Source organism: Pristis pectinata, chromosome 4, assembly GCF_009764475.1.
Source record: "Pristis pectinata isolate sPriPec2 chromosome 4, sPriPec2.1.pri, whole genome shotgun sequence".
NCBI classification, from domain to species: domain Eukaryota; kingdom Metazoa; phylum Chordata; class Chondrichthyes; order Rhinopristiformes; family Pristidae; genus Pristis; species Pristis pectinata.
Window position 1 is genome coordinate 70,881,976 of NC_067408.1, and position 273,582 is coordinate 71,155,557.

Below are 273,582 nucleotides of genomic sequence, written 5' to 3' on the forward strand. Positions count from 1 at the left end.
TTCCTGTTCTTTATCAATTTCTTGGCCCTCTTTTGCCAAGTTCATAAAATGCTTCCAATTCTTAGCCCTGCTGTTTTTTGTCAAATTTATAAGCCTTTTCCTTTGACATATTATTTTTTAACTTTTCCTGTCAGCCGTGAATAGGCCATTTTTCCTTCTGTGTTTTTTGTGTCTTCGAGGAATTTTTTTCTGCAAAACATGCAGTATTTCTTTAAATGATAGCCATTGACTGTTCACCATCATACTTTTTAATGTATTTTCCCAATTGACCACAGCCAACTCATCCCTCATACCTTCATTTGATTCAATTTAAGAGCATAGTTTTGGATTGAACTCCATCGTTGTCAACACAATATAGAATTCTGTCATGTTATATTTACTCTTTTCCAAAGGTCCCTTCATAACAATTAATCCTTTCTCATTGTATAATAGAAGGCCTAAAATAGAATTCTGTTCAGTTGGTTCTTTAACATAAATGATCTGGAAAACCATTTCAAATATGGTCCATGAATTTTGTCTTTCAGCTTATTACTGCTAACTGGACTTGTCCAGTCTACATGTAGATTAAAGCCCTCCATGATTACTGTATTGTCCCATAACATACAGTTCTAATTTATTGATTTATGCCACGTCCAATGTTACAACTTCTCATTGGTGGCTTGTAAATAATTCTCGCCAATGTTTTTAGTCTATTTTTCTGTCTCATAGAGCCACCTAAATTAATTTGAATTTTACATTATGATCTGTCAAGCCAAGATGACTTCTCACTACTGTCCTGGCCTCATCCTTTATTAATGGTGTAACCCCATCTACTTTTCCTTATTGCTACCCTTGCTAAATGTCCAACACGCTATAACATTCAGCTCCCAGCATTGGTCACTCTCCAGCCATGTATCCATAATAGGAATGAGATCATATTCATTTACTTCTATTTGTGCCTCTGATTCATTTGCCTTGCTTTGAATGGTGCATGCATTTGGATGTAGTACCTTTAATATTGCTCTTCTGACAGTCTTCAGTACATTCAGCCCCTTTGCTGCTTGCCTTTGTTTCTGCTGCCTATTAATTTCACTTTTTACCTTTCTCACTTCCACTTCCTGATTTGTCTCCCTCCTTCCTGAATTCTCTCTAAGGTTCCCATCCCTTGCCAAGTTAGTTTCTTCTTTTATTTCTTCTCAGGCATTCTGTGGTGACTGATGCGACCAATGTGGGACCTGCGGACTCTTCCTCAGTTGAGGCAGCGGATGGCTGATGGGGCAGATGGACTGTCTGTGAGGGTGGTGCACTCCCTCCATTGCTTTGGAGCTCCTGTTTGTTCCTGAAGCATGATCTAGAATTTCTCAATCCCATGTCCAATCCTCCTCCTTTAATTTGGGTGATCACAGGTCAGAATTTCTCAGGAGTCAGTGGGGATTTAGCACTTCAAGGAAGCTTTGAGCACATCCTTGAATCTTTTTTCTCTGTCTGGCAGTCTCCTGCCATGCAATGTCTGGTGTTGGGCATGTAAACAACATAACCAGACCAATTTAGCTGACTGAGACTAATTAGGGCCTCAGTGCTGGGGATGTTGACTAGGGAAAGGACACCGATATTGGTTTGCTTATCCTTAATCCTGGAAAACAAGCAAGCTTAAACCCTCCCCAATTGCCCAAGGAACACCTCTCCACTTCCCACCTTCCTCCCTTAGGGCATTTGTCTGTATCTTGCTGAGATATAACCCTTCCTATTTGTACAGGTACCATCTTCCACAGAAATGGTCCCAATCCCTTGGAAGGAATAAAGCCCTCATCTGCTCTATTATCGATCACCTGGTATCTCAGGTGGACAGGCTGGTGAAGAAGGCTTATGGCATGCTGGCCTTAATCAGTCAGGGCATTGAGTATAGAAGTTGGGATGTTATGTTGTAGTTGTACAAACATTGGTGAGGCTGCATTTGGAATATTGTGTTCAGTTTTGGTCACCCTGCTATAGTAAAGATGCCATTAAGCTGAAAAGAATGCAGAGGAGATTTACAAGGATGTTGCCAGAACTGCAGAGACTGAGTTATAGAGAGAGGTTAAGCAGGTTGGGACTTTTTCACTAGATCATTAGAGAATGTGGGGTGATCTTATAGAAGTATATAAAATTATGAGGGACAGAGTTCGGGTGAATGCACACAGTTTTTCCCCAGGGTGGAGAATCAAAAACCAGAGGGCATAGGTTTAAGGTGAGAGGGGAGAGATTTATAGGAACCTGAGTGGCAACTTTTTCACCCAGAGGGTGGTCAGTACATGGAATGAGCTGCCAGGGGAAGTGGTTGGGGCAGGTACATTAACACATTTAAAAGATATTTGGACAGATACATGGATAGGAAAGCTTTAGCCGGATATGGGCCAAATACAGGCAAATGGGACTAGCTTAGATGGGAATCTTGATTGGCATGGATCAGTTGGGCCGAAGGCCTGTTTCCGTGCTGTATGACTCTATGACTTATTCCTGTGCTTGTTAGCACATGGAACTAGGAGTGATCCTGAGATTATGAGCTTTGTGGTCCTTTCCCAGCTCTTGAAAATCTGCTCAAAAACAGGACTTCATTGGAATTTGTTTTGGAAATCTAGAATAAAATATCATTGGTGTGAAGCTTCTTTGTGCCTTCAGTTACTTTAATACTTGACAATTCCTAAGTGAAACATCATCAAAGCACCTAGTCTGTCAAGTTCCCACAAAACTTATAAGTTTCAATAAAATCATCACCCTTCTTTTGGATCTGAAGATGATACAATCCCATTTTGCTCAATTTTTCTCCTTAGACTACCTCACTTCTGGTGAATTTTCCCAGCACCACCTGTCGGGGAATTACATCCCTCTTCAAATAAAACCAAGCTACCTGCAGTACTCCAGCTGTGGCTTTATGAATGTCCTGTGTACCTTATACATTCAAGTAATATGCTGATTTATTATTTTTCCTGCTGAAGTGAGTAACTTCACGTCTCCCCTCATTATGCTCACCTGCCATTTTTTCAACAACTCACTTAACCAACCTACATCCCTATATCTCCTCACAACTTACTTTTATTCCACAATTTACATTTGTACTATCTGAAAAGCTTACCATCTGCAATCATCTCTTGTACTCTTATGAACAGTGGACTTTCCTTTCTCAAATCCACTGATGTTGACCAGCTGGTTAATGCATTCCCAATCCAAAATGCCCAGTGGCAGGGCCACACGTGACAGAGTCCCATCACCAGCAGAAGGCCAGAACAACCCCACCAACAGATGGCAAAGCCACAATTCCAGCTTTGCCTGGTGTCAAAGTTCTGAAGGACTACAAATGTTTCATCATGTCTCTTACATTCAGAAATTGCAAAAACTAATTAATCAATTAAGGAATTTTACCATATTTCAAAAAGTAAAAAGGAATGAAATCACTTAAAACCACTAAATAACACTTCTAAGCAAAGAAAAATTAAAGCATGCTCAATATTGTTTTTATGTGTACTACCTCAATGCACTCTGTACTAACTCAATGTAACTGCACTGTGTAATGAATTGACCTGTACGATTGGTATGCAAGACAAGTTTTTCACTGTACCTCGGTACAAGTGACAATAATAAACCAATACCAATACCAATTCAACAAAATTAATTATTTTGCTCCCTCAATCACTCCTCGCTATTCAAATGAAGGGGCTTGTTAACCTGCAGCAGATTCACCAGGTAGATTCTCCATTGTTACTGCTGAAGAATTATAATGTTTGTGCTGGGCTATTGGATTCCATGTGGAGTTTAACATTGGACTGCAGCCTGGAAGTTGCTGGAGAAATTCAGCTGGCGGAATTGGGACTTGTTTGCTTGCACATGTTGTAATAAGCTTTACCTCATGGTTTATCCTTTTTCTGCATCATCACAAATTTTATTCCCTAGCTATTGACTCCATCTTTCTCTCTGGCAGCTCTATGAAGCTGAACCAGACTCTATGCAACATTGATGTGATATTTGACATTGATTTTAACTTTGAACCATGTAGTAGCTCTATTGCAATAACTGTTTCTTTCTACTTCCCTTACCTTGCCCCATGGCCCCTCTGCATGAGGTTATCTGTTGTTGAAACCCTTTTCCATGCCTTTGTTACCTCAAGTTTTCATGATTCCAGTGCTTGCCAGACTCCCACCTTTAGCCTTTAGTAACCACATGTCCAAACATTTAATTGCATTGGGTTGACCTGCGGTGAACCCCATTCACCTATCAAGATTGTGCTTGTTGACCTACATTGACTTCTGCTTCAGCAACACCTCAGTTTTAAGATTCTCATCGTTTTCAATTCCACCATGCGTTTCCTGTCTCTGTAGCTTCCTCTTGTTGAACATCCAAGGGATCTGCATTCCTCTGATTTTTGCCTCTTGATCATCCGCAGAGCTGTGTCTTCTGCTGCCAAAGTCCTAGATTCACTGTGTGACTATCTGCGTCTCTCTGCTTCTCTTTTTTCAAGGTGCTCCTTACAAATCCACATTTTTGACCAAACTTTTATTTCCTTCTGTGGCTTGGTGTCAGAGTTTGTTTGATGATGATTCTGTGAAATGCCATTGAACATTAATGCATTATATAATTACATGATAAGACAATTAGAAATAGAAGCTTGAGTTGTTTGTACCCGCTCTCCTATCATGACTGACCCTTTACCTCATTGACTTTTCTGCCTGATCCCCATTTCCCTCAATTCCTAAAATCTCACCTCAGTCTTGAGTATATTTGTTGATTGAGTATCTACCAGCATCTCCTCTGTGGACTCTGTCTGCACTTCTCGCTGCCTTGGTAAAGCAGCCAATGTAGTCAAAGACCCCACCCACCCCAGACATTCTCTATTCTCGCCCCTCCCATTGGGCAGAAGATACAAAAGCCTGAAAGCATGCACCACCAGACTCAAGGACAGCTTCTATCCTACTGTTGTAAGACTATTGAACTGTCTCCTTGTACGATCAGATGGACTCTTGACCTCACACTCTACCCTGTCCTGTCCTTGCACCTTATTGTCTGCCTGCACTGCACTTTCTCTGTAACTGTACACTTTATTCTGCATTCTGTTATTGCCTTTCCCTTGAACTACCTCAAGGTACTGATGTGATGGAGTGATTTATATGGATGGCCTGCAAAAAACTTTTCACTGTACCTTGATACATGTGACAATAATAAACCAATTTACCAATTTACTGCCCTCTGGGGTAATTAATTCCAAATAGTCACAACCTTCTGAGTTAAAGGATGTCACCTCTTTCAATCCTGATTCCTTCTTCTTGGACTGTTACTAACCACCTGTTGTTTCTCCAGTCAGACGAAACAGCCTCTCAGAATTTAGCTTGAAAATCCCTCTCAGGCTTCGGTAAGATCACTTCATGTTCTTTGAAATTTCAGTCAGCACAGGCCATTCTTGTTTCTCTCGTCACAGGACCAACCCCTCATCCCAGCCTTGTGAGTTTCTGGTGCACAGCCTTCAAAGCAGCTGCATCCTTCCTTAGGCACAGAGACCAAAACTGCACTTGTTATTCCAGGTGAGGTCTCACCATGCCCTTCACAGACACAGTAAGTCTGCCTTACTCATTTATTCCAACTCCCTTGCAATAATGACCAACATGACAATTGCCAACCTTATTGTGAAACATTTCTGTTTGTGTCATTATAAATTCAAATTCTACTAGACATCAACATTTACTAGCATCTCACAAGTTAAAACAAAATCAATTTTATACCCTTCCAACCAAAGTGACTAACTTCCCACATTATATCCCATCTTCCATTTCCTCACCCGAACATTTTGTAGCCCTTGTGTGTCCTCCTCACTGCTTACCTTCCCACTCAACTTTACGTCATCAGCAAAGTTAAATATATTGCACTTTGTACTTCCATCTAACTCACAAATATGGACTGTAAAAACCTGACAGCCCATTGTCAATACTTGTGTGAGTCCAGCAATTTAACCCTTCTGGTTTTGTTGATGTCAGAAATGTTAATTCTTGTAAATATATTCAACAAATAAAACCTGAAATTAATAGTGGAATGGTTTCTACTCTTCAAACTGTGTCTTTTGATAAGATTACTCGGCTCAGTATTCAATGTAAAATCTTTTTAAAAATCTTTCTAATATTTGTAAAATCTCCATTGGATTGTTAACAAATTTTTAAAGATGACAAATAGTATTTAGAAGTCTTTAGAGTTTTTTCAACATTTTTGTTAGAATCTTTTACTTAACTTCAGAATTAATGTTTTCAAATTTTGAAGATTTCATTAACATTCAGAAAAGTTCAGTATTTTAAATACTTGACAGCTTTGATTGCTGTGTCGGGGGGGCTGTGACTGTCAAAGTTTCTTTTTCGCATTTTGCAGGCAGGGCATGCTTTGGTCTCTCCATGTGAATCCATTACAACCCGCAAGTCACTTTTAGCATGCAAAGGTTCACCACAAGGAATTTGGTTCCCAGAAATTCCAACTGAGATGATAGCCCAAGTACGTCTGAATTTATTTTGAAGATAAGCAGCTCATTGTTGGCTGCAAATTCTCCCTGTTAATTATTTTTCACGTTTACATAGTTTATCTCTTCCCCATTGCATTCAGTTGCTATTGTGTGAGTATACTGGGGAAATAAGTAAGACTTGCAAAAGCTGTGGAGTATCTCATCTCGATCAGGTATTATATATTAAAACCAAAGTGGTTAATTAAAATCAAAGCTAGGCTGAAATAAACATACATTAAATAGTACATTAACTACATTCCTTTATGTTATGAAGATCATAAATAGCACAGCACAGATGGCACCATGCCTTTTGTACAAGAACTACATTTTAATGAGCACATTAAATGTACAAGTCTATTCACTTTGCATGGTTCAAACTCCACAGACTGACACGAGAAACAGACTTAATTCTACTTGTTCAGCTGGTTTGGATGGCACCCAGATAACTGATTTTGTAAATGATAACTATTAAGCATAAATGTTTTACCCTGATTTTAATTGCATATTTCTAATAGTTAATGTGTGGTCCTGCAATTTGAGCCCTTTATTACAAATAATTTTGTCAGTTCCATTCATAAACCTGCAACTTCATTTAAGCTACTTCAATATTATCTCTTATCCAAAGAGAATAATCCTAACTTCTTTCAGTTTTCCTAAAATGGAAGATCACTTCGTCATTTGGCTCTTTCAGGAGTCATTGAATACTTCCAGTGATTAGGTCACCACATCTGCAGGCAATACCTGGGATCACGTCTGTGCCTGCTCCATTTATGGCCTGCTTCTTGGTTTAGTTCCTCGTTTCCATACTAATTACTGTACAGCTAAAAGCATAGGTTTACATTTTCCATTTGTTGACTGCAATTGAATTTAATTTGTTCCTTTTTGAAGTTGAATAATCTGTAGTTGAGATTTTCTGTCTGATAAACTCATCCAACTCATTAATCTTTATTCATAATGAAGCATCCTAGGACTGACTCATGGAACTTAAAAAATATGTAAACTGTTTTACACAGCCACAAAGTTCAATTTATTTTTGCTCTCTGTTTGTCAGTCACATTGCCATCCAGTGCAATACTTTACACCCTATATGTCCTGTTTAGAAAAAGCAGGACAAATTCAATCTGGCTAATTACCTCCCAATCAGTATACTCCCAATCATTAGCAAAGTGATGGAAACTATCATCAACCATGCTATCAAGTGGCATCTTGCTCTCTGATGTCCAGTTTGTGTTTTGCCAGGATCTCTTGGCTCTGAAGCTCATCATAGTTTTGGTCCAAATTTCAGAAGTGAGGTAAGAGTGCCCTTGACTTCAAGGTAGCATTTGAGTGAGTCAATGAGCCTTATTAAATCTCAAGTCAATGGGCATCAAGGGAAAATAATATTCCAATGGTTGGCTAATACCTCACACAAATGAAGGCATTTGTGATTATCAGAGTCAATCATCCCAGCCTTAGCTTATTACTGCAGGAGATCCCCAGGGTAGTGTCCTAGGTCTAACCATCTTCTACTGCTTCATCTGTGACCTTTCTCCCATCATAAGGTCAGAAGTGGAGATGTTCACTTATGATTACAGAAATGAAGCAGTCATGCCCACGTAGACTTCGACAACATTCACGCATGGGCTGACAAGTGGCAAATAACATTCATTCCACAGAAGAACCAGACAATGACTTCCCTAACAAGAGAGAACCCAACAACGTATTCTGACATCCAAAGGCATTATCATTGCTGAGACCCCACCAAAACAAGAGCAGGTCAATGACTGGGTATCCTGTGGTTAGCGACCCACTCAAATTTTCATTCACTCCACATTAGACCATAGCTGCTGCAGTGTGTACCATTAAAAAAATGCATTATATTTACTGGCCTTGGCTACTTTGACAACACCTCCTAAACCTGCAAACACTGCCAACGAGGACAAGGGCATCAGGTGAATAGGCACACCACCATCTACGGCAGTGGTTTTCCACCTTCTTCATGCTGCGGCCCCCCAGAACATGTCCTTGTTAGATGGTGGACCTCCAAAGCCCACAAAATCAAACAATCGATAATTCATGCATACAACACTTAAATTATTGCACATAGACCCTATTGAAATAGTGACTATTTCAATCACCGATAATTACCAGTGGTGTCTTTCAGTGTTCTGCTCAATGTGAAGGTTGTGCCTGTTTTGCACTGCAGAGTTTGTCCAAATGTAGTGGTATGTGCGACAAACATACGCGTATGTCATCCTCAATATTCAGTCTTGATCTGTATTTGGTTTTCATGGCAGTGACTGCAGAAAATGCTATTTCGCACAAGTAAGTGGTTGCAAATGGTAACAGAACATTGATGGCTTTGCCGGAGAGCAATGGATACTCCTGGGAACATGCTATCTAGAATGACAACAGTGACATATGGTTGAACTGCAAGCGCAAAGTCCTGTCAGATGACAGTTCAGCCAATTCTTCTTGTTCACGTCCAGTTAAATCAGTAAGCATGCATTCAAACGGATTTCGAATCCAATCAAACATGCTCGTGTCATCGTCGCCGAAGTACTCATGGAAATAATGTGACAGCTGTTGAATATGCTTCAAAACGGTGCTCGCAATGGCCTCTGTCTTAGTCTCGTTCACTGTCAGAAAGTCAGCCAGCAATGGAAATATATCATAGACAGTCTTGCTCGCATCTTCCCTTCCAGATACGGAGTTTTTTCTTGAAGACATATGATTTTGTTTTCAGAACATTTGAGCCAGGTCCTTGCAATGATAGATTTAAGCTGTTCAAAATGTTGAAAATATCTGCAAGATAAGCTAATCTGGCAACCCACATCTCATCTGTCAAGAACTGTGCCAATGATCCGTTATGCTCATTTTGAAAAATGAGCAGTTTATCTAGTAATTCATATACACGCTGCACAACTCGGCCTCGTGACAGCCATCTGACTTCTGTATGTAGCAACAAATACTTATGCTTGGCTTCCATTTCATGGCATATGTTTTCAAACAAACGATGATTGAGCTTTGATAAAGTTAACGATTTTAATGCACGTGGAAAACACATTCACAAGATTTTCATCCATATCCTTTGCAGCCAAAGCCAAACGGTGAATCATGCAGTGGGTTGCTGCTAGATGTGGAGCTACTTCTTTCACTCGTGCGACTAGACCCGACTTCCTTCTCGTCATTGCGGCAGCACCATCTGTGCATACTCCAATACACTGTGTCCACGCCAATGCTGATTGTACAAAAAAAGTGTCAAGCACATGGAAAAGTTCTTCACTGGTTGTATGCCCTGGGAGCGCCTTGCAAAACAAAAAGTCTTCCAAAGCCTTTCCTTCCCAGCAATATCGAACATAAACCAACAACTGCGCAGCACTGGCAACATCAGTACTTTCATCGAGCTGAATGGCAAATCTGACTTACTGAAGACGTGCTATCAGCTGGCTCTGTATATCTTCCGCCATATCACCAATTCTTCTGCTTACTGTGTTATCAGACAGTGGAATGGCTTTCAGTTTTTGACAGGATTCTTTTCCCAGTACAACTTTGCACATATCTACTGCTGCAGGCAGTATAAGCTCTTCTCCAATTGTGTGAGGCTTTCTGGAATGTGCTATTCGTAATACTACCAAATATGATGCACGAAGAGCCTTCTCATTTACAGTGGCGTAGGCTGTCATTTTGCCTTTCTGCTTGAGGTACAGCTCCTTTTGCCACTCAAAATATTCCTTTGGCTTACTGACAATATCTGGATGCTCTGTTGTTAAATGGCGCTTCAATTTCGCTGGTTTCATTGCATCATTGGACAGTGCTTGCAAACACACAATGCAGAGAGGTTGGTCCGCATTTGTCCCCACTGCGATGAAGCCATATGAAATGTATTCTGGATCGTACTTGCGTTGTTTTCTCTTTTGGTCACCCTTATCCCCTTCGTCATCAGAATCTTCCGGTTTCTGGTCAGCTTTTCTCTTCAGAAATTTCTCCATACTCAGCAATACACGCTGGACAGTTTAATTACTATTACTGATAAATAAAATTATCAAAACTAATCTAAAATTTACACGCTTGCGCACTTTTCCTTTAACAGTGACGTCACTGTGGCGTAAATGCATGATAAGTAAGAAATATTATTAAGGCATACCAACAACGTCACTCAGTCTCGCTAACACTACAGTGCACAACAGAATAGTAGTGAGTAGTGAACACTACTGACTACTCTGACTACACAAATCGAATATTAAGCGGCAGCTTACCAGAAGGGAACACCGTCTAAGTCTCTAAGATTGTCGCCTATAGAAGATAGAATAGACATGGCCGATTTTCTGAATAGTGGAAAACTGGAGTAAGCAAGTAAGCTACGTCTTTGTAACAGGTTGCTTTTCCATTTTTTTCTTGGCTTGCTCACGGACCCCCTGACAACTCGCCGCGGACCCCAAGGAGTCCGCGGACCACAGGTTGAAAACCTCTGATCTATGGGATCCCATCCAAGCCACATACCATTCATATATCGTGGGTGCTTCATCAACATTGGGTCTAAATCTTGGAACTCGCTCTACAACAGCACTGTGGGAATACCTTAACCAGAAGGACTGCAGTGGTTCAAGAAAGCAACTCATTACCACCTTCTTAAGGGTGATTAAGAATTGGCAATAATGCCGGTCTTGCCAATGGTGCCCAGATACTGAAAAATGAATGAGAAAATAACATTTTACAAAACCTTTTACACCAGATATTCTCCCTGGGTTTAGGTGATTTGGCTACATCAGTAAATCAACCTCATATTCTCTATCAGAATCATCCTGACTAGCCCCATATCCAGATAAACACAATAGGACGTATGTAACCCTTCCTCTGTACATAATTATGAGAGGTGATGTGATGTCCTTTATTTGAAAAGGATAATTATATAATGGGTCCCATTGCAACTCAGGCTAGTAAAAGAACATAAAAACTCACTGGGCGTTAAAATATGAATATGTCAAGATGTATAAAATATTTAAAGTAACTAGAGATTTTACTATTGTTAGTAAATATAACAGCAGTTATTTGCACTATCCACCCACCCAACCTGGAATTTATCCTTGATTTATGCCCACTGCAGTGAATTGATGACAATGAATATTTGATGGTCCTGTATCAGTGACGGCATTACATTCATCGCTTCTGCACATCACTGAAAATTTCATTTGTATGGAAAATCATGTCCATTGATAAACACTCTCAAATATTTTGGAAGTACAGATTGTTAATGGAATGTAGTGTTTAAATTTAATACTGTGGCTTGATTCATTGATATATGATGATATATTTATGATATATATATTCATTAATGAATGTGTGGCTGAGAAAGTGGTGCAGGGGGCAGGGGTTCAGATTTGTGGATCATTGGGATCTGTTCTGGAGAAGATATGACCTGTACAAAAGGGATGGGTTACACCTGAACTGGAGGGGGACCAATATCCTTGCGGGCAGGTTTGCTGGAGCTGTCGTGGAGGGTTTAAACTAGTTTGGCAGGGGGATGGGAACCTGAGTGATAGTTTAGAGGATGGGGCAGTTGGTGTCCAGGTTGATGCAGAGACTGTGAGGAAGATAGGCAGTTGATAGGGCAAAATTGCAGTCAGCTGGATGGGTTGAAGTGTGTCCATTTTAATGCAAGAAGTATCAGGAACAAGGGTGATGAACTTAGAGCATGGGTCAGTACATGGAACTACAATATTGTGACTATTAGAGAGATGTGGCTGTCACAATGGCAGGAACAGCTGCTGGAGGTTCTGGGGTTTAGATGTTTCAAAAGGGACAGGGAGGGAGGTAAAAGAGGTGGGGGATACTATCATAACTGCAGAAAGGGAAGACATCCTGGAGGGTCCGTCTACTGACGGTCAGTGTGGATGGAGGTCAGAAGCAGGAAGGGACCAACCACTCTATTGGAGGAACAGATCGGGAGGCAGATTTTGGAAAAATGCAAAAATAACAGAGTTGTTGTCATGGGTGATTTCAACTTCCCTAATATTGATTGACACATCCTTAGTGTAAAAGGTTTGTACGGGGTGGAATTTGTTAGGTGTGTCCAGGAAGGATTCCTGACACAATATGTAGATGGGCTGACTAGAGGAGAGGCTATTCTGGATCTGGTACTAGGCAATGAACCTGGTCAGGTGTCAGATCTCTCGGTGGGTGAACATTTCGGAGACAGTGACCACAACTCCCTGACCTTTACCCTTGTCTTGGAGAGGGATAGGAGCAGACGGTATGGGGAAGTATTTAATTGGGGGAGGGGGAATTATGATGCTATCAGGCAGGAACTTGGGAGTGTAAATTGGGAGCTGATATAGACAGGGAAGTGCACAATGGAATTGTGGATGTTGTTTAGATATCACTTGCATGGGGTTCTGGATATGTTTGTCCCATTGAGGCAGGAAAAGGATGGTAGGGTTGACAAGTGATGTGGAATATCTTGTGAAGAGGAAGAAAGAAGCTTACTTAAGGTTTAGGAAGCAAGGATCAGACAGGGCTCTCGAGAGTTACAAGGTAGCCAGGAAGAAGATTAAGAATGGACTTAGGAAAGCTAGAAGGGGGCATGAGAAGGCCTTGGCGAGTAGGATTAAGGAAACCTTCAAGGCATTCTACTCGTATGTGAAGAACAGGAGGATGACTAGAGTGAAGGTAGGACCAATTAGGGATAGAGGAGGAAACATGTGCCTGGAGTCGGAGGAGGTAGGGGAGGTCCTTAATGAATATTTTGCTTCAGTATTCACCTGTGAGAGAGACCTTGACGTTTGTGAGGACAGCGTAAAACAGGCTGATAAGCTAGAACATGTTGATGTTAAGAAGGAGGATGTACTGGAACTTTTGAAAAACATTAGGATAGATAAGTGCCCGGGGCTGGACGGGATATATCCCAGGGTACTAAGGGAAGTGACGGAAGAGATTTCTGAACCCTTGGCAATGATCTTTGTGTCCTCACTGGCCACAGTAGTACCAGATGATTGGATGGTGGCAAATGTTATTCCTTTGTTCAAGAAAGGAAGTAGGGATAACCCTGGGAATTATAGACCAGTGAGTTTTACTTCAGTGGTGGGCAAATTACTGGAAAAGATTCTTAGGGACAGGATTTATGAGCATTTGGAGAAGCACAGTCTGATTGGGAACAGTCAGCATAGCTTTTGAGGGGCAGGTCATGCCTCACGAGCCGAATTGAATTCATTGATGATGTGACAAAGCACATTGATGAGGATAGATAAGTGGTGTATATGGACTTTAGTAAGGCATTTGATAAGGTTTCCCATGATAGGCTCATTTAGAAGGTTGGGAGGCACAGGATCCGGGGAAACTTGGCTAAGTGGATTTGGAATTGGCTTGCCCATAGAAGGCAGAGTGTGGTTGTAGATGGAGCATATTCTGCCTGGAGACCGGTGACCAGTGGTGTTCCGCAGGGATCTGTCTGGGACCCCTGCTCTTTGTGATTTTTAAATATGACTTGGATGAGGATGTGGAAGGGTGGGTTAGTAAGTTTGCAGATGACACAAAGGTTGGTGGTGTTGTGGATAGTGTAGAAGGTTGTTGAGGGTTACAACAGAACATTGATAGGATGCAAAGCTGGGCTGATATGTGGCAGATGGAGTTCAACCAGGAAAAGTGTGAAGTGATTCACTTTGGAAGGTTGATTTTGAAGGCAGAATACAGGGTTAATGGCAGGGTTCTTAGCAGTGTGGAGGAACAGAGGGACCTTGGGGTACAAGTCCATAGATCCTTCAAAGTTGCTGTGCAAGTTGATAGGGTTGTTAAGAAGGCATATGGCATGTTGGCCTTCATTAGTCAGGGGACTGAGTTCAAGAGCTACAAGGTGATGTTGCAGGTCTATAAAACCCTGGTTAAACCACACTTAGAATATTGTGTTCAGTTCTGGTCGCCTCACTATAGGAAGGATGTGGAAGCTTTAGAAAGAGTGCAGAGGAGATTTACCAGTATGCTACCTATATTGGAAAGCATGTCTTATGAAGATAGGTTGAGTGAGCTAGGGCTTTTCTCTTTGGAGCAAAGGAGGATGAGAGGTGACCTGATAGAGGTGTACAAGATGATAAAAGGCATGGATCGAGTGGACAGCCAGGGACTTTTTTCCAGGGTGAAAATGGTTAACACAAGGGGGCATAACTTTAAGGTGATTGGAGGAAAGTATAGGGAGAATATCAGAGGTAAACCTTTTACGCAGAGAGTGGCAGGTGCGTGGAATGCACTGTCAGGGGTGCTGGTAGAGGCAGATACGTTAGGGATATTTAAGAGACTCTTTGATAGGCACACGGATGATAGAAAAATGGAGGGGTATGGGGGGAGGGAATGTTTAGATTGACCTTAGAGTAGGTTAAAAGGTCAGCATGACATCGTGGGCCGTAGGGTCTGTACTGTGCTGTAATGTCCTATATTCTATGATATATGACTGACACATTGAATGGATGCCTGTTCAAAACATTGGCAGTCACACCTTGATGAAATGTGCATGTCACAGTTTTGTTCTACATGTGAAAACAACCTGAGCCTTAACCCATAAACTGTGCCACTTCTGGAAGCTTATGGCAATAATTTATCACAATCAATGATGTCCAAGCAAGCAGGAAAGAATCTGTCTACATTTATATTAATCAATGTTCACTGATCACGGTCAAATGTTCTTTTTAATATGTAAGTATATTATGTCAGCATAATTTCAATTTCTTGTTAAAGACTTCCAATCTCCTTGTTAGTTTCTCCTTGTTTTATCCTGTCAAGAATGCAAATTGTATCCAACACTTTCCTGGACACCTGTTATGCAACATTCCCTACTCTATCTAGAAAGTCTTTAATAACAGTAGCAAATATTCGGAATACTCAACAGGCTAGACAACACCTTTGGAGAGAGAAACAGAGTTAATGTTTTCGGTCAACAGCCCTTATTAACCTGAATCGTTAACCCTGTTTCTCTCTCCACAGATGCTGCCTGACTTAGAGTCATAGAGTTATACAAACATGAAAATAGTCCCTTCAGTCCAGCTCGTCTATGCCAACCAAGTTGCTTAACTGAGCTAGTCCTATTTGCCTGCATTAGGCCCCTATCCCTCTAATCCTTTCCTGTCCAAGTAACTGTCCAAATGCCTTTTAAATGCCATAATTGTATTCGCCTCTACCACTTCCTCTGGCAGTTCGTTCCATATATGCACCAACCTCCATGTGAAAAAGTTGTCCCTCAGGTCCCTTTTAAATCTTTCTCCTCTCACCTTAAACCTATGCCCTCCAGTTTTGGACTCCCCTACCCTGGGGGAAAAGACTTTGGTTTTTCACCTTATCTATGTCCTTCATGATTTCATAAACCTCTATATTGCTGTACATTTCGAGCAGTTTCTGTTTTTATTTCAGATTTCCAGCATCTGCAGTTTTCTGCTTTACAATAACCATCTAACAACATTGTTGGTTCAGTTCCTCGCTTTTAGGCTCACACTATGTTTTTTTTGAAATGCCTCGGTATATAATTCCACCTTTTTCTTACTGGTCCACCTTATTGCAGCTTGAGATTTATCCAGTTATCTTATCAGACCACCATTCCTGATTATCTCCCATTTTTCCATGCCTTATATCCTCAGAATTGTTACATGCCAATTAATCTTTTATAAGATTGGTGGCATGCTTTCTGACAGCCTGTGTTTAAAAGTCTAATACAACTGTGCAATTATTTTTCCATTTAAATGTAAGCAATTTATTATCTCCCAAACTTATGCATGGGAACACCATCACCTCCGTGTTCCCCATTAGGTTGCACACCATCTTGCCTTGGAATATATCTCTGGTCCTTCATCATCACTTGGTCTAAGTCCTGGAACTGCCTACACAACAGCACTGTGGGGAGCACCTTCCACCAAAAGGGCTGCAGTAGTTCAAGGAAGTGGCTCATCACCAACTTCACAAGGGCAAATAGAGACAGGCAATAGATGTTGGCCTTGTCAGAGATACCCAGATCCTGAAAATGAATTAAAAAGAAATAATAATGATATTGCAATCTTTGGCTCCCAAGATGCTTGACATTCCTGCTATAAACTGGCATTTATTTGAATATTAGAAGTGGACATATCTCTGAGTATCTTGGTGATTTGAGAAATTATCAGGAACAAATCATAGATTTTTTTTTCTACTTCTTATTCTCCTTAGGCAATCTCCCACAGCAAACTAGAACACAAAGGTCTCTCCTGCTCAGGACACCATGAACTTTGTGGTGGGTTTGAGGTCTTGATCTTCAAACACTTTTTTTCTTCAGATTACCAGAGTTTGTGCTGATGCATTGAAAGCAGTGGTGAACTCCATCATCAATATCTGCCTTTGCTGAGAAGTGGCTCCCAAGAAACAGGAAGTTGTCTACATGTTTCCAGGGTTTTGTTGTGGACCTTTATTGTCAGGGGTAGTGTTGTACAGCAGAGGCAGGATAGCAGAGGAGCTTTGATATGATTAGGACACATTCTCTTGCATGTTTGAGTGAACAAGTTGGCGATGACTTGGAGCTGGGCTTCAAGACTTGTACATAAGCAGGCATCATAGTGGAGGACGTAAGATCGGTCTTCCAGAGAGTAAACACAAGGAAAGCACCTGGCCCAGATGGTGTCCTAGGCCGCGTGCTCAGATCTCGTGCTGATCAGCTTGCAGAAGTATTTGCGGACATATTCAACCTCTCCCTGCTTCAATCTCAGGTTCCCTCCTGTTTTAAGAAGACCACTATCATCCCGGTACCAAAGAAAAGCAAGGTAACATGCCTCAATGACTACCGATCAGTGGCTCTGACGTCCACCATCATGAAGTGCTTTGAGAGGTTGGTCATGGCACGCATCAACTCCAGCCTACCAGACAACCTGGACCCATTGCAATTCACCTATTGGCGAAACAGGTCTACAGCGGATGCCATCTCCCTGGCCCTACACTCAGCTCTGGAGTATCTGGACAGTAAAGACACATACGTTAGACAATTGTTTATTGACTACAGTTTCGCCTTCAATACAATAATTCCAAGCAAGCTTGTCACCAAACTCCGAGACCTAGGACTCAACACCTCCCTCTGTAACTGGATCCTTGACTTACTAACAAACAGACCGCAATCAGTGAGGATAGGCAGCAATATCTCCGGCACGTTTATTCTCAACACTGGTGCTCCACAAGGCTGCGTCCTCAGCCCTCTACTCTACTCCCTATACACTCATAACTGTGTGGCCAGATTCCGCTCTAACTCCATCTACAAGTTTGCAGATGATACCACCGTTGTAGACCGTATCTCAAATAGTGATGAGTCGGAGTACAGGAAGGAGATAGAGAGCTTAGTGGAATGGTGTCATGACAACAACCTTTCCCTCAATGTCAACAAAAGAGCTGGTCATTGACTTCAGGAAAGGGGGCATTGAACATGCACCTGTCTACATCAATGGTGCTGAGGTCGAGAGGGTTGAGAGCTTCAAGTTCCTGAGAGTGAACATCACCAACAGCCTGTCCTGGTCAATTCACGTAGATGCCACTGCCAAGAAAGCTCACCAGCACCTCTACTTCCTCAGGAGGCTAAAGAAATTTGGCTTGTCCCCTTTGACTCTCACCAACTTTTACTGATGCACCATAGAAAGCATCCTATCTGGATGTATCACGGCTTGGTATGGCAACTGCTCTGTCCAGGACCGCAAGAAGCTGCAGAGAGTTGTGGATACAGCCCAGCACGTCACGGACACCAGCATCCCCTCCTTGGACTCTGTCTTTACCTCTCGTTGTCTTGGTGTAGCAGCCAGCATAATCAAAGACCCCACCCACCTGGGATGTTCTCTCTTTTCTCCTCTTCCATTGGGTAGAAGATACAGGAGCCTGAGGGCACGTACCACCAGACTTAAGGACAGCTTCTATCCCACTGTGATAAGACTATTGAATGGTTCCCTTATACAATGAGATGGACTATGACCTATGACCTCATGACCTCACGATCTACCTTGTTGTGACCTTGCACCTTATTACACTGCACTTTCTCTGTAGCTGTGACACTTTACTCTGTACTGTTATTGTTTTTACCTGTACTACATCAATGCACTTTGTACTAACTCAATGTAACTGCGCTGTGTAATGAATTGACCTGTACGATCGGTTTGTAAGACAAGCTTTTCTCTGTACCTCGGTACAAGTGACAATAATAAACCAATAAACCAATCATGTGCAGACTGATGACCAAAGCTGGGTGATCATTGTTGAACATTGCTACTCTTCGTCCTGTAAAGTAGCACCACTTCAGCTGGAAGCTTGTTGGAGGTGAGGTGCATTAATGCTGCAAGAATTATTAAGAAAAATGTTGGATGATGATGCAGGTGTGCTTGATATCATTCTGCACTGAGATTGGGGTGGTTGTGGACTATTGCTTTAGGCTGTACTTGGCAATTGATTTATTGTCACATGTATCAAGATACAGTGAAAAACTTTGTTTGTGTGCCATCCAGACAGATCACTCCAAACATAAATACACCGAGGTAGTACAAAAAGGAAAAACAATAACAGAATGCAGAATATGGTGTTGCAGTTACAGAGAAAGTGCAGTGCAGGCAGACAAATAAGGTGTAAGGGCCATGACGAGGTAGATCGAGAGATCAAGTATTCATCTTTATTGTACAAGAAGTCCACTCAGGAGTCTTATAAAAATGGGATAGAAACTGTTCTTGACCCTGGTGGTATGTGCTTTCAAGTTTTTGTACCTTCTGGCTGATGGATGGAGGGAGAAAAGAGAACGACCGGAGTGGGAGGGATCTTTGATTATGTTGGCTGCCTTCCCAAGACAGCAGGAGGTGTAGAAAGAACCAATGGAGGAGAGGCTGGTTACTGTGATAGACTGGGCTGTGTCCACAACTCTCTACAATTTCTTGCAATCTTGGGCAGAGCAGTTGTGATGTATCCAAACAGGATGCTATCGTGCTTGCATGCTGTCATGAAACACACATAACATGGAGGCAAATTTCTGAGGCAGCCAAATTTTAAAGGGTTGCTCCTCTGAGCAGCCTTCAATTGACAGAGTCAAAGATTTTTGTGAGGTCAAAGAAGGTCATATATCATGGTTGGTGCTCATCCATGCATTTCCTTGAGTCTGAAGTATAGCTAAGATCACGTCCACTCTCTTGAGGATGAAATCCATACTATGACTTGGGGATAGGGAGGAGATGGTTGAGGAAGACCCTGGCAATGATCTTTCCTCTGGCAGACAGCATAAAGACCTCTCTATACTTACAATAATTGAGTTTGTCTTCTTTCTACACTACAACAGCAACCACACTTCAGAAATACTACAAACCACTGTCAGACATCCTGATGTGGTAAAAGGCAACTCTTTCTTTTTCTTCCTTTTATTGCCTTCTCAGTCACTTGGGTGGGGAGGACCAGCTTGTTCGACCCTCCGTATCCGGGAAAGGTAAAGGGGATGAGTCCAATAGACTGATAAATGCAGTAATACCCTACTTGAGTTATCAGCAGAGGAGAGATAATGGAGAAAGGCTGAAAAGAAGTTGACAGTGGGGTGAATGTGCCAGAAGATTATGTTAAAACACAAGTATCAGCACAACTCATTCCATTATTTCCTGGAGCTTAAATTCATTAACAACGGCGCACACCATAAATAATCACAATTCTTGCACAAGTTTAGAGTGATTTCATGCTTTTTATCCCATTCACCAGCATTAACTAACAAAAAGGATTTCTTGTCAGTCCACAGATGACCTTCTGTTCTGCTTGCAATTTTGCAAAAGTAGAGCAAATTGGGAAATCCTCATTTGGCTTTTTAATAATCAGCTATCCATCATTGCTTTGACATTCTGAAAATTGAAACAGGCAAAGTAGATTTGAATTTACTTTCATTGAAAAGTGGTCAGGATGAGTTGCTGCTTTGCTTTCAACCTCTGGAGCAGCCAACAGTAGCCTGGCCCTAAAATAACCCTGCAGATTAATCATAATGAACCTCTTTAAGAATTGGCACATACATTGCTTTCATTTTCTGATCATGGATGTAGCAGCAGAAGGCAGAGGTGTTCAAATAGCTCTACCAGAAGGCTTTCCACCCAGGGAACCTGGAATCAGATTCCACACTCACTTAAAGAGTCATCTTCTCTAAGTCTGATTATACCGCAGTAACTGAATCAATGAAATTGTTGTTGTGGATAGAAACCTGAGGGCAATCCATACCAACTTGCCTGCCTCTTGCACTGCGCTCTGGTTGAGAATAGCTGTAACTGACATCTTGCAAAATGGTTACTCATTTTCCCTCACAACCACAATGCATACAGGATACTGGCCATGGTTAACTAGGACACAGAACATAAAGGCAGGGAGGTCATGATCATAAACCATTGGTTAGCCCACAGCTGGAGCCCTGTGTACAGTTCTGGTCGCCACACTATAGGAGGCAAGTAATTGCACTGGAGAGGGTGAAGAGGAGAAGCGACTGCTGTGAGGATGCCTGTGTAAGATGCCCACATGGACCTCTCTTTAACCATTGTGAAGCTTTAAGAATCTGTTGTGAAAGTGTTGCTTTAAATTGGTGAAGAATGAATTGGTATCCAGAATGGCAAGTAAGAAATAGTGAGAGAGAGTGATAAGCCCAAGAGTTTTCACACAGATTTCAGCCCATCAGTGTCCCGTGACAAGAGGGTCCTAAGCTGCAGCTTTCATCCAAAGAACCTTTGTAGCAGATGCACCAAGCACCAATGCATCTCTCAGCACACGGTTTTGCCCTTTGGAATGTGTCAGTTAGCATCTTTCAGTCACAGGTAGCTCATTACACAGGAAAACCAGAAAGTTTCAGGCAGACCAATGTGCATCTTCTACCAAGCTGATTATCTACCAGCAGCAGTTGACGTACGTCTCAGTACGTTTGTGGTCTGAAGCTCTTTTTGGGCTGGAAAATAATTCCAAAACTATGACCAGTCTGATTATGTTTCAGAGTGTTGCCAGGGAAAGAGAAGGTGTCAGTGACTTTAGAATGGAGTTCAACAGCTACTTCTATTTATCACAGATTCAAATGGGGAATGTTTCTGCTCAGCCAGCATGCCTGCTGACAATATAAAGATAAGATATCTTTATCAGTCACATGTACATCGAAACACACAGTGAAATGCGTCTTTATTGCGTGGAATATTCTGGGGCAGCCCGCAAGTGTCGCCACGCTTCCGGCACCAACATAGCATACCCACAACTTCCTAACCCGTACGTCTTTGGAATGTGGGAGGAAACCAGAGCACCCGGAGGAAACCCACGCAGACGCGGGGAGAACGTACAAACTCCTTACAGACAGTGGCTGGACCGTCTTTAAAGCCCCAGTAACCTCAAAACCTTATTTCAATTGCACTGGAATTAATTCAGTTTCTTCTTTTCTTCTTTTTCACATAGGGTCACAGAATTGTACAGCACTGAAACAGGCTTCTCAGCTCACCACATACATGCTGAACTTTCACCCCATCTACACTAATCCAATTTGCCTGCATTAGGTCCATGTCCTATGCCTTGTCTTTTCAAGTGCCTGTCTAAATGGCTCTTAACTGTAGTGATTGTATCTGATTTCATCAACTCCTCTGGCAGTGCATTTCAGTTATCAACTACTCTCTGTGTAAGCACTTTCTTTCAAATTCCCTTTAAAATTCCTTCCCCTCTTTCAATTTAGAGGAACGGAGTTGACGACATAATATTGCTCTGTTTCTATTGAGAAATTTTAGTTCAGTTTTTTTTTCTGTTTTGTTTTGGATGTTTTTTTCTTTCGCTTAGTTTGGTTTGATATATTGTTTATAATTTTTCTTATTGTTTTGGTTTTTTTTTCTTTCTTTTATATTTTATAATATATCTTTTCCTTTTATATTATATTCATTCACTAACAGATCATTGGATCTACAGATTTTTTTTATACTTTATTGTTCTTTATGATTATCCATGCCATGATTGTTCTCCTGATCTCTTTGTATTACATGTATAAACATTGATATATTAATCTGTATTAATTTGAAAACTAATAAAAAGATTGAAAAAGAAAGAAAATCCTTCCCCTCATCCTTTTGTTTTTGATACCCCTACCATGGGAAAAAGATTCTGACTATTTAAGCTTTCTATGCCTCTTATATACCTCTATCAGGTTATTCCTTCAGCCTCCTTCACTCCAGGGAAAATAAGCCCAGCCAATTGAAACCTCTCCCCATAACTAAAGTTCTCCAATCCAGGCAACGTTCTGGTGAATCTCCTCTGCACTCTCTTCAGTGCAATCACATCATTCCTAGAGTGTGGCAAACAGAACTGCACACAATCTTCTAAATGCAATCTAACTAGTGTTTTGTAAAGTTGCAACATATCGTCCCAACTTTTATATTTTATGCCCCCTGCCTATGAAGCCAACTATGTCATATATCCTCTTCTTGTGTTGCCACTTTCAAGGAACTATGGACTTGAACCCCAAAATCCCTCTGTTCATCGACATTCCTTAGTGCCCTGCCGTTTACTATATATATCCTAACCCTGTTTGACTTCCCAAAGTGCATCACCTCGTACTTGTTGGGATTAAATTCCACCTGCCTATGCCCCGCCCAACTTTCCACCTGATCTATGTCCTGCTGTAGCCTCAGACAACCCACCTCACCAACTACCTCACCATGTCATCCGCAAACTTACTAATCATAACTCCTACATTCACATCCATGTTGTTAATATATATCACAAACACAAGGGTCCCAGTGCCAATCCCTGCAGTGTGCCGCTGATCACACACTTCGAATCAGATGAGCATCCCTCCATCACTACCCTCTACCTCCTATCACCAAGCCAACTTTGGATCCAATTAGCCGTCTTGTCATGGATCCCATGTGCCTTAACCTACTGAACCAGCTTACCATGTAGGACCTAGTCAGATGCCCTTACTAAGGTCCATATAGATAACGTCTACTGCCCTATCTTCATCAGTCTTTTTAGTTAATCCTCAAAAAACTCAAACAAATTAATGAGGCAGAATTTCCCCCACATAAAGCCACACTGACTATCCCAGATCAGCCCCTACTTTCCAAATGTACGTAAATCCTATCCCTTAGAATTTTCTCCAATAATTTCCCTACCTCTGATGTAAGAACCACCAACCAATATCTTCTAATATCTAAAACAATGATAAAAATTGTGCTCATGTTCTCACCAACTACAAAATTAAAATTAAAAATAAATTCCCTTGACCAATAAGCTTTGCATCTCAACTGCTTGTTTCCCAAGATATACTTGCAGTGCAGCACTTTAAAATGCTCATCCTTGTCTTCTGAGCTCTGGCTTCTTGCTTGTTCTCTAATTCTGTTGCTCCATCATTGCCTTCAGTTGCTGAAGTTGTTGTAAGTTGTTGTTGTCTGAGGCCGCAGCAGCTGTTATGAGGTAAATATGACAAATGGCAGCATAAATACTGAAAGTCCTGGCATAAATCAAATTAATGGATAGCTATTTAGTTGTGCTATTTGAACCTGCTTTTACTGATGTCAATACATTAGCCCAAATATCATAAACCCTTCTCTATCCATTCACAATGAGCTGTAATTACAAGCTACAGTTGCTGATATGCTGACTTTAGCTGTTTATTGTTCCTGTTATTTCTTTATCTCTCAATGCACTTTAACAGTTTATTTAACAGATATGCACTATACAATGCATTAACTCAATTTCCCTACCATGACCTAATCCTGGAGAGTAAGAACTTTGCACTAATCTACTTTCTGTCTTGCTCCAATTATTGTTCCTATCATCTCTATAAAAATGAATCTTTCCTCATTCTTTCTTGGTAATTCTCAAAAACTTTCAGGGTTATAGTTTATTTGTGGATCTGGGCCTCCATTCTACAGACATATGTTCCTGGTGGGAGTGCTCTAACACATGTAATCTTCAGAAGATGAGAGTCCCAGTGACGCTCCCTTTGCTCTTTCAAGTGAATTAATAGGGATGAGGTTGAATCCTCTTTCACCCTTTGAGAATTAAACAGATGCTCCTTGCTGTTCCGCACTCCTTAGGGCAGTTGATGACCAGTGATCATCTCCCTCCCATCCTCTTCAGCATCACCAGCTCCTACTCTGTATGTGCCTGAGGGCTGGTGATCATTTGTACCACTCAAAGTGGGCAAGATGTCTTTAGAGATTTGAAAGGCACTGCCAGTTTCTCTCAGTCATTCAAATGAAGCTCAGTTTCAATTAGTCCTTGGACCCAAGGCTCCACCCTGTTCTTGCTGGGTTGGTGGCAGAAGCTATCATCTATCATAGAATGCTTACAGTACAGAAGGAAGCCATTTGGCCATTGTTCCCATGCCAGCTCTCTACCAGTACAAATATCTACTTCCATCCCTCAGCATTTTCTCCATATCCTTGAAATTATTTTTACCAAATACTACTTTCTATTACTTGAGTCTGGAGACAACTGGGAAACATATTAATTCAAAAAGGACTTATGCTTCCAATGCAAGTTTTATTTGGTTAGTACACACACAAGAATAATTTAAGTTGTCAATATTCATAACTAATTTTGCTATTTTGCAGAAAACAATGTGTGTTTTGATCTTGTGCCATTGCACATCACAATGAGAACCAAATATAATTCCTTCTCAAGGTAATTGTAACTCTAGTCCAGAAATGATTGATTTTTTTTCTAAAGAGATGTCCTGTTAGACAGATTTTGCAGTAGTTGTTTTACAGTCTGGACAGTAACACTGGTGTGTTGGGACAAACTGAAAAATATTAATATAAATTATATTGTGTTCACACTACAAGGTATGGTTCAATGATGGTCCCCTTAGGATAGAAAAAAATGCTCATGGCACTTCACAGAGTCTCAATTAGTTGAAAGCAAACATCAAGACAATGGCAGAGCTATTAAGAAATTGAGCAAAACTTGATCAAAGATTAGGTTTTAAGTGGCATCTCAAAGGAGAGTTATCAATATGGAACAGTTTTGTGAGTGAATTCTAGCCCATTGAACATAGCCATCTGCAGACACAAAGAATAACTCATAAGAATCCAGAAGTTTCACAATTTATGCAATAAACAAGGTCATAATAACTTTAAAAGATAATTCTAAATCTACTTCTGCAGGAACTTTAATCTAGCATTGACCTTCCATCATTGTAAGAACAAACTGTTTCTTGCAGTAGATTTCAATGAGATAATCCACTAATATAGGCAAAGACTTTCTCACAAGTTTTTCACAGGAAAAGAACATTTTAGCTGCCAAATTGTCATGTCCGTTGATTGGGTACGAGGACTGCTGATTGGCTGAAATTGTTATACACAATGCATGCATGCTTATTTTTAACATGACTTGCATTGTACACCAATTTGCACTGCATGTCTGCATTAGGAGATCTTGGAGGTTCTGTACTCCAAGAGAAATGATTTTATATTGCACGTCTTTGCAACAGGCAATCAAAGTACATGGATTCAGGAAAATTAAAGATGTTCCCATAATGGACGAAGCCCTGGCATTGTCAGTCGCTAAGCAATTGTCCCTGTATTGTTTTAGGGTTTCACAGAAGAATCCTAAAATGTCAGGGACTCTAAGGGATTTTACTTAATGTCCAGCTGATATGTGACCACACGCAGAAGATCATGATGGTCAATGAGTGATACCTATGGAGCAGTTACAGTATATGAACATACTAACACATGAACATATGAATTACAAGCAGGAGGACACTCCTCAGTCTCTCAACCTTACTGCATCATTCAATAACATCATGGCTGATCTGATTACAACCTCAGCCCGGCACAGTTCCCAGAGCTGCTGCTTCACAGCTCCAGTTATCCAGGTTCAATCCTGACCTCGGGTGCTGTGTGTGTGGAGCTTGCATGGTCTCTCTGCGACTGTATGTGTTTCCTCCAGTTGCTTCGGTTTCCTCCCACATCCCAAAGATCTGTTGGTTGGTAGTCTAATTGACCATTGTAAATTGCCCTGACTGTGTAATGGAGTGGTGGAATCTGGCAGGGAGTTGATGGGAATGTGGGGAGAATAAAATTGGATCGGTGCAGGATAAATGTAAATGGGTGCTTGATGATCAGTGGGGTCTTGCTCACAAGCTATATGACCCCATGATTCTTTCACCCTGTTGCTTATCCAAGAATCCATTGATCTCTGCCTTAAAAATATTCAAAGACTCTACTTCTATTGTCCCTTAAAGAGCAGAGTTGCAACGGCTCATGACCCTCTGAGAGAAAAGAAAAATCCTTCATCACTGTCTTAAATGCATGACCCCTTGTTTTTAAACAGTGACTCCTAGTTCGAAAAGCAGGAAGTGTTGGAAATATCCAGCAAATCAGGCAGTCTCTGCGGAGAGAGAAAAACAGAGTTAACTATTCAGATTGATGATATTTCATCAGTTCTGATGCTGCTGCCCTGCTCAGTACCTCCATCATTTTCTGGTTTTCTTTCAGATTTAAACATCTGAAATCTTTGCGTTTCATCCCCTGCTTGTAGATTCTCCCACATTCTCTCCACATCTCCCCCATCAAGACAATTCAATATCTCAAATGTTTTAATCAAGTCGCATTTCACTCTTCCAAACTCCAGCTGATACAAATCTAATCTGTCCAAGACTTTGGGTATAAGACAACCTGCCAGATATTAGCCCAGTAAACCTTCTCTGAACTGTTTCCAATGCATTTACATCCATCCTTAAACAAGGAGAACAATACTGGACATGATACTTCAGCTATAGACCCACCAATCCCCCATATAACTGAAGCTTCACTCATGGCTCTCTCTTGCAACCATCTGCTGTGGTTTCAGTACATGAGCCACCACACTGGATTAAAGGGTGGCTACATAGGGACAAGTCTGTGACCACCTGGCTCCTGATTTCACTCCAAAGATCTGGGACAATGCTCATACCATGAGAGCTGTCCTGCCTCACACAACCTGATCGAAGAGCCCACTGGTATTCCAGAAAAGCACTCCCACAGTTGGGAAAGACAGAAAGTGCTGAAAATACTCAGCAGATCAGGCAGGATCTGTGGAGAGGAAACAGAATAAACATTTCAGTTCAGTGACTTTTCAGTAAAACTTGAATCATTAACTTTGCCTTTCTAGGTTTTTATTTCAGGTTCCAAGGATCTTCAGGATTTTGTTGTTCAATTCTTGTTCTGGAAGTGCCTGGCAGTACATTGTAAAGCATGCCTTTGAGTTCATAGTCACCCCTTGCATCTTCTCCATCCTGCCAATAATCAGGTGAGGGTGACAATGCATTAACAGCTCAGTAATGCTGGCTTTTAAAAAAGAAGGTAGCCAATCGATGATTCATCCTGAAGTTAGACAATCTTGGAACATTTGCTTCTTCAAAGTTTTACTTAACACATACTTAACGAGGAGACGTCAACAGATGCTTCTTGCTCTAATTTTGCATAAAACTCTCAAACGAATGCCAGATGTACTGCAGTTTATTGTCAGGTGCTCATTCTGCTGGTTTCCCATATGCAACAAAAATCCATCTCAACTCTCCACTGGTAATGTACAAGTACCTACATATCTGACTACAATCCATCTTGAGGGTTCATCAATGAACACAAAGGAATGGTCGCTTGTCTTTAGACAAAATCAACATAAACTTTCTAGAAAGGTCACATCAACCATTTCAATCTCAATAGTATCTTAGAGTCACAAGAGGCTGCAGAGACTGGAATCTGGAGCAACAAACAAAATGCTGGAGGAACTCGGTGGGTCAGGCAGCATTCAATTCTCCAATTTCAGGTAACCTGCTTCCCCCCTGTCCCTTTTCTTTCTCCTCCTGATCTACCCAGTTCCTCCTACACTCATCCCATCCCCCATCACCCTGCTTTTTTACCCTCCTCTCACCCACTCCATCTACCCATCGCCCACACACTCCTCCCACTTGTTCCCCTACCCCCTCTGTTCCCATCTGCCCTCCCACCTCCCTCACTTGATTCCGTGCTCCATCTTCCTTTCCTATCAGATTCCATCATCTTCAGCCCTTTGTCGCCTCCAACGATCACCTCCCAGCCTCAGTCACTATTTCCACTCTCTCCTCCTCCATGTGCCTATCACCTTCCTCTCACCTGGATCCACCTATTGCCTGCCAGCTCTTGCTCCACCCCTTCTCGACACCTTTTTATACTGGCTACCTTCCCTCTATCTTTCAGTTCAGGTGAAGGGTCTCGACCTGAAATGGCGACTGTCTATTTCCCTCTGTTGATGCTGCCTGACTCGCTGAGTTCCTCCAGCATCTTGTTTGTTGCCCAGTCGTATCATAGGCAGTATTGCTCTGCATTGCTGCCACATGGACATTACTACTTTCACATCAATGTTCAGCCATGCACATTTCTTCTGGCAATGGCCTTCAGTTTGACAATTCCCATGTGTTCAGTATGGTCATTGTGGCTAAAATTTTATTTCTGAAAAGATGAGAAATGAATTTCGGTGGTCCCAATTTCGGAGATCCCTGGTTACTTGACAATTCATAGCTGCAATTATAGAATGACGATAAAGCTTCATTGGTTTACTTGACCAGGCTAGCCCATCTTCTCGAGGTAAAGATCAAAGATCTGCTTCAGTACTGCCCCTTGCTGAGTCACCAGTGCAGCATCGGTGGGAAATCCTGGTATCTCTGGGAAATCCTGGTCTCTAAGTGAAAATTGAACTTTCACTCCCAACAATAACCTGGACAGAACATTACCTTGAGAAGTAAACACTTCAGCCCAGTCACTTTTTGGTTTTATTAGTCAATCTTTTCCCATTATCACTTGTCATCTTGTGCAGTCCATAAGAGCTGTGGTAACTCAAGACACTGGCCATTGTAGGATACCTTGCACTGTATTCAAAACATGTTCTGAATAAGTCTTAAGACTGACCTTGCTCCTTACTAAGGGAAAAGACTGCCACCATGTTAGTCTTCATGCCCATTGCCTTCTATCAATCAGTATGGTGACCATGTAGCCCTATTGTCTCACACTACAGTTTCTCATGGTGTAGTTTACAAAGTAAATTCTGCGTCATCTGCAGTGTGGTAATATCTTGCTGTGACTTCTTAAGAGATACTCATTCTCTCTAAGTATATTGATGTTGTATTTCAGATTACACTACTGCCTTTTGTCTTGCATTTCACTTTAAAAGCCACTGCTACATATTCTTTCGTCTGACATGACAGTTTATATTATATATCATTACAACATAAAAGAAAGCCATCCAACACTTTGGCTCTATGACAGCTCTCCCATCAGTCTGATTCGCCCACTTATTTTCCTGTACCCCATTCTCTCTCACATGCCCATCAACTACACCTTGATTATACCCCAGGGTGCCTACAATACTTACTTGTTCTTGACCTGCCATTTTTTTTGTCTTCCTGTCAAGACAGTGTCACATTACTGAAGCCTCCTGGTGTTTGTACCTTTAGTCCCAAACTGTTCTACTAATTGCACACTTACGCCACCCTTCCTTATTTTAAGGTTACTTTAAGTATCAGTCACTACAGTTTGAAGAACAAATGTTATTCTCTCTCCTCCATTTTCCATGATGGTTTGCCAGGATCCAGAATAATAAATCTACAGACCCAGTGTTGGGAAGATGCAACCTCCAAGGACATTTTCTTGCCTTATGCTGTCATTTTCATGGAGGTTTGGAAGGTCTCACAATACCTTGAACATAGAAGACTGTTTAAAAGGTAAGAGTAAGAGTCCTTTCTCATCCAACTTTTCCTGTACTCATGTTGATGCATTGGTAAGGAATAGCAGCTTTATTGTCCTTTGTGCTCCATTCTAAGCTGGACTCAGCCTCTGCTGGAGTGTGGGTAAGTTCTATTTACAGTAGCTGCTACAGCAGTGTGAACAAAGGATTTTATTCTATTTCCAAGAGCAAGGAACTCCCTACACATGCTGATAGCATCAAATCCATAGAATGATATCACTCTGTCTTCTGACCACGATTTATTTACATACTATGTATAAATGCATTGCAATCCGTATCCAATTGACCACAACTGAAGAGTACAAGACTATGCCAAATCAAGATTCTGAATAATATATACAGCCATGGCAACCGCTGCCAAGTATCAATTAATTTCCCTCTGGATTTCCTTAGTGCTTACTTCTGCATGCCCAGGTCAGGCTGCAGCTACTGAGGGAGAACTCACTGGCTGCATTGTGGCTTGTGGAAGGCTGATTCCAAGCAGAGAATGAGAGTGCAGAAGGATGACGTCGAGCAGCTTAGAAGTTCTGAGGAAGGGCCGCAGATTCGAAATGTTGACTGCTTCTCTTTCCACAAGTGCTGCCTGACTTGTTCTGTGTTACCAGCATTTCCTGATTTTGTTTCTGACTTGGAAGGTCCAGCTGCACACTACAATATCCCAATGTGGGCATATTTACATCATCTACAGAACTGACGGTGGGACAAGGGGGAAATGTGATGTGAGACAGAGGATACAGTCCCATTCAATGATCTCTGCATTGCCACTGGTCATGGGCTCTGTGAAAGCCACTTCAGCAATGGCTGGCTCTCTCTCCTCCAGAGGCAGGAGTGGTTTCTCCGCCTTCTCCACCACCATTCTATAGGCTTCTCTTCAGAAGAATTTAATTCGTGCAATTGGAGAACATCTGTAAATTCCTTCTTTAAATCTTACATCTGATCCGTGAAGCAGCCTCACTGGGTAACTCCCACTCTTGGGTCAGTCTCTAGTTTCCAAGACAAGTTTTCTTTATTGTTGCATTCCCTGGGTCTTCCATCAATATTACTTATGTCCTCATCTTGATCTCAGATTTTCATTTTAAGTAGATTTACATCCCATCCCATTTCAGGACAATTTTATTTTCATTACTCCCAAATCCTTTCTTATTTACAGTATTGCCAATCCTTAAGCTCTGTTAAACAATTCAGACCAACAATTTAAACCTCTTGTCTATCCTTGCCTTTTGTCAAACTTTAACCAAAGAACTAATCCTCCAGCTTTAATTTTATCTTGATAAGAATGCCCAACTTCATCAATATCAGAACAATCACCACTTTTAACTTCTTTACTAAAGTTATGCACGAATTTGATTGAGTTTTTTGAAGAGGTAACCAAAAGGATTGATGAGGGCAGTGCAGTAGACATCAAACGTGGGCTTTGGCCGGGCCTTTAACGTTGTCCTGCACGGTAGGCTGGTCCAGAAGGGTAGATCTCATGGGATCCAGGGTGAGCTAACTAACTGGATAAAAAATAGGCTTGGTGCATGGAGGAAGAGGGCGGTAGTGGAGGTTTGTTTTTCAGATTGAAGGCATGTGATCAGTGGTGACCAGTGGTGTGCCGCAAGGATCTCCAGTTATTTGTCATATATATTAACAATTTGGATGACAATGCAGGTGACATGATTTGTAAGTTTGAGGATGACACCAAAATTAGTGGTGTATTGGACAAAGAAGGCTGTCTAAGGTTCCAACAAGAGCTAGACCAAGTGGGAAAGTGGGCAAAGGAATGGCTGATGGAATTTAACTCAGGCATGTGTGAAGTGATGCATTTTGGGAAGTTAAACCAGGACAGGACATACACAATGAATGGCAGGGCCCTGGGGAGTGTTGTAGAACAGAAAGACCTACAAGTGCATGGTTCCCTGAAAGTGGCCACACATGTAGTTAGGGTGGTGAAGAATGCATAAGGCACATTTACCTTCATGCGTCAGGGCATTGAATACCAGAGTTGACAGCTGTACAAGATGTTGGTGAGTCCACACCAGGAGTATTGTATGTAGTTCAGGTTGCCATACTAATGGAAGGTTGTGTTTAAGTTAGAGAGGGTGCAGAAAAGATCCACCAGGATGTTGCCTGGGACTGGTGGGCTTGAGTTGAGGAGAGCCTGGATAGGCTGGGACTTTTCTTCCTGGAGTGAAAGAGGCTGAGGGCTGACATGATGATAAATCATGAGGGGATGGTCGCTGTCTTTTTCCCAGGGAAGGGGAGTTAAAACTAGAAGGCCTGAGCAAGGAACCTTAGGGGCAAGTTTTCACACAGATGGTGGTGGGTATATGGAATGAGCTGCCAGAGGAAGCTGTAGAGGCAGGTAAAATTACAACACTTAAAAGACATTTGGACAGGCTAGAAAAGGTTTAGAGGAATATGGGCCAAATGCAGGCAAGTGGGACTGGTTCAAGTAGGCATTTTGATCAGCGTGGATGAGTTGGGCCGACGGGCCTGGCTCTGTGACTCTATGTTACTCAGTCTGTTGATGCTGCTTCTTTTTCAGACTCTATTATTTTATATATTCATGCTCTTTCTTTTCTAGTTCTTAGTTTAAATATTTTTCAGTTAAAATGGCTTGGATGTTCTTCCCTTAGCTATAAAGTCATTTCTTATCTCCTCCTCTAAATAGAAGATTGCCCCTTGTATGTTTAAGGTGTGTGAAGTATAATATCGGCATATGACAGAGCGCTTTCAGTTACATCACTTTTCCAGTCTCCTTAGCTCCTTTGATGTGCCGTGTGCTTACCATTGGCTCCTACATGCTAGCTCTGTGCACCGGTATAGGGAAAGAACCACATAGGGATGACTGAGGGATGATGGATTTGAACTTACATATCTCAGTTGTAAATGGCTGTACAGTGTCTTGACCATAGAAGTTTAATCCAGTCCCACTGGGGTTATGTAAACTTAGTATTGTATTTTTATTATTTTTCTGCAGCTGGTACATGTTGTTAAAGATGGTGACCAGGGCCAAAGCAACAAATAATGGAAGCCCAGAATTGATGATTTTGGACTTAACTCTTGATTGTTCAGTGCAAATTGATAAAGAAGCATAAACTCACTGGACTTTTGTGCAGAGGGATAGGTTGTGGTGTGGTGTTGTGCTGTCTAACTGGCATATATGGGCAGCATTTATGTTTACTCATTTGGGCGCTGTCCTGGCAGAATGTCTGATTAAAGTTAATAGGTCCTAGATGGTACCCCTTTGCTTTGGAGAGGAGTCTGTCAGGGAGGTCCCATGTACAGCCAATAATATGCCATCTGTGTCCTTTGGAGGGGGGTTGATGGCTTTGGCTTTGAGTGCGCTAGGTACGGAAGTCATCCTCTCAACATACCTGATGTTGCACTCCACATGGTCACCAGTCCTGCTGACTAGCAGAGGAAGTGTAAGTGCCAGCAGATCTCTTTTCACTGCATCATCCACAAGAATAAGTTGGATGATATGTTCTGGGCTCCCTGAACACATGTGGTGGTTGGAGGTCCTGTCAGAGGAGGTGAGGCCTACTGCATGGAGCACCACATACCTCCTTTATCTGGGGATCTACCTCTTGATGAAACCTGACCCAGCAAATTGGCAAGAGTTGGAGACCAAAGTCACTATTTGCTAGGATGCGGGACTGCCCAGATTGCTTTTCTACTTGTTTTTGTTGTCCGATCGTAGCTATAATAAAGTACAAACAAAAGAAACCCTTTCCGAAGCAAAAAGGTCACACATTGGTGTCTTCCAACAGATCAGTCCATCCAGGCCAGCAGGTGTCCCAGAGAAGAAAGTCAGGAAGAGCAGCATTATGAGTTGTGAAAGTTTATTAGGAGCAGAGATGGGAAAGGAGAAAAGCTGGAGCACAGGTCTTAATGACTCGACTCCTGCAAGCTCAGAGCCTCTTTAAATGCAGCTTCAGTCAATTTGCAAAGCCATTTTCCTTCGTTTTTATTTATTACTGAGCACTGACCAGCCCAGTGAAAATGTCTCAGGATCCAAATGAACAAATGGATGCTTGTCTGAATTTGTTCATGAGATACCACCTTGTTTCCAGCTGATGCATTAAGAGTTAATGCAATATCCGTTGTGGTGTCTGAGTCATTCCCACCAAGTACGTTTACCTAAAATCGGGGTTACAGAGGAGAGGATTCTTAGGAAACGTGGAAACGTATTAAGCACAGCACAGAACTGTAAGTTCCCTGACAACATGGCTGGAAGTCATTTGCACTTGCTGTCAGTAATACATTCTGTCTTGTAACAAATTAAAACTGGATAGAAATCAGGTGGGATTTTTATTCAAATTTTAATTAGAGCCATCTCAAACACAAATAATCTGCAAAATACATTGAATTAAATTCTACTCATTAGTTTTCTTCCCCCATCATCCTGCTTTTATTTCCTCATTGACATTATTAAGTAATTGTAGAAGAAGAGTCAAACAGATTATGGGGCCAATGTAGTCTTCAATCCAATTAAGAGCAGAGATATAAGGTTGAAAGTCTAATCTTTTATAGGTCAGAGATTTAGACAGAGGCTTGCGAAGCTTATTTTCTTTATGTTAATTCACTCTCTTGATGTAGGTGTTGTTAAGAAGGCCAGTGTTTATTGTCCATCCCTATTACCCTTGAGAAGGAAGTGATGAACTGCCTTCTTGAAAGCTGCAGTCCTCTTGATGAAGGTAATCACACTGGAGGTTAGGATGTGCAGCTCCAAGATTTAGACCCAGTAACAATTCGATATGGTTTGTGACTTGAAGGGAACTTGTAGGTGGTGTTCTGAAATCTCATGTTGACTTTTTTCCTTATTGATGGTGGAGATTCCAGATTTGAGGAGTGCTGTTGAAGAAGCTCTAGTAAGCTAATGATTACAGCACAGAAAGCAGCCATTCAGTCAATTGGTATCCGTGCTAGCTCTCTATCAGTGCAACTCACTAGATCCACTCCCCTGGTCCTGCTCTGTAGCCTTCCTCACCATCTATTTATCCACTAACCTCATGAAGGCTACCGTGGAAACTATGTTGGACATCTGTAGCCCCTCATCTCAGAAACCATTTTCATAAATCTCCTCTGGATCCTCTATAATGCCTCCACATCTTTCCAATAATAAGGGGGCCAGAATTGAACACAATATTCCAGTTGTGGCCAGACCAGTGTTGTATGAAGGTTCAGCATATACTCTATGCCTCTATTGATAAAGCCTAGAATAGTGTCTGCTTTATTAGCCACTTTCTCAACTTGCCCTGCCAATTTCAATGGCCTGTGCACCAATATCCCCCAGTACTTCTGCTCCTGCACCTTTTTCAGAACAGTCTCATTTATTCTACACGTCTCTCCTCCTTCTTCCTACCAAGTTGAATCATCTCATACTTCTCCTTATTAAACTTCACCTGTCATGCATCTGCCCTTCCACCAGCCTGTTTATAACCTACTGCAACCTACCACTATTCTCTTTGCAGTTCATAATATTCCCAAGCTTACTTTGCAAATTTAGAAATTGTGGCTTACACCCCCAAGCCTAGGTCATTAACATAGATCAAAAAAATCAATGGCTCTATCACTGATCCCTGGGGAATGCCACTATTTATCTTCCTCTGGTCAAATAAGCAACTGTGCACTACAACCCTTTGTTGGCTGCTACTTAGTCAACGTCATATCCATGCTATCAGTGCCCCTTTCATGCCAATGCTTCAAGTTTGCTGATTAGTTTTGTGGAAAACCTCCTGGAAGTCCTTGTACTACATTACACTCATCAACTCTATCCATTAGCTCATTGAAACATTCTATCAAGTTGGTTAAATGTGATTTGCCCTCAACACATTCATGCTGGCTTGCATTAATTAATCCATTTTCACTAGGTCACTGTTACTCCTATCCAACATCAATGTTTCTTAAAACTCCCACCCCAGAGATTAAACTGACTGGCCTGTAGTTATTGGGCTGACCCTTACTCCTTGCTTTGAACAACAGGATAACATTGTCTGCTCTCCAGTTGTCTGGCACCAAACTCCATCGAACATAGAATATAGAACATAGAATACTACAGCACAGTACAGGCCCTTTGGTCAATGATGTTGTGCCGACATTTTACCCTGCTTGAAGATCTATCTAACCCTTCCCTCCCACATAGCCCTCCATTTTTCTATTATTCATGTGTCTGTCTAAGAGTATCTTAAATGTCCCTAATGTATCTGCCCCCACAACATCTGCTGGCAGTGCGTTCCATGCACCCACCACTTTCTGTGTAAAAAACTTGCCTCTGAAATCCCCCCATACCTTCCTCTGATCACCTTAAAATTATGCCCCCTCGTTTGAGCCATTTTCGCCCTGGGAAAAAAACTTCTGACTGTCCACACGATCTGCGCCTTTTATCATGTTGTACACGTCCATCAAGTCACCTCTCATCTTCCTTTGCTCAAAGAGAAAAGACCTAGCTCACTCAACCTATCCTCATAAGACATGCTCTTCAATCCAGGCAGCATCCTGCTAAATCTATATATAGAGATTAAAAGATTATGGCCAGTGCCCCTGTGATTTCCTCCTTACTTCCCTTAAAATCCTAGGATGCAAGATATCTGGTTCTGATGACATACCTGCTTTAACTTTTCTAATACCCCCATGTTTAGTGTCTCAACTATCTTTTCCTTCCCAATTACTTTAGAAGCACTCTCTTCCTTGGTGAAGTCAATTGCAAACTATTCATTTAGTACTTAACACTGTCCTCAACGTCCATGTGAAAATTTCTGTTTTTGTCTGTAAAAACTCCAATCCTCCACTACTTTTTTACTATACACATGACTTCTGGATTCCCATTTATGTTGGCAGCTAATCTTTTCTCATACAATCTCTTGGCCTCTCTTATTTTAGTTTTCATTTCCCCTCTGATTCTTTTTGTTGTCAGCCTGGTTCTCACTGATATTTACAGTTTGACCCTGGCCTTTTTTTCTTTTTATCTTCCATCATCCACAGAGCTGCGGATTTGTTTGTTCTTCCTTTGTTCTGCAGGGGAATGTGCATCAATTGTTCCTGAATGATCTCCTTAAAGGCAGCCCATTGCTCTGCTACAGTTTTGCCTGTCAACTTCTGATTCCACTTCTTTCTCTGGAAACAAATCTGCCTCCTTCCTTGTTGGAGGAAGCTCTAGAATGAGACAACTGAAGTCCCTCATACTTTTTGCACTTCTCTGTAATCTCTCTACACATTTGTTCCTCTTTAACTTTTAAGAAAGAGTTTCTGCAGCCTGTCTTGTACAACCTGCAGCAAGAGTGCACTGTTGGTGGAGGGAATCAGTATTTGGGTGATGGATGGGGATGAAGCTGTGGAGTGCTCCACTAGAATTGTACCATAATTTCTATGTCACACCACAAGGTCACAATATTTACAGACCTTTAATTTGCACAGATTGAAGTTGAAGCAATGCAAAATGAAGGAAATAGGAGAAAGGAGCTTTGAGAATAAGGCAGGAATATCAATCGGGCTTACTATGCACTTGTATAATGACTAATATAGTCGAGAACAATTTGTACCATAATTTCTAAGTCACACCACAAGGTCACAATACTTACAGACCTTTAATTTGCACAGTGTCTATGGTCTTGTAAAGCTGCACATATTCTCATAATGTTCAGTCCCATTCCTCAACAGATAATCATCAAACTCTTTCTCCAAAGTTATGCCTTTAGTTGAAGTTTCTTCCACATTTTGGTAATCTGTGGGAAGAAATAACCGATCAAAAGAAGGCAGCGAGGTGATACATGTTTTCTACAAACACTACTGACAACCACAAATGATACACCTATACATGAGACATGATTGTGATCAACAGTAAAACAACAAATTTGTAGATTTAGTCTTGAAATTATCCCACTATTCCATAGGATTTTGGAGTGGAGTGTTCCAGATTTCCATTCCCCTTTAACTGAGAAAGTGTCAGCTTATTCAGCTTCTAATTAATTTCTCCACAAGAATCTGCCCCTCTCTCTGCTCACGCCTGGCGTTTTGTACATCGTATGTGAGGAGCAGCTCAAAATGATGCCAATAAACAGGACTTATGCTTGTGAATGGCAATGCAGGTAACACCACTCTGGGCCTAAATTATGGCACCCAGGGATTCAGGGAGCCAAAGGGAAATGGACATAGCAAGAACCAAGTGTTAGGAAAATAGTGAAATTGCAACAGCAAGTTGTTACTGGGAAAATGACAGAAGAGCTGTATAGCAACACCGCACATCAGAGAATAAATCAAAAGAGATGTTAGGGCAGTGAGAGCAGAACAAAGTCAAGGGCATAAGATAATCAATATCAATAAATGTCCAGACTGATTAAAAACGTACATTAGTCCCTTCTGAATTTTAACAGCTACCTTTGTATTAGCATTGAGAAGATACTAACTCCTAATAAATTTCTGGTTGCGAAAGGGTTACTTACATTCTTTCAGTTTAAGAGTGTTTCCTTACTCATATTGTTTTAGCAAAAGCAATTCCAGGGTTGTGTTGGCAGGTGAAAGTTAAACTGAAAGGCTGCGAGAAAACAGTTAGGAGGCTGAATGTGAGCTTGTTTCTTCCTATTCACTAAATGTGAACTTTGGAAGACAGCAGGCCTGTTCTCGATCAACCATCCCTCTCTGTTGGAGGTGTTGCCCTTTGGAGGAGACATTAAACAGTTCTCTCCAGTGGCTGGCCAATATTTATCCCACAACCAACATTACCAAAACAAATGATCTGAACATTATCTCTCAGTGCTTGTGAACTAATTAGCTAACGTATCTACAACAGTAGGGAAACTTTAAAAAGGGGAATAAGGATAAAGCAGCATCCACAAGTCAGATAGTTTAAGCTTGTGGGTGAGGAACCTTTTGGAAAGATTAATCCAGGAGCAAAGTCATGGCCACTTGGATGAGGATGGATTAAGTAATAGAAGCTGGGATGAATCTATGGAAAGGAAATCATGCTTAGATAATCTGATGTGAGTTTCCTTTGATGAGGTAACAGAGGGTTGATGGGGGTGGTGTGATTGACGTAGTATATATGGAAAAGGTGATGGATAAAATGCTTCATAATAAGCAGGCAGTGGCAGCATGGGTAGGAAATGGCTTTATGACACAAAGTACAGCATTATGGTAAAGAGTTTCAAACCAGAGGAAGATGCATAGCAGTGTTCCCAGGAGTCAGTGGTAGGACAATTCCTTTCCTGAATTTTTGTGCACAAGTGGCTATTTCAAGAAGTCCAAGTGCCAAAAATCTTTGAAGACTAGTGAACTGTGAGGAGGATAGTGATAGACTTCATGAGCAGTTTGGTACAACAGGCAAACACTGGGCAAATGAAATGTAAGGTTGAAAGTTACACTGTGAAAAAGTTTGGTGGGAAGCACAAAGAAGCCACATAATAAAAAAAGAACAGTTCTGAAGAGGGTGCAGAGCCAGATCTTTGAATGTGGCTGGAGATATATATCAGAAACCGGGCTTAAATAATTAGATGCTGTGTAAATTGTGATGAAATGTTATAAAACAGAGGTTCAGTCACACCTCTGGAATCACTTCTGATTCAGGTCCCTGCACTTGAGAGAGGATGTGAAAACGTTGGACTGGACAACGAAAAGATTTATTGAAAAGGTTTCAGGGATGAGGGACTTCCACAGGGAAGGACTCGGGAAGCTGTGATTGTTCTCATTAAGGCAGAGAAAATTGAGAGAAGATGTCATGGAGGTGTTGAGACAGAAGAGGTAGAGAGAAACTGCCCCCATTGTTGGAAGGCTCAAGAACCAGATGATTTGAGATGATCAGCAAAAGACCCAACATGAAGAAAAATGCTTTTAAGGCAGTGAGCGGGAATGATCTGAGATACATAGGTAGAGTAGCGGTTAGCGTAACGCTTTACAGCGCCAACGACTCGGGTTCAAATCTGGCCACTGTCTGTAAGGAGTTTGCGTGTTCTCCCTGTGTCTGCGTGTGTTTCCTCCGGGTGCTCCGGTTTCCTCCCACATTCCAAAGACGCAGGGGTTAGGAAGTTGTGGGCACACTACGTTGGTGCTGGAAGTGTGGCGACACTTGCGGGCTGCCCCCAGAACACTTTACACAAAAAGATACATTTCACTTTGTGTTTCGATGTACATGTGACTAATAAAGATATCTTACATTTCCAGGTGAAATGGTGAAGGCGTCATTCATTATGTGAAAAAGAAGTGCTGTGCTCCATGGAAAGGATGGGGACTGTAGGAGCTTCATTGCTCCTACAGAAGGCAACCATGGACTTTAAGGGTCTAATGACCTTCTTCTGTGCAGCTACCATTCTATGATTCATCATTTGTTAAGTATTTTGGCATGTTTTGAGCTTATGAAATGCAGTGTATGAAAGCAACCTCTCATTGTTTTCTTTCTCTATTCTCACAAAATCTTTCCATCTCTCCCTAATTCCCATTCTCATTGGTCTATCTCCATCAATGATTAACCCCAAATGGAGCTCAGGGTGTGAATCTGGAAGGCAGGAGATGAGAGGAGCTTTAAGCCCTCAGAGTTGGAAGATGAATTTTAGCTTTCATTTTCACCTGATTGACAGGGTTCTTGCTTCTTGGCACAGTTGGTGGAGATCTACTTAAAGGAAGCTTTCTATGTGAACAAGTGACCTTTCATGTTGTCTCTGGACAGAATTCTACAGGCAGTAGTGAGTTGGAACACTATCGCCAAGTTTTCCAATGTGTCTCTGGAGTTCCTGTTTAGAGCAAGGATCACTATAGAACTCCAGCAACCACAGGTGCACATCCAGGCAGGAATGGGTAGAAGGGGCTGAAAGAGCATTTGTGGCATCATAGCTGTTGTAAGAGGTTTAGTGATTTGACAGCTATGAATACAGCTGCCAACTGTGTCAAAGTCACCTCCCAGGACTCCTTTCATTCCCTCCCCCAGCACTCTGAACAATTCCTTCTCCTCCATCATATCCTTTGCTTTACAATCACATGGCCACACTGCAGCACCATTTTACAGTACCTCAAGCCCAAACACCCACCTCTTCCTTTTCTTCTATCACATGCTAACAACATTCACTTATCACAGCATTACCCACCTTCTCAGTCACCAGCTCCCCCCACCCGACCTTCCTCCCTTCACTTTTCATCTCTTCCCTCTTGATCATTTGTTGCAGTTTCTGAGAAGTTTCCCACTCCTCAGGCTATCAATTTTTCTTGGCAACATCACACGCTTCTGCTTTTAATCTAACACTACTTTTACCTAACTGTAGCCGCAGATGGATCAATTTTCTCATGCAGTATTTATTTCTCAGTGGAAGGTACATTTATTTGGAATTTTGAAATCTCTCTTTAAGTGCTTGCCATTACTTATCTGCTGATAAACCTTTCAATATAATTTTCCAATCTTCCCTCGTCAAAGAACCTCTCATATTTACAAAACTAATTTTATCTAAGTTTTAGACTTCAATTTTTGAGTGATGTAAAATGTTCTCATATTGTGATGGTGCTCATCTCACGATAAGATTATTAATGAGTACCCTAGTTCCATTTCTTATTGTTCCAAAAAACTGTACTGAATGCATTCTATGAACTTATCCAACAGACCACTTTTGACAAATTGATTTGTCCAGTTAATGGCTCCTTTAAAGTCCCCTGTGATTATTGTGTCACCTTTAGCACAAACTTTTATTATTTCTTGATTAATTCTCTCTCCAATTGTGTTGCTGTTGTCAGGTGCCAGCTGAAGCTTTGGTCCCTTTTCATCTGTTATCTCTATCTGTACTGATTCTACATCCTATATTTCTGAGCCAAGATCATTCTACTCTATTATCTTTGTGTTGTCCTTTATTATCAGGGCTAAACCACCACCTTTTTCCATTCTGCCTGTCCATTCTAAGTATCCTAGAATATTTAATTCCCAAACATGGTCACGACGCATTTAAGTGTTGGTAACAACTAATTGGTCAAACTCATGTCTTTCTGTTTGTTCCACAAGTTCATCTGTTTTGTTTTGAGTTATTCCGCATTCAGATACAACGCCTTAAAAAAGCTAGCATGTAGCTACAGTAAAGCTAATGGAATGCTGGTCTTTATTGTAAAGAGTTTGGAGGGTATAAGTAGGGAAACTTTTAGGCAACTTTACAGAGCTCTGATGAAACCACACATAGATACTGCATGCAACTTTGGTCTCCATATTTAATAAAGGATATATTTGCAACAGAGAAGAATTTTATTAGGTTGAGATGAAGCAGTTGATGTATGAAGAAAGACTGAGCAGGTTGGGACTATTTTTATTGGAGTTTAGAAGAATGAGAAGTGATCATATTGAAACATGTAAGGCTCTGAGGGGATCGACAGGGTGGATTCTGAGAGGGTGTTTCTCTGGTGGCATTATCTGGCACCAGGTAGCAGAGTTTCAGAATTAAGGGGTTGCCCATTTAAGGTGGTGATAGGGAGAAATTTCCTTTCTCAGGGGTTTGTTACTTGTTGAAGTTCTCAACATCTGAGGTGGAGATCGATGAACTTTTGAAGGGAGTTAAAGGGTAGAGGGAGCTGATGGGAAAGTAGTGTTAACACCAAGATTGGATCAGCCATGGTATTATTACATAGCAGAGCAGGTTCAGCAGGTCAGTTGGCCTCATCCTGCTCTGATTTTTTATATCCCTTTCTGCTTACCCTTACCCAAATTTCCACTTTGTTCAATGGCTTTAACATTCCCACACCCGAAGCCTGCCTCTCTGTTATTTTAAAGCCCCTTCTACAGTTCTAGTGACCTGATTCACCAGGAGACTGAACCTGTTTAAGAGGAAACATGGAGAAATAGATCTCTTGTTCCCCTTATACTGGTGTCAGTATCCCATAAACGGAAACCTATTCCTTCCACAATCCATGCTTCAGATCTCTGATCTGTTTTGATCCTTTGCCAATTAACAATCCACAGATTATTGCCCTTGAGGATCTGTTTTGGTCCCTGGTTCTTTGAAGCTTTCCCACAGAACCTGATTTCTAGTTTGATCTATGTCATTGGCTTCTACAAGTGGATCCTCTATTTCCCATTCCAGCTTTAAGGAGGATGTCCTTAACCCTGGCACTGGGCAGGCAACGTAGCCTTTGGGACTCTCAGTCTCAGATGAAGAAAATGGCATCTGTCTCCCTGACTGTACTGTTCTCTACCATTAACACATTCCTTTTCATATGCTAACTTCCTCCAGTCCATTTGGATGGTCTCCTGTACCAAGGTGGTATGGTGACTCAGTATCTCTTGGAATTTCTGGGAATCTTTGGGAAAAGAATGCAGAGTGCTGCTCCAATTGAATCAAGATGATGTGAGGCAGACTGGATCTAGTCTGGCAGTGACTGGTATTGGCAGAGGAAGGGATCAGCTGCTCAGATTCCACATGGGTGTAGCCCGCCCCTTGATGGAAACATTGTACATCCATCTGTCTCGGCAACCATTGACAAACTCAATGTGGAATTGACATGCTATCAAATAGGTATACCAACTATTACATACCAGTACTAGTATGAATGTAACTAGTGCATGAATGGCAATGACTCTTCAGTTTAATCACCCTGTTGCATTCGAAGCTCCTTGTGAGATAATAACTGAACATATATCACACTGTTAGAACCCGTGCTGACTAGCATTGCATGTTAAATGTTCAGAGGACTTTAAAGAGATGAGTAGTGCAAGATTAAAGTGTTCCAAAGATATATTCTGTGTGCCTGGTGCAGAAAATTGCTACAAGACTCTCCTGGCCAACAGTAGCTTGGCAATTTCTGAACTATCTTGGCGTTTAATTGTTCCCCATTTGAAGCCAGATGTTTTGCGTATAGGAGTGGGTGTGGGGTGAAGCACTAGTTTTCCTATCCACTCCAGACAGCCTTGGTGAGCAAACACTGCTGCACTGGTATCCAATGGGAATGGTTGCATTTGATGGAGTGAGCAGCCTTCTTGGTTCCTGCCCGATTCCCAAAAGGAACATAAGGCCTTTGGCTTTGGTGGTAGGCCACCTACAAGCAGATACTTCAAAGATGAAACACCAGGAGGAGCTCAATGGAAAATATCCCACCTCATAAGTGGTAGAACTGGAGTTTGGACCTGCTGTGGGGACCAAGCACAATAGATGGATGTTCAGGAGAACCAGCAATATCTGCCAGTCATTGTAGATTTCAGGGGAAGAAGGCCTTTGAGTTCAGACTTGGAAAATATATTCCTACATCATTTCTGGCACCAGTATCCCAAGGCAGCATTTGGAAATATGCCTTTGTACTTTCAGGAATGCATTAAAGCTGAGAAATGGAGTTAATCTCTAAACCCTTTCCTTTGTGTAAATGCAGTGGGACATTAATTCAATGGATTTATGGACTTGAATTTAAAATTATTTTCCTATTTCTTAAATCTCTGAAATTTATTTTCGGGTCATTTGGAGAAACATTCAAAGACTTCAGGTGGAGTTTTCTCATAGTATATGCAAGATTGATTTTGAATGGAATACTGGTGACTTTTAATATTTTACTTTCCTTCTCAGTGAAAATGCAAATGTCATTTGCAGTCACTAAGGGAGGTATTAATTCAATGGATTCAAAATCATAACGATGCCAATGGAAAAGAATGAGACATCTTGGGTAATGTATAGAAAGAAAGACAAATATTACCATTAAACTAAATGAAGTTCTTAATTGCTTAAAGTCACCAGTCATTGGGAGGTCATGGAGTCATAGAAAGATACAACACAGAAGCAGACCCTTTGGCCCTTCAAGTCCACACTGAACATCAATTACCTATTTTGGACTAATTGTTTGTTAATCCTATTTTATATTGTCCCAGCATTCTCTTCAATGCCCCCCAGATTCTACCATTCACCGACACACTGGGGGCAATTTACAGTGGTCTATTAACCTACCAATCCACATGTCTTTGTGATGTGGGAGGAAATCAGAGCACCCTGAGGAAACCCACACAGTAACAGGGAGAATGCACAAACTCCACACAGACAGCACTGGTGGTCAGGATTGAACCTGGGTCTCTGTCACTGCGAGGAAGTGGCTCTACTAGCTGCACCACTTTGCTGCCCAATTTAAAGTTCAGCTGGGATGTCCAAACCATCAGAACAATTAAAAAAATAATTTGGCACCATGCACATTATTGCTGCTGCAACCATTTACATTCACTTGAATGCAGCAAGGCATATTGCCATGTTAGATTGGTAGACATTGTGCCTAATGAAACAATGACAATCAGTTTCACTGACTCTTGGGCCTGAGGCAAGCTTTTAAACAGAAGGCTGCAGAGGCAAGAGGATAACATGAGTGTTTTTGGTGGGGCAGAGGATTACTCACATAAGTCTAGGGTTTAATTTTCATTCTTTCATAGGGTGTGGGAACCACTGGCAAGGTAATTGCCCTGGTGAGCTAGATGGTGCTGATGAGCCAACCTCCTGCATCATTGGTATCTGTGTGGTAAAGGCATCCCTACTGTGGAGGTTGGTAAAGAGTTCCATGTTGTTGATCGAGTAAGAATAAAGAAAAGTTAATATATTTTTTAAAGCCAGGCTCATGTGTGAATTGGAGAGGAATCTGGAAATGGTGCTGTTCCCAGCGCATGGTGCACATGCCCTTGTAGCCAGCAGAGGTTCTGGATTTGAGATGTGCTAACAAAGAAACCTTGGATTCTCCATGGCCCAGACACGGCGGAGGAATGAATGTTTAATGTTGTGGCTGGGGTAACAGTCAGGCAGCTTTGTCCCTGATGACGTTGAGCTTTGTTGGTGCTACACTCATCCAGGCATGTGGAGAGCATGAAGAGTCTGGAGGTTGGCCAAGGAGAAGTGCTGGGACACTCTCCTGTTAAAGGTGGCAGTTTCCAGGGATTTGCACAGTACAGATTGAATTGGTGGTTATTAATACTGTTGTCCAGGTCTCGCTGCCTGAGCTTGTGAACTCTTCCACTTGGCTGGATCACACCAGGTCCAGTCTGCCTCTCAAACTGGTTGCCTGCTGATCCCACCTGCCCACACTAACCTGATCCAGTACCGAGGGCCGACCAAGCTGACCCTCCACGCCTGAGAGATGTCCCGCAAAGTGGAGTAGGCTGCGAGTGGTGACAAGGATCCCGAGACCCCGGCCCTGGGTCTACCTTGACGGTCTTTTGACAGCTTGATGCAGACACCTAAAAATGGTTTAAACTGTGCAAGCTAATTTAAAAGAACCAGTAAAATGCCTCTCAAATGTCGAAAGTGACATTTTCATGGCACTGAGACAGACACATGAACAGGCAGGGAATAGAGAGACATGGACCATATGCAGGCAGATGGGATTAGTTAGACTGGCATCATGGTCAGCACAGACATGGTGGGCCGAAGGGCTGTTCCTGTAATGTACTGTTCTATGTTCTTTAAAACAGTAAATTTAATCAAAACCACCTTAAAGGACTACAGGTGTATTAAAAATGTTATTTGAATTTAGCAGTGGAGCACTTAGTGTTGAACTGAGGGGTCGAGTGCAAATTGCATTCAGCCCCTCAACTTTATGAAGAAGAATAAAACAATAAATTAATCTTCGCTGACATAAAGTTGAGGAGCTTTGTGCAAAGTTCACCATGCCCCTTGGTTCAGCAGTAGGGACTCGGTGGTTTCAATACATGGAAGCAAAGGTGTAACAAGGTTCTTTCCTGCATTGCTGGGCAGAAGTGGGCATGGCCATTGTCAGAGGAGTTGCCAATGGAACTGAACATTGTGCAAGCAACAGTTAATAGGTCCACTCATGACCTTAGGATGCAGGGAAGGTCATTGATCAGGTACCCCAAGATGGTTGGGTCAAAGATTGTAGCCAGTGGAACTCCTGCGATGAAACCCTGATTCAGGATTGACAACCAATGACCTCAACTTCATTTTGTATAAGAAATGACCCCAACCAGTAGAGAACAGAAAAACATAAGAACATAAGATATAATAGCAGGGGTAGACCATTTAACCCTCATGCTTGCTGTGCTATTCAATGAGATTATGACCAATGCTTTACCTCAATCCACTTTCCTATACCAACCCCATAATCCCTTGATTCTATTAATATCAACAATCTATTTTTCTCCATCCTGAACATGATCAGCGTGAGCTCCGATGTTAGAGAATTCCAAAGACTTGTCACCTTCTGGGGTTCAACTCTGGAATTCAGCTCCTTGTCCATGATTGGCTGGAGCTTTTCTTTTCCTGTCTCAACTGAATGGCCAACCACTTATTCTGAGACGGTGAACTCAGCCAAAGAAAGCATCATCCCTGCACCTACTCTGTCAAGTCTTGTAAGAATTTTATACACTTCAATGAGATCACCACTCATTCTTCTAAACAGTACAGATTATAGGCCCAATCTGCTTAATTTGTCCTCATTGGACTATCGTCTCCAATGTAAGAATCAACCTGATTCACTCCCTCTATCGCAAGTATATCCCACCACAGGGAGGAAGACCAGACCAGTACCCAGCATTCCAGATGCAGTCTCACCAAGGCTCTATGTATTTTCAGTAAAACATTTTTACTTTCCTCTTGTGATAATGACCAATATCCATTTGCCTCTTCAATTCTTGCTGCTTCTGTGTGTGAACTTTTGGTGATTTATGTACATGGACACCCAGGTCCCCTGAATACCATGCTCTCTCCATTCAGCCTCCCTCCATTTAAGAAATATTCTGCTATTCTATTTTTTCAACCAATGTGGATGACTCCACATTTTTCCACATAATATTCCATCCTTGCTCATTCATCTCACCTACCTGTATCCACTTGAAGCCTCTCCGCAGTCTACTTATAGCTTTGTGTATCAACCAACTTCAATTATCTGCATGTGGTCCTGCTATCAAATCACTGCTATAGACTGTGAACGGGTAGGTCCTCATGACTTACAGCTTTCCGACCTAAAGATATCTGTTTATTGCTATTTGTCTATTAACCAATCCTCAATCTACACCTGAATATCACTCCTGATTTTGTCTAATAATTTCCTTACTGAAAACCTTCAAGAGTGCAAATACTTCATAAATATTGTTTTCCCCTTGTTCATTCTACTAGTTACAACAAAAAATTACAATAGATTTGTCAAACATAATTTCCTTTGTAAGAGTTTTCCTCTTAATTCTCACTGACTTCTGGTTACCTGGTGCCTTGCTCTTTAAAGTGCTGTCTTGACGTGAGGGTCAGCCACTCTGAGTTCACCTCTGGAATTCACCTCCTTTGGCCATGATTAGCTGGAACCGTGTGCTCCGAGTGGAACCCAAACTGAGCGTCAGCGAGCAGGTTATTGCTCGGTCAGTGATGAGGGGGCCAACACTTTGCATCACTCTCATGACAAGTGGGGCAACAGGGCAGTGATTGGCTGAATTAGATCTGTCCTGCCTTTCGTGGACAGGGCATACCTCGGCAATGCCCCAGTCTGTCAGGTGGACCTGAGCATTATGATTGCACAGGAGCAGTTTGGGCAAAAGTTCAGCTGGGTCTTGAGAACAGCCAGGATAATATCACCAAGGCCATTGCCAGTGGAGAAAGTGGAGAAGAGGTTGGGAGCTAATTGGGCAGTTGCCCAGATCACAAAGTTTGGTTGGGTTGGGGATGGTGGGAGGTGGTTGCAGAAAAAAATTAGGAAAAATCAATAGGTGCACTATCAAGCCAAAAGAGATGGATTGCAATGAGTGCCAACCTTACCATCCATGAGGAGGGAGTAACCAGCCCAGATACAAGGATGACTCAGCTGGCATTTAGCTATCTCAGTAACAGGGTTCTATGCCACAACTAGTATCAAAAAGCAGCAGAGACTGGGACCTGTCAAGGTCCATTTCAGAAAGTGCTGAAGAAGCCCTATTCACTGTGCACAGCAGTGAAGGGGATTACAACATCCATTTCTCCATTGGTCAATGGGTTAAGTTTCATTTTACTGTCAACTCTGTCCTGAGGCCCTGTTGACCAATGAGGCACCTTTCATGTGGGTCCTCCATTCTCTCTGCTCTTGTGCCATCCTTGTACAGCCAATAGGTTTTCTGCTTCCAGCTAAAAGCAGGAAACGCTGGAAGTTCTCAGCAAAACAGCATCTGTGGTGAGAAACAAAGCTGATAGTTCAGTTCAACCATCTTCCATTGGAGTTGCAAATAGGTTAGAAATAAAGGAGGTGTTGACACGCAAAGGGAGGGGGAGGGAAGGGGAGAACGGGAGAGAAGGTGTGAGATAGAGCGGATGGCAGGAGGAATTAAATGTCAAAAGGGATAATGGAGCCAGGAGACAGAGAGACGTAAGGGCGTTTCAGAGGAATAAGAAAAGAGGTAGGTTAAATATGAATCTGATGTGAAATTACCAGCAGAAAACAGGAGGAGAAAAGAAGTCAATGCTGGAAATATGAGACACAAAGGGTATAACTGCTGATATTTTGAAATTGCTGAATTAAATGTTTAGTCCAGAAGGTTGAAATGTCCTTAATCAAAAGATGAGGTATTTTTCTTTGAGCTTCATGTTGGTAGCTGAAGACAGGGAGGTCAGAGTGGGAGAGGCTTGGAGAATTAAAATGACAGGCAACTGTGTTAATCTTATCGCCTCTTTGACATTGATGGTTCAGCTCCCTCTTGTTCTTTGTACATACAAAATACTCCACAGTATGGTGCTGGTAAAGGTGCCAGGGTTCTTGTCACATGACTAAACAGAGCGGCTGTCTCTTTACATCTTCAAGTGAGCGTTGCCAACTTCTAGTCTGATTTAATCTTTCACAGATTCATTTGTTCTGTGTCACTGTAGAGAGAATGTCTTTTGGAGCACTGTAACTCAGCTCAGCTTTCCATACCTTAGTAAGGGTTCTGGTCTCAATTATAGAGAGGTGTTGAAATGACAACGACATTAATACATTGAGGTATATTCCCCTGCGAAATTGCTGTTCACTCAAAACTACTTCAGCTTTTCCACTTGTCCATTGACAAGGGCTATTCTTACTTTCCAAATCAAAAATACTGCCCATGCCAGAAATATAAAATAAAAACAGAAAATGCTCGTAATACTCAGCAGGTCAGGCTACCTCTGTGGGAAGAGAAACAAAGCTAACATTTGACGACGAGTCTTCAACCTGAAATGTTAACTATGTTTCTCTTTGTACAGATACTGCATGACCTGCTGAGTATTTCTAACATTTTCTGCTTTTACTAGTACTTTCACTTTTTTATGTAGTATCTTTAGTGTTGACTGTTCTAAGCCATTTGAAGTGACCTTGTTCTGGCATCTCCTAGCCAATTTTGCTGGATTTATCATTGCTCTTGGCTGACCTCATCATTAGTTCTTCTCAATGATAGTTCCCATTCTATACTTATGCAGCCTTTAGCTCCTCTGCTCCTTCCCCATCTCCTTCTGCCTGTCCCTCTCCTCACCCATCTCCCCCTCCCTCTCTGTTTCCATCTCCCCATCCCACACTCTCTCCCTGTCTCCCTCACCTCTCTGAAATATAATGACTTAGGGACTGGAACTGCCAATATTTCTCCATATGTGTCACCAAATGCTACCAAGTTTAGAATTTCAGGGTACAGTCGTGCAGATCTGCAAGCAACAAACTTTCCAACATCAGTTTGTTGGCATTTTCCTGAATGCACTCTGATATTAGACTCTCTTGAGTTATCTGCCCATAAAATCACCAGGTCAGATCTGGCGCAGGAACATATTTCCATTCATTTGAGTAGAGAGGAATGGTTGTGGAAGCAAGTTATAATTAATTTACAAAGTTTGGAGTTTAATGAAAGGTTTAACTGATGTTTGGTTTTTATGTGTGATATTTTAGTATTTCATTTTTAATCATTTTAATTTTTTTAAATGGATTAATTTTTAATGGTTTTTGATAGTTTTTGAATGTCTTTGATATTTGCCAACATTCAGTTTTGACAGGTTTCCCTGGGTCATCTGGTCGTCAGTGTTTTCTTCCAGTTTTTCTTAGTTATTTTGGGGTGATAGTTTCTAGCCCCATGCCCACTGCTTCTCCCCACCCATCCACCTCTGCTCTATCGTCACCAAATCACCATTACATAGTGGCATAACACTTTACAAGGTCCTGCCTCCACTCAGGTCTTGCCACTGTGGATTAGACTTGTACTTAGAGGCAACTTGGCACTTCAGATTCTGGCAAAGGCAAATTCATATTTACAACATTATGGCTAACCTGGGCAATTCAACACTGACAGGAAACTCTGGGCCAATATTTTGGTGATCTATTTATTAATTCTACCTAAAGAGGTAACATAACATAGATCTTAGACAATCTAAATATGTGTTTGTATTCTTCCTCCTAGGCAGTCCCTTGGGGTGGAAGGTGACTTGCATTCACCTGCATTCTGTTCATTCTGACGTGCCTGATGGGACCCACAGATTCTACCACAGGTGGGGCAGGTTGTTAGTTAGTTTGGGCTGCTGTGAATGCTCTTGCCAGCGAGAATCAAAGTGTTCTCTGTTCCTTCCTGGATATGTCCCTGCCAGTTTGAAGAACATTGGGCAGGCATCCTCATGAGCCAGTGAGTGTATGACGTTTCTTTGTGAAGGCTTTGAGGATGTCCTTGAAAAGTTTTCTCTGTCCTTCTGAGAATTGCTTGTGGATTTTCACGCTGGGCATGCAGAGTATATGACCTGACATTGGCTTCTATGGGAACACTTATCCTGCCAATGGATTTGGAAGATCTTGGTGATACTTCTCTTGCACTTTGAGGCATGTCCTTTAGGTAATCCATGTCTCTGACATATACAGGAGGGCAGGGAACACTGCTGCTCAGAAGCTTGGTGTTGGGTTTGAGGTCCTGATCTTCAAACACTCACTTCCTCAAATGGATGAAGGCAGTGCTGACATACTGGAGCTGGTAATGGACCTTGTAGTCAGTGTCTTCCCCCGATGGGAGGTAGCTCCCGAGATATGGGGAGAGATCCTCTGTGACCAACTGTCATGGATCTACATCGTTGGGTGGTTGTGTGATGTGATGGGGCAAGTTAGCAGAGAAATGTTGTCACCTACATGTTTAGTGTGAGGCCCATCCTCTTGTACACCTTAGGGAAAGAAAAGCAAGGTTTGGAGATTGGTCTCCAAGTGTGCACATACATAGCTATGGCCTGCCCTCTGTGACTGGATGGCCAAGGCAGGAGGGCTCCAGAGAGAAGGGGAGGAGGGTGGAACCGTTTCCCACATGTCCTATCGATTAGCTCCACTCCTTCAAGGACTTCATGGACATGAGGTGAAGTATTGCAGTGAGGGAGATTGAGAAGATGGTTGGTGCAAGTATACAGCCTTCCTTGACCCTATTCCATTCGGGGTCTGGTTCTGTGACAGATCAGTTGGTAAGGGTCATAGCTTGCGTGGCACCACAGATCACCATAGAGGATGGTAATGGATTGCTGAAGACAAACAAACTTGAGAAGGATTCTCCATAATCCCTCTCAGTTGATAGAGTCAAAAGCTTTTATGAAGTCACAGAAGGCTACATAGAGCAGCTGATGCTGAACTAATTAACTATAGACTTCATATAGTGGCTCTGTGCAAAGTTTTGCATGCTTTGGTACTGTGTTTGGATTGCTGCATATCTTCTGGAATTGTGTAAACTAAACAAGCGAGTCCCAGCGCATGTGCTCTTCTGGGAATGTGCATAAATTACTGTGACATCACCACATTGGGTTATTTATGGCCATCTCTTCTTAACAGGCACGCACATAAAAAAACTCTCCTTCTTTCCATTTCTTTCACTCCATAATAGGTTTGGCTGTCTGAATGAAACACATACAGTTTTTAAGTATATATTTTAAAACAAACAAAATTAAATCTTGTATCCTTTCTGTCTTTTTAAAATCTTGGAATGTGTCTCTTCTTTATATGAGCAGCTTCAAGTTCCTGGTTGTCAAGATCTCACAGGATCTATCCTGGGCTCAACGCATTAATGCAATCATGAAGAAGGCATGCCAGCAGCTCTACTTCATTAGGAGTTTGAGGACATTTGGTACATCACCAAAGACTCTTGCAAATTTCTATAGATGTATGGTGGAGAGCATTCCGACTGGTTGCACACAGCCTGGTATAGAGGCTCCAATGCACAGGATCGCAAGAGGCTGCAGAGGATTGTAGGGTCAGCCAGCTCCATCACGGGCACAATCCTCCTCACCATTGAGGACATCTTCAAGAGGCGGTGCCTCAAGAAGAAGGCATCCATCACTAAGTACCCTCACCACCCAGGACATGCCCTCCCCTCGTTACTACCATCAGGGAGGAGGTACAGAAGCCTGAAGACCCAGACTCAATTATTCAGAAACAGCTTCTTCCCCTCTGACATCAGATTGCTGAACAATCCATGAACCCATGAATACTGCTTTGTTATTCCCTTTTTTGCACACTTTATTTATTTTGTAATTTATAGTAATTTTATGTCTTTGCACTGTACTGCTGCCACAAAACAACAAATTTCACAACAAAAAATTAGTGATAATAAACCTGATTCTAATTCTGATATCTTAAGAAGTAATGGCACGCAACTTAATTTTCAGGATCCCGTATAAAAACAGAAAGTGCTAAAGATACTCAGCGACTCAGGCCGCATCTGTGGAGGGAGAGGCAGAGTTAATGTTTCAGTCTAATGAGCTTTTTATCAGAACTGGAAAGGAGAGAAAAAAAATGTAGTTTAAATTGGAATTAGGGGGGAGAGGTGGAACAGAACAGAGGGATCGTCTGTGATAGGACGCAAGGTTGTCCAGGCAATAGAAGTACTGTCGGTGCTGTCTAAGAGAGGGAGATGAATGCTTGCTAATTACAGCCGAACTGTCTGGGAGAGATAACTAAGGAGAGATGAATGAGAGCAGTAGAAACAAAGCTGGAGCTGTGTGATACAGTAGTTGCTGGAAACCTGAAATAAAAGTGAATGCTGGAAATACCCAGTCAGCATCTGTGAAGAGAGAAGAACTGAGTTAACGTTACAGGTGGATGATCTTGCACCAAGACTAAGAAGTTCTGACATGAACAGAAATGGCTACCTGAAATTGCTGACTCCTATATTGAGTGCTAAGGTGCAACATGCTAGATGGAAGATGAGGTCCTGTTCTTTGAGTTTACATTGGAACAGTGCAGGAGGTCAGGGTGGGAGTGGGATGGAAAATTAATGCAATGGGCAACTAGAACCACAGGCTGAATGGAGGTGTTCTGTAAAGTGAGCACCCCAACATTTGGCTTCTCTGGTGCAGCCGGGAATTTGAACATGGAACACAGTGCACTAGATCGGAAGATGAGAAGGTTGGGATGAAGTGAAGTTTTCAAACATGCACTTTATTTCATCCAAAGTCAATTCTAAAGATCAGCAATGGTTGGGACTGCTGTAGAGGTGTATTACATGAGATTCCTGTGCAATGCATGATTGCTTCAGCTGGCTTTCCCACACAGTAACTGTGCTTTATGATTTATAGCCATTGTGCAAGTGTTCAACAGCACCTGATAAACCAACCAGCTGCTCTTTCATGAGATCTCTGATTTATAGATTTCAATTCCATTGATAATATCTAAGGGAAGATAAGTTCTATTACCTTCTCATATAAGAATGTGTACTCCTAAATCACTAATCCATTTCTTAAAAAAAATCCATTAAAGAGGGTGATAATTTCACAGAGGTGCTTTTCTTCCCCTTAATTTACAAGATTATTCAGGAGTAAGGAGAAGAGGTATATGCCATTAGAGACTAGAAATCAAAATTTCAGAGCATTTCTTCAATTTTGTAATTGAATTAGGACATAACAAGTCTTTATTAGATTAATACCACCTGAATTCACAGAATTCTTGATGAACTTCTCAAGGGCGGCAAAATAGATCAAATGATACTGCATTGCTTTTATTTTTACCCTACAATATATTTATTATTCTTACTCTGCATTAATCTGTATCAGGCACAGCCAAATTGGAGGTTAAATCCCAGCTTTCGTATATCTGATGGAATATTTCCCTGCATTTATCTATATATGCAAATGTCAGCAGAGGAACCAAGATGATTGTGAGGAACTGCAATATAAATTGAATTATAAGATTGCAACAACCATTCTGGATTTATAAACAAATTCATCAAATCCATCCTTATGAAAAATCCCCATGAGGTTATTCCAGCAAGGCAATGTCTTGAATGTGTCTAGTAGAATTTATTTTGTTATACTTGCCTTGTAATAGAGACTTTTTCATAGGACTTTTCATGGCTAGGTTGCATTCTTTACTGGTGGATTAAAATCCACTGTATCATAACTTAATTTTTAACTTTAATTTTTAATTTTATTTACGGTGTGGTAACAAGCCCTTCTGGCCCAACGAGTCCGCGCCGCCCATTTTAAACCCAAATTAACCTACCCGTACATCTTTTGGAATGTGGGAGGAAACCAGAGCACCCAGAGGAAACCCACGCAGACACAGGAGAACGTACAAACTCCTTACAGACAGCGACGGGAATCGAACCCCGATCGCTAGCGCTGTAATAACGTCGCGCTAACCGCTACGCTACCATGCCGTAATGTTCCATCAGATATACGAAAGCTGAGATTTACCATTTATTTATGTTTAGGAAGACTAGAAGGTAAGTGAAGTTGAAGACAAAGATCTGATTAGCCGTGATATTATTGAATGGCAGAGTAGTCACAAACATCCAGAGAACTATCCCTTATTTGATTTCTTATATTCTAATGCTATTTATAATGAGTATTTTATACTACTTTGTATTTATGCCAAGAAAGGTAAAAAAACAAAGAAATGCAGCATGCAATTAAAATAGTATCAACATGATCTGCATTGAAATTAACCTTTGAAAAATAAAAAAACAAAGCCCCAACAATTCACACGTCCAGCTGCATCACCTCCAGAAAGTCATCCCCACAGGTTACATTCTTGGCTGTAAATCCTCATGGACTATAAGCAAACCAACCCATTGAATCACATTCAGAGTCATTTTCTTGCTGCAAAATCATCTTACTGAGCAATGAACTAAACCTACTTCAATTCATTACAAGGTCACTCGTCAGCAGGGAGAGGTAGATAAAGAGAGAGAAGCAGGCCGGAAATTACTTTTTATCTGGCTGCTTTATTCAACCCCTGCTTGTGGAGATATAGAGATATTGTAGGATCCAATCCAACAAAACAGCACTCTCATTAACATAGTTGTAATATTTTAAGTAGAGTTTTTATGCAAGTTTTTATCAGGCTGTGGATGGCTACCTGGATCTTAAAATATGTCCTGTCATGTGTAGTTCAATTTCAGCCAGGAATAACTAGTGAACCATGGTAAGTCATTTCTTTGAACAGTCTTCAACCATAATCCAAGTGCAACTTGTTGAATACCACAGGCAAACTCTGCAGTCTGTTAAAAGCACAATTAAAGTGCACGTTCACCTCCAAACCCCCAGGATTCCACATGGTTGCAAAAAAAATGGTTTTCCAAAATAAAGATTATTCATTCATTCAAAATCATTCATTCTGGAAACAACCACGGAAAATGATACAGTTCATAATCTAGGATAATACAGGTCCTCCTTAGGTTACAAAAGCCTGACTTATGTACAGCCTGTACATACAAGTGAGTGTTTAGGAGACTGACGGGATGAATTTGCTGGCTTCTGTGGGGCTGCAGGCATCTTCTGCCATGCAGGAACTGAGTTTGTGGCAACATCATTGCATCTTGTGGTGAAATATGAATGGTTGAGTTCACCATCCTCGTTTAGCTACACTTTGTCTTTGGTTGGCCTATGTTTTTATTTAAATATATTGCTCGAAGGCCACAGTTCCGACTTGTGAATTGTTTGGGTTATGATCAGTTCTCAGGAACAGAACTGTGTCATAACTCGGGGAGGACCTATACACTTCAGACTATGATTGTACGCAGCATTAAGCCCAGCAGCTATAAGGTCTGCAAATGAAAGAATAAAGGCAAAAATATGCCTGTTGTCAAGGCACTAAAATGTGTATTAATGGCTGTAGTTGTCGATGCTCGTGGGTTTTGATGTATGTGTGTGAAAGCACTACAGGTATGTCACAGAACAACTAATCCAGGAGGTATGAATGATGATCAGAGTTGTCAGTTCAAGTCCCACTATGACAGCTTTGGAAATTAAATAGCTACAGAATAAAATGCCAGTAATGGTGACTGTAAAATCAACATATTTTCCGGTAGTGTAGCAGTTAATGTAATGCTATTACAGGGCCAGTGACCCGGGTTCAATTCCAGCCGCTGTCTGTAAGGAGTTTGTACATTCTCCCCGTGTCTGAATGGGTTTCCTCTGGGTGTTCCGGTTTCCTCTCATGTTCTAAAGACGTACGGGTTAGGAAGTTGTGGGCATGTGGAAGCATGGCTACACTTGCGAGCTGCCCCCAGAACACTCTGTGCAAAAGATGTATTTCACTGTGTGTTTTGATGTGCATGTGACTAATAAAGACATTTTATCTTATTTTAGTTTAGCAACCCATTGGATTCACTAATGTCCTTTGGTAAAAGTAATCTAGTCTTTTCTTGGTCTGTTTTCAATCTTAAGCCATGAGGTTGACTCCAACCTAAGCTAGTAAACCATGTAGTTTGAGAACAGTTAAGGATGGGCAATAAATCCAATGAAGTCCACCTCCTGTAAATGAATTTTAACAAAGTGTTTCTTGATATCATGTGGAGTAAAGTAGGTTGGCTAAAGAATTGCTTGATGATAGTGGAGGGCCTGCAACGGCTCATCCCTTTGGCATTTTGGATAAAAATGCTTATTTTATCTTTTGTGCTCGTGTGCTGGACTGTGCCAACACTGAGGAAGGAGCCTCCTTCTCCCATGAATTGTCACGTTGGATGTGGCAGGACTTTGGAAAGTTGATTTGTCTGTTCCTCTTGACCTATTTATGGCAGGCACGTATACCTACGGCACCTTATATATAGAGTTTGCGCAGTGCTCCTCCTTGTATACCTATCGATGCTTCAAGTAACAAGGGGTGCATTCCTGGCTCGTCTGCAATGGCAAAGTGTCAACCATGTTATTTCTTACTTCCTTTTCATAAGTTAATAGTGCGATAATTCTATCAGATGGATGGTGGCGAAGTTGGTACACCTGTAGTGCACTTCAAACAGACGGGACCTCTTTGTTTTTGGTATGTGTACACACAGAGGCCATTGAGTATGCACAGTGATGTTACAATGCTTGTTTTGATGGCACATGTACATTATCAGTGTTCGCGAGGTCCATGAATGGAGAACACAGAAGCGGGCTTTAACGGTAACTTTAAGAAACAACATTGATCTTTGTCCCTTTATGCTGGGCAGTGTTTTATACAAGTTTCAAATGTGTTGGGACATGTTTCAGATCTAAGGCAGGGTCTTGGCCTGAAATGCCAATCAATTTGATAGATACTGCCTGATTTCTTGATTATCGCTTGCGATTTCTCTTTTTGGTCTGGAATACAGGCTTTGGAAAATTAGGTCTTAAGTTTTCGTTATGAGAAAATCACTCACATTGCTATTTTACAGACAGAACATGCATTGTGGGACAGGAAAATGATTCACATTAACGTTTTTCTCCAGATTACTAACTTTTCAGGAGTAATTCTACACAGGAGCAATTCCACCAAACCATTTCTATATATACAGAGAGGTTTGCTTAATAGACTTCAATCAAAAAACTCAGTGAGAGTAATGAGTAGGAATAAAATGAAACATTGATATGTATTTGGGTAAATTCCAGCTGTCTTGTACGGGGCTAGCATAATGAAATAACTACAGTGTCACTTTCATGTAAAACTCCATTTTAATCAGAGCAAATCATGGCTTGGCTGCCTAGAAATCACAATATACTAAATCATCTTTGGTGCATGAAATTGTAAAGAAATTTGACCTTCCCTATTTCCTCCCATTTGCAGCACCTTGTGTTGTATTTGACAATTTGCAATGAAGGTTCCTAATAACTGAAAAAAAATGATTAATTGTGAAATAGGACTGGGCTGCCATGCTCTTTAATTTCACTTGACAGCAGTGCTAATTATCATAAGTAAACAAATGTCTATCAACTTAACCATGATTTCAAAAGAATAATTTGTGGTTTAGAATCTTATTACATATAGGCTTTATGTGATCACTGTCTCATTTAATCTATTAACAAGTATTTGAAATGCAATTTGAAATATCAAAGAGTCTAATGGTATTTAAGAAATGGAGCCACTGATCTGATCTAATTAATCACGGACATAAAACCTATTGTACACAAAAGCAATTTGACTGCCAAGCTGAGAAAACACATTAAAATTTAGTGACATAAAGAACAAAGTGGTAGGGGCAAGTGGTGAATAACTCAAGAGATGGAAGCCAGAAATAAGAACTTCATATACATAAGTTAGTTTACATTTCCTTTGCTCTAGCTGTCTGTACTTAAGCCTCATCAGAACCTGTCAATCAACATGGTGCATGTTTTAAGTGTGCTTTAGACATTGCTGTCAGTGTAAAGTTAATGTCGCCAGGAAATGAATAATAGTTCCTGTCAGTTTGAGTAGTCTGGCAATTCTGTAGTTTGAACTAGTCCAGAAATTGCTACTGCAATTATAGGTTCATTGTTCCTTGAGAAGTTACTTTATTCAAGGACTGTTTTTCATTATTTGCATTAATAGCTGTGTTTCAGTATTGTGGGAGTGGTGATGGGTAAGGTGCAGTGAGTGCAGAAATTCCATATTCCCAATGGGTTAAGTTACCGGACTAGTATCCAGAAAGTTGGACCATTGATGTAGAGACATGAGCTTGAATCTTACCATGGCAGCTGGGGAAGTCGGCGACCTATGGTGGATACTTCGGAGAGTAGGGCGGGGCATCAGAGCCATATAAGGGATGGTTGAGGGGGGCATAGTGAAAGATGTTCTGTGGTGGGAGGGGTGGTTGGCAGAAGGTTGCTGTTTGCTGTGCTTTATGACCAGGGAGGAGAAATATCGCAGCTTTGCTGTGAGGTATAATTGGAGGAGGCATTGAGAGTTGGGGCATTTGTGGTGGTGGGGATACGGGATGGAGATGGGGGCAGAGTTGGTTTGGTACAGCTGTAAAGATAAGTGAGGGACTTCCCAACCTGTGTCCTGGTCTGAAGCTGCACTAGGAGTACCAGATTCCCTGATGATTGTCCAATGGCAGTTACACCCAGGACAACATGGCCTGACTTCCGCCACCACGCACCAAAAGGGGAACAAGATGAACCTGTGTATGACTGAGGTGTGTATAGCAACAGCATCACAAGTGCAACTCCGACTTTGATGTAACTGGCTGAATTTCTGGAATGACTCAGAATGGTCCAGGAATGGTCATTGTTCTGTCTTTTCAGGAGAGATCAGTTTTCAATCCAAAAAAATGGTGTTATGCTGTTTGAATTTTTGGACAATAACTTTTAATGCAAATATCAACCACCCTCCATTCTAATATCAGGGGATCTGGAAACATTCATTGAATCCCATCATTGCAGATGGGGAATTAAATTCTAGATGTAAATACAAAGTTTAAATAAAAATCCATCACTGATGGTGACCATGAAGATATAAGTTGTCACAACTAGCGATCTGTCTCTCTAGAGACCTCCAGGAAACTATTCTGCCATTCCTGCCTGTCTGACCAATATCTAACCACCCCCTTCCCTCCCCACCCCCCCCCCCCCCCCCCCCACCCCCCACACACACACCCACACACACACACCCACACACAAAGATGGAGAATGAATGTTGCCTGTGCCTCACAACAGCACCTTTGCAGCTGTGGCAAAGCTACTAATAAGCAGTCATTGGTACTGTCTCACTAAATCTTTCTCAAAGACCAAGGTCAAAAAAGGTGTTGATTTAAAACTTATATTGTTTAAAATATCAAACTTATCAGATCTCATTGCTGGGCTCAGTACAGGCCAGATAAAATATTAACCCAACTCACAAGTGACTGCTTTGAGCAGGATTAAGACATTTTTATAAAACCTGGGTGCATTTGATAAAAATGCAAACATTTCCCTCCATTGGAACTACGAAAGTTTCACATGCCAGTTGTTTGTTAAATTGCCAAATTACTCTGCTGTTTCCAACTCATTGCTCTTACAGTGTCCAAGTAACTCACAGATAAGTGTTTTGAAACAGTAGGCCCAAGTAGTCTAAAAATATGTACTGATTATAAGTTTGCCAATGATGGCAGGGACCAATGGAATAAGGAACCAAGAGGTTTAACTGACTATGACAAAGTATATCTGTGAAAGTCAGTGCAGAGAGAGGTCAAAACCATTCAAACAAACCTACTTATATAGACTACGCCAAGCCAAACATTAACTGTACTTAAAGATGATAGCAGTGTTTTCCTTCCCTTCAAAGTTAAACAGTAGTTTTTTTTTGTCAGTTCATACTGTCGGTATTTTGTCATTTCATTTCATATCGAAAGATTGATAAAGATTTATAATTAATTCCTGGGATATCAACATATCCGAGAATTGTTCTTCTCTCTCTTATATAATGGAAGAACCTATTAATGCATCAGCCATAAAAAAACTTAATTATTTTTGATGTTTGGTAATAGTTGCTATTCTGATAATATTTGTTCTCAAGCTTATACGAGAAATTGAATTAAAAGGGATAATCTGTGTCAGGTCTAGTCTTTATTTTGTTACTAGAATCTATTATTCATCTACTCTATTTGATTTTTATGGGATGAAGCACGCAGGGTAGAGAGGGAGAATCAGTGGATGTCGTATGTTAGATTTACAGGAGGCAATCAATATGGTTCCATACCAGAGGTCGGAGGTTGTTCATGAATGAGGTGGTGATGGGGGGCAATGTATTGGCACAGATTGTACTGAACTGAGGATTCTGTAGAGAAACACCTGCCTGCAGCAGCGTGCATGTCAGTGCGTCCCTGAGCTCCACACCATGCATTGTAACACAAAGGTCTGAAGCATGCTGGAGGTTAGCTGAAAACAAATGTGACCTCCTGCTCTACTGCTAGTCAGAATCAGAATCAGATTTATTATCGCTGACATATGATGTTAAATTTGTTGTTTTGCAGCAGCAGTACAGTGCAAAGACATAAAATCTATAAAATACATGAATAAATTGTGCAAAAGAAGGAATAACATAGTTTCCATGGGTTCATGGATCGTTCAGAAATCTGATGACGGAGGGGAAGACACTGTTCCTGAATCATTGAGTTTGGGTCTTCAGGCTCCTTACCTCCTCCCTGACAGTAGTAAACAGAAGAGGGCATGTCCCAGATGGTGAGAGTCCTTAGTGATGGATGCCGCCTTCTTGAGGCACTGCCTCTTGAAGATGTCCTCAATGATGGGGAGGGTTGTGCCCATGATGGAGTTGACTGAGTCTATAACCCTTTGCAGCCTCTTGCGATCCTGTGCATTGGAGGTTCCATAGCAGACAGAGATGCAACCAGTCAGAATGCTCTCCACCATACATCTATAGAAATTTGCAAGAGTCTTTGTTGACATACCAAATCTCCTCAAACTCCTAATGAAGTAGAACCGCTGATGTGCCTTCGTGATTGCATCATTTTGTTGGGCCCAGGATAGATCCTCTGAGATGTTGATGCCCAGGAACTTGAAGCTGCTCACCCTTTCCACCGCTGACCCCTCAATGAGGACTGGTGTGCATTCTCCCTACTTCCCCTTCCTGAAGTCCACAATCAGTTCCTTGGTCTTGCTGATGTTGAGTGCAAGGTTGTTGTTGCAACACCACTCAACCAGCCAATCTATCTCACTCCTGTAAGCCTCCTCATCACCATTGCGAACGGGGTCGCCAACGTGGATTGAAAAGTTAAGTGATTTGTTTTTTTTAAATTTTATTTAATATTAATAGCTAATTAATTTATTTCACTTAAATAAGCTTTGGTAAATTTATTACTTGATTTTGATGATTTTCAAAATTATTTAAATAAATTTCAACTATTTTTAGCTATGACAGTGGATTGAGATCTGGAGCTTAGTTAGACCTAAGGGACTGCAAAGGGTTAATATGTTATGGGGAACAAGGTGTGGGGTGGATTGAGCTCGATCTGGCCATTAACATGGAGAGAAAGTTGCTTAATGGACAGTAAATGTAGAATAAATGGGTCATTTTTGGAGTTTAACTAGTGGAGTGCTGCAAAGATCAATGTTTGGTCTTCAGTTGTGTGCAGTCCTTATCAATAATCTGGTGAAAAATCTGGGTGTGAGACAGCTATGCCAAAGAGGTGGCTTCCTCAGGTTGAGCGGTGGTTAAAAACTATATTGTCTAAGGATAAGGAGTTATCCATTTAGGAATAAGATGATAAATGTCTTTACTCATGGGTTATAAACCTTTGGACTTCTCTGCCTCAGAGGGCTGTGATTGCCTAGCCCTTGTGTATATTCAACACCAGAAATCAGTAAGAGTTTTGCGCAGTCAGCATGTAACTGGATTTGGGAATACAATGGCAAGTAACATTGATATCGAAATTTAGCTTTGATCTTATTGAATATGAAGCTACTCTTATGCCTACTCTTGTTCCTATTACTAATGTTATCGGTACAGTTCTTTAATTATTCATTACATCCTTAAATGGATTTTCAGAAATATATCCTTCCAAAAGAAAAGTTGATTGTGGATTTATGATTATGCAGCTACTTAAATTGTTTTCAATGAAGCTGTTTTGGAAAAAATAACGCCTGTTAGGTTAAAGTGTTTTTGGATTTCATTAAATGCTGTTAATGTTACAAGCAATTTAGCCTTTGCCATATCAAGCTGCTGGGAAAAAAAACTTAGACAAAATCACAGAACTTAAAAAGCAGCATCAGTACTGGGAGTCAATAGAAAGAATAATACTTATTGTCCCTGTCATTTGTTGCTTAATGTTAAACTCCAGCAGATCAATGAACTTACCCCCAGCATTAGCCCCATTTGGTTAAACCCTTGTTTTTTTATCATTAAGATCTACATAAGATTCTCATACACCAGGATAAGAGAGAAACCTCTTTGCAGGTTTTCACACCAGTGGTTTTCACACTATATAGTGACATAAGCATTGCTAGGGAAAAAACAAACTCCATCTGGAATTGAAAAGTAAAAAGCTGGAGATCTGAAATTAAACACAAAAATCTGAAAATGTTCAGCAGGATCTGTGGAGAGAGAAATGGTGATAAGATTTCAGGTTGAAGATTATATGTCAAAACTGGAAAAAATTATAACGATCATTGACCTGAAACATAAACTCTTTTACCCTCCCCACAGATGCCTCCCATCCCACTAAGTATCTTCAGCATTCTCTGTTTTTATGCCAAGCTCCATCTTGTTTACTTTCTACCATTACATTAGTGACTTCATTAAATGTTAATGAGGAAATCAACGTCCATTAACAGACCTGCAATGGATCCAAGGAAATCCCTAGTGGTGAAGAGCTTTGGGGCCATGGTTCCAGAGCCATCTCTCAAGAATGCTATCTTATATCCCATATCTAGTACCTCAATTTTTTTGCATATCATATTACTATATAGGGACATGAGCATTGCTAGACTCAATGTTATTGTCTCAAAAAAAATCCCAAATTCCCATTTATGTCAACTAATACCAACTGCTTCTGCTCTCTCCCTAGATCATATTTGATAGTTGAGCAGTTGGTCACTAAAATATTCTGTAGATTAATTTTGCACTCATACCCCTTAAAATGCAGGCCATGATCTTTGGCTTCTCAGATCTGGACATGGAGAAGGATCAGACCATGTCCCCTGGAATCCTTAAAACAATAAGTCTATTATTTCTCAATCTCTTTGTGAGGATGTACCAGTTTATATAGCCACTGATCCTTATCTAATACTTTCATCAGTTTGGTTGCTCTCATCAACATCCCTTCAACAGCTGAAGTGTCTTTTTTTGTGTGTTTTGTGTCAACTAGAAGAGTACACAGCATTCTGAGTACAATTGCACTGATGATTTATAAGCTGGAAGGATTTACTCATTATTTTGACCTTTTGAATTGATCTAAGATCCAATTAGCTTTACATACTGCAACCAAAAATGGTTGCAATAATTTGATCTGTTATCTTTTTGTTTTCTATAGATGTTATTTTCCTTCCATTTTAAGCCATTACAATCATTTTGGTCCCATTATACTTATGGCACTACTATGTATTACTGGTGAAGGTATGGTGATCCTGTGAACTATACTGTTTTTCCAAAGATTCAGATCTTCTCTTGCTTTCAACAATTTGCACTGAAATAATGCTGGACGTGCTGAAGGGCAGGTACCATCATGTGTATTACTATGCTGCGCTCCAGCCCAGGTTGGATCTGGTACACTAATGGAGAGCCCAAAGAGTTGAATGGGGATCCTCAACCTGCTGTGTATGATAATGAAGTGATTTTTATATGTTTTATTTTAACTAACTATTTTTAATTTTTAAAAAAACTGTTAACATTCATTTTAATAGTTCTTTAATGTCCCTGTATGCTAAAGCAGTGCAAAAATTGTTAAATGCTTTGACAGTTTCGAAAGGAGTTGAATGTCTGCCCACAGCTTTGCTTTCTGTGAAAGGTAGTCATGCTGTTCTGGGGAAGGAGCCTGAGCAGTGTGTCGGCTGTGATCCAGTCACTGCTAAGGACCCTCTAGGTCTCCAGAATCCAGACGCACAGCAAGATTCCAACTGTGCGTTCATTTCAAATCAACATGATTTGGCCCATTCTCCCCTTCCTCCCTGTAATTTATAGTTAAGAATCACAGATTATTTCCCACCCTAATTCAAATTGTGATCTTTATGCCAAATTATTCTTCTATAAACAACTTTTATGTGTCCAGCTTTCTTCCTTCTAGGTTCCTTTGCAAACTATAGAGGACACCTAAATCTTTTGCTAAGATTTCAGTTTGTTTGACTTAACTCTTATCAAAGGAATTCTCTCTGCTCTTATATGCTTAACCAGATGCCAAGTCCCATCATAAATTTATAACTCCCAGCTTCATTCAAAAAAAAACAACTGGCTGTTATATCTATTCCAATGTCTGTATATAGTTGAAAATGTGTGTCTGCTTCCTTCCCAAGCCAGTTACCGCGGAGATAAAAATAACAAACTTTAAAACATGTGTAATGACATAGGTTGGGACAGTGCTGTTGTCCTTTTAACTCATTTGTGTGGTGTGCAATTGAAAGGGACAAGAACTAGATCCAGACACCATTTTATGTTTAACTCAACAAATACAAGGAATTCACTCAGCGTTGGGAGTTTTAGAACGTTTGTGGGGAAAACAAAAGGGTTGCTCAAAGGCAAGATAGGTCACCAAGATTACAACCAACAGGATTCAGAAAAGGCTACTGCCTATATACAGTATGTAATGTAAATAAGGATTTGGTTCTTCATTCAATTGATGTTAAACACTGGAATCTATGGAAACAACAGCAAAACTGGAGTTACTGTAGTGCTTTTGTCATCCAGAAAAAATCCATGCTATAATTTTTGGTCAAGAAATCATTATTTTAGTTATTTGTAATAAGCACTTAGTTTTTTCATCCAACATTCCTCTGTGATCTGTTTTAGTGCAAGTATCTACCAGCCTCTTTAAAATACTTTTGCATATTAGCTATTTATCTGCTGATATCCTCAGTAGTAAATCCATAGATTTAAGGTAATTGGTATAATGATTGGAGGGGAGATTTAGAACTTACTGCCTGAGTGGATGTAGAAACCTTCATAATGTTTAAGCCATTCTTGGACATTTCCTTGAAGAGCTGTGGCCTGCAGGGCTTTCTCAGTTGCACCGATATGATGGGTTGAATGGCCTCCTGTACTGTAAGTTTTCCATGTTTAAATCTCACCACTCTCAGCCAACTGGACTCCAGCTCCCACTCCTAGCCAACTAGGTTCAGGGTCTGACTCCCAGCCAATTAGTCTCCAGTTCCCCATCTTGACTAACTGGGGTCCAGTTTTCACTCCCAGCCAACCAGGGTCCAGCTTTCACTCCCAGCCAGCCAGGGTCCAGCTTTCACTCCCAGCCAACCAGTGTCCAGCTTTCACTCATGGCCAATCAGGCAATCAGGGTTCAGCTCCTGCTTCTGGGAGTCTGCAGTTCAGGTTATGGTTGCTGCACTGTCGCTAAATAACTGGACCAGTAACCTCCACGAGTGAGCTAACAATCTAGACCCCTGTTCAAATCCCACCATGGCTTTGGTGGAATTTAAATTCACTTGATCATCCTGCTGGGATTAAAGTTAATAATCTGGAATTTATTTGAAATAACAGCTCGTCTTTGTAATGATAACCACAAAACTACTAGACTGACAAAGGCCCATCAGGTTCACCAGTGTCCTTCAGTAAAGGAAACCTGGTATCCTTCCAGGTCTGGTATATGTGTGACTCCAGATTCAATGTGGTTAACTCTGAAATATCCTCTAATACAGTAAAGCCCATCTGAAAAGGGCAATTATGGATGGGAAATAAATGCTGGTCCAGCCAGTGACGCCCACATCCTGAAAAATGAATACATTAAAAAAATTCTCCCAGTCCCAGCTGACTGGGACTCAGATCTTTGCCATGAAGTGGTTCAGCTCAGGTATGTATCATCAGGTAGTATCATTGGGTGGAGTGGGAAAAAGCAGGGCCACGGTGGAGTCCCACAATATTCAGTAGTGGTATTAATCATTGGGTTATGAGACAGATATGCATCTAATTGTGTTCTTTCTTGTAAAAATTGTGTATAATTTATGTCTAATTTATGTTTTTCTTGTGACTGCTGCTTATATGATGCCATGTGCCTGTGATGCTGCTGCATGTAAGTGATGGTGGTATTAACCATTGGGTTACGCTATCAGCTATTCTTGGCCTAAATGATCACAAAAGTAAAGATAACTGGCATTTAATGATTTCAGTTTATCGGACAGTATAAGAAATGTCTCATTTTAAGCATGGTCTTTTGAAGTGGTGAGGCTTTCACTTTAAGAGAGGCATTTGTTTGCATCTGATAAGGGGGACAGAGTGAGTCAGTTAGTTCATCCATGGGCATTCCTAAAGGATAGTTGAACCTTCATTAATTATGTTTGGTCACATTCTCCATTTTTGGTGGTTTATTTACTTCTACTCAAGACTGACACTGGTCATTCCTGAGATTTATATCCATGCAATTCATCGACTGGGTGACAAATGCTTTTTTGTTCCAATGCAGATAGGCTCATAATATCATTTTATTTGTATATCTGAAGTGTTTGAAATCTGAATAATGTATTTCTATAAATTAATGTATCATTAAAGCACCTTTGGGAAATGCTGTGGAAGATTGCATTAGATTATACAAACTAAATGTAACAAATGTATTGCTGGTCAGAATCAAGGTCTGAGCAGCCCATGAATTATCATAATGTTATTTCAACTGAGAAAGCATTAAAGGCTTCACAATTGGTGTCTGTTCTTGTAAATTAGAGATTAAAATAGCCAAGGTTCTTCTCCCTGATTGCTGAACAGTGACCCCTGGTGGACATGGATGGGGTAGAAACCTATGTTGGCACCTTTTATGGCAGAGAGTCTGGGGGATGTCAACAGCCTGCACCCAATCATATGAACAGGAAAAGCTTTTTAAGTTGTTCAGCTGGCCTTCATTATAAAGAATTAAAGAGTTGCCAGCATTGGTGTTGCCATTGATTACAAGGTCTATTACTAGGGTCTGCACGTGTTGTTTTCAGACTTATTGGTTGTTTTGATAGGGAGCTGCACTTCCTAAAGGAGAGGTGGCTACAGTCCAGCGAGGAAGGCAATGTTTCACCTCTCGAGCTCTTGCAACAAGTGAACCATTTTGTGGCTGCAGTAGAATCGAACGGTGATCACAGGGACTGGGCACAGAGAGGCTACTGATGTGGTGTAGTTTCAATACAAAAAGAAGGGAAAAGCTGTCAACCATACGTAACGGGTCGTTGAATATGTGCAATGGTGCAGTATGGATGGAAGTGACTCACTTTGACCCTATCACACAAACATAATTACCCCCACCAAACTGGCAATCTGAAAGGAGCTGCTTTTATTTGCTTTGCTGCTGTTTTTCATGTGTGTCATTGACGGGAGGAAGGGTGTGATGGATTTTCAGAAGGTGGCTGGAAGGAATGAGGCAAATGGTGTTTGATTGTGGAGGGAAATTGGGGGGTTGGTTAGGAGGACTGCTCTTCCAGAATGCTTTGCCCTTACGTCTCTGGCAGCTCTATGATCAACCTTGGTTTTTCTCGTTTTCTGCTCTACCCACCGCCTTCTTGCTCCAACCCTCCACTCTACAACCCTTGCCCTACTAAGTCGCAGGCTTGCATCACCATAGCAAATCCCGACGAGTCTCCACGGTCTCTCAAAGTCAAAGTCGAGTTTATTGTCAAATGCACAGGTATATGTATGCACAGGTGCAATGGAAAACTTACTTGCAGCAGCATCACAGGCACATAGCATCATGTAAGCAGCATTCACAAGAAAAACATAAATTATACACAATTTTTACAAGAAAGAACACAATTAGATGCGTTTTAGTTCAAAGTGATCAAAGTAGTCATAGTGCTGCTATGCTGAGGTAGTGATTAGGGTTGTGCAGTTTGGTTCAAGAACTGAATGGTTGAAGGGAAGTAGCTGTTCTCGAACCTGGTGGTGTGGGACTTCAGGCTTCTGTACCTCCTGCCCGATGATAGCTGCGAGAAGATCGCATGGCCCAGATGGTGGGGATCTTTGATGATGGATGTCGCCTTCTTGAGGCAGCGCCTCCTGTAGATACTACCCATGATGGGGAGGGATGTGCCTGTTCCTGCACATTCAAATTGCCGTACCAGACCATGATGCAACCAGATCTGCGCCACTGTGGAAATCCAGCTTGAAGAAGTCCATGAGCTCTGGCTGTGTGCAACTCTCACAGTAACCGGGTCAGTGCTTCGTTTCCTGACTGCACTGGATAGAACAGTGTGGCCATGTTAGAGAATGTGTGATAAATGGTGGCCTTGCCAGTGACATCCACGTCCTGCACATGAATAATAAACTTCCTCAGACTTGCTTGCAAGCTATTGATCTGTAAGTGTGGTTGATTTAAAACATTAACTCTGTTTCTCCCTGAATCTGTCTGACCAGCTCAGTGTTGACAGCATTTCCAACTGTCAATTCGGATTTACAGCATCAGTGTGTTTGAGATGCAGTCTTGTCACATTATTGGAAACATCATCATTACTGTATTGCTATGTGCACCCAACAGGTTTCAACCGTGATATAATAAGGATGGCATCGTAGTGCCCAGTCCATCACAGGCTCATCACTTTCTTCCATCCAGTCCATCTTCACAGTGCATTGCATCAGGAAGGCTAATGGTATTGTCAAGGATTCCTGCCGCCCTGGCCATTCCCTTTTCTCCCTTCTACCTTCTAGGAGAAGATACAGCAGCTTGAAATCGCAGATGACCAGACTCAGGGACAGCTTCTTCCCCACTGCTATCAGACTTCCGAACCAACCTCCTCTTTCGCATCCCCTTCCTGGTGGTGCTGCCATGTTCTCGAACCCCTAATTCTACCTCTTCTGTCATTGTCACTTCAGCATATTTTGCACTACCTCAGTTTTAATTACGATACTTTGCACCGTTCTAATGTTTTTAGGCTCATTGCTGTATTTATTATTACCATGTATACTGTTTACTCTGTGAGCTTCACACAAGCAAGGAATTTCATTGCACCTTTGTGTATATGACAGTAAACTAATCTGAATGGTTGTGCTGCTGCCTCACAGCTCCAGTGACACAGATTCAATCCTGACCTCCAGTGCTGTCCTGTGGAGTTTGCACTGTGGATGTGTGGGTTGCCCCTGGGTACTCTGGGTTCCTTCCACATCCTAAAGACATGCTGATGGGTTAAACAGGCTGTTTGTATCGGTGGATGGTAGGACAATCAGAGGGGAGTCAATGGGCATGTGAGAGAGAATCAGGGGTCAGGGAAGTAAGGATGGGGGAATGGGACTGATGGGATTGCTTTGCTGGGAGCTGGCACATTTCTGATGGGTTGAATGGCCCCCTTTGGTGTTGTTATGAGATATAAAATAACGACCAGATAATTGTTTTAGTGTCGGTGGTTGAGAGGTAAATATTGGCCAGGTCACAAGGAGAACTCCCATGGTCCTCTTAAATAGACTCATGGGATCTTTTAAACCCACCTGAGCAGGTGTGGGAGGACTTGGTTTAATGTCTCACCTCCAAAAGTGCAGCACTCCCTGCACTGGAATCCCAATCAGGCTTTGTGCCGGAGTGCTGGTGTTGAGATTTGTACCCAGACTCCAATTGAGTGAGAGGTGAGAATACTGACGCCTATTGGTCTTTTGGAATATCACAGATTGGGAGCAACGCGGGGGCTAAATCAGATAATCACCAGCCGCAGAGAAGCAGCAGATAAGGGAAAATAAATGAGTGAATATCTGGTTCTGCCTTGCCAACTTAAATTCATGGTTTTGATTACCTTGGTCATGCTATGGCAATTTATCTCCATCAGACTGCCTGTACAGCAATGCACACAGTGTCTGTAATAAAATCGAGGAACCTGATGTATAGTACTTTGTGAGGAGTTAAAGACAGAAAGGATTACTAAGACATGGCTGCAGAAAATTCAGATTGAGAATTAATAATTGCAGGTCAGAAGGTATTTGGAAAATATTTGTAAAACTAGAGAATGAAAAGGGAATAGGAATTACTATGCTTATTAGAAACAGCAAAATGGCCTTGGCTGTCAGTAGGATCTATGTGGCTATAAAGGATTGGTACAGCGATAGGATTGATCTACAGATCAGTGAAAGGAAGGTAACGGAAGTAAGATGGAAAAATAAGTGTGTTGTGAGCAATGTCACTGAAGCGCAGAATTTCATGTCACAGATGGAAGCCATTAAAACATGAAATACTAATCACTGAATAATTATTACAATCCCAGCATTAAATAGCCAGTAGGTCAGGGAATGATATTCTTACTATGTCTGGATATTCACCTTCTAATCGACTATCGTAAGAAGTTTGACAAGGGAGGAACTGCAGTTGGATTTTTTCCCAGACATTGAACCAGACAAATAAGAAAAGTAAAGGTAGCGAAAGGTTGAGGCAGCAAGATTACCAGAACATAATATGATTTGGGTGGCAATAGGTAACCTTGATAAATTAGTTTGCAAAAAAGCTGATTTTGATAGTTTGAGAATAGAACTCAAATAAAATTATCAATAATATTGGCAAATAATAAAGCACAGCACCAAAGGCAAACATTGTGGTCAATAGAGACCAGGAAAAATATATTCCAATAAAAAAACAAGCACAAACTAAACACTAACTAGCACTGAGAGGAAGGCACAAGGGGAGAGTTGGGGGCGATGAAAGAGGCATAAGTTCAACACATGCACATCATGAAGGGATGATGGTGAGGGGGGGAGTGTGCAGGAGAGCAGGAAAACAAAAAAACTGGAAGGACCCAACAGAGCATGCGATTAAATTATCACAAAATAAATCAGCAAAATATTCTGCATATATATGAACAAAACAAGGAGAAGTTGGAATGGGAACAGGGCATTGCGGGTTGAAGAGGATGGAATTGCAGGCAGCCCTGAGTGTAACATTAAATAATTACTTTGCTTCAGTGTTGCCCAGGGAGACATCATGTGAACATGACATCTATTCATGAGATTAGAAATCACATTTAAAATACACTGGAGAAATATTAAATAAAGTAAACTAGATGCAGAGGATAAATCTCCTGGTCAAACCAAGGTATATCTTTGCATTAAAAATAATCTAGACAAAGAAAGGAAGAGGCTGAATTTCAGTTAGTAATTTCTAGAAAGACATATTATGCCAACATTGGTAGGTTGTGGATTAAAATGTATGTTTAAGAAGAGAAGTAAAATGTGTCCAGGAAACTGCAAACCAGTCAGCTTATTTTTGGTGGTAGGATAATAATGAAAGTCCTACCGAAAGGGTTAAAACCAAAACCATTGTGATAAATATTCAGCACAGATTGCAAAAAGGTTGGCCTTTCTTGACCAATCTCATTAAATTCTTTGAAGAGATAACAGAGAAAGCAATCAAGGAAAATAAAGTGGATGTAATTTATCTCGACTTCTGAAAAGGACATAATTGATTGAAGAATAAGATCAGAGCATGCAGGGTCAGGAGAACAAGTAACAGAGGAAAGAGTAGAGGGGAAGGGCAATGAGATACAGTGGGCAGGCACTGTAGTGCAGCAGTTAGCATAATGTTATTACAGCACCAGCGACCGGGGTTCAATTCCAGCCACTGTCTGTAAGGAGTTTGTATGTTCTCCTGGTATCTGCATGGGTTTCCTCTGGGTGCTCTGGTTTCCTCCCACATTCCAAAGACGTACGAGTTAGGAAGTTGTGGGCATGTTATGTTGGTGCCGGAAGTGTGGCAACACTTGCGGGCTGCCCCCGGAACACTCTACACAAAGATGCATTTCACTGTGTGTTTCGATGTACATGTGACTAATAAAGATATCTTACCTTATCTTATTACAACCTCTATTGTCCATAATTTATACTAATAGAGTCATAGAGTGATACAGCACGGAAATAGGCCCACCGTATCCACACTGACCATAACGGTTGAGACTTCTGGAATCAGAAAACACTGGTTCTAAGTATGTTGCTGACACCAGACTGAGGGAAGAGCCAATACTGAGGTGGATTGCAACACATTACAAAATGAGGATAATAAACCTGCAGAAGAGGCATATAAATGGCAAGTAAATTCCAGCACAGTTACAAATGAACTTACATTTTAATAATAAAATTAAGCAGTCATATATTATTTGGAAACTGAGAATTTCATCAAGGCAGAGGAAGAAAAGGATATTGGAGGACAAGCACATTAACTAAAAAAAAGTCCTAAAAAAGAAACCGAAATTTTAAATCTAATTTTTTTAAAAATTTTATTTTACAGCGTGGTAACAGGCCCTTCTGGCCCAACGAGTCCGCTCCACCCATTTTAAACCCAAATTAACCTACCCGTACGTCTTTGCAATGTGGGAGGAAACCGGAGCACCCGGAGGAAACCCACGCAGGCACAGGGAGAACGTACAAACTCCTTACAGACAGCGACGGGAATCAAACCCCGATCGCTGGCGCTATAATAGCGTTGCGCTAACCACTACGCTACCGGGCAAGGTTTATTTCTAGAGGAATAGCAGGAGCATTCTAAATATGAGTACACTTGAGTATTGCGTACAGTTCTAGTCACCATCTTACAGAAAAGGATGTCAAGGCAGTGGAGTGCGTGTCTGGAAGATTTACAGTGGTGGGACTGGAAATAAGTGGTTTCTAAGTAGTGGGAAAAGATGAACAGTATGGATCCCTTCTCTTTTGGAAAGAGAAAACTGAGAGGTAATCTGATGGAGACTGTTTAAAAGTCTGAATGATTTTAACAAAGAGAGGCTTTTCACTTGTGAGCATGAACGTAGGAAACAGGAGGAGAAATAGGCTACTCCACGCTTGAGCCTGCTCTGCCATTCAACAAGATCGGTGCTAATCTACTTTATTGACACCAATCTCCTGCCCCATCCCCACATGCCTTGTTCCTCAGAAATCACTGACTGAGCCCTACAATCCTCCAAGGTAGAGAATTCCAAAGATTCACCACCCTGTCAGTGAAGACAGTTCTCCCGTGACCCCTACTTCTAGACTCCTTATCAAGGGGAGGTGCCTGCCCCTTATCTATCCTGTAGACCCCATGTACATTTTGAAGTCAGCTCTCATTCTTCTCAGCTCTGAAGAGCAATGGCCTAACCCACTCAATCCCTTCTCGGGTAACTAACCCTCTATCCAAGGAGTCAGTCTAGTGAATCTTTGCTGTATTACCTCTATAGCAAGAATATATGGTGAGGTGACCAAACCTGTCCGCAGTACTCAAAATGTGGTCTCACCCACCAAGGCCCTATCTAATTGCAGTAAAACACCCACTCTCGTGTACTCAATTTCTCTTGCAATAAAGGCCAACAAATTCCATTTGCCTTTCTAACTATCTGCTGCACCTGCACGTTTGCTTTCTGTGTACAAGGATGATCAGGTCTCTTTGAACATCAACATCTCCCAGTCTCTCACCATTTAAAGTAGTTAGCTATTCTACTGAAGTGAATAACCTCATATTTTTCCGGATTCTACTCCACCTGCCAACCTTATGGCTCACTTGCTCATCTTAGTTATGTGTTCCTGAAGTCTCTTTCCATCCTCATTACTAATCACATTCTCATTTAGCTTTATGTCATTAGCAAACTTGGAAAAGTTGTGTTTGCTCTCCCCCAACCCCCTACCCCTCCCCAACCAGATCATTGATATAGATTGCGAATAGCTAGGACCCAAGCACCTTCCTCAGGGTACCCAAGTAGTTTCAGCCTGCCAACCTGACAAGGACTTATTCATTCTACTCTTTGTGGAACCAGCTCTAAATCCATACTAGTATATGACTCCCAATTCCATGTTCTCTAACCTTATTTACCAACCTCCTGTATGGGATCTTATTGAAAGCCATCCAAAACTCCACGCACACCACAATAAAAGTTAAAAAAAACTGCAGATGCTGGAAATCTGAAACAGAACAGAAAGCACTGGAAACACTCAGCAGGTCAGGCAGCATCTGTGGAGAGAGAAACAATTAACGTTTCAGGTCAGAACTGGAAAGGGAGAAAACAAGTTAGTTTTAGGTGGCAAAAGAGATGGGAGAGGGCTGGATAGAACAGAGGGAATGTCGCTAATAGGGTGAGACCAGATGACTTAATGTGGCAGTTAAATTGGAGTTAAAATCAGATTAAGTTTCTACGTGTTGCTAATGGTGAGATTGCAGGACAGCTCAGCAGGTCAGAAGATATATAGGCACGGTAGCGTAGCCATTAGCGTAATGCTATTACAGAGTCAGCGACCTGGGTTCAATTCCAGCCACTGTCTGTAAGGAGTTTGTATGTTCTCCCCGTGTCTGTGGGGGTTTCCTCTGGGTGCTCCGGTTTTCTCCCACATTCCAAAGACGTATGATTTAGGAAGTTGTGGGCATGCTATGCTGGCGCCAGAAACATGGTGACACTTGCGGGCTGCCCCCAGAACACTCTACGCAAAAGATGCATTTCACTGTGTGCTTTGATATACACATGACTAATAAAGATATCTTATCTTTAAAAGAAAAGAAAATTGAGCCAAAAGGATTACAGGCAGAAATGACCAGTTCTGATACAGACAGAAAGAAAGAGTGCGTTATCTAAAGTTGGATAATTTGATATTGAGACCTGCTGGCTGCAGTGTGCCAGGATGGAAGATGAGGGGCTGTTCCTCAAGCTTGTGTTGGGCGTCACTGTGACATGATAGTGCATCACATTCACTGATTCCCCTCACCAACTCTACTAAATATATCCTCATGAGTTGATCAAACATGATTTCCCTTTCAAAATCAATTTTGACTCTTCAATCATATTATAGTTTTCTAATTGTCTTGACATCACATCCTTTATTAAGTCCATGAACCCATGAACACTACCTTGTTATTCCTTATTTTGCACTATTTATTTATTTTTTTACTTTATAGTATTTTTATGTCTTTGCACTGTACTGCTGCTGCAAAACAACAAATTTCACGTCAAATAAGTCAGTGATAATAAATCTGATTCTAAAATTCTAAATTCTAAAATGATTCCAACACTTTCCCAACTACCAATGTCAGCTAACAGGTCAGTCATTCCTTGATTTCCCTCTCGATCTTTTCTTAAATAGCCACGTTGCATTAATCTGCAGGAATCATCTGAGAATCTGTAGAATTTCAGAAGGAGCAGTACCAGAGGCATCAATGTAAGGTGATGAATAGCAAATCAATAAGAATCAGCAGGTGGTGAGAATGTGGAACTCACTGCCACTGAGAGTGCTGGAGATGAAAAGATAGATGCTTTTAAGAGGATGCTGGACTAACATGTGAGGGAGTGGGTAATAGCAGTTAAAAGATTATGTAGAAAGGTGGGAGGAGGCCCAAGTGCAGCATAAGTGCCAATATGGACCGTGGGATGCAGAGAGGTGACTTTAAAGAGGGTTGCTTTATGAGGGACATATACGGAATGGATAGTGAGAGTCTCTTTCCTAGGGCAGGGAAGTCCAGAACTAAAGGGAGAAGGTTTAAGGTGAGAGGGGAGAAATTTAATGGAGATATAAGGGGCAAGCTTTTCACACAGAGGATGCTGGGTTTATGGAACGAGCTGCCAGAAGAGGCGGTAGAGGCAGATACAATCACGATGCTTAAAAGGCAATTTGACAGGCATCTGGATAGGAAAGGCATAGAGGGATATGCCTGATCCTGTCCTCTTTTGGAAAAATATTGGAAAGATATTTTTAACATTATTTCAAATGTATTGAAGATTGATTTACAACCTCATCCTATCACTGCTATTTTTGTTTTACCAAGGATAGAATCTGGCCATCTATCTGCCTCTGCTAACCGTATGATTGCCTTTGTTACATTAATAGCCAAACGATCCATTTTGCTTAAATGGAAGGATCCAATACCCCCTACTACTTTTCAATGGTTCTCTCAAACTATATCATGTTTAAACTTGGAAAAAATTAGGAGTGGTACTGTTGATCCTTCACTTAAATTTGAGGAAGTTTGGAGTCCATTTATTCAATATTTTCACATGACATAGATCCCCTTATAATAACCTTTCAATTTAGAGGAACGGAGTTGACGACATAATATTGCTCTGTTTCTACTGAGAAATTTTAGTCCAGTTTTTTCTGTTTTTTTTAAATTCTTTTTTCTTTAGCTTAGTTTGGTTTGATATATTGTTTATAATTTTTCTTATTGTTTTGGGGATTTTTTTTCTCTCTTTTATATTTTATAATAAATCTTTTTCTTTTATGTTATATTCATTCACTAACAGATCATTGGATCTTCAGATTTTTTGTTATACTTTAATGTTCTTTATGATTATCCATGTCATGATTGTTCTCCTGATCTCTTTGTATTACATGTATAAACATTGATATATTAATCTGTATTAATTTGGAAACTAATAAAAAGATTGGAAAAGAAAGAGGGATATGCCTAATGTGGGCAAATGGGATTAGCATACATAGACATCACAGTCAGCATGGATGACATGGGCTGGAGTGCCCATTTCTGTGCTGTATGTTTCAATGATTCTATGGGCTGGTTGGGCTAAATGAGCTGGGTTTTTTTTGCACTGCATATACTATAAAATTCTACTTAGAATTGCAATATGAAGCTGCATTGCCCATAACTCTGCCAATAATTTGGCAGTGAAAGCCACCTACGACTTTCTTTACTGGCTTTAATTATTGCAGTCGCCATTTGCCAGTTCAAATGTGGGAGACATGCTCCTTGGACAAGATGGCCCACCCACTGGCCATGAATAAGTAATGAGTCTTCTTATTGCCACTTCAGTATGATTTAGTATTCTTGATAAATAATGCTTTATTTTTATTTGTTTGCAGATCATTAAACAATTATTGCATAATCAAGTTGGGTAACTGTGGCAAAATAAACATTCCTATTACAATTTACAGACTAAAACGTTCTTGCATCAGAATAAGAGTCTGGAAAAGCCCTGAAAATTATAGATTTTACTCCTGATATCCTGACTTGACCCTTATTTCAATTCTAATGCACAGTAATATTATAATAATTGTTTCTTATATATCCTTATGACAGAGAAAGAGGCCATTGGCCCATTGAGTTGGTGTCAGCTCTCAGATCAATCCCATAAGGCCCATTCTCCCACTTATCTCCCTCAACCTATTTTCTCTCCGATGCCCACCAACTGCACCTACTTACACTGGGGGGGGGGGGGGGGGGGGGGTGGTGGGGGGCAATTTACAGTTGGCCAATTAACCTACCAGCACAAATTGGGATCCAACAGGAAATCAGAGCACATCAGGGGAAACCTACGTGGTCATAGAGAGAATGTGCAAACTCCGTGTAGATAGCACCAGAGATTAGGATCGATGCTGGGTCCCTGGATCCATGTGGCAGCAGAACTAACTGCTATGCTGTTAGGCCTTATTAATAATGAAAACAGTATTACTGAATCATTATAACTTTAACCCTACTCTGTAATATGACTGAATCATTGTAACTTAAACCTCACCCTGCTAAGAAAAATCACTCAATGACCATTGAATCAACAGCTGCTAGCACAGTGTGCAAGAAAATCGGATGCTTGTGAATGGAACCAGACACTCATGAGCTGAGTAAAACAGACACTCACACCTATTTTAACACTAGGAGTCAAAGACTAACTTATCCTTGTTTTTTTAGAAAAGTTTTTTTTTGTTTCAGATCTCCAAGCTTATTCTGGGCCTGCTAAAACAAAAACAGAAAATGCTGGAAACACTCAGCAGGTCCGGCGCATTTGTGGGAAGAGAAACAGAATCAATGTTTCTGGTCAAAGACCCTTCATCAGAACTGAAAAAGAGACAAAAGAAGCTTGTAAAGCCGAAGGGAGGGTGGAGAGGAATGTCTCTGATAGGATCAAACCTGGGTGACCATGGGGGATAAACTATAAAGCAGATTATCTGGCTAATGAGTGAATGGGAGCAGTTAGAGAGTGAGAATGGAGACAAAAGAACATGGAAGTTGGGAAATGCAGAGCAAGAAGGCATTCCCAGCCTGACCTGTTGGGCTTGTCCTCCACTCCCAGAGCAATAGAAGTGGAAGAAAAATATGCTGAGCAAATATCACAGATGGATGACTGATACTGACCAAGAAATCAGGTTACCTGAAGTTGTAGAATTCAGTATTACAGGCTCCTTATGTTTCATTTTTAGTTTTGATGAAGGGTCTCCAACCTGAAAGGCGGTCTCTGTTTCTCTTTCCACAGAAGTGGCCTGACTCCTGAGTATTCCCAGAACTTTCTGTTTTTGTTTTACGTTTCCAGCACTTGCAGTTTTTTTGATTTGGGCCTTGCTTGGTAAATTGGTAAATTGGTTTATTATTGTCACATGTACTGAGGTACAGTGAAAAACTTTGTTTTGCATGTCATCCATGCAGATCATTCCATCACATCAGTGCTTTGAGGTAGTACAAGGGAAAACAAGAACAGAACGCAGAATAAAGTGTTACGGTTTTGCAGAGGCAGATGTGGAGCTGACATTTTAATCCTCTACTGCTGACTATGCCCTGCTCAAACTAAGATCCCAGTATCAAACTGACAGTAACAAATGTAAAGGAGACAAGTACAAGAGGGCCGGTAGATTACTCCAGTGAATTATGCCAAATGTAAACGGAGTTGAATGCTCTCCTGCCAATGGTTTCCTTCTGTGTATTCTAAGTAATCATTTTTTTCAAACAGTTGTCCTTGTTATTTTTAGAACCCCCTATGAGGCAGAAAAATGTACTGTCATGAAGTGCACTTAAGGACTGTCAAATTGAGAATAAATTGGGGTTTTGTCTCTGATTATCCATCATTCAATCATATCTTAATTATATTATTAAGATTAGGAACAATTATACATCTCTAGTCATAATTTGCATAAGTGGAGTAGGAAAATCACTTACCATTCTCCTGGTATTTCCTCTGACAATCATCAGTCAAACATTGAAAGATCACAGTCCCCAGGGCTTAAAGCGCCAAGCTCCCTTTGCAGATGAGACATCTTAGTGAGTGTTCAGCTGTATCCTTCAGCTCCTCAGGTTTATCCTATTTAGGTGACATAACGATCAATCTGAGAAAGAGGGAAGACTTGCTTGCCAAATCCCAATGTTGGCTTGTCACCTTATTGACATTCAACTGGATAAGTGAGGGGGGACCAGGGGTCCTAATCTCAAGTAACGCAGAGCCGGAATTAATACTGGGCCAAGAGGCAGTGATTTTCTTTCCACACAATAGTAGGCTTGTGGCTTGGGCAGTGAATGCTGATTCACTGAATTCCTTCAGGCGAATACAATCCAGTGGCAATGCCTTTTGCATGCCTCATTCCGAACTGCTGTGTCTGCTCTGACTCTGTTCCATTTAGCTCAGAAGTCATGCCGCATAACACATTGGGGGGTTTAGGAAGATGTTGGGGGTGCTTTAATGTCCTTTCTGTGAAGATGGGTCTTTGTCTCCACTAGGACTGTGTGCTGGTCATGGACAGCTGAATGACAAGTGACCTGAGGAGGACAAAGTAAAATGGGTTCTTTATCTGAAAATCAAAAAGCAGAAATAGAAACAGGAAATATTGGAAACACTCAGCAGGTCAGGCAGCATCTGTGGAAAGAGAAACAGAGTAATATTTCAGGTTAAAAGTCCTTCAGGACTCGACCAGCTCAGTCTATAGTATTGCTACCTAGCCACCCTTGGTGATAAAAGTTGAAGGCCCTCAGCCAGAGTACTTTTTGTGTCCTTGCTACTCTTGATTTTTCTTCCTTGCAATATCACACATGGAGTAGCCCTGATTCATTAGCTGGACGAGGGCAATAGTAATCATGAGGTTTTCTTACCCATGCTTGTCATGATGTCCGGAGATATTACAAACACTATGTTTGGTTTCTCATACCAGTGGGACAGGACGTATCCAGGACTGTGATGGAGATATCAATACTGACCAGAATAAAAAGAGTAAACACCAGCTGCTTATTACAATTTTTTATATGTTACAAAGTCACAATTCTGAATTACATTCCAGGTAGTCAAACACAATTGCACTAGTCAGAATAGGATTACACTTTTTACTTCAACAGGGTTTCAAGTGGGAAAATAGCTTCAAGGGAATAATACATTCACAATGCTGTACATTCCAGGTGGGGAAATAAAAATGGTTAAAACTTCCCAGCACCTGCTCTCTGCTTATCCACTCCTCTGGTTAAACTAAACCATTCTTCAGCTGCCCTGAAACATAGATGCATAACTCCACAGGATTTCTTCACTGAAAGAGAAACATAAAACAGAATCATTCACTGATTAGTGCTACTGAATTAAGCACAATCCATCCATATTCACTATTTATCTAACCTCTCAGTTTCTTCTTGATTTGCTCAGCTAATCAGGTAAGCTCTTCAGAACATCAATCTAATATTTATAGTCTGTAGATCAGTCAAGTTCTATTTCTTGCATTTTACAGCTAAATTCTGTTTAGCCTCCAGCAGGCTTGGAAGTAGCTACTCAACAGGGCATTTGATCATCTAGGATTACAGCCCTCCTTGTAACCTTCAAACCTGTACTGAATAGGATTCTTGCCAACTCGGACTGAAAGTGTTTAATCAAGGTTGCTTAGAAAGGTGAACTGTGTCTAATTCAAGTGCAGTCCTTGTTACTGTACCAATACTTTGCAGATTAGATCCTATATTAGAATATCTGTGTGCTCCCCAACCGTGGAAATGTAACTTTACCTTCGTAATTACCGTGAACAGTTGTTGTCATATCCATTATTCATTTGATTCAAAAAAAACCTGAATAATTTTGTTAAATGGGAACCCAACAGGCATCTTACAGACAGAAAACTTCGGCTGTGTGTCTTTTGCTTAAATATCAAGAGTGATTTTGCACAGTTTATACCCTGTACGTTTCCAAACCTACTCTGCTGTATGATGGAAGAGTTTACACCCAAGCTCTTTTTGTGGACCTGGGTAGAGAAGGGTCCTCCAGTATGACACTGTGAATTAGGTGCATTGGCACCAATCCTTACTAGCTTAATGCCTCCATAGCGCATCAGCATTAAATTAGATGTTGGATGTTACTATGAGTAGATTGGGACTGTAGTCACAAGCATTAGATTCAAATTTTACTCTTTCTCCACTTGGTTTGCCCCTGCATTCCAGTAAGCCGTCCAGTGCCGTGCTGCTCCACCCCACTCTGCAGCGTCCCTCATTTCAAAGCACTTGCATTTGGTAAATGTCGGCCTGGTGAAGTAGGCCCCCAGCTTGATGTACACCCAGCCTAATGATCAGTCTGCTTTGGCCAGCACCCCGTTTAATGAAAGCCTACAATAAAGATCTGCAGGGCAACCTGCTAACTACCCATTCCTCAGGAAGAAATTCCCTGTGGGTAAGATCCAGCCCGTTGCATCAGAATCTGATATTGAATCACTGCCTTTATTAATTTTTATCTATTAAAGCAGCTGGTCCTAACTACTGTTTTTTTTTCCCACCATCTTGGTGTTTTTAATCAGCTGGAATGCACAGTAAATAATTGTGCATTAGATGGCATTGCCTTACAGAGGACCATCTCTCAACCTCTCAAGTCAAAGCACATCTGTTAAAGCTGAGGATACCCATCATCTAGGTCATGTCCTCTTCTTGCTGCTACCAGTGGGCAGGAGGTACAGGAGCCTGAAATCCCACACCGCAGATTCAGGAACAACAACTTTCCTACAGACTTCAGGTTCTTGAATCAACCTGCACAACCCTAACCCTACCTCAGCAACGGAACACTACGGACCACCTCTTGCACTAGCATGAACATGTCTTCAATTATGTCTTTTTTTTGCATTGTTTTGCTTTTGCACAGTCTTTTTTTCCCTGTATGGTATAATTTACGTATAATTTATTTTCTGTGTGTTTGTGTCTACTTGCCTGTAATGCTGCTGCAAGCAAGTTTTTCATTGTACCTGTACCTCACCATACTTGTGCACATGACAATAAACTCGACTGTACTTGAATTCACCACCGATGTTTTATGAGCCAGTTTTGGAAGACATGTCTGCAATCTCCAGGCACCTGCCCCACCCCCCTCCCCCGGAATTCTCTTCACTCTGACCTTGACCCGTGATTTCCCCGTTTCCCTCTGCTCATTCCCCACAAGAGAACAGGAGAATTACAAGGTAACACGTCACTGGTGAGCACTCAGACAACCAGTGTGGTTAACATGGTGAATAATGCGAGAATCGGGGCATCACTGTTTATGTTAAATAGGATGGTAGCAATATAGTGAACAATTCGACTATGTCACACAACATTTCATGTGCTCTCTGATAGGATTTCAATGAAAAACTGACCATCTTAAACTTCCTGCATCAGTAGATGCGCTGGTGGCAGAGTGAATGAAGAGGAATCCAACAGCATGCAGTGCACATCTGGATGTGGCTTCCATGAAATTCCCTCATTCCTGTGTGGTCCACAGATGGCGCAGGTTGACTCCTTGTGCAGGAGACCCCCTAAGAGTGGGGGCTGCTTCAATGTGTCTGAAAGGTGAACCAGCTCGTTGGGAACTGGTCACAGCTAGGCGCAAATCTTGCCCCCTCACCCCCCAACTCCAGCTCCCTTTCAAGCCTGCAATCTCCACACACCCCACCCCAATGGAATGCCCTCCGCCATGACCTGCATCCATGATCCACCTCTTTTCCTCCGTTCAATCCCCAATGATGGAGCAAGAGGAAAAGCCGCTAAGTGAGTTACCATAGCTTGGGTGTCAAGTGCTGTAGAATTTTCCTATCTCCTTGAGTAGATATGAAGTAGATTGAGTAGACATATCTCTTTGAGTTGCAAAATTTATCTTATTAGCCATCGTAAAAGATTATCTTTCACACTACACAATATCGCAAAGAGATCTATCATTTATTTATTTTACATTAAAAGAATGTACAATTTTCTGTCATCCTTCAGTATTAATTTCCCTTCCACTTACATTGGATTGACAATAATACAACATAACACATCATGGTCACCGATGAGATTCAAAACAATACAAAGCACTGAAGAATTCAGTCGATATTTATGCCTTACGCAAATTGCTGGATTAGCATAATCATCTTGAGCTCACAGGGTTGTCATATGTCACAAAATAATTGGGACTGATGTTAAGGACGTTCATTTAAAAGCAGTATTGCTACTTACTCTGGGAAGGGTGGCTCGGTGATGCAGTGGTTAGTGCTGCTGTCTCATTGCGCCAAGGATCAAGGTTCAATCCTGACCTCAGGCGTTGCCTGCATGGAGTTTGCTTGTTCTCCTATTGACTCCGTGGGTTTCCCCGATTTTCTCTCACATCCCACAAACATGCCCACTGTATAATACCCCTAGTGGCAGTGATGAGCATGTGAGAGTGAATAGATTACTGGGAAATGGATGGAGGAATGGGATTGCCTGCAAACCAACATAGACTCAATAGCCTCCTTTGCCATGAGAAGTAAGAATATGAAAATATCTGCAAATAGAAACCCAGGAGAGGGTTTCAGGTGATTCAATGTGTCTGTTATGTAATGTGAAGGGAGGCTTGTTATTAAATCCGCTTTATCTTAAGACTAAAGTATTCACTATACTGGCAAATATTCTGCTTATCAAATTAAATATTACTTTTTCAGTAAACTTTTACTTGACAACACTTAGCAGGTAATTTTGACCTTGTATGAGTGTGTAGTACAGGTGATATCAGTCCTGTTGCCTCTTACACACTCAGTGTGCACTCAATTCCAGTGATTGCAGTGGAAATCAAAGCACTGATAGGCACTATTTTCCAAAACTAGGATGGTCTCCTTTAAGATCAAATTCCATTCTCTCTTCCTTCACTAGCATTATTTTTTAAAAATCTTTTAAATTTAGTATTTGCTCATCTTCCATATACCATTGAACAGGGGGAGATGTAGGCTGATGCCCAGGTGGCAGAAGTACTGCAGTGGAATGGAAATAGTGTCAATGATTACCTGTGCAAATGCCAATCAGCCATGCAGCTTACAGTGTTTATAACCAATACTGGTAAAAAAATAGTGGGTCAGATCTCACTTGAGCTTTTTCAGTGGCTGTTTGAACCACCTTAACTCTCGGCTTTTCTGCATATGTTTTCTATAACTGCACTCTGACACCAGCCCACAGCCCTTTGATGGGGGCTCAGTCTTTCTGTGATCCCCTAGCATGACAGAGTGGTAGCAGTGAAGCATGTCAGTAGGCAGAGATGTGGACAGGACTTCAAATTTATCAGTTTTGGAGGACAGTGCTCATTCATCCCTGAGGATTTGGGACAATGAATGCACCTCCATCTCTAACCTCGCTCAATGCTTATTTCTATTGCCTGATTATTGGTGGGTGAGGGGGGTGTCGTCAGGGTGTCTGAGCCTCTATTTGCCCCCACTTTCTCATTCCCCTCTGAGAGGATAGATAAACTGAGCAATGTACGAAGCTGACATCACCACCATTCAAATTCGCTGCTCAACATTTCTAAATTTTCTAAATTTTCTAAATCTAAACCACATATGGAGCAAAATCCTATATATGTACTGCATTGTCCAGAGTAGTACTGAGGAAATTTCCTTAATGAATGAGATAACTTTAAAAACTGCCCGATGTGCTGGGATCTTCCTGTTAATCTATGTATTAATTGTTTCTTGTCTGTATATAGACATAATTCATAAACTTGAAATGTTTATAATCATTCATAAATAGAAACATAAATAGTTATTATAATGTAGTTACTGCTTGTAATGAATCAATTTTAACTGTAGAGTGCAAAAATAGTATTCTTATACATAGAAATAACAATTATAAGCCAGAGCATAAACAGACAATTCTTAGGACTTAATAGCAACTTCACCAGAAGCGTAACATCTTGTGCTTTACAAACAAAATGTTGCAGGAACTCAACAGATTGGACTGGATCTGTGGAGCGAAATGGACAGTTGACGTTTTGGGGTGAGACCCTTCAAATCAACCTGAAACATCGACTGTCTATTTTCCGCCACAGGTGCCACCTGACCTGTTGAGTTTCTCTGACATTTAATTTGTTGCTCCAGATTCCAGCATCAGCAGTCTCTTGTGTCAACTTCTTGTGCTTGACTTGCAGGTGGTCAGATTTCTGCACTAAAAGCTTCCACCTAACCAAGCTGCAGCCAATAAAGGAACATTGTGAAGGAGGAAGAGAACTGGCACTAATGGAGTACACAAGGATGATTGGTTGACTTCTGTGGTAGAAGTTTGCAGTGTGGTTGAGCAGACACTGCGATGACACTGGTGACAGTAGGAAGAGAAGATGGATGGCAAATTGGGACTGTAGTTACTGTATATGGACATTGTACATGTTCTGGTACATAGTGAAGACAAGTAGACTCTGTCATGCTGCATTCTTCACCTTCCCTCCCAATCAGCTTGTACCAATGTTATTAACCTTAAGAATTTGCATCAAAATCTGTTCCCCATCCTCCCAACAAACAATCAATAATGTCAGCCATCCTATACATCAGAACAACGAGCTCTTTAATGAGCCCCATCTTAATTAAACAATAAATCTTCCATTTGATCTGGTCATTATCTTGGTGCTGTTATGGGATCTTGCCTTGCATAAATGGTAAGCAACAATTCCCTTCATTTTGTCAGTGACTACACTTCAAGTAGTGACTAATTAGTGCTGTAGGGAATCCTAATGTCAAGATAAGTGCTATGTCAGTGATGTACAAGAGGAGAACATCCTTGCTGAGGCTGGGCCTTTATATTTCTTGCCTTTCAAGTTCACTTTGTTTAGTGACAGCAGAGCTTGAATGGGAAACATTACATGACTTGTAAAAAGTGTAGTGCTGACCACTGAGAGAAGGGGTCGAATGGCCCTGCCGACTTTAAGCTGAACCGGTCAGTTTCCAGCGGTTGCTATCAAAGTGAAAGAAGTATGAAGCTTGGACCAGAAGGAAATAAACCATTGTGGACTTTTATTTTTGCTGCCCAGCCTGCATTGTTTGCAACAACGGCCAGAATAGAATGATGTTGTTCTGTAGTGGCTGCTACCGTGATGTGAAAGTAAGACACTAGTCGATGAGCTGCAGAACAAAACTGATTTATTTTCCCGCCTTGCGTGGGCCTTTTAAGAGGGACGGTTCCCACCCACCGAAAATGGAAATGACATATGTGCTACGTCATCAAACTTTTCCCATGTGCGGGTTCTCCCCGTTGCTCGGGGAAGACGAAGGCCCAGCGCCATCTTGGGCCTCGCCGCTCCGACGACGCGCGACCCGACCACTGAGCCGGTTCGCTTGTTCGGATAGTGAGTCGCTACACAACTCCCCCACCCCAGAACCGGCGATACGGTCCCCAAGGTTCGCAGGCTGTGCTAGCCGTTGCTTAGGAGGTCGGCCTCTGTGTCGCAGTGTTGGGACCTCGACCGGTTGTTGTAGGTCTAAATGGGCTGGTTTGAGGCGGTCCGTTGTGAAAACCTCTTCCTTGCCCCCAATGTCCAAAGTAAAGGTGGACCCATTATTCCCGATGACCCGGAATGGCCCCTTGTATGGTCTTTGCAACGGTGCCCGGGGAGTGCCCCTGCGAACGAAAATGAACTTACAGTTTCATAGTTCCTTGGGCTCACAGGATGGGGCTTGACCATGCCGCGAAGCGGGGATCAGTGCCAAGCTGCCGAGCCTCTCATACAGTCTTTCCAGGACTGCCGTGGGTTGTTCCTCTTGGCCCCAAAGGGCGGGTATGAAATTCCCTGGGACGACCAGGGGCGCACCGTACACGAGTTCAGCTGATGAAGCGTGGAGATCTTCCTTGGGGGCAGTGCGTATGCCGAGCAGGACCCAAGGCAGTTCGTCAACCCAGTTAGGACCTTTCAGGCGGACCATCAGGGCTGATTTCAGATGGCGGTGGAAAACGTTCCACCAACCCGTTTGATTGTGGTAGGCCGTGGTAGTGTGCAGTGGCATCCCTAGCATGTTCACTAATACAGACCAGAGGCTGGAGGTAAACTGGGTGCTCCTGTCTGAAGTGATGTGGGCCGGAACACCAAAACGTGAGATCCAAGTTGTGAACAGCGCCCGGGTGCAGGAATCAGTCGTGAGGTTGGATAGAGGGGTTGCCTCTGGCCACCTCGTGAACCGGTCCATGATGGTAAGGAGGTACCAGGCTCCTCTTGAAACTGGCAGAGGACCAACGAGGTCGTCGTGGATGTGGTCGAACCTTCTACGGGTAGGCTCGAACTGCTGTGGCAGGACCTTGGTGTGTCGTTGGATTTTTGATGTCTGGCAGTGCAGACAAGTCCTGGCCCACTCACTGACCTGTTTGCGCAGGCCATGCCAGATGAACTTGCTGGCGACCAGTCGAACAGTTGATCTGATGGACGGGTGCGCCAACCCGTGTACCGAGTCAAAAACTCGTTTCCGCCAGGCTGCAGGAACTATAGGGGGGGGTTGACCTTTTGCGATTTCACAAAGGAGGGTCTGCTGACCTGGACCGACTAAGAAATCTTGGAGCTGCAGGCCTGAGACTGCGCTTCTGTAGCTGGGCAGCTCGTCGTCAGCTTGCTGTGCGTCAGCCAGGGCCATGTAGTCAACACCCAGGGACAGGCTGTGGCTGGTCGGTCTGGAAAGCGTGTCAGCAACATCATTGTCCTTTCTGGAGACATGTTGGATATCCGTTGTGAATTTGGAAATGTAGGACAAATGTCGCTGCTGACGAGCTGACCAGGGATCGCAGACCTTGGAGAAGGTGAAGGACAAAGGCTTATGGTCAGTGAAAGCAGTGAAAGGCCTGCCTTTTAAAAAGTACTGGAAATGCCGGACCGCCAGGTGCAGCGCTAGAAGTTCCCAATCAAAAACACTGTACTTCCGTTTGGGTGGTCTAAGGTGCCTGCTGAAAAATGCCAAGGGTTGCCAACGGCCTTTGATTAGTTGTTCCAGTACTCCACCAACCGCGGTGTTGGATGCGTCCTCCGTGAGGGCGGTTGGAACATCTGTCCTAGGGTGTACCAGCATCGCGGCATCTGCCGGGGCATCCTTGGCCTTAATGAAGGCAGCCGCAGCCTTGTCATTCCAGGCGATGTCCTTGCCCTTGCCAGACATCAGCGAGAACAAAGGGCGCATGATACGGGCTGCTGCAGGGATGAACCGATGGTAAAAATTGACCATCCCCAGGAATTCCTGCAGGCCTTTGACCGTGTTGGGACGGGAAAAATGGCGGATAGCGTCTACCTTGGCGGGTAGGGGTGTTGCTCCTTTGCTGGTGATTCTGTGGCTGAGGAAATCGATTAAGTCGAGTCCGAATTGGCACTCTACCGGGTTGATAGTGAGGCCGAAATCACAGAGACAGGAGTACAGTTGGCAGGGGTGGGAAAGGTGTTCTTGGTGGTCACAGCTGATGATTAGTATGTCATCTAAGTAAATGAGCACGAAGTCCAGGTCACGGCCTACCATGTCCATCAGCTGCTGGAAAGTCTGCGCGGCATTCTTAAGGCTGAACAGCATTCAAAGGAATTCGAAGAGGCCGAATCGAGTTTTGGGGATGTCGTCAGTGTGGACCAGGATCTGGTGGTATTCCCGGATGAGGTTCACCTTGGAGAAGATGTAGGTCCCATGTAGGTTCGCCGCAAAGTCCTGGATGTGAGGGACGGGGTAGCGGTCCGGGGTGGTGGCGTCATTCAGCCTGCGGTAGTCGCCGCAGGGCCTCCACCCACCGGTGGCTTTGGGGACCATGTGCAGGGGGGAGGCCCAGGGGCTGTCTGACCTGTGAACGATCCCCAGCTCCTCCATGCGGCAGAACTCTTCCTTTGCCAGGCGGAGCTTGTCTGGAGGTAGTCGTCGTGCTCGGTCATGAAGGGGTGGACCTGTGGTAATGATGTGATGCCGCACCCCGTGTTTGGGCATCGAATTTGTAAACTGAGGTGCCAAAATCGATGGGAACTCAGCTAGGAGCTTGGTGAACTTGTTGCCAGACAGGGAAACGGAGTCCAGGCGCAGGGCTGGTAGGCTGGCTTCTCCCAGGGGGTAGGTTTGGAAAGTTCTGGAGTGCACTAACCACTTCCCTCGCAGGTCGACTAACAGGCTGTGGCCCCGAAGGAAATCGGCTCCCAGGAATGGCGGGGCAACGGCGGCAAGGGGAAAGTTCCAGGTAAAATGACTGTCGCCAAATTGTAATTGAACTGTACGGGTACTGAAAGTCCGTATCATTGTGCCGTTTGCGGCTTTGAGTGAGGGACTCTGTTGCCTGCTATGAGTGTCGTGGCCGGTTGGGGGCAAAATACTGACCTCTGCTCCAGTATCAACGAGGAAATGATGCCCGGACTGCTTGTCCCAAACAAATAGGAGACTGTGTTGGTGGCCAGCCGCTGTAGCCATCAGCGGCGGCTGGCCCTGGCGTTTCCCTGAAACTTGCAGGGTGGGCGGCATCGATGGGCCTCTGCGCCCCACCTCTGATGGTAAAAACACAGCTGGTCGCCAGTGTCGTCGTCTGTGTTTCTGGAGTGTGGTCGCTCGGTTGCTGGGACTGGTTTAGGTAGGTGTTGGCCCGCGGTCTGGTGATTTGGCCGACGGACGACCCGCTCTCGCGTTTGGCCTTCCACAGGACATCTGCCCGGGCAGCTACCTCACGTGGGTTGCTGAAATCGACGTCAGCCAACAGCAGGTAAATGTCATCGGGTAGTTGTTCGAGGAAGGCCTGTTCAAACATGAGGCCAGGCTTGCGTCCTTCAACCAAGGCCAGCATCTCGTTCATCAGGGCTAATGGGGATCTGTCCCCCAGGCCGTCGCGATGAAGCAGGCAGGCGGCGCGCTGGCGACGGGAGAGGCCGAAGGTCTCGAATAAGAAGGTCTTTGAAAGCCGGATACTTGCCTTCCTCCGGAGGGGACTGGATGAAGTCTCCGACCTGGGCAGCTGTCTCCTGGTCCAGGGAGCTGACCATGTGGTAGTACTTTGTGGAGTCGGATGTGATCTGCCGAAGTTGGAATTGTGCTTCGGCCTGGTTGAACCAGACGCGGGGCCGAACCGTCCAAAAGGTGGGCAGCTTGAGTGCCACTGTGTTGGCTGCTGCATTGTGGTCCATTGTGTAGGTCCAAAATCCATTTGGACCATTGGGGTCACCAATGTAGCGGCTGCTACCACGATGTGAAAGTAAGACACTAGTCGATGAGGTGCAGAACAAAACTGATTTATTTTCCTGCCTTGCACAGGCCTTCTAAGAGGGACAGTTCCTGCCCACTGAAAACGGAAATGGCGTATGCGCCATGTCATCAAACTTTTCCCTGCGCGGGTTCTCCCCGTCGCTCGGGGAAAACGAAGGCCCAGCGCCATCTTTGGCCTCGCCGCTCCGATGACGCAAGACCCGACCGCCGAGCCAGTTCGCTTGTTCGGACGGTGAGTCACTACAGTTCCATAATACTGGAATGAGGAACGATAATCATTAAAGGTGTTTTCTGGTGCCTCAGTAGATAAGAATGTGGCATGCAATGCCAGTAAACCAGTGAATGAGGAGGATTAGGATCAATCTAACACTTTGTGTTAGAAGTATGACCTTGAGTGCTAAATGCATAATAGTGTAGTTCTGCAATGTACTCCACTTCTGAAATTTGGTTTAATTGAACTTTGGATATGCGATACAATACACAGTCAGGGCAACATTGTGCCTGTAATACAAGCAACTGAGAATGAACTTGCGTCAGTCCCTGCTCGTCAAGGTCCAGATTCTCTCCACTTGCAAGGACGGACTTTCTTTCAGTTCTTTTATTCTTCACAAAATATCTAGCTGAAGTGTTTATAAAGTCTCTTAATGTGCAGTGCACATTGGGTTTTGCTCTATTTAGTTCAGTCACCGCTACACTTGTAAATATGCCTGATATGTTGTTACACACATAGATAATAATCTAAGCAAACCCTGAAATCTCTGAGAAGTTAAATAAACTCAAAACACTAATGCATTTCAGCAATCATGCATGTGCAACTTGAGGAGTGGATGGAATGAGAACAATGATATTGAAAGAAACATACCTTATGGACCAGAACTATGATAATGTGGAAATCTAAAGTTCAGCCTGATTAATTGAAAGTTTCAGTATGGGTGACATACTTTGGCATGGTGGGGACAGGATACACAACCCCAAACATTCCAAATAATCCAGCACATGGAAATTTGTGAAAGACTTTGGGAAAGAGGCATTACAATTGGCTTTGCAACTTTTATCCCCATTACTGGACTAAGATTGTGTTGAAGGAACCCGTGACTAGGCAACATTACTATAAAGGAATCCTTATGGACCTCACAGAGGCCTCCTGACTGATTTTGCTCTAGACAACTGCAAACAAATGACATTGTCAGGAACAATCATTTGGTTCTGATCGACTCTAACTTGAAGTTATAAAAAATAAATATTTGATCACACCATGAACTTTCCATTGCAGTTTCAACTTTAAATACACATTTAAAACTCTGTGCAGTTTGTCAGCAATTGTATCAAATTTCAGCAGCGGCCAGGATGGAAAACAGTGACTGCATAAAACATCAGGTTTCAGTGACGTTACCACATAAACACTAACTAATCACCTGTTATCATTAAAATTAACAGCCACAAACTTTTGCCTTGTGCATAAATTTTCATTACAACTGATACAAACTGCAACATTCTACATTTTATAAATAGTTCACAGGTATTGTCCATAAAACCTTCATAGCCATAAAAATCTGAAGATACTGCAACCAAACACGATCAAGTCTTAAGTTCAAACTTCTTTCCGGAATTAAGATTGCATTTTATGGTTCCAAGTTATATTCAGGAAGATCCATTTGGTAAGTCTCTGTGATGTTGGATAAATACTGGCATGTCATCTACAAAGCTATTTAAAAATCTCTTTCCACATTCAGAGATGGGTGCTTGAACGTTGCCTTGTGTGGGGTCTATTTTGCAGTCCAAGCCTCACTTCAAGAACCACAATTGACTAGAAATTCCTTGGCATATTGTGCAGGCCACATCTTCTCAGTCTCAGCAGCAAAAATTCCTAAAATAATCAGAGCAAAATCATTACAATCAAACTGATGGTAGACTATAACTGAATTTTCCATCTATCCTATGCAAATATATGCAAATCTACAGATTAGCTGCATGATTGACACAATATCTATTTAAGGTGGGAAATCAATTAATGAATAGCATTTTGCTCCTGTTTAATTTACTGGTAATTGGCAACACTGCTTGAAACAGTAAGGGAAAACCAAAAGATCTGAAACTAAAACAGAAAATGTTGGATCAATCAGGTCAGACAGAAAAGAGAAAAAGAGTTAACATTTCAGGTCAAAGATCCTTCATCAGAACTGGGAAAGAGAGAAAAAAATTAGCTTGGTTCCAAGTTGCAGAGAGGGTGGGAGAGGAATAGATAGGAGAAAGGGGATATCCCAGATTGGTGAGGCTAGGGTTGCCATGGTGATATGCTGTTTGAATAGTGTTAGGTAGGTAACAAACATTAAAGTCTGTGTTAGCTCATAGCATAATCAGTATAATTAAGAACGCCCTATTCCATTAGAATCGAGGTGTGTTTGACTTAGTTAAACACACCTCGATTCTAATGGAATAGGGCGGAGAGCAAGTGTTGTGAGGAGGCAGTAATGAAATATTGCAGATATAGAGATCTTGCCACATCTATTGAAAGTGCCTTGCTCTTTTGTCATTTCTTTCACTATGTTTTTCACCCTGTAGCCAGCCAGCTTGACAGACTGGCCATGAGTTGAGTTGGAAAGCCCAAGGTGAGAATCCAAAGGCAGGGACCATGGAGTGATGGTGGGTGAACGGGGGGGAGGGGGGGTGTGTACAGGATCAAAGTGAAAGTCAGGAGGGAGGTGAGCCCAGCTCTGTGAGGGTTGGGGGGAATTCGCCAACAAGCAGTGCTGTGGAAAGCACCAACCCCCTGCCTGCCTTAGCTGTTGCATTTCCCAAGCTCTGGGAAAGCTGGCCGGGGTTACATTGGTTACGTTCCTACCGCGGTCAAAATCTAAGGAAAGGGGAACTTTAAAACAATTATTTCCCACCCCCCCAACCCACAGATCCACCTTTGTTATAGCAGACATAGAAATATGCAGCACAGAATATGAAAGAATAAATATAGGTGTAATCATTCAGAAGGGGTTGCAATTGAATTTCTCCTTAGTCAAAGACACTGAGGTCAACAGCAGAGTACTAATCCAGTGCACTGAGTAATGTAACAGTCGCTGGAGAACTGAACTCTTTCAGCTCTGTAGAGGTTAATAACTCACACGTATATCCACTGAATCCTGACCGGGTTAACGGGCTGAATGCCGTCCACACTGAATAAAGTTCTTAGATCTTTCACTATTGTTTTCTCCATTAAAACTAAGTGTAATGAATGCTTCCTAAAAGAGCTTGCCCAGCAGTTACATGTTATTGGCAACCACTGCGACTCCCTAATTCCCTCTCCTTCCTCCCTGGACACTGCGTCATGCTGCATGTTTAATCCTAGATTTTTGGAAAAACTGAACAAATTGCAGTCTACTGAACTGCTGCCTTCCTAACCATGCCTTGTTGGCTACTTGAGGATCAAGATATGAATCTAATTGATGCAAGCAGTTTTTTTTCAATAAATCTCAGCCAGCCAGAATGAACTTACATGCTTGAAGTACTGTGAGGTGACGGCTTTAAACCTTAGCACCTATAGAATGGAACCAGAATAACAGATTATTCATCATTCAAAATGCTGTTTCCTTAAACACAAGAAAGAACACAGCACTTCAACAAATGAGAATATGCTTAATATTAATAACTCCTTTTAAGCACAAGTCAAAAATACAATTCCACACCGCCATGCATATGGGTGTCTACCGTGTGCATATATTTCTCATATTCAAACAGGTTAGTAAAGGAAGAGCTTAACTATCTCTTGTTATACTTGCATTCGTATACTACCACAACATCTAAAAGTAAGTACCAATGAGGTACTTCTTTACACGTGGGCACTCTGAGTATATTGCAAGAAATGTGATAATGACGAAATCATCTGTTTCAGAGATAAATATTGGCCTGGACACTGGAGGAAAAATCTTCAGAATACTTCTTTTATATCTAACAGGAAGGCCAGAGTAGGCTTTGAAGATGGGCCGTTGTCACAAGTCACAGTACTGCATTGGAATGAGAGCCTGGATCTTGTGCTCATGACTCTGTGGTGTTACTACTTAATCTGTGTTGAGATTTCAACAACATTGATTGAGAGTCATGGTTATTCTTGGATATTCATTCTCATGAAGATGACTTGAATACTTAATAGAAGTGGTATATATTAAGATGCAAGAAAAGGGCTGAGGACTGCAGGGGCTGAGTTGCATGCACCAGCAGCCAATGGGAGAGGGGAGGTGAAACCCAGTGACTTCCTTGCTCAATTGGTCCAGTGCTGGGGGATTCACAGGGAGAATTACCATGAGGCACCATGAGTGTATAAGGACAAGAAGGTGGGAAGCTTTGAGAAAAAGTTGTTTTTATCGGCTTTATGATTCTTGAAAATAGCTTGAAAACAATGTATAATTAAAATTATTGTAGTAGGTAATGGATGTAGTTGCTTATGATAGATATGGGGCTTATGATAGATATTTAGCAATACGTAATATACTATTTCTTGGTTATATCTAATTGAAGTAACTTTTTACTTCAAGATGTGAGATTGAAACATCTTGGGAAGATCATTTAATGGGCTTACTAGGTTCAGGGGTATATGTAGTAGAATTGCTTGGTTTATATTATAGTTGGAAGGATTAGAAAAGGAGTAGAATTATATTTAGCTAAATATATAGTTACTGATGACATACTGTATATGTTTTATTACTTAGTTATTAATTTCACATTATATGGAAATAGTTAATTTATAAAATACTATCTCTAGATAGTTATTGTTGCTATGGGTTTGTCACAGTGTTGTATACATTAAGTATATTTACACTTATAAAACCATGTGTACCATGTGGTGATAACTTTACTGTAACTGCCACTGTTATTAGCTGGGTGTTGTTCACCATCATTAAAGGATGTTTGATTAGAAGCTTGTTAACTTGTCTCACTAAATAACAATATAAAGAAGAAACCTGCAGACACCACAAGCAACAACATCACCAATCTTGTAGTTATACTGTATATCTGCAGAAATCTAAACTAACAATGGAACTGTGTTCTACTTTTATAAACAGGAGTATCAATCTTGCTTTTTAAAAAAGCATGTATTTTTAATGAGAAGAAATTTTAATTACTGCAGTCTTCCTTTGACTAAATTTGTTCCATTAGATGTTATTATCCTTACTGGCAGAAGGAAAACCAAATCATGACTTGGCTTCAGTAATGCTCATTAACACCTCCTTTAACAGTTCAAGCGAACTCAAATTATAAATGAGAGCAGTAAACTGAACAGAGCGTAAATTTGTACAGCCCAGTTCAATGTTTTGGAAACAGCTGCTTTATTGTTCAGAAGAAAAGTCTATCTCTTGTGTTCAATTACCCTCTGGGCTTTGAAATTAACAAACCTTAGACTTTAAAAAGCATTTTGACATGGTAAGGCCTGTCTGCATGCGTGGCTAGATATAAAATGGGGTTTAACCTAAGTTATTTGTTTACTTTTATTGCTGCATCTATTTATTTTAAATACCAAGCATGGGATTTTTAATGACCCTCGAGGGAAAATAAAATGAAGAACAGCAACATCTTGTTGCTTTAATAGATTAACTGTAAACTGTTTAGAGGTGCCTATGCACACAGGTGCCTTTTCTCACCCATGAGAGCACAGGATTAATTAAGGTACAATCTGCAGCAAAATCCATGTTGAACATTCTGGCAAAGTGCTTTGCAGCCGTTTTATTATGCATTGCTGGTTCAATAGAAGGGAATAATTGCTGGGTCACTTTTTTTCTCTGGGATAAATATAATTAGTTTATGCCACCTTTGTGCACAATGCTGCTCGATTGAAAGAGCAGGCCCATATTTTACATATTATATACTGGGAGTAAGAGTACAACTGAGCTGTGATATTTCATTGGTTTGTTTATAGGGTACATCATAATTAATGCTTGACAAAATCACAGTGATTTATTATGGATTTCGAAGAAGGCTGTTAATACATTAATTGGAGACTGTAAAATGTATCTAGTATGTGGGTGGGTGGTAGAATCTGAGGGGGGTGGGGTGGGGTGGGGTGGCGTGGGGTTGGGGGGAGAGTTTGATGGGAATTTGGGGAGAGTAAAATGGGATTAGTGTAGTTAGGTGTTTCATGATGGCTCAACCCAAGGGGCAAATAGATCTGTTTCCATGATATATAACCGGCCCAAAGCTCATTCTCAGTTAATTAAATATTTAAAAGCAGTGGAAACTGTTTTTCTCTTAAGGCTCATCAATAAGACTTCTGTTACCAACAAATCGCATCAACTTTACTTGTCACATTTTTGGGTGATGCTGAAGTACAGGAAAACATAATGTTCTCAGTTTATCCCCAGTGGTTCCATCAGCTCTAACATTCACCCCTTATGTCAATGGAGTTAAGCAACAGAAAGCATCACCTCAGGATCATCAATAGAACGCAGCTATACAGGCTATTTGTCCCACCATGCCTAGGTCAACCCTTTGAAAGAGCTCTCGTGTCTATGTTCTTATGCTACTTCCTGCATTTCTTTTTCTTTCCAAGTTTGTATCTAATCCCTTTTGAAAGTTATTCTTGAATCATCTGCCATCATTCTTCCAAACAACATATTCTGGACAATAATAAATTTCTGCAAAACAGATTTCTACTCCCCTCCTTTAGCTCTTTTGACAATTATCTTGAACTTGTGTTCATCTTCTCACCAATGCAGACAGGTTCCCCGGTTTTTGCAGTATCAAAACACTTCATAATTCTGAACAGTGGGGTTTAAATAACCATTTGGCCTTTTCTGCTTTAAGGAGAACCAAGACAGAGACACAAGAAATTCTGCAGATGCTGGACTCTGAAGAACAAAACCAGTTTCTTTAGTTGATTCGCTTAATGTGATTTTTATAATTAAATAAAAATATTAAAACCAGTGTTTGTTTATTTCCTTGGACTCCTCATGGTAATCTGCACTGGTGTAATGCCTGGGAAATTCCCAGCTCTCTGGACTGCCCATCATTAAAATGAAAATTTCCGGCCACACTTTGAGAATATTGAAACTAATTGCACATACTGGGAAGTATTAATCTTTCTAGTTCCAAAATTAAATGCTAAACCAATTATAGTAAAGATTTTCAACACACTTTATCCCCATTAATGCCTTTTTTTTCTTTTTGTTACTAATTATTTGAACTTTTTTTTGTGTAAATCATACTTAAAGGGTAAAATTTGTCTGCTTTGAAATATTTGTGCCTGCTTCATCTGGAACACCCCAGATGGGAATCAGACCACGCCCTTCTGGGTATGATTCACCTGACTACATGGTTCATTTACCCATTCTGCTTCCCTCACAGCAGTGGCTCAGCATAATTATTTAATGACAGAAATAGGATCTAAAGATCATGATCTATGACCTTCATAATTAACTCATGGTACAATGAGGAGTGGGTCATGCTGCGATTGGTGAACTATGTATAAGTTAAAGTATCCTCCACACAGAACATGAATTTTATATGCAATACATCCTCTCATGAAATATTTAGTAGATCAGTCCTGTCAATTGTCTAAAGATGGAGGCTTCTGAGAAAATGTAGGTCACTGACTCCCCTTCAGGGTTATCATTATGATGCCATTGATTGCGGGAGCTTCTGTAGTCAGGGAGGGTTCTCCAGAGGGAGATCATGTAGTGACCAATCCCTCACTCCTGTTTATATTCTCTCCCTCCCCCACCTCCCAATCTGGGATAACAATGTCACTAGTGGAACATGACATAATAAAACCTCCCATAGCAGTTCCCAGGATTGTTATCGGACAGATTTGACATTGAGAACAAGCAAAGCCTGTTATTCTATTCAATCTGCACCAAGTCCAGGTCTATCTGGTTAACCATACACACCGTTCACATTGGGGTGGCTGGAGTACTCTTGGACCAGAAATAAGGAGGAGTTAGACTGTAAGGAGTTATTGGACGTTGAGGACAAGGACATGACTTGGACTAGGGGCTGCTGCTTCTTTGTGTTATTCGTCGCCGTTCTGCTCCAATCTGCAAAACAAACCATAACATTTCAAAAGAATTCATCATGTATTGCTGCTCATTTATCTACAAAAACTTTTTTATTTTACCAATGTTCATTGGGATATTTTTGACTCTGGGGGTTCATGTTAGACTTGTTGCTTGTTTTATACTCAAAGGTCAAAACTGCCCAACCGACTCTTTAAGCAATGAGCTTCAAAAAATCAGCTGAAGATCCTGACATCTAAATATCTGAACTAAAGACAAGGAATGTTACGAAAGCCTGGGTGCTAATTTTGATTTATTCCAGCAGAAGCCCCTGTAATTTTTAGGACCTGACCTCATGTAAGTTTGTAGTGGAAACTGAAGGATGCCAGAATGAAAGGAAATCTTGGTAATGTTAACAGTTTCACAGTTCTGGCAGTTGAGATTAGACAGAAGCAATCACCACCAGGCACATCGTAAAGTGGATGTCAGAGTTACACTTACGCCAGAGAACCTGATTAAAAGGGCTTATGTCCTGAAACAGGCAGGTGATTTAGACACCTGAAGCTGACCTGTATCATTGCCACAACTCCAGACCCCATTTTGAGGCCGGTACTAAACCAAAGGGACTGACAAATCAACCCAACACATTTGTTGTTAAGCAATTTGAAAAGACAGCTCTCAATGCTCATTAATCATTTGTGGATGTGCAGTGCTTTCTCCTTCTTTAGGCTTTCAGTACAATTTTAAAAAATCTATTATTGACAACCTTTTAAGTTTAGAAGGCAGACAGCTGACATGAATGGCGGATACCTCAGAAGCAGGACTGTCATACACAGGAAATTATTGACCGATTGCTCAACTCTTTTTCCAAGACTATCTTCTATTGGTTCAACCTTTATTGCTGTACAAAGGTGGGAATTAGTTAAATGATTGATGTCATCCTTAATATTGCTTAACAATAAAATTCTAGACACTAATCCAGGTGTGGGAGGTGCTTATCATGAGATAGGTCCTCTTGTTTACAATGGAGTTAGTTGCACTGGTTACTTTTGATGCATGATATTTTCTTCACAGTGACTGCAAAGTTCACCTGATGAACTAATGGGTTTGGTTTGTGGTGGTGCTGCAGAATTGCGTGAATGGCGAGTATTTTCTGGAAGAGATAAATATGAGATTTGGCTACGAGTGCAGATTTTGGCTTCCCTGGTATCTATATAAACTATGACAAACTTTAAGTTGAGCTTTGTCTATGATCTTGAAGATACTAAATTCTAGATTATTCAGCAGTTAGTTTGAAATCTGTAACAATACAGTCCTTGAAAAATATTAGTTAACAAACCAGAAGGTAAAAGTGCATTGGATAGATTTTGAATAATTTATATTCAGAAATAGACACATTCCCCTAGTGGCCTTATGAGGGGCAGGGGGAACATGAAAGTCATTGAACACTAGTCAATGTCACCATTCCCTGAGATCATGATGCTTTCTCTGGCTGCCTTACCTGAATTCTCAGCCAACCTCAGCTTGCCACAGCACAGATACCTCCTCCACTGTTTCTGAACATTTTCTTTGGCCAGGCAGTGAAAAATGAAGATAAAAGCTCCTGCAGAAATATAAAACATGAAGTAGTTAGCTGGCTGGTCTAGAGATCGGCTGTGGTTCAGTTGGTAGGATTCTTTCTGCCAAGTGAAGAGATTCCTGCTCTGGAGATTTGACCTCAAGAACTTAAGCTGACAAACCAGTGTAGCACAGAGGAAGGGCTGCATGTTTGATACTGCCAGGTGAGGCGTAAAGTGACGACTGGACTGCTCTCTTAAGTTATGTAAAAGCCCCTGTGGCAAGCTTTCAAAGAGAGGAAGAGTTATTTCTGGTGATGTGCCTAATATTCGTCACGCAGTCTGCATTTCAAAAACAAATAATTTTGTTGATATCAAGATGCTGTCTGTGGAGTTTTCCTATGCATACGTTGAATGTCACATTGCATACACAAGAACACAAGAAAATGGGATCAGGAGTAGGCTATCTGTCCCCTCAAGCCTGCCCTGCCTTCATCTGCCCCAGGGTCTCATCTCCCCTTCAGTGCCACTTTCCCATAGCCCTCAATTCCACGGATTTCCAAACATGCATCTATCTCCTCTTTATATTCATCCAGTGATCCAGCCTCCACAACACCCAGAGTAGAGAAGTCCAGAGATTCACCACCCTCTATGAGAAGAAATTCCTACACACCTCAGTTATAAATGACCTCCCCCCAAACCTTGTAATTTATGTCTCCTCATTCAAGACACTCCCACTAGTGGAAACATCTCCATATCTACTCTGTCACATCCCTTTAGGATCTTATATGCTTCAATAGGATCACCCCTCATTCTTCTAAACTCCAAAGACTGGAGATTGAACTTTTTTAGCCATTCATCATAGGACAACCCGCGCATCCTCGGAATGAGCTCAGTGAATCTCTTCTGGACTGCGCCCAATGCTATTACATCCTTTCTTAAATATTGGTGACAAAAACTATGCACAGTGCTCTCGTTGTGGTCTCACCAACACCCTGTACTATTATAACAATAATTCTCTTTTTTTCCTTCTCTAACCTCTAGCAATAGAGGCCAACATGCCACTTGCCTTTTTAATTACTTACCACACCTGCTTGCTTACATTGTTTATCATGCACAAGAATACCTAGGTCTGTCCTCCACTCATTAGTATAGTGACTGTGCTTTTAAAGTGTTTCACTGGCCATAAAGTGCATTGGAGCATTCTGACAGGGTTGAGAAAAATACTATATAAATGCAAGTTTTTCTTGTTTGAGGTGGCACCTAACTGGTATACATGTTACCTCTCCCTTCTCAGTCCAACCCTGAACATCCCTAGCCTTGACATGTAAGCACACAGATACCTCTTAATCCAAGGAGCTACAAATAGAACTGAAATCTGTGCGGGTTCAAGACATTAATTTCAACAATAATTTCAATATTTGCTGATGAGACAGCCTGCAGATGGGGATGGTCTTGCAGGGATATTGTGGACATGGAGAAGGCAAATTAACAGTTACACTGAGAATATGCACCTGGGCTGCACTGCAGCGAACAATGTTTGAAATGCAGTGGATTGACTTCTGGCAAAGAAAATGGGCCTTTAATGTTGACTCTACCAAAAGGGAAGATAATCAGAAGACTGGATTTAATGGAGTTGTTCAAAACTATGAGGTACTTTGATAACATGAGTAGAATTGTCCCCTAAAACCCTGGCTTCCCCTTCCAGGAACCAATGGGTCACTGAGACTCTGCCAGTGCCTGGTACATTGAGCAACATTTCATTGGAAGATCATATCCTCTTGGTAACAGAATTGAGTCCGACTCACAGTCAGTTGTGGTAGATAATTTTAAGTGTTTGTTGACCAGATCTGTGATAATTAATACATACCTTGCAAAGTATTGAAGATGGCAAAGAGATACATAAATGGAATGTTAACTGGGGCCCATGCAAAGAAGGCAAATCCCCAGGTGATTCCCAGCAAGAAGGTGAGGCCGGTGACACTTTTCATGTCTTGTAATATGTTCCTCTCCGCATTTTGATGTTGCTTCTGGTTTTTGATTCGGCAGAATTGAATCATCACCACAATGAACATACTGACATTCAGGAGGAACATTACACAGAAGTAGGCCACCGCAGCAACATAGAACACGGTGTCATCATTGATCCAACAGCTGAAACACGGAAGAAAAGCACAAAGCAGGTTAGAAAACAGGTTTCAATACTGTCAAAGATCTCCTTTCCTTTATTGATCAAGAAAATTTTGTCTTTATAGTGAAATCACACAAACTTCTTCACAGCAACTTTATCTCACACTGAGCTACATAGGTAGCTATTAGAATAAGTAACCAAAGGTTTGGTAAAAAGTTTTTAAAGAGTATCTAAAGAATGCACTGTAGAAAGAAGAAGACTAGCAAGGCCTAATGTGGGTGATGGGAGAACTTATAATAAGGAAATGACAGAGACATTAAACAAAGACTTTGTATCTGAATTCACAGAAGAAAACACAAAAAACCTGATGAAAATATTAGAAATCTAGTGGCCTGGTGAGAAGGAAGAACAGAAAGAAAGAAATATTAGTAAAAAAGTACTAGAGAAGTTGATGAGCTTGACAACCCAAGAACTTGATGATCTTTGCTTCTGAGTTATACAAGAGCTGGCTGTGGAGATAGTGGACATGTTGGTTATCTTCCAAAATTCTATAAGTTCTAGTATTGTTCTTGTGGATTGCCGGTTGCAAATGTGGACCTTAGTGAGACTGTACCTGGAGTATTGAATGTTGTTTCAGTCTCATTATCTAAGAAGGGATATACTTGCCATTGAGTGATTGGTTCCATTGGCTGCTTTGACCCACGTGGGGAGATTGAGTAGACTAGGCCTGCATTCTTTATATTTTGGTGTACTCATTGAAACTTATGAAGTTCTCACAGAGCTTGATAAGCTGGATGCTGGGAGGATACTTCTCCTGGTTGAGCAGTATAGAAACAAGGATCACAATCTCACCATAAGGAGTAGGTCACTTTGGATTGAGACGAGGAGTGATGTATTCATTCATTGAGTCATAGAGACATATAGCACAGAAACAGGTCCTTCTGTCCACCAGGTCTGCACCAACCATCAACCACCCATTAACATGGATCCTACATTAAACCTGTTTTTTTTATTCTCCCCACATTCTCGTCAACTCTGCCCCATATCCTACCATTGACTTATACACACATTTACAGTGCTTAATTAACCTACCAACCCACACGTCCTTGGGATGTGGGAGGAAACCAGAGCACCCGGGGGAAATCCACACGATCACAGGGAGAATATGAAAATTCCTCACAGACAGCACCGGAGGTCAGGATTGAACCTGGGTCTCTGGTGCTGTGAGGCAGCAGCTCTACTAGCTGCACCACTGTCCCGTCCACCCAAATGGTGAGCCTTGGAGATTCTCTATCCTGCAGTGCCGGGGAGAGTCAATTGCTGAGTTTACTCAAATCTAAGATCAATAGATTTCAGGATATTGAGGGAATCAAAAGATATGGCGTTAGAGCAGAAAATTGGATCTGCGGTAGATGTTGATGGGCAGAGCAGGCTAGAAGGCCTGGATCTTCCTGGTCCTATATGTTCTTTTGCCTTATAGGAGGAAAGAATGAAGAAATTTAGGGGAGAGCATCCAGAAGTCTCATTCTTGACAGCTGAAGCTATGGCAGCCAAATGTGGAATAATTAAATTTAGGATAATTAAGAGATCAGAACTAGAGGATTACAGATAACTTGATGGGTTGTAGGGCTGTAAGAGGTCAATGGGCAAGCAATGAAGTGATCTGAAAAGCAAGATCTATCCTTTACTTAACCAGGAACCAGTACTGAACTGCGAGCTCACTTGTTGTTAGCGAGTGGGACTTCATGAAATTAGGACAAGGAAAGAAGAGTTTCGAATACCCTCAGGGTAACAAAGGACATGTTTGGCATGGACTCAGTGGGCTGAAGGGCCTGTTTGGCTGCATGACTGTATGATTTTAGGATAAGGGAAACCAGACAAGAGAACTTTGGAACAATTGTCCAGAGACACCTATATGAGCTTCAGCAGCAAATAAGCTGAGGTGAGGCAGATCTGGCTGAGGTTTCAGAGGAAATATGGTTACAGCATAGGTTTGGCTGTCAAAGATAATCTCAGTGCTCAATATAACACCAAGTTTCACGTTAATGTTTATCTGAAGTTAAATAATTGCAATTGACACTAGCATTGACCCAACATTTGAGCTGGGTCAATGAGTAGCAATAACTAAGTCGGCTTTTCTCTCATTTACTCTGTTACTCACCTGGTAGGAATTCATTCAGTGGGTTTCCTCGGAAGCTAATTCTGTTAAAAAATTTTCTATTATTTCTTTGCTTGGCTCTTCACTTCCTTTATCAATAAATAAATTAACTGATAATTTGGTAGTTAAACATGCTTTGAGAATTTGGTTACAATTTAGAAAATATTATGGTTTATTGAGATTTTCTTTGTCTAGTCCCATTTTTACTAATTGTTTTTTTAAACTTTCCATGACTGACATAGTTTTTAAAGAATGGGATAGATTGGGTATTACTTGTTTTCAGGATCTGTTTGTTGGAGGAAATTTCACAACGTTTGAACAATTGTCAACTAAATATAATTTGCCAAAAACTCACTTTTTTTGATATTTGCAAATCAGAGATTTTCTCCGATCTCAAGTACATACTTTCCCTATGTCCTGATAAGAACTTACTAGATGTAATTTTTAATTTGAAGCATTTTTATGATGGTTCAGTATCCAAGATTTATGGTAGGTTATCAGGAATTAATAGGTTCCTTTACACAAAATTAAAAATGCTTGGGAACATGATCTGCAGATTTCAATTTCTGAGGAAACTTGGAATCAAATTTTTAAACTGGTTAATACTTCATCATTATGTGCACGTCATTCCCTCCTTCAATTTAAAGTGGTCCATAGAGCTCACCTGTCCAAAGTCAAGTTATCGCATTTCTATTCGAATATATCTCATTGTGACAAATGCAATAATGGAGAGGCTTCTTTAATTCATATGTTTTGGTCATGTCCGAGTCTGGAAAAATACTGGATAGAGGTATTTCAAACCTTTTCCCTGCTTTTTAAAGTAAATTTTAAGTCAAGTCCTTTAACTACGTTATTTGGGATTGTTGGAGAAAAAGATATAATTCTGGAGACTTCTGACTTATACATATTGGCCTTCATTTCCCTTATAGCCAAGAGGGCTGTATTGCTTAAATGGAAGGAAATTACTCCCCCCACTCATGCTCAATGGTTACAGGATGTTATGTCATATCTAAGTTTAGAGAAGGTCCGTTGCTCTATTTCTGGATCTATTCTGAACTTTCAAATATTATGGGGACCATTTTTGAACTGCTTTCAAAACCGCTGATTTGGTGGTTAAAGTACAGATATTGGCCAATACTATTATGTCTTTAGGGTGTTATTTTTGTCTTTTTTTACCAAACAGCTTCGGTTTTGGTAGTGGGGTTAGATTTTCTTTATAATGACATTTTTCCAATTTATTAATATTAATTAGTTATCATTTTTGTTTATTAATATGAAGTTTTGTGATTTCAAGTGTGATTCAATACAATCTACTTTGTAACATTTTGTTTTTTCCTTTGTTTCATGTACTTTGTATTTTTTATTTGGAATGAATAAAAATATTGAAAGGGGAATTCATTCATGACAGAGCTGCAGTTTGATGGTTGTAAGCTTCCTTGCTAATTCAATTATTTGCACGCGAGCTAGATATATCTTATGGTAAGAGGTTACAGAACTGAACTTAATCATTCACCCAGCCAGATATATAGTGAATAGAAATCTGGAGTTCCCACCCCTAGTTGCATTCTTTTCTCATTCTTGCTCAGGTCACTGCACCCAATAAGTTAACCAACTCTCCCCCTTCCAGTCAAGTGTCCAGACAGAGCCATCTGTTGCTTTCTTGTTGCTAAATTACAAATTGGTCTTTTATAAATGTGTTTTCTGATGTTACTGCATGTGGTGTAGAAAGGGAATGTTTCACAAGAAAAAGCACAGTGAATGGGTAGAAATAATATTTCCATTGCTACTTAATTGGAATGTCTAGACTGTAATCGATGGCGAAGTGTTTGCTTCCTCTGGCCGACCCACTTACAATATATCGGAGGTGGAATTGGTGTTCTTGTCATAGTGCCCAAGTCCATAGTTGTCTGGGCTTATGATGAGGATGATGGCAATCACTATAATGGGAGTACCTATTTCAGACAAGAAGATTACAGTTAACAAGGTGCTTATAAGTGCCAGTTGTCCTACGTAGTTTAGACAAGTAACCTAGGCTTCTTCAAATCAGTGTAGAAAAAGTAAGAACAATTTCTGCATCATGAGCTATAGGGCAGTACAGTGGCAATGGTTCCCATTTTCACCTCCTTTACTTATCAAATTCCAACACTGGTAGCCCCTCGTGTTCCTGCTCATCTCCCTCCAGCAGCTGTCTCCACCTTCACCCTCCCCTCGCCCCACCTCGTTCCATCTGCCTCTCCTTTTTTTTCCTTTGCCTCCATCCATCATCCACCTGCCTCTGACTCTCAAATCCACCTCTCCCTCCCTGACCTGTCTCAACCTGGCTGTTATCCTTCGCCCCCTGCCCCCTGCCCACACCTCCCCCCCACAGTCCATCAATCAGCTGTCAACACTATATTCCACATTTTTTTATTGCTTTTCCCTCGTACTACCTCAATGTACTGATGTGATGAAATGATCCGTATGGATGGCATGCAAAACAAAGTTTATCGCTGTACAATAATAAACCAATTTACTCCGTTTCACCAATCCTCCTCTCCTGTCTATACTGCCCATCTCCTTCCTCCACACTCTGTCCTGATGCAAGGTTTCAACCCAGAATGTTGACAATTCTTCCCCCCCACCACAGATGCTGCCTGACCCCCTGAGTTCCTCAAGCAGATTGTTTGTTGCTCCATATTCCAGCATCTGCAGTCTCTTGTGTCTCCAAAGGTACACAGGCCAAGTTTTCCAACCCTGTCTGTTGTTTGCTCTGCCCCACACAACACATGCACCCAGTCCAACAGGTGAGGAGAAAACTCTTCAACCAGAGGCTTGTGAATCTTTAGAGTTCTTTTTCCACAGAGAGATCTGGTACCCAATTGTTGACTATATTCAAGGCTGAGTGGTGGATCTTGTGAATTGTATGGAGATTGGAGAAAAGTGAACTGACGTACGAGACACAAGAGACTGCGGATGTTGGAATCTGGAGCAAGACTCAATGAGGTGGAGGAACTCAGCGGGTCAGGCAGCATCTGTGGAGGTAAATGGACAGTCAATGTTTCAGGTCGAGACGCTTCATCTGGACTGAAAGAAGGAGGGGGGATCGCCAGTATAAAAAGGTGGAGGAAAGGGGTGGAGCTGGATCCGGGTGAGAGGGGTGATGGGCAGGTGAGGGAGGGGGGAGAGTGGGAATGATGTCAGAAGCTGGGGGATGACGGGTGGAAGTAACAAAGGGCTGAAGATGGAATGTGATAGGAGAGGAAGGTGGATCACGGAGTAAAGGGAGGGAGGAAGGGAGCAGAACTGGTGGGCGATGGGCAGGTGGAGATGGGGAAAGAGATAAGATGATGGGGGTATCATTCCCATTCTCCCCCCCTCCCTCATCTGCCCGTCACCCCCCTCAGCTGGATCCACCTATCACCTGCCAGCTCATGCTCCACCCCTTCACTCCACCTATTTATACTGGCTATCTCCCCTCTATCCTTCAGACCAGATGAAGGGTCTCAACCCAAAACGTCAACTGTCCATTTCCCTCCATTTATGCTGCCTGACCTGCTGAGTTCCTCCAGCACTTTGTGTGTTGAACTGATATACGAGATTAGCCATCGCCTTACTGAATGGTGGAGCAGGTAAAGGAGACTACTCCTGTTTCTATATCTTTTGTTCCATCATCAATTATGTTGGACATCATACCGAGTTTAGGAATTAACTTCTTTTTAATACGAAATAACATTCTTTGCGAGATAAACAGAATGACTTTGAAGTGTCATGAGAAGAACTCGTAACTTGTCTTTGACTCTAAGTGTTATATATGTAAAGCACTTGCACAAATAGATACAAGACAGCAGTGGCATCAGCCAAGACTGATTAAGATCTAACTTTACAAGCCAGGTGAAGGATTCGCTGACTGCGACATGCAAGGAAAACTATTAATAGAACCTGTTCCTCAAAGAGCTTCTGGGGCAGGGAGCCCTGATTGAAGGAAGTAGCTGTGGAATAAACAACTGCAACTACCTTCATTAATAGGGTGTCTTGACTTGAGAAGAGATATGAAGGTCTTATCTATGACATGTAACATTGACCTACACAAAATACAGGCTTCAAAATGTTAGTGGCTGAAATGGGTGCATTGGATGGATGCTGTAGGGGGGCACTTGTGACAGTGTGTGTCACAGTTCCCAAAATACAAATTTCACTGGCAAACCTCAGGTGCCTTTCCAAAGTGGAAAATGTCAAATGGCATTGAGGCTGGGTCTGGGATTTGGGAGAGAGGCTGGGGCAGCAGCCAGAGGAGGTGAGTGAAGACCTGGGATAAGGTCACTGAAGGAAGTCGGTTCTCTGGGGTGGTGGTAGAGCTTGAAGAGGGAGGGACTTCAAAAAGGAAGAGGGCAAGAAGGGGCTGGGTGAAGATTCTTCAAAGGGGACTGGTACCTGAGTTGGCCAATGTGAAGGGAAATACTGCACAGACTAATCATTCTTCTCTGGAAATCTATCTCCTCGCTCCTGCGTTCACTCACAGCACAACAGGAGTCAATTTTGTGCATGGCATTCTCGTTTCAGCCATGAAAACTTTGGAACTTACTTACCCCAACCGATGATGCTGAATTTCAACATGTACCTGTGTACATACGTGTTAAATACTTTAACAAGAGCCAGGTACATGTGGAAAGCTTCAAGGCTCATCCATGTGAAGGAAACCAACAAGAAATAATGGAGGAACACGGCCACTGCAATACATAGACCCTCGATTCTGTAGCCCGAAATCCAGGAATCAATGAGGAACGTCATATTGAGGAACAATAGAGCGGCACACAGGTTTATTAAGATTTTTGAGGGATAATCCCTGCGGAGTTTTCTGAAAGAAAAAGTAAAGTTGCTTCGTAACTAATCATTCATTCATTTGTGATCACATTTCCATTATGTCATATTGCATGGATATAAACTAGGGGAAAGAGGAGGGAGAAGTAGATGAATTATGCCACATCAAAGTAAATAAATTTCAGTTGTGGGAATTTGTTTGTTTATTATAAGAACAATATAAACACTGCCCTAAATTTTATATCCACTCCAAAATACAGAGTTGGCAACTACTTGATTTTGTCGTTTGTGAAGTGATGAATTTGATGCCAGACAAACTGAAGAGTGTAATTACTTTGAATTAATGTGTGGAGGAGGGGCATACTTCAATGGTAATGAGTTTGTGGTTTGGGCTTCAGGAAAATTGTTAACAGCGGTGAAAATGAAACCAAGTCTCTCAGCTATCACTCATGTGGCTTCACAAGAGAGACTGCAGATGCTGGAAATCTGGAGCAACACATATAATGCTAGAGGCACTCGGCGGGTTAGGAGGCATCGATGGCGGGAAATGAACAGTTGATATTTCAGGTCTAGACTCTTCATCTAGACTGATGAAGAGTCTTGACCTGAAATGTTGACTGTACATTGCCCTCCTTAGATGCTGCCTGACCCACCGAGTTCTTTCAGCATTGTGTGTGTTACTCATGTGGCTTCTTACAGGTTTGCATGTTTTGATGCACGTATGGACAGGGGCTCCCCAGGTTAGAATGACTTGACATATGGAAGCCTGACTTTATGCAAATTCCCCCATACATTTTTCAAGCTAATAGTATTAATAATAAAATACTCCATGGTATTCATTAATAACTGGATACAGTATGTATTCCATTAGTTTAATTATGGGCAGTGTCAGGGTGATTATTGAATGAAATGAAAGGATTACAGCAAGTGTATGTGGAACAATACAATATGGGTTACTATAGAAAATGAACGTTTCCGACACTGAGAAATTGGCCGTTCTTAGGAACCCCTATATAACCTGGAGACTGCCTGTAGTCCACTTTGGAGGGGCAGCTCACTGATTCTAATACTTAGCGAATGAGATGGGGAGATAGCAGTGTCAAGGCCATTATTGGATCAGCTGTGATCTTATTGAATGGTGAAGCAGCCTCGAGTGGCTGACTGGCCTACTCCTGCTCCTGGTTCATAAAGTTTTATGCTCTTATAAGATTTCAATTTAATGTGAAACTCACAGATTTCTTGTGCTTCCTGAGACCCAGCAATGAAACAAGTGAATGGAAATTTATGAGCCTGAATGGGAGTCAGCATACGGAACATAGAATAGTACAGCACAGGAACAGGCCCTTTGGTCCACTAACTAAACTAGTAATTAAATGCCTAACTAAACTAATTGCTTCTGCCTACACAACGTCTGTATCCCTCCATTCTCTGCATATTCATCTGCCTATCAAAGAGCCACTACCACCCCTGGCAGTGCATTCCAGGAACCCACAACTCTCTGTGTAAAAAAAACTTGCTCTGCACATCTCCTTTGAGTTTACCCCTTCTTATCTTAAATGCATGCCTTCTGGTATTGGGCATTTTGACGCCAGGAAAAAGATACTGCCTGTCTATCTATGCCTCTCATAATCTTATAAACGTCTATGAGGGACGTGAATAGATATTGGACATCAATAAATACTGAGCACTCACAGATGCTCACTTCGGATGGGTCTTGTTGAGAGCACTTGTGTTAGGAGTTCGTTTGTATCAGAATGGGTAGCAAGTGACTGCCTTAGATCAGACCACAGTCTGAGAAATCCACTTATAAGTAAATTTTCCCTTACAAGGGCCAGATCAAACAGCTGGAGGAGGCTTTCACCCGGCAATCTTTGACTATAGTGGAACCCAGGTGCCCAGATGTGACAGGACAGTACTCCAAGCCCTGTGACCCTTCATAACCTGGTATATGTGTGGCTTGCCCAGGGTATTGTTGAAAAAGAATACAAATTGCATGAGCATAATGTCTTTAACATCGTAAAATATACCAGATTGCATTACATAAGAAAATAGATGACCAAAACTTGATCAAAGAATTGGCTCATAAGCAGCATCTTAAATGAAGAGAGGGACATGGAGGGCTAAGAGGCTTCAATGGAAAACTCCAGGGGTTAGCACCCAAGGTGGGAAGAAGAACCTAAGGGATACAAGTCTGGTTTTTGAACCAGATAGTTACTAAAACATTTTTCTACTGGTTATGTTTATACTGAATCCAAACAATGAAAAAATTATTCTTGCCATTCCAAAGCTAATTACCTTGAGCAATCCAAGCAGAAAAAGACCTTGATATATTGATGCAAGTCGTTATTTTGTCAGTGTCATAACTCCTCATAGACATTGTTGGGTTTTCTGTGTGGGAGGGGGGGGGATTTGTGTTTTATATCAGTACATCTCCCACAGTGACTCCTTTCTCCCATGCAAGTCCTAAATCTGTCAAATGTCTCATTAATCAGGATCAAGAATAGATTAGGTAATGATATCTTAAAGATGAGGAGGCCTGCCAAAATCCAATAGAAATGCTTGCCAGTGATTGGCTCTTTGAAAACATTTTGCACAATGCTGATTAAGTAGCTCCAACAACACCAGGCTGAACCTTTGAGTTAAATCGTTTCCTTCCTTTTCTCCCTCACCAGTGATTTAGTCTGAAGTATGGTAGTTCTGTTTTAGTATCCTGCACTAAGGGTCTTCATATATAGCTGTGATTGGATAGTGAATATAAACAAACTATTTGACATGGGATCAAGAGAGTCACCTCAAAGCCCATAGACCTAAGACAAGAGTGTGATAAAGCATTTGGATGGTTGAAGCTACAACAATATTATCGATGGTCTACATTATCCAGCACAAAGCAATTCATGAATCATTCCATGCTAACAATATGTGCACGTTAATCTAAGAGTATTATGTTAAAGCCTAAGAGAGGAGGAACAGAAGAGCAAATAAGTTCAAGTTGATTGAAGACAAGTGGCATGTGAGCTCTTATGGTTCGAATACAAGATAGAGATGTCTTGCTCCGTTTGTAGAGGGTCTTGGTAAGACTGTATCTGAAATATTGTGAATATTTTTTATAGGCCTGTTATTCCTGCCACAGAAAGGATATACTTGCAATTGAGGGAGTGCTGCAACGGTTAGGATCAAAGAATCCTAGAATTGTACAGCATAGAAACAGGCTACTCAGCCCAACTTGTCTATGCCAACCTGTGGGGCTCCTTTCAGCATCAATCTCATCACCCAGTACTTGGTCCATTGCCTTCTATGTCTAAGCGATTCAAGTCACCAGATTGATTCCTGAGTTGGAGAGACTGTCCAATGAAGGGAGATTAAATAGTCTCATCTATACTCACTAGAGTTAAAAGAATGAGAAGTGATCTATAAAATTCTTACAGAACTTCGCAGGATAGTTGCAGGGATGATGATTCCACTGGTTAGGGTATCTTGGGGTCACAGTTTCAAAATAAGAGGTCCGCCATTCAGAGCAGCAATGCAAAGAAATTGATAAGAAATTTCTTCACTCAGGGGGTCATGAATGTTTGAACTTCCCTCTCCAGGAGGGTATGAAGGCTCAGTTATTCAGAATATTCAAGACTGAGATATCAGAGTTAATGCAGGAAAGTGGTGAGGAGATTATCCAAGAACAAGTGGCTGAATGGGCTTCTCCTGCCCTTCTTTCTTATGTTCTTATGTAAAGATGTCCACAACCTTATCCCATTACGAAGTATTTGACTGTAAATGACTCTAGAAGTGCTGTCCCTGTAGTGGATGTGGCAAAAACAGCAGCCAATTTGTGCACTGTCATGTCCCACAAACAGAAATGGGCCAACTAATCAGATGCTACAGGTCATGCACTGAATGTTGTCCAAGTCATTGGGACTGTTCCTTTTTGAATAGAAGTGTTTGGGATGTCCAATCAGCTGTTTTTAACTGCTACAGAATCAACAGGCAGTGTTCAAGGACTAAAATAAAGGATCAAAATAAGGAGTTGTCCATTAAAGGCAAAGATGAGGTGATTTTTTTTCCCCAGAGGGTTACGAATCTTTGGAACTCTGTACCTCAATGAGCAGTGGAAGCAGAGTCTTTGAGTATTTTTAAGGCAGCGGTAAATCGATAAGCATTGAGATTAAAAATTTACCAGGGCTAGGTAGTAATACAGAGTTAAGGTTACAATCATATCAGCTATGGTTTCATTAAATGGTGGAGCAGACTTGAGGGGTCGAGTGGCCTACTCCTGCTCATTTGATCTTGTTTGATAATGGAGCTCTTCAGACAATGTTGCACTCCCTGTAAAGGCCAGCCTCCTCAAGACCTGCAGGGGGGCAAAACCTGTGCCTTTTAACAGTGAGTGGCATACTGGGTTACACTCATCTTCGGCGTAGAGTGCAGGACATGTTACCAGTTTGAATTCATGGCTAATTTTAGAACGTAACATATTGTAATACAGTGATTTGGGGAGGAAATCATCCAGTGTTGGGTGTGTTGGAAGGTTTTTGAGGAAAACAAGAGACTTACTCAAAGGCAAGATAGGTCACCAGGGTTACAGCTAACAGAATCGAGGAAAGTCCGCAGCCTATATAGGTAATGAACGTAAGGATCTGGTTGTTCTTTTCATCGATGTTAAAGTCTCTGGAGATAACCTGTGGAAACAGCAGCAAAGCTATGATATTATATTGCATGGAGCTCTCACTTCATCTTGATGGAGTTATTGCAATTAAACGCTTAGTTTCTATATTCAGCATTCCTCTATGCTTTGCTTTAATGTAGGTATCCGCCAGCTTCTTTTAATTGGGCTTGCCTGTGAAATATTTATCTGTGGATGCCTTCAATGATAATTAGGCTTAAGGCCATTGGTAAAGTCATTTGAAGGAAGATTAGGAAAAGAATTTTCACCTAGAGGCTGGTAGTGGTGTGGAATTCATTGCCTGAAGGGGTGGTAGAGGCAGAAACCTTCATCAAACGTAAATTGTACTTAGATGTGTACTTGAAGAGCAATGACCTGCAGGGCTACAGACTCATTGCTGGGAGGTAGGATTAGGTTGGATCAACCTTTAACAACTGCATGGACACAATGGCTCAAATGGCCTCCTTCTGTGTCATTAATTTTCTATGATTCTATCCATGAGTGATGCTAAGATTTCTAAACCATAAACCTTAACACTCTTCATAAAACCGCAACACTATTGCAACTCTGGGAGACCTGCCTGGGAATGATTTCTTGTCATTCTTTCCTTAGTAAAATGCCCAGCATAAAATTGATGTTCCACAACCAGGACTTTCCCAAAAATCTTCCTCTCCAGCCTTCCAGTATATGATCAGTTTCAACTTTGTGAGTTCAAAAATTCACTGGTCAAGTTTGCTTGGCTCTTGATATTAATTAGCCTCAAACTACTCATTAAATTTGACTGGGCATTGAAGCAGTGAATAAACACGGGTTATTATCAAATTATTTTTTTGTAGGAGCTTGTTATTCAGGTGCTAGCATCTAGGGGAACTATTACACTTCTAGACTTTCATTGATTTGAAAGGCTCAAAGTGCTGAGGTCATGAAAGGTCTTTCTCAAGACAGTAAAAGTAATAAGATATTTTTATTCAGCATCATAACATTTGGCATTAAGCTTGTTTAAGTCTAACATGTTCTATTTACTTCCATAATCATTACACTTGGAAACTTGTAGGCACTTCAGTCATATTTAACAGAGGTTGAATTCTGGCCAGAATGGCCCTTGTGATGTAGTTGTGGAGTCTTTCCTCTTGGTCACCTACCAGTAGGATGCCGAAGTGTGTGAGATGGTCACATTCACAAACTGTCTCATTAGAAGCTTTCAGTACTGTTCTACAACCATCTGAATTCCATCCACCAGTACCATCTGCAAGCATATAAAGGCACTGTAACATTCTGAAATTAAATTCTGTCATGCAAGGAACAAATCCTTTTGGATCTTCTCCAGATATCAAGCTGAGAGGGTAAGCTGTATTAAAGGATGCAGAAAGAGTTTGGTAAATTATGGAACTGGGTAGAATAATAACAGTGAAAGGTTAATGTTGGCAAATATATAGTACTGCACGTAGGGAAGTTGAAAGAAATGCTGTACAGATGGAATTTTGTTTGGCTATTTAAATATGGCATGAAGTACTTACTGTTTCTACTGAAGTCCCAGAACACACACTGTACATCAAAATTACTCTGCAATTATAGAACACAATGTAGATATGTGTCAATTTCTTTGGTACAGAAATAAAATGTAAAATGGGCATGACTTACATGGAATTAATTATCTATAACATAACAGGATTTTTACAACCATACCTGTTCAACTATGATCAATTTATTGAATTTTCTGATAATAAATACCTGGCAGTAAATCCCATAGAAATGATTTGGATGAAAAACTCATTTTCCCTCAATCTTTCAGATATTAGACCTAGCATCTGCCTATTAAAGTGTGTGCTGTAGCTCAGTCAAAAATTTGTGGGTTCAAGTCCTACTGAAAGTCAAAAATCAAGGCAAACCTTAGTACGATGCTGAGGGAGCATTCCACCACTGAGGCTGTTGTGTTTTCGATGAGATACTTAACTGGGCCCTATTTGTTCTCTTTGCAGAAGAGTCCAGGAATTATTCCTGAAGTCACCAGATCAATATTTATTTCTCCATCATTGTCACTAAAAAGTAGAATATCTGGTCATTATTGCTTGTGGAAGCCTGCTGTGCACAAATTGGCTGCTGTGGTTCCTTCCAAAGCATGTCTTGGCTCACTATAGAAAAGCACGTCCTCTTTTCTTCAATTATGCCCTTGGCAAAGAAGTTCTTTCCCATTTCATTTTCTTTAAGCTCTCCTGAACAGCTGCCTTGGTTTCGCTCATGCTCTTATTTGTGTTTACTTTCTCTGTCTCCTTAAGTAACTCATCAATCACTCTAAGGTCCCTTTGGAAATACTTCTTTTGAAGGCTGAAGAGCCCTTTATTAACACATCGATCCCTGTAGTTCTTCCCTCTGACACCACGTCTTATTCTTCACTGCCTTTCTTTAACGGTTGTATGATTCCAGTCATCACAGGAATTAAAATGGAATGCAATGCTCCAACTGCAGATTCAATCTCAATCAATTTGATATTTTACCCATGATTATATTTGACATGATTTTTTTCAACTTCACACTGGACATAGTGAAGGACAAGTCAGCTTACTCCAGTAAATATCATTCAACTATCCCCTGCTTATTTGCCAATATATAGCACCTGCCCCTGTATTTAGAATATAGAACATAAAACAGCACCATGTCTGTGCTGACCATGATGCCAAATTAAACTAATTGCCTCTACCTGCACATGATCTATATCCCTCCATCTCCTGCATTTTATGTGCTTGTGTACTTGCCTCTTAAACATTGCTATTGTACCTGCTTCCACCATTTCCCCTGTCAACGTGTTCCAGGCACCTACCACTCTCTGGTAAAAAGAACTTACTTTATAGATCTCTTTAAACTTTCTCTCTCTCACCTTAAACCTATGCCCTCTACTATTTGGCAGTTCCACCCTGTGAAAAAGTCTCTATCTACCCTACCTATGCCTCTCTGACTATCTACCCTATCTATACCCTATCTATACTTCCATCAGGTCACCCCCTCAGCCTCCAACACTCCAGAGAAAACAATCCAAGTTTGTCCAATCTCTTCTTATAGTTAGTATACAGGAAGTCCCCGACTTACGAACGCCCGTACTTACAAACCGACCTTCGTGGTGGGTTCGTAGGCGAGCCCGGCCCCTGATCCTACCATGGCGGTGGTACACCTTCTTTGGCCCAACCCTGGGCCAAGTGCATATGTGCGGCTGGGGCCATGCGCAGCCGCGATCCCCAGCCCAAGCACGCATGCACGGACACTGTTCCGAGTTACAGACAAAATCGGGTTACGAACAGTCTCAAAAACGGAACTCGTTTGTAACCCAGGGACTTCCTGTACTCCAATCCAGGCAACATCCCAGTGAACCTCTTCTGCACCCTCTCCAAGGCCTCCACATCCTTCCTGTGACCAGAAATGCATACCCCAAAATGAAGCCGAATCAAAGTTTTATACAGCTGCAACATGACTTGTCAACTTTTATACTCAGTGCCCTGACCGATGAAGACAAGCATGCCGTATGCTATATTTAGACATTTATTTATTGAATTTCACTTGCCAGAGATCAGTCCAAGATAAAAATGTGTCTTGAAACTGTGTAGCATTACAATGCGGACTTTAAATAAACTTTTTTAATATGATCGTTACATCATGCTCTCTATTATATATGCAGAAAATTCCCAACTACCTCTGACTAAGAACTCAGTGCACAGCACTGATGCATATTTAAGAATAATCACAGATCTTAGTAATACCTCAATGGTCTCAAGATTCTTGAATGTGATTTGGACTGGATCCATCAAGTTAGTGATGCTAAGATTTGCAACACTGGATGCGATGATGTAACTGATCAAGTCAGATGTGTTCTCCATGCCAGGATCCTGATAACATATGGAGCATAGTTGTTAAAAATAATGAACTATAAAGCCAGACACAAAGAGTCCATAAGACGCAGGAGCAGAATTAGGCCATTCGGCCCATCAAGTCTGCTCTGCCATTTGATCACGGCTGATTTATTTTTCCCTCTCAATCCCACTATCCTGCCTTCTCCCCGTAACCTTACTAACCAAGAACCTATCAACCACCACTTTAAGTATACCCAATGACTTGGCTGTCACAGCCACCTGTGACAATGAATTCCACAGATTCACCACCCTCTGGCTAAAGAAATTCCTCCTCATCTCTGTTCCAAAGGGACACCCTTCTATTCCGAGCCTGTGTCTTCTGGTCCTAGACTCTGCCCCTACTGGGAACATCCGCTCCACGTCCACTCTATCCAGGCTTTCAATATTTGGTAGGTTTCAATGAGATCCCCCTTCATCTTTCTAAACTCCCATGAATATAGGCCCAGAGCCATCAAACGTTCCTCATACATTAACCCTTTCATACCCAGGATCATTCTCGTAATTGGACCTTCTCCAATGCCAACACATCCTTCCTTCGATATGGGGCCCAAAACTGCTCACAATGTTCCAAATGTGGTCTGACCAATGCCTTATAAAGCCTCAGCATTACATCCTTGCTTTTATATTCTAATCCTCTCGAAATGAATGCTAACATTGCATTTGCCTTCCTTACTACCGACTCAAACTGCAAGTTAACCTGTAGGGAATCCTGCACGAGGACTCCCAACTCCCTTTGCACCTCTGATTTCTGAATTTTCTCCCCATTAGAAAATAGTCTATGGCTTTATTCCTTCTACCAAAGTGCATGACCATACACTTCCCTACACTGTATTCCATCTGCCACTTCTTTGCCCATTCTCCCACCCTGTCCAAGTCCTTCTGCAGACTCCCTGCTTCCTCAACACTACCTGCCCCTCCACCTATCTTTGTATCATCCACAGACTTGGCCACAAAGCCCTCAATTCCGTCATCCAGATCATTAACATACGACATGAAAATTAGTGGACCCAGCACCGACCCTTGCGAAACACCACTAGTCACAAGCAGACAACCAGAAAAGGCCCCCTTTATTCCCACTCTTTGCCTTCTGCCAGTCAGCCAATCTTCTATCCATGCTAGTACCTTTCCTGTAGTACAATAGGCTCCTATCTAGTTTAGCAGCCTCATGTGCGGCACCTTGTCAAAGGCCTTCTGAAAATCCAAGTAAACAACATCCATTGACTATCCTTTGTCTATCCTGCCTGTTACTTCCTCAATGAATTCCAACAGATTTTTAAGGCAAGATCTCCCCTTAAGGAAACCATGCTGACTTCGGCATACTTTATCATGAGCTTCCAAGTACCCTGAAAACTCATCCTTAATAATGGACTCTAACATCTTACCAACCACTGAAGTCAGGCTAACTGGCCTATAATTTCCTGTCTTTTGCCTCCCTCCCTTCTGAAAAAGTGCAGTGACAATTGCGATTTTTCAGTCCTCTGGAACCATTCCTAACTCTAGTGATTCTTGAAGAATCACTACTAATGCCTCCACAATCTCTTCAGCTACCTCTTTCAGAACCCTGGGAGGTAATCCATCTGGTCCAGGTGACTTATCTACCTTCTGACCTTTCAGCTTCAAGCACGTTCTCCTTCGTAATAGCAACTACACTCACTTCGGCCCCCTGACTCTCTTGAATTTCTGGCATGTCGCTGGTGTCTTCCACAATGAAGACTGACACGAAATACTTATTCAGTTCATCTGCCATTTCTTTGTTCTCCATTACTACCTCTCCAGCATCATTTTCCAGCGGTCTGATTTCTACTCTTGCCTCTCTTTTACTCTTTATATATCTGAGAAAACTTTTGGTATCCTCTTTTATATTATTGGCTGCATTTTGGTTGCCTTCTGTTGGTTTTTAAAAGCTTCCCAATCCTCTAGCTTCCCACTAATTTTTGCAATGTTGTATGCCCTCTCTTTTGCTTTTATGCTGTCTTTGACTTCCCTTGTCAGCCATAGTTGCCTCATTTTCCTTTTTGAATGCTTCTTCTTCTTCTTTGGGATGAACTGAACCTGTGTCTTCCAAATTACTCCCATAAACTTCTGCCATTGCTGGCCTACCGTCATCCCTTCTAGGGTCCCCTTTCAATCAATTTTGGCCAGCTCCTCTCTCATGCCTCACGTCACATTGTCCTGAACCAATAACTAGAAAACTGGCAAGGAAACTGGCAATCCGCCACTGACTTATTTTAGCAATAGATTTTGAGCAGCTTCAAAAATGGCATTAGTTACAAAGTCCCAGGAAATTGTGGCAAAGCACAAACAATGACCTATATGCCATCATTTTCAGGGAATTTTACAGTTTAAAATAAACCCAATGCCACATATATGCTATCCCAATGGAGCAGATCTCCAAGAAGTTCCAGGCCTGAAGAAGGCCATTTCCTCACCTCTATCCACAGCATTTGTATTAATGTTTAAACTTCCTATGTGATCATTGTAGCCTGTTAAAAGCAAAGATAAACAAAAAGGGCAGTTGGAATTCTACCTGGAAAAGTGTTGTTTTTTCATAGAAGGTGAATTGAACTCTTGAAGCTCTCTCCTGATCCTCTGATGTCAGGTTGTTGAGCAGAGAAGATGGAAGTCTAATAGCTGCAAAACTTTCTTGAGGGTCTCCTTCACCCAGAGAAACCTGCAGAGTGAGACCAATAATATCACAGACCATTAAGAGTCAAATAACAAGAAGCTGTTCTCTGAAAAAGTTTTGGAAGGGCTGGACACTTTGGACAGCAAGTTTCAAGTTTCTTAACTAATGATCACAGGCTTTGTTGTGGATATATCTTTTAATTAGTATAAGTTTCTAATATCCTCACTATTAAGTTCCAAGCAAAATTCAGATGATTTTTTTCCCTCAGACATTTATAAACAAGGTGGAAAGTTTGGGTCTGTGGTACCTGCAGGTTGGTGATGTCACTGATGCTGAATTCTGCCCCACTGAAGCCTATGGCGTTGATCTTGGACACCGCCAGAGCCAAAGAGGATGAGGTGATGTTTATTGATTCTTCTGTGAAATTCAGCTTCAGGCCAATCATGTCAACGCTTTGTATTAGTCTAGTGAAGAACAATCTCTGTTAGCAGCTGGCAGGAAGTTATGCATGTGAGAAAGCAGGAGAAAGAAAGAGGTGGAAGTAGTTTCTACTGGAAATCTCCCACCTGCAGTGCGATCAACTCAAAGAAATGGTTTGATGTTTTTACAGATATATTTACCTACTCTTACTCCATCTAAAGATGCTGCAAGGTGTAGAAATAGATAGCGGAATAGATAGCAAAATGGGCTGAGAATTCCAAAGATTTGCAACCCTCTGCATGATGGAATATCTTCTTTATTCTCCTTTATTTACTAATTACAACTTTGTAGTCTTGTCTGCTTTTTTACATTAAGAACAGCTTTAGGAATAGTATGAGGTTAAAGAGTCACACAGCATGGAATCAGGCCTTTTGGCCCAACTGGTCCATGCTGACCAAGATGGCTATCCAAGCTAATCCCATTTGCCTGTGTTTGGCCCATATCCTTCGAAACCTTCCCTATCCATGTACCTATCCAACTGTCTTTTAAATGTTGTTAATGTACCTGCCTCAACCACTTCCTCTGGCAGCTCTTTCTATATACTGACCACCCTCTGTGCTCTGTGCCTTCTTGTTGAGCTTGTTCTGTCATTGGCAATCAATATCCATTTCTTCACTTTGTAAACCACACACTTCAAATGTTACCTCCCCAATGTTTATACAGTTGACAAATTTTGCATCAGAAAAATCAAATGCCTCACTCAGGAAGTTGCCCACATTTTTAGGTATTTAATGTATAGAGATCCACTCACAGTACAGGTACTCTATTAGATCTTATTCATTGTTCAGTGGATACCTAGGGCAAATTTTAACACGGTAGTGCAGCAGTTAGCATAACACTATTACAGCACGAGTGACCTGGGTTCAATTCCGGCCACTGTCTGTAAGGAGTTTGTACGTCCTCCCCATGTCTGCGTGGGTTTCCTCCGGGTGCTCCGGTTTCCTCCCACATTCCAAAGATGTACAGGTTAGGAAGTTGTGGGCATGCTATGTTGGCGCTGGAAGCATGGCGACACTTGCGGGCTGCCCCCAGAACACTCCATGCAAAAGATGCATTTCTCTCTGTGTTTCGATGTACATGTGACTAATAAAGATATCTTATGAAATCATTTTTGGGGGATTTGGGTGTCATTGGCAAAGACCAGCATTTTCGTGCCCATCCCTAACTCTCGTTGAGGTGGTGGTGAGCCACCCCTTTGAATCACTGCCATCTTTCTGGTGAAGGTACTCCCACAGTGCTGTCAGGCAGGGAGTTCCAGGATGTAGACCCAGCGACAATGAAGGACTGGTGGTAATTTCCAAGTTAGCACCGTGTGCAACTTGGAGGGGAACCTGCAGGTGGTGGTGTTGTGCCCGCATGCCGCTCATGTCCTTCTTGGCGGTAAGAATGCATAACTGGGAGATGCTGTCAGAGTAGCTTGGAAGGGTAACTGCTGTGTATTTTATAGATGGAGCACACTGCAGCCAATGGGCACCTGTGGTGGAGGGAAGCAATGTTTAAGGTGGTGGATGGGTAACTGGTTTAGTGGGCTACTTTGTCCTTGATTGTGTCAAGCTTCTTGAGAGCTTCTCAAGCTGCACTCACCCACGCAAGTATCCTGATCTGATACTATCTACACCAAGTTTAACTCGAGGAATGAGAGTTTTTTGAATATTAATCAGTTACCAATCGATGGGTTTTTGATAACTATTTGAATTTACTGATGTGATTCTTCAACATGGCCTGTGGCCAGGATTGGTAGTTCTTCCTCATAGTCCCTCAAGCAAGCATTCCACAATCTCTCCCTCACGCCTTGATCTCCCACTCCCACCATCTTCATCCACCCTCACACCTCTCAATACTACTGAGCCTTGAACTTCACCACCATTGGAGATAATTTCCTTGTGTTGGAGGCTTTCCCACCTGGTAGCCAGGCAGCCTCTCAGTCTGGCTACTAGCTGGTTGTGACATGGATATAAAAACTATAATTAAGTCCCACTGTTAAATTTGACATGACCTCCACTTTCTTGGCAACGCCAGGCTATCTCCAGCACCTTCCACCTCCCTGTGAATGTTGGAGCCTTACTTGCTTGAAATAGTCTTCTCCTCACATAGTCAACTATATACCTCCTTCTTATCTCTATGACTGCTTCCAAGTCTGTCACCCTCCAAATGTTCTGCATTCCCCCAATTCTGGTCTCCTGGATATCCCTCTTTCTTTTACTTCAACACTGATGGCCGTGCCTTCAGCTCCTGAGATGCAGTACTTGATCCTTAAACCTATTTGCCTTTCCCACCTTCTGATAAGACTTTAATTAACACCATCCACAATGAATAAGCTTTTGGTCACCTGTCTATAATCTTGTGGCTCAGTGCTAAATTTTATAACATGTGATGCAAATTTTTCCCTGTTAAAGATGTTACACGTTTATAAATTGCTGTTGCCATTCTACATTACCTGGTGGAAAATGAAGCAACAACATCAGGGGAGGCATTGAGGAGGGTGCTTATTGTGCCAATGAGTCTGGTTGCAAGGCCTGCATCTATAGCTTCCATTTGCAAAAACTCATCCAACTGGGACACAATAGCAGCCACAACAGATTCATTCAAATCTGTGATGTTCAAGCTGTTTGTGGTCTCTTGTGGACTCTCTGAAGTTAAAAAGAGAATAAAATTAGGAAAGGACACCCCACACTGTTTCCATTGAAGGATAGTAAAATGTTTCTTTCCCAAACTATTCAAATGCACTTAATTTTCAATTGAACAAGGTTGAACTAGAAATTGTCTTCATGAGTTATTTAGAACATAAGAACATAAGAAAATATGAGCTGGGATAGGCCACTCAGCCCTTCAAGCCTAGCCTGCCATTCCATATGATTATGGATCTCTGCCCTAGGCCTTAATTCCTCTTCTATTCCAGTTCCCCAAAGCCCTCAATTCTATGATCTTTCAAACATTTATCTACTTCCTCCCTAAATACCTTCAATAATCCAGCTTCCACAGCCCTCCAGCGTAGAGAATCCTGGAGATTCACGACCCTCTGTGAGAAGAAGTTCCCATACACCTCAGTTTTAAATGACCACCCTCTAATCTTGTAATGTTCAAGACTCTTCCACCAGTGGAAACCTCTCAGCATTTACCCTGTCATGCTCCCTCAGGATCTCATATACTTCTATGTGATCACCCCTCGTTCTTATAACTCCAACGAATATAACTCCAATTTCCTTAGCCGCTGGCGATAGGACAACTCTCTCAGCCAAGGAATTAGCCTTATTAGATAAATAAATGATAAGGCTCTAAAGAATTGTGTAAACGAATATCGATGAATTTGCAATCTCTTCCTCCTCAGCTTATATACTCATTCATTTAGTCATAGGTGGGACGTGAGCATCTCTAGTTAGGCCAACAAAGCAGCGACTATGACCAGGACTACTAAAATTGTACACATTTCCAGTATCTGTAACATGTACTTCAACATTATAATATCGCTTGGTGCAGTTTCCCCAGAAAATCTACTCCAAGTAGAATTGAATTTTGTGTTATTAGAGCCTCAAGAACCCAATTTCTAGAAAGGGCTGCCTAGTTCTGATACAGCACTTCAATGTGTAGACTGTATAATAACCCCACATCGAGTTATCAGGAGGTTGTTACAATTCCATCCAGAATTGAATGACATAACTTACTGTCCAGGGCTTTCAGAAATCTTATAACGAGCCATGCCAACTCTGAGCTAAAGTAAGAGAAGATTCTTGAATGGTTTGCTCTTCCTGATGTTTTGCCACAAACCAGCTTACTGATGGAAACACCAGTTGAAACAGAATCGGTTCAGACTATGAAACCATGTGAAGAATTTGGATAAGATGCATGAAACATTTGAGCTGGGTTCATTGGCAGGCCCTTTGAAAGGACATGGAACTAACTGGATAATGACTTTAAGGAGCCCACTAAGGGTTAAGAGCTGAAGAAGCTTGCCCTTTACTTCATAATCGATTGCATTACCATTCTCCAGTTTACTAACTGCATAATTAAATAAATTGTTTGCTAATATTAATATTTCCACAGATCAGATTTTCCACACCTGGAGTTAAGGTAACATTGACAATGCTGCTCTTTATAAGGAAATCATAACATTTCAGATCAGACAATTAACTGCAAGGCATTATCCCACTGCATTCCAATATACTGTACCAGAGATTAAAAGGACTGTGCAATGATTATAATGTAAAATGTTAAATCTTTAATTAGTTTAATAGGGCCTCACAATCCACTCCAGCTCTTTATGTTACCAACTCATTGCCTTGTCCACCAGGCAAATTTTAATTTTGTGTTCTTACTGACTTTTCAACTGAAATCATGTCAGCAGAAGGAATTTTGGGTTTTAAAACTAATCTAAAGTGATAATTTTCCATAACCTCCCAACCACGATACCTCAAACATCCTGTCCAATTTTATTGTGCTTCTGATAATACTCAGAAAAACAGAGTTTTTGCTTAATTTCTATCAGCAGTGATAAGGTAAAGTGATATTATAATTTACAAACATTCTCGAAACCCTTACAATTAATAGCTTACATCTCAGCTGGAGTACACGTGTACAATTCTGTGGAACAATTCAACAGGAAGGATGTCAAGTCCTTGGGTTGGGTGCAGACGTCATTTATGTGAATGATTGTCCTTAGTTAATACAGAGTGACTGGAGAAACTACTTCCTGAGAGCAGCAAACAACTGAGAGAAGGTTTCACAGAAGCGTTCAAAGTTCTGAAGAATTATGATGGGAAAAGCATAGAGTATTTCTTCCAATGGCAGGTCAGTGGGAAATCTTATTTCTTGGTTTCCAGATAATACATCTGGGAAAAAGAGAGAAAATGAGAGGAAACTACTTTCATGCAGGCTTTTCAGAAAGATCTTTGCAAAGATTAAGGACAGCCAGCTTGGCTTTGTGAAGGGAAGATCTTGCCTCACAAGCCTGATAGGGTTCTTTGAGGAGGTGACCAGGAAAATTGATGAGGGTAATGTAGTAGATATGGTCTACATGGATTTTAGTAAGGCATTTGACAAGGTTCCACATGGTAGGCTTCTTCAGAAGGTCAGAGGCCAAGGGATCCAGGAAGGCTTGGCCATGTGGATTCAGAATTAGCTTGCCTGTAGAAAGCAGAGGGTTGTGGTGGAGGGAGTGCATTCGGATTGGAGGGCAGTGACTAGTGGTGTCCCACAGGGATCGGTTCTGGGACCTCTACTTTTTGTGATATTTATTAATGACTTAGATGAGGGGGTGGAAGGCGGGGTTAGCAAGTTTGCAGATGACACAAAGATTGGTGGTGTTGTGGATAGTGTGGAGGGCTGTCGAAGCTGACAAAGGGATATTGATAGGATGCAAAGCTGGGCTGAGAAGTGGCAGATGGAGTTCAATCCAGAGAAGTGTGAGATAGTACACTTTGGAAGGACAAACTCCAAGGCGGAGTACAAGGTTAATGGCAGGATTCTGGGCAGTGTGGAGGAGCAGAGGGATCTGGGGTTCATATCCACAGATCACTGAAAGTTGCCTCACAGGTGGATAAGGTAGTTAAGAAAGCTTATGGGATGTTAGCTTTCATAAGTCGTGGGATCGAGTCTAAGAGCCTCATAGTAATGATGCGGCTTTACAAAACTCTGGTTAGACCACACTTAGAGTAATGTGTTCATTTCTGGTCGCCTCATTATAGGAAGGATGTGGAGGTGTTGGAAAGGGTGCAGAGGAGATTTACCAGGATGCTGCCTGGGTTAGAAAGTATGGATTATGAGGAGAGACTAAAGGAGCTAGGGCTTTACTCATTGGAGAGAAGGAGGATAAGGGGAGACATGATAGAGGTATACAAAATATTAAGAGGAATAGATAGAGTGGACAGCCAGCACCTCTTTCCCAGGGCACCAATGCTCAATACAAGAGGGCATGGCTTTAAGGTAATGGTTGGGAAGTTCAAGAGGGAGGTTTTTCACCCAGAGAGTGGTTGGTCCATGGAATGCGCTGCCTGGGGTGGTGGTGGAGGCTGATACATTGGTCAAATTCAAGAGATTGTTAGATAAGCATATGGAGGAGTTTAAAATAGAGAGATATGTGGGAAGAAGGGGTTAGATAGTTTTAGGTGTGGTTTGAAGGTCAAAACAACATGGTGGGCCGAAGGTCCTGTATTGTTCTATGGTTCTATGGTTCTATGGTTCGAAAACACTCACTATTTTCAAATTTACAGTTTCAATCTTAGCTGGTCCACTTGTGTAAAATAACGGAAGCCACTCATTAGGAAGGAAATTAAATTCTTAATTTAGGCAGAGGAAAAAAAATACCTGAATGGTGTGACGGTTCATTGTGTTCAGTTATGTTGGATATCTGGAGAAACTAATAATCTTGGAGCATTGGGAAGGAAGATAAATTTTCATGGAGCTGTTCAAATATCTGAACAGTTTTGGTTGTATAAGCATGTGAAATTGATTCCTGTGGCAGTTCAGTCAGCAATCAGGTTTCATGGATTCATTGTAACTTATTAAGGAAGAAGATGAGAATGAAGGAAACATATGTTTATGTAGACATTTTTAAGATCTGGACTGAACCAGTGGAAGCTGTTTCAGGATTATCTTTCATAATAGAATTGGATATATTTCATAACAATGCTGTTTGATGGGAGGAGGATACTGGAACTATTGAGGGAATTATTTCAAGGAGATCTCACAGGTACGATGGAACAAGTAGCCCTTGTTGTGCCTTTTATCATACAGGTGGGCAATAAATGCTGGCCCCAAAGCAATGCCCACAACCTGTACATGAATAACAATAAATCACATGAACAGTCCTCATATTTCTAAATGACAATTTCTACATCAGGTTTCTAATCATACACTCCAGGTAACTTATACAAGGAAAAAGAAACTTATACAAGAAACCGAGGCAAAAAATACCTTTTTGCAATTATTTATAAGTTTTTGTAAAAGCTACTTGAAAAGGTTATATAAGCTGTTTGAATATTAATCAGCAAGAGGGAATTGGGTATACCTCTGAAAAACGGATATATACAAACTGTCTGCAATGAGAAAACGGAATTGATATCAATCAGGTAACTATTTTAAAGGCACCGTGGACTGAACGTGTTTATTCTTTGACCTTCGTTTTATGATTATTAGGAATGGTCAATAAATGCTGGGCTCGGAAACTGTACACAAACAAAAGAATAAATAACTCCAGCAGCCCCCATGTTTCTTAATGATATACCATCTAAATAATGTCTCTCATATTATTAATAATTTCAAGGAACAAAATTACAGTACCTGTGGTATTCATTTGAATGGATGTCATACCAGTAGGACTGTTCACTAAAATGAAAATATAAGGTTTCATATGAGACAAACAGCTTTGCTTTCTCTGTGTTATTCCTTTCTCTACAGAGTATAGAACTGGTGTACTCTTTGAAGAATATGTAGCAGAAGTTTATTATTTAAGAGTTTAACAGATATTGGCAATTCCCCCCACCGCCAACTATTTACACAACTAATTTACAGCTTTGTCTAAATCAAATAGAAATTATATTTTTCACTAAGGAGACTTGTAATTTTTGTTAATAAATCTCATCATTGCTCAGAATTAACTTCAAACAGAAACTTATGAGGATTACAATGCTAATTGAGGTTGTTCAGTTGCCACCCCAATCCATCCCGGCCTCCATCACCACACCTTCCACCCACCACCCAGACACCCTGCCCTTTTACATTTTACCTCTGATAATGTTTAGTAAAATGGCTTTATTTCAAATTTAATCAGCTGAGATAGAGTGTAATTTAGAGAAGGACTGTCAAATATATATTCCTACATATTTTACAATTTACTGGCTATATCTCAGCCTGTGTATTTACATACACTTAGAGAAAAATACATAGAGGCCTTGGTTTGAGAATTGGAGAACTTTACCTGAAAGATACAAAATGCAATTGCCTTCAAATACAAGGGTTGACTGGAGAATCTAATCTCCTGAGAAGGATTAGGAGGAATATTTGCACACTTTTTGCAAAGCACGGAGGCCTTGAATTGGGAACAGGAGTGATTTAGCCAAGTGATATAAAATTTGATTGTCTTCAAATATCTGGGTTGATTGGAGAATTTAATCTCCTGTGAACATGAAGCTTTAGGAGAAATATTGACAGAGATTTTCAAATACTGAATGTTTTAAATCAGGTAAATAAGAGGAATTAAATCCTCAGACAGGTCAGTCAACAATCAGGGTTCATGGATTCATTATAATTTATCTGGAACCAGTGGGGAGATGAGGGGAAATTATGTGTATGGAACAATTTTTAAAATCTGGGCTGCACCATAGAGTAAGTGGAGGATGCTGCTTCAGAATTAATTTCCTTAAGAGAATTGGATATATTTCACAAGAGGGGACATAGAGGAGGGAATTATATCTATTCAGGGAACTACTTTAAAACGGCTGCACAGGCACGATGGAACAAATAGACTTATTCTGCCTTTTATTCCAAAATCGTTATCAATGGGTGATAACTTTTAGCCTCATTGCAAAGCCCTCAAACAAAACATAAAAACACATCAGTAATCCTCATGTTCTCTAACAACACAATTTCTGGATCAGTTTTGTCATATTGCTGTATTATCAAAAAACTAATTTACAGTACCTGTGATCTTCTGTGGTCCTGTTGTCACAGTGGGTGTGCTGCTCCCTGTAATGAAAGTATAAGGTTTCATATGAGACCAACTGGCCTGCCTGGTGTGTGATATTCCTTTGTATTTTGTCTGCAGATTATGCTAATGGTGTACTTTGAGGATATAGTAGAGGAAGATCAACATTTTAAGAGTTTAATAGATATTAACATCTACCTCTAATCCCTAATGAAAGTCACATGCTTGTCAGAACTGAATAGAAATGTCACCTATCACCAGTGAAGTCTGTTCCGTTTTGTTCAAACCTTATCCTTAGATTGAAGTCACTTCAAACAGGAACCAATTTAAATTTTAAAATTAATCAAAGTTGTTCAGTCCCCATCACCAAAACATCCCATTTTCCTCACAACACCTTCCATCTGACACTCAGATTTTTGTTTGATGGCAGGAGGATATTAAGGTAAGATAAGATAAGATAAGATAAGATAAGATAAGATAAGATAAGATAAGATAAGATCTTTATTAGTCACATGTACATCGAAACACACAGTGAAATGCATCTTTTTTGTGGAGTTTTCTGGGGGCAGCCTGCAAGTGTCACCACTCTTCCCACGCCAAAGTAGCATGCCCACAACTTCCTAACCCGTACGTCTTTGGAATGTGGGAGGAAACCGGAGCACCCAGAGGAATCCAACGCAGACACAGGGAGAACGTACAAACTCCTTACAGACAGCGTCCGGAACTGAACCCCGGTTGCTGGCACTGTAATAGTGTTGCACTAATCACTACACTACCGTGCTGTATTAAACCCATTCAGGTAAATACTTCAAGGAGCCCTCACAGGTATAAAGGAACAAATAGTCTTGCACTGCCATATATTCCACAATAATTAGGGATGGGTAATAAATGCTGGCCTCACATGCAATACCCACTGCATGTACACAGATCAAAATAAATCACATCAGCAGTGCTCATATTCCTTTACAACAAAATGTCTGCATGGTTTTTCAATATTACTATTTTTTTAAAGAACAAACGTACAACGTCTGTAGTAACCTTTGGAAGTGATATCACATTAGACTCAATGTTTCCCATAATAGAAGTGAAAGGTTTCTTTTGGAGACAACTGTCATGTCTGGTACATGAAATACTTTTGCAATGTAGCTGCAGACTATGGCACTGATGTACTATTTGAAGATATTGTAGCATAAGATAATCTTGTTGAAAGTTATATGGACAGGTCCCATAATACTTTAAGGAACTAAGTTTCAGCCTGTTCTGAACTGTATGGTCATGACATGTATCAGAAGAAAACTTGCAAATTTTGTTGTTAAAAGTCCATATTCACTTCAAACAATTACAAATGTTTAATATTTAACAGTTCCCATTTTTTTTTCATTCCTTTTTCCCCAAAATTCCTTACCCCTGGCACCAGACACTCTGTCGCATTATATTGTGCAGTAGACAGTGGTCAGAAAAGCAAATGTTTTCTTCCAATTTTTCGTCAGCAATGATAAGGTGTTTCTCAGAGATGGACTGTAGTTTTATAATATTGTCTTATAAACCATTGCTCAAACATTTACAATTTGCTAGGTATATCTCAGCTGGCTTATCGAGGTGTAATCCAGGGAAACAGTCTTCAGGAATCGTATAGAAGCACTGGATTGGGTGCAGGATTGGGTATCAGTATCAAGGATGACTAACTTCAGATACGTGGGGTGACTGGGGAATCTAATCGATTAAGAACAGGGAGAATTATAAGATATATTCACAGAGTGGTTGAAAATTCTGAATGGTTTTGATCGAGAAACAAGGGGAAATTTAACAACTGGTTTCCATAAATTTGGTTACTTTGGTTACCATGTAAGGTACAGTAACTTGTACAGGAACTAGAGGGAAAATGAGATGAATTATGTGTTTAAATGATTTTTAAGGTCTGTCATTCATAATCTGGAAAGGTAATGGAAGGTCTTCTAATGTGATCTTTGGAAAGGTAACTGTATACATTTCTGAAGAGGACAGATAAATTCCATGTTCAAAGGAAGAGTATTGAAACCAATGAGACAAGAGTTTCAAATCCTTGTCAGAGGCACAATGCACTGAATAGTGTTGGCCCTTTGCTTTTCCTTGTTAAGGATGGGTGATAAATGTTGGCTCACCAACAAATCTCACAACCAGCAAAAACAAAATCACATTAGAAGTTCCCATCTTTTACATCAACAAGATATCTGCAACAGGTTTCTAATATTATTAATAAGTTTTAAAGAACAAATTTACAGCACCTATAGTCTTCTTTGGAAACTTTGTTACTTTCGGCTTGTACTTTCCTGTAATGAAAGTGGAAGGTACAATTCCGATGTACTGTACCAGAGATTAAAAGAACTGTGCAATGATTATAATGTAAAATGTTAAATCTTTAATTAGTTTAATAGGGCCTCACAATTCACTCCAGCTCTTTATGTTACCAACTCATTGCCTTGTCCACCAGGCAAATTTTAATTTTGTGTTCTTACCGACTTTTCAACTGAAATCATGTCAACAGAAGGAATTTTGGGTTTTAATACTAATCTAAGGTGATAATTTTCCATAACCTCCCAGCCACGACACCTCAAACATCCTGTCCAATTTTATTGTGCTTCTGATAATACTCAGAAAAACAGAGTTTTTGCTTAATTTCTATCAGTAGTGATAAGGTAAAGTAATATTATAAATTACAACCATTCTCAAAACCTTTACAATCAACTGCTTACATCTCAGCTGGAGTACATGTGTACAATTCTGTGGAACAATTCAACAGGAAGGATGACAAGTCCTTGGGTTGGGTGCAGAAGTCATTTATGTGAATGATTGTCCTTAGTTAATATGGGGTGACTAAAGAAATTACTTCCTGAGAGCAGCGAACAACTGAGAGAAGGTTTCACAGAGGCGTTCAAAGTTCTGAAGAATTATGATGGAAAAAATATAGGTCAGTTGGAAATCCTATTTCTTGGGCTCCAGATAATACATCCAGGAACAAGGGAGAAAATGAGAGGACACTATTTTCATGCAACCTCTTTAGAAAGATCTTCGGTAAACACTCACTATTTTCAAATTTACAGTTTCGATTTTAGATGGTCCACTTGTGTAAAATAAAGGAAGCCACTCATTAGGAAGAAAATTAAATTCTTAGTTTGGACAGAGGAAAAAAAAAATCCTGAATGGTGCGACGGGTCATTGTGTTCAGTTACGTTGGATATCTGGAGAAACTAATAATCTTGGAGCAATGGGAATGAAGGTAAATTTTCATGGAGCTGTTCAAACATCTGAACAGCTTTGATTGTGTAAGCATGTGAAATTGATTCCTGTGGCAGTTCGGTCAGCAATCGGGTTTCATGGATTCATTGTAACTTATTAAGGAAGAAGATGAGAATGAAGGAAACATATGTTTATGTAGACATTTTTAAGATCTGGACTGAACCAGTGGAAGCTGTTTCAGGATTATCTTTCATAATAGAATTGGATATATTTCATAACAATGCTGTTTGATGGGAGGAGGATACTGGAACTATTGAGGGAATTATTTCAAGGAGACCTCACAGGTACGATGGAACAAGTAGCCCTTGTTGTGCCTTTTATCATACAGGTGGGCAATAAATGCTGGCCCCAAAGCAATGCCCACAACCTGTACATGAATAACAATACATCACATGAACAGTCCTCATATTTCTGAATAACAATTTCTACATCAGGTTTCTAATCATACATTCCAGGTAACTTATACAAGAAACTTAGGCAAAAAATACCTTTTTGCAATTATTTATAAGTTTTTGTAAAAACTACTTGGAAAGGTTATATAAGCTGTTTGTATATTAATCAGCAAAAGGGAATTGGGTATACCTCTGAAAAACAGATATATACAAACTGCAATGAGAAAACGGAATTGATATCAATCAGGTAACTATTTCAAAGGCACCGTGGACTGAACATGTTTTTTCTTTGCCCTTTATTTTATGATTATTAGGAATGGAAAATAAATGTTGGGCTGGGGAACTGTACAAAAACAAAAGAATAAATAACCCCAGCAGCCCCAATATTTCTTAATAATATACCATCTAAATAATGTCTCTCATATTATTAATAATTTCAAGGAACAAGATTACAGTACCTGTGGTATTCATTTGAACAGATGTCATACCAGTAGGACTGTTCACTAAAATGAAAATATAAGGTTTCATATGAGACAAACGGCATTGCTTTCTCTGTGTTATTCCTTTCTCTACAGAATATAGCACTGGTGTACTCCTTGAAGAATATATAGCAGAAAATTATTATTTAAGATTTTAACAGGTATTGGCAATTCCCCCCACTGCCAACTCTTTACACAACTAATCTACAGCTTTGTCTAAATCAAATAGAAGTTATATTTTTCACCAAGGAGACTTGTAATTTTTGTTAATAAATCTCACCATTGCTCAGTATTAACTTCAAACAGAAACATATAGGATTACAATGCTAATTGAGGTTAAGAATGAAGGAAACATATGTTTATGTAAACATTTTTAAGATCTGGACTGAACCAGTGGAAGCTGTTTCAGGATTATCTTTCATAACAGAATTGGATATATTTCATAACAATGCTGTTTGATGGGAGGTTATTCTGGAACTATTGAGGGAATTATTTCAAGGAGACCTCACAGCCATGATGGAACAAGTAGCTCTTGTTGTGCCTTTTATCATTCAGGTGGGCAATAAACGCTGGCCCCAAAGCAGTGCCCACAACCTGTACATGAATAACAATACATCACATGAACAGTCCTCATATTTCTAAATGACAATTTTTACACCAGGTTTCTAATATTACTAATATCATCAAAGAACAAATTGACCGTAACTGTGGTATTCTGTGGAAGAGATGTTACAGTACTGTTCACTGTAATGGAAGTATAAAGTCTCATGAGACAAACAGCTATGCCTGGTGTGTGATACAGCTTTGTAGTGGGTCTGCAAATTATGGCACTGGTGTACTATTTGAGAATAATGAATACTAGGATTTTTATTTAAGAATTTTACAGATAGTGGAAATTCCCTTCAATACTTAATGGAACTAAGTCATAACCTAGTCACAACTGAATAGAAATGATACCTATCACCAGTGAAAAATGTCCTTTGTTATTAAAAGCTCACCTTTGGGCTGAAGTCACTTCAACCAGAAATAAATTCAGATTTTAACATTCATCAGTGTTGTTCAGCTCCCACCACCAATCCATCCCACCTTCCACACAACATCCTATCCTATTATATTGTACCACTGTCCAGAAACAGAACTGTTTCTTTCTAAATTTCCATCAGCAGTAGTAAGGTATTTCCTGGTGAACAACAGTGATATCGCAATGTAGTCTTAAAGAGCATTGATAAACACTGTCTCCTATCTTCACACTCCCCTCCCCCCACCCACCTTGCTCCATTTGTTTTTTTCTCCCCTTTCTCTCTCTCTCTTTGTCTGCCTCCATCTATCATTCACCTGTCACTGTCACCCAACTCCACCCCACTCAACTCCCCTAGCTGGCACTACCTGGCCGTCATCTTACACCCCTCCTCAGTCCATCAGTCACCTCGGAATCCTTCCTCGCCACTCCCTTTCTCCTCTTTATACTGGCCATCCCTCCAGTCTGTCCTGATGCAGGGGCTCGACCCAAAACGTCAATGATTCCTTTCCTCCCACAGATGCTGCTCGACTTGCTGAGTTCTTCCAGCAGATTATTTGTTGCTCCGGATTCCAGCATCTGCAGTCTCTTGTGTCTCTCTTAAAAAGCATGACTTCAGATTTTATCTTTGCTGGACATACCTCTGCTGGTGTACTTATGTACAATTAAGGAAATACTCTCTCAAAAGAACTTGGAGGTCATAATAGACTGTGTAGAGGAGACAGTTGCCTGAGCGGTACAGAGGATGACTGTCTTCAGAGACATGGGGAGACTGGAGAATCTTATCTCCTTAGAGCAGGGAGGATTAAATGAAATCTTTGTGGAGGTGCTGATGAAGAAATCTAAGGCAATTTTTTTGTCCACAACCAGATTGCAAGATCACAATTTATCATCGTTCCAGGTAATTTATACAAGAAACCGAGGCAAAAAATACTTTTTGGCAATAATTTATAAGTTTTTGTAAAAACTACTTGAAAAGGTTATATAAGCTGTTTGAATATTAATCAGCAAAAGGGAATTGGGTATACCTCTGAAAAACAGATATATACAAACTGTCTGCAATGACAAAACAGTATTGATATCAATCAGGTAACTATTTTAAAGGCACTGTGGACTGAATATGTTTTTTCTTGCCCTTTGTTTTATGATTATTAGGAATGGTCAATAAATGCTGGGCTCGGAAACTGTACACAAACAAAAGAATAAATAACTCCAGCAGCCCCCATGTTTCTTAATGATATACCATCTAAATAATGTCTCTCATATTATCAATATTTTCAAGGAACAAAATTACAGTACCTGTGGTATTCATTTGAACAGATGTCATACCAGTAGGACTGTTCACTAAAATGAAAATATAAGGTGTCATATGAGACAACAACATTGCTTTCTCTGTGTTATTCCTTTCTCTACAGAGTATAGCACTGGTGTACTCTTTGAAGATTATGTAGCAGAAGTTTATTATTTAAGAGTTTAACAGATATTGGCAATTCCCCCCGGCTGACAACTCTTTACATAACTAATTTACAGCTTTGTCTAAATCAAATAGAAATTTTATTTTTCACCAAGGAAACTTGTAATTTTTGTTAATAAATCTCATCATTGCTCAGAATTAACTTCAAACAGAAACATATAAGGATTACAATGCTAATTGAGGTTGTTCAGTTGCCACCCCAATCCATCCCGGACTCCATCACCACACCTTTCACCCACCACCCAGACACCCTGCCCTTTTACATTTTACCTCTGATAATGTTTAGTAAAATGGCTTTATTTCAAATTTAATCAGCTGAGATAGAGTGTAATTCAGAGAAGGACTGTCAAATATACATTCCTGCATATTTTACAATTTACTGGCTATATCTCAGCCCGTGTATTTACATACAATTAAGGAAAACACACTTAGAGAAAAAAACAGAGAGGCCTTGGTTTGAGAATAGGAGAACTTTACCTGAAAGATACAAAATGCAATTGCCCTCAAATACAAGGGTTGACTGGAGAATCTAATCTCTTGAGAAGGGTTAAGAAGAATATTTGCACAATTTTTGCAAAGCATGGAGGCCTTGAATCGAGAACAGGAGTGATTTAGCCAAGTGATATAAAATTTGATTGTTTTCAAATATCTGGGTTGACTGGAGAATCTAATCTCCTGTGAACATAAAGCTTTAGGAGAAATATTGACAGAGATTTTCAAGTACTGAATGTTTTGAATCAGGTAAATAAGAGGAATTAAATCCTCAGACAGGTCAGTCAACAATCAGGGTTCATGGATTCATTATAATTTATCTGGAACCAGTGGGGAAATGAGGGGAAATTATGTGTATGGAACAATTTTTAAAATCTGGGCTGCACCATAGAGTAAGTGGAGGATGCTGCTTCAGAATTAATTTCCTTAAGAGAATTGGATATATTTCACAAGAGGGGACATAGAGGAGGGAATTATATCTATTCAGGGAACTATTTTAAGAAGGCTGCACAGGCACTATGGAACATATAGACTTATTCTGCCTTTTATTCCACAATCGTTATCAATGGGTGATAAAATTTAGCCTCATTGCAAAGCCCTCAAATAAAACATAAAATAAAACACATCAGTAATCCTCATATTCTCTAACAACACAATTTCTGGATCAGTTTTGTCATATTGCTGTATTATCAAAAAACTAATTTACAGTACCTGTGATCTTCTGTGGTCCTGTTGTCACAGTGGGTGTGCTGCTCCCTGTAATGAAAGTATAAGGTTTCATATGAGACCAACTGGCCTGCCTGGTGTGTGATATTCCTTTGTATTTTGTCTGCAGATTATGCTAATGGTGTACTTTGAGGATATAGTAGACTAAGATCAACTTTTTAATAGTTTAATAGATATTAACATCTACCTCCAATCCTTAATGAAAGTCACATTCTTGTCAGAACTGAATAGAAATGTCACCTATCACCAGTGAAGTATGTTCTGTTTTGTTGAAAGCTTATCCTTAGATTGAAGCCACTTCAAACAGGAAGCAATTTAAATTTTAAAATTAATCAAAGTTGTTCAGTCCCCACCACCAAAACATCCCATTTTCCTCACAACACCTTCCATCTGACACTCAGATTTTTGTTTGATAGGAGGAGGATATTAAGATAAGATAAGGTAAGATCTTTATCAGTCACATGTACATCGAAACACACAGTGAAATGCATCTTTTTCGTAGAGTGTTCTGGGGGCAGCCTGCAAGTGTCACCACTCTTCCGGTGCCAACATAGCATGCCCACAACTCCGTAACCCATATATCTTTGGAATGTGGGAGGAAACCGGAGCACCCAGAGGAAACCAACGCAGACACAGGGAGAACATACAAACTCCTTACAGACAGCGGCCAGAACTGAACCCGGGTCACTTGCGCTGAAATAGTGTTGCACTAACCGCCACACTACCGTGCTGTATTAAACCCATTCAGGTAAATATTGCAAGGAGCCCTCAATAAGTATAAAGGAACAAATAGTCTTGTTCTGTCATATAGTCCACGATAGTTAGGGATGGGCAATAAATGCTGGCCTCACATGCAATACCCACTACATGTACACAGGTCAAAATAAATCACATCAGCAGTGCTCATATTCCTTTACAACAAAATATCTGCACGGTTTTCCAATATTACTATTTTTTTTAAAGAACAAACGTACAACGTCTGTAGTAATCTTTGGAAGTGATGTCACACGAGACTCACTTTTTCCCATAATAGAAGTGAAAGGTTTCTTTAGGAGACAACTGTCATGTCTGGTACATGATATTCCCTTGCAACGGGTCTGCTGGTCGTTAGTGGAGTAACAGCTACATGCTGGAGCTCCCATTTATCTTACTTTCTCAACCCGGTTTGAAACTCTCTCTCGAATTGCAATTTTACTTCACCATGGCTACAAGGGGTGCCAAAGGTACTAAAATTACTAAGAAAGATGACCCTCCTGCATCTCTGGAATCTATTTTACAATTGCTTCAAAAACATATAGATGATTCTTCCGATAAATTTGAACAATTTCAGAAGCAACTTCAGAAGATTAATTCTAAGTTGGATTCTATCCAAGAAACTTTACATGATCATGATGAACGGATTAAACAGCATGAAGCGTCTCTCTCAGTTTTGGATGGGAAGATTGATGACTTGAAAAAGCTTTGTAAAAAGCAATCTAAATCTAATGAAAAGCTAAAGCAGAAGATTATTGACTTAGAAAATAGGAGCAGAAGAAACAACCTTTGAATTATCGGTCTCAAGGAGCTAGTGGAAGGCAATCAACCTACTGAATTCTTTGCAAACTTTTTGGTTGAATTGTTTCCTTCTATTTTAAAATCTGCACCTAAGATTGATAGAGCACATAGATCACCGGTGAACAAATTTCTTACGGAAGGCAAATCCAGGTCAGTCATTATCTCTCCGCATGACTTTCAAATCAAAGACCTTTTAATTCGTGAATCCCACTGAAGAGGAATGATTAACCACCAAGATTACAAGATTAGAAGATTTCTCACCCAAAGTTATGAATGAATGTGTGAAATTTAAAAAGGTAATGTCTGAGCTGTTTAACCATGTTTATAAACCTTTGCTTCGTTACCCTGCAAAGCTTAGAATTATTCTGAAAAATGGCTTGTATAAGTGGTTTACCTCCCCTGCAGACTCTCAAGTTTTTCTGGAACCTGAGGATTGAAAGACTGTGTAATTTTCTTCATAAACATCTACTTTTTTTATTTTTGATAACCCCTTACTAATATTTTGAATGTTTATCTATTCTGATTTTGGATCTTTTTTTATACGTTATTTTACATATATTCTTTTGAGGTTTTTTTTACTAATAAACCAACAAAGATATCTGTTATTCCATGATTTTGAAACCGTGTTTTTTTTTCAAGTTACTGTTTTGACTGGGTTGAAATTTACCAACCTTGAGAAATTGGCAGCAGGATTATTTGGGTTAAACTGTCTTTAGATATAGATGCCGGCTTTCTATTGGTCAGCTGCTTTCTCTCTTTGGGTGGTGGAAGGGGGGTTGGGTTCTTTCTTTGGAAGCTGTTTTGGGCTTTTAGCCAAGTCTGTTGCTTATTTACCTTATTGGAAAATTCAGTGCTTTATTTGAATCTACATTCTAATATGGCTTGCATATTACCTTTTTTATTACTCACATTTAAACAATATTAAAATGGATTGAGTGATTAATTTAATTAGTTTTAACGTTAAAGATTTAAACCATCCTGTAAAACGAAACAAGATTTTTACTTACATTAAAAAGCTCAAAGCTTCAATTTTTTTTACAAGAAACTCATACATGTAATTGTGGTACTTTACACTTTTTCAGTTGATGGAGAGGGACACAATATCATTCCTCTTTCCAAGCTAAATCAAGGGGGGTTTCAATCTTTATAGATAATAGCGTTTCATTTGTTCAACATAAGGTAATAATGGACACTAATGGTCGTTTTTTTTATAGTATCAGGGAAGCTAGATAATAGACTGGTGGTATTTGCCAATATGCTCCGAATATGGACAATCCAGGATTTTTTGAACTATTTTTTGCTCTTTTGCCAGAATTGAATCTTTACTCTCTGGTTCTAGGAGGACACTTTAATTGTTGGTTAGATTCAAAGTTAGATAGGTCATCTACTAAACCAGCAACTCTTAATAAATCTGCTTTATTTCTTCAATCTTTTTAATGAAAACTGGCGTTACTGATGTCTGGCGTTTGTTATATCCAGAAGACAGGGAATATTCACTTTTTTTCTCACGTTCATCACACATATTCCAGGATTGATTATTTTTTTTTGATAGTCAAATGATTTCATCAATCTGATCCTGTGAATATAAAGAGATTGATTTTTCAGACCATGCTCCTGTGTTTTTATCTTTAAATCTCCCCAGACTCCCTCAAATAAACAGATCCTGTCATTTTAATCTAACTTTGCTATCTGATAAAGACTTGTTAAAATTTTTGGAGAAACAAATCACTTTCTTTTTTAAAGAGAGTACCCCGGGAGAGACTTCTGGTCTTATTATATGGGATGCTTTTAAAGCATTTATTAGAGGACAAATTATTTCTTACATGGTAAGCGTTAAGTAAAAAACTAATACAGAGAGGATTGATTTAGCCAATCAATTGAAACTTCCAGACCAAAAATATGCCTTGGATCCAGATCCCACTATATATAAAAGGCGAGTTGAAATTAAAATCAAATATGATCTCCTTTTAACATATCCAATTGAGAATCAACTCTTAAAAGATAAAAGTCAATTTTATATCCATGGAGATAAAACAGGTAAATTATTGGCTAACCAATTAAAAACCTCCATAGCTAGATGGCAAATTAAAGAAGTTCGCAAAGCCAGTGGAGAAAGGACAACAGATCATTTAGTAATAAATGATACTTCTAGAGAATTTTATTCTAGACTTTATAGTTCTGATTCTCCTAAAGATGATACTGCAATGAACAACTTTTTCGACCAATTAAATATTCCTACACTCTCTGCTGATAACTGAAAACAACTGTATAAATCTATTACTTATGAGGAAATCACCGAGGTTATACCGTCAAGAAAGACTCCAGGTCCTGATGGATTTCCGGGAGAATTCTATAAGGCTTTCTCCTCACTGCTTATACCTTATTTAAGCTCTGTTTTTTTGGATTCTTTTAAATTGGGAAGGTTACCACAATCCTTTTATGAAGCTTCCATTTCACTTATTCTTAAGAAGAATAAAAACCCAACGGAATGTTCTTCATACAGACCAATTTCTTTACTGAATGTTGATGTTAAAATTTTATCTAAAGTTTTGGCTCGTAGATTGGAAAATGTTTTACAATTAATTATATCCGATGATCAGACTGGGTTTATCAAAAACCGTTATTCCCATTTTAATATTCATCATTTATTGAATATTACTGGTTCTCCTTCTAAGGAAATATCACAATGTGTGATTTCTCTAGATGCCGAGAAGGCCTTTGACTGGGTTGAATGGAGTTACCTATTTAAACCCTTAGAAAAATTTAACTTTGGGCCCGATTTTATTCAATGGATTAAATTACTTTATTTATCTCCTTCTGCCCGTGTTCTTACAAACTTTCAACCTTCTGAACCTTTTAAACTTCAACGCAGAACCAGACAGGGATGCCCTTTGAGCCCTTTGCTATTGACCTGGTCTTAGAACATTTAGCTATTGCTTTTCAAGAATCTACAGAGATTGCTGGTATCTTTAGGAGATGTACTACTCACAAAGTTTCGCTCTATGCTGATGATTTATTGCTCTTCATTTCTAATGTTGAGACTTCATTACATTCTATGCTTTCTTTACTTTCCCGTTTTAGCCAGTTTTCAGGATATAAACTGAATTTACACAAGAGCGAACTTTTCGCTTTGATCAATCTGATGCCATTCGATATTAAACTTCCTTTTAAAATTGTAAGAAATCATTTTACCTATTTGGGTGTAACAGTTACTAAAAATTATAAACATTTATTTAAAGAGAACTTTCTTGCTTTATTGAATTATGTGAAAAGGGTCTTACCAAATTGGTCACCCCTCTCTATATCGTTGATTGGCCGCATTAATTCTATTAAAATGAATACTTTACCTAAATTTATGTATCTATTTCAGGCTTTACTTGTTTTTATTCCTAAGTCTTTTTTTCATTCTCTTGACTCAATTATATCTTCTTACATATGGAAAACTAAACATCTTAGATTAAATGAAATTCATTTTCAGAAAGCTAAAAATAATGGAAGCTTTGCCTTACCCAACTTTAGGTTTTATTACTGGGCAGTCAATATATGAAATTTTACTTTTTGGTTACATGAGGCCTGTCCAGTATGGGTTTCTTTGGAAGCTAATTCTGTTAAAAAAATTTCTATTATTTCTTTGCTTGGCTCTTCACTTCCTTTATCAATAAATAAATTAACTGATAATTTGGTAGTTAAACATGCTTTGAGGATTTGGTTACAATTTAGAAAATATTATGGTTTATTGAGATTTTCTTTGTCTAGTCCCATTTTTGCTAATTGTTTTTTTAAACCTTCCATAACTGACATAGTTTTTAAAGAATGGGATAGATTGGGTATTACTTGTTTTCAGGATCTGTTTGTTGGAGGAAATTTCGCAATGTTTGAACAAATGTCAACTAAATATAATTTGCCAAAAACTCACTTCTTTCAATATTTGCAAATTAGAGATTTTCTCCGATCTCAAGTACATACTTTCCCTATAAGTCCTGATAAGAACTTACTAGATGTAATTTTTAATTTGAAGCCTTTTTATGATGGTTCAATATCTAAGATTTATGGTAGGTTATCAGGAACAAATAGATTCCTTTACACAAAATTAAAAATGCTTGGGAACATGATCTGCAGATTTCAATTTCTGAGGAAACTTGGAATCAAATTTTTAAACTGGTTAATACTTCATCATTATGTGCATGTCATTCCCTCCTTCAATTTAAAGTGGTCCATAGAGCTCACCTGTCCAAAGTCAAGTTATCGCATTTCTATTCGGATATATCTCCTTATTGTGACAAATGCAATAATGGAGAGGCTTCTTTAATTCATATGTTTTGGTCATGTCCGAGTCTGGAAAAATACTGGATAGAGGTATTTCAAACCTTTTCAGTTCTTTTTAAAATAAATTTTAAGCCAAATCCTTTAACTATGTTATTTGGGATTGTTGGAGAAAAAGATATAATTCTGGAGACTTCTGACTTATACATTTTGGCCTTCATTTCTCTTATAGCCAGGAAGGCTATATTGCTTAAATGGAAGGAAATTACTCCCCCCACTCATGCTCAATGGTTACGGGATGTCATGTCATATCTAAATTTAGAGAAGATCCGCTGCTCTATTTCTGGATCTATTCTGAACTTTCAAATATTATGGGGAACTTTTTTGAACTACTTTCAAAACCACTGATTTGGTGCTTAAAGTACAAATATTAGCCAACACTTTCATGTCTTTAGGGTGTTTTTTTGTGTTTTTTTTATCCAAACCGCTTCTGTTTTGGTAGTGGGGTTAGATTTTTTTAATAATAAAATTATTCCAATTTATTAATACTAATCAGTTATCATTTTTGTTTATTAATATGAAGTTTTGTGATTTCAAGTGTGATTCAATACAATCTATTTTGTAACATTTTGTTTTTTCCTTTGTTTCATGTACTTTGTATTTTTTATTCCGAATTAATAAAAATATTGAAAAAGAAAGAAAAGAACAAACGTACAATGTCTGTAGTAATCTGTCGAAGTGATGTCACATTAGACTCAATGTTTTCCATAATAGAAGTGAAAGGTTTCTTTAGGTGACAACTGTCATGTCTGGTACATGAAATTCCTTTGCAATGTGGCTGCAGACTATGGCACTGATGTACTATTTGAGGATGATATTGTAGCATAAGATAATCTTCTTGGCAGTTATATGGACAGGTCCCATAATACTTTAAGGAACTAAGTTTCAGCCTGTTCTGAACTGAATGGTCATGACATTTATCACAAGAAAACTTGCAATTTTGTTGTTAAAAGTCCATATTCACTTCAAACAATTACAAATGTTTAATATTTAACAGTTCCCTTTTTCTTCATTCCTTTTTCCCCAAAATTCCTTACCCCTGGCACCAGACACTCTGTCACATTATATTGTGCAGTAAACACTGGTCAGAAAAGCAAATGTTTTCTTCCAATTTTTCATCAGCAATGATAAGGTGTTTCTCAGAGATGGACTGTAGTTTTATAATATTGTCTTATAAACCATTGCTCAAACATTTACAATTTGCTGGTTATATCTCAGCTGGCTTATTGAGCTGTAATCCAAGGAAACAGTCTTCAGGAATAGTATAGAGGCATTGGATTGGGTGCAGGAATGATTTATCGGTGCCAAGGATGACTAACTTCAGATACGTGGGGTGACTGGGGAATCTAATTGCCTAAGAACAGGGAGAATTATAAGATATATTCACAGAGTGGTTGAAAATTCTGAATGGTTTTGATCAAGAAACAAGGGGAAATTTAACAACTGGTTTCCATAAATTTGGTTACTTTGGTTACCATGTAAGGTACAGTAACTTGTACAGGAACTAGAGGGAAAATGAGATAAATCATGTTTTTAAAATGATTTTTAAGGTCTGTCATTCATAATCTGGAAAGGTAATGGAAGCTCTTCCAATGTGATCTATGAAAAGATAACTGGATACATTTCTGAAGAGGACAGATAAATTCCATGTTCAAAAGAATAGTATTGAAACTAATGAGACAAGTGTTTCAAAGCCCTGTCAGAGGCACAATGCACTGAAATAGTGTTGGCCCTTTGCTTTTCCTTGTTAAGGATGGGTGATAAATGTTGGCTCACCAACAAATCTCACAACCAGCAAAAACAAAATCACATAAGAAGTTCCCATCTTTTACATCAACAAGATATCTGCAACAGGTTTCTAATACTATTAATAAGTTTTAAAGAACAAATTTACAGCACCTATAGTTTTCTTTGGAAACTTTGTTCCTTTAGGCTTGTTCTTTCCTGTAATGGAAGTGGAAGGTTTCAAATGAGATAAACGGTCATTCCTGGTGTGAGACTTTCCTTTGTAATGTGTCCAAATTGTGGCTCTGGTGTAGTATGTGGTATAACATTTTCCGCTTAGGAGTTGAACAGATATTCACAAGTCCTGACAACACTTCAAGGAACTAAGTTGCATCATTTTCTGGGCTGAATTGAATTAATATTTATCCCAATAAAATTTATAATTTTTGATGTCAGAAGTTCATCTTTGGTCTGCAATCACTTCCCACAGAAAGAAATTCATATTTTAATTTAAACTTGTTTAGTCCCTAGCACCAATCCATTCCATTTTTCCCACAACCGGACCCCTTGTCCCATTATACTGTGCTTCAGATGTTGCTCAGAAAAACAACTGTCTTCTTCCAACTTTCCATCAACAGTGATAAGGTGATTCTCAGAGAAGGACTGTGGTATTGTAATATAAACAGTAGCTCTGAGCTTTACAATTTGCAGATATTAGAGCCATGGAGTTGTGCAGCACAGAAACAGGCCCGATGGCCCACCACATCCTTTCTGTACTGTGGTTATACTTTAGCTGGCTCATTAATGCACAATTCAGGGAAGCAACATTGGACTTGGGGCAGGAATGATTTACTTGATTCACCTTCCCAATAATTCCCTCCTCCTATCGCCTGGACTACCTAAACCATTATTTTCTTCCCATGAATAAGCCCAGAAAAATAGTTCTATTTTTGAAATTCCATCAGCAGTGAGAGAAGGACCGTGGGATTGTTATACAACCTTTTAAAGCATTCATTTTACATTTTGCTGGTTAGATCTCAATTGGCATATTTACATACAAATAAGGGAAACGCTCCTTGAAAGAAGGTGGAGGCCTTGGACTGGATGCAGGAGCAATTTAACTGAGTGGTACAAAGGATGATTGTCTTCAGATATGAGGGGGACTGGAGAATTTAATCTCCTTAGAACAGGAAGGATTAATAGGCATATAGCAAGCCGTGTTGATTGAGTAAACAAGGGTAACTTATGTCCACTGGCAGGTTGCAAGACAACAAAAGGACAAGGATCTTGATAGCTTATGCAAAAGGTAGGGGGGAAAGTAGAGGAAATTATCTTTTTATAATCATTTATAAGTTCTTGTTCGCATAGTCCAAGAAAGTGAAGGAAGCTGTTTGAATATTAATCATCAAAAAGGAATTGGATATATATCTGATGAGAAGATACATATAAGCTCTGGAATGATAAGGTTGTATTGATATTGATCCGGTAACTATTTCAAAGGTGCAACACAGGCACGATGGATCGAGCACGTGTCTTCTGCCCTTTAGTTTATGACTATTAGGGATTGACAATAAATCAAAGCCTTACCACCAAAACCCACTACCTCTACACTGAGAAACAAAATAAAGTCATACCAGCAGACACATTTTTCTTCATGGTGCAATGTCAGCATTAGGTTTCCAATACTATTAAAATTTCCAAAGAACAAATTTACCGTACCTCTCGTTCTCCATGGAAATGTTGTCACACTAGCAGTGCTTTTCCCTATGATGCAAGTATAAGGTATCACATGAGACAAATTGCCTTGCTTAGTGTGTGATATCCCTTTATAATGTTTTTGCAGATTATGGCACCAGTGTACTATTTGGAGATTATGTAATACAAGTTTATTTTTTTTTAATGAGTTAAGTAATCTTGACAATTCCCTCCAATACGTGTGCAATATTGTTCAATTCACAGCCTTATGTGAACTGAATAGAAAATTTATTTTTACTGGCAACAAAATTTTTCATAGGTTATCTTTCTTATGTAGTTATTTTAGACAGAAACAAATTCAGAATATAGAACTAAACCAGGTTGTTCAGCTCCCATCACAAATTCATCCCTATTCCCCACTACATTCCCTCCCCTCTCCACTCCTCCCCCTAACTTCTGGCCACATAGATACCTGTCCTATTATTTGTACCTTTGGTGGTACTGCAGTATTGTGACACAGTCTTATAAAGTGTTCTTAAATCTGTCCTCATGTACTAGAAAGGAAAACACTCTTTGGGAAGAATATAGAGGCATGGAATTGCATACTAGAGGAATGAATGGTACAAAAGGTAATTGGCTTCAGATACCTGGGGTGACTGGAGAATCTAATCAGGTAAATATTTCAAGTTTAAATGGAATATTCAGAGATGTTCAATATCTGAATGGTTTTGATTGAGTAAATAAGAGGAATTGTCCTATGGCAGGTCAGTCAACACGCAGGGGTTCAAGGATACATTGTAATTTAATAGGGAACCAGAGGGGAAAGCAAGGGAAATGATGTGTCTGCAACCATTTTTAAGATTCGGACTGTATTGCTGAAAGACTGATGCAAGTTGCTCCAAAGTTACCTTTCATAAGGGAATTGGATATACTTCACAGATGAGATGGGAACAAGGTAGTCTGATGGGAGGAGGGTATTGCACCTATTCAGTAGATTATTTCAAGAAGACTGCACAGTACAATGGAACAAATAGTCTTGTTCTGTCCTTTATTCCATGATTATTGGATTATTGGGAGTAAGTGTTGGCTCAGCAGCAAAGCCAAAACCTGTACACAAATAAAAATAAATCGCTTTGGGGGTCTTCATGTTTCTTCACAACACAATTTCTGCAAAAGGTTCATAATGTTACCAATATTGTCAAATAACTAATTTACAATACCTGTGGTATTCAGTGGTTGCGATGTCACATTAGCAGCCACTGAATGTCAGCAAAACAAAAGAGCTGGTCATTGACTTCAGGAAAGGGGGCAGTGTACATGCACCTGTCTACATCAATGGTGCTGAGGTCGAGAGGGTTGAGAGCTTCAAGTTCCTAGGAGTGAATATCACCAATAGCCTGTCCTGGTCCAACCATGTAGATGCCACAGCCAAGAAAGTTTACCAATGCCTCTACTTCCTCAGGAGGCTAAAGAAATTTGGCATGTCCCCTTTCACACTCACCATTTTTTATTGATGCACCATAGAAAGCATCCTATCTGGATGCATCATGGCTTGGTATGGCAATTGCTCTGCCCAGGACCACAAGAAACAGCAGAGAGTTGTAGACACAGCCCAGCGCATCATGGAAATAAGCCTGCCCTCCATGGACTCTGTCTATACCTTTTGCTGCCTTAATGAGGCAGCCAGCATAATCAAAGACCCACCCACCTGGGTCATGCTCTCTTTTCTCATCTCCCATCAGGCAGAAGATATAGGAGCCTGAGGGCACATACCACCAGGCTCAAAGACAGCTTCTATCCCACTGTGATAAGACTATCGAATGGTTCTCTTATAGGATGAGATGGACTCTTGACCTCACAATCTACCTTGTTTGACCTTGCACCTTATTGTCTACCTGCACTGCACTTCCCTGTAGCTGTGAAACTTTATTCTGTATTCTGTTATTGTCTTTACCCCGTACTACCTCAATGTACTGTGTAATGAATTGTTCTGTACAAATGGTATGCAAGACAAGTTTTTCACTGTACCTCAGTACAAGTGACAATAATAAACCAACACCAATACCAATATTGTTCCCTAAAATGAAAGGGTAATGCTTCATATAACACACACTGTCACGCTTGGTGCGATGTTCCTTTGTAATCTGCCTGCAGATTGTGTGGCACTGGTGTACTATTTGAGGATAATGTAGCAGATAATTAATTTTATAAAATTAATAGATATTGACAAGTCCGAACAATACTTCATGGACCTTCACTGCAGCCTTGCCTGAGCTAAGTATACACGATATTTGACACAGAATTACTTGTAATTTTTATTGTAAAAACTTCATCTTTGGTCTGAAGTCACTTCCCTTGAAGTAAACCCGGATTTTAATGTGAATCAAACTTGTTCACTTCTCATCACCGATCCATTCCATCTTTCCCACTACAACCTAACCTGCCCCCCAGACACCCTGTCCCAACAGACTGTGCCTCTGGTATTGCTCAGAAAGAAAACTTGTTTTTTTCTGAATATCTGTCAGTAGTGATGTGGTGTATCTCAGAGAAGGTGTGCAGTATTGTAATATATTTATATAAAGCGATCCTTAAACCTTTACTAATTACTGGTTACATCTCAACTCATATATTAGTTTACAGTTTGGAGAAATATAATTTAGGAAGAATTTGGAGGCTTTTAATTGGGTTCAGGAGCAATTTATCTCTGTGGTACAGAGGATCATTGTCTCCAGATATGTGGAGTGACTGGAGAATCTATTCACTTGAGAATGGGAAGGGTGATGAGAAATAGTTTCGAAGGGCTTTAAAGTTTTGAACAGTTTTCCTTCAACACCTCACCTCCATCCCTGTGCATCTCAACATGACCCATTGTATTGAACCTCTGATAATGCTCTGTAAATTGGCTGCGCTATTTCGGAATTGCTATCTGCAGTGTTAAAGTGTTGCTCATGGAAAACTGAGGTATTGTGAAATACTTGTATGAAAGCAGGTTATTTTTCAAGATTTCTGGTTATATCTCAGCTGCTGGAATTGTGTGCAATGAAGGAAAATAGTCATGAGGAAGGATATTAAATCCTTGGATTGGGTGACAGGAGTAATTTCCCCACATGGGTGCAGTGGTTGATTGAGTTCAGTCTGTGGCACATCTGGTGAATCTGAATCTTTTAGATCAGAGAGAAGTAAGAGAAATTTTCACAGCGCTGTCCAAACAAGTAAGTAAGTGGAATTAATTCCAATTGCAGATCAGTCAGCAATCAGAATTTGCAGTGTTAGTGTAATTTATTTGGTGAGCAGAGGAGAGTGAGGGGAAAATTTGTTCATGGAACCATTTTTAAGATCTGGACTGCAACACTGAAAAATGGCTGTTTCGGAGTTATCATTCATAAGGGACTTGGATACCTTTCACATGAAGAGGCATAAACAAGGCTATTTGATGGGAGGAGGGGTATCGGGCCTATTGAGGGAACCATTGCAAGGAGCTTGTCCAGGCACAATGGGACAAATAGCTTTATTCTGCCTTTTATCACAGGGTTATGAAATAACCACTGGCCTCACCAACAATGCCCACAACTTGTACATGAATAAAAATAAATCTCATGAATGGTCCTCATGTTTCTGAACAATACAACTTCTGCATCAGGTTTCCAATATTGCTAATATTTTCAAAGAACAAATGTACGGTACCTGCAGTATGCTTTGGTAATGGTGTCACATTACCAGAGGACCATAGAACCATAGAACAATACAGCACAATACAGGCCCTTTGGCCCACCATGTTGTGCTGACCTTTAAACCTCACTTAAGACAATCTAAACCCTTCCTCCCACATATTCCCCTATTTTAAATTCCTCCATATGCTTATCTAACAATCTCTTGAACTTGACCAGTGTAACTGCCTCCACTACTACCCCAAGCAACGCATTCCATGCACCAACCACTCTCTGGGTGAAGAATCTCCCTCTGATAAATCCCTTGAACATTCCACCCATTACTTTAAAGCCATGTCCTCTTGTATTGAGCATTGGTGCCCTGGGAAAGAAGCACTGGCTGTCTACTCTATCTATTTCTCTTAATATTTTGCACACCTCTATCATGTCTCCCCTCATCCTCCTTCTCTCCAATGAGTAAAGCCCTTGCTCCCTTAGTCTCTCCTCATAACCCATACTCTCCAAACCAGGCAGCATCCTGGTAAATCTCCTCTGCACCCTTTCCAATGCTCCCACACGCTTCCTATAATGAGGTGACCAGAATTGGACACAGTACTCTAAGTGTGGTCTAACCAGAGTTTTGTACAGCTGCATCATTACCTCGCAGCTCTTAAACTTGATCCCCCGACTTATGAAAGCTAACATCCCATAAGCTTTCTTAACTAGCCTATCCACCTTCGAGGCAACTTTCAGTGATCTGTGGATATGAACCCCCAGACCCCTCTGCTCCTCCACACTGCCCAAAATCCTGCCATTAACCTTGTACTCACCTTGGAGTTTGCCCTTCCAAAGTGTACTATCTCACACTTCTCCAGATTGAACTCCATCTGCCACTTCTCAGCCTAGCTCTGCATCCTATCAATATCCCTCTGCAATCTCCTACAGTCCTCCACACTATCCATAACACCTCTGACCTTCGTGTCATCTACAAACTTGCTAACGCAGCCTTCCACCCCCTCATCCAAGTCATTAATAAATATCACAAAAAGTAGAGGTCCCAGAACTGATCCCTGTGGGACACCACTAGTCACAGCCCTCCACTCTGAATGCACCCCCTCAACCACAACCCTCTGCCTTCTACAGGCAAACCAATTCTGAATCCACTCGCCCCAGCGTCCCTGGATCCCATGCTCTCTGACCTTCTGAAGAAGCCTACCATGTGGAACCTTGTCAAACGCCTTACTAAAATCCATGTAGACCACATCCACTGCACTACCCTCATCAATCTTCCTGGTCACCTCCTCAAAGAATCCTATCAGGCTTGTGAGACATGATCTTCCTTTCACAAATCCATGCTGGCTGTCCCTAATCAGTCCATGATTCTCCAAATGCTCATAGATCCTATCTCTAAGCATCCTTTCCAACAGCTTGCGCACCACAGACGTAAGGCTCACTGGTCTGTAATTCCCTGGACTATCCCTACTACCCTTTTTGAATAAGGGGACAACAGATGCCACACTCCAATCCTCCGGTACCATTCCCGTGGACAACGAGGACTCAAAGATCCTAGCCAACGGTTCAGCAATCTCCTCCCTCACCTCGTGGAGCAGCCTGGGGAATATCCCGTCAGGCCCCAGGGACTTATCTGTCCTAATATTCTAACAGCTCCAACACATCCTCTCTCTTGATATCTACATGCTCCAGAACATTAACCTTACCAACACTGTCCTCAGTGACATCAAGACCCCTCTCCTTGGTGAATACTGAAGAGAAGTATTCATTGAGGACCTCACCCACTTCCACAGCTTCCAGGCACATCCTCCCACCTTTGTCTCTAATCGGTCCTACCTTTATTCTCGTCATCCTTCTGCTCTTCACGTACGTGAAAAAAGCCTTGCGATTTTCCTTAACCCTACTCGCCAAAGCCTTTTCACATCCCCTTCTTGCTCTCCTCAGCCCCTTCTTAAGTTCCTTCCTTACTACCCTATATTCCTCCTGAGCCCTTTCTGATCCTTGCTGCCTACACCTTATGTGTGCTGCCTTCTTCCTCCTAACTAGTCGTTCCACCTCTCTTGTCACCCATGGTTCCTTCACCCTGCCATTCCTTCTCTGCCTCACCGGGACAAATTTATCCCTAACATCCTGCAAGAGATCCCTGAACAATGACCACATCTCCACAGTACATTTCCCTTCGAAGAATTGTTCACTGCAATGGAAGTATAAGGTTTCATATGAGACAAACTTCTGTGCTTGATATCTAATGTACCATCTGCTTCTTGTACAGGTTTACTATTTGAGGAAAATATAACAAAAGATTAGCTTTTTTTTAAAGAGCTTGGCAGATATTGATGAGCCCCCACAACACTTTACAGAACTCTGGTGCAACTTCATCTTAACTGAACAGAAGTTATATATTTCATAACAAAACTGGGAATGTTTGTAGTCAAAATCTCACCTTTAGTCTAAATTAACTTATCACAGATACAAATTCAGATCTTAATGCTAATTGAATTTTTTCATATCCCAGCACTAATCCACACACATCTCATTAAAACTCATGCCTCCTGCTGTCCAGATAGACTGTCCCATTGTATTTTGCCTCTGAAATTGCTCAGAAAAAACAGCTGTCTTTTCAAAACTTTCACTGGCAGCTATAAAGAACATTTCAGAAAAGGACACTGGAATCATACCACTTTAATAAAGTATTCCTCAAACCTTTACTACTTGCTGGATCAATTATGTATAATGAAGGGAAATACTCTTTAGGAAGAACATGAATGCCATGGACTGAATACAGGAGTGATTGCATAAAGGATGATTGTCTGGAGATACACGGGAGCCTGGAGAATCTTAGAACAGGAAAGTTAAAAAGAAATATTCACAAAAAAGTTCAAACTTCTGAATGGTTTTCATCAAGAAAGAAGGGAAATCTGTAACCATGGGCAGGTAGCAAGGTAACCAAGCTTTTTGGCTTCCATGTAATTTATAGAGGAACTAAAGGGGAAATGAGGGTAGTTATTGTTTGCAACAATTTTTAAGGTCTTTCCACGTGGTCGAAGCTCTGTCAATATTATCTACAAAAAGGTAAATGAAAATATTTCTCTGGAAAAAAAATATATTGGGTATTCAGTAAGAAGATTGTATTGAAACTAATCAAGTTACTATTTCAAAGGATCCTCTCAGATTCCATGGATAGAATGGTCTTGTTCTGCCCTATATTCCACAATATTAGGGATGGGGATCAAATGCTGGCCACACCAGCAAAGCCCACAACCTGTAAATGAATATAACAGTAAATTGCACCAGCAGCCCCATCATTCTTAATGCTGCAGTATCTGATAGAAGTTTCTAACCTCATTAATATTTTCCAAGAACAAAGGTACAGTACCTGTGGCGTTATGCAGAATTAATGTCATAGTCAGCGTGCTGTTCCCTGTAATGGAAGTATAAGGGTTCACAAGAGACCAGCTACCATGCCTGGTGTTTGATATTCCTTATAATGTATCTGTAGATTATAGCATTAGTTGGCTATTTGAGGTTCTGGTAGCACAAAATTAACTTTGAAAGGCTTAATAGATATCGACAATTGCCGAACATTTATTGAAATAAATTGCAGCCTTGAATAATTTGAATTGAAATGATAATTTCTGCAGCAAAACTCTCAAAAATTGTGGTCAACAGCTCACCTCTAACACTTCTAACAGTTACAAATTCAGATTTTAACACTACCTTAAATGTTTTATTTCCCACCACAAATCCATACACATCTCACTAAAACTCCCTCCCCATTCGGCCCAGATAGACTGTCCCATGATATTGTGCCTCTGAAAATGCTCAGGAAAACACTTGTCTTTTCAAAACTTGCAGTGGCAGCTATAAAGAATATCTCAGAGAGAAGGTCTCCGATATTGTAACACTGTTTTATAAGGTATTCCTCAAGCCTTTACAACTTGCTGGTTATACCTCAGCAAGCACATTGATGTATAATGAAGGAAAATGTTCTTTAGGAAGACATGGAGGCCATGGACTGAATAGAGGAGCAATTAATCCTAATGGTACAAAGGATGATTTCCTGCAGATACATGGGGAGCTTGGAGAATCTTAGAACAGGAAGGTTAAAATGAAATATTCACAAAGAAGTTCAGAATCCACAACATTTAATGGAAATAAGTTGTAGCCTTGAATAAATTTAACTGGATATGATATTTACTACATCAAAACTTTCAATTTTTGTTCTCCAAAGCTCACCTTTGTTCTGAATTCACTTCTAACAGATACAAATTCAGATTTTAATGTTATGTGAAATGTTTCATACATATCTTACCAAAACCTCATCCCACTGCTATCTGGCAGCACTGCCCCATTATATTGCATCTTCAATAACTCTCAGAAAAATAGCCACTTTTTCAAATTTCCATCAGCAGAGATAAGGTGTTTCTCAGAGAAGGATGATGGCATTGTAATACTGTCTTATGAAGCATTGTTCAGAGCTTTACAGTTTATCAGCTCCATATCAGCTAGTTCAGTTATGTTCAATCAAGGGAAACATTCATTCCCAAGAATATGGAGGCCTTGGAGGAGGTACAGGTCTGACTTATCTGAGTGGTACAAAAGATGATTGACTTCAGATACGTGGGGTGATGGGGAATCTAATCACCTGAGAACAGGGAGAATTATTAAAAATATTTTTAAGAGGGGTTCAAAATTTTGAATGGTTTTGATTGAGAAACAAAAGGAATTTGTAACAACTGGCAGGTCACAAGGTAATCAAGTTTTGTGAATTCCAGATTACTTATATATGAACTAGAGGGAAAATGAAGGGAATTACTTTTTTTGCAATGATTTTTAACACCTATTACCCAAAACCTGTAAAGGGTTGGAAACTCTTTCAATATCACCTATCAAAAGATAATTCTATATAATTCTGAAGGGGACAAATGTATTGGGTGATCAAAAGAAGATACAATTGAAACTAATCAGGTAACTAACCAATCAGGTCACGATTGTAAAAGCACCTCAGAGTCACAAGAACATCTTGTTCTGCCATTTATTTGATTATGATTAGGATGGGCAATAATTCTGGCCTCACCAGCAAAGGTCACAAACTATAAACAAAGAACAATGTAAATTCAATCAACAATGACCATCTTTCTTAATGACACAATATTTGCTTCAAATTTCTATTATATAAATATTTTCGGAGAATAAATTTACAGTACCTGTGGTATTCTGTGTAGATGACATCACAGTCAGTGTGTTGTTATCTACAATAAAAAAAGTAAAGTTTCATACGAGACAAACTGCTGTGCTTGGTAATGTGTCTATGGATTATGGCACTGGTGGACTATTTGAGGATAATGTGACACAAGAGCATACTTTTCAAGAGATGAATAGATATTGGCAAATCCCACAACACTTTATGGAACAAAGTTGCATCATTGTCCAAGCAGATTAGTAATGATAATTATCCAAACAAAATTTTAATTCATTTTGTCAAAATTTCATCTTTTGTCTGATGTCACTTCTCACACAAATAGGTTTGCATTTTAACACTAATCAAACTTGTTCAGTTCCCACGACCAAACCATTCCACCTTCCCCAAAACTTCCTTTCCTACTTCCCAGACTCCCTGTCCCATTATAATGTACTTCTGATAATGCTCAGAGAAACAGCTCCATTTCCATCAGCCATGATAAGGTCTTTCTCAGTGAAGGATGGTGGTACTGTAATACAGGCTTAGGACTTGGTCAAACCCTTACAATTTGCTGGTTATATCTCAGCTGGCATATTTATATGCAATTAAGGGAAACATTCTTTTAAAAAAGTTGGAAGCTTTGGGCTGTGTACCAGAGCGACTTAACCAAATGGCTCAAAAGATGATTGAAGACTGGTGTGGTGACTGGGAAATCTAAATCTCCTGGGAAAAGTGAGAATTAAGAGATATATTCACTGAGGAGTTCAAAATTCTGAACAGTTCTGGTCAAAACAGAAGAGGAATTTGTAACCACTGGTAGGTCACCAGGTATTCAAACTTTATGGATTCCAGATGATTTATACAGGAACTACAGCAGAAATGAGGAGGAATTAACTATTTGCAATCATTTTAAGGAGTGAAAAAGTGGCAGAAACTCTTTAAGCTATTACCTCCCAAAATATAGTTGGATACATCTCTGAAGAGACATTTACATTTTGGTTTTCAATAAGGTGGTGGTATTGAAACTAATCAGGTAACTATTTCAAAGGTCCCTCCTAGGAAGAATGGACTGAATAGCCTCGTTCTGCCCCTTATGTTATTAGGGATGGACATTAAGTGCTGGCCTCTCTAGCAAAGCCCACACACTGTAAACAAACAAGACAGAAAAATATCACATCAACAGGCCTCATTGTTTTAACTAAAAATTTCTGAATTCATTTTCCAATAATACTAAATTAATTGGAAGTTCAAATCAGAAGCAGAATTTTTTCACACCTCATTAGTTTTAGTAGTAATTTTGGTTTTTATTTTATGAAGATTAAGTGCAGCATTCTGGGAAGAAATTCTGTTCTCAAGTAATAAGGAGGATCCAAATGCAAAAATGGAGCTCGCCTCTCCAGAATCTCCTCAGAACTGAAACGGTCTATCCCAGGCGCATCCTGGTGAATCTCCTCTGCACCTTCTCCAACACTGTCACATCTTTCCTGTAGTGTGCTGACCAGAACTGCACACAGTACTCCAGCTGAGGTCTGACCATTATTTTACCAATTTGGAGCATAACCTCCTTACTCCTATACTAAATATCCTGAGTAATGAAGGCCAGTATCCCATATACCTTCTTAACCATGTTATCTACCTGTACTACCACTTTCAAGGATCCTTGGAACTGTAAGACAAGGTCCCTCTGTTCCTCAAAACACCCTAGGACCTTACCATTCATGGTGCATGGACAAGCCTCATCAGTACTCCCAAAATGCATCTGCCATTTCTCATCCTATTTCACCAACGCATTGATATCACTCTGTAGACTAAACTACCCTCCACACCATCAACAAGTCCACCAACTTTTGCATCATCTGTGAACATACTGACCATGCCTCCTACCTCCACATCTAAATCATTGATAGACATTGCAAACATCAAGGGTCTTAGCACCGATCCCTGTAGAACACCACTAGGCACAGGCGTCTGATCACAAAGAAACCTTGCTACCGGCACCCTCTGTCTCATATTTCCAAGCCAGTTTTGGATCAAATTTGCCCTGGATCCTATGGGCCCTAACCATTTGCATCAATCTCCCATGTGGGACCTTATTAAAGGCCTTAGTGAAGTGCATGTGCTTCCACTGCACTGCCCTCATCAATACACTTTGTTACCTCTTCAAAAAATTTAATCAGATTGGTTGGACAAGACCTGACAAGATCTGTCCTTGATGAAGCCATGCTGCCTATCTCTCATCAGTCCCCGCCTTTCCAAGGGATCATTAATCCTGTTCCTCAGTTAGGGCGAGTGACTCAAGAAACTAGGTGAGGTCTATTTACAATGAAGAATAGTGAAGTTAAGATGAGATTGAACAAGATGTTCACATTTCAGTACTTTTGATAGAATAAACAGGCACAGTCAGCAACATAGGTACTCAAAGCTGGTGGATTTAAGGAAACCTACAAAATCACTGAATTTAATATGAACAGTGATTACTGAACTGAACAAATTGTTTCCTTCCAGTATACACTACTGGATAAGACACTGCTGGCACAGTCAATATTCATTGCACCTGCGAGATGACCAAATCATTGTAAAGCAGGCCCTACAGTTCTAACGGAGCAGAGTTGTGTATTGGAATTAATTGTTTTGCTCTTTGAAAGGTAGGATGGCCTGAATGTGCTCATTTTGTCCATTATTGTTTATTGATAAATCATATCATTGTTTTCTTAGGGATAGTAATTACTCAATTTTGTCATCAAGTGTCTGGTATTGGCAGCATACATAAGGTGTAAGCAGCAAGGATCGGACAGGGCTCGTGAGGAATATAGAGTAGCAAGGAAGGAACTTAAGAAAGGGCTGAGGAGAGCAAGAAGGGGACATGAAAAGGCTTTGGCGAGTAGGGTTAAGGAGAATCCCAAGGCTTTTTTCTCTTACGTAAAGAGCAGAAGGATGGCTAGGGTAAAGGTAGGTCCGATTAAAGACAAAGGTGGGAGGATGTGCCTGGAAGCTGCGGAAGTGGGTGGGGGTCTCTATGAATACTTCTCTTCAGTATTCACCAAGGAGAGGGGTCTTGATGATGCTGAGAACAGTGTAGGTGAGGGTAATGTTCTAGACTGTGCAGATATTAAGAGAGAGGATGTGTTGGAGATGTTAGAAAATATCAGGACAGATAAGTCCCCGGGGCCTGACGGAATATTCCCCAGGCTGCTTCGTGAGGCGAGGGAGGAGATTGCCGAACAGTTGGTTAGGATCTTTGAGTCTTGTTGTCAACAGGGATGGTACCAGAGGATTGGAGGGTGGCAAATGTTGTCCCCTTATTCAAAAGAGGTAGTAGGGCTAGTCCAGGGAATTACAGACCGGTGAGCCTTACATCTGTGGTTCGTAAGCTGTTGGAAAGGATTCTAAGAGATAGGATCTATGAGCATTTGGAGAAACAGGGACTGATAAGGGACAGCCAGCATTGCTTTGTGAAGGGAAGATCTTGCCTCACAAGCCTGATAGGGTTCTTTGAGGAGGTGACCAGGAAGATTGATGAGGGTAGTGTAGTGGATGTGGTCTACATGGATTTTAGTAAGGTGTTTGACAAGGTTCCGCATGGTCGGCTTCTTCAGAAGGCCAGAGGCCAAGGGATCTGGGGAAGCTTGGCTGTGTGGATTCAAAATTGGCTTGCCTGTAGAAAGCAGAGGGTTGTGGTGGAGGGAGTGCACTCAGATTGGAAGGCTGTGACTAGTGGTGTCCCGCAGGGATCAGTTCTGGGACCTCTACTTTTTGTGATATTTATTAACGACTTAGATAAGGGGGTGGAAGGCTGGGTTAGCAAGTTTGCAGATGACACAAAGATTGGTGGTGTTTTGGATAGTGTGGAGGGCTTTCGAAGATTGCAGAGGGATATTGATAGGATGCAAAGCTGGGCTGAGAAGTGGCAGATGGGGTTCAATCCATAGAAGTGTGAGGTAGTACACTTTGGAAGGACAAACTCCAAAGCGGAGTACAAGGTAAATGGCAGGATTCTGGGCAGCGTAGAGGAGCAGAGGGATCTGGTGATTCGTATCCACAGATCACTGAAAGTTGCCTCACAGGTGGATAGGGTAGTTAAGAAAGGTTATGGGATGTTAGCTTTCATAAGTCATGGGATCGAGTTTAGCAGCCGCTAAGTGATGATGCAGCTTTACAAAACTCTGGTTAGGCCACACTTGGAGTACTGTGTCCAGTTCTGGTCGCCTCATTATAGGAAGGATGTGGAGGCGTTGGCAAGGGTGCAGAGGAGATTTACCAGGATGCTGCCTGGATCAGAGAGTATGGATTATGGGGAGAGATTAAAGGAGCTAGGGCTGTTCTCATTGGAGAGAAGGAGGATGAGGGGACACATGATAGAGGTATACAAGATATTGAGAGGAATAGATAGAGTGGACAGCCAGTGCCTCTTTCCCAAGGCGCCAATGCTCAAAACAAGAGGACATGGCTTTAAGGTATTGGGTGGGAAGTTCAAGGGTGGTGTCAGAGGGAGGTTTTCAACCAGAGAGTGGTTGGTGCATGGAATGCGCTGCCTGGGGAGGTGATGGAGGCTGATGCATTGGACAAGTTCAAGAGATTGTTAGAGAAGCATATGGAGGAATTTAAGTTAGAGGGATATGTGAGAGGAAGGGGTTAGATAGTCTTAGGTGTGGTTTAAAGGCCGGCACAACATTGTGGGCTGAAGGGCCTGTATTCTGCTGTATTGTTCTATGGTTCTATGGTATTCCCAGTATTTACAAAGTGTTGAAAAATACATTAAAGAAAAAATGTGTAGAATGGATCGAGATTACACTTCCCTCCAGCTGTTATGTTACCTGTTGTGTTTGGTGGAGACGATGTCACATTCAGGGTGCTGGTCTCTGTAAGGAAAGTAAAGAGTTTAGTTCAGACAATCAGCTGCCATGCCTTGTCTCAGTCCTGGCTTTCAGCACTTGGGGTGGCAGAAAACAATGCTTGTGAAGATAACCAGAGAGGATGTTTAAGTAGATGGGGCACCGCAAACTTCTGCAGACTTCCCAACTCTTACACTGGGAGGTGGATGGTTTATACTTGACTCACTTAAGTTAGCTTAAATATATTTAGTTCCATTACAATGTGTGTGAGTGGTTGGTGGTGCTTTACTTTGAAATAATGTAATTTTTAACTCATTAGTTTATTTTTAGCAAGTTCCTGGTGTTTTTCAATGTCATTCGCAGATATTCAATTTCAGTGGCAGCTTTGATTGTCCATGAGCCTGAAAACAGAGCTTCACAATGGAGGCAAAGTGTTGAAGTGGACCAACTGTTGATAATTTGCCTATGTAGATATGGGCAGGCACAGTAGTGTAGCGGTTGGTGTAACGCCGTTACAGCACCAGTGACCTGGGTTCAATTCTGGCCACTGTTTGCAAGGAGCTTGTACGTTCCCAGTGTCCGCGTTGGTTTCGTCCGGGTGCTGTGGTTTCCTCCCACATTCCAAAGACGTACGGGTTAGGAAGTTGTGGGCATGCTATGTTGGCGCCGGAAGCGTGGCGACACTTGCGGGCAGCCCCCAGAACAATCTACCCAAAAGATGTATTCCTCTGTATGTTTCAATGTGCATGTGACTAATAAAGATATCTTATTTTAAATTAGTTAGACTACAAAACAGGTAGTATCTATAAAACAATCACATTATATAATGATATTCCTCCTTGAAAAAGGAGAAAGATTCCAAGACACTTTTGTAAAATGTCCATTAATGCATAACAAATCACTGGTTAGGCTGCAGTTAGAATAGATTGTATAACTCTGGGCCACAAGTTTTACAATGGCTTTATAGAGGCTGTGGAAAAGATTTATTTCCACAGCATGAAGAGGGAGGGACTGCTGTTGTGGTGAGAGACTCAGGAAACCAGGTGAGATCATTTTAATGCAGAGAAAGTTGAGTTTAAGTTGAGATTCGACAAAATGTTTATATTTCAGAATAGTTCCGTGTAAAGGAGCAGAACCAGTTTACACTGACATGAGAGAGAGTAACAAAAAGTACTGGTTAAGGTACTTACAAAATAACAAAAGAGACCAGGAGAAACTGGGAATAGTATAGGTAGGTGCTTGAAGACCAGCACGGACATGATGAGCAGAAGGGCAAGTGTTCATGCTGTATGACTCCGTAACTCTAAAATGTTTTGACATGGGACGTTATTGTGGTGTAGAATGCAGCAGGTAATTGAAGTGGAACCAATATTGGCATTCAAAAGGAAATTATTTATAAATTTGTAAATGAGATGATTGTAGTCCTGAGGGAAAATAATGAGGTGGTGAAATTAAATGTTTCCCTTCATCTATTAGCCAGCATCGATCAGCACACACAGTTTAACGTGCTTAATCTGCCCATTACCATCTTTACGATATAAAAGGTGAACATTTTCCAATGGGTCTTAAATATATAATTTCAGCATCAGGTGTTCAACATTTCTCAGTATTTTCAAAAATCACATGTTTAGTACCTGTTGTGTTCAGCGGAGCAAATGTCATAATCAGAGTGTCGTTTGTCAAGGTAGTGGAAGATTCAAGATCAGATAATGCTTCTATGTTTCATCTCAGAAATGTCCTTGTAAACTCTCTGCAAGTTACGGCTCAAGTCAACAAGTATTGTGTTGCAAAATGTGTTGAATAGAAACAGACAACATCCTGTCCAACAGTTCCTACATCAAGTCACATCACTATACCTTCACTATAACTGTTTCCTATTGTTTTAAACAACTAAATTAATCCACCATATTCTCAGAAAGCACATTCCCAGTACCCGTTGTGTTTGGTGGAGACAAAATCTCAGTGGAAATATTTGCAGCTGTAGAAAATATACAAGATATTGGATCAGCAAACCACCACATTTAGCAAAGCTATCATGAGACTTCAAACAATGCTTATTGATTTACACGCAACATAGATGAGAAGCAGTAATTGAAAGTCAAATAAAACTGCAGATGCTGGAAATCTGAAACACAAACAGAAATCAGGCAGCATCTGTGGAGAGAGGATTAGTTACCTTCACAAGTCTGGGACCCAGTTCCGATGAAGGGCTCTGGACCTGAAACGTTAACTATTTGTCTTTCCACGGTTGCTAATTGACCTGCTGAATATTCCAAAAGTTTTCTGCTTTTATAGAAAAATTTCACCCTAATATATTATTTGACTTAATTGTTTTCTTCTTGAAGTCCATTATATTGCCCTGTAAATCAGAGAGTGAATCACTGCCTCCCTCCACAGTATTCAGAATGAGAATCAGGTTTATTATCACTAACTTACATGACGTGAAATTTGTCGTTTTGTGGCAGCAGTACAGTGCAAAGACATAACAAATTACTATAAACTACCAAAATAAATAAATAGTGCACAATTAAAAGGAATGACAAGGTAGTGTTCATGGGCTCATGGACCGTTCGGAAATCTGATAGCAGAGGGGAAGAGGCCTTTAATGGGAAGATGTGTATAGCTGCCTCAAATGGACAGTCAACTTCTCAATTCAAACACATCTTTTCCCTTTTCCCTGCTGCAACGCATTAAAGAGTTGTGTGGCAAAATATGCTTGTAAAATAATCACAAAGACTTTGGCTAGGCCTCAACCGGTGTATTTTGCAAAACACTGGGCACCATGATTTATATATGGCCATATCGATGGGGCAGGGGATGTATACTTCCATTCAGTTATGGGGAGAAATGAGAGAAGGGAGCAATTCTCCTGAGAGCAGGGAAGATTAACATAAGATTGAACAAAGAATCTGAAAGTTCTGAATGGTTTTAAAAATTAAACAAGTCGAAGTATTTTCCACAGGCTGCAGCATAGACACTCAAAGCTGGTGGATTTAAGGGAAGTCCCAAAATCACTGAATTTAATATGAATAGTAATTACTTGCACACAATAAATTGTTGCCTTCCAGGGTACCCTACTGGATAAGACACTGGTAGAACAGTCATTTTTCATTCCAACTGCAGGTCGACCACATCCATATAAAGGAGGTCCTACAGTTCCAATGCAGGTGAGTTGTGCATTGGAATTAATTGTTCTGTTCTTTGAAAGGTAGGATGGCCTGAATGTGCTCATTTTGCCCATTATTGTTTTCTGATAAATCATATCATTGTTTTCTTATAGATAGTAATTACTCATTTTCATCAACAAATGTCTGAGATTCACAGAATTTTCAAAAATTATATTGAAGAAAAAATGTGTAGAATGGATCGAGATTACACTTCTCTCCTTCTGTTGCATTACCTGTTGTGTTTGGTGGGGACGATGTCACATTCAGGGTGCTGGTCTCTGTAAGGAAAATAAAGAGTTCAGTTCAGACAATAAGCTGCCATGCCTTGTCTCACTCCTGGCTCTCAGCACTTGGGGTGGCAGAGAGCAGTGTTTCTGAAATTAACCAGAGAGGATTGTTAAGTAGATGGGGCACTGCAAACCCCTGCAGTCTTCCCAACTCTCACACTGTGGACTAATTATATTTTACTCTCTGAGGCTAGCTTAAATATATTTTGTTCCTTTAAAATGTGCGTGAGTGCTTGGTAGCATTTTGCTTTGAAATGACATAATTTTTAACTCATTAATTTATTTTTAGCAAGTACCTGATGCTTTTGAATGTCATTCGCAAACGTTTAATTTCAGTGGCAGGTTTGATTGTCCTTGAGGGTCAGAATGGAGCTTCACTGACAGACGTGACCACTCCTGCAGGCAGTCATTTGCACTGGCTGAGGCCCTACATTGTATTGGGCAGCAGTGGACCACGTCAATGAACTGGGAGCTGGCCTGGCCGAGTGCCCTCAGGACCATACTGTGGCCAGTGATCATACGGTCAGTGGCAGATCCGCCCCAGGGTTTCATCCAATCTGTCTTGTCTATCAGTCTTTGAGATCAGTTGCCTTCCATGGATCATCTACCTGAGACCTTTTCAATGCCCAACACACAACCTACGCCTGCTGTCAGAGAGTGCGGCTTCCTCTTGAACCTAAAGTGTGCAGTATGTGCAAAATCCCCAGGAGCAACACATGTATATGTTTCTACTGACATGAGGCAAAGTGTTGAAGTGGACCAATTGTAGGTAATTTGCCCATGTAGATTAATTGGATAACATAACAGACAATGCCTATAAAACAGTGCTGACATATTATTTAATGGCATTCATACTTAAAAAGGGATTAAAGATTCCCAGTTACCTTGGTAGTATGTTCATCAATGCATTACAAATCTCTGGCTAGGCCACAGTTGGAGGAGTTTGTACAACTCTGGGACCACAGGGTTTACAATGGGTTTGTAGAGGGTGTGGAGAAGATTTATTTCCACGGCATGAAAAGGGAGGGACTGCTGTTGTGGTGAGAGACTCAGGAAACCAGGTGAGACCTTAGAGCACAGAAAGTTGAGTTTAAGATGAGGTTCAACAAAACCTTTATATTTTGGAACAGTTTAGAGTAAAGGAGCAGAACCAATTTGCATTCGCATGAGAGAGAGTAACAAAATGTATTGGTTAAGGTATTTCCAAAATAATAAAAGACACAAGGAGAAACTGGGAATAGTATATGTGCATGTTGACCAGCACAGACATAGTGGGCTGAAGGGCATGTTTCCATGCTGTGTGTCTCTGTGACTGTAAATTGTTTTGATACAGGACATTACGTTGGTGTAGAATGCAGTAGGTAGTTGAAGTTGATCCAATATTAACATTCAAAAGGAAATTTAATATAAGTTTGTAAATGAGATGGTTGTACCACTGAGGGAAAACCATAAGGTGATTGAATTAAATGTTTCCCTTCATCTATTAGCCAGCATAAGCACACATAGTAACGTGCTTAATCTGCCCATTACCATTTTTACGATATAAAAGGTGAATATTTTCCAATGGGTCTTAAACACTTAATTTCAGAATTCGGTGTTCAATATTTCTCTGCACTTTCAAAGATCACATGTTCAGTACCTGTTGTGTTCAGTGAAGTTAATGTCATAATCAGAGTGCTGTTCTCTGTAAAGGTAGAGGAAGATTTAAGATCAGATAATGTTGATATGCTTAGTCTGAGAAATTTCATTGTAAAGTCTCTGCTGGTTATGGCCCAAGTCAGCAAGGATTGTGTTGCAATCCTTGAAATGAGCGAGTTGAATAGAAGCAGGCCACATTCTGTCCAACAGTTCCTACACCTAGTTACATTATATTACCATTATTTTAATGTTTCCCAGTTATTTTAAACAGCTAATTTAATCCATCTCATTCTCAGAGAGCACATTCCCTGTACCTGCTATTTTTGGCATACACAAGATATCTGTGGAAACCTTTGCCTCTGTGGAAAATGTACAATGTACACGATATTGGAACAGCAAACCATCACATTTAACAAAGCTATCATGAGACTTAAACATTGCTTATTGATGTACATGAAACATATATGAGAAAGAGTAAATGAAAATCAAAAAAAAACTGCAGATGCTGGAAATCTGAAATAAAAACAAGAAATACTGGAAACACTCAGCAAATCAGGCAGCATCTGTGGAAAGAGGATCAGTTACCTTTTCAAGTCCAGGACCCAGTTCTAATGAAGGGTTCTGGGTCTGAAATGTAAGCTGTTCATCTTTGCACATGTGCTAACACCTGCTTAATGCTTCCAGCATTTACTGTTTTTATAGAAATATTTCACCCTAATATACCACTTGACTTAATTGTTTTCTTCTTTAAATCCCTTATATTACCCTGTAAATCAGAGAGTCAGTCACACCCTCCCACCACAGTGTCCTTAACCTCTAATGGGAACATGTGCATGGTAGCTTCAAATGGAAAGCAATCCTTCTCAATGTAAACACATCTTCCACTTTTTACCTGTTGCAAACCAAAAATCTGTTGCCAAACATGTTTGTAAAATATTCACAAAGACTTTACCTAAACATTGGCTAGGCCTCAGCCGGAGTATTTTGTAAAACTCTGGGTACCAGGATTTATATCTGGCCCTATCAAAGGGGCAGGGGATGTACACCTGGATGTTACCAAGTAGACGGATTCCGTTATGGGGAGAGATGAAAGGAGACAGTTCTCCTTAGAGTGGAAAAGACTAAGACAAGATTGAACAAAGAATCTGAAAGTTCTGAATGGTTTTGAAAGAGTAAACAAGTAGAAGCATTTTCCACAGGCTGCAGCGTAGGTACCTCAAAGCTGATGGATTTAAGGAAAGTCCCAAAATCACTGAATTTAATATGAATAGTGATTACTTGCACACAACATGTTGTTGTCTTCCAGGATACACTACTGGATAAGACACTGGTAGAACAGTCAATATTCTTTCCAACCATGAGTTGACTACATCCTTGTAAAAGAGGTCCTACAGTTCTATCGGAGGTGAGTTGTGCATTGGAATTATTTGTTTTGTTCTTTCAAAGGTAGGGTGACCTGAATGTGCTCATTTTGTCCACTATTGTTTTCTAATAATTCAGATCATCATTTTATGGACCATAATTACTAAATTTAATCAGTAAGTATCTAGTAATCCCTGTATTCTCAAAGTATCGAAAAATATATTGAAGGAAGAATATGTAGAATGGATCCAGATTACGCTTCCCATCCACTATTACATTACCTGTTGTGGTCGATGGAGCTGATGTCACATTCAGAGTGCTGGTCTCTGCAAGGAAAGTAAAGGGTTCAGTTCAGAAAATGAGCTGCCATGCCTTGTCTCACTGCTGGCTCTCAGCACTTGGGGTGGCAGAGAGCAGTGTTTGTGAAACTAACCAGAAAGAATTTTTAAGTAGATTGATGAGGCTGTCCTGTTCAGACTGGTTTACTACGTATCTTGTGTTAGGGGCACATTCCCAAACACAGTTGTGTTTCTGTTTCTTCTGGTCACAGCTATGGATCCTTGCTTCTTCTTTAGGGAACCTGCCTCACAGAGGGGGGATCTCATCATGATAAATTGCTTAGTCCATATGTTGCTTTTCATGTTGTGAGCTCCGTTTTAGGATTGGATCTTTACTCTAACAGCAGAGAACGCCCATCGATCAATGGAATGATGTGATGTGAATTCAAATTAAATGCAGCACAAAAATTACTCCAATCCAAGTGGATTGGGATGACTTCTACATTACTTTTAAAGGAGGATGATGACTCAATACAGGTCTCAGTTTTAGGCCATTTAATTAGTACAAGACTTCCCAGCCCCATTGCTTGCAAAGTTAAGCTCTGTTCTTTCTCATAGCTCTGGACACACTTAAAGAGTCAGCCATCTACTGCCCAGGGAAGGTGTCATGTCTTTTTTAACCAGAGAGAGACCCTGCCAGCAGCCTCACTGACTGTTAAAGCTGTCACAGTTATTGAGTGCCTTTGACATTCACACTCAAAATCATCTGCAACCTGTCAAGATATAAGAGTAACATTAAAAAAGTGTAAATTATTTAAATGTTGTTTTAAAGCTGGAAGATTTAAGCACACGCATACTTAAAAGCAATTAAACATTAAGTAAAACAGAAGTGCTATTTCTCTTTCTCCTGACAGGTTCCATCTCCCACCCATTGGGTGGGGGATGGTCAGGTGTATGTGAAGATGAGTCTGAAGCAGGCTCAGCAGGCAGACCTCCTACTCTGCAGAAGTCCAGGTTGCCCTGTAGGGCTTTGTGAGGAGCCTGCTGGTGCAGCACAGGGGCAGCCAGCAGAACAGGCAGCAGAGCAAGAGGTGTAGCCACTGACTTCCTACACAACTGTGACCACTTCTACGTAAAGTGGGTTAGACCCAGGAATAACACTGGCATCCGGGCAGATGATTCAGCCCACTCTGTCCAGCAGTATTTTATGGCAGCAAATCTCATTTCACCTTTAGCTTCCCAAAAGTTCCTGTCATGGATTCCAGTGCCGGAGTGCCAATTCCCAAGCAGCCAGGAAATCTACCCACTGAAGCCTTGCCAGGTTAGACCTAGTGGAGGAACCTCACCACCTTTCAATGGAGAGAAGCATCCACAATGGATCTAGCCACATTTGGATTAGTTGTGTTAATTTAAGTGTTTCTAATTTTAAGGTTTTTAACTGTGGGAACTTTTAATAGGTTGATTAGTTTCTAATGGGTTTCAATATTTGGAATATTCCTGAAAGTCAGGGTTAATCACAAACATCCAAGTTTTTCTGCCAGTTTTGGCAGCTGGATAGGTCAAGCACAGCTTAAGCATTTTCTTAGCTAGTTGGTGAACAGATCTTGGTCTGGCCTCACCATGAGGTAGGACTTATATCAGGCCTCAGTAATGTGAATCGGGATGCATACCTCAAGAGTGTTCTCACTCGGAGATCTGATTTGGGCAATTGTTAAATTAATCAAAAGGTACATGGCGAGGAGCAGTGACTTGTTGTTGCCCTTGTATTCTGCACCATCAGCTGAGTCAATAATTTAGATTCTGCCTTTGATAAAACTCAGAGCAACATGTGTCCACTCTATTTCTTCCTCAGAGCCACAAGTGATGCACTCACTTTGAAGCTCTATTTCCAAGTATAAATAAATTAACATTTTCCACCAGTTGACCAGCTTTTTTTCCCCAGTGTTCTTCAAAAAATATATGAACATTTTCCTAAATTCTCAACAAAAAGGTTGTGAGAATATAATTGGATTACTGTCTCTGTGGATCAATGAACTGAACTGAGTGGTCAGAATTTGTTACTCATTGTGACTCAGTGTGTGAGCACAAGTGCATATACACAGTCAAGTTTTCAACATTTAAACTTCTCAAATTTTCAATTACCTGTGGAAGGCATACTAATAATAGTGAAAAAATGGAAATGGTTGGGGTTGGGTGCTGTTGATTGATATCTTTAATATGTGGGTTAATCTAGTGGAGTGGCCTCTTAAAGGCACTAGCCAAAATTAGTGAATCAGAAAGCAGAGATGTCTGACAAAAAAAATCTTCCAGCAAAATTCTGCCATTGCTGAGGTAACAAATAATCTTGATTGTATTAATATGAACAGGGCTCATGGTTCACAATAACCAGAAGATTCTGAAATATTTTTATTTGGTGACTTCAAACTTGACTAAAAGGGCTTGAACATTGTAGCAGATTATAGATATTAAAGGTGGGGTCATAGCTTTATTTCCAGAATCACCAGCATTATGCAGATGAGCCTTAACATTACTGTTGACAATGTAGCCCTTCCCTATCATTTTAAAGAGCTAAGTTATCTCATCACATTCTCAGAAAGCACATTTCTAGTGCCTGTTATATTCAAAGGAGAAGATGTAGTATAGAAAAAGCTCGTGTCCGTAATTGGTGCACAAGATATTAGATAAGAAGTGATTGATGAAACTATTACAGTTAAATGTTGCATTACATAAAATGTTTATGAGAAATACTAAGCAATATCACCTCAATAGGTTTTGACTTAAAAGTATATAATAGAATATCTATTATAATGCCTGACTGAATCCCAGAAACCAATGCAACACTCGTGGCATTACAGTGAGTGTAGTGATCCTCCTATTGGAAAATAGGTGTAACTGATATTCTAGAAGGACAACATTGAGTGGACTGGATGTCTTTGATTCAAATGTACCTTTAGAGATAGACAATATCTAAAGTTGCCTTGTGTGGGCCTGTTACTGTTGAGAGAACATATTATGCCATTCTGGAATTCTTGACGTTTTGGATGTCTGTTAAACAAGAACAAGTTAACACAGCTCAATATCTAACAGGCCAGCATCTTGGAATATAAATGTTCTTGCGGTCATCTCTTTAAAGTGCACCATTGTAGTATGAAAGGCCAGGGGTCAGATGACAGTGACAACACTACTGACCCCCATGTTCGGATGATAGCATTGCCTATCAGGTCGGAAGCTATACCACTGTCAATCAGGGGTCCGGCTCCGCCCCATTAGGTAAACACCTTTGTCTTGCTGGACCACTCGGATTGGCCTGTTTAAAACACCTTTGTCCTTGCTGGGCTACCCAGCCCCCCAGCAGCATAAAAGTGCTGCATGTTTGGTTTTTCTTTCTCTTTTTCTGTGTCCGAGGATGTTGAGGTAAGCTGTGCACTACTTCAGGGCAGTTAGTTAAGGACTCCCGAGACCAAAGAGCCAATGTTTGTCCAGAATCAGGGTGTCCAAACATAGTATAGTTTATTCCTTGATCATTTGTACCCAGTTATTGTGTGTGTGTGTGTGTGTGTGTGTGTGTGTGTGTGTGTGTGTGTGTGTGTGTGTGTGTGTGTGTGTGTGTGTGTGTGTGTGTGTATCTCACCCTCTGTCACGATTTCCCTCCACATTCGTAATCTCCTGCTTGAGAGTGTGCGAGTGTGTATCTGTTCCCATTCATTCTGTCCCGCGTTTGTCTTTGTTAATAAATCATTTTTAAATTACAAAGACTGTGTGTCCAGACCTTTATCTTTAAGATACCAAAAGAACCTTTCTCACAACAACCATTAACAATGGTTATGGCCAATCTGTTTTCAGACTAAATTTGACTCCCTCTAATCTAACTAAAACAAGGTCGTTTGAAGATGAACAACCCAAAGGAGATACATGGAATAATGGAGGTTGTAATAAATTTAACTATTAACATTGTGTCAATGTTCTCCGTAGTCACTCACCTAAGGTGCGCACTGAACCATTATCATTGCGAGTGGTGAACCCTGCAGATTAGATTATAGATATTCATGTTTATGACTAATGCACGGTTTACATTTCTACCAAGTTCCAATTGAAAAAGACAAAAAGGACTTGCATTTATGTTATACCTGTCACATCCCTTTTGGGACATCACAAAGAGTCTTCAATCGTAATGACATACCTATGAAGTTTAGTCATTATAGTAGTGCAGAAAATCCACAATCAACTTGTGCACAGCAAGATTTCACAAAATGCAGAATGGTAATGAGCTGCTAATATCTCACTTGCTATTTTGTGTGAGGGATAAATACGGGACAGCTTACTGAGGATAACTGCCTTATTCATCATTGAGATGTGGCCATGGTATCACTGACATCCACCTGAGACCAAGTAGCTGAATGTCCCATCTGGAGAACACCTATTCTCAGTGCACTGCTCTGCCACTCTCACCACGTTAAACCATCAAGAATGTCAAATCAGCTTTCACATGGGTCTTAGCTTGAGCATTATTAAAGTAGACAACTACAAAATCCAAGCATAAACACAAATTTCAAGCACATCTTATAAATTGTACCCTGGTTTCAAGCTTAGAAAAAGAAAAGATGTGCATTTTTATTATTTGTCTGCTGATGTAGGTGTGAGGAACAAGCATTTACGGCCCATCCCTTGGTACCCTTGATAGGGCTGTGGTGAGCCGCCTTCTTGAGCCTCAAGTTCATGTGGTCTAGTTCCACTTCCAATACTTTTACCCAGTAATGATGAAGAAACAGTGATATACTTCCAACTCAGGCTAGTGTGTGGCTTGGAGGAGGTGGTGTTCTCATGTGCCTGCCATCCTTGTATCTTTTGATGGTTGAGCATTTAGAAGGTGCTGTTGAAGTGGCCTTAGCAATCTGTTGCAGTGTATCTTGTCAGAGTTACGCAGTGAAAATATAGTGCCCTGGTGATGTGGTTGAGTGGTCAATGGGGCTGTCAATCAATGCTTTACATGTAATGATGTATTCTTAAAAGTCAGTCAATGTTGCAAAGTAAGAATTGCATCAGTCAATTTGTACAATGCTAGTTCTCAAAAGCAATAGTGTTATAACGATGAGATACTCAGTATTAGCCTTGTTGGCTGAGGGCTAAATTTTGGTTGGAATACTGAAGGATGTTCCACTGCATGGCTTCTAAATAGCATCATCTAGAACTTTTGCAATGCAGAAGGGCAGCCGCATACTTGTTTACTCTCTCTTCCCAAAAACAACACCTCAGAAAGTGAGGAGATTCCTAAATTCCATACTGCGCAGAATGTTTGCTCAGTTTTTGTACTCAAATTGCTGATGCTGAGATTTTGAATCTTCAGAAGTCTGACTCAGAGTTGACAGCATTACTTGCTGGGCATGGCCCGAAAGTAGTTAGCTTGAATATTGCTGTTTACGTTTCAGGTACTAACTACACAAAAATTAGTTTCACCTGGGGTTTCACACCAGCAATCATCTCCAGTTAAAATCATGCCTGTTGCAAAATTGGTCTGGACACTTCCATACATGATCCACATTTTTATATCCAACATTAACACATAAGTTATGCCATCATTCCTGTGATGCCCATTTCTTGGCTTCCTAATATAAGTGGTAACTCAAAATACAACTGTAACGGTCATGATAGAGCTAGATGTACATTACACTAGCTTGCTGTTTTCTTGCTAAAATGGATACGTCATTATCTGTAAAGCACTGGATTGGCCTCCCATCTACCTTTCCACTGCTTCTCCTTTAAGTAGTTTCCACTGTCAGGAAGATCAGTAATTAGCGTTTGTAGATCTAACATAATTCAGTTACTGGAGAGGAAATGAGGGAAGGTTATTTTGTACACAGCTACTTCATAATGCACAGAATGCACCACCAGAGAAGATGCTGGAAGCTGCTGCAACAACAACTTTCAAAAGGAAATTGGATATGTGTTGAAGAGGAGATATTTACAGGGTTTTTGGTGAGAGCAAGATACTAGAACTAGTTAGATAACTGTTGCAGGAAAAACGGATTGAAAACACTGATACCGTCCTTAATATTTCTATAATAACTCACTTCAGCAATCCTCAGGAATCTTTAATTACCCAATTCATGCAAGATTTTTCTTACATATGTAATATTTTCAAACAGTCATTTTCAATACCTGTTGTACTTTTTGGCGATGACATCATGTTAAGAGTGCTGCTCTCTGCAAAGATAGGAAAAGATCAGAAACTGAAATGTCAGTTGTACTTTACAAAGTCCTGCAGATTAAGGCACAGGTGAAAACCTTAAATTTGTCCTATTTGATAGATCCTGTCTATTCCCTCTAATTGTAGCAGCAGCTCCCTCGTAGGTTGTATGTAAGGAACTATATAAGCTATATCAATTTTCCAGGGAGCTATCCTATTTATGTCCAAAATTTGTGCACTGTTTCACTGCTGTTGTTTAGAATTTTGAAACATATTTTATTTCCAATCAGTCTTACTTTCCAATTAACTCTATATGTTAAAAGAGCAAAGAAATCTCTGCTCCTTTATTTGATGATAGGTGCAGATGAGGCGACAGTGGGATGGGAAAGAATATCAGCTAAAAATACACAGTAGGTTAGTTCAGATATACAGCAAGACATACAAGACACATTCATAACATTCGGGTAACACAAATCATTCCTTGAAATGAAACTGAAACAATGAAATGCTGAATTAATTGATCTAAAATTATCACACTAGAATTCCAACTATACTTAACTATAATTATGTAATTTAACTAATTCCTTTTATAATGGAATTTAATCTCTTTTGTGGCACTAAAACTACTGTCTTTTATTTGTATAATCTAACTTTAGGATGTATTTGATGACAAGGTTCTCTGCAACCACTATAAAAAAGGAAGACGTTTCCAGTACCTGTTGTGGCCGATGTTGTGGGTACAAAAGTGCTGGTGTTGGAAGAAACTGAAAGAAAGTAACTGGAATTAGATCAGATATAGGAGAAGACCACTGCTGGTGGTATCAGTATAAGCAGCCAACAATTCTTGTCCAGATGACAAACACTGGTCTTAGTAACACGCTAGCTTCAGGTCATCAATTTTTTAAAAACAAAAATTAAGCTCCAACAGGAATTTTCAACTTTAACCATTAGATTTCTGTTTCGTATTTAATACCACATATCAAAATATTAAGGAAACTATTGATACCTGTTGTGTTGAAAGAATGAGTGGAGTCATCAGCTGAAAACAGACAGGAAGATGGTTATGTAGTGTTGGTATACAACAGGATTGGAGTTAGTGAGAAATGCTCACTAGCTCAAACAATTTGTCCCTTTATTGGGGATCATGTACAAGTCTCTTTCATACCAAATTGTTTTACTCATTGCTGAATCAGGAATGTGAACCATTCTACTCCAACCTTTAACCAAGTCCAACATATAATACTTCTTGATTCCCATTTAGTCCTTGAATTCTTCAGAAGAGTGCAGGTTAGTTATGATTTAGAAGCAGAAGGGAAGCAAGTCCAGGGAAATGATTTCTTTAATGCTTGGAGCCAACAAGAATGGAACTCACTCACATTTGCTGACAGATGCTGCTCCTGCTGGAAGGGCAATGTTACTTTTGGCGGTGCATAATTGAGTGTACTGGTGCTGTGTGACTAATCCTTGGCAGCATCTAAACAACAGGAAGGTGTGCCCATAGTATTGCTCTTAACTCACAGTTCACCACTTTACCAAAGCAAGAAACGTGAGTAGGTGTCCAGTAATATAAAGTGCCATTGCTGGGCATTACAGTGGGTTCAAATAGAGAGATGGCAGTACGTTCTACTCAGCAAGAAGCATTGCTCTCTCCTCACCTTCCGCAGTCCGACGGGTCACGATGCACAACTCCCCTGAGAATGGGGGCAAAACTGTACCCAATGTTATAGAACCATAGAACCATAGAACAATACAGCACAATAAAGGCCCTTCATCCTGAACATGTTACCCTCATCCTGTTGACCACCTTTATGTGTGGCTGTATCAGCCAAAGTGTGGACCCAAAGTACGTGGGCACCAAGTGTCACTATGTGCTGAGGTTCTACCTAGCCCTGGTGCTGCGGAAGATGGGCCTGGCCCTGTTAATGTGCAATGTCCCAGTTGGCTGGACGTTGCCGCATTACCTGTCCTTTGTGGAGGAGTTCTTCCATCAGGCAGTGCTCAGCACAGAATGTACTGCAGACACTGCAGGACAGTGACACTATGGACTCTGTGGGTTTGTTCCTTGAGCAAGTGGTACAAACCATATGGCAGAATGCATCATCGCCAGACCTGACCAACCAGCACCAAGACCTCACTGCTGGCGGTGAGAGGTGCCCTCCCGGTCAGAGCTTTCCTCTACAGAAGACACATCACCCCCAATGTACGCTGCCCTCGGGATGGCTGCGGTGGGGAAGAAACAGTCACCCACCTCTTTGCAGACTGTGGGTTTGCTAAGACGGCGTGGAGACAGATGCAAGAGGTGTCCCGGCTCATCCCCAGCAGCAGCGTAACAGAGCATTCTCTGATCTACGGGCTGTTCCCAGGGACACACAGCGAGACAGACATCAAGTGCTGCTGGAAGTTCATAAACTCAGTGAAGGATGACCTTTGGTCTGCCCAAAACTTGTTGGTCTTCCAGCACAGCGAGATGTCTGTAAGGGAATGCTGCCGACTGGCATATTCCAGGCTGCAGGAGTACACGCTGAGGGATGCACTGAAGCTCAGTGCAGCCAATGCTAAGGCTCTGTGGGGAAGGACCACAGTCTAGGCCCCTTTCACTACCACACATGGAGGGGCAGAGGTGGGTGGGGAAGCCCCTCGAACAATGAAAGGGGTATCACCTCAGGGAGCCACGTGAGTGGCAATGGTGCTATGTTTGTTTGTGTGTGTTTTTTTCACTTTAAAGTTTTACACAGCTGAATGTAAGAAGCATGAATGTTAAGTTTTTTTTGTTTTTTACACCGTTTCTTCCTTTGTATATACTTTTTATTATGAATAAAATTTATTTTTGAAATAAAAAAATGTCAATGGCTGTTGTGTAGCTGATATGGTGAGATGCACATGACACAACATGACTCATCTGTGGCTGGTGTCACAGAGAATGTTCTTACTGAATGACAGATGCCTCGTGCATTGTTCTGTACTAAGTGCATTTCAGAAAACTGCTTCCTCAGCATCTGCATGGATGGGCTGAGAGTCTTTGTCCTCTTCCCCCTGCTACAGCAGGTCACCCTGTTCTTCCAGCTGCCCGCACATTTCCGCCCAAGGAACAGCCACCAACAGAACTAGGTCAGGAAACAACACCTGTGGCAGAAGTTGACAAACACTGTCAGCTACTGTCACCACTCCCTGTAGATTATGGCAACTCTATGGACATGTCAGGAAGCATCAACTGTGGGTGGAATCGAAACAACTTCAGAAGAAATGAATCAGCCATTGAACAGTGATTGTGGGGGTCCTTGCCTTGACTGAACACTTGATCCTTTCTGTGTGTCAAACACATTACAGCTTCAAGGTTGAATCCAGTCTGCCAGCTCCGTTGATACCTTACCATCAGACCCTTATTGATATTATGGTCAGCCTAGTCCACTTGGCTCACCTTTCAATATGACCACCGGCAAGTCTTACACTGGGAAAATGACAAACTAGAGGTAAATTAGCACCCATATCCTAAAAAGAGAAGTTGTGCAAACAAATCTTGCAGCCGGCATTTTGATCAGATCCTCAAGTGCTGTCTTCTGTTTCCTTTCAGTTCTGTCCGTCATTTCTTTCTCCATTTTCGATTAACTCCCAGTTGATGTACCCACAAGTGAGGCTGGGAATATTGCTCTGAAATCTCATCAAATCTCCCTCGCCTGGAGAAAAGTGAGAATAACATTGGGAGATTCCCAACTGTCTCTCCCTTCCTGTTTGGGAGGAAGAATCTAATCACACTTATCATATGCTCAGCAACTTGATTGAAATCAGGAGCAAAGAATGTGATGAATTATATTCCAGAGTATGTGCTTCAATTTTCCAGGGAGCTATCCTATTTATGTCCAAAATTTGTGCACTGTTTCACTGCTGTTGTTTAGAATTCTGAAACATATTTTATTTCCAATCAGTCTTCCTTTCCAATTAACTCTATATGTTAAAAGAGCAAAGAAATCTCTGCTCCTTTATTTGATGATAGGTGCAGATGAGGCGACAGTGGGATGGGAAAGAATATCAGCTAAAAATACACAGTAGATTAGTTCAGATATACAGCAAGACATACAAGACACATTCATAACATTCGGGTAACACAAATCATTTCTGGAAATGAAACTGAAACAATGAAATGTTGAACTAATTGATCTAAAATTATCACACTAGAATTCCAACTATATTTAACCATAATTATGTAATTTAACAATTCCTTTTATAATGGAATTTAATCTCTTTTGTGGCACTAAAACTGTCTTTTATTTGTATAATCTAACTTCAAGATGTATTTGATGACAAGGTTCTCTGCAACCACTATAAAAAAGGAGGACGTTTCCAGTACCTGTTGTGGCCGATGTTGTGGGTGCAACAGTGCTGGTGTTGGAAGAAACTGAAAGAAAGTAACTGGAATTAGATCAGATATAGGAGAAGACCACTGCTGGTGGTATCAGTATAAGCAGCCAACAATTCCTGTCCAGATGACATACATTGGTCTTAATAACACACTAGCTTCAGGTCATCAATTTTTTTAAAACAAAAATTAAGCTCCAACAGGAATTTTCAACTTTAACCATTAGATTTCTGTTTCGTATTTAATACCACATATCAAAATAATAAGGAAACTATTGATACCTGTTGTGTTGAAGGAATCAGTGGAGTCATCAGCTGAAAACAGACAGGAAGATGGTTATGTAGTGTTGGTATACAACAGGATTGGAGTTAGTGAGAAATGCTCACTAGTTCAAACAATTTGTCCCTTTATTGGGGATCATGTACAAGTCTCTTTCATACCAAATTGTTCTACTCATTGCTGAATCAGGAACGTGAACCATTCTACTCCAACCTTTAACCAAGTCCAACATGTAATACTTCTTGATTCCCATTTAGTCCTTGAATTCTTCAGAAGAGTGCAGGTTAGTTACGATTTAGAAGCAGAAGGGAAGCAAGTCCAGGGAAATGACTTCTTTAATGCTTGGAGCCAAGAATGGAACTCACTCACACTTGCTGACAGATACTGCTCTTGCTGGAAGGGCAATGTTACTTTTGGTGATGTGTAGCGGCTGCTACCACGATGTGAAAGCAAGACACTAGTCGGTGGGCTGCAGGACAAAAACTGATTTATTTTCCCGCCTTGTGCGGGCCTTTTAAGAGGAACGGTTCCTGCCCACTGAAAAGGGAAATGAAGTATGCGCTACGTCATCAAACTTTTCCCGCACGCAGGTTCTCCCTGTCGCTCAGGGAAGACGAAGGCTCAATGCCATCTTGGGCCTCGCCACTCTGACGACGCACGACCTGACTGCTGAGCCGGTTCGCTTGCTTGGATGGTGAGTCGCTACACAACCCTCCCCCCCACCCACCCCCCAGAACCGGTGATACAATCCCCAAGGTTCGCGGGCTGTGCTAGCCGTTGCTTAGAAGGTCGGCCTCTGCGTCGCAGTGTTGGGACCTCGACCGGTTGTTGCAGATCTAAATGGGCCAGTTTGAGGCTGTCTGTAGTGAAGACTTCTTCCTTGCCTCTAGTGTCCAAAATAAAGGTGGACCCATTATTCCTGATGACCCGGAACGGCCCCTCGTATGGTCGTTGCAACGGTGCCCGGGGTGTGCTCCTCCAAACAAAAACGAACTTACAGTCTTGTAGTTCCTTGGGCTCACAGGATAGGGCTTGACCATGCCACGAAGTGGGAATCAGTGCCAAGCTGCCGAGCCTCTTGTGCAGTCTTTCCAGAACTGCTGTGGATTGTTCCTCTTGGCCCCGAAGGGTGGGTATGAAATTCCCTGGGACGACCAGGGGTGCGTCGTACACGAGTTCAGCTGACGAAGCGTGGAGATCTTCTTTGGGGGCAGTACGTATGCCGAGCAGGACCCAAGGCAGTTTGTCGACCCAGTTAGGACCTTTCAGGCGGGCTATCAGGGCTGATTTCAGCTGGCGGTGGAAACGTTCCACCAACCCGTTTGATTGAGGGTGGTAGGCCGAGGTAGTGTGCAGTGGCATCCCTAGCATGTTCACTAATACAGACCAGAGGCTGGAGGTAAACTGGGTGCTCCTGTCTGAAGTGATGTGGGCCGGAACACCAAAACGTGAGATCCAAGTTGTGAACAGCGCCCGGGTGCAGGAATCAGTCGTGATGTTAGATAGAGGGGTTGCCTCTGGCCACTAGTGAATCGGTCCACAATGGTAAGGAGGTACCGGGCTCCTCTTGAAACTGGCAGAGGGCCAACAAGGTCGACGTGGATGTGGTCGAACCTTCTCCGGGTAGGCTCGAACTGCTGTGGCTGGACCTTGATGTGTCGTTGGATTTTTGACGTCTGGCAGTGCGGACAAGTCCTGGCCCATTCACTGACCTGTTTGTGCAGGCCATGCCAGATGAACTTGCTGGCAGCCAGTCGAACAGTTGATCTGATGGACGGGTGCGCCAATCCGTGTACCGAGTCGAAAATGCGTTTCCTCCAGGCTTCAGGAACTATAGGGCGGGGTTGACCTGTTGTGATTTCACAAAGGAGGGTCTGCTGACCCGGACCGACTAAGAAATCTTGGAGCTGTAGGCCCGAGACTGCGGTTCTGTAGCTGGGCAGCTCGTCGTCGGCTTGCTGTGCGTCAGCCAGGGCCATGTAGTCAACACCCAGGGACAGGCTGTGGCTGGTCAGTCTGGAAAGCGTGTCAGCAACGACATTGTCCTTTCTGGAGACATGTTGGATATCCGTTGTGAATTCGGAAATGTAGGACAAATGTCGCTGCTGATGAGCTGACCAGGGATCGGAGACCTTGGAGAAGGCGAAGGGCAAAGGCTTATGGTCAGTGAAAGCGGTGAAAGGTCTGCCTTCTAAAAAGTACCGGAAATGCCAGACCACCAGGTACAGCACTAGAAGTTCCTGATCAAAAACGCTGTATTTCAGTTCGGATGGTCTAAGGTGCCTGCTGAAAAATGCCAAGGGTTGCCAACGGCCTTCGAGTAGTTGTTCCAGTACTCCACCAACCGCGGTGTTGGATGCGTCCACCGTGAGGGCAGTTGGGACATCTGTCCTAGGGTGTACCAGCATTGCGGTATCTGCCAGGGCGTCCTTGGCCTTAACGAAGGCAGCCGCAGCCTCGTCATTCCAGGAGATGTCCTTGCCCTTGCCAGACATCAGCGAGAACAAAGGGCGCATGATACGGGCTGCTGCAGGGATGAACCGATGGTAAAAGTTGACCATCCCCAGGAATTCCTGCAGGCCTTTGACCGTGTTGGGACGGGCAAAATGGCAGATAGCGTCTACCTTGGTGGGTAGGGGTGTTGCTCCTTCGCTGGTGATTCTGTGGCCGAGGAAATCGATAGAGTCAAGACCGAATTGGCACTTGGCCGGGTTGATAGTGAGGCCGAAATCACTGAGGCAGGAGTACAGTTGGCGGAGGTGGGAAAGGTGTTCTTGGTGGTCACGGCTGGTGATTAGTATGTCATCTAAGTAAATGAACACGAAGTCCAGGTCTCGGCCTACCGCGTCCATCAGCCGCTGGAAAGTCTTAAGGAATTCTTAAGGCCGAATGGCATTCGAAGGAATTCGAAGAGGCCGAATGGAGTGATAAGCGCAGTTTTGGGGACGTCGTCAGGGTGGACTGGGATTTGGTGGTATCCCCGAACGAGGTCCACTTTGGAGAAGATATGGGCCCCATGTAGGTTTGCCGCGAAGTCCTGAATGTGAGGGATGGGGTAGCGGTCCAGGGTGGTGGCATCATTCAGCCTGCGGTAGTCGCCACAGGGCCTCCACCCGCCGGTGGCTTTGGGGACCATGTGCAGGGGGGAGGCCCAGGGGCTGTCTGACCTGCGAACGATCCCCAGCTCCTCCATGTAGCGGAACTCTTCCTTTGCCAGGTGGAAGTCGTCATGCTCAGGCATGAAGGGGTGGCTCTGTGGTAATGATGTGGTGCTGCACCCCGTGTTTGGGCATCGAATTTGTAAACTGAGGTGCCAAAACCGATGGGAACTCAGCTAGGAGCTTGGTGAGCTTGTTGCCAGACATGGAAATGGAGTCCAGGCGCGGGGCTGGTAGGCTGGCTTCTCCCAGGGGGTAGGTTTGGAAAGTTCTGGAGTGCACTAGCCGCTTCCCTCGCAGGTTAACTAACAAGCTGTGGGCCCAAAGGAAATCGGCTCCCAGGAGTGGCGGGGCAACGGCGGCAAGGGGAAAGTTCCAGGTAAAACGGCTGTCGCCGAATTGTAATTGAACTGTACGGGTATCACAAGTCCGTATCGCTGTGCCATTTGCGGCATTGAGTACAAGACCTTGTTGCCTGTTACGAGTGTCACAGCCAGTCAGGGGCAAAATACTGACCTCTGCTCCAGTATCGACGAGGAAACGACGTCCAAACTGCTTGTCCCAAATGAATAGGAGGCTGTGTTGGCGGCCAGCCGTCGTAACCATCAGCAGCGGCTGGCCCCAGCATTTCCCTGAAACTTGCAGGGTGGGCAGGATCAACGGGCCTCCGCACCCCACCTCTGATGGTAGAAACACAGCTGGTGGCCAGTGTCGTCGTTTGTGTTTCTGGGGTGTGGTCGCTTGGTTGCTGGGACTGGTTTAGGTAGGCGTTGGGCTCGTGGCCTGGCGATTTGACCGACAGATGACCTGCTCTCGCGTTTAGCCTTCCACAGGACATCTGCCCGGGCAGCTACCTCACGTGGGTTGCTGAAATCGGCGTTGGCCAACAGCAGGTGAATGTCATTGGGTAGTTGTTCGAGGAAGGCCTGTTCGAACATTAGGCAAGGCTTGTGTCCCTCAACCAAGGCCAGCATCTCGTTCATTAGGGCGGATGGGGATCTGTCCCTCAGGCCGTTGAGATGAAGCAGGCAGGCGGCACGCTCACGATGGGAGAGGCCGAAAGTCCGAATAAGAAGTTCTTTGAAAGCCGGGTACTTATCCTCCTCCGGAGGAGACTGGATGAAGTCTCCGACCTGGGTGGCTGTCTCCTGGTCCAGAGAGCTGACCACGTGGTAGTACTTTGTGGAGTTGGAGGCGATCTGCCAAAGTTGGAATTGTGCTTCAGCCTGGTTGAACCAGACGCTGGGCCAAAGCATCCAAAAGGTGGGCAGCTTGAGTGCCACTGCGTTGGCTGCTGCATTGTCGTCCATTGTGCGGGTCCAAAATCCGTTTGGGCCGTCGGGGTCACCAATGTAGCAACTGCTACCGCGATGTGAAAGCAAGACACTAGTCGGTGGGCTGCAGAACAAAAACTGATTTATTTTCCCTCCTTGCACGGGCCTTTTAAGAGGGACAGTTCCCGCCCACCAAAAACGGAAATGACGTATGCGTTATGTCATCAAACTTTTCCCGCACGTGTGTTCTCCCCGTCGCTCGGGGAAGACAAAGGCCCAACGCCATCTTGGGCCTCGCCGCTCCAATGACGCATGACCCAACCACCGAGCCGGTTCGCTTGCTCCGACGGTGAGTCGCTACAGGTGCATAATTGAGGGTACTGGTGCTGTGTGACTAATCCTTGGCAGCATCTAAACAACAGGAAGGTGTGCCCATAGTATTGCTCTTAACTCACAGTTCACAACTTTACCAAAGCAAGAAACGTGAGTAGGTGTCCAGTAATATAAAGTGCCATTGCTGGGCATTACAGTGGGTTCAAATAGAGAGATGGCAGTACGTCCTACTCAGCAAGAAGCATTGCTCTCTCCTCACCTTCCGCAGTCTATGGTGAAAATAATCCCAATAAGTGGGTCCTGTTGACATCTGCTTGAGGAAGTGAAGGGTTAAGAATTGCAACCTTTGTTTGCCAGTTATAGGTATGGTTGCAATTCTTAACCCTTCACTTCCTCATGCTTACATCAGGGTATTTGGCAATTAGAGATTTGAATGGTAAGAGGAGGTTTGCAAGACTTCATCTCTTAATCAGGTGGAGTCAGGAAGCCATGTGTTGACACATTGAGTGCCTCCTACAGCTTAGGTCCAGAATTTAGAACAGTATAGCACAGGAACAGACCCTTCGGCCCATGATGTCTGTGCTGAACACAATGCCAAATTAAACTAATTCTCTTCTGCCTGCACATGAAATTCATTATGTGATACACTACATTGTGTGCACCATGACAACAAGGCATAGAAAACATTTATGTATTTATGAACATGCAACGTGCAGATATCTGACACAGGAAGTTCAATTGGCGTTCATTATTTGCCATATTCAAGGAAACACAGGGAAATGGTGGAGGGAAGAACAGAAGATCTACAGCACTGCCTGCAAAATTAGTTGGTGTTTGAGCCAAAAGAATGTGTAGCTGTGCCCTGGTGTGATTGGTCGAGAAGATCATTGTGAAATACTGCTGAGGCATCATCAGGTTTGAAAGTGGGTGTAACCTGAGCAGCAGTTACCTTGGCAAACTTTCCGAGGCTAGCAAATATCCTCTGGAATGAGTCCCAGGAGTTGTGCAGATTCATCTTTGCACCACTTCTGTCCATGCATCTTCTTCCAATACTCTGCACTGCATGTTAACCTTCTGTTCCAACAAAGGCCACCCTTGTTTGAGAACAACCTTTCCCTCAATATCAACAAAACAAAACAGCTGGTCATTGACTTCAGGAAAGGGGGCAGTGTACATGCACCTGTCTGCATCAATGGTGCTGAGGTCAAGAGGGTTGAGAGCTTCAAGTTCCTGGGTGTGAACATCACCAATAGTCTGTCTTGGTCAAATCATGTACATGCCACGGACAAGAAAGCTCACCAGTGCCTCTACTCCCTCAGGAAGCTAAAGAAATTCAGTATGTCCCCTTTGACACTCACCAACTTTTATCGATGCACCATAGAAAGCATCCTACCTGGATGCATCACGGCTTGGTATGGCAACTGCTCTGCCCAGGACCGCAAGAAACTGCAGAGAGTTGTGGACACAGCCCAGCGCATCATGGAAACCAGCCTCCCCTCCTTGGACTCTGCTTATACCGCTCGCTGCCTTGGCGAAGCAGCCAGCATAATCAAAGACCCCACCCACCCAGGTCATTCTCTCTTCTCTCCTCTTCCATCAGGTAGAAGATACAGGAGCCTGAGGGCACATACCACCAGACTTAAGGCCAGCTTCTACCCCACTGTGATAAGACTATTGAACGGTTCCCTTATACAATGAAATGGACTCTCACCTCACAATCTACCTTGTTGTGACCTTGCACCTTATTGCACTGCACTTTATCTGTAGCTGTGACACTTTACTCTGTACTGTTATTGTTTTTACTTGTACTACATCGATGCACTCTGTAGTAACTCAATGTAACTGCACTGTGTAATGAATTGACCTGTACAATCGGTATGCAAGACAAGTTTTTCACTGTACCTTGGTACAAGTGACAATAATAAATAACAATACCAATACTTTAAAAGTGTTGTGCAATAAATCTCCCTCTCTCTCTCTCACACACACACACACACACACACACACACACACACAAATACATGTCTATGGTACTCTGTGTTTTTTTAGATGAGAGATTTGTATGAAATGTATGTCAACCGGATACTTGGCCTGGCTTGCAGTACCTGTGCATGCAGTGCTTGACCAGCAGGGGGACCCAACAGCATAGTGCATGGCCCATCATTTGCGGTGATATCCAACAGTGAACTGTGAAAGGCAAGAATTGATCCTAATTTCCCAAGAAGCAGGTCAAACAAGGTGGGTCCTTTTAATATTATTGACAGTGACAGGAAATGTTGGAGACACTCAACATATCTATCACCCTCTTTAAAAATAGGGCAAGGTTCAGGTTTCAGATTGACAACTCTGGTGAAATGACTGCACCTGTTCGTTTTCTTGTCTCAAATGTCTACAAATATGCTTCTTGTGTTCTTGATATTTTTACGTGCACTTCTCATATTTGTAATGTTTTTTTGTTTTTCTTGTAGCCTTATAGTCTTTATTTTTGTCATAGAATGCAGCATCACTGAGATTCTTTGCCACTCCTTCCCTGGCAGATGTTTTAGAATTCGAACATGCTGTGCACCAACTCTGGATTGTGATGATAATGAAGGGCTGTGCATTCTCTGCCAAAAGTATTCAGTAAATCTGCCTGCCTCACAGTTGCATTGATCCATACAAAACATTTTCCACTTTGTCTCTCCATTCCCTTACTGATCTAATGTTGTGGCCCTGACCACTTTGTAATGCTCCTACAGTACACCTGCACCACATTGATGTACTTATGTATGGAATGATCTGTTTTGATGGCATGCAAACAAAGCTTTATACTGTATCTCAGTACCCGTGACAATAATAAACCAATTACCAATATATGAGTAAAGAAATGATAACTAGTTCTACTGCAGAGAACAACAAGCCCCCCACCACCCCTCAACTTATCTAAGGTGTCATGTTGGGACATTGCCCAATAACATCTTAGGTTTTCATGCACTGTGAAAACACATTGCATGCCTTCACTCGTGGATACAGAAAGAGCATTGCTGTCGATACTGTAAAGAGCAAGTCACACTTTTCTTATAAAGCAGTCAATAAGGAAGGATATTTTTCAAGAACAGGTATTTCAGGTCTCACCAGGAAGAACCCAGTGACATAATTAACTGTGCAGGTGCAGCCTTCTGCTTGAAAGTCGATGTGCCAGTAGGGTGGAAACTGCTGCCTAACCTTGGCATTCACCCTGGAATGCAGATTGCATCTGACTTTGGGCTGGGATCAAGTTCCAGGGGAAGGGAAAATCTGAGTGATAGGTGTTGGTTGCTAAAGGTGAAATAGGTGCTAAAGATCTATTGATGGTTCACTGTTGTGATAATGGAGCCTTTCATTGTTTTTGGGTATTTTTGCCTTTACATAACATAGAAACTCTGCCATTCATGGTAGAAAATCCATTTCACTAAACTATTTCTATCTTGTAGCACTAGGCACTCGAGTGATTCTCTTCTGACTGGATCAAATACCAGCACCAACACCCCATGGATGAATAAAAATCAAAATTTACTTAGCTTGTTCAAAATATCCTGTCCTGAACAACACCACCACCAATTTTGTCAAAATGGTAGGTTTGAAGGAATGATGGGGAGCAGGAACGGGAAAACATGAACATTAGAGGATTAGTGTAGATGAGTACTTTATAGTCAGCGGACACTCAGTGGACTAAAGGGGCCTGTTCCCATAAGACTCTATGGCTGAGGTGAAAGCGCAAGTTCAGAAGGAACTTGGTGCACTGGGATCTGGAGAGGCGGAATGCAAACTGCAAGAGAAATGCTGGCCTTTACTGCAAGAAAGCTGGAGTGCACAAGCGAATCTTGCTGAGCTTGTGCAGAGTTTTGATTGTGCTGTGTGCAGTTTTGGTCTCCACGCCTGATCAAGGATATACTGACCTTGGGAGTCAGTGTGGAACACTTACAAGATGGACCCTGGGGTTGAAGAAGCTGTCCTGTACAAAGTGAAGACATGAGAGACTGCAGATGCTGGAAATCTGGAGCAACAGACAAAAAGCTGGAGGAACTCAGCAGGTCAGGCAGCATCTATGGAGAAAAATGAACAGTCGACATTTCGGGTCGCGACCCTTCATCAGGACTGGAAAGATAGAGGGGAGGTAACCAGTATAAAGAGGTGGGGGGGGGAGGGGGAAATCAAGCGCTGGTGGATGATAGGTGGATCCAAGTTGGGGGGGGGGGTGGTGATAGGCAGGTGAGGGAGGGGGAGAGTGGGAATGATGTAAGAAGCTGGGAGGTGATAGGTGGAAGTAACAGAGGGCTGAAGAAGATGGAATCTGATAGGAGAGGGCAGTGGACCATGGAATAAAGGGAAGGAGGTGAGGAGGGGAACCGGAGGGAGGAATGTGTGGGTGATGGGCAGGTGAAGTGGGTGGGGGAGGGGATAGCAATGGGGTGACGGGGGGGGGGCAAGGGGATAAGGGAAAAAGAGGGACAGAGGGGAGTGGTTACCAGAAGTTAGAGAAATCAATATTCATGCCATCAGGTTGAAGACTACCATGGCAGAATATGAGGTGCTGTTCCTCTAATCTGTGACTAGCCTCAAGCTGGCAGGAGAGGAGGCCGTGGACAGACATGTCAGTGTGGGGCAAAGTGATCACTGTGCAAAGTGATATTGGTCTGTAATCAATGGAGTTCAGAGGAATGAGTGACAGTCTGATTGTGAACTATAAAGTTCTGAGAGGGAGGGACAGGTTTGATACCAGGAGGAGGCTTACTCTCAGTGGAGAGTCCAATACTAGAAGGTATCCACAGGAATAAGGGATCATCTGTTTGAGACTGAAATAAAGAAGAGTTTCTTTAAGATAAGATAAGATACCTTTATTAGTCACACGTACATTGACACACACAGTGAAATGCATCTTTTTGTGTAGAGTGTTCTGGGGACAGCCCGCAAGTGTCGCCATGCATCCGGCACCAACATAGCATGCCCACAGCTTCCTAACCCATACGTCTTTGGAATGTGGGATGAAACCGGAGCACCCGGAGGTAACCCACGCAGACACGGGGAGAACGTACAAACTCCTTACAGACAGTGGCCAGAATTGAACCCACGTCGCTGGCGCTGTAAGAGAGTTGTAAATCCTGGGAAGTCTATTAAAGGCTGAGATTGATAGGATTTTGGACACAGAAAGAAGCGGGGGAATGGAACAGACGGGTACCCTCCGAGAGCTGGCATCGACTTGATGGGCTGAATGACCTTCTTCAGTGTCATGAGGAAATTTAAGAAAAATCAGTGAGCAAAGAGATTTAGAGAGGGAAGTTTAGCCACAGGACCTCTACGGCTATAGCCACAACTACAGTGGGGCAGAAGAAAACTGGACACGCATCATTACATCATACAGCGACAAAGCAAGGTACGTGAGCCACCCAGCATGCTCAAGCCACGTCCTGGATGGATCGGAAAATTGGTGCAGTTAGGTGTTCAGGAAACAGTGCCACTTGCTTCACTGAACAAAGCTGGACTGACAGCTTGCAGGAATAATCATTAACACGACATCAAAAGGATGTATATTGCTGCTGCTGCCAGGGTTACCATGGGCAACCATCCAATCAAATAGGTTGGGTGGCGGCAGGGACATCCCTTACATCTTGCAGCATTTCCAATGAATTCAAAGACACTGGAAAGATCTCCTTGATTAGAGTTAAGAATGGACGGGTGACCTAGGTGGGGTGTGTAACAGACCACTCGACAGTGGAAGGTGAAATCTGACAGCTAGTTTCAAAGAAAATAGCTTTGAATTTTATAGCCACATCTCAAATTTAATATCTAATCTCATAATGACACAGGAGGAGGCCATTGGGCCCATTGGATCTGTTTAGCTCCCAGGGGAGCAATCCCATTGATCCCTTCCCCCCCCCCCCATTTATTCTTCTGTAGCCCCACAACTTATTCCCTCTCACACATAGAAATGTAGCAGTTAGCATAACGCTATTACAGCGCCAGCAGCCCAGGTTCAATTCCCCCCGCTGTCTGTAAGGAGTTTGTACGTTCTCCCCATGTCTGCGTGGGTTTCTTCCGGGTGCTCCGGTTTCCTCCTACATTCCAAAGACGTACGGGTTAGAAAGTTGTGGGCATGCTATGTTGGCACTGGAAGCGTGGCGACGCTTGCGGGCTGCTCCCAGAACACTCTATACAAAAGATGCATTTCACTGTGTGTTTCGATGTACATGTAACTAATAAGGATACCTTACCTTATCTTACATGCCCATCAACTTCCCTTTGAATCTTTTTGCCATTAATCTATACTAAGGTGTAATTTACAATGGCTAATGTTTTTGGGACGAGAGAAAGGAAACCCAAGGAAACTCACGCGGTCGCAGAGAGAACATGCAAACTCCACATTAACCGGCACTCGGGGTCAGGATCAAACCCAGGCCCCTGGAGCTGCCAGGCTGTGGCACTACCTGCTGCACCACTGTGCTGTCCCTATAGATCGACCGGAGGTGAAGGTGGAAATCTACTTGTGAAGAAAGAAGGACATTTCCCTGGCTTTAGAAGAAACATTTTATCATGTAAGTGAAAGGTTGCTAGAGTCAGCAAATGCAGCAGTCAGGACTGAAGTAACAAGGAAAGTGCTGTTGGAACTGGAAATGGAACAACTCGAAGATGCTGCCATCTTGCTTAGTGATGGGACATTAGTGAGCAGGACAAAGGAGACACAGAGGCTGCCTTTCTCACCCTCAAATCACTTTAACCACCAATGAGGCATTTCTGCAGTTGAGTCACCCTTGAACTTTACAGAACAGAGGTGTATCAGGAATGCTCTGGTTACAGTATACCCACGCTAAAAGGCACCAGCAAATACAATGGCATCTTAAGCGTTCAGCTGATCTGCGTGGAATCTTCCTTTCGGTTGCCTACAATAATAAGACCATGATTCCTTCACCAAAAAAGTAATTTGTTTTAAACATCAGGCAATTCGTGCACAAGGGTCAGAATGTCTTAATATCAAATGGCTTCCCTAATCCTTAATCTGCTAGCAGTTTGAAAAATAGTTTCACTCTTTTTTTGAAAGAAAGGAATAGTTTTCATTATTAATCTATTAGTCTTTCTCGATCACCTGAAGGCATCATATATCACACAAAATGCTTAAGTATAAAGGATAAGGTATTAAATAGATTAGGATTCAATAATCGGTTTTACCTGCACAAAAGCCCACTTATCTTTTAAACAGTTTAGTAAGTTATTGACTAGCTGTAGAATGCAAATGATAATGAATGTCAAGTACATACTCATAGATCCTTACACCCCCACAGACACTTGAGCTCCACAAATTAACGTAGTGAGATTTATTCTCAGAACTCTTAGATTGGAATCTTGGTTGGCATTGACCGGTTAGGCCAAAGGGCCTGTTTCCATGCTGTATGACTCTCCAACTTCTGAGTAACTAATCCAATAAGTTAACCAGTGGACCATGCTAACCATCTAATTATGGGATGTTACCTTTTCATAGCATTCGTTGGTCACTCTTTATAATGCTTTGTTCAACACAGCTGGATCATTGTTCAGACCCTGGCAGAAACGGACGATTATTTAGCATGGAGTCAGCTGAGGTTCATGCTTCTGCCATTAAAAAGAGGTCCTTTCATAGGTAACACCCTTACTGGGAATTCGTGGCTTTGGGTGCAAGGACAGTCAGTCTATCTCAAGAATAGTTAATGCTACTGTGAGGATTGAGGGAATAAAATGAAGGATCAATATGATTGGAGCTTAAGTGATAAAAATGGACTTGTTTCATTAGAAGCAGTGTATTATGATCTTCCAATTTTTTGGCCAGGATTGAAAGACGAAGTCCTAACATTTTTTTTATTATAACAGACTTAGTCTTTAATTATCCACTTATCAATTGGAAAAGAGAGGAGATGAATAAAGGGAATCCCTAAAATGTGTACAAGGTTCTTCTCTCAAGCAAGTGCGGAAGAATTGCTAAATCTCACAGCTGGTAATGAACTTAATCAAGTGGGTGAACTAATTGAGGGTGAGTAATCTCAGGGGTATGGAGCACAATATGGAAGGGGTTAGTTTACTACCAGAAATTAGGAAAAACAGTACAAATAAACTGGAACAGCAGACTTGCTCAGGTTGATTTTAGAAAGTTGAGAAACCAGCTGGTTGAGGCAAAGTGAACAGGGAAATCCGTAGACACAACCAAATAAGAGTGAGATGCGTTTTAAATCAATGAAATTTCCAAGGTATGCAATGACTATATTCTTCAAAGTCTAGCAAGGAGAAGATACTTACCATCCAGTCCAGGGGAATCCACTCGAGGTCATACAGGACTGATCCTAAACAATAACTTACCTGGTGGCTCCACTTCAAGAATGAAGAGTCGCTGCCACATATCTCGGAAATGTGGCAAGAGGGCTGGGCTGCAGACAAGGCTGAAACAGCATGCTTACAAGACCCCCCTCCCCAGCATACTACTAGCTAACGTCCAGTCCATTGAGAACAAAGTTGATGAACTAAGGGCAAGACTGACCTACCAAAGAGAACTGAGGGACTGTTGTGTACTATGCCTCATTGAAACGTGGCTCACACCTGCCTCACCTGATTCTGCTATTCAACCTGACGGCTTCTCGATTCATCGAATGGACCGTACAGTGTCCTCAGGCAAAGTTAAAGGCGGAGGGGTCTGCTTCTTAATCAATAACTTGTGGTGCTCAGACGTGACGGTCCTGGCGAGCTCCTGCTCACCCAGCCTGGAATATCTAACGGTGAACTGTCGACCATTCTATCTGCCAAGGGAGTTCGCTTCAGCTATCCTGATGGCGGTCTACATCCCACCACAGACAGACATGAAGCCTACGCTCAATGAGCTATACTCCATGTTCAACAACCTTGAGACAGGATACCCTGAGGCACTGTTCATCATCACAGGGGACTTCAATCAGGCCAACCTCAAGAGTGTGTTACCAAAATACTATCAGCACATCTCCTGCTCCACCAGGGGCACCAAAACCCTTGACCACTGCTATACAACCATCAAAGGTGCCTTCCGAGCCACCCCTCATCCTCACTTTGGGAAATCAGACCACCAGGCTGTGCTCCTTCTCCCTGCATACAAACAGAAACTGGAACAGGAGGATCTGGTACGGAGAGTCGTGCAGTGCTGGTCTGAGAAAGTAGATGAGCTCCTACGTGACTGCTTTGAGACAGTGGACTGGTCCATGTTCAAAGACTCAGCTGCCAGCCTTGATGAGTATGTCACCACCATCACAGACTTCATCAGCAAGTGTGTGGAGGACTGTGTACCAAAGAAGATAATACAGGTGTTCCCAAACAGGAAACCATGGATGAACCAGGAGTTCCACTCCCTACTGAAGGAGAGGACTGCTGCACACAAATCTGGTGATCCTGATCTGTACAAGAAATCCAGGTATGACCTTCGAAAAGCTATCAGGGATGCCAAGAGGCAATACTGACTCAAAATAGAGTCCCTGACCAGCCGCCAGTTATGGCAGGGCTTACATGCCATAACAGGCTACAAGACGAAGTCAGGGTGCATAGCTAACAACAGCACATCCCTTCCTGAGGAACTTAACGCATTCTATGCACGTTTTGAACAAAAGAGAAGTGGATTGTCACCATCCGCCCTGACAGCCTCCAGTGCAGCTGAACCTGTGATCACAGTGGAGGACATAAGATCAGTCTTCCAGAGAGTGAACACAAGGAAAGCACTTGGCCCAGATGGTTTCCCAGGCCGCGTTCTCAGATCTTGTGCTGACCGGCTGGCAGAAGTATTTGCGGACATACTCAACCTCTCCCTGCTTCAATCTCAGGTTCCCTCCTGTTTTAAGAAGACCACTATCATCCCGGTACCAAAGAAAAGCAAGGTTAAATGCCTCAATGACTACCGACCAGTGGCTCTGACATCCACCATCATGAAGTGCTTTGAGAGGTTGGTCATGGCACGCATCAACTCCAGCCTACCAGACAACCTGGACCCATTGCAATTCGCCTATCGGTGAAACAGGTCTACAGCGGATGCCATCTCCCTGGCCCTACATTCAGCTCTGGAGCATCTGGACAGTAAAGACAATACATTAGACTATTGTTTATTGACTACAGCTCTGCCTTCAATACAATAATTCCAAGCAAGCTTGTCACCAAACTCCGAGACCTAGGACTCAACACCTCCCCCTGTAACTGGATCCTTGACTTTCTCACAAACAGACCGCAATCAGTGAGGATAGGCAGCTATACCTCCGACATGATTATTCTCAGCACTGGTGCCCCACAAGGCTGCATCCTCAGCCCGCTACTCTACTCCCTATACATTCATGACTGTGTGGCCAGATTCTGCTCTAACTCCATCTACAAGTTTGCAGATGATACCACCGTTGTAGGCCGTATCTCAAACAGTGATGAGTCGGAGTACAGGAAGGAGATAGAGAGCTTAGTGGCATGGTGTCATGACAACAACCTTTCCCTCAATGTCAACAAAACAAAAGAGCTGGTCATTGACTTCAGGAAAGGGGGTGGTGTACGTGCACCTGTCTACATCAATGGTCCTGAGGTCAAGAGGGTTGAGAGCTTCAAGTTCCTGGGTGTGAACATCACCAACAGCCTGTCTTGGTCAAATCACGCAGGTGCCACAGCCAAGAAAGCTCACCAGCGCCTCTACTTCCTCAGGAGGCTAAAGAAATTTGGCTTGTCCCCTTTGACTCTCACCAGCTTTTACTGATGCACCATTGAAAGCGTCCTATCTGGATGTATCATGGCTTGGTACGGCAACTGCTCTGCCCAGGACCGCAAGAAGCTGCAGAGAGTTGTGGATACAGCCCAGTGCATCACGGACACCAGCCTTCCCTCCTTGGACTCTGTCTTTACCTCTCATTGTCTTGGTGTAGCAGCCAGCATAATCAAAGACCCCACCCATCCGGGACATTCTCTCTTCTCTCCTCTTCCATCGGGTAGAAGCTACAGGTGCCTGAGGGCACGTACCACCAGACTTAAGGACAGCTTCTACCCCACTGTGATAAGACCATTGAACGGTTCCCTTATACAATGAGATGGACTATGACCTCACGATCTACCTTGTTGTGACCTTGCACCTTATTGCACTGCACTTTCTCTGTAGCTGTGACACTTTACTCTGTACTGTTACTGCTTTTACCTGTACTACATCGATGCACTTTGTACTAACTCAATGTAACTGCACTGTGTAATGAATTGACCTGTACGATTGGTTTGTAAGACAGGCTTTTTACTGTACCTCGGTACAAGTGACAATAATAAACCAATACCAATACCAATTTAAAAGGAAGGAATTTCTTGGTTTGGAATGTTGGTGTTCATCATTCTGTACTGTGGTTACACACAAGCTACACAGTGAGTGATCTATAACATTCATGCAGACATGACTATTGCAGCTAGGTACCTCTAGGCTTAGACACAACCACTTAAACTCTGTGGAATCTTAACTACGTGAAAGACATTCACAGCCACAGAGTTGCTTCTGACCAACCATCAGGACAGATTCCACAGAACAATATAAATAGTCACCTGCAAACGTAACATGCAGTTTTCGCTGGCATCCTGAGTGATATCCCCTTGCGTCTGAGGTTGGAGTTCTGAAAGAGCTTGCCTTTCTTGTTAGTTAATGGTGCTCCAAGCAAGTAGCCTCAGTTCTCACCACAGCTTGTCTCCTGACAATCTGAGTGTCTGAGTGTCTGAGCTTTTGGTAAGGTGTGAGCACGAGATTCTCTGGGTCTATGCATGTCAGCAAGTTCCTCCTACCAACAGCCTTGGCTCAATGGCCAGGACATCTGAATCGCAAGGTCGTAGGTTCAAAGTTCACTCCAGAAATTTAAGGACTAAATCAAAGATCCCTGAGATGTTGCTTCTAAAAACATCTGGGAAGTTCTCCCCAGTTTCCTGGCCAACATTTACCCCTCTAAAAAGCAGACCACCTGGTCATGATCACGGTGCTGTTTGTGTGACAATGCAATGCAAAAAAATGGATGCTGTGCCTCCTGCTCTGCTCTTCATGCATTAGCATAAGAACATAAGAAATAGGAGCAGAAGTAGGCCATCTGGCCCATCGAGCCTGCTCCGCCATTCAATGAGATCATGGCTGATCTGGCCGTGGACTCAGCTCCACCTACCTGCCTTTTCCCCGTAACCCTTAATTCCCACACTATGGAAAAATCTATCTAACTGCGTCATAAGTATATTTAATAAGGTAGCCTCTACTGCTTCCCTGGGCAGAGAATTCTACAGATTTACTGGAAAAAGCAGTTTCTCCTTGGCTGTGAGATTAGTTGGAACAAGCTGAGGTCCTGAAAGGTGCAAGAGAAATGCCCGTCTTTCTTTCCTCCAAGAGGTCTATTGTAAACTTTGATGGGAAGTTCCTCCACTCTTCCACTGAGGTTTTGGAAAAGCTTATGGCGAAAATGGAAATGGAGCAGGAGAAAGCATAAAGAAATGCTTGGCAGTGAGTAATGTGAGAAACAGTGAGGAAGCCTGTGTTTACAGCCCCAAAGAAAGCAGAAATCACTAACAATATTTCTACTCATGAAGCAACATGAAATGCTCTAGAGAAGGACTTCATCTGCCCAGAGCTGTCTCACTGAAGGATGTGTGGCTGGGGGTGGTGATGGTAATTCAACCCCTGTTCAGCTTTCAGCTATTCCTCAATACTGCATTGAGATGCTATTGATCATTGATCAATTCCTGATGGTAAGGAGTGGCAAAATACCCTGCTTACTTATCACAGCATAGAAGACCATTTGGCCCCTCAAGTCCATGCTAGCTCTCAGCAAGGCAACCCTATCATTCCCATTCCCTCTTTCCTCATTTTTCTGCAAGTTATTCTCTCTCATATGCCCATTAAGACTTTTTAATTATTTCATCACTTACCTACAATAAAGAGTGATTTACAGTGGCCAGTAAACCCACCAGCATATTTTTTGGGATGAAAAACATAATGAGGCTGGAGGAACTCAGCAGGCCAGGCAGCATCAATGGAGAAAAGCAGGCGGTCAACATTTCAGGCGGAAACATTGACCACCTGCTTTTCTCTACGGATGCTGCCTGGCCTGCTGAGTTCCTCCAGCATCATCATGATTTTCATCTAGGTTCCAGCATCTGCAGTCCTTTGTTTCTCTAGCATATCTTTGGTATGTGGGAGGAAACCGGGGTACCCAGGGGGAAACCCACATGGTCATAGTGAGACCGTGCAAACACCACACAGACAGCACCTGAGGTCAGGATTGAACCCAAGTCCCTCGAGCTGTGAGACAGCAGCACTAACTGCTGTGCCTCTGTGCCATTCCATAACTCATAAGAACAGGCTGTCCATATCCAACCGCATTCTGTCATCTAATCTTATCAAGGATAATTGTTGTTGAAACTATCCAAACCATGGAAAACCAGAAGGCACAGGATGTGATAAAACTGAAAACTTCACTCTTGTTTCTAGCCTAAAGTGTCATACCAATAGGCCGGATTTCAATAGGATACTTGTTTTCATGCACAACATGAAGTCAACAGGCTTCCAATCTAAATTCACCAGGCAGTTCAGGCTCAGTTTAGGCTTCAGTACTAATGTTCCTGAGGTGTAGCCCAACAGTGCAGAAGATCACCAAATCAAAAACAGCAGCTAAGACAACAAGGTATGTTCAGTAGACGTGGTTAGGTAATGTCATGAACAGGGTATGAAAGCCTACAAATGGTTGGAAAGAAGGTTGCTTGATGCATAAAGAGTTCCACCAATTATTAGGCAATAATGAAGCAAATATGAAATGGAATGAATGGTGAGCCCTGATTTCAACAAAGGAGACATTGTTAGCATTATAGTGCAAACGAGGACAATGGCATCTGGAAGAAGGAAATTAGTGTTACGCTTTAATGCCTTATGCCCAATAATTATTCCAGTATATTTGTCCTATTGCAAGTGGTCCCTTGCTACTGGTTGAGTTTTGCTCATTGCTAATCCTTGCAGCTTCAGTCTGAAGGTCAAACAAGATAGCTCAGAGTGGGGTAAGGTATTAAGTACCAAAATCAATGAGAGCCTTCTATTTTTGGACAACCCTTTCACAAGCTGACAATAGATATGATCAAATGGGTTTTCATTCCATACCAGTGAATTCATTACAATAATAGTAGCAGCACTGAAATAAAGAATTAAGGGATCGAAGCAAAACTTGTTAATCATCTAGCATCAGCTGTGCGCACAAGGGAGCTATTGATCCGAGCCTGATAGTGTTCACATCTCCATGGAAGTTTAAGTAAAACCTGCAGGGTTGCAATTTACTATTAAGGTGGCACTAAATTATTGCTCCAACAAAACCTAATATAATTAATACAAATGTAGTTAAAAATCATGCAGCCGTAGCAACAGATTATAAGATATAGAATATAAAAGCAAGAATACAAAAAGCAAGGATGTACTGCTGAGGCTCTACAAGGTTTTCGTCAGACCGCATTTGGAATATTGAGAGCAATCTTAGGCCCCGTATCAAAGGAGGGATGTGCTGGCCCAGGGGAGGGTCCAGAGGCAGTTCACAAGGATGATCCCGGGAATGAAATGCTTAACATATGAGGAGTGTTTGATGGCTCTTGGCCTGTATTCAATGGAGTTCAGAAGGATGATGGGGGGAATCTCACTGAAACTTAATGAATACTGAAAGGCCTAGATAGAAAGGACATGGAGAGGATGTTTCCATTAATAGGAGAGACTGGCATGTGAGGGCACAGCCTCAGAATAAAGGGACGTCCCTTTAAAACTGGGATGAGGAAGGATTTCTCAGGAATGAGGGTTGTAAATTTGTAGAATTCCTTGCCACAAAGGGCTGTGGAAGCCAAGTCATTGGGTGTATTTAAGTCAGAGATTGATAGTTTCTTGAATAGTAAGAGAAGTTAAGGGTTACGAGCAGAAGGAGGGAGAATGAGGTTAAAAAAAACAGCCATGATTGAATAGTGGAGCAGACTCGATGGGCCAAATGGCCTATTTCTGCTCCTATATCTTAGGGTAAGTTGGAGGAAGCCATGCTCCAACTGCATCAGGTTCTAACCAGTCAGCGCCTTGAGTGCTGTGTCTAGCTCTGTCTTTCAAGGTTTAGTAACAGATCCAAGTGTTGGAGGCAGTGCAGAGCAGATTCGTGATGCTGATCCCTCGGGTTAAGGAGTCACAGAGGCATACTGTGCGGAAACAGGCCCTTCGGCCCACCGTATCTATGCCAACCATCCGGCATCTATTTTTGCACTCATCCTCTCCCAATACATTTCATTTTCCCCACATTCCCCATCCACTCTCCCCAGATTCTACCACTCACCGACACAGTAGCGGCAATTTACAGCAGCCAATTAAACTGCCAACCCACATGTTTTTGGGGATGTGAGAGGAAACCAGAGCACCCTCGAGAACAAAGAGTCACAGGGAGGACGTGCAAACTCCACGCAGACAGCACTGGAGGTCAGGACTGAACCTGGGTGACTGGAGCTGTGAGGAGGCAATTCTACTAGCTGCAACATGGAGACACAAGAGACTGCAGATACTGGAATCTGGAGCAACACAAAAGGAGCTGGAGGAACTCAGTGGGTCAGGCAGCATCCGTGGAGGGAAATGGACAGTCAACATTTCGGGTCAAGACCCTTCATCTGAACTGTCCATTTCTCTCCATAGCTGCTGCCTGACCCACTGAGTTCCTCCAGCACCTTTTGTGTTTCTATTAGCTGCACCACTATTTTTCCCTTGATTTAAAACAATGGAGAAGACTGGAAAGCTTTGGGAGCAGAAATTAATCATGGCCCATTCTTGGCTCCGTAACCATTGGTGGACTGACAGAGATCCAAATCTGGCCTGAGATTCACCTCTTGCCTGATCAGTGTGATTTGCTTGAGCTATCGATGGGGATCCACAGGCAGCGCGTGCATTTGAAAGCCTCTGCCTGTTGCAGTCTAAAGGGAAATCCTGGAACCAGGGGCAACGGAATCAGAACTGCAGTTGAGAGACCATGAAAGCCAGGAGAGGGGAGCACTAGAGGGAGTTGGTGCGGCGGAGGAGGTGGGGGGGGGGGGGGGGGAGGGAATGGTTGGTGGGGGAAGGTGTGATAGCAAAGGATTGAAGCTAAACTTGTTAATTGCCTAGGAATCCCAACAACCATCCTGCTCTTTCCTTTGACAACCTTCCTTACCATCCACAACTCCACCAATTTTCCTGCCATCTGCAAATTTTGCACACTAACCTCTTCCGTGGGACTTCACCAAAGGCCTTCTGAAGTTTCAGATACACTACATCCCCTGGCCTTTCCTCATCTATTCTACAAGTTACATCCTCGAAAAACTCCTGTAGGTTTATCAAACATGATTTCCCTTTCATTATTCTATGTTGACTTTGTCTACTTCCACTGAATATTTCCTAAGTGTTCTGTTATCATGTCCTTCTGTGACACTTTACTCTGTACTGTTATTGTTTTTACCTGTACTACCTCAATGCACTCTGTATTAACTCATTGTAACTGCACTGTGTAATGAATTGACCTGTACGATCAGTATTCAGGACAAGTTTTTCACTGTACCTCAGTACAAATGACAACAGTAAACCAATACCAATACCTTAATTATAAACTGTAGGAGTTCCCTGTTTCTCTCGCCCTTCCTTCTTAGGTAGTGGAGCTACAGTGAATGTGTGAAGTCAGCCCCATATGAGTATAGATTCCTTCAGTGTGGCTGGAATGAAAACCTGGCTCTGTCAGCATCATGGACCTGGTCTCAGCTGGACCCCAAAAATGATGGCACTGCACAATAGCCTTGGAATTTTAAATCTAAGTGGTTCTGTCATAGGAAGAGTGTAGTTGAGAATCCAGATATAGGAGATAGCTATCTGAAATATGGACAAGGTCAGCAGTGGTCAGCTGTTGTAAATTTTGTCCAGTGGGAATCATTTAAATGCTTCCACGATCAGCAAAAACTTATCCCATTTCCTCCACTTAAGTTACGAGCATAAAACAAATTGCTCAGGGGAAACATTAAAGATTGGATGGCACAGTAGTGCACATGGTGGAGCTGCTGCCTCACAGTACTGTATGTCAGGAGTTTGTACATTATTCCTTTGACCCCCATGGGTTTCCTCTGGTTACTCCAGTTTCCTCCCACATTCCCAAAGACATACATGGTGGTAGGTTAACTGGCCATTAATTTCCTTGAGACCTGAAAGCAGGTTGAGGGAACTCGGCCTTTTCTCCTTGGAGAGACGGAGGATGGGGGGGACCTGATAGAGGTGTATAAGATGATGAGGGGTATTGATAGGGTAGATAGTCAGAGGCTTTTCCCCAGGGCTGAATTGGTGACCACAAGAGGACATAGGTTTAAGGTGCTGGGGAGTAGATATAGAGGAGATGTTAGGGGTAAGTTTTTTACTCAGAGACTGGTGAGTGTGTGGAATGGGCTGCCGGAAATAGTGGTGGAGGCTGATACGATAGGGTCTTTCAAGAAACTGTTAGATCGGTATATGGAGCTGAGTAAAATAGAGGGCTATGGGTAAGCCTAGTAATTTCTAGGGTAGGGACATGTTCGGCACAGCTTTGTGAGCCGAAGGGCCTGAATTGTGCTGTAATTGTTCTATGTTCTATATAGGTGAATGGAAGGATCTGAGAAAACTTGATGGGAACATAGGGAGAATAAAAGAATGGGATTGGTGTAGAATTCATGCAGATGGGTGCCTGATGGTTGGCTTGGACAAAGTGGACCAAGGGGATTGTTTCCATGCTATATGATTCTACGATTCCAACTATTGGACTCTTTCCATGGGGATGGTGTTCATTTTACTGATAAGAGTGTGCAGAATGAATAGAGAAATTAATGATGCTGTTAGTGATATGATTGAAATGTAAAGCTATTCATCAATCGGCGTGGACACACCAAGCCTCGTCATATCAAATCCTCATGTAACTGCACACTAATCTGCTGCCTGGAAAAAAAAGCTGTTAATGTGCTCCAGCAACCTGAAAATAAACATCTTCCACTGCTTGAAGTCTTTATACCTCTCCACAGTAGACTCGACAAATTGGTTTAGTATCTTAAAGCAAATCAGTCACTTTCTTAATGGTGACTGGAGATGGTATGAGATGCCCATTACTCATCAAGCCCCATTTCCTCTTCCACTGAAGTCAATGAAGGATAAATTTGTACAGAGCAGATTAAGCACACAATTCAATCTCATCTATTTACAACAGATCCTTGAGCAATGTAGCATTTGACTAATGTGTTGATCTAAGAGGATAAGACAAGAAGCAAAGCCACAGGTGTTCCATGACAGGGAACTGATTAAATACTATCAGACCTGGACCCACGTTAGACAGTTACTACCATTGCTGGTGAAAAATAAAATTGGTTTGAAGGAAGTAAGTTCGATAAGTGGAGGAACTTCCTTCCCATTGCGTGCACCATTATGCAAAATAATCAATCTCAACTGTGAAAGTTTGGTCAGTTTGTAGAGTTTTTTCAGCTTTTATAACAAACTTTAAAACACATTAATATTTAATATTAGTGATGTATTTTGTAATTTAATTGGCTTAATTTTTAAGCAATGATGCCGGTGAATCTAGGTTTGCTGCTCTGTCCAGACTGCAAGAAACTGCAGAGAGTTGTGGTCATAGCTCAGCACATCATAAAAACCAGCCTCTCCTCCTTTTTGCTGCTTCGGTAAAGCAGCCAACATAGTTAAAGACCCCTCCCACCTTGGACATTCTCTCTTCTCCCCCCTCCCATTGGACAGAAGATACAAAGGCCTGAAAGCACATACCACCAGGCTCAAGGACAGCTTCTATCCCACTATTGGATGAACCTCTTGTATGATAAGATGGACCCTTGACCTCACAATCTACCTCGTCATGGCCTTGCACCTTGTTGTCTACCTGCACTGCACTTTCTCTGTAACTGTAACACTATATTCTGCATTCTGTTATTCCTTTTCCCTTATACGACCTCGATGTACTGATGTGATGAAATGGTCTGTATGGATGGTATGCAAAACGAAGTTTTTCACTGTACCAATTACATGTGACAATAATAAACCAATTAACATTTACCAAGTGATTCACTTGAAGTTGATCCTTGGTTAAGGGGCAAATGGGGATGGGCAATAAATGCTGGCCTTGCAAGCAACTTCCATAAATGATAAATGAATAAATAAATAATTTAGATCCCTCAAAGAGTGAGGGATCTCAGAGCTCAGTAACTCAGTTACTGAGTTCAGTAACTTCCAGCATAATGAAAATACTTCATAAATCAGGTGATGAGATGATTTCAAAAGATAACCCATGAATTGGTGCTATGAAAATCCTCTTTGGAAAGCAAACTGAAACTTTAGCTGGGTTATCCTCAGGCCTTGTCCCATTCTACCACCTGATAACAGGGTTTCTGTGCCCATCAGATAAACTTACATTAACTGAGTGGGAGTAGATCCAGCAAAATTCCCAGCCATACTATCGTCCCTTTCATTTGAATAACTGATCTGTGCACTATACGTGAAACAATGCAATCAGAATATCTGCAGTAGCAAAGCTAGACTTTCCACCAGAGAATTTAAGGTGTCAATGACATTTGGTGCTATTGGAATTTACAGCATAGAAATTAGTCTTTTTACCCAACAGAGGAATGTCAAAGTTTAGTCTCAAGTCTTATCCTAACTTATCACATTTGCTCCATCAATGTAACTTTCTCTCACCTGTGCTTCTAACTTTCTCGTCCATGCACTTATGCTGATCATCTCAATTGTCCTACATGATAGTGCGTTCCACATTCTCACCACTGTCAGAGTTTTGCATTTGTACATTGGTGGTCTCTAGTTCTGGACTTGCCCACATTAGGTTGGGCCATTGCCGTTCATTCTTGTCCAGCCTTTCCTACCGACTGGCAAAATTGACTCATTAACATTTGGGGTTTGAATTCCCAGGTGAAAAATAAGGTGCTGCTTTGCCAATCACTCTCAGCCTGACCAGCCTACCTTGTCCTTCCCACCATGATTTTCCACTCACCTCCCCTAACCTTTGAGGTAACAAGAATTCAAAGAAACAGATAGAAAAATGACATCTGTGGGAGTAGTCAAGAAGCAGTGCTTATATATTCAGCTCACGGTACTTAAGTTGGTGTGGGAGGGTTTTGAGCTCTTCAAATTACAGTCAAAACCAGGTTGAGGATTTCATAGATTTAAGATAAGGTACAGGGGTGTTGTCCACTTGACAAAAGATTTGGGGTTAATTCCAAATAGCTACATTGGTTTCCAAAGTTAAGGTATAGACTGCATTAGGAAAGTTCTGTCCTTGCATATGCATTTTCAAAGGATATTTCATGTGAAGATTGGCTAGTGTTCTGTTCCAGAACTGTATCAAATATGTGGTCCATTTCTGAGACTAAAGTGAAGGGGGTGCAAAGACCTCATAATTTCTGCATGCCATTTTTTGGGTATTAAAATAGTATTGAGGCTTTCCTGGAATGCTGTTTGTGGAAGTCACATAAACTTTGAATTGTGGTTTTGTGAAGGGAAGATCTTGCCTCACAAGCCTGATAGAGTTCTTTGAGGAGGTGACCAGGAAGATTGATGAGGGCAGTGCGGTGGATGTGGTTTACATGGATTTTAGTAAGGCATTTGATAACGTTCCTCATGGTAGGCTTCTTCAGAAGGTCAGAGGCCAAGGGATCCAAGGAAGCTTGGCTGTGTGGATTAGGAATTGGCTTGCATGTAGAAAGCAGAGGGTTGTGGTGGAAGGAGTGCCCTCGGATTGGAAGGCAGTGACTAGTGGTGTCCCGCAGGGATCGGTTCTGGGACCTCTACTTTTTGTGATATTTATAGATGACTTAGATGAGGGGGTGGAAGGCTGGGTTAGTAAGTTTGTAGACGACACTAAGATAGGCGGTGTTGTGGATAGTGTGGAGGGCTGTCGGAGCTTACAGAGGGATATTGATAGGATGCAGAGCTGGGCTGACAAGTGGCAGATGGAGTTCAATCTGGTGAAGTGTGAGGTGGTACACTTTGGAAGGACAAACTCCAGGGCAGAGTACAGGGTAAACGGCAAGGTACTTGGCAGTGTGGAGGAGCAGAGGGATCTGGGGGTTCATATTCACAGTTCATTGAAAGTTGCCTCACAGGTGGAAAGAACAGTTAAGAAGGCCAATGGGATGTTGGCTTTCATAAGTCGCGGGATTGAGTTTAAGAGCCGCGAGGTGATGATGCAGCTTTACAAAACTCTAGTTAGGCCACACTTAGAGTACTGTGTTCAGTTCTGGTCGCCTCATTATAGGAAGGATGTGGAGGCATTGGAGAGGGTGCAGAGGAGATTTACCAGGATGCTGCCTGGATTGGAGAGTATTGAATATGAGGAGAGGCTTAAGGTGCTAGGGCTTTATTCACTGGAAAGGAGGAGGATGAGAGGAGACATGATAGAGGTATATAAAATATTGAGAGGAATAGATAGAGTAGACAGTCAGCACCTCCTTCCCAGGGCACCAATGCTCAAGACGAGAGGTCATGGCTTTAAGGTTATGGGTGGGAGGTTCAGGGGAGATGTCAGAGGGAGGTTTTTCACCCAGAGAGTGGTTGGTGCATGGAATGCACTGCCTGGGGTGGTGGTGGAGGCAGATACATTGAACAGGTTCAAGATCTTGTTGGATAGGCATATGGAGGAATGTGAGATAGAGGGATATGCGGGAGGAAGGGGTTAGGTAGTGTGAGGGTGGTCTGATGGACGGCACAACATGGTGGGCCGAAGGGCCTGTTTTGTGCTGTATGGTTCTATGGTTGAATGGTTTAATACCCAACATTGTTGGGTTTCACAGTGCAATGCCATACTGAAGCTGACACCTTTGATGTGTTGCAATGTAACACACATAGTGATCTTTGCAAGGAGAGTTTAAAGGGACATAACCGATACAATTAACATTTTTCCAGCTGCAGGGAGTGTTGCCAATGAATGAATGGATGCTGCAATGATTGAGGGTGGGGGAAGAGTGCTCGGTGGTCAGAGGACCCGGGACAGGTGGTAAAGAACATTGCCAATGGGAGGCATGTTCGTTGTGCAGGAGACTATGGAGAACTTTGCAAGTTACACACGCACACCCAGGGTAGGAAGTTACCGGAGAGGTTTCTATAATGGCATGAGTGCAGAGTATGAATGCCTACAATTTTGAGAAACCTAAAATCTCTCACGCCCCTGTGTGATGAATGAAAAGTGGATGAAATCTCCTCTCCATTAGCAAGGACTTAGGGTGAACTCCCGAACTCAGCGATGAGCACAAGCTGTCCAATGAGGCAAAAACAACGATCCTGAATCTGGGACATTGAGAGTAACCATGACTCTGACCTCCATGGGCAAAGCAGGCAAGGTGTATATATGAGATTATATTTGAGGTTGTGAGAAATCATGGATCTCAGTCAGGACAGAGTTCCATTTGAGTGTTAGCCCATAAAACTGCATGGTTTCAGCAGAAACAGGATTAGTAAAAACTGGCTGTTATGTGATTGAGTACAAACTGTCATTTTGGAGACCACTGGCTCTGGAAAATTTCACTGCAGATAAATTTTGCATGCTGCGCTACTGCTTATATCATTTGTGGGAGCCTGACTCTGGGAAAAAGGTGCCAGAGAAAACGAAACTCTTGCAAATAATGTGGATGAATTTCCTAATGGATGCCAACCCAGAAATTGTGTAAAATTGCTCTAATCTGGGTTAGACTGACTTTCAACTTCACAGCATCATTTTTGTTTTAAAGGGTTGCATGAATAAATTTCTAGCCCGAAGTATTTGCCCTGCCATGACACATCTTTTCCTTTTAAATGCATAGTTGAATTCAACCGTGCCACAAATATGCTACCTTGATTGACAGTAACATTCCTCTGGTAGAATCAACATTGTAGCACTGCAGTCAAGGTAACAGAATGCAATACATAGTTAACATATTTTTTTGTTTAACTTGAGAAATTAACTTACCCAGTATACTTTATTTCACCTCAAAACTCACCTGAACTATATGCCTGTTATAATAATTGTGCGATGGAGTGATTAATATAAATTGCTATAAAGAACAAGCATGCCAGTCAATCCACCTGTTGTTTCAAAACTCAATCCATTAATCTGCAAGAGTAACTGAAACAAAAACTTCAGGATAAATCAGCACTGCACTGGCAAAGAAAACAAGTGTTGTCTTTCACTGGATCACTGAGGAATCAGATGGACACCCCACTAGCCCACAAGTAAAGAATTTACAAAGGCCACACAAAACAACCAAGAATACACCTATACAGGGAGTTGTTGCATATTCGTTAAATGGTACACCGTACTATGTCTTCTTCTGAAACATTTTAAAGTGGAAAGCTGATTTCTAGAAGGTGAAAGTCAAGACTAGTACTAAAAGGGCTTACGTGGAAATAAACTTTGTATAAAATAACATCATACAGGTGGAGAATGCCCGTAAAGTGTACATGCAAAGCATCATTTTTTCTGTAAGAAGTAGACACATCTGTTTCATTTGGCTCCTATATTACTTCAAAAGAACATTAATATTTCAGTCTCTTTTCTTTAGTTAGGCTAGGAACAGTTGGTGTTTTTACTCTTTATGGTTTATTAATGAACAGCTCTGGCAGCGCAAGGGACTTTTTAATTTTGAAGTTTGTGACCTTAGAGTCAAAAAAGATGGATTGGACTGAACCTTAGTTTGCTGGTGCATCATTTGATTAGGTCACCACACTTTCAGTCTATTAGAGTAAGATTTGGGCAGGTGCCAATCCTTAACATTTATCAAGGAATCTCTGGACTGTTTCATGAAAGCATAATGGACATTAACAATCATATTTCTTAGTGTAGACTAAGCAATAGACGTTCCAAATATATTGAATTCTGTGAGGAATGCAGTGCTTGACTTTTGATTTGTAAACTGCTCAAATAAAGAAATAAATTGTAATAAAATTGCCAAGAGAAATTAACATATAATGGGGGAGTAGGGTAACAGAGGTAGAAATGTCTACTAGTTATGGATAGGAAAGATGATCACTGCAGACAGCTGGAACAGGAAGCCTTGTATAAGGGAAGCAAGGATGGAATGAACAACTACATGTATTTGCATGAATAGACTCTCTTCACAGGTTTGACAACAGGTGTATCATGAAGTCTTATCTGTGACATGTATCTTTGACGTAAGTGAAACTTAACCACAACAGCTTTCAATTGTAGGGTGCCTTTAATGTAGTATAACCTCCCAAGGCCCTTCACAGGAATGTTATCAAACAAAAATTAAAACTGCAGAAATAGAACAGTACAGCACAGAACAGGCCTTTTGGCCTACAATGTTGTGCTGACATAGCTAATCCCTCCTACCTATAGAATGCACATATCCCTCCATTTTCCTCTCATTCATGTGCCCATCCAAGCCCCTCTTAAAAGCCCCCAATGAATTTGTCTCCACCACCCTATCAGGCAACGCATTCCAGGCATCCACTGCTCTCTCAGTAAAAAATGTACGCCTCACATCTCCCCTGAACCTACCCCCTCTCACCTTAAATGCATGCCCTCTGGTATTGGGTCGCTCAACAATGGGAAAAAGATATTGCTTGTCTACCCTATCTATGCTCCTCATAACTTTATACACTTCCAACAGATCACCCCTCAGCCTCCGCCGCTCCAGAGAAAAGAGCCCAAGTTTGTCCAGCCTCTCCTGATAGCACATGCCCTCTAATCCAGGCAGCATCCTTGTATGTGGGCTTTAAAGAGCAATTTAAAGGAGAAAAGAGGGAATAACAAGGTTTAGGGAGAGAATTCCAGAGCATATGCTTTGATAGCTGAAGTCATAGGAACCAGTGGTGGAGTGAATACATTCATGGATTTTGAAGAGATCAGAATTAGAGTGCAGATGTCTTGAGGGTTGCAGTGCTGGAGGATATTGGAGAGATTGGAGAGGTGAAATAATGGAGGGGTTTGGAAACAAGGATGAGAATTTTAAAACTGCTTAACTTGGAGCAAGTATGGGTCAGTAAGCACAGGGCTATTGGATGGACAGGAATTAGAGCAAGTTAAAGCACAGGAAGCACAGACACGGAGAGCCAGGAGTAAATTGGAGCTGTCGAATCTGGAGGGAACAATATGATTTATAAAGGAATATGGTTTATAATCCTTCTTCAGAGTGTTTGAAAGGTGCAGAAACTGAAAGATCTCTCTCTGATTTGGCTTAGGTTATTTGTCCTGTGCATCAACAAAGTCTGTTCCATACACTCTACTGTCTAGTGTGTATTACTTACTCAAACATATTGTTTTGAACCATAGAAGGATGGAGACTAAATGCTAACAAGATACATCTGTGAATAGTTTAGGTTTATACAATTATATTTATTTGTAACAACATTAAACCTATGTGCTGCACAATTAAAGAATGAATTGTTTTACCAGATCCATGACAGTTATACTTCATCAATCAGAGGCTCAGACTGGTCTATGGATACTGATGGATCAGTACTAGAAAGAGCAATTGAACCACGGGTTTTAAATTTCATCAATATGCAGTTTACCCAGGTTTCCTTTTATTTTATTTATTGGTATAATGCCTTAAGTAGCCCATGGAGGGTATGATTTGACTCATAGCTTTGTGATTCACTAAAGAATGCAAAGGGGAAGAGGTAATATTTCTGATCTTTCAATCAGGGACCATAGTTTATTAACGAGCTTCTAAGTTAGTTCATGGATCAGACAGCCCAATATTCCATGGATTAGCAGGTAATTAGGCCCTTTATTTTGGTGATTTAGTTTGGGCTATCCCACAGCTTTGTAAAAGCAAATTTATTAATTCATTAAAGAATAGGCAAGTAAATGATGTGGAAGAATCACAAGGCAATGAATGTTTTGAAACATATGATATCAACTAATTCACTTTTAGGACTGTTTGATAACCTTCAGTTACTTACCAAGCAATCTCCGTGAGATCCTTGCACCGTAGTGTTCATATTCTGCTATGTAACATCAATGAATATTAGAAGGATGTGGTGTAAGATATTAAATATCATTCATGTTTCACATATCACTATTTTCCGAACCTGGATTGGAATGAGTCTCATTTTAACCCTGATCTATTGAAGATGGTGTTTTAGGGTACCTCAATGGCTCTTTTAACATGTAGATTAACTTCTTGCTGCCTCGGTGAAGCAGCCAACATAATCAAAGACCCCACCCACCTGAAATATTCTCTCTTCTCCTCCCTCCCTTCAGGCAGAAGATACAAAAGCCTGAAAGCATGTACCACCAGGCTCAAGGACAGCTTCTATCTTGCTGTTATAAGACTATCGAACGGTCCCCAATTACGATAAGATGGACTCTTGACCTCACAATCTACATTGTCATGGCCTTGCACCTCATTGTCTGCCTGCACTGCACTTTTTCTGAACTGCAACACTTTATTCTGCATTCTGTTACTGTTTTCCCTTGCACTACCTCAATGCACTGTTGTAATGAAATGATCTGTATGGATGGCATGCAAAGCAATGTTTTTTTCACTATGCCTCGGTACATGTGACAATAATAAATCAATTTTCCTATCACTGACTTGGAGCTTCTGGATTGAGAAAATCACCTCTACATGGTATTAAAGGAATGAGACATACAGACCAGGTGCACACCAGCTGCAATTTCTAACATGGTCAGTGTTGGGAGGAGATGATTAACCTGTGCCTCATGCTGAGGTGAGGTAAAAGTAGCCCAGGCTCCTAAACAATAAGAGTCACTTCTGCTAAAGTGTGTTTTGCCAGAACAGTCATTGAGAGCAATGATCATACTCAATGGTGATGCCCCCTCAATTGAGAAGTCAACAATGTTCGCCATGAAGGCTTATATGTTGCCATCATGTCAGAAGGTGACACCACCTGTGAATAATCTGCTGTCTTTGGCCAGGACAGGTGGATGGAGAGAACTTGGTCCTCCTGGGATCTATTCCTGGGCCAGCCTCCCTAAACTGTTTTCCTCTGCAGAAGTGGGGAAGCATTGTATTTTTGTTTATTCTTTATCCTGATTGTGCAATTAACAACAGCAATTTACCCTTGGGAAACTCATGTCACAACTAACCCATACAACCATCTGTTAGCATGGCGAGAACAATTCCTGCCACCGCTGCACCTCCGGATACTTGGCTTTTCCTAAAACTAGTTCTTTGGTGCTTGTTACTTATTTCCTCTTTGAGTTGCAACTCTATTCTTATTTGAAGGGGATGCAACAATTTCCTCCAAACAGAAATAATCTTCGTCAATCATAAATAACCAAGTGATAAAACTTATTTGGAGTACCGCTGCAGAGTGAGATAGTGCATAAACGAGGTCGTGATTACTGACCTCGATGTACCCAAGATGACTGGAATGAGAAATGGCTCACTTTGGCCCACTGATCATGCAATGCACATGAATCAGTCTCTCGCCCTCCTAATGACCAATTATATTCCTCAATAAGATCTATTGCACAGCTTAAACAATCTATAATGTTTATTCCATCCTTAATATATAGAAAATTAAATAGAAATGTTTCCAAGGCTAGCCACAAACAAAATAAATCATTCAGGTCTACTGTTATTGCTATATTATTATATATTTTATTAAATAATTTCAATCAGAGAAATATTTTGCTTCACTGCATAGATCTGCTGAGGAAACTTTTTTTGACCACACACATAGAACAAGTTCAAGAAGGTATTATATCTTACCAGACCCATAACTAAGTGAATTGGATTCATTAGGTCACGCGTTCAAAGTCCACCACCACAATTTAAGAATTTACATTCAATTTTTTGAAATAATGACATATCAGAAAGTGTGACCACAAAGCCGTTGAATTATTCAACTGTTTCTTCAATAACCCAGGGTAAGGAAACTACCCTCTTTGTTCAGTTTGACCTTCATGTGATTCTAATCCCACACCAATTTATTTGAAGAGACCTAGAAAGCTACTCTGTTGCAACAAACCAATACAAAGGATATCACACCAATAACAGGCCCACCACCAACTTCTCAGGAACAATTGAGATGGGCGATGAATGCCAGTATTGCCAGCAATGCCCACATCTTGAGAATTAATTATTAAAAATATCTGTTCAAAAAGCCAATAAAAGAAGTTTTATCAATAGCATCAAAATGAAATGTTATTGTGTCCCCAAGAGTTGGCAGGGTAGCTGTAACTGGGGCCCGTGTTCACCAGTGAAATCCTTCCTAATATGTAGCTCCAAAGCCAGGTACAAACACTCCGCACATGACGCCAATTCCAAGTGGGATTTTGATAGCATTCTCAGAGGATGTTTCTGAAATCAATGCACAGATCAATGATGAACCTGGACTTGGAGCCACTATTATTCTCCTCCAGTACGCACTTGCCAGAGTGATGTACAAATGAAATAGACACCCTTTAAAGATTTTCTGCAAAGCTTGACTGTTTGTGAATTTCAAAATGCACTGTACTGTACTAAAAGACAAGGGGCTGTAAGTCCTGGCCTTACTAATTTCAAATATCATCATGAATAACAGTTAATGGAGTCTTGGAAGAAACGGATGGCAGAGTTTTCCACTTGAGTGGCTCCTGTCTAGGATCCCTGCCTTTCAGTAATGGATTGACGTACAGGAGAGTGGTGGGGCAGATTGGGGTGGTGGTAGTGTGGTGGGAGGGAAAGGCATTAATGAGGAATGTCAGCACAGGCATGAGGAACACCATCAAATGGCATGGTGAGCATCTTACTGCAGAATTACTTTAAAAAATTGAAGTTCCTTTTGCAAACTGCTACTATCTCTTTCTAATTGCTTTTATAGTTCTTCTCCATCCCTCTTTGACAGTGAAGAACCTGCACATGAAGTTTTGGAAGGTGACTTAACGGCAAAAGAATAAGGGCATTAACAGATGCTCTGTTACAGTAAAATTATACAGGGAAATGGTAATCATTTACAAGAAGGAGCAGTTGTGAGGGACCATATGATTTACTCTTGCTAAGATTCATTGTCTTAAAAGTATCTCAATAGTATTAGGGAATGTGTATCATTTCATCGCTTTGTAATGAAATGTTTGAATAATGGATCTAAGCTTGCAGAAGTGCAAGATTTTGAACATTTATAGCTGTGGTTGCAACTTTCAATCCTCCTTAATTTATAGTTGGGAGCAAGGGGATGGTGTGGAAATAGAAAGGTAATTAATGACCAGAGAAACTGAGCCTTAAATTTTAATTAATCCTTTTTGATCTGAGGTTTGCTAAGGTAATAGAAAACAAAACAAATGCTTTCAATTGTCATTTGGTGTCCATTTCAAGACACTGTGAGAAGCAGGTTCCAGGAGAGAGAAGTGGGGATACTGTGAAGTGTTCTCAAACACTGAACACAGTTTGAGCTGTGTAGACATTTGAAGAAGACCTTGACTGATGTGCACATACTGACAACACACATGCAACAGTAAAAACTATGGTATAATATCTCCACATAATCTGCTTCTCACAGTTGCCTAGATCTTAGTTGAGGGGTGGGCTATGAACTCTTCACTTTCTTCTGGTCCCTCTGGTTAACAATGTAAAGGAAACCTTGAAAGTATTTCTTTGTTGTCCCTCCTGGACTGGCCCTCTAAGTACTAAAAAATATCTTTGCACAAGACCTTTATGGGTGAATAAGAGAAGTTAAATGAGGAAGCTCCCGAAGTAGATGTAATATTTCCTCCTTACCTGAATGTTTGAAACGCAATTTGACAAATTGTTCGCCTAAAAGATCAGAATTTTATTAATATTCAGTTCTGCCTAAGTAAGCAGGCACTGGGTAATGTTCAAAAGAAGAACTGCACTTATATTAACCATTTGGACACGTGTTGCAATTCAGGCCCATCAAAATCACAGAGTAACGAGTAAATGCATGCCAGTAACATTTTGTTGTCCAACACTTCTTTAAAGGAGCTGATGCATGAAGAATGAGAACCTTGCATACGAGGAGGTATGCACATCACACAGTAAGAGTTCAAACCTTGAAAGGTATATTGATAAAGCAAAGCAGCTTTTTGGAACAAAAACAAGTGTTAACATTGAAGGATAATGCATTTTTAAAGAGTATTATCTTAACTGTATAATAGTAGTACCTGGATACATGTAAAAAAAACTGGTAGGGAAGTAATGTGGGAGCAGATAGGAGAAAGGTCATTCCATTGGCCCGTACCATTCAAGAAGAGCACAGCAACCAACTCCATTTTCTCACTCATGTTTCTTATCCTTCGATTTCCTTACTGACAAAAATCTGTCAGTCTCATATTAATCAGCACACAGTATCCACAGGTGGAGAATTCCAAACGCATTTTACTGGCTACTTCAAGCTGGAGTATTAAATGAAGATATGCATCATACATAATCCGTGTCCCTGTCTCGTGGAAAAATAATCTCAGTGCAAATTATAAGTATGCACCCAGACCCTAAAAATACCCCCTAATGACCACTGAGGACCTGACATGCAAGGCATCTCAAGGACACCGCCTGCATCTATTTATCTCTGGACCATTTGAATGAGCTGGTGAGTTTACTGGCCCAGCTAATTCATTGTATTCATGAAAAATGAAATGTTTTTAATGAAATGTGACATTTCACATGAAATGTCAGCTTGCTCATTGAACCAAAATCCCACGTATGCATAAAAATTACAGAAAGGAAGACCTAGAGTTTGTATCAAGAATTCTTTTATCAGGGGATAGAAGAATCAGGGTACAACTTACTGCCTGGGCTTTGAGTGTGGATCCAATGCATAACTTTAAAGTAGAACTGGACCAAACTTTGGCTGGGGTGAAATTCAGATGAAATAATAAATCATACAAACCGTGGTCAATGTTTTAGAAGGAGAAGAATTCACCAACTATTTTCTCTCTAATTTGGCCTTTGACTTTTGCTGCTTCCAGGCATAGAAAGATATTACAAAGAAACACTCCAAGGCTAATCATGAAGATCCCATTTTTACACTAAACCTACCAATACCAATTTTATTCTCCCTATATTCCAATCGATTCCACCCCCAGATTACACCACTCACTTAGATACTAGCAGCAATTTACAGTGGCCAATCAACTTACCAACTTGTACATCTTTGACATGTGGGAGAGAACCAAAGCATCCAAAGAAAACCCACGCAGCTTCAGGGAGAATGTGCAAACTCCACACAGGCAGACCCAGAGGTCAGGATTGAACCTGCGTCACTGGAGCTGTGAGGTAGCTGTTTTACTAGCTGCACCACTGTGCGGCCATTATAGATTATGAGTGGGTGGCTGGGAGTTGTATAGTAATCTATTCCAATACACCTCGGTATACACGCGGGATTAAGAACTGATCTCATTTGATGGAAGTATTCTTTTGTTTTAACCTACAGACTGTTTGGAGATTTGAGGCTAGATGTAATGAAAGGGTTACAGTTGTTCATTGCCAGAGCTTAATGTGTCATCTGAGGAAGAAGAAATCTGGCAACGAGATAAAGGTCAAGTCTTAGACTCAATAGAGGTGTACGTAACTTTATCTCACCCACCTCCTCCCAGTTACTATTTTAGCGTTGGAAGTACAGATAATCTTTTGTTCAGCCTGATAGATAGTTACAAAGATTACGCCTTAATCAGCACACTTAATGGATACAGCAAGACTTACAGCAGATTAATGTGGTGTCACGTTCCAAGATTGTTCCCATGAAATCCCACTGTTCACTGTCCCAGGTGATGATGGTCCCATCTTCACAGTTCAGTCCAGATATTGACTGCCGATCTTTTTCAAAGTCCCATAATCTGAACAGGTACAGGTCTCCAACAAACGCCATCTCAAGGTCCACCTGCAGCCGATCTGCTATTCGCTTGTGCTTTCGCCCTAGTACTAGGCTCCCATTTTGGCCAAGCATTTTTTTACCCAGTTTTTTGCTGTGCACCAATATTTTGTTCACATAGATGTGAGCTCTTTCACTTTGATCATTCCATGTTAAACATAAAGAATGCCATCTATATAAGGGAAGGGTTACCTTCACGTCAATCTTCCGACCAAACATCGAGATTAATAGATCTTTTTTTCTCACCATGATGCTAAGTTCATGCATGGATGAGGAAGGCTTAGGCCAAGTGTCTGTATTGTAGGTAAATACTGCCACTCCATTTTCACTATTCTTTCTAAGCCTGATGTCCACACATAGAGTAAATGCTTTAAGAGGAGGGATCTTGGTTCCTGGTGACAAGGTCCCATATTCATTGGCTCTCCTAGGATGGAAAACTGCCTTTTGACCTTTGAGGCTGGTGCTTGTGGCTGAAGGAACTGGAAAATAAAGATTGAACATGCTCATTACCATTTAAAGTAGAGATCAAAGCAGAAGAATGCCTGAATGTTCAACAGTCAAAATCCTACCAACGATATATTCTCTTTTATGTAGATCATTTGAAGTACAAGTGCTGTTTTTGGTGCTGTTCTTATCTTTGATAAAAAGAGGCATTGTGTCGGTTGGGAATAACTTTAGAAATCAGTAAGTAACACCATTGTCTAAAGGGTAAACTGAACCATACTGGCCAGGAAAGTTAGTAATCCCAGTTATACTCAGTGCTACAACAGCTGTACTTGGTTAGGGAAGCGATGGTCAGGGTTACCAATCCTATTTCATTTTCCACAGGGTTTTCAGAGTGAGAGGGAGGGTACAACATTTCTAGAGGTTACTCTGATCTCCTGCCGGAGCATTAATACCTCCAAAGATACAGTAGAAAGTTAGGAGATCTCCAGCAGTTGTTTGAACCCAGATTGGCCTCTATTGGAAGTGGCTCACATGGATGCAGCTATTTGCCTTCCCACTGCCCATCCTGTCTCATCCCCTCATTGCCTCAGCAGGCTCGCTGAAAGTGGTTAAAAGGGAATGCAAGGCCAGGTTCAGGAAGAGCAGGAATTCTACCGTTATATAATGAGACTACAACCCGGAACAGTGATCACAAACATTTTGCAACTTTGTGAAATCTGCAGCTTTTCTCTTCTGTAATAAGAAGAGAGAGTGCTGGATATACTCAACAGGTCAGGCAACACCTATGAAGAAAGTTCATGTTTCAGATCAATGACACTTATCAGGCCCTTCATTGTTGATCTAATCGTTAACTCTGTTTCTCTCTCCTTTGACCCAAGAGATTCTGCAGATGCTGAACTTAAAAATTGGGAATTTCCAGAACTGCTAGGTAGGTCAGGCAGCATCAAAGGAGAGAGACACACACAAAATGCTAGAGAACATCAGGACTGATAAAAGGGTCTCGACCCGAAACGTCAACTGTTTATTTCTCTCCAGAGATGCTGCCTGACCTGCTGAGTTCCTTCAGCATTTTGTGTGTGTCTCTCTCCTTTGATGCTGCCTGACCTACCTAGCAGTTCCGGAAATTTCCATTTTTTAAATTTCAAATTTACCAGCATCATTAGTTTTTTGTTTGCTTTTCAATTATAAAGTCTTCCTGTTCTATTGTTTATTACAATTGCAGTGTGACTATGACAATTTGCTTCAGGCAATTTGACTCAAACAATGGCAGATCAAATAAATACTGTCTAAAGGGTGTGGATGAAAATGTTGAAACGCTCCTTAATTTTACCATTCATTGTCCTGGTATTTCATTACTCATAATGCATCAGATAAAATTCAACCTAAGATCAAATTGAAACATCACTCATGCTGTTACAGTGCTATACAGTGTTTGATGTTTTGAAGTATTTTGAAGGATGACCAGCTGATTCATAAACATGTGATGTCACAAAATACAATGGGACTCTCCCAAGGGCTCACTGTCTGAACCAAGAGGGTTCTTGAGCCACGTACAGCAAGAAACCCCAAGGTCTACATCTCAAGTAATCCTCAAAAGGCTAGTGATAGTGATACTGTATTTGCCCTCAATTCTCTAGGACAAGGAGGCATTCATCCCAGCCTTCACCTGACTGATATATGCCCTGCGACCCATGATAGAAATTTACGTGGCAGAGATTGTATGAGGTGAAGACCAAACTTTGCCTGATATTCTACCCCTTTAAGTAACCTGCTGTAACCTAGAGCCTGGCTTAGTGAATAAATAACAGTCACTTGTTCAAGGTCCTGGCAGAAAGGCAATGCATAAGGTTTAGTTGTTTCAAAACAGGGGAGAAAATTTGCAGGTTAAAAATATTAAGTCTCCTAATAGGGACAATTAGTGGTCCAAGGAAGCAGAGATCATGGAATAATTGTTATGGCGAAATGTTGTAGTGCTGTCTACCTGTAAGGTTCCTGATTGTGAAAGTACCCTGTAGACACTCCTGTGGGTTTACATGCTTCTTCTGAGAATCCTTGTCTTGCCCACCTTCACGAAGCTGAATACTCACTGCCCCACCCTCAACCAAAGGCAGCTAAACTCTCCCTCCATTATCTCCACACGGAAGTCAGGTTCTCACTCAACAAAAGCCACTTACACACCCACTGAAGGGAAGGGAGAGTCCTGCTCCAGCCACTTCAGAGAGCTGCAGGTTATACCATTCTGCCCTCTGCACCACAAGGAAATAGGTTCCTTGCTTCACTCCAACAACAGATCTTGCAGCAACTTAATTCCCAGCAATGTTTGGTCCCTGTTCCACTTCCCACCAGCATAATTCCTGCCCCACTTCCCACCAGCAGACAGTGGGATTCCTGTTCTATTATGAGGAGAGGCTATTCTCTAAACTTGAGAGTAAATATTAAAATTGTAATGGTTGAATTAATGTCAGCACTGCAAAAGTTCCCTCAAAGTTGTCCGGTTTGATTTGAGTTCAAGGTATCTTTTCCAATGTCGGCATTAATTCAACCATTACAATTTTAATATTTACTCTCAAGTTTAGAGAATTTGGAAAGAAAGTGATATGTGTCGAACACGTACATTTGGAAGTGGTTCTAAGACGTTTCTGAGTAGAACAAGACAGTTCTGAAGTTGGCCTCTGAGTCGCTTTGAGATAGAGATGGGATGACTGAGGAAAACAGCTATGATGATTCACCACCTTTGACTCTTACCTTGGAGTACAGAGACCAAAATAAATAAAGCTGCAGGGAAGAAGCAAATACGAGCTTTAGGAAGCATCCACCTGCTTGAAATGTAGCACTGCCCTCTACAGGGAACCATTCTGAAAAGAAAGCAAAGCAAGGTGAAAGCAAATAAAAACACGTACAGGACAACCAGTGACAGAATACACGTAGCAACTGACATTTACATGGCACCTTATACATAGGTAAATGGATTACAACATTTCAGAGATGCAAATTCTGAACAATGGACACTGAGCTAAGAATTTCTCAGGGGGTCTTACAGGTGGAGTAGGTAGTGTGGGCGTGGTAGGGGGCGGAGTGGTAGTGCCAGGGAGAAACATGGTGGATGGTATTATGATAGACAGATTTATAGAGGGAATTCTGTATCCAGGAACCTGGACAACTGCAGCACAAATGACTAGGCAAAAGGAATGTGCAAAGAGATTAGTTTTGGAAATACACAGGGCTGGAGGAATAGTCTTCATTTTGAAATTTCAAAAATATTCATAAAATTTGCAAATGTATCATGTGGTACAGTATAATGCAGGATGTTGCCACTCACAGTAGAAGCCATGACATTTACTTACATTACATCAGTATGACGTTAATTTTCCTTCACATACATTCCTTTAAGAAGGGCCCAGCCCCTCAGTGCACAGTGGCAGGAAGACAAACTGTGGCTTCTCCCCATGCAGCCTCCATGGCGGCTGCACTAGGTTTCAGAGTATCCCTCAGCACTTGGTCTGGAACTTTGGAATGGGTCAGTCTGCAGCATTCAGCTGTGGACAGCTCCACTCTCTGGAAGATCATTGGGTTTTGAGCTGTCCAGTGACCAGCTTTCATCAGCTGAATGTATCCCAGCAGCAGCTGGTGTTTGCCTCAGTACGTGACCCAGGGAAGTCTCTTAAGCAAGAGTCCTGTGCTATGCACCTGCTCTGGATGAACCTCAGCAAAGACCATTGCATCCCCTTTCCATTTGCTCCTGGCACTCCAGAAGGAGGTGGATGAGAGTCTCATCCCTTGAGGGCAGCTCAAGACTCTGCCTGTGAAAAAACAATGTTGAAGAGAAGGTCCTTCTCATCACCAGCCAAACAAGAACTTGGTGCTTGTTTGTAAATTCAGGTCACAATTTAAGTTATAAGTTTGGCATTCTGCCAAAAGACTTTGTCAGTCAGCCGAGGAAGCATCCAACAGGATCCACCATCAGTTTTCCCCAAGGGCCTCGAGGACAGCCCCTGCAGACTATCACCTGATTGACTTGTGTCAAAGATGTTCTTCTGCACTACTGCTGCCATCCCAGTTTCTCCCTCATCTTGGTTATGTGCTCCATCCAACACCTGCTGCACTGCGTGGTTCTCCTGAACCACATTCTCAACACTTCCAGGTAATTTGACATGGCAGTGTAAGGGAACAGGGGAGCAGTCAGTCCAGCTGCCAAAGAACCTGGCCTTGCCTTTGCTCCAGTTCACTTCTGTCCCTGAGGCCAGTTTGAGTTGGTTAAGTTGCTCCTCAATCTGTGGACCAACTATGGGTCTGGGCAGTAAATGTCTCCTCCCTCGTGGCTGAAGTCATACAGCTAACCTTGCTGATTGAACCCTTTGTACCATTTGGCCACTTTCTTATCAGTCCACTCTCACTTCTGGCCCTCATCCAGAGGGAGGAAGCCTTTGACCCAAGTACCTCTGCTGTCTCGGAATTGGAACCGCTCTCATGCCTGTGTTATTACTGATGGACTCAGCAAAGGGGCTCAGTGCAGGTCACACACAAGGCAGGGAAAAAAAGAGCAGCCTTGCCTACCTGCATGCTCAGAAGCATTTCCACATCCTGCCCCCTTCCCCTTTGATGTGAACTGTGCAACTGATCTCTGTGCAGAGCAGTTGTATCCAATTCAGGATTCCTCTCCCAAACCCCATTGTGGGAACCATGTCCATCATGTATGTGTGCTAATTCTGTCAAAGGCCTGCTTCTGGTCCTAGCTGACTAGGCAAGTGTCCTCCCCATTACCCTGCACGTAGGTGGTCATATTCCTGAGTAGTGCAAGGCTGTCAAAGAATTTCCTGTCAGGGACGGTGAATGTCTGACCCACAGCAATCTTGACTCAATTGGCAATGATCAGATTCTTATAAGGTATCTGTATTAGTCACATATACATCCAAACACACAGTGAAATGTATCTTTGCATAGAGTGTTCTGGGGGCAGCCTGCAAGTGTTGCCATCCTTCCAGCGCCAACATAACATGCCCACAACTTCCTAACCCGTACGTCTTTGGAATGTGGGAGGAAACCAGAGCACCCAGAAGAAACCCATGCAGACACGGAGAGAACGTACAAACTCCTTACAGACCGTGGTCGGATTTGAACCCAGGTTGCTGGCACTGTAAAGTGTTATGCTAACCGCTGGACTACCATGGCTTATCTACATCTAACAGTGAGATGCAACAACAGTTTTCTAATCACTTCTTTCTCCTCATTTGGCTTATAGATGAGAGTGATGATGTGCTTCCACACAAAGTCTATCTAAGACTGGACTAAGCCACCTGGTCCTGACCAGATGTGTTGCGGTGATGCTCCATCTGCAGGGTAGCTGAAGACACTGCACAGCTTGGCACCTTCCACTGTTTCTATCAGGAGTCTGGACATGATGTCCGGTTTGCTCGTGGCTCAGCGGGATTATCCAGCCACGTCAACAATGTGGTTAAAATCACCACCCAGGACAATGTGCGGGGAAGTGGGAATAGCTAGAAGACACACAGTCATTCATTCTCCAAGGCTAGGGCATATACAGTGATGCCGGGGCATGTGCAGTGTCTTCAGCTACCCTGCAGATGGGTTCCTTACAGTATGTTTACTAGGAGGAGATGGCTGGCAGCCATGTCTCTGTCTTGAGTGATGGTGAAGTTGTCTCCCCACTGCACCATGTCAAGGCTGCAGGCGCCTCAATCATTGTCTGCCGACCAATATAATTGCCAGTGAGACCACTGCTAATGGTGACCGAGGTGTGATAAGCTGTATCAGGTTGACCTTGACCTTGGCAAGGTATCCCAAAGTCACAATACATTGCATGACATACATTAATGAATGTAATCTTTACACCCACTGTAATTTGAATATGCTGTCTAAAGTCACGCCACATATACTTATTGTATCCTAACATGCCCACACCGATGCACTTGCTCAAATGTGAAGTAAGGATCCTAATCTCTTCTGTGGGCTGCATTCCACTGCAATGAAGCAGGTGGCATAAATGGGGGAGGACCTATTCAGTTCCTTATTGAAAAACCTCAAGTCATAGTTAACAGCACCTAAAAGCCAGCTGCAATGTGGTATGGTAGCATGCTTAAGCTCCTTTCTACTTAACACAGAGCTACAGAAACTAGTCATTGATACCTAATTCTACAATGATAGAACAAGTGTTGAAACAGAGTTCAGATTGGCATTATTTTATTTATTGTATTAATAAAGTTACAATCTGGAATGCTGAATATTTAACAACGGGCTGAAACTTTTATCAGTGAGAGAGCAGTTTAAGTTGGTCTCTCAACTATTTAATCCTGTTGCATCATTCTGTTAATCAACCCTGATCTGTATCTTAGCTTCATTTAACACTTTAATTCAAAAATACCCAATAACCATGTCAAATTAAATCCAATCAGTTGCAGTTTTGAATTAATGTACAGTACAGTACTGTAACAATTTCTAGTGTATCAAACAATCGAAAAGACATATTGTTGTCAGGGAGACCAGCAACTGTGTTCTGTTTAAAGAGAAATGTCAACACTTCTTATTTAAAAAGAAACTTGAGATAAGTCCACGCTGATGAACATAGAAAATTCCCTGCTATATTCCTCATATTTGACGTGACAGCATAGTGTTTCTAATGGTATACACCAAATGTTTCTTGGGACTGCTTATCTTGGCAACAAAACATTTTAAGGAAACAACCTCACAGTGATCTCAGATTTATATTGTGATAATGTAACTTGAGACAGCACCAGTCCCATTTCTGTTCATTTTAAAAGCCAAAGTTACTGCCTTTGTTGTCGCAGTGTTCCTACCAACTGAGAAAATGTAACATTTATTCAGCTCTTCGGTCGACAGAAAGCAAAATTGTGCTGCTGGTCACTTGTAAATGGAACTATGCTCTGCCCTCAGCTCACAACTGAAGAACAGAAAACATAACCCTTACTCACATTTCTGTACAAATGACATAAGTGACACTGTCCGTAAAATAAATAAAGTCGAGTATCTTTTACAACTAGACCAAGAAAGGCAGGATCTAATCCATTTTCCTGGGGGTATATTTTTCCTCATGGACTCTCACTTTCTCCTTTGAAAATACAAACTCATTTCTGACTGTGATAACTAGAAGTGATGCTTGCCAAAAATCTACCGCATCATTAGTCTAATAATTAATAGGTCTCCAAAGTGGCTGTGATTGTTCTCCTTACAGCAGAAAAGTTCACAAGGGGCTTTGATAAGGTAACTACGGAGAAAATGTTTCCAAGAGCTAGAAGGTCAGGGATCAAAGGACACACGTTTAAAATACTTGTACCAAGAGTGAGCAAAAGAAGAATTTTGTTATGCAACAACTCTTTATGCAATAATGTGCCTGAAGTGGTGATGAAGGCACATTCAACTGTAACTTTCAAAAAAGGAATTGAATAAGTAGTTGAAGAGACCTACTGTGAGGCTATGCTGGGAATTTGGACAGCACTTTCAAAGTGTCAACACAGACTCAGAGTGCTGAATGGTCTGACATTTCAGATGTTTTGATTGCAATCTTTTCGAGGATTAAAAAATAAAAGGTCGATTTTGGTTTTGTATTTATTGTTTCGGAAATGGAACTAAACCAGCAGGGGTCACCATGATTTTACCAAAAATTTAAATTCCCCTCCCTTTGAATAAATCCTTGCTGCAGGTCTTGTCCTCATGATTCACAGCCGCCAGCACCTTCTTAACCACCACAGTACCTTTCCCAGGCATCTCCATCCTCTAATTATTTGGTAGATCATGATGAAGATAAAAGTGAGGGAACTATGCCCTATAGAATAGAACATTTCAAACACTGTCATACTTTGCACAAAACAAATATTTTTGCGCCTGTGTTTAAAGTAAGATTTTAGAAGTATACGGACAGGGAGGCAAAGCATTGACGGCATCTATTGGATCATATTATGCTGTTAGTTAGTTTGTTAAATGAGGAACCATGAATAAAATAATCTGAAATTAATGTGAAATGGAGGTGGGCATTGAATTGGAAATGAACTGAAACTGGGCAGTAACTGAATCAAATGCTCAAATGACATTGACCCAAGAGAATAAAGCAAATGAGATTGAATGACTACTTGCAGTTCTCAGCTCTCGTTCTGGTATTTGTGTTAGAGTTTGGCTTTCTTTAAACTTCTGGTGCAGTCTGTTGTTTCATCAGTTATGCAAAGTGACAATAGCAATATGAAGCGATGTCTTTGTGGAATTTCTTTTAATTTCTGGTGCGGTTTGTTTTTGATTACTATGTAAAGTGACAAGATCTACATGAACTGATGCCTTTGTGATACAGAACAGCACAGAGAACCGATTCTTTAAGATGAAGAATGGCACGCCATTCACCTCCATTTGTCAAGATAGGAATGCCCCACACTCCCTCTCATTGTTACAGGGACCACACTTCAAAGGTACTTTCCTGCCCTTAAGGAACTTTGGGATGTGTTGAGGCACAATAAATGCAAGCCCTGTGTACTTTCTCTCAGAACTATAGGCTTTTCTCACCTCAAACTTGGTCTAAGCAGTAGCCCAATGACTTCCAATATTCAATGCTGCCAATCTAACATGGGTGTAAGTGGGCGGCTTGGGCTCGTTGGGCCAGAAGGGCCTGTTACCGTGCTGTATAAATAAAAAATAGATAAATAAACCCCCAAAAAACTCTCCATCTGGTTGAGTTGCAAATAATAGAAAATAATGGCCATGTCCTTGATTATAAGGGAGAAAGCATCAGACTGCCGATTGATATCAAATGACCAGTCAGGTGGGTAGAAATGCAGCATTTGGCTGGAAACCAACACAAACAGAGTGGTAGAAAACTGAGAGGTGTGGCAGAACTGAGAGTACATGTTCATAGGTTCCTGGGGTTTGCAAGGCAGATGAATAGGGTAATTAAGAAGGCATATGGAATGTGTTCCTTTAATCACTGAACTTCAGAATGTAGGAGAAGGACAGTCATGCCAGAACTGCACAAGCCATTTTTTAGAAGACACAAGCAGAAGGAAATTAGAACAGGAGTAGGCCACCAGGACTCTTAAGCCTGCCCTGCCATTCAGTATGATCATGGTAAACATCAATGTGAATGGTGAAGGAAGTATGAGGGATTGGATAGTCTCCTCCTGCTTCAACTTCTTGAGTCCTTATATAATTAGGGTAGATATTGAAAAATCATAAATATTTATTATTATAATATTTGAAAATCCTTTACATATTGAAATATTTGTGAGACACAGATACACCTACCTAAAATTTCTGGTTTTCTCATTCTTACGGCTTAGAATGCAATTAAAAACTAACTTAGATGTTGTATAATCGAATGTAAAAATTTTCATGGTATTGTTACTGTGAGACTGTCATAGCTACCCAAAATTCATTTCAAGTGCTTCCCACAATCACCATGGTGGAGAAGACTACAAAAAGCGATATCGCTCCAAATCTGTACTCAATTTTCCTCGGTACAAATTGCACCACACCTCCAACCAGCTTCCAGCAGGAATTAATCTTTGGGAGGAACAGGAAACTGTTCAACCATTGTCAGCTTCACTCCAGAACCAAGATCACCCAACCTCAGTCATCATTTGCATTCAGACATGTGCAAATTCAAGGCAACAAGCTCCAAGTCATCATTGGCACCTTCAGAAGCACACGAGACGATAGGCCCTAAACCCAACATTCAGAAGACAAAGGTTTTTCTCCAGAATGCATAACAATCTTCCCCCCCCCCCCCACCACCCCACCTCCTCACCCCACCCCTTCCACAGTCCCTGACAATAAAGGCTCAAGGCAAAGTCCTTGAGAATGTGGATCACTCTTCATGTTCACCTCTCAGCGAAGGAGACATTGATGATGAAATTCACCACCGCTCCCATGGATTAGTACAGTCTTCAGCTGACTGAGGAAAAAGAGTAGTCAAAGACCAAGCCATCAAACCCTGCACCTAGCTCTTGATCAAGCAAGCAGCAGCAATCCCTGCTCTCCTGTATGCTTCAATTTCAATGACGTCTCACAATAAACACATAAAACACTGGAAAATACCACCAAAGCTATCTCCGCAAGATCTTACAAATCAATAAGCATTCTCTCCCAGACCAACATCCCCAGTTTGGAGTCCCTCTTCATTCTCAGCCAGCTCTAGTGGTGGGTCACATCCTCCACATGGCTGACACCAGATTCCCGAAGCAAGCACACAACTCTCAGCTCTATCGTTGCAAGACAACAGAGAAATCACAAAATCTCATTGCAAAAGATTTAATATTCTCAATGATTCCTGGAAATCCCCAGCCCACTATTGTTCCATTTGGAAAGGAGCAGATTTCCTCCAAACTCTACAATGGGAAGCAATGAACAAACAGCAGAAGAGAACACAGCATGCCAACCAAAACATCTGCCCACCCAGTCAGGCACCACCTGCCCCAGTTGTAACAGTGTCTCTGGATCCCATGCAGAACCAATCAGCCTCCTCAAAGCCTGTAGGACTGGAGAAGGAGCAAACCATTCCTAAGAAAGAAAATTAAGACTACTACAAAATGCAGGCCATCAAACCCAGGCCGTCTGTTCTGTTGTTTCAGTTATGCCAGTGATGAGCCAATGTAACTATTTGACAGAACCTTTCCTGCTCTCCATAGCACCATTCCACCACCAAACAACACCACCAGGAAAGATAAAATCTACTCATTCTTCACTGTTTTGATGGCATCTTACAATCAGGTTGCTGCACTTACTTAACTGTTCCTGCAATAATTACCCTGCTTGGAACATTTCTCCCTCTACATTTATTCTACAGAGTTAGTGTTGCAGTGAAGAGGTTGCAGCTCCATGTTGACATTAAACATATAGGATGTAAATCCAGTCCAACTCTCCCGAAGAATCTGTGGCACCCTCTCCCCAGGGAAGTTAGTCACAGTTTGTGACACTGGCTCAAGCTGCCTGTGGTATTTCCCTACAGCTCAGAGAGTTGATGTGCAAACAGAGTCTTTTCTAGAGTTATCACTGTACACTGATTTATCAAGCAGCAGCAGTGTATTTGTGAGGTGGTCGTGTTGTAGCATGGTGGGTGCCGAGAGGAAGTCATCTTTCCATTAACATTGAATCCATTCAGAAAAAAAGGACTCATCTTTGTGCCAACAGAACTGACAGCAACCCTAACCCTTGACGCGTAAAGGAGTTACTAATTGACAGTAGAAGTACTCATAACACCAACTTCGCTCAGCTTTATAATCGGTAGGAGATCTAAATCAGTACACTCTCCACCTCCTCACCGATAGTCTGGGAAGCCTCACTGATTTTTCAAAACAAGAGCAATGTCTCCACATTTCTCAAGGACTTCTGAATAATTAATACGGGCTACAGCGTGGGCAATCTTCCTTAGAGCTCTCCAGCTCGAGAGTGCCCTGGAAACACAACCCCAGCAACGTGTGCAAAAGATAAACTGCTGGAGGAACTCAGCAGGTCAACCAGCATCTGTGGAGGCAAAGGGATGGTGGACATTTTGTGTCAAAACTTTGAACCAGATCCCTACATCTGCAGTCTTCTTGGGTCTCCATCAATGTGAGACCATTGGACAGGATGGTCAAAGGGAGAGGCAATGAGGGAAGGGGTGGGTGGGATGTGCATATGGAAAATGTATATTAATTTATCATAACCATTTACTTTCCACCCAGAAATTGACCACAAATCACTCTCTGGGTCATAATATCCGCAAATCAGTCAACATGTTGAGGACAGACCATTATAAAGATGAAAGACCTTTGATGCTTTCCAGGTCAACACTCACCACCTCACAGCAGCACTCACAATTCCAACCTGCACCTCCAGATCTCCACCTCCTGACCCCAGCTAAAACTCACAGTCCCAATCGCCCACCCCAGCCTCAATCCTCCAACACAATCATCACCCCAACCGCCCCTCGATCCACCATCAGCTCCAGCCCCAATCACCACCACCCCAGCCTCAACCACCATCACCAGCCTGATCATCACCCCCAGACCAATCACCAGCAATCCCAACCTCCACCTCAACATGCAACTCAACAGTCCTTCCCTAACCCTCAAGCCACCATCTCAGCCTGGGCCACCACCCCAACTAAATCATCAGCCCCCAGACCCAAGCTCCACCTCATCCCCAACCTTCAGACCACTCCCCAAACTCAACCTCCTCCTCAAACTCTACCTTATCCCAGCCATCATCCCGAACCCAATCACTTTTCCAGCCCCAACAGTCATTCAAAACGCAATCACCATCACATTCCCAGCCACCATCCCAGACACAAACGCCTTTCCAACCCCAACCACCAAGCCCCACGCTTACCTGCCGGGGGTTGCTGCACTGGGTTGTGAACAGTGTAAGATTCATCCTTGTCTTGGTTTCAACCCTGGCCGGTCAGCGATCATCCCGCTGCGGTCTCTGTCACTATGTCAGAGCAAGCGCTTCCTTACTTGGTGCTGGTGTCGAGTCTTTATCTACCCAGTTCTGAAACCGGCCAGGCTTTCTGTCCCAACCCGATCTGTTCAAAGTCACTGCTTTACTGTAGGATGGCTTTCGGAGAGTGGCCGGTCAGCCTCAGAAGGTGAAGCTCCCAGTCAGTAGCCTGGGAATCTTTTGTGTCAGGCGGCGGACAGAGATTCCCCTGTCTCTGTCAGTCCCGGCAGTCTGACAAACGCTCTGTATATCGTGCTACTGATCCCCGGCGAAGCGAGCCGCCAGAATGATTGGAGCTGATCAGGACTGGGTGCCAGCTTAACTTCCAACCCCTGCGAATTTGTGGCAAAGGTTTTTTTTTACACAATTGTCGAAAGGATACCAAACGGTTTAACCTTCCTTGTACACAGTGGGTGTAATAGTTTCCAAAACTGCAAAATAATACATCAGGTGGAGGTGGGGCAATTACAGAGTGGGACCCGCTGATCAGGTTACATTCCTTGTCGATGAAAGGGATGCGTCACCGAGATTTGTTCCAGGGATCTGCTCGTCTGGAAAGGGCACACGGCATGGTGCTCACTCCTGAAATATCGTTTTGTTTTAAATATATAATTTAGATTTTTATTCATCCGTTCACCCCGTGAGTGTCCCGCTGGTAGTGCCACCACTGTCTAGAAGCAGTTGTGATGCATTGGAAAGAGTCGGAACCAAGTTAGAGCAATGAAAATTACGCTGTCCATGAGACAGTTCAAGGCATCACCTCGCCACTCCAGTATCACCAGGACAGATCAACCATATGCAAGCACAAAGATTTGCAGGATCTCTTTCACATGTCTCCAGTTATCTAGCATGTCACTATAAGGGATCATCCTGTATCATTTAACAACATTTAAAGAGCAAGAAACACCTCACCAAAGGTCCCAAGACTCATCAAAGCCAAAGACAACAGTTAAATCAGTGGTGTGAGACTTGATTTTACATTATCTGATTCATGGTTGAACTATCCCTCAACTCCAAGCATGAGCACCGGTCAGGGTGGATTTTTCTCTTCCTTAACTTGGACACAGCAGCAAAGTTTCAGCATTTTCCGGCCACCATCACAACATCTTGCAAAGATGCAACCTGAGACTTCCCTGGTCTGTGTGGTTCACGTGGTGCACTGAGGCAATGGGGAACTCATTGCTCTGTCGGTAATCCCAGTTCAGCCAGGGGACCGTGTCTGAATGCACACATTGACTGGAGACCCATTGCTCTTCCTGACAAACGACATGTTGCTTGCATTTCAGTTGAACCAACCCTAGCTACTGAAAAGGTAGACATTTAACTGCAACCACTCAGTCAAAGATTGCAGTTTCCTTGAGCGCCTCTCTGGGGTTCTGGATAATGAAAGGAATTTCACATGACTAACTACCTGAACTCAATCCATTGTAATTACATTGCTTTAAACAGGCTGACAAGGGGGATTTGTAGGATATTCACAAATACAAGTGAATTCATCTTAGAGAAGAAACATACTATTAACTGAGCTTATTTCAGATAACTGTGAGGTATTGCAATTTTGGTAAGACAAACCAGGACAGGACTTGTACAGTAAATGGTAGGGCCCTGGAGAGTGCTGTAGAACAGAGAAACAGACCTATGTGTGCAGGTACATAGTTCCTGAAAGTGACAACCCAGGTAGAGAGTGGTGAAGGAGGCATTTGGCATGTTTGCCTTCATCAGTCAGGGAATGAAGTACAGGAGTCGGGACATCATGTTACAGCTGTACAAGACATTGGTAAGGCCACATTTGGAGTATTGTGTACAGTTCTGTTTATCCTCCTATAGGGAGGGTGTCACTAAACTGGAGAGGATGCAAAAAAAGATTTACAAAGATGTTACCAGGACTGGAGGGCTTGGGTTGTAAGGAAAGGCTGGTTAGGCTAAGAGTTTTTTTTCCACTGGAGCATAAGAGGCTGTCGGGTGACTTTATAGAGGTTTCTAAAATCATGAGGGGCATAGATAAGGTGAATAGCCAAAATCTTTTCCCCAGGGTAGGGGAGTTCAAAACTAGAGGGCATAGGTTTAAAGTGGGAGGAAAAAGATTTAAAAGGGACCTGAGGGGCAATATTTTTACTCAGAGGGTGCAGAGTATATGGAACGAGTGGTACAGGTGGGTACAATCACAACATTTATAAGACAGTTGGACGGGTACACTGATAGGAAATGCTTAGAGGGATATGGGCTAAACGCAGGTGAGTGGGACTAGCAGAGTTAGACGACTTGGTCAGCATGGAAGTGTTGGACTGAGGGGCCGTTTCGTGCTGTATGGCTCTATAACTTTAGCTTCACAGTGACTTATTTAAAACCACATTAAGGAAATAAAATTGAAATGGAGTAACACCCAGTACTAGGAGTTAAACACTGTTCTCATGTGTGTGAGCTTGCATTCCATACAAAGCTCCCTTTATGGTTCAATATATTATTAAGAAAAAATAGCAGTAAATAAATCTATAAATAGCCATTATCTGAAAACAATGGTGGAGTTCTGAGGTAACTGGGTGGGGCAATCTTGAGGAGCTAGGCTGGAGAAATAAAAGCCTCCAGTCTATAGAGCTACCAATATCCTGAGTGAATTAAGGTTGTCAGAGTCTTACAGGTCCTCAATGACTGAAAGAGCGTGGAATAAACCTACCTACACTTCACTATCAGTCTGACCATTCCACACAATCAGTGCTATGAGAAATAATGGGAATCATTCTCAGGTGGGGTGAGGGAAAGTCATGTGGCTTGTTGGCAGGGCCTTTACTCTGCATTTGATCCTTGTTGTACTGTTTACCATAATGTCCTTTGAGGAGGAAATCTGCTGGTCTGGTACATGTGTACTCCAGATCCACAGCATTGTGGATGTTTCTATCCTGCCCTCTGAAATAGCTCAGTAAACCATTCAGTTGTCCTCTCACTTATAGGTGGGAAAGATAAAATTGAACAGATGATCCAGCATAGACCTTAACACAGCAAGGCAATTCACCTTGCAAAGTTTTCATGAACATCTGGGGACAGGTTTCTAAATTTGGAAAGCTGTCCCACAGATTTGTCAAGCAACAGTCTGACATAGTTATGCTCACAGATACATACCTTACAAACAACGTGTCTACTCCTCCATTACAATCCCTGATAAGTTCTGTTTCACCAAAGGACAGTTCCACCAGACGTGGTGGTACAAAGGTATACGTGTGGGACGATGTAGGTATTGGTATTGGTTTATTACTGTCACTTGTACTGAGGTAGAGTGAAAAACTTGTCTTGCATACCGTTCATACAGGTCAATTCATTACACAGTGCATTGAGATAGTACAGGGTAAAAACAATAACAGAATACAGATTAAAGTGTCACAGCTACAGAGAAAGTGCATTGCAGGTAGACAATAAGGTACAAGGTCATAACAAGATAGATTGTGAGGTCAGAGTCCATCTCATTATAAGGGAACCATTCAATAGTCTTATCACAGTGGGATAGAAGCTGTCCTTGAGCCTGGTGGTATGTGCCCTCAGGCTCCCATATATTTTGCCTGATGGGAGAAGGGAGAAGAGAGAATGGCCAGGGTGGGTGGGGTCTTTGATTATGCTGGCTGCGTCACCAAGGCAGGGAGAGGTATAGACAGAGTCCATGGAGGGGAGGCTGGTTTCCATGACGGGCTGGGCTGTGTCCACAACTCTCTGCAGTTTCTTAGTCCTGGGCAGAGCAGGTGCCATACCAAGCCATGATGCATCCAGATAGGATGCTTTCTCTGGTGCATCAATAAAAGTTGGTGAGTGTCAAAGGGGACATGCAAATTTCTTTAGCCTCCAGAGGAAGTAGAGGCGCTGGTGAGCTTTCTTGACCATGGCATCTATGTGGTTGGATCAGGACAGCTTATGGCGATGTTTCACTCCTAGGAACTTGAAGCTCTAAACCCTCTCGACCTCAGCACCACTGATGTAGACAGGTGCATGTACACTGCCCCCTTTCCTGAAGGCAATGACCAGCTGTTTTGTTTTGCTGACATTGAGGGAAAGGTTGTTGTCATGACACTATGTCATTAAGCTCTCTATCTCCTGGTCATGAAGTCAACAAGATCCCATGAAGTCCCCTGCACTATATCAAACAATGGCAACATTGGAAATTTCCTCCTGATTGCTAACTACTGTCCTCCCTCAACTCATGAACCATTGTTCACCCATGTTGCACAACACTTGGAAGAAACACTGAAAGTAGCAGGGGCACAGAATGTACTCTGAGTAATGGGCTGCAATGTCCATCCCCAAGAGTGCCTTGTACAGAACGAGCTGGCCTTGTCCTGAAGGACAGAACTGCCCAACTGGATCTGAGGCAGATAGTGATTATATTAGATTAGGTTAGTTTATTATCATATACGCTGGGGTGCTATGAAATTCCTTGTTCACATGAAGCTCACAGACTAAATGGTATACACAGTAATAATAAATACAGCAATAAATACGGCGACAAGTGCAAAACAGCAGAATGGTACAAAGATTGTATGCAATCTGAAGCAATGCAACAAAAAACACAGAAGTGATAAAAGCAGAATAACTGAGAAAGATAGCATTAAGAGCCCAAGAACATGGCAGCACCACCAGAAAGGGGGTGTAAAAGAGGTATTGGTTCAGGAGTCTGATAGCAGTGGGAAAGAAGCTGTTTTTAAGTCTGGACATCCATCAAGAGGTATAAAACTATTTGACCTCATCCTCACCAATCTACCTGTAGCAGATATATTTCTCCCTGATAGAATTTGCAGGTGTCCACAGTCCCATCTTTACACTGAAGGCATTCTCTATTGTATTATGTGGCATTACAAATCTGCCAAACAGGATTCTTAAAATAGATCGGACAGCTCAAAAATCAGCACCCATGAGTTTCTGTAGAAAACATCGGCAATAGCAGAAATGTACACCTCCACTCTGTGTAATCTCATGGCCCACCACATCTCTCACCCTACCACTGCTATCCTGGTTCAACAGGCACTGTAGGAGGATGTACTGGTGCAGCATCAGGTGTATCTAGAAGGCACACAGTGCTGGCTACACAGGACTTTATCCATGTTAAACAGCAAAACAGCAGAGTGAAACAATCCCAAATAACAGACCAGATCAAAGCTCTGTAATCCTGCCACATTAAGCTGTGCACAGTGGTAGACAATTAAACAGCTAGTGGGAGGAGAAGAATCTGAGGATATTTCCATCTTCAGTGATGCATCTGAACACTAAAGACAAAGCTGAAGCATTCATGGTCACATTCAGCTAGAAGTGCAGGGAGGATGATCCATCTTGTCTCTCTCCTGTGATCCCACCATCACAGAAGTTAGTCTTCAGCCAATTCAATTGACTCCATGTGTCATCAAGGAAATGCTAAGAGCACTGGATACCAAAAAGGCCATGGGATCAGACAACATCCCATCTGTATTATTGAAGACTTGCCTCCCAGAATGATCTACACCTGTAGCCAAGCTGCTCCAGTCCAGTTACAACACTGAAATCTATATCACAGAAGATTAGATAAATCCAATCTAATTCCTGCCCAAGCGATCTACTCTCAATTATCAGCAAAGCGTTCAAAGGTATTGCCAATAGTGCTATCAAGTGGCACGTACTCTCTAGTAAATTGCTCACTGATGTCCATTTTGGGGTTTGCCAAGATCACTCGATTCCAGACCTTATCACAGCCTTGGACCAAAGGGTATTCTAAATTGAGAGTGACTGAATTCTAACATCAAGGCAGAATTTGATTGAGTGTGGTATCACAGGACCCTGATAAAAGTCTGATGAATGGGCAGCAAGGGAAAAATACTCCAATTATTTAAGTCATAACTCATGCAAAGGAAGATGGTCATGATTGTTGAAATTCAGTCATCCCAGCCCAGGGCATGTAGACAGAAGTTCCTCAAGGAAGTGTCCTAGGCCCAACCATCTTCAGCTGCTTCATCAATGATTATCGTTCCATCGTAAGGTCAGAATTGGGGATGTTGGTTGATGATTGCACAATGTTCAATTCCATTTGCAGTTTCTCAGAAAATGAAGCAGTCCATGTCTGCACACAACAGGACCTAACAACACCCTGACATGGGCTGACATATGGAAAACATGATTCATGCCACAGAAGTGCCAGGTAATGATCGTCTCCAGCTAGAGAGTGCTTAACCACCTACCCTTGATGTTCAGTGGCATTGCCAAGTACCTGAATTTCAACATTGACCAAAAGCTCAACTGGACCACCCATATAAATACTGTGTCTATAAGTGCAAGTCACTGCCTGTGTATTGTGCAGCGAGTGATTCACCTCCTGACAGTCCACTATTTAAAAGGCACAAGTCAGGACTGTAATGAACTGGTCTCTCTAGCCTGGATGGGTGCAGTTTCAACAGGAAGCCACAAGCAGCTTTGCAGCATTCGGGACAAAGCAGTCTATTTGAGTTTCACCCCATTCACTACCCCAAACATTCATTCGCTCCATCACCATTGCATTATGGCTGCATTTATATTATTTACAAAATGCATGACATTTACTCACCCTCATTGCTCCAATGGCACCAGCAAAACTAGCCACCAAGATGATCCAGGGTAACAAGCAAATGTAAACACCACCACCTGCAGGTTCCCCATCCAAATCACACATCGTCATGATTTGAAAATCTGTTGCTGGTTATTTATAGTCATTGAGTCCAAATCCTGGAACAACACTGTGGGAGTACCCTCACCAGAAAATGACTGGAGCATTTCAAGATGGTGGCTCACACCACCTTCTCCAGTGTAATTATATGTGGGAAATAAATGCTGTCCTTGGCACCAAAGCCAGTATTTAAGCCATTCCAAATAGCCAGAAGGTATGTTCCAAACCCTGTGCAACCTGGTGGTGATGCACCTTCAGAGGAGTTGTATGAAAGCTTAGATAATTTGTCTTCAATTAAGTGAAGGAGCTTTCTTTTCATTTAACTCTGTTTCAATAAATTGTGGTCTTCAATGATTAATAGATAATGAGCATCACTACTGTAAGAGTCTGGCATGAGTTTCGTCTCTGCTCTGTTCCAGGTAGCATGCCTTTGGTTGGTGAATAAGCAAATTTTTTGCTCCACCCTGGGAGGTAATAAATGTAATTATGACCAGCCATAAAGCTGGAAAAGATCAAGGAAACAGAGTTGGAAAAAAAAGTTTTTTGCACTTCATAAGACAGAATTGTGTAAAAGGAATTTTAGACAAAGTTAAAATATGTGGATACAGGCAATCTGAAATCAAAGTGGAAAATGGTCTCTCTTCCTCTTTCCCCTTCTCTCTGCATCTTAAATTTTGTTTATCTTTAACTTTTCCCACTTCTGATGAAAGGTCATTGACCTGAAATACCAACTCTTTCTTCTCATAGTTGCTGTCTGACTTGGTGAGTATTTCCAGCATTTCCTGCATATAATTTTTGCTTTGGTATATCTATCTCTGACTCACGTTCCTGTGCACATTTTGTCAGATGCTTGGGAAATGAAGATTAATTGGAAGATCTGTTGTCATCAAAACACAACAGGTCAGTGAAAGAATGAAGTGCCTGACTTTTCCTGAACCAGTCACTTATCTGTAGCATCACATAGAATGTAGGCGACACTAATATTGTGGAGTTTAGCTCTATTTATGGAGAAAATCTGAAAAAACTTTGGGAAATTAAAACAGATTGGATAAAACCTATGTTAAAGTACTTGTAGTCAGACTGTAGCCTCTCCTTGTGGCCTTGTGCAATACACTTGAATTTGCTTTTGACATGCTTCCAAAGGCATTTCCCACAAGGTACACCACTAATGCCTTTTCTAATATTACTGCAGCTTCATCATTTTCCATGATACCTTTTTTGCTGAAATCCTCGCTCCAGAGGACACAAACCCTTGACAAGTCCAGTGGACGTCCTGGTTAAGGCTCAGAGGCTGAAGCTCTGGAGGGTAATCAGGAATATAAAGCCAAGAATACTAATGTTTCAGTCAGCCAAGTAATCTTGTGCAAATATTTAAGACTGTTTTTATGCTGTTACATGGTACAAATAATTCAGAAAAGCACACATTAATTTATGTGATCAGTGTAAGTGCTTACTGTCTATACCTACAGCATTCTAAAATAGTTTCACCACTGTTTCTTCATCTGGAGGAATCCAACAACTGGCATAAATCACTGTTCACAGAAAGCATAACCAGGAAATTTGAAGGTGATTCACAGAGGGGTTTTGCAGCCAGGGACTGTTGAGATCGAAGAGTTTCATTTATGTTACAGCTGTTACCATGTTTCATTCTTGGTCTGTCATAGAACACATTGGTAACCTGGGGAGACAATAAAATCTCCCAGTGTCACCTGATTGCCAGAAATTACTCTCCTTTGAACCAAAATATGCTGCTTGGAAACAGAAAGCTATCTGAGACAATCGTCTAAGCTTAATACCAGGATGTAGGATTGAGTTAGGATTCTCCTTTGTTGATCAAACAGCTCATAAGAGAAGTTTCTCTCCACTCACTTCCCCCTCCCATTGTAGTGCAAGGATCATTGGCAAATCAGCACTGGTGCAAGCAAATCAGACATTTTTGTCCTCATCTACTTGTCTCCAACGTGAATGAATTGACCATATATACCTAGACTCACTTCTTCAGTGATTTAAGCCAGAGAAGGAGATCTTTAGTTTGCCATTTATTGCTATCATTGTGTTTTCTGTTAATCAAAAGCTGGTAAGCATGAATTCTTTACTATATTAATCTTATTTTATAGACAATTCTAATGTTAAATTATTTTATCCAAAACAAGCCACAATAAAGATTGGACACTTCTGCTTATAACTGCCCCACTAAAATTAGCTAGTTAAAAAGAGTTGAAAATCTGAAATAAAAACAGAAAGTGCTGGAAATATTTAGCAAGTCAAGCAGCATCCATGGAGAGATAAACAAAGTTAACATTTCAGATCAACAACCCATCACCTATAATTTATATAGGCGTCTTAGATGCTGGTCATGAGAAGATCCTGAACATTGGTCTGTTGTGATGCTTTGCTGTATAATAGTTACAAAATAAAATGTAAACTCCAAAAATAAATTAAGATTCCTTGTCGGTCTGTAATATATTTCTGGCTGCTTTGAAGTGAAGAATATAGACAAGATGAACATTTTTAAGTGAAATGTTGTCTTTATCTAATAGTATAAAGTAGGCAGATTGACTGCTCAGTATGTATCTCTCCTGCCTTTCGTTTGTTATTTGAAACTTACTGACTTGAAGAAATATCTGTTTTTTAAAACAACTCGGTCTTCAGAGGAGTCTCTCCAGACAGAAAGTTAATCAGAATCAGTTACTGTAAGGAACCTAAATTGGCCTTGCTCCTGTTCCTTACCCAAATGAAAGTAGATCACAAGTCTGTTTGGTGTTTAATTACTTCACAATTGTTCAAAGACTCTCATCTCAGGATCCAGCTAGTTCCCACCCTCATCATTGATCCTATTCCAATTAAATACAACCTGACATTACAATCACTGACACTGAAATTGGATTTATCAAATCAAAAACTGTTAGTATGTAAATAAACCTTCTTACTAGTAATTGCTCAAAGTTTTAAAAGAATATTTAATATTTTCTTGTGTTTATCAATAAAAACTTCTGAATTAAAAGTTATTGACAAAATTTGCATCAAAAGAGACACTTCTGATGAACACGAGTTAATTAATTAAGTTAAATTAACTCAGCAAACAGAGAAGGTAATCAAGGGAAGTTACCTTATCAAATATCTGAGACATTAGCACATCTCACAAGGGCTTGCATTTGATTTCAACTGGTGTAAACTATACTGAGGTCTTTTTTAAGGTGGAAGTAAGGAAATTTCCTCCAAAGTCCAGAAACTCCCTGACATCTCTCACCAAGACAACTACATTATATCACATCTGCCATGTGTGTACCTATTCACTCAGCTTGTCTATCTCCCCTTGAAGCAGCTTTACATCTTTCTCTGTACTCACAACACCACCTAATTTTGTATCATCAGAAATTGGAAATATCACATTTTGTTCCCTCAATTAAATTGGTGACATAGACTGTGAATAACAAGCACCAGTCTCTGCAGTACCTCACTATTCCACAGCCTGCCAAACTGAGAATAATCCATTTATTCCCAATCTCAATCTACATCAGTATGTTAATCCCACTTTTGTGTGCTCTAATCTTCTTGACCTATCTCCTGTGTGGAACTGTCTGGAAATCCAAATTCGCCATATCTACTGCTTACCCTTAAATATTCTATAAGTCACACCCCCAATGTACTTCAACACATTAGTCAAATGTGATTTTCATTTCAGAAATCCACTCTGAATCTGCTTTGTCCGATTATTCTATTCATGGTGTTCTGTTATTGTATCCTTCATGATAGATTTGAGCATACTACTACTGACTCCAGGCCAACAGATTGGTAGTTCCAAAATAAAGCACCTTCTCACATATGTATCTCCCCACCCACCACCCCCCCGAACACACACATAGAAATGGAGGTTTTGTGAATACTGATAGAACAAGGATATGATATGTATATTCTAATTCCTTCTATCCTCCTAATTTCTGGATTAGTTTTAACAGTGTTTATGAAGGAAACAATACTACTAATTGATAAAATATAAAATACAATTCTCTCTCTCTCTCTCTCTCTCTCACACACACGCACGCACACGCACGCACGCACACGGAATGAGTCCAGAAGACCATAATCAAAAAAAGATATATTTACAGCAGTCTGGAAAACAAGCAACCAATGTGTATGGTCTCATCAATGAAGAGGAGACCACATTGTGAGCGGCAAATGCAAGAAGGTAAATTAAAGTACTAGTAAATCACTGTGGAGAGGGTGTTTAGGGCATTGGATGATGGGAAGAGAGTGATAAATGGGAGTGTGTCAGATCTTCTGCATGTGCACAGTAGGGTGCCACAGTGGAGAAAGAAGTGTTGGTGCTGGTTTTTGAGTGAACCAAAGTATTATGGAAGGAAGTGTCCTCAATGCACTGATATGATGAAATGATTTGCATGGATGGCATGCAAAACAAAGTTTTTCACTGTACCTCGGTACATGTGGCAATAATAAACCAATTTACCTATTTACCAATTTACCCTTCAGAGTGCTGAATAGGGAGGGGAGGATATGTTTAGTTATGGTTTCAGATTGGAGGTCTGGAAATGAAGAAGCACAAGCCATGAAATATAGAGGCTGGTGGAATAAAGGGTGAGGGCATGGAGGACCATGTTGGACGATTGAGGTGGGAGCAGAATGGATACTGTAGAAATGGAGAAACTGTGAGTAAGCTTATTGAGGATGAATGCATCGTTATTTTCGGTCTTAAGTAAATCTAGTCCATGTGTAATGACCCTTTCACCCTTCTTTCTAAGTTCAAAGGTGAGGTTGATATTGGAAATTAATAAGTGGAGTTCATTCAGTGAATTGAAAAGCGGTGGAGTAATTTGATGAGAAAGGGTGCTCTAAAAGCCTCCTGAGTATGGAGAGTCAGTTGTTCAGCATTCTACAAGCAGAAAAGGCAAGCCTGGCATGAATGATCCAATACTATCAGATCCTGGTTTATCATCCACGCAATCTCCATATTACTTTCTGTAACTTTGTATTTGGTAGCCCAGAAAAGGAAGTCCAACAATTGGGATTGAACGCCTGTATGGTTTAGAGAAGTCTCGTCACATGCAGTACAGTGGTGGCACAGTGACGCAGATAGTGGAGCTGCTGCCTCACAGCTCCAGTGTCCTAGGTTCAGTCCTGATGTCGGGTACTGTCTGAGTGGAGTTGCTTGATCTCCCTGTGACTGCATGGGTTTCATCCAGGTGCTCCAGCTTCCTCCCACATCCCAAAGAAGTCCAGGTTGGTAGGTTAATTGACCACTGTAAATTGTCCATGTGAGTGGACATGTGAGTGGTAGAAAGGGGGGGGGGTGTGGGGAAATTGATGGGAATGGGGGAGAATAAAATGGGATTAGTATAACATTGATGTAAATGGATGTTTGATGGTTGGTGCGCTCTCAGTGGGCCAAAAGGCCTGTTTCTGTGCTGTACAATTTCATGCAGTACTTGTAATCTGAACGTTCCAAGGTATTGCCACTGTATCGGGGTTTTATGATATCTGTAAAATACTGAGGATTTTATATCATGCAGTGTTAATGATATTTGAAAAAAATCAATAGTTCCCCTTAATTATTAAAGCTTCTTCTGCCTTGGAAGTTAGCCAATGCTTTTTGCACCATTGACTTGTCCATGTAGTGATCACATTTCACTGAACTGTGACTGGGACAAATGCTGTAACCCTGCCATGGAACAATCCCTTTCATTTTGTAATTATACTGGCTCAGTTCTCCACCATCTCCAGAGCTGGAATGGTTCACTTTTATGGTTTGATGTCCAGTTTTATGTCCCTTTAACAAGTAAACTACATAATCCTTGGTTGGAGGGAAGGGAAAATATGCCATTCAAATTTTACTAGTATGAACATTATCTAACTCACTGTTAAAGGTTAAATAGCAGAGTTGATCACTGTGGACAGGGTTCAATTAGTTACCAGCTTAGATTATTTTCTTCCCATTAAAATGGAAAGAAATTTCTTAATATTGAAACCTAATGATTTGTGCAGATTTTGTTGTGTTTCTTTAATGTAAAAATGTCTAACGAGTTTTGTTTTCCCAACCAAATAAGCTCCACGATCCATTTCATTGTCAGCTCCACCAACATAATCCTCACATTGTGATATTTTGCAGTTTTTTAGGGGATGCCACATATGAAAAATATTAATCCTATAATAGATACATAAAACAAAAAAAAAGCAGAGGGCTCAAGTCACCAGGAGGTTCATCACTTTAGGAAGAGATAGCAAACTCATCACCAAAATCCGAGACCTGGGACTCAACATCTCCCTCTGTAACTGGATCCTTGACTTTCTGACCAACAGACTGCAGTCAGTGAAGATAGGCAGCAATACGTCCGGCACAATTATTCTCAACACTGGTGTTCCACAAGGCTGCATCCTCAGCCCTCTACTGTATTCTCTATATACTCATGACTGCGTGGCCAGATTCTGCTCTAACTCCATCTACAAGTTTGCAAATGATACCACCGTAGTAGGCCGTGTCTCAAATAATGATGAGTCGGAGTACAGGAAGGAGATAGAGAGCTTAGTGGAATGGTGTCATGACAAGAACCTCTCCCTCAATGTCAACAAAACAAAAGAGCTGGTCATTGACTTCAGGAAAGGGGGTGGTGTACGTGCACCTGTCTACATCAATGGTGCTGAGGTCGAGAGGGTTGAGAGCTTCAAGTTCCTGGGAGTGAACATCACCAACAGCCTGTCTTGGTCAAATCACGCAGGTGCCACAGCCAAGAAAGCTCACCAGCGCCTCTACTTCCTCAGGAGGCTAAAGAAATTTGGCACGTCCCCTTTGACACTCACCAATTTTTATCGATGCACCATAGAAAGCATCCTATCTGGATGCATCACGGTTTGGTATGGCAACTGCTCTTCCCAGGACCGTAAGAAACTGCAGAGAGTTGTGGACACAGCCCAGTGCATCACGGAAACCAGCCTCCCCTCCATGTTGTCTTGGTGAAGACTTCTCGTTGTCTTGGTGAAGCAGCCAGTATAATCAAAGACCCCACCCAACCGGGTCATTCTCTCTTCTCTCCTCTCCATTAGGCAGAAGATACAGGAGCCTGAGGGCACATACCACCAGGCTCAAGGACAGCTTCTGTCCCACTATGATAAGACTATTGAACGGTTCCCTTATACGATGAGATGGACTTGTTGTGACCTTGCACCTTTATTGTCTACCTGTAATGCACTTCCCTGTAGCTGTGACACTTTACTCTGTATTCTGTTATTGTTTTTACCCTTTACTACCTCAATGCTCTCTGTACTACCTCAATGCACTGTGTAATGAATTGATCTGTACGAACAGTATTCAAGACAAGTTTTTCACTGTACCTCAGTACAAGTGACAATAATAAACCAACTCCAATACCAATAAGCACCGTCACCTATTAGAACTTCTGAATAGTCAGGAATCTAGCCCAGAATACAGGTGAGAAATGAAGGAAGGTGGGATAAGTCAACAAGAAGTGTAAGCCAAGGAGCTTCTCGCCAGTCTTTGATTCTTTTTATGTAATTTGTTCCCAGTGGAGAAGCTCTGCGTGGCAAGGAAGAGAATGGTTGTAGGTTAGGGTGGAGGGTAGGGTTAGGTAATTGTACCCAACTAGGCTGATGCAATGCTGAAGGAGATCATTTCACAACTCTCCTGCTTTATAACCTAATCCTAAACTATTGTAGCCTAACCTCATGCTATAAATGAAGAGACCCACACCATTTTATCTATAATCAATATAGGCAGAACAAACTCAACATTATTAGTATAGTTTGAAGATCTTGAGCTCTTAGTTGTCTCTCCAAATGCTTGGGTGGATAGTTAACTGGATAACTTCTGATTCATATATCTTCAAAGTATTAATTGAAATAATATTCAATAGTCCAGCACCAACAAAGTTCCTATCGTGCCTAATTAACAGAGTTTTACTGTAATGCTTTGTTAAACAAACACAATTCAAAGCCTATTAAGAATTCTAATGCCCTTGCTGATGTAATCATATCAGCATGGCTAAGCTGTGAAGGTTTACCTGATAGGTTCCTGAGATGATGGTGGTGGTAGGTGGTGCATGGTGAATTGTTCTGATTGATTCCGAGGATTGGGTCCACTCATATGAACCATAGAACCATAGAACAATACAGCACAATACAGGCCCTTCAGCCCACCATGTTGTGCTGACCCTTAAACCATGCTAAGACTATCTAACCCCTTCCTCCCACATATTCCCCTATTTTAAATTCCTCCATATGCTTATCTAACAATCTCTTGAACTTGACAAACATATCTGCTTCCACCACCACCCCAGGCAGCGCATCAACCACTCTCTGAGTGAAAAACCTCCCTCTGATATCTCCCTTGAATTTCCCACCCATCACCTTAAAGCCATGCCCTCTTGTATTGAACCTTGGTGCCCTGGGAAAGAGGCGCTGGCTGTCTACTCTATCTATTCCTCTTAATATTTTGTATACCTCTATCGTGTCTCCCCTCATCCTCCTTCTCTCCAATGAGAAAAGCCCCAGTTCCCTTAGACTCTCCTCATAATCCATACTCTCCAATTCAGGCAGCATCCTGGTAAATCTCCTCTGCACCCTTTCCAATGCTTCCACATCCTTCCTATAATGAGGTGACCAGAACTGGACACAGTACTCCAAGTGTGGTCTAACCAGAGTTTTGTAAAGCTGCATCATTACCTCGCGGTTCTTAAACTCAATCCCATGATTTATGAAAACTAACATCCCAGAAACTTTCTGAACTACCCTATCCACCTGTGAGGCAACTTTCAGTGATCTGTGGATATGAACACCCAGATCCCTCTGCTCCTCCACACTACCCAGAATCCTGCCATTAACCTTGTACTCCGCCTTGGAGTTTGTCCTTCCAAAGTGTACCACCTCACACTTCTCCAGGTCGAACTCCATCTGCCACTTCTCAGCCCAGTTCTGCATCCTATCAATATCCCTCTGCAAGCTTTGACAGTCCTCCACACTATCCACAACACCACTGACCTTTGTGTCATCTGCAAACTTGCTAACCCACCCTTCCACCCCCTCATCCAAGTCATTAATAAATATCATGAAAAGTAGAGGTCCCAGAACCGATCCTTGTGGGACACCACTAGTCACAACCCTCCAATCTGAATGCACTCCCTCCACCACAACCCTCTGCTTTCTACAGGCAAGCCAATTCTGAATCCACACGGCTAAGCGTCCCTGGATCCCATGCCCTCTGACCTTCTGAAGAAGCCTACCATGTAGAACCTTGTCACACACCTTACTAAAATCCATGTAGACCACATCTACTGCACTAACCTCATCAATCTTCCTGGTCACTGTGTTATTATGTGTTTGTTATTATGTAGTTATAATAACGAACTATAGTTCCCAGCAGGCAATGCAAGGGGTCACATGGGGGAACAAGAAGTGGCTGGAAAGAGCGGGTAAGTAAGCCAGCCTGGTGTTGTAAGTCTGTGCAGTCTGTTGTTTTGTTGTTTTAATAAATATTCCGATGTTAAACCCACACCAAGTTTGTCTTGTGATGAAGAACAAACATAACATGGTATCAAAAGTTGGCGTGAGGTCTGAACAAGGAAAATAAATGAATATGGTGTGCAATTGAAAAAGAGACTCAGTGAGTATGAAAGAAAAGCTGTAAAAAGATGGAGAAAAAGCCGGCTGGCGTAGCGAAGGAGCACATTGTTCCTGAAGTTCAGCAGTCACCAGATTTGCCGAGGGAGATTCAGGTGAGAGGCTGAGAGTTCCCTTTATGGATAAGCTATGTCCTCCCAAGCCTATGCAGTTTACTGGCAATCTAGCCGATAATTGGAAATGCTTCAAACAGTGATTCAACATATATTTAGATGATAGTGGAGTGGGAAGGAATGATGAAAAATTGAAAGCGTCTATTTTTCTTCACATGATTGGCGAAGATGCTTTGGACATCTATAACAGCTTTCAAATTGAAGAGACAGCTTTTGAGTTGGGCACTTTGATGGAAAAATTTGAGGACTATTTTATCCCAAGTAAACACATCACATTTGAGAGATATAAATTCTTTTCCTGTGACCAGAAACAAGGTGTTAGCTTTGACCAATACTTAGCTGAGCTTCACATACTGAGTAAGTCTTGTGAATTTGGAGATTTGAGAAACTCACTAGTTAAAGACAGAATAGTTTGTGGAATTCCAGATAATGGACTCAGAGAAAGACTGTTGCGTGAAAAAGATTTGACCCTGGAAAAGGCGGTGAATACGTGTAGGTCAGCAGAAACCACACGAGCACAGGCTAAGGAGCTGTACAGAGCAGACACAACAGTACATGCCGTGAAAACAGAGAAGCAGCTCCCAAGGCATTTCAGAAAGCAACAGCAAATCAAAGAGGAAGGCTCAAACAGCAAATGCAGCAGATGTTGAGGTAAACACATTCCAAAGATGTGCCTTGCTTATGGGAAGTCCTGCAATAGCTGTGGGAAGAAGAGTCACTTTGCAAGGTGCTGTAAAGCTCGGGCTAACAAGAGAAAGGTGCACACAGTTAATGAGAAAATGGAGGAATTCTTTGTGGATTCTGTACAGACTGTGACTGCTGGTAAAACAGAATGGGTTGTTCCAGTAACTGTGAATGAGACAGTAATTCCATTCAAGCTTGACACCAGAGCTCAGGTGAATCTGTTATCCATGGATGATTATAAGACTCTCACTGTAAAGAGTAAGATTTACCCTCTGAAGTTAAAAATGACAGGCTACACTGGAGAGAAAGTTCCAGTAAAAGGGGGCTGTATGGTGACCTTTAAGCACAAAGGGCAGCACTTAAAATCACAGCTACTGATTGTAGAAAAGAGAGTACAGCCAATATTAGGTCTGAGTGCATGTGAAAAGCTCAACCTAGTGAAAAGAGTTTTCATAGTAGCTTCACATACCAAAGATGACCACAGAACACTCATGGAAGAATATGCAGATGTCTTTGAGGGGCTCGGATGCTTACCTGGTGTACACAAAATTCACATAGATGAGGCAGAGGCTCCTGTTGTCCATGCATGCAGGAAAGTTCCGTTTCAACTTAGAGATAAACTTAAACGAGAACTAGAACGCATGGAACGGATGAATGTCATACAGAAAATTGAAGGGCGAACAGATTGGGTGAGTTCACTGGTCATTGTGCAAAAGAAAAGTGGAGCATTGCGGATATGTCTAGTCCCAAGTGATCTTAATAAAACTATCAAGAGAGAACACTTTAAATTGCCAACACGGGAGGAGATCATGTCCTGGTTTTCAGATGCCAAATGGTTTAGCAAGCTCGACGCATCATCTGGGTTTTGGCAGATGAAGCTTGATGAGGCAAGTTCGAGACTGTGCACTTTTAACACACCACAGGGAAGATATCGCTATCTTCAGCTGCCATGTGGGATCCTGTCCGCACCAGAAGTCTACCATAAAACCATCCACATGATTTTTGAGGGCATACCTGGTGTCGAGACCATGATGGATGACATCATCATCTGGGGGTCCTCCAAGGAGGAACACGACACTCGACTGAGACAAGTGCTTGACGTGACAAGGAATGTCAATTTGAAATTAAATAAAGAGAAATGTGAGTTTGGTGTGAAGACACTGACCTTCATAGGAGATGTCATATCTGAAGAGGGAAAGACGTCAGCCATTGAAAACATGGAGAGGCCCCAAAACAAAGAGGAGGTGAGATGTTTTTTAGGGATGGTGACTTACCTGGCTAAGTTCATCCCTCGACTGTCAACGGTGTCAGCACCACTTAGGTCACTCCTTGAGCAACAAAGTGAATGGATTTGGTCTCATGAGCAAGAAGAGTGTTTACAGACGTTGAAAAGGGTCCTAACTGAAGAGCCCATGCTGAAGTTTTATGATCCGGAAAGGTATATCAGGATATCATCTGATGCGTCCCAGCACGGGCTTGGATCAGTACTACTGCAGCAGCATGATGGCAAATGGCAACCTGTGGCCTATGCATCAAGGGCTTTAACAAGTGCGGAAGCCAACAATACACAAATAAAGAAAGAGCTTCTCACCACTACATATGCATGTGAAAGGTTCCATTAGTACATCTATGGGCAAGCTATTGAAGTGGAGACAGACCATAAACCATTGGTCTCAATTATGTCCAAACCACTGAATGACTGTCCCATGAGGATACAGCGCATGTTGATAAGGCTGCAGAAATATGATGTGAAGATGATCTACACACCGGGAAAATATATGTTTGCTGCTGATGCTCTGTCTCGAGCAGTCGACAAGACAGAAAAGAGTGATCAACAGGTTAATGCAGATATACAGGTCTATGTTGACATGATTGTCACCCAGTATCTCCGGATAGAACAGAGCAGATTAGGAAAGCAGCAGAGGCAGATGAAACAATGAAACTACTCAAGGATACAATATGGAAAGGATGGCCAGCAGCAAAGGATGACTGTCCAATGTGTATTCGGGATTATTGGGCATGCAGAGCTGAACTGTCAGTAGTGAAAGATATGGTTTTCAAAGGGAACAGGTTTGTGATTCCAGTGTCACCACGCAAGGAGATGCTCCAGAAGATACATGAAGGGCATCTTGGGGAGGAAAAATGTAAACGTGGAGCACGTGAAGTGATGAACTGGCCAAGAATGAACCAAGACATCAGCTGGACCACTGCTTCATGTGAAATATGCCTTACCTACAGACCAAAGCAGCAAGCAGAACCACTTACACCACTCCCTGTACCAGACAGGCCGTATTTCAAGGTTGGAGTGGATTTGTTTGACTGTAATGGGAAGAGCCATATTGTTGTAACAGACTACTTTTCCAATTACCCAGAGGTTGCGACACTGTAATCAACATCCAGCAAAGCAGTTATCACGTTCCTGAAAGCTATGTTTGTATGTGAAGTAGTATCAGACAATGGTCCACAATTTTCGAGCAGTGAATTTGAATCCTTTGCTGATGTTTGGGGGTTTCAACATAGAACCTCAACCCACATCACCCAAAATGTAATGGCCTAGCAAAGAGTTCAGTTAAGGTGGTGAAGGGTCTCAGGAAGAAAGCCCAAGATGGACGAGAGGATTTCCATAGAAGTCTAATGATCTACAGAAGTGTGCCACTGCAGAACGGCCTTTCACCAGTCCAAATGCTGATGGGTCGATGCATACGCACTAGCCTTCCAATACATGAAAACCTGTTGACACCTGAAGGAGCACACAAGGTCAAACAGGCTAAAGAGGAAGGGAAAGAAAAACAGAAACAGAATCATGACAAGACAGCGAAAAGCCTACCAGTCTTGAAGTCTGGGGATCGAGTGCGAATCCGAGATCATGATTCTGGCACATGGTCCATGTAAGCAGTTGTGCAAGAGGAAGTAAATCCACATTCATACCAGATCCAGACGAAGCGAGGGACACTTCTGAGGAGGAACCGCGTGTATCTACGATCACAAGCTCCAACCCGTGGCTGTGACCCATCTCCTGTCAGTACACCAAAGGGGCCAGCATATGGAGAAAATGAACATGTGGACCAGAGTTCCCAGGAAAACACCAATGCAGCAAATGAAAGCAATACACCTGCGGAAACAAGTACCAGACCAAAAAGGACCATAAAACCACCTCAGAGACTGATTGAAAGCTGCTTGAGTGGACAAGGGCTCTTGGCAGGTTTATAAGGACAAAGTATTATGTTTGTTTTTTCTTTAAAGGTGGAAGATATGTTATTATGTAGTTATAATAAAGAACTACAGTTCCCAGTAGGCAATGCAAGGGGTCACATGGAGAAACAGGAAGTGGCAGGAAAGAGCAGGAAAAGCAGCCAGCCTGCCTGCTGTAAGTCTGTGCAGTCTGTTGTTGCTTTTTTAATAAATGTTCAGATGTTAAACCCACGCCAAGTTTGTCTCGTGATGAAGAACAAACATAACAGATACAAGGATGATAAATCCCCTGACTGTGGTGCCTAGAACCAGGGGTCACAAAATAAGGACATGATTGTATGACACAGAACTGAGAGGAATTATCCTCCCTCAGAGGGTAATAAACCTTTAGGAGATTATGTCAGCTCTCATATAGCAATCTTGCCAGTCCAATTTGCCCTTCTTTCCCTGCAGACTATTTTCCCTCAATTGCCTATCCAGTTTCCCTTTCAATGTCCTTATTGACGTTGTTTCCACCATCCTCAAGGGCAGTGAGTTCCAAATCATAACTACTCTCTGCCATTAAAAAAGGTTTTCCTTACATCCTCTCTGTATCTTCTATCTTTCACTTTCTATTTGTGTCACTTGAACCATCAGCTAATGGAAACAACTTCTCTCTCTTTATCCCAGCTAAACCTATTATGACCTTCTGCACCTCTATCATACCTTCTCTCAACCTCTTTACTCCAAGGAGAACAATCCTAGCTTCTCCATTTCCTTTCTGCCTCGGTTGAACAAGAACTCATCCAAGTGCAACACCAGTAACCACAATTCCCCATTCATCAACAGTCCTACAACTTCCCTTCCCTCAGTACCTGGCCATCACACCATCCATCATTCTGCAATACAGAAATAAAAGCCAACTCCAAATTAACAATCCAGACCAAATTTATGAAGCAAAACATGCCAGATTGCAAAGAAGTGAAAATCAATTACCTTTGTACATTCCCTATCTTCTAGATACCCTTGCCTGTCCTAGTCCCCTCACCCCTTGTCATAAAGTCATAAGTTTATAGAGTACAGAACCAAGCCCTTCAGCCCACTTGTCCATGTTGACCAAGTTGCCTACCTGAGCTAGTCACATGTCTTTTGAATTATGGGAAATCCTACCATGGAATAGATTCAAATCGTTGGGCCATTTATTTCTTCTGAATCAGATGATATGTAGCAACACTTACAAAGAAACCTACATTTAAAATGGTGGTTATGGCTCTGGAGATTTATGCTTCATGCAACATGTTGCCCCACTAAAATTGCTGCATTGGAGTGATGAATGATCCAGCCACGTAATAAAGCTTCGGTGAGTTACATATACACAGTAGTCTATCTTTTGGCTCACAGACTAGCAATAAGCAATGCCATAAAAGTACCAACCAGTGACATTGCCTGAAGCAGCAGATGTAATCATTGCATAAGAGCAAAAGAAATAGGAGCAGGAGTTGACCTTTCAGCCCCTCTTGTCTGCTGCACCCTTCAATAAGATTATTTGACCTCGGTTCCACTTTCCTGCACAAACCCCATATCCTTAGATTCCCTTAATATTTAATTTGAGATTTGCCTCATGCACAATAACCTGATCAAATCTTCCAGATACCTGTATATCCTGCAGCTACAAGTATTTCACAATAACAGCTAGGAGGATTTACACTTGGCCACCTTATTACATTTTCTGGAGAAGCGGAGCCTGAGGCTCGAAAGAATGCAAGTACTAAGGAATAAAGCAGCCTAGAAAAAAGAGACAGGAAGTGTCAAAACAACTTTTCAGGCACAACAAGTTTGTTGCCTGTGAATAAATCATTTCAAAATATTTTTATACATCTGTTTGATGTTAAATACGTTGAAGCAATACCTAGCACATTAATTATTTTAGTTTTTTATAAATCATGATTGCTTCATTTACAACATATGTTATATATTTGTTACTTTCAGTGAATAATACAGTACATTTGGTGACACAGTGTGAATTTCGTAGATGTGGAGTAACCAGCTCCCAAAATTTCTACATAATGAAATCTCACCCAGGTGTGTTTGCAAAGGACAATACTAAACCACTAAAACAAATACATTATAAAATGATAGGGCAGCTTGTAGATTTACAAGAAGAGGAAGTTCATGGTAAAGCTCACATACATATTCCTATTCCTGACCCAGTTCCTCATAGCTCTGCTTTGCCAACAAGTTATAGAGTCATGGATTTGTACAATATAGAAACAGGCCCCTTGGCCCACCACATCTATACTGACCATCATGTCTATCTATACTAATCCCACTTGTTTGCGTTAATTCCATATCCCTTTATGCCTTGCTCATTCAAATACCTGTCCAGATGCCTCTTCAGCTCCCATTCATCCAATGGCTCAGATTAGGATTCATCCTACTTAAACGTCTTTGCAGTCTCACACATCTTATTTTTGTAACCTCCTCAGAGTAGCTCCACTTCCTCAGACTCTCTATTCCTCTGATTCTTGTGCAACAGCCCTAGCACCCATTCCCATCCCCGACCTCACTGAGAGTTGTACCTTCTGTCAATAGGGCCAAACCCTCTGGATTTTCTCCTTAAACAAACTTTTGTTCAGTTATCTTCATGTTCCTGTTGGTTCAGCATCCATTTTTTTGATTGTAGCTATATGAAGCACATTAAAACTTCATCCTTTTTTGAGAGAGTCATCTAATTAATGTTAGCGTGTGTCAAAGATAAATTTTCACAGGCATGAATAGACATTATGGGTGGATGGCCTTGGCAGGTAATTGAGCAAGGACATATCATAGAAGAACAGCACCTCATATTCTGCCTAGTCTACAACCCAATTGCATGAACACTGAATTCTCCAATTTCAGTTAACCTGCACCCTCTGTGTCTTCTTTCCTTTCCCCTTCTGATCCACCCAGGTCCTCCCATCCACCACCCCCCCCCCCATTCATTCCAACCACTCGTTCCCTCCTCAGCTCCTGGTTACCCAGTCCCCTTCCTCTTCCACCTCCCCCGCACCCCCCCCCCCCACCCCCACCGGCTCCACCTGCCTGTCACCACACACACTTAATGCACTGGGTTGCCACCCCCTCCCCCAACTGTTCCCATCTGCCCATCATCCTTCCTTTATTTGGTTGCACTCTTCATCTTCCTTACTTGTCAGATTCCAGAATCTGCAGTACTTTCTCTCCATTTATCACCTCCCAGCCTCTGTCTCTCTCTCTCTTTCCTTTGCTACCCCACCTGGCTCCATCTGCCCATCAACCCCTCCTCAGCTGGATCCACCTATCATTTGCCACCTCCTGCCTCACCCCTTCCCCTCACCTCTTTCTACTGTCTGTCTTCCATCTACACTCCCAGCCCTGATGCAGGGTCTCAGCCCAAACTTTCGAATATCCCTTTTGCTGCCCGACCTGCTGAGTTCCTCCAGCAGATTTTTTTTGCTCAAGGATATATTTCCCCGGATTCCCATTCCACCGACACTTCAATGGCTGACCACTCTTTGCACCAGGATATGAGAAAGCACCAGACTGTTTGCATGCAATTTATCAAAGTTATCTAAAGGGGCTTTTACTATGCAGGTTTTCATCAGCACGTTAATAACAATGCATCCAACTGTAAACCAGAGTCTTAGTTAATGAGCAAGTCAAGCTGAAACTAATGTTGTTTAAAGTTACTGCAATACATAATTTTACGGTTGGGGCAGTGTGAGATAGAAGATGGCATGTTAAAAGGCTGATTATCATGAAAGTCAAGCTCACCATTAAAATAATGATGATTTATTTGTAGGTCCTGTCACACAGATGAATAATGATAAGAAATCAACTGTCTCTACAAACAAAGGATCATTGATGTGTATTTGCTAAAAGGTCAGGTGCACACATTTCTACCTTTGTGTCAGCAACACAAATTACATTTCCTCCCTTAAAGCTTCTACCCCTCTTTCCTTCCAGGCAAGATAGGGATATTTCAGTCAATGAGTCCAATACATGACTAATACGGTGGTCCCACTGAACAACACATCAATTTCCCTTCCCACTGAGCAGCAGCAGGAGCATAACATGGTTGCTTACCTTCATCACAATGCAACAAGGATTTTCCTTTAATTATAATAGTGAGGCTGCTGCCGTCCCATCACACCAGGGCAAAGCTGCCAGCAAGTACTGAATCCTTCACATACCAAGTTAAGTGCAGAGGTCCAATCATTGCTGACAGACGTACTCTGCTGCTCCACAAAGAATATTTAATCCTCTAATTCCAACTCAGCACTGAAAGGATTGTAATATGCTAGTATTTACCCATCTGACTTGCATTAAAACAGCTAAAATTAATCAGGTCAGACTCATCCAGAATTTTAGTATAATAAGTGATTATTACTGTTGAACAACCTCTCTGGATCTGAAAAAATATATAATGTTGGCACCTCTTTCCCTCAGAAGAGAATTAATAGAATGGATTTCTTTTTTAAAGTACATTTAAAATATTTTTCCTTATATTTTCTGTTTGTTTTTCTTACCTTTTTCTCATAATCTTATCTGTTTCTCTCAATTTTCACATTATTTTCTGTATATGATTTAAAAGCCTCTTCTCTTTTTAAAAATTTCCTCCTTTGGGATCTGCACCTCTCAGTGAACTTAATTAAAGTGACGAGTTGAAGACCCACTCATAGCCTCTCAGAGTCTCTCATATGTTGCCTGATCATAGGTGTCCCTGTTTCCCTTTTGAGGCTGTACTGATTTATGTACTGTATTGATAGAAATCCCCACTGCCAGGCTCGTGAAATGTCTATGGGCAATTTTCTACAGGATGAGTGAAAAAGCCAATCTTTCAGTGTTGAGAACAAAACCTGGACCGACATTGTGTTTGAGTAAGAGGGTAAGATGTCTTTCAGTAAATTACCAATTGCTATTTTGCTGCAGTAACAAATGTACAAGTAGAGGTTTGTTTTAAATCTCTTTTTAACTCCGGAAAATACTTTTCAGTCCTACTAAATATTAGACATTATTGTACTAAGGACAAGAATAACTATTTCTTGAGCATCAAGAAATCCCACACACTATATAATGGATTATATACAGAGGACTTGAAATTCTTAGCCAGACTACAGTGTGGACCTGAAAGGAGAATGTCCATCCACTTCACTTACTATCAAGACCCTTCAGTCCATCCACAGTTTTATTCACTTTATTGGTTTACTTCAGTAATCACATAAAGACATATAAGGCCAAAGGCTGAAGCTGTGAAGTGCACTGATTGGTCTAAATCTGCTGCTCAGATTCTGGCTACACCCCAGCATAACTCATGACATTTGGTGGAAAGTTCGCAGGAGCCACACCCTAACAGGCTCTGCTGTCCTCTGTTGCTCACTGCTTCAGGAGGCATGAGAAAAAATATGAGGTGTTGCAATTGTTAAAATGACATGCAGTAACATCTAGAGACTTCATACATCCCTAATGGTTGTAATTACTCATATGGGTTTTAAAATGATGATGAGTCTTTCTTACCTGACTTAAGAGTGACAGCCAGGCCATGGACACTATTTTTATTTATTCATTGTTAGATTTGCCACTTATTGCACTGGGTACCCAGAATATAAGGCATGGAGGAGAATCAGGCAGGTGCTGTATTCTATTCTTTTGATCTTCCTTTCTATATCAGAAGGCAATAATTTATATCCAAGCCCAACCTGTCCTGGCAGCTTGGAGAGTGGTGCTGTTGGTATGTGCTTACTGGTGAAGTTAGCTGTTTCTAAGCAACCCTGATCAAAACATAATGGTTTCCTTTGCATGCCACGTGTAACCTGTAATGAAGACTTCTCCAGAATTTTTCAGGTGTGGTTAAGCTAGAGAGGGTGTAGAAAAACTTCACAGGAACATTGCCTGGGCTGGAGAGCTTGAAATATGAGGAGAGACTGGATAGGCTGGGACTGTTTCACCTGGAGTGAAGGAGGATGAGGGGTAACCTTAAAGTGGTTTTACAATTATGAGGGACATAGATAGGGTAGATAGTCACGGTCTTTTTCCCAGGGTAGGAGAGTCTAAAACTAGAGGGCATAGGTTTAACATGAGAGGGGCAAGATTTAAATGGGATCTGAGGGACAAGTTTTCCACACTGAGGGTGGTGGGTATGTGGAATGAGTTGCCAAAAGAAGTGGTAGAGGAAGGTCCAATTATGTTTACAAGATATTTGGACAGGTACATGGATAGGAAAGGTTCAGAGGGATATGGGCCAAATTCAAGCAAATGGGATTAGCATAGAGAGGTATCTTGGTCAGCATGGACAAGTTAGATAGATAAATCTAGCTGTCTTTATTAGTCACATGTACATTGAAACACACTGTGAAATGCATCTTTTGCATAGTGTGTTCTGGGTGCAACCTGCAAGTGTCGCCACGCTTCTGGCGCTAACATAGCATGCCCACAACTTCCTGACCCGTATGTCTTTGGAATGTGGGAAGAAACCAGAGCACCCGGAGGAAACCCACATAGATATGGGGAAAAAGTACAAACTTCTTACAGACAGTGGCCGGAATTGAAACCGGGTCGCTGGCGCTGTAAAGCGTTACACTAACCGCGACACTACCGTTCCTGCCAAGTTGAGCCAAAGGGCTCGTTTCCATACTGTATAACTCTATGAATCTATGAATTCTGCTTCACAGCCATGCAGATAAATTCCTCTTTGCTTTGCCAGTCCATTTGAACATGCTTACTTAGTAGTTTCTTTATAATGTAAAGTCAATTAGGGCACATCTTAAGTTCCATAAGCACAACTGCATTGGGAGGAAATACACACAATATTTAAGATGCTTTTACAAGCAACTTGTAAATCGATGTGAATGCAGATGGATAATGGTTTTCATTTTTGGGCTGCGTAAGTGACTGCCTGTTTTAACAGGGGCATTTTAAGTGATGGGGGTCATAAATCTGAAGCCCTGCCTACTGTTATAGGGACTCAATGGGTAGAAATTATTTATGAATGTTAAAGTGAAAATAATCTTCTAAAAGCAATAATATCCTTCTAGTTAACTGAAAACATTTTCATATATATTTTAGATTCCACATCTCTTCCAGTGATGGCACCACTGAAAACAGACACTTCTATATGCGTATTTAAAAAAAAATGGGTTGAAGGTCCAGTTATTAATATGCTTAATCTGTATATGGTTTACCTGTGGTTGTCTTTTAGATAAAGGTGTTAATTTATAACAGACTTGGAGTTCGTTACAATATCGCATAAAGAAGATCTTTTATATTAAGATCCAATCCAATCCAATCCAATCCAATCTATTTGATGATGCTTGGGTGATAGGTAATGCAATTGTAAGTTTGGCAAGCAAAAAATGGATGTCTAAATAATCATGCAAAAGGACTATAAAATCTAAGATACTCAAGCTTATTTTTATTTTTTATTCATTTCTTGAGATTTGGGTATCATGGGTAAGGCCAGCATTTATTGACCACCCTTAACTGCGCTTGAGCAGAGGGTGGTAATCTGGCTCCTTGAACTGTTATAGTTCTTCTGGTGAATATACTCCCACAGCGCGGTTGGGGAGGGAGTTCCAGGATTTAGACCTGGCGACGATGAAAGACTGGCGATATATTTCCATGTCAGAATGGTGTGTGATTTGGAGGGGAACCTACAGGTGTTGGTGTTCCCATCCATCTGCTGCCATTGTCCTTGGTGGTAGAGGTTGCAGGTTTGGGATGTGCTGTCAGTGTAGTCTAGGTGAGTTACTGCAGTGCAGTTTGTAGATAAAGCACACTGCAGACTCTATCCACTGGCAGTGGTGGGAATGAAAGTTTAGCGTGAGTAATGGGGTATGAATCAAGGGCACTGCTTTGTTCTGGATGCTGTTGAGCTTTTTGAGAGTTGTTGGAGCTGCACTTATCCCAGGCAAGCAGAGGGTACTCCATCACACTCCTAATTTGTATCAAGTCAATGAGAAAAGCTTTGGTGTATCAGGAAGCGAGTCACTCACTCAGGACACCTGGCCTTCAGCCTACACATGTAGCCACAGTATTTATGTGGCAAGTCCAGCTGTGTTTCTGATCAATGTGACCAGCAGGTTGTTGATGATGGAGGGGCTCATCAATGGGAATGCCACTAAATGTCAAGGGTAGGTGTTTAGATTTGTTAGAGATGATCATAATCTGACATGACTGTTACTTGCCTCTTACGAGCCCATGTCAGAATGTTACTCAGATCTTGCTGCTTGCAGGCATGGACTGCTCCAGATGCTGAGGAGTGGCAAATGGAATTGAACGTTGTGCAATAATCAATGAACATCCCCATTTATGATGGAACGAAGGTCATTGATGAAACAGCTAAAGATGGTTGGGCTGGAATATCCTATGTCAATATGTCTTTTCAATAAATACAAAGCTGGTTACAGTGTAGTTTCACAGCATGCCGAAGTTAATCATTAACTGCTTGCATGAAAGTGATGGTCCAAATTCATCAATGCATTGCCAGAGGGAATGCTTTCAGTATTGCCTTGTGTAAGACATTGGTCCATGTCCCTTTAATTTTTCACAAAGGTACTGAGTTGAGTGGGAAAGCTATCATTGCAATAACCACTTAAAAAAAAGCACTGAGAGTGCTCTTCATCCTCCCATCCCATTCTGGTCTCACCGCCATTTTGAAATGGGGAAAATAATGAGGTCTGCTCCCACTCAAAATGGATAGTCCAAATCAGTCTTTTATATATGCAGGAACTTGATTCAATTGGGAGTTTAAACACCACCCAGAGAACCAACAAAAACATCAGAGTCCACATTAGGCAAGTTGCTGCAATGAAAGTTGTGCAGAGCTTGAAGGAAGGTGAATGGTCTTGTCTGCTCTTGTCTCTCCCAACAGTGTCCTTACATGAAAGTGGAAATGATGAAAATGCTTTGTGTATCTTATTACAGGTTGTAAAGTTAACCATGTCACTTACAGGGATTATTAATATATGTAATTGGACCAACAACATCACCAGTTCTCAAAAAAACAATTGAATGGGAGGTGGAAATGGGTGAAGCAGTGATTGAAAGGAAAGAGGCCTTGCATTTGAATAGCACTTTTCACAAATCCATTGAGTCCCAAAGTACATTGTGAGGAAGTAATTTTTTTTCAAGCTCTTCAATTCACACATGGCAAACTTCCACAAAACACCTTGTGATAATGGCCAAAAATATCTGTTTTAGTGAAGTAGATCGAGAGATAAGTATTGGCCAGAACATGGGGAAGAACTTCTCTACCTAAAGTTTCTGGAGTGAGAATTAAACTCGCAACTAAGGGACTACCACCTCAGATTGAGGCTGACATCTAATTGAGTCCCTTTGGGTCATTGACCTCAAAATAATAGAATAAAGCCAAGCTGAGCCTCTTTGGAAGCTTCAGTCACTCATTATCTGAGTCAGGCAGGAATTCCCTAGTTTCCACACTGCTGGCTCAGCTTCCTGAAGAAGCTGCAGGATGTGCCTCATCCCCACCACTGGACTGGTGAGTAGGATTTTCTGTGCTGGAAGTGGGCTAGGACCACTTGCCTATCAAATTAAAATGAGGCAGCTGCCCATAAAAATGTTTCATAGAGTTGTACAGCATGGAAACAGGCCCTTTGGCCCAACTGGTCCATGCCGACCAAGATGCCCCTTTCAAACTAATCCCATTTTCCAGCATTTGGCCCATAACCTTCTAAACCTTTCCAATCCTTATACCTGTCCAACTGTCTTTTAAAAGTTGTTATTGTGCCTGCCTCAACCACTTCCTCTGGCAGCTCATTTCACATAGATACCACCCTTTGTGTAAAAAAAGTTGCCCTCAAGTTCCTATTAAATCTTTCCCCTCTCACCTTCAACCTGTGTCCTCTAGTTCTTGATTCCCCAATCCTGGGAAAAAGACTGAATGTATTCACCCTTTCTAATGCTCCTCATGATTTTATATGCCTCTATAAGATTACCTCTCAGCCTCCTACGCTCCAAGGAATAAAATCCGAGCCTGTCCAAACTCCCCCTATAGATCAGTACCTCAAGTCCTGGTAAATATTTTCTGCACTCTTTGCACAATCTTAGAATTAGAGGGTACAGTTTCAAAACAGAGATGAGGAGAAATTTCTTTAGCCAGAGGGTGGTGAATTTGTGGAACTCCTTGCCACGTACAGCAGTGGAAGCCAGATCAGTGGGGGTGTTCAAGGAGGAGATAAACAGAGATCTAAATAGTCATGGTATCAAGGGATATGGGGATAAGACCGGAAATTAGGATTAGAATAGGTTTTTTTTCTCCCCCCCCCCATTCCCCATTTCTCATTTCTTTTTTTCCCTTTTCCTTGGAGCAGACCCGATGGGCCGAATGGCCTTTTTCTGCTCCCTTGTCTTGTGATCTTGTGATCTTGTAATAACATCTTTCCTATAGCAGTACAACCAAAACTGAACACAATATGATGGCCAGGTCTCCGACCTGCTGCTCAGACTGATGCTCCCTGCCTACATCAGTCCCACTCCTCTGGCACAAAATTGTTCCGAATCCACACACGCTAACTTAGAAGAGTCCAGCTGCATATGTGGAACTTCACAAAAGCAGCGAACAAGTATTATGACCTTTGATTTTTTTTTAATTATCAAAATTATAGGCTAGCAACTGCCCAAAACCAGACCATCTAGTTCAACCTCTTGACAAGTGATATCAATGAGGTGGAGTGCAGGAACCTCTAAGGTAGAGCAATGAGTGGTTGAGCAGAGATGCGCGGAACTGTAAGGAAGGGAGTGCTGGCTACATGGTGAAACTCAATAAAGTAATGAGGACGTACCAGGCAGGCTAGAATTCTGAAATTAAGACCGCAAAGAAATGAGGTCAAAAATAGCTGGCGTACATAGCAGCTCTTTCAAGATTTATGAAAAGACTACAGCTGTAAAAAAAAATCATAATCTGCCTTTGATCTCCAGAGGCATTGATTAATCTGCTGCATATTATATGGAATGTTTGCTTTTTATGGCTACCTTGATAATCTGATACTGGTACTCCTCCTGATGGCAATGTGCATCACCAAATGAGGGATTTCCTCTTAACAACAAACAAAACATTATTTTTGTTCTTTTCTGGTGTTTTTGCTTGCAGTTCATTATTATACACATGCAGTTACATCTTCTCTATTCATGCCTTGGTGTAGTCTTAGACAGAAGACTCATTCATGGTATACACCGACACAAACATTACCATTTATTACTTCATTTGAATGATTGCCTGATCCCTACTACTATTATGTCAAAAGCCTGATTTTTTGGCAGTTGTACTGCTCCCCAACCTGTCTTCTGGATAACCTTCTACATTAGCATCCCTTTGAGCCCATTCACAAGTATAAACATCAGTTCTCTGAGATTTTCACTCCTTTTAAAGGAAGGTGATAAGTTCAATGGCGGTCACTGCCTGCCCTATTAGTTTTTCTACTGAGCTGTGGTTCACACTGTCAGAGTAAATTGGGCACATTTTCATCAACAGCCAGAGAGCGGAGACTATAAACCACAATAGATTCTCCAGTGAAGATTCCCTCATTTTCAAGTTTGGAACACGAGAATGAGTACACAAAACCCAAGAATGGGAGATCAGTGAAAGAGGATGAAGCCAGTTAATTTTCACACGGCACATCTTTCACTCTCCTGACTCATACACTCGATCCTTCTCTTGAGTGTGTGCACCCACACATACATATAAAAACAAGTTGTCTAAATTCTCAAGATTATTACATATGGATCCCTGGAACTGCATATTCCCCCAACACTTGTCCATTTGCAGGACGTATTCGTATAATGTTTGTACCATGTGCAATGATAGTTGTTGCTTTAAGGCTCTCATCCTTTAAGAATGTTGTCATATGACTATCTGCTCTTTGGATTTGCTCTTGAATGAATCACACAAACCTTGTTTCAGTCCTTCATATCTCACATGTATCAAGAGTCCAAAGAAACTACATCTGCTTTACACTGGTGATGATAGGATAGGGAAGCATCTCAATTATTAAAAGCGTTAAGTCATTGACACTTGAGGTTGAGTTTGCACATGTGTACATTGGTAAGAAGCTTCATTGTAGCAAGATTGAGGTGCAGACTTGAGCACAAGGAGAAAGGTGGCACTTGCAAGAGTTGTTGCAAACAACAAGCCTGGTAACTGTTGAAGTGCAGGACTACAAAATGGCAGAAGAGTCCCACAGTGGTTATGTTGGAAATATCAGTAGTTACAACAAAGCATTGGAGACTTCTATTCACACATCAAATGAATAGAGATTCATTCAGAACAGATAAAATTGTCAAAATGGCAAGAGTAGCACTCATCATGGTGACCCTCAAAAGGATGAAGGGTGATGAACTATACACTCTGCTCGAGTTGTATGCTCAATTGGCAGAGGCAAAAAATTCATTACATTAGCCATGAATCATGAAAGTCAACCCGACTCAACCATTAACACCCAGAGGGCTTTGTATTCGAATACCAAACGAACATTCCCCATAAATATTCCAGGTGACCATGTAAATGATGCTACAGGAATGTATAAACATTTCAAAGGAGAATAATCTTCACATACTTGAGGAAGTGTTCAGAAGATTTTATCAACAAGATGTTAAGCTACAAGAAAGCAAATGTGCAGGAAAATATAAATGATTCATTTAGGCCTGCAGGGAGCTGAAAATGGATTGTTGCCAGTTAAAGAGAAACTCAGGTCATCATCAGAGTCCAGAAACCTTACTGAGCTCCATTTCCATGTAACACTGCACCAGATTTTGGCACAGCATTGACCCTACTTCATCAGCTGAGAAAGAAGGGCTATAATGGTTGGGAAAAGATCATTAAAAGACATCTGATCTGCAGAAGTAAAGCCTTAGCATTGAACCCTTTTTGATACCAATCAGGTGTTAAAACTTGTTTGCAATGCTTTTAATAATGGAATTGGTATAATGCTCAGCTGCAACATGGACATAGGATGGGAAGCCTATTGCTAACCTATCACACACACTGACCAAAAGTTTAAAATAAAACTACACTCAGATGGAGAGGGAGATGTTAGCAATTATATTTGGGGTTACAAGGTTTGTTGAGTTGACCGTATCCACTAGTAAATGTCCACAAGCTTTGTTGACCATCTGCTATCACTATGATGGTGGCATCAAGAACACAGAGGTGGGTCATCTTACAGTTGCAGGTAGACTATGACATGAAGAGCGGCGCAAGATGTTATAGTGGATGCCCTGTTGTTTGTACCTTATGACAGAGCACCAATGAACAGACAAAGCAAACTTTATTTTCTACAGGAGGCAGATGTGAACATTGTATATCTGATGCTGTGTGCCTGTGATGCTGCTGCAAGCAAGTTTTTAATTGCACCTGTGCATATGACAATAAACTCAACTTTTGAGTTTTTGACTTTTGATGTTAATTTCCCTATAACAGCAGTGGTAATGGCTAAATCTATGTAAAAAGATCCAATGTTGAGGTAAATGTGTGAACACATTAAGTGAATAGAATAGTTCAGAGCTGTGATGTATTATTATGAAGCCATTTCATCACAGGCAATATGAACTGCCTTGAAACCAAGATTACAAAACATAGGGACACAGACCAGCTAATGAAATCACAGGGATTGCAAAGCAAGCTTATGGAGGAAATTCATGCAGAATCCTTGGGTATAATGAACATTAAAGTAGTGGCTTGAATAAACAAAGAGATAGAAGACTTTAGTCACTGGATGTCCGGTAGGTCAGGATTGCAGAATACAATTTCCTAACCAACTGATCCAGATGTGGAAGTAACCTACAAGACCACCCCAGTAGACATAAATAGATTATTATGAAGAAGGTGCGGTCAACATTTGTGGCTTGTGTAATATTGGGTGTGGCCTGTGTACTGCTCTCTGTATGTTGTTACAAATGTTTTACAGTGGAATGCAGCAGAACCGGTTTTCCTGTGGGATAGAAGAAATATTAATCATCTGTAAGTTTTTTTTGTTCAATAAAACATTTTATTAAATTAAATTATAAGTTTTCCTCCTGTATCTTAATGAGTGATTGAGATAAAAAGCATTGAGGCAATACTGCACAACATTTTGATATTAAGCAACAGTGACTTGAAATGGTTTGATAAAATGTGAGGTTACGCACCACCACAGAACACATGTTCAAAGAATTGGGATCAATTTTTGGCAGGCATAGTCTTCCGGTTCAGAAGAAGTCATTATCAGATAAAAATTCACAGTTCAGATCATTTCACTTTGAACAATGTCTAAAGAGTAACGTAATTAAGCTCTATTTCACTTCTCCTTATTGCCCAGATTCAAATGAGGAAACAGAAAGGTCATTAAAGGGGGATTGAAAGGGTCAGTCATGGAAGACATCACAATGGAAATGTGACTTGGATGTATCTTCTAAACTATCAAACAACTTTTTCCCAGGGCAACAATGGCTAACGCGAGGGGACATAATTTTAAGGTGATTGGAGGAAAGTATAAGGGGGATGTCAGGAGTAAGTTTTTTACACAGAGAGTGGTGGGTGCGTGGAAAGCACTGCTGGCAGAGGTTGTGGGGGCAGGTACATTAGGGACATTTAAGAAACTCTTAGATAGACCCATGAATGATAGAAAATTAGGGGGCTATGTGGGAGGGAAGAGTTAGATAGATCTTAGAGCAGGATAAAATGTTGGCACAACACTGTGGGCCACAGGGCCTGCACTGTGCTGTAGTGTTCTATGTTCTAACACTGCACTTGAATGAGGAGATACTATTGTAGAAATCTTCTTGTTCTCAGGCAGACCCTCGAGATTGCGGATGACTTGCTTCACTCCACTTTCATGGGTTCTGAGGTGACTGATGAAGCTAATGTGGGACCTGCAGACTCTTCCACATATGGGGCAGGAGGTGCCAGCAGGGTGGTAGGTGGCTGGTGTGCTCCAAGGCTTCTAACAGCTTCCAATACACACACTCAAGGTTCTTAATACCATCCCAAATGCTCCTTCTCCACTTTAAGCAGTTACGGGCCAGGGATTAACAAGTGTCAGTGGGGATGTGGCATTTTTCAAGGAGGCTTTGAGCATGTTCTTGAATCTATTCCTCTGTGCACCTGGTAACCTGTTCCCATGATAGGACTCTGAATAGTGTCTCTGAAGGCAACATTTGAAAATGATATGCTTGACAAGATATTACCATGATCTTCTCCTCAATGAATTTACAGTTCATTCAGTTTTAACAAAGGATCTGCATTAGAAGAGTTTGCATCATCAAAGGCACAACTGAGGAGATACATGGCCACGGCTGTATTAGACAGTTCCTCCCATGGCTTTGAAATGATTCCTGACCTCATCTTTTACACAGCTTAAGCAGCTGTTGGGAAATAGTTCACCACAATGTTGATGGAGTATGCTATCCAATCTTAGGTAACCGATACACTTGTCAAGGGAGGTGTATAATTCACCTAGTTTGACAAATATTAGGTTAATAGCATGTCACCTGCTCTCTAAGAGCTCTACGATAAAGGCAGCCATGCTAGATTAATAGAACAGGAGGAGTTTCACTATAAAATGAGTACACATAATTATGAGAGACCTAGATGAGGTGTCTATTTCTTTATATGTCACTTCTTCATGAAGTTCAGATTTCAGATGTCTTCAGATGATGCCTCTTTTATATGAGACCTTTAATTAAAAACACTTGTCAGTTGTATGTTAGAGATCTTTATATTTCTATGAGGAGGACTTATTCCTCGATGAATATTGCTGAGCCAGATTATTTGGTCATTAACATTTTATTTCTTGTAGGGTTTTGTTCTACACAAATTAGCAACTGATGAGAACAATTCAAAAGACCACATTGGTTGTAATGGGCCTAGAAACACATTCTATAAATGGAACCCATTCTTTATTCCTCAACCAGCAACTAGAGTGGACAAGAGGACAGAAGTTTCTGCCCAACAAAACAGTGTCATGTCAATGATCAAGGAGATTTGGGGCCCTTCACTTCACTACTCCATGTGACTTCTCATTGAACGAATGGTGTGCATCCTTGAACATGCTGCATTCAGCTCCTTACGAAATAGAAGCAGGAGTAGACCATTCAGCCCCTTGTGCCTGCTCTGTCATTCAATACGATCACGGCTCTTCCTATTAAAGGGGTTCCAATTCAAATTATTACCAGCACCCACACAAATATAAATTATCACAGATGATGAAAATCTGAAATGAAATTAGAAAACGCTGTGAACGTGTGGCAAGTTGAGCAGTCTCTGTGGAGCAAGAAAGGAAAGCTGGTGTTTCAGATCAATGCCCCACCAACATCGAGCTCTATTTGTATCTCCATTGATGCTGCCTGACCTGCTATGTAGTTCCAGTATCTTTTTTTTGGTTTTTATTGCTGTTATCAGCATGCACACTGTTAGATTATATAACATACCCAATGCGTTCTCAAATGACGTACAAAAGCATGTTTTGTTCTCTGCGGTTGATATAAGGCTGGAATTAAGGGACCTTCTTTTGAAATCCTTAAACATAAATTAAAATTTGCAAAATCTTTTTGTCACCACCCACAACAGTAATGTGATTACAGTAAATTACTGCCCTCCACAATTAATACATAATCAGAAGAACTTGCTGCAGATTAGAAACAAATACACTGAAGGCAAATTAAGAATATTCAAAATAAGAATAAAAGCCACAGAACAATACAAAAGGAGTGCACCTTTGGCACAAGTGTGTTGTTGGCAATCTAATATGCTTCTACAATTTCCCTTCTTGAATATTTCCCATACCCTCTCAGTAGGGTATCTGAGAAATCACTACAAGTAACCTCATTCACAGTGGATAATGAGTAGAATTTCAGACTTGAGTATGTTGTGCCCAACTGAGTTTAAGTGATTTAATGGTATGAGGCTTCAGTCTACAAATGTTGCTAGCCTTGTCTTCTTATTAACAACACAGAAGGAGGCGATTTGGTCTATCAGGTACGTGCCAGCTCCCAGCAGAGCAATCCCATCAATCCTATTCACCCTCTCCTTACTTCCCTGTACCCCTGCCCCTTATTCTCTTGCATATTCTCTTCAACTACCCTTTGATTCTTTTGCCACTTACTTACACTCATGGATAATTTGCTGTGGTCAATTAACCTGCCAGCATAACTCTGATATGTGGGAGGAAATTGGAGCAACCAGGGGGAACCCATGCAGTCATGGGGAGAAGGTACAGACTCCACACACTCAGCACCCGAGGACAGGATTGAACCCGGATCTCTGGAACTGTAAGGTGGCAGCGCTAATTGCTGCACCACACTTAATATGATGGCATCTCCCACTAAAATCAGGCTAAAATGGTGTTTCAACTCAAGCTCCTATTTTGGTCAATTCTTTATCTCCTTGGTGCCTAATGCATTCAGTGATCCTTTGATGATGAGGAAATTGCCATTTCCAACTGATGAGATTCCGTGCAGTTCAGAGAGGTCTTTTTGCAGAGTTGTTTTGGCCAGAGGGTGAAAATAGATGCTAAGTGGGTATAGTATCAATAAGTCAAAGAAAACTGTAAATGCTCAGAATCTGAAATAAAAACAAGAAATGCTGGAAATACTCAGCAGGTCAGTCAGTATTTGAGAAAAGAGGAATGGAACACAGTACGGTACAGGCCCTTCGGCCATGATGTTGTGCTGACCTATATAAACCTACTCCATGATCAAACTAACCCTTCGCCCCTACACAGCACATAAGTCTCCATTTTTCTTACATCCATATGTCTATCTAAGAGTCTTTTAAATGTCCCTATTGTATCAGCCTCTACCACCACCCCTGGCAATGCGTTCCAGGCACCCACCACTCTCTGTGTAAAAACCTGCTACTGACATCTCCCCTAAACTTTCCTTCCACTCACCTTAAACGGATGTCCTCTGGTATTTTCCATTGCCGCCCTGGGGAAAAGGTGCTGGCTGCCCACTCTATCTATGCCAGGCAGGATTAATGTTTCATGTTGAGGATCTTTCATCTAACCACGGAAAGTTGGAAAACATGCATGCGTTTAATCACAGTGGGAGAATGAACAAAGGGAATGTCTGCGATAGGGTGGAGAGCAAGAGAGACTGAATGACCCACATGTTTGTGGTGCTGGCTAGGAGAAGGTAGCGATGATCTGTCTGCGGGAAATGTAAAGAGAAGGTGAATAATGAAGACAGAGGAAAGAAAAAAATACCGTAGCTGTGACAGAGCATTGCAATTGCTGGAAATCTGAAATGAGAACAGAAAATGGCAGGAACACCTTGCAGGTCAGGCAGCGTCTGTGGAGAGAAGGAGAGTTAAAGTTTGTGAAAGGTCATTGACCCAAATCATTCACTGTTTCTTTCTCCACAGATTCTCTCTGATCTGCTGAGAGTTTCCAACACTTTCTGTTTTTATTTTGGGGCCAATAAGCTAAATCTGCCTGAAAAGTTGGTCTTGGCATCCAGATTTGCCGGTTACCATGAGCTTTCCTGGAGGAGATCGACAGATGGCTGCAGGTTGAGCATCCACACACTGATTAGACACATTTGTGGAGCAGTGTGTGCTCCTCGCACTGGATAGGTCAAGGAGAGTGGGCACCAGTTCTTGGATGTTCAACTAAGGTCGAGGGAGAAGAGGAGAAATGTCTGCAGGAGCAAGAGGCTCACTTCACCCTCCTGTTCCTGCTGTTTCTCCCTCCATACAGCAGCATCCAATGTCCTTGCTTGGCCTTATGACCTCCTCCATTTCTCATCCAATGAGGTCTCTAACTGCCCCTCGGGTGACCCTTGAAAGGTGGAGTAGGGCAACATTTACTCGGAATGTTGTTTGATTATTACTACAGCCTGGAGAACATGTCCCAGAAGCAACCCCCCCCCCCTCCACCCCCCCAATCTTTTGCAGACAGTCTCCACACAGTTCTCTTCAGAGCTCCAGATGTGGTGAATGATGACCATCCTTTGAAGTAGTGACTGTCTCAGTGAGCAGCACTTGACAATGGCATCAATGCTGGCACCAAAGCACTGATCATTGAATCAGAATCAAAATTAGAATCAGGTTTATTATCACCGACATATGTCGTGAAATTTGTTGTTTTGTGGCAGCAGTACAGTGCAAGACAAAAACATAAACATTACTATCAGTTACAAAAAATAGTGCAAAAGAGGAATAATGAGGTAGTGTTCATGCACCATTCAGAAATCTGATGGCAGAGGGGAAGAAGCTGTTCCTGAAATGTTGAGTGTGGGTCTTCAGGCTCCTGTATTACTCAAAGGGCTTTGCACTTAGATGCCAGACAGCAACTTTGATGAATACCAGCAGGCATTTTAAGTGAAGTCTCCTGATGAACATTTGACTCCTCTACCAGGATAACAACATGCACTGAACACTGAACTGTGCTTTTGCTTAAGACCCCACCTTGGCCAGCTTTCAAACTGTCAATGGTGATTGTTGTTCCCGTAACCTCTTGTTGGAATATGCAAATTGTTCCTATGAATGTACAGAGAGGTGTTTTGGGCTGCATGGTTACAATTTTCAAAGCAAGGGGCACTGATTCTGAACTGAGTAAAGTTCAAATATTCCCGGAATAATAAAAGATGACTCGATAGAAAGATAAAGAAAAAACAAATTACAAAAATAACCAGCTTGGAAATAAAATGATGTAGTTAAGGCTACTAATATCATTTTCATGGCACCAAAGAAACTACTAAACAATGGTTGCTACCAACTTCCTTCTTCTAACTGATTTCCACAGTTTTACAAAGTTGGCTGTGAACATGTTTAGCTCGATGCATCTGCAGTCCTTTGTTTCTTTGGCTCTATGTGTCCCCCTGCTGGCATTACTTGAATGTACACAGAAGCACACAGCACTGCATAGTGGCAACAAATGGAAAGGGTGAATTTGTAGCGGCTGCTACCGCGATGCGAAAATGAAGACACAGTCTGTGAGTTGTAGAACAAGACTGATTTATTACCCGCCGTGCGCGGGCCTTTTAAGTGAAACGGTTCCCGCCTTCCTAGAGCGGAAATGACGTACGCGCTACGTCATTAGAGTCTTTACGCGCGCGCGGGTTCTCGCCCGTCGCTCGGGGAAGACGAAGGCCCAGCACCATCTTGGGCCTCGACGCTCTGATGACGCGCACCCCAACCGTCGAGCCGGTTCGCCTGCTTGGACGGTGAGTTGCCACACAACACCCGCCCACCCCCAGAACTGGCGATACGGTCCCCAAAGTTCGCGGGCTGTGCTAGCCGTTGCTTAGGTGGTCGGCCTCTGCGTCGCGGTGTTGGGACCTCGACCAGTTGTTGTAGGTCTAAACGGGCCGGTTTGAGGCGGTCCATTATGAAGACTTCCTCCTTGCCCCCAATATCCAAAATATAGGTGGACCCATTGTTTCTGACGACCCGGAGCGGTCCCTCGTATGGCCGTTGCAACGGTGCCCAGGGTGCTCCCCTGCGAACGAAAATGAACTTACAGTCTCGTAGTTCCTTGGGCTCACAGGATGGGGATTGACCATGTCGCGAAATGGGGATCGGTGCCAAGCTGCCGAGCCTCTCGCACAGTCTTCCCAGGACTGCCACGGGTTGTTCCTCTTGTCCCCTAAGGGTGGGTATGAGCTCCCCTGGAACGACCAGGGGTGCACCATACACGAGTTTGGCTGATGAAGCGTGGAGATCCTCCTTGGGGGCAGTGCGTATGCTGAGCAGGACCCAAGGAAGTTTGTGGACCCAGTTAGGACCTTTCAGGCGGGCCATCAGGGCTGATTTCAGATGGCGGTGGAAACGTTCTACCAACCCGGTTGACTGAGGGTGGTAGGCCGTGGTGGTGTGCAGCTGCGTTCCTAGCATGTTTGCTAATGCAGACCATAGGCTGGAGGTAAACTGGGCGCCTCTGTCTTAAGTGATGTGGGCTGGAACACCAAAGTGCAAGACCCAAGTTGTGAGCAGCGCCCGGGCGCAGGAATCAGTCGTGATGTCTGAGAGGGGGTTGCCTCTGGCCACCTCGTGGACCGGTCCACGATGGTAAAAAGGTACCGCGCTCCTCTTGAAACTGGCAGGGGACCAACAAGGTCGACGTGAATGTGGTCGAACCTTCTACGGGTAGGGTCGAACTGCTGTGGCGGGACCCTAGTGTGTCGTTGGACTTTTGGTGTCTGGCAGTGCGGACAGGTCTTGGCCCACTCACTGACCTGTTTGCCCAGGCCATGCCAGATAAACTTGCTGGCGACTAGTCGGACAGTCAATCTGATGGACGGGTGCGCCAACCCGTGTACCGAGTCGAAAATGCGTTTCCGCCAGGCTGCAGGAACTATGGGGTGGGGCTGACCGGTTGCGACGTCGCACAGGAGGGTCTGCTGACCTGGGCCAACTAAGAAATCTTGGAGCTGCAGGCCTGAGACTGCGGTTCTGTAGCTGGGCAGCTCGTCGTCGACTTGCTGTGCGTCAGCCAGGGCCGCATAGTCCACACCCAGGGACAGGCTGTGGATGGTCGGTCTGGAGAGCACATCAACAACGACATTGTCCTTTCCAAAAAAACGTTGTATATCCATTGTGAACTCAGAAATGTAGGACAAATGTCGCTGCTGGCGGGCTGACCAGGGATCAGAGATTTTAGAGAAGATGAAAGACAATGGCTTATGGTCAGTGAATGCAGTGAAAGGCCTGCCTTCTAAAAAATACTGGAAGTGCTGGATTGCCAGGTACAGTGCTAGTTGCTCCCGATCAAAAGCGCTGTATTTAAGTTCAGGTGGCCTAAGGTGCATGCTGAAAAACGCCAAGGGTTGCCAACGGCCTTCGATTAGTTGTTCCAATACCCTACCGACCACGGTGTTAGATGCGTCCACCGTGAGGGCGGTTGGGACGTCTGTCCTGGGGTGGACCAGCATCGCAGCATCTGCTAGGGTTTCTTTGGCCTTAATGAGGGCAGCCGCGGCCTCGTCATCCCAGGTGATGTCCTTGCCCTTGCCGGACATCAGCAAGAACAAGGGGCGCATGATACAGGCTGCTGCAGGGATGAAATGATGGTAAAAGTTGACCATCCCAACAAACTCCTGCAAGCCTTTGATCATGTTGGAATGGGCAAAATGGCAGATTGCGTCTATCTTTGCGGGTAGGGGTGTTGCTCCTTCGCTGGTGATTCTGTGGCCGAGGAAATCAAGAGTCGAGCCGGAATTGGCACTTGGCTGGGTTGATAGTGAGGCCGAAATCACTGAGGTGGGAGTACAGTTGGCGCAGGTGGGAAAGGTGTTCTTGGCAGTTACGGCTGGTGATGAGAATGTCATCTAAGTAAATGAACACGAAGCCCAGGTCACGGCCTACCGCATCCATCAGCCGCTGGAAGGTCTGCGCGGCATTCTTAAGGCTGAACGGCATTCGAAGGAATTCGAAGAGGCTGAACTGAGTGATGAGCGCAGTTTTGGGGACATCGTCAGGGTGGACTGGAATTTGGTGGTACCCCTGGATGAGGTCCACCTTGGAGAAGATGTGGGCCCCGTGTCGGTTTGCCGCGAAGTCCTGGATATGAGGGACAGGATAACGGTCTGGAGTGGTGGCATTGTTTAGCCTGCGGTAATCACTGCAGGGCCTCCACCCGCTGGTGGCTTTGGGGACCATGTGCAGGGGGGAGGCCCAGGGGCTTTCTGACCTGTGAACGATCCCCAGCTCCTCCATGCCGCGAAACTCCTCCTTTGCCAGGTGGAGCTTGTCTGGAGGTAGTCGTCGTGCTCGGGCGTGAAGGGGTGGCCCTGTCATAGTAATGTGGTGCCACACCCCGTGTTTGGGCATCAAATTCTTGAACTGAGGTGCCAGAACCAATGGGAACTTGGCTAGGAGCTTGGTGAACTCGTTGCCAGACAGGGAAACAGAGTCCAGGCGCGGGGCTGGTAGGCTGGCTTCTCCCAGAGAGTAAGTTTGGGAGGTTCTGGAGTGTACTAGCCATCTCCGTCACAGGTCGACTAACAGGCCGTGGGCCCAGAGGAAGTCGGCTCCCAGTGAGGAGGTGTAGGATTAATAAACTATAACTGTATTGTTATCTTAAGACAGATGAGAACTATGGCTGCTCGAAATACTGATTTAAAAAGTGTCCTTCAGTCCAGAACAGCCACACCACTGCTTACCTGGGCTGGGTGCTGTGTGGTAATTGCTGTGTCTGGAACTTAATTGGATTCCCATTATGCTTGACTATGGAGATGATGGTCAATCTTAACGGGAAATGGGAAGGCTGTCTCAAACAGTGAAGGTGATACCTGCCTTTGTCTCACCCGATTGCAAAATGATTAGCTGAACCTGTGGTGTGAGGCTGCTCTTTGTCCATCTGCAGTAGCCCTTTGTCCGTTTCCTGCTCAACCAAGAACTCCGGCACCTGACTCATTAAAGTGTGCGTGACAATACCTGTATAAATCTCTGTCTACCCCTTTGTACTGGGAGAACTCGGGAAGCGACTCTTAGTGAGTGCTGAAGAGAATTCTCCTAGCGGTGCCCTGCTAATAAAGGTATTTGTTCGAATCGACCTCGTGGCACTGGGTTATTTACAGCGGACGGATAGGGAAATTGATTTCAGGACGACACCAGGAGTGGCTGGGCGACGGTGGCAAGGGTAAAGTTCCAAGTAAAATGGCTGTCGTCAAATTGTAATTGGACTGTACGGGTACAAAAAGTCCGTATCATTGTGCCGTTTGCGGCTTTGAGGGCGGGTCCCTGTTGCCTGCTACGAGTGTTGTGGCCGGTTGGGAGTAGAACACTGACCTCTGCTCCAGTATCGACAAGGAAACGACACTCGGACTGCTTGTCCCAAACGAATAGGAGGCTGTGTTGGTGGCCAGCCGCTGCAGCCATCAGCGGCGGCTGGACCTGGCGTTTCCCTGATACTTGCAGGGTGGGCGGCATCGACGGGCCTCCGCGCCCCACCTCTGATGGTAGAAACACAGCTGGTCATCAGTGTCGTCATCTGTGTTTCTGGGGTGTGGTCGCTCGGCTGCTGGTTTAGGTAGGCGTTGGGCACGCGGTCTGGCGATTTGGCTGCTGCGTTGTCGGTCATCGTGAGGGTCCAAAATCTGTTTGGACCGTCGGGGTCACCAATGTAGCGGCTGCTACCGTGATGCAAAAATGAAGACACGAGTCTGTGAGTTGTAGAATAAGACTGATTTATTTCCCGCCGTGCACAGGCCTTTAAGTAAAACGGTTCTTGCCTTCCTCGAGCGGAAATGACATACGCGCTACGTCATTAGAGTCTTTTCGCGCGTGCGGGTTCTCCCCCGTTGCTTGGGGAAGACGAAGACCCAGCGCCATCTTGGGCCTTGCCGCTCCGATGACGCGCACCCCGACTGTCAAGCTGGTTCGCCTGCTCGGACGGTGAGTCGCCACAAATTCATGGATACTGCAGACCCAGAGTGGAGCACACTCTGAAGAAGAGCACAGATTAGAGACCCACCTAGGACAGTGTAACACCGATTCTCCAACGTCCCAACTGGGCAGAGAAAATCAGTCAACCTAAATTGTTATTACTTCTTTTATTTATCCTCCAGTTGTGGCAAGTCATTGCCAAGACCAGCACTGCTCTCTAACCGGATGGCTTGTAGTTAAGAATCAACTACATACCAGTGGGTCCAGACCAGGTAAGGATAGCAGATTTAGTTGTGATAGTAATATTTGAACTCATGCTTCCAGATCATGAGTCCAATCCTCTGGATTACTTATTTGATGATTTAACCACTCTCCCACCAGCCCTTATGCCCAGAACTGCATCAGTCATT

The 273,582-nt window shown here is 41.7% G+C and overlaps 1 protein-coding gene across 22 annotated transcripts; it reads right to left on the reverse strand.

Moving 5' to 3' along the window:
• Positions 1-92,025: 92,025 nt before the first annotated feature.
• Positions 92,026-228,991, reverse strand: LOC127569895 (adhesion G-protein coupled receptor G2-like). Of its 22 annotated transcripts, XM_052014913.1 has the most exons (39): positions 228,469-228,991; positions 218,893-219,002; positions 215,532-216,179; positions 213,591-213,626; positions 209,827-209,868; positions 179,134-179,166; positions 178,844-178,891; positions 175,505-175,537; positions 175,215-175,262; positions 174,471-174,515; positions 172,295-172,336; positions 168,318-168,362; positions 166,676-166,720; positions 164,983-165,027; positions 161,565-161,609; positions 156,776-156,820; positions 154,945-154,989; positions 147,934-147,978; positions 146,389-146,433; positions 138,598-138,642; positions 137,220-137,264; positions 134,882-134,926; positions 133,020-133,064; positions 130,752-130,796; positions 129,393-129,437; positions 124,555-124,747; positions 121,945-122,101; positions 121,539-121,682; positions 118,862-118,987; positions 116,630-116,675; positions 116,255-116,358; positions 115,004-115,128; positions 110,227-110,495; positions 107,514-107,613; positions 103,243-103,526; positions 101,318-101,419; positions 99,712-99,858; positions 95,331-95,372; positions 92,026-93,710 (listed from the first exon to the last, which is right to left on the reverse strand). In XM_052014913.1, the coding sequence occupies exons 2-38, from the start codon at positions 218,999-219,001 to the stop codon at positions 95,359-95,361; spliced, it is 3,525 nt and encodes a 1,174-aa protein (XP_051870873.1). In that variant the 5' UTR covers position 219,002; positions 228,469-228,991; the 3' UTR covers positions 92,026-93,710; positions 95,331-95,358. The 22 variants fall into 22 exon arrangements, with proteins under 22 accessions (XP_051870873.1, XP_051870875.1, XP_051870874.1 ...); XM_052014915.1 differs by lacking the exon at positions 209,827-209,868; XM_052014914.1 differs by lacking the exon at positions 175,505-175,537.
• Between the last annotated feature and the right edge of the window lie 44,591 nt (positions 228,992-273,582).

Bases quoted from the DNA above. Each gene is read 5' to 3' on its own strand.
- LOC127569895 (XM_052014913.1), bottom strand. From the start codon at position 219,001: ATGGTTCCCTGTAGAGGGCAGTGCTACATTTCAAGCAGGTGGATGCTT. The intron at 154,990-156,775 runs GTACTGTAAATT...CTTCCATTACAG, and splicing joins ATCTACACAGAATACCACAG to GGAACAGCACGCTGACTATG. The intron at 129,438-130,751 runs GTACTGTAAATT...TTTTCATTTTAG, and splicing joins AGGACCACAGAAGATCACAG to TGAACAGTCCTACTGGTATG.